This window comes from Epargyreus clarus, unplaced genomic scaffold (genome assembly GCF_041222505.1).
Source record: "Epargyreus clarus isolate Ecla_fem2 unplaced genomic scaffold, WU_Ecla_fem_2.2 ptg000015l, whole genome shotgun sequence".
NCBI lineage: Eukaryota > Metazoa > Arthropoda > Insecta > Lepidoptera > Hesperiidae > Epargyreus > Epargyreus clarus.
Genome location: NW_027332223.1, coordinates 3,794,372 through 4,039,280, shown reverse-complemented (window position 1 = coordinate 4,039,280; position 244,909 = coordinate 3,794,372). Strand labels below are relative to the sequence as shown.

At 34.6% G+C, this 244,909-nt stretch overlaps 6 protein-coding genes and 1 long non-coding RNA gene across 23 annotated transcripts; 3 read left to right on the top strand and 4 right to left on the bottom strand.

Annotated features, from left to right (window-relative positions):
* Window positions 1-39,874: 39,874 nt before the first annotated feature.
* Wnt4 (Wnt oncogene analog 4) lies at window positions 39,875-40,828 on the bottom strand. The gene has a single exon (XM_073081234.1). It carries the CDS (start codon window positions 40,742-40,744, stop codon window positions 39,875-39,877), a length of 870 nt encoding a protein of 289 aa, XP_072937335.1. The 5' UTR covers window positions 40,745-40,828.
* A 16,256-nt stretch (window positions 40,829-57,084) lies between these two features.
* On the top strand, window positions 57,085-132,921 carry Ndae1 (Na[+]-driven anion exchanger 1). Of its 13 annotated transcripts, none has more exons than XM_073080726.1 (16): window positions 57,085-57,299; window positions 97,457-97,481; window positions 110,431-110,531; window positions 124,645-124,755; window positions 125,438-125,494; window positions 125,763-126,245; window positions 126,353-126,472; window positions 126,682-126,756; window positions 127,181-128,256; window positions 128,328-128,480; window positions 128,583-128,732; window positions 128,824-129,489; window positions 129,559-129,801; window positions 130,177-130,385; window positions 130,516-130,615; window positions 131,657-132,921. In XM_073080726.1, exons 3-16 carry the CDS (start codon window positions 110,441-110,443, stop codon window positions 131,744-131,746), a joined length of 3,624 nt encoding a protein of 1,207 aa, XP_072936827.1. In that variant the 5' UTR covers window positions 57,085-57,299; window positions 97,457-97,481; window positions 110,431-110,440; the 3' UTR covers window positions 131,747-132,921. The 13 variants fall into 13 exon arrangements, with proteins under 13 accessions (XP_072936827.1, XP_072936826.1, XP_072936830.1 ...); XM_073080725.1 differs by having other exon boundaries at window positions 97,453-97,481; XM_073080729.1 differs by having other exon boundaries at window positions 97,453-97,481; window positions 131,629-132,921.
* LOC140748042 (uncharacterized) lies at window positions 88,644-90,929 on the top strand. Its single transcript, XR_012102918.1, has 2 exons — window positions 88,644-88,788; window positions 88,873-90,929. It is a non-coding gene; the product is annotated as an uncharacterized LOC140748042 (long non-coding RNA).
* Window positions 132,922-135,388: 2,467 nt separating the features above from the next.
* mEFG1 (mitochondrial translation elongation factor G 1) lies at window positions 135,389-143,306 on the bottom strand. Its single transcript, XM_073080562.1, has 11 exons — window positions 143,150-143,306; window positions 142,795-142,941; window positions 142,120-142,439; window positions 141,544-141,782; window positions 140,661-141,040; window positions 140,007-140,245; window positions 139,194-139,355; window positions 138,065-138,183; window positions 137,428-137,640; window positions 136,519-136,720; window positions 135,389-135,626 (listed from the first exon to the last, which is right to left on the bottom strand). Exons 1-11 carry the CDS (start codon window positions 143,222-143,224, stop codon window positions 135,485-135,487), a joined length of 2,238 nt encoding a protein of 745 aa, XP_072936663.1. The 5' UTR covers window positions 143,225-143,306; the 3' UTR covers window positions 135,389-135,484.
* A 263-nt stretch (window positions 143,307-143,569) lies between these two features.
* On the top strand, window positions 143,570-206,283 carry Lrch (Leucine-rich-repeats and calponin homology domain protein). 5 transcript variants are annotated; one of them, XM_073081169.1, is made up of 11 exons: window positions 143,570-143,794; window positions 167,880-168,024; window positions 189,125-189,357; window positions 190,167-190,303; window positions 191,863-192,121; window positions 192,726-192,888; window positions 193,941-194,012; window positions 195,857-196,538; window positions 196,943-197,080; window positions 198,348-198,425; window positions 205,238-206,283. In XM_073081169.1, the coding sequence occupies exons 1-11, from the start codon at window positions 143,605-143,607 to the stop codon at window positions 205,418-205,420; spliced, it is 2,280 nt and encodes a 759-aa protein (XP_072937270.1). In that variant the 5' UTR covers window positions 143,570-143,604; the 3' UTR covers window positions 205,421-206,283. The 5 variants fall into 5 exon arrangements, with proteins under 5 accessions (XP_072937270.1, XP_072937267.1, XP_072937266.1 ...); XM_073081166.1 differs by lacking the exon at window positions 205,238-206,283 and adding an exon at window positions 198,893-201,066 and having other exon boundaries at window positions 192,747-192,888; XM_073081165.1 differs by lacking the exon at window positions 205,238-206,283 and adding an exon at window positions 198,893-201,066.
* Window positions 158,481-160,372, bottom strand: LOC140748122 (cAMP-dependent protein kinase catalytic subunit 1). Its single transcript, XM_073080856.1, has one exon. It carries the CDS (start codon window positions 159,821-159,823, stop codon window positions 158,711-158,713), a length of 1,113 nt encoding a protein of 370 aa, XP_072936957.1. The 5' UTR covers window positions 159,824-160,372; the 3' UTR covers window positions 158,481-158,710.
* Window positions 168,049-170,023, bottom strand: LOC140748331 (uncharacterized). Its single transcript, XM_073081172.1, has 2 exons — window positions 169,702-170,023; window positions 168,049-168,847 (listed from the first exon to the last, which is right to left on the bottom strand). Exons 1-2 carry the CDS (start codon window positions 169,889-169,891, stop codon window positions 168,288-168,290), a joined length of 750 nt encoding a protein of 249 aa, XP_072937273.1. The 5' UTR covers window positions 169,892-170,023; the 3' UTR covers window positions 168,049-168,287.
* Window positions 206,284-244,909: the final 38,626 nt, after the last annotated feature.

The window sequence follows — 244,909 nt, the reverse complement described above, 5'->3', positions numbered from 1 at the left end:
GGAAAAACATACTTAGCAAACATTTCAACTTCAGGTGACACCTGTGTCTCATAAAATAATTTTACAGCGACGCACATCTGCTCAGTGAATAATTTTACCTATAACGTAATTTTACAGGGAGTAATATAAAGGTTTATTTACAGGATTTAACATTTTAATTACACATAATATATATGGATTATATTATTAAAACATTTTGCACACAGTTTCATAAGATATAGGTATGCTTATTATTACTTATATAAAGTTATATTAATAATAATGTTAAGGCATAAGTACGTTTACGGCATTCTTTGAGTATACTTCCATTAATGTAAGAAGCCTTTTCTAGAAACATGAAAAAATGAACAAAATACCTACGTTATAGTTTTGAACAATTACCAAACGAGTTGCAAGATAAGGAAAGATCTCGGATAGATAAAGAAAGATGAATGAAAAGAAAGGAAAGGGGGAATTTGGGTATGCGAACGTTGCGGTCACGTACCAAAGGTAATATTGTGACTATCGCGAAACTTCCACCAAACAATAGATCATTAGGCAAAACAGTATTTTATGACCTACCATAATTTATTACAGGTCATTTAAGTTATTGTGAAAATATAATGGTTTTTGTTTTTCATATTTTGGGTGTTTTAGTTTTTCCCAGAATATAAATACATAGGCTTATTTCTAACCCTTTTGCGGTTCTTCAGGTGATGTTTTACGAATACTTAATTTTGTAAAATTGGTGCTTTGCTTATAAACTTTTACTAAATCTAGGTTATTTTATTTTTTAACGGACATCTAAACCTAATATTATAAATAGCACTTATAGAAATTATTTGATTTTTTATCGCAGAATTTATCAGACTAACAATATTGTAGTGTGCAATTGTAATAAAAAATGTTATGTAACACCAAAATTATACCTATTTTTTTAATTAACAATCATTACCACAACAAACAATCTCTAAATAAATTTGAAATTCAAAAATGAATTCCAAAGGCATTCCTGATATTTCACGAATGTTATCAATAATAATTTCGTATGGGAACGCGGGCGGAATGAGTCAGCGCACGCGCAAGTGGGAGGGGCAGTGCCGACCAATCGCAACGCGCAACGCGCAGAACCGCGCAGCGCGCTACCACGTGGTGACTAGACAACGCTGGGATTTAAAAAAAATATTATTCTGTTTTTAAAATATAATATTCTTCACTATTTAGTTATATAAGTCGAAGAATATTTTTAAGAGCATAAGAATTATCCTAGTTTGCTTGTTACATTATATAATGTTACACGTTATAATCTAATAAATTACTTACTTAAATTTTACTAGACTATTAATAAAAATCGTATTGTTTTCTCAAATATTAGAGTAGGTACGGATTTGTATAATAATTCACTATTATCAACCTAAGTATCTTGTTGCAAGAAATATTTTCGATTAATTTGCCTACTCGAAAATACAAGTAGAAAATGAAGGTGATTAAAACATCCTCTTTTTGGATGTTTTAATTTGGATGCTTTAAAAAAAGTTTAATTAATAAGACCTAGATTTAACATTTTACGGGGAGCCTATTATTTTGCTTAGTAAGTGGGTACATCAACTATAGAATTTATTTTGATGATATTTGTTCCATTTCATAGCTTGTTATTTTACTTCGGAAACTGTCATTATATCCATTTAAATCAATGCTATAATTTTTACCAATTAATTTTATATGTTTTCTTTATGAACCTATAGGCAGGAAAATCATGAGTACATTATGACAAATTGATACTCTTACCAACGACAAATTGAAACTACTTCAAATATTAACCTGTGTTAGAAAATTGTATAACATTACAAAGTAATGCCGCTAAGGCACATTACGTGATTATCGTATTAATTAATGTATAACTTCAGTTGAACCGAAAAATATATCACTTACGTTAATTACTGTAATGCATACAATATTAACCTATTAGATAATATTAACGATTTCTGAGGATGGTTTGGGTATATTTTTAGGAATTAATTCACTCATAGTTTTTTTAATAAATAGTTTCTTACAATATTTATTAATGTATTATCAGGTCAATTATAGAGAAGTAGTTTACGTTAGGTATGTAACAAAAATGTTTTAATATTAATTTATTGCAAAATTATGTAACACAAAGAGTAAAGGCATCGTGAGTAAGTCTCTTGTAGCAGTTAATAAGCATAGCAGATAATTCTAACATTTAAATCATTAGATATTTTTAAATAATTCATGTGTATCGTGTAAATAGTATAATATTTTACCAGTTTACCCGAGCTTTAGGTGTATTTTGAATTTTTAGGCAGATGGCTACTTACGTATCTTATTTTTCGTGTCGCATAAAAAATATTTTTAAGATACATTCTGTCTACGTTTCTATTTAGTAGTAAGTTTATTTTGTAAGAAGGGCGTAGATACCGTACCTACTACGTGACTATAGGTATCTACTGTAGCACCAAGTCACAACTAGCCGAAAAAATACTTAGCTCATACATAAGTATGGGTTACGTACATAAAATAACCACATTTTGTAAACGATTCTTGGAAATGGTACATTATGATTCTGATGATGAAGAAACGCTACGAATTCCGAGCGTAGCCATACAAAATTAGCTCATAGGAAAGACATCAACGCATGCGATCTTGTGGGAACTAAAATATTTTTACACAAAAGGAAAATAAATCAATTTTTTTATTAAATTAAACTTAAAATCAAATGAAATACTCAAATTTAAAACGTTACTACTGAGTAACGTTTTAAATTTGCTCGAGTATTTAAATTGTCGTCGAGTACCCACTTTAGACTCAAGTGGCAATCAATCTTAGCAGAGTGCGGTTGAAAAAATGGCGCGTGTCAATATGACATGTGGTTGACATGTGACATTTTACGGTAAATTGACTATCCGTGTATCGATCGGAAGTGGTGAGCATATGTTTTGCGGATGTTTGACGTGTGACGTTTACAATCCGTTACGATTTTATTTTTGATTTATGGGTTTTTTTGACTGCGTCTGCAAATATAATGGTGTGATTTTTAAAGTAATATTACAAGAAGGATCTTTTCTTACTAAAGTAGGTATTACGTATCGGATTCTCGTTTCTTGGTTTTTTGAAATAATAGATAAATGCTAATGTTATATTACTGGCTACTGACGCCCATGGACATCTGTGACTGACTCAAGTAGAACAGGTGGCCTACCAGAAGTCACAGATGTTTTGCTATTCCTAATGACTAAATTAGAATGTTTTATGTGTTTATAAATAAAACAGGTGTGCTACCTGAAATTATGGATACCTTACTACCCCTACTGCCTAAATAAGAATGCCTCCTGTACACGAATATAACAATTAAACACAAAGAGTTCTTCAATGTCATCATGTTTACATTAAATGTATGCCAAAAGAGAACTTAAACCACAGTATGCTCTACCAATTTATAGCTTAGTCGTTCATACGAAATAATTCGACCATAATAGACAAGACTGCATGATAGTGTGAAAGACTCTTATACCTACAAGGCAATCAATACGGACAAGAAGATCAATTATTCACAATAGGTACTAAACTCACAATGAATATCAGTTGTCCTAATAAATCTCAAGGGAATTCCTTACCGCGGCACAAATTACGCTATATTTCACTCTGTACTTTTTTTGCAAACGCTACCTTATATGCCCTTTAGCTAAACGCAACACTAACGGCTCGCAATAAAGCCCGAATTGGTCGAGCGAGTCCTTTTAAATGGCCCTGTCACAGTTTACTAAAACAGGAGTGTTACTAATTAAAAGCACTTATTACTTGCATTCATTCGCACGGACCAACGGACAAGCGAGCACTCTTAATACGAGGGGTTAATGTTTAGAATCGCTCGCACATCTAAATGGAATGCGCTTCATTCAGAAAACAGAAGCTTATAACAATGGAATCCGTGAAATTTCGACTAGTGAAATGAAAAAGCGTCATTATGAGCACTTTGGTTAAAGTAAAATTGGTTTGTTGCAATCAATACCCAACTCAATATGTTTAAGGTTGACTTTTGGTGCTCATTCCCGATTCACGAGCGTTTCTTGTCACGGACCACTAAACTGCGTTGATAATTAACAATTGTGCCCAAATTACTGGCGCGAAATAATTATTGTTTGCAAAAAGCAAGCGCTTTGTGTTCGGTTTACAGTTATTTTAACGCTAAAGTTACGATTTCTTTGTAGATTCATTTATTTTATTTTTTTCTGTGTTTCACCCCTTGGTTTTTTATTGTAGCTATTATTTTTGTTTAAAGATAAGTAATAGTATATGAAATTATATAAAACTAGAAACTATGTAATCATCCCTTCATCATCAACCCATTACTGTCCCACTGCTGGGTACGGGTCTCCTCTCAGAATGAGGAGGATTAGGCCATAGTCCACCGCGCTGGCCGAGTCCCTATTGGTGAATATCGTAGAAGGACGCGATTGTTTAAGCCAATAATTTCATCCCGAGGACACGAAAAGTTAGTAAGGCTTCATAATAGACTAATAAACTGACATACGTTTAAATTAAAAAAAAATAATTTACTTTGATAATTACAGTATAAGCATACTATCTTGCAGAGGTTTAATCGTTCTTCCATCGATTTGATATATAATTTTGCAATATTTTAAATTTCAGAAGACTCTCAGGTAGTTCACATTTTATAATCAGAAGGAAACCAACAATAAAATTTACAAGTGTTTATTCTCTATAGTATTTACGTAGTAGGTATTTCTCGGACTACTAAGAAAAACAACGTTTACTGCTAAAATAAATAGCCACAAAAAGAGGTTATGTCCGTGAAACAGCTTTCCATCCCGGCTTATCTCAACAAAACGCAAATACTCATCTAAAACAATGCGCAACTTTACAAATAAGTTCTATAAACCTCCAACTAGAACCGACTTAAAACAATTCCTATGTTAAAGTTAAAAGAACTTTGTACGGCAGAGTTAAAGGTGTGTATCAAATGTGAGCGTTTGGAAAAGCGGCCAGCGGATAACATTTTTACTGTACTTGCTTATTGTATCTTTATTGCTCGGAGTAAGCGTAAATATTAAGTTTTATTATGTTTACGGATAGGCGCGGCTAGCCATTGAAATGCGGTGTGGTCGCCTCCCAGAGCGAGATCGATTTGAAAAAATCCTTCCGCCCCTCACATTTTATGGTTATGACAACGTAGAATATAGAATATGTGGATGACACCCCGACTAATCAGTAGTCTGCTGGTTGCGAAATGAAACTGCAAAACTCATTGATTGCCTGTTATTTTAAAAATACTTTCATAACACAGAAAATAATTCTAAATTATGATTTGGAATCATTTTGTATTTTGAATCTTGAAAGTTTTCTACTCTTTTACAAATATGTCCTACGTAAGCTCAAGTTTCAGATTCTTTACGATTCCATTATTGTCGTTTATTTGTTCTAAATAAAAATATAAAATTCATTTGCGTGATCCTAAGAAGAAGAAAGTATACAACTAAAAGAGTGCATCAAGTACGAAGTGCCTAGATTTCAAAAAAAAGAGCGCCGAATCAGCATCCTCAGTACATATGACGCGGAGTCTGTAATTTCCGCATTCTCAGTCCAACACATAGGTAGCCGGTCATTTCTTACAGAATTGTTAGGAGAACGCCAAATTCGACACTCGATGACTTCTACGGGAGCCGGAATGATCTATGACTGGCATTTGTATTGATGGCGTCTTACAAAATGAAAAATGAAAAAAAAAATAGTAATGAAAATGTAATGTCATCTTCCAGTAATCCGTTCGTCATTTCATGCATGGTTGAGGTTTGTGGGTCTCGGACCCACATCGTTTTGTACAGTCGAATATTATATTTTAACTTACATAAATGGATTATGAAAAGATGTTTCGGTATCTATTTTTTTACTATTTATATAATAAATGAAACTTCTGTGTATATAATATATGTATATCCTTGAAGAGCGGTGTTATACACAGGTTACTGACTTTCCAAAAATATATGTATATAAAGTGTCTATATAAGTTTTGGGGTAGTAGAGTCATTTCGGTTCTTCCTTTAAGCTTTCAATCTATTGATATTGATGTTCCTAGGTTTCCAATAAATAATAATATATTATAAATAAGTTAAAATAAGTCTCCTCCAGGCTTCGATGGGATGTATAAATAAATTTGATATGAATGCACCCAAGATTCGCGGGTTTTATTCCCTACAAAAGCATTTTTTCTGTTATAGTCAAAATTGCTTCTAGTGTAGACAACCTTTAAGATGGTATTTTCATTTGAAGTTTAAATATTATTAATTCTCATTTTAAAGGTCAACTAATACGAGTAGTATGGTATAGGAATATTTGTAAATGACCGAAAAATAATCACACGCCTTAAATAAACGACATTCGTGACCACATACGCAGGTATTAGTCAACAAACGGTCATAGTAAAATATTTAGGTATAAGAATTCCATCCATATTTATAATACCCATTTTGTCCTTATTAATGAACATGAAAAAGTACAATTTAATTCAAATCGATCTGTAAATCGATTACAGATTCAAAAATGACTAAAAAAGAACTAGGAAAACTTCATTTGTGGTCAGTCAACACCATTACACATTAATAATGATACCACCAATAGAGTTGTGAGATTCATCTCACGAAGACGTGGCGTGGGATCGAATGTTAATGGAAATAAGGTGTAGATTTGTTAGAACCGAGTGTCGTCGTGAGTTGAATAAGTGGACGTTGTTGGGAGGTCTATTCTCAACCCGTCCGTGAGACAATCGAAGCTCACATAAACAACGATCGGACATCTCGTTCGAATAAATGCGCTAGTTTTAGCACGTGACTCCGCTTACCTTAAAAAAAGTAGCTCAATAGTATACAACGAACTAAGGTTGATAACACATTAGCAACAGTAAGCTGTCGTATTGCTCATCGTCGCTCATGTACCTATTTCCTCGTAATTAAGTGCCAAATATGTACACAAAAATATCGGCCTGAATAGATAAGACAATACACTCTGGTACTACACAGTTTAAACAAATCCAATGTTATCATTGAATCAACGAGATCATATGCCAGTCAGGATAAATATTTATATCAACATTTTTTCAATTCCACGCAAGGAAACAATGTATAAATAAATAAATAAATAAACGCTTTCAACACTCACAGCCCCACACTAGGATTCCCTATGTCGTGGGTGCCATGGACACACACATAGACAAATACACAAACGGCCAGACGCAGAAATAGAAATCTAAATTCATCATTTAGATATCTGTCTGGCCGGGGATCGAACCCGGGACCCTTTGCGCGTCAGACCAGTATGGGTACCGCTCCGCCATGCATATAAACAAAATAATGTAGTTTAAAACCTAAAGAACATTAATAAGCACAAACAGACACATAAATTAATTATTTTATTAACACTACGGGATTAACACAACGGACTGACCCGCTAATGGCGGCTCGGACATTGTTCCGCGCAAAAACCACAAAAAAAATTGAGACATCGAAATTCTTGTCCGCATTTAGGAGCGATAAAATCGACTCCCAAATGATATATCGTGCGTACATCTAAACTAATAGCATTTTAATATCACGGGTTAGTCATTGAGAACGCCACAAAAAGTTGGGGGCAAAAACACTATGGATTTAATAACCACTATGGCGGGTGTCGGAACACACGGATTTTGGTCATCAACTTTTTAGGGTTCGCTAAGGGTAAAAACGGAACAATTAATAGCAGCCTTTTACAGCATATTAACAGCCGAAGCCATAGTAGGCTCCGCTGTCTGTCCGTCTGTCACATGTTCGGGCTCTATTTGTTGAATCGTAAATGATAGACATTTGTTTTTTTTTGCAGGATGTGTGAAAATGTGGCCGCTAAAAAAATAATACTGAAAAATAAAATAATCTTAACAATAATGGCGGTCACGATACAAGGAATCGCTATTTTTCGGCATTTTCCGTTTTTAGTATTGAACTGTAATAGATAGACGGTTCAATTTTTCACAATGCATTTACTTTTATGGCTGATGACAAACACTATGATAAAAATAAAAAAAGCAAATTTGGTGGTACGGAACCAACTATTTGAGTTTGACTCGCACTTGGCGACTTATTTTTTCAATAATGTCTAGTGTCTCTACATTCGGTGAGGTCATGTCTTTATTAGCCAGTCTCGCATTTAGTCTAGGCTATTTCAAGTTAATTAGAGCTGATAGATTAAACGTCGATGATATTGCAAATATATTTTTTTGTAATATTATTATCGCTGGCCAATTTAAATGTGACCTTTTTTTAAGCAATATTCTTAGTGAGCAATTATTGTATAAGTACTTGTTCTTCTTTTCTCGTAATAATTACTTGAATGAAAATAGTGGATAGGTAAATTTGTGATGTGATAAAATAATTATATTGATTTACTTTAAACAGAATAAACCAGAATAGGAACTCCGTAACACACATCTTATATATAAAATTCTCGTGTCACAATTTTAGTTACCGTACTCCTCTGAAACGGCTTTACCGATTTTCACCAAATTTTATATGCATATTCAGTTGATCTAAGAATCGGCTACTATCTATTTTTCATACCCCTAAGTGATAGGGGTTGTTCACCCTTAACATTTAAAAACGGGTCAGCTAGTCTTTAAATAAATAACGCTTTCTATACCACACACAGAAGAATACACAAACACACAGAATCAGACTGAATATTTACGTTCATCATTCAGATATTTGTTCCACTGGAGATCGAACCTGGAACACCTTGCGCGTCAGACTGGTATGGTGACCGCAGCGCCACGCGAGTAATCGCTTCCTTTTACTAAAACATTCGATAACCAATTTATTCATATAGAAACTTACACATATTAAACCAGTATACTCACAGCGTTATGTGTGAAAATTCCTCAATCCCTGTTTTACAGTATAATTAGCACTGCCATAAACCTTTGATAGCGTTGTTAATTTGGCCCGGGATGAGGATAATTGGTAAGTTTCTTTATGAAATAACAATAATTTTCTGTTGCTTATGTACCTACTTTGTCGTTGAATATATTATGTTTCGTTTAATCTTTTCTCGTCGCCAATTATTATATATTGGGAAGCTATAAACTGAGGAAATCACCGCAAACGCATTATAATTCTCTAATCCTTGACATCCAATTCGACATATGTCATAAAACATTTCTTCATATATCACAATATCTCTTTCTCTATTTTGATGTTTCATTAATGACCACGGGAAAATTTCCTTCATAGTCTACTGTGATGCGATGTGTGTTTAGTAGGTAGTTTGCAGGTGGAACAATCCTTTAGGGTCCGACGTCGGCAGCACCACCGCCACAACTATTTCTGCTTAATAACAGCAGTGTTCAGGGCTGCTGTGTTCTGGCTCGATGGGCGTGGTAGGCGAGGCATACTGTTGAGTACCTCGCATACGAGGCATTCCAGCTTAGTCCTCAAGAGTAGCAACAAATTAGTGACCAACTTTAGGTAGGATTCCAATCTTAGAGTAAAGAATCTATAGTGCGTTTCCTTAGTCAAGAAACCTTTGAGAAAATTATAGCAATCTCTCAGGTATCTTACAGCTCCTAACAATATTTCTCACCATTAAAACAATAAATAATTTTGTGATGGTGTATAAATCATAACAGCTGCAATATTTTAAAGGTTCAAGTTGTCTAGCATATTAGCCCGAAGGCGTGAAACGAAACCGAATTTAGGTCATGCAACGCAAAAACATCTAGAACTAGTTTTTACGTAATTACAGAGCATCAACCACTGTTGCAAGGTCGAATGGACTGCTATTAAATAGTTAAGCACTAAAATGTTTAACTCTTAGAGTAGTGTGAGTCTACCACACGTCTGCAAATGGTTTTTTGTTTTTATACTTAAAAACCCATTTGCAAATAATTTATATATTTTTTTGTAATTTTTCGTCTTAATTCTTGTAAAATCACTATTGCGTGCGTGGGTATCTCATCAAATTCTAAAAGCTACATATCATTTACACTTCCATCAAAATTGTTTCAGCCTTGTCTATAAAGGTATACGAATAGGAATACAACATATCTTTGTGCTTATTTGATTTAAAAGTTACTAGCACTTTTAAATAAGCTTATAAAACTAGATTTCGTTTTTAAATTAGATAATGTAATTTCGTTTTTATATAAATTTATATATATGAACAGATGTTTAATTTAAAATTAAGCAACATTTTAGCGCCCCTAACGATATCTAGCCTCAGGGATGGTTTGAGCAGCTATTAAAAGTGGATTTTTAGGATTTTTGCATTGCATCTGATAAATTAGTTTATATGAATATAACTAACAGACAATTAATCACTTTAGAGGTCACATTAGTCTTGTTTAGTTCAACCCGGTTATTACTGTGACTAAAAATAACATTAGATACAGATTATATTCGTTTTTATCTTTTTATATTTATCATATGATTTGATATATTTGCGAATATTACGGCGAATAAATTACTTTTGAGTTAATAATGGTCATAACTTATGGAAAGTTTATTCAGGGATGATATTTCACCCAGCAGTGGGATAAAATGATATAAGATTTAGAAATTAGTTAGCTTTAACGGCGAAGGAAAACATCGTAAGAAAACTTACGCCCTAAAGAGTTATTTAAGAAAAAATAGTTTCAAAAGTGTTGGATGTCTACCAATTCGCACTTGGCTAGCGCGGTGGAGTATGGTCTGAAGCTCTGTCACTCTGGACTGAAGACCTGGGGGGGGGGGGGTGGACCATCTCTTACAATATTATTTTAATCATAATTTTTTTTAACTGTTTAATAAAAATATGACAATTTCAGTTGGTTTTATACAATGGATAAGCGAAAAATTAATAAGGGTTTAAGTGTGTTTAACTGTGTATGACGGAATATTTTACTGTTTTAAGGAGGAAATAAAACTTTCCTGAATTATGATGGATTGTAAAATATAGTGGTGCCCTGTGCCAGCAGTGGGACAATAACCGATTGACAACGTAAAACAGTATTTATTAGTAGCTACATAATAACATAACGGTTATGGACGATGGATGGATGCCTACACATCACATATATGTAATATAGGAACAAAATTGAAGGAATTTCACGGTGTGGTATAGGTGGTAACAGTGTAGCTACTCAGCAGGAAGGCTGCGATGGTAATTGATCCGTCAAGCGCCCCGCGGCCAGACCACACCTCGCGCTTAGTTTGCAAATACCTATATGTAGCACGCAAAATACTTCGTAAGTCTTATACATTGTTTTATAATAAGGACTTTTTATTTTAGTAAGGTATTACATTCGACTATTAATATGGGATTTAAATTGTATCGTCATTTTTTTATTTAAATCGAATGCGTGATTTCTATAACTATTTGTATATGCACCAGTTTTTAATGAAAATACATATCGTTTATCCAGATATCCGATCAAACCTTTTATCAAAATACAACAGCTACTTGTTTAATCTAGTTCTTCTTACTTTGGTTGTAGATACTGACTCGAAACATCCATTTAAACATTTCGTAACTTTTAAAATTATCAGATTTTAGGATAAAATTTATAGAACGTTTTATTTTTCAACCATAGAAAGTCAGACTCAGAGATATGTACAAAATAGAGAGCAGTCATCAAGACCTAAATTTTTTACTGAGAAAATTGCTTTCACACGTTAAGATTTTTTTCATTACTTGGATAATGGTGTGTGTGCGCGTAGAATCCGCTGCAAGGGCGTATTCGTCAAATAACTTTCTCTCTTTCTCTGTCATACTATGTAATATGTGATAGTTTCTTGCGTTTTCGTAAGCACAGAGTACAATCGCCCGAAGGCGGACCACCAGCGCTCATGGCCTTACCGCGTATCTCCGCAAATAACGTTCTGGAACAGACACGACGGCCGCCATTACATCCCACCGCGGTATTCAGTGCGTGAAATGTTGCAATTGTTATTAGTGATACTAATTCGTATGTTTTATAAGCTTCTTTATATGTAGGTAAATCTTTACATATATAATTCTCGTGTCACAATGTTAGTTACCGTACTCCTCCGAAATGGCTTTACCGATTTTCACCAAATTTTATATGCATATTCAGTAGGTCTGAGAATCGGCTACTGTTTATTTTTCATACCCCTAAGTGATAAGGGTTGTTCACCCTTAACATTTTTTTATTTATATAGCAACACAACGTTTGTCGGGTCAGCTAGTATTATTGAAATGTAAAAACGTTTTAATTAATGCCACAAATTCAGACGAGTTCATATAATTTATGAATGAATAAAATTAAAAAACAAATATTTTACCCATAGGAAAGTGACAACAAATGTAAAAAAAACCCTGAAAATGAAAAACGATGACGATACGGAACCTTCTTCATTTTGGCCGGATTTGTACTTGATCAATTATTTGACTTACGTAGTCTGTACACGAAATTGTTTTGTTTTTATTTTCAGACTAGTTTACAATACAAATTTCATATGAAATATGCAATTTTATACCACATAATGTATAATAACCTCAAATAGCCCAACTTCTGACTAGACTCAAACAATACATATTCAACCCACATTATTAATATTTAATAGAATACCCTTTGCAATGAGTCACCATGTCCGACCTAACATCTCAACATAATTAAGAGCTGTCAAAGTTCGCACCGCAGCCCGCCCGCGTGCATAGTATTTCATTGACTGACTTTAATGTGTTATGGAGTTAAAATGTTGCTGACGTTCCAATGAAGAAATAAACACCTTGATTTATTCGTCAGAAATAGGAGCAAGGTGTTTTAAGAAAATTGTTTTTCTAGAATCTTCACTCGAGTTACGATCGTTATTAATAATCAATCTATCCAATGTTTTACTACCAAATATTAAGTTTTCACAATTTCTTCATCATTTTTCAATTGATAGGCAAAATGGATAGTTTGAGTATTAATGACAACCTTGTGTGACGTCAGAATTAGGTGTTGCCTTTAGTTACAGTAGTGTTTAGCGCTGCTGTGTTCTGGTTTGAAGGTGTGGTAAGAAAGTCACATGAAACATTACTCTTTGTACTCAGCAGTAGAAACACATTTGTAGCCAATTTAAAGTAGAATTCCAATCGTATTGGGGATTTCTTACAAATGTCCGTAAGCGGCAGTGACTTACTTAAATTTAATAAAAAAAAATAACTTAATAATGTATTATTTTCCTCGTAATAATGTTTTGATCAAAACCCAAATATTGTAATCAGAGGCCCTATATTAACGTCAACCTCTTTTTGTGGTCAGGGTTACAATTAATGCCTACCTAATTTCGGATTTGGCCGCGATAAAATCTAAATTTATGCTTATATCGATATCAGGGAGTTTATGGCTCCTTAATGAATTAAAGTAATCGGAAATACCGCAAATGACAGCTGTCGTTGGGTGGTACTTGGCGAGACAAACGGATTAGAGTTATTTAGGTATTATCTTTTTATTTAAGCTTTATATGTTATGGTAACAAAATGTTTGGAAGATGGTAGACCCAATATGCTCAGACAAACTACCAGTACCCACCTACCCCCACTCCTTTTTGTAGTGTGAAGTAGTTTCGCGTTATAGTGGAAAGGTGCAGATGGCAGCATATGATACCGGCTGACTTGCGTGCAAGATGTCCGGCAGCAGTAAACACTTACCATCAGGTGGACTGCAAGCTCGCTATATGTTATAAAAACAACATCTGTAATCAACCCCAGTTAGGATTAGATATTGCTACCTGAGGTTGGCCGCAGATGCGTCGCTACCCCTGAGGACTAAGCTGGAACGCCTGTCTCCCTTACCACACCCTTCAAACCGGAACACAGCAGCGCCTAACACTGCTGTTATAGGTAGAAATAGGTGTGGCGGTGGTGCCGCCGAAGTCGAACCACAAAGGGTTCTACCACCTTCAAGTATATCGTAAATTAATGCTTTAATTTAAGTCGCGCGATTTTACTTACGATTTTTTATTCGTTTTTTGTTTCGAGTTTTGTTCTAATCATTCCAAATCATTATTGTTATTATTCGTATATTGTACACATATTTATTTAAATATCCATAAGCATATTTTCGTATTTTAATTATGTTATTACTCTGATAATGAATAATAATGTATCATATAAATTAATAAGATTCCTTTAATAAGTGATTATATAGCACAGTGTATTATCGTGAAGATATCAAAACTATCAATCGGGGTAGCCTTTGAGAACCTCTTGACGTAATAGCGAAGGCGATTGAATTATGGCTGTCATTGCCAATTTTACTAATACCTAATATAGTAAAATATACTATATATATATAGGTAACTGGTAAAATAATATTTTGGTAAAAGCATAAATTAAATTTTACTACCTTATATTATGATAATAATGGTATTCTTAATAATAACACTTACTGCTTCGTCTCCTATAATAACAATCAACATAAATCTTTAATTATTATCAATAAATTTTTTATTGTTTCCATTAAATCACTTACATTTAAGCTGCAGAACCAACATTTCATTTATATTTACCACAAATGACTATTGTGGTAAAATTCAATAGTGGTAAATAAATGAATTGTTAAAATGCGTTAAATTAATAGCAACATATAATACAACATAGTAACAGATTCAACTATAATAATAAAGTAATACTAATAAATTTCAATATCAAATCTGATATTAATTACTTGAAATAAATTATAAACGGATATTGCCTTACGCATAGACTTACGAAAGTGGTAGAACCCTTTATGGTTCGACTGCGGCGGCACCATCGCCGCACCTATTTCTACCTAATAACAGCAGTGTTAGGCGCTGTTCTGTTCCGTTTTGAAGGGTGTGGTAAGGGAGACATACTTTTCCGAGGCCTTCCAGCTTAGTCCTCAGGGGTAAGGGCGCATCTGTAGCCGACCTCAGGTAAGAATATCTAATCCTATCTGGGGTTGATTACAGATGTCCATGGACGGCAGTAGCCACTTACCATCAGGTCGACTGCATGCTCGTCTGCTACTCCTATATTATAAAAAAATAGAATATCAAAAATTAATTATTAACTGTTATATTCCTCCATTAAAAATATTATATTATCTCGAAGATGATTATATCAAACAAGTGCCAACCCTATCCACCTGTCTAACTAAAATGCTTCACAAAGAACGCGACAACGTCTCACTTTCGAGCGTGTGAATCTTCGGACGAAAAAAAGGACGAAATGGTGGCCATTGACGCTGGGAGCGGGCGCCACTCTTTGTAAAGCCGGTATTTCACAAAACATTGATTGAGAGTTAATGCGTTTGGTAGGGAGTTTTATTTGGGACTTACATGCGTTTTTGATACGTACATACGTACGTACACGCGTTGCCTGGAAAGCCCGTACGTATACGTATACGTACGGGTTTTCGAGGCAATAACACACGTAGCAAAGGAGCATGCGGTCATGATGGTAAGTGGGTATAGCCGCCCATGGATATCTGTAATCAACCCTAGATAGTAATGCAACCTGAGGGCGACCATAGATGCGTTGATTCTCCTAAGGACTAAGTTAAAACGTCTCATAGAATCATGTTACCACGCTGCAGAACCGCTTAACGCTATTGTTATTAGGCAGAAATTAAAAAATATTTACTTACAAATGGCAGAACGGCAAAAAATAATAATTTGTCCAGAGTCTGGCCAGAGTCTTGCCTGATGTCAATCAATGCGACGATAAGACAAATAGACTTACCGGAAGAATTCCATTTCTTTCCTTAGGAATAGTAATGCATCCGGTAAAACTATACCTAATCTTATTCGTAATTTGGGCTAAAATACAGTGTCCAGTGGTAGTGACTACCAAATAATTCAATATTATTATGTACCTGAATATCTGGACTTACGGAATACAATTAGTTAAATATCCCGAAGATTATAACCGTGAAACTAAACTTAAATGCAAGCAAAACCACCAATCTAGTCCGAGAATATAGAAGACCTTACGCATAACACTATGAATTGGCATCATAAAGTTTCTCTTGGATTTTGTATAAATTCGTGAAGTTGTAAACACGCTCACCGTTTTTATTGCTTTTTAAGTTATTTGTAAATATTTTGAGGGAACAATTTTAACTGGAACTTCTTATTAGCACTAACTTGTTATTTAGGTAACAGGAACGTAAGTAAATATAATGTTATCTTGTCTCCCGATGCTGTAGATTACAAAGGTTTTACGTAAAATTGCGAACAAAAGTGACCTTATCTGATAACAGATCTCTTGTTTACTTACGAACAGAAAGTTGAACGGCGGTATCTTTGTGATGCCGACAATGGCAAATTAAGTAAATCCTTTTAAAATAGGCAAGTTACCTAATGATCGGTCTTTTAACTTAAAATGAGGTTAGGGGAATTGAGGAATAATGATTATTATGTAGGTTTTCGAGCCATTTGTGCAATTTTCCGAATTTTAAATGATTTTTAGATTCCGAGAGATGTGAGGTACTGGTCCTAGAGTTCAAAAGAGGTTCATTAATGGCGAGATTGTTTCATTTGGATGGAAGGGTGGATACCGACAGTATTACATATGGAGACCATCTTAGTCCTCAGGAATGGCAAGGCATATGTTAACAGCTTCCGGACACCTTCTATATGGATTTGGTTACGGATGTCCATGGACAGTCGTAACCACATACGAGCGTGCGGTCCACTCTCATTTGCTACTCATAAAAAATATTTAAACCTAAGTCACATTTTGCAATGGAAAATTACCAATTGACGTGTCTTTCTAAACGAGTAGCAACTTCAACGTTTTTAACCCAAAACTATTTAAGAAGCGAAACTGTACTGTTATATTTTATTGCGGTAACCATTTGGGTCGTAAACTTTTATTGAGTGGGTTACCTTACTGGCCCTTTATATTTTAACCAACAATCATGTTCGCACTTGTTCCTCTATACAATAAATAGTATTGTAGGACAAATATGGTATAATCCGTTCCTTTAAACATGTGCCTGATAATCTTCCAGGAACGATAGTTTTATTAACTTTATTGTTTCTGAAAATGCAAGTGTTTTACAAATGGCTAATTTATGTTCTATTTGCTATACAAAGGATAATCCGGTAAGGATGTTACACTGATATTATACAATAAGGATGTATAGCAATTATATGGACAGGATGGGTCATTATGGGTATTAAAATGTCAGCTATTTGTGTTTGAAGGTGGTCGTAAGTAAATTTACCGTTGGGTAATCATTATCTTTGTTGCCAACAGTGTCTTCCGTTCCTTGAAGGGCACGTTAAGTTATCAGTCCCGGTAGGTATGTATATTATCATTGCATACTACATATATTGTTGTAGTGCACGGATGCTTAAGTTTAACAATCATATTGGTCTACAATGCACAGGAATCCTCATTTAAAGAGTCAGATATTTAAAAGAAGAATTTTGTATCTGAATTAAGTCTGGTTATATATTTCAGTGGATCTTAATGTGAGACTATATACGAGACTTTACATTACCTACTATGTAAAGTTTAGTACCTATTTTTCATTTCTCTATTCATTCGAATATGGGAGGAGCTACCAGCCCGAAATTTACTTGTTCAGATTGAATAGATCAGGAGCGATTACAAAAAACCCTGTTGGTATCTCGTATCAAAATAAATAAATCGATTCAATCAAAATCTCGACCAACAAATCCAAAAGTAATTAACTGAGCAATAACTCATCTTACAACGCCTTTCATAAGAATCGAGCATTCTTTAAGAAATTTGAACTAATTCAACAGATCATTACGCCTCCCACGTATCAGGTAGACACAAATACCAATATTAAAGGCGTCCCGTCGTCAAAAAATATCTTTATATGTAATAATGATTCATATTTAACAATTAATCTTCGGAACCCACAGAGCGTTATAATCGCTTACTCATTTTGCCAAAGATAGAGACCACAAAAACTTTGAGGGTAATTTTAACAAATTAGGCGACAAAGTCGCCACATTTCTCGGCTGAAGGCTGTATTTAAGCTATGGGTTCGATATTAATGACGGGGCGGGACGAGCGCATATTTTTTATGTTACAGTGAGAAAAGTTTGATAAAGGTAGCACATAATGGCAAATTTTGCTACATTGCTGAACGTGTCGACGCGTAGATTTAGTAAGGTTCCGTAGGTAATTAACGGGGTGGATTCAAGTACATGAGAATTAATGTTATTATAATTGGTGTATGTATATCTCAAAGGGAATAAATAATAAATTATCACATAAAGTAATTCATTCATTCAACCGTATTTTAAGTCTGGTTAGGTTACTCTGTTAAGTATAGTCCGCGCTAAACTGCTAGTCCGCTCTAAAGTTGTTGCGAGCAGGTGTAGTTGTACAATTTGCTATGGCGCCACGATTGATTTCTACATTCAGAGCGGACTAGCAGTTTTACGCGCAATATACTTAGGTACATTACATGTTTTTTTTTGATATAGCTGAAGTTATCGCTTTTGACAGACTTAGACGAAAATCCTAAAAGTCATAAAAATCCGACAAATTAGAAGGTGTTCCGTTCCACACGGAACCCCAAAATATAGAGTTGAAAAATTTTGATACGAATACTTTTATTCCTTTCTTTTTGTACACGTGAGAAAGAGAGAACGAATCAGGAATAGATTAAAACATCATCGTGGTTCTCCATTATCACCGTGTGGTCCTTTCATATCGAATGAATGCGTTACAAAATCGAACTAAATTATACTCGTATGATAAAAACTAGTTTGTGTTCGTGACTCTGCTCGTGGATTTAATACGAGGTTGTCTGTTTATGTCATAGGAGTGAGTTGATACTTAGCAAAATGATGTAGTTACTAGATGTTAAGTGGCCATTGCTGCTAACTGAATTTAAAAGAAGTAGTTAGGATGAAAATAGGCATGACGACGCCAACGCAATAGAATTACAAAGATACTTACCGTAAATATGTACTTTTAAGTAGTACTACATTTAGCAACGTAAAATATTTATGTTTATTCTATTATTATCGAATTAATGTTTAAATAAAGGAGAAATGACTAATTAATATCGATATACTCGTATGTATTTAATTGTTTAAAACGATTAATTTTTTTGTAATAAAAATGACTATAATTAAATTGTTATGTAATTGGATTTGTACCTATAAAATGTAAAATTGTTTTAATACATAAACTCACTTATAATTTATTGAAAAATATATTAAGTAGGTATATAATACTAAATAAAACTCCTCTCAATAAAAAAAAATAAAAAAAATACTTAAAGAAATATTACTTCAATAAACTCACAGAAAGATACATTTTATAATATATACGGACTGTTGTATAAATAGGGGATGTTTTTATAATATTTATATCTTATAAAATATGGGCGTTTTTATATGAATTCCACGTAGGGTGTTTTACACGTTTTAATAAATTAAACACTTTATAGGCTAATTGGTCACGTTGTAAAAGCAGAATCCATTAATTAATCATCATTTTGCCAAAATACCTTTAATAATGGTTTGAAATATTACGTATAATTAAAACATGCCTTAATAATCTGGATTGTCTCTATAAGTAGATTATTCGAAGCCTCAACTATGCCTCCACAATATTTGACTTAAATTTGATTGTCCACTACTGTGCGCGGGTCTCCTCTTACGTAAAAGGGGTCAGGCCATAGACCACCACGCCAGGCCAGGCGGCCAGGTGGTAGATTTTATATACTTTACAGAACTTTCTCTTAGAACTCTCTTAACTTCATAGAAGTACTTACTATAATCAATATATATTTTTATGTTAATAATAATCTTCAAGTGTATTAAAATTACAAATTGATTTAATATTTTAAAAATATTATTAATCCGAAATTATGAAAAGTTGAAATCATAAAAGTGTAGCGTATCCCACAAACAGGCTTTAAAAACATGTGAATCAAATATTCCCAAGGACCTAGCCATACGTATATAAAATAAAAAACCTTACATTCGTACCGTCGGTACGTCATAATAGCAATATCCTGTCCATTGATTGTCAAAAATTAGGAATTTCGGCAATTACGTCTCACCTCCCACGTGAAGGAGTAAAAAATCTCACACCGGGCGCATCCAAATTTTCATAAAAGACCCGACATCGCTTACTTCGCCTGTGGTATATGGGACGAGAGGTAGCGGGAGCGATGGACTTTAACATGGATTTTTATGTAGATATATCAAACTTAATTAAGAATTATCACATTACTGAAGTACATATTTATGTCGTATATGGTTTTTAAATATTTAGACAGTAAATTTTGTAAAATTTGTTTATTTAGAGTCTTAATCCGAATTTCTATATCTAATTACCTCTGTATTTTTGTTCGCTACTTCTATACTACATAAATAAATTATAGGCAATTAAAATCCGATATTTAAAAAGATTCAATTATTCTCAATTATTTAAAAATATTAATAAGTAATCTTTACTAAGATCAAATTGACCACAATCTGAAATATTATACTTAACGTAAATATTCCCTACACAATCTTTAATGTTATGTTATAAAAATGTCGTCAACATCTTTTAACTTGGACAGCGTTTACAAAACGATTTTTTGTTTTATTTTCCCTTTGTTGCCTTTGTGCGAGCTAGCGCCGGCACGAAAGGACCCCTAAAAGGTGTTCCAAGGTACCTCTGCATACATTTTCGATTCATAAGCCCTCTTACATCCTTCACTGTAAGTAATAAAGTCGAATTTTGCTCTTTGACGGGCCTTCGTGAGATGCAACAGCTATAATGGGTGTCCGTTACATATTTATTTTCGTGTTGTTCATTCTTGTCTTGACATAAATAAATTAATGTGTTAGATGGGGAAATTTCGCGCTTTCATGGTGGCCAGTTTGTTTTGGGCGGGGCCCGACTTTTCTCAGCGAGAGGATATGGGGGCGTTAACTTGTCTTTATTCCGCAGATAATGATGTTGCCTTTGGACCTTACAATGAAAGATTCTTTGTAATATAAAACTGTAAGTCAGCGAGCCTATAGTTTGAAAATATTTGAAAAAACGTTTAGCTTATTTTTCACCTCTTTGTTTGTTTTACCACACACGCAGGTATCGTGATTAAAACTTTAAATGTCAATATGTTTATGAAAGTTAAATATAAATTTCCCTAATGTGCTCCCTTATGGCCCCAATTTATATAAATTAACTAGAGAACTAAAAACCTGACTTCATAAAAAATTTGCCTATGTCACTCCCAAAGTATAATCCGACGACACAAGTTTACAATACGTCAAGCCCTTGCAGAAAGTGTCAAATAATAATACATACATACACATGTCCGCAGATAAAAATTAGTTCCTAGGAATTGAACCCGGGTCCTCCAGTGTGAACTCATTCCATTCAGCCTTAATTTTCATTCTAATATGATGAGATGATTTAAGTGTTGCAATTTTATTAGCAATAAACACTTAATCTAGAAGCAAATCCCGACACTAGAAACCGTGGGTGGGCTACCAATACAAAGTTTCTGACGTCAGAAAGTCTATGAATGGAACTTTATTGGTACTAATTCCGTTAATAGAAGGACTTGTGAATGAAGAGGTAGGAACAATAGAGCAGCGGTGCGGTGATAACTCCGGCGCCAGTAATTGCGTAACAATAGACTTGTAATTAAATAGAAATGAATAGAAATTTAAACAAAACGCCCTTCCGTTTTGAAGAGTACGTCTGGGTCTGTGATATTTCCTGTTGTAAAGGGTTATGAGTATTTTTAGTATCTTATTTAGGCAGAGTTATGTTATCCTTGTAGTCTCGAGACCAGAATAGAGCTTCGGTATTCCGGGCCAGTCGCAAGAGGCGACTGAAAGGAAGCTGCCAGTGTTGCGAGCAACAAGAGTCGGACCTCGATATATGTGGCTACATATCATCGTAATCATCCGAAAGTGTAGTGAGCTTAAATGCTCACCAGGGCAGAGCTAGACTGGGGCAATGCACTCGGAGGTCTCCAGCTCGAAAAATGTTATCCTACGCAATCGCATTATATATTTTGTTGTCGTAATTGCGCATTAATTTTTCAATTCATTAATGGCATATACAGTACAAACTTGGTAAAATATCCTTAAACCGCTAAGGAGGCGATTCGTTCAGAATTTGCCCTTTACGTTAACTGGACAATTTTATCTTTATTTATTAGCGAAAGCCGAGACAACTGTCGCCCATCGCATAGCTGAAACGATCTGCTTTCAAAACGTTGTACGTGAAATTTAAAATATTTATTTCGTCCTGTCCCGATATTTATCAGATTCAACGATAAATGAGCAACTGGTTGACTCACAGCGAGAAGCTGTAAACGATATTCCATACTAAGAAATACAATATTTACGAAAGTTATTCATTGTTCCATCATTAAAAGAAAAGCCGAGAGGAAATTGGTAGTCTTGGCATGCTTCACTGTATTCGATAATGTTTAATATATACAAGGTCTACAAAAAAGTTTAATAACACTTCATTGGCTAATGTGGAGTATGGCCTACACCCCTTTCATTCTGATAGGAGATCTGTGCACAGCATTTGAACACTATCTGGTTGATGATGAGACCTTTGAGAGCTGACTCTAATATTATTGGAAATAATATCAGACAAACAACATACGGTTTTGATTGCAATACTAAGTATTATAAACGTAGCAATGTAATTAAACGGGATTCCGTACAAAAACTCGCTTGATATTCATCACTGAAACGCATACCGTATATTTAATAATAATATTTAAACCGTTGATGACGAAACTGTTATCAAGTGAAAACTTTATCATCGAGATCGGAATGTCAAAACCGATACGCAAATGAAATTAAATCGGACAGGTTCTTGATCTCGGGAGATGAAAAATTCTGTAATCCGATTCGATGGCATGATATATAGTGATTGAGATGTGAAATTACACTTAGTTACACCACTTTTGGCATAATATACTGGACTGATGACAGTGAAGAATGCGCGTGCGCTTATCAATTGAACATATCTAAATAACTTTTGCAATTTAAAGAAATATTCCTTATTTAATAATTGCGTCATTTATTCAAGTATTGCAATTGTCAATTGATTCGTTATGTGATATTACTTTGAGTGACGTTAATAAGAGATTTAAGAATTTAATAAGATCGTAATTGAAATTAATACCGCATTAAAACTAAATGTTTCTTTGATTTTATTTAAAGTTTATAATTATTTTTTTCTTATGTTTTGTAACTCGTAAATCGTTTAATAAGCAAAATAAAACTGTACTTTACACACGTTCCTAAAAAAAAATGCAATCAGTGTATCTTGGTCACTTTCAAAATTATAGGCGCTTCAGAGAATTATTCCGTACCAAGCATGAATAAGTTGACAAGTGGAAAATGCACAATTTTATTGCATCTATGTGCAGTATTTGGTGAGAATTATTTAAATGTTTACAAGTGGCATGTGTATGGTAAAAATACCCGTTAACTTACCTATTTACTCACCATGTAGGTAATTCAAACAATCTTAATGTTTATTATGATTAAAAAATATAAAAATGTGTATATATACATGATACATATTTGTATAAGTAGGTCGTATCAATATATTCACGCCTGGTACCCAATTGTTCGAGAGCGAGACCCGATTTTTATGCAGTTATTATTTAGATACGTGCTAGGAATTCAACTTGGAACCAAGAATGCCGGCACTAATTCTACCAGAAGGACAATTAAAAAAACATAAGCGTAAATGAATTATACATTAAAATGTACTATTTTAGTAATCATTAACAACATTGTAGCTAATTATGTATTTAAACAATAAGAAATATAAAAATAATCCGATTCACTTTGATAGTCGGGAACACGCATTTAATAATACCCGCATTAATACTGTATTTTAATCCTGTATTAATCGCGACTGTCATCGAGAACCAATATATTCAGACCAAACATTTAGGGTTGCCACACGCAAGCTTTGGAAAGAGACTTTTGTTACGTAGAGCCTTAGCCGATAAGTTTCAAAAAATATATTTTTGCACAAGAGTTCTTTATTTAAAGTAAATAGACTACAAGAAAAAAGATTTTTAGAATGTAGAAGAGAAGTTGCATTTTGTCGTAGCATAAACATGGCAAGTTACTTTTGTGTTAAGCTGCCTTTGGCCCCCATATCTAATTACAATTTTGAATATAGGAGTATAGTAATCCTAATTTATTATTGCAAATTAATATAATCGTGTTGCATGAACTGAAATGAAAGAGTATGATATTTGTATTTAATAAAACAAAATTAACATCATTCACTAAAAATGAGACTTTTAGATTTTATTCAACCAACGTGAACTGGTAGTGAATTATTATTATAGGTTAATAAACCCTTCCCAGTCTAAGAACATTAGAGGGATCCGTACTTAGCAGTGGTATAGTAACGAATTGATGGAGTATTAGGAATGACCTTATTAACACCATTGATAAACAAGGGAAAAGACAAAGAAAGAAGTAAATAAATAAATAAAATAAATTAATACTCTGTATATATCCCGTGTATTCCCAGACACAGATAAATTATATACGTACGCGCATTTTAATTGACCGTAAAGTCAAGAGCCCAGATAAATTAATTGCACCTTTATTCTTATTGATATAAAATCTATATAAATGTTAATTAACACCATATTTCTGAATCTTTGTACCGCTACTTTTAAATCGTAATTAATTCGTGCTAATAGGTGGAAGGTAGATAGAATGTATGTGTGAGAAAGATAAGATAAATGTATTTCTGTTACTCTATAATAGTGTTTTAGCGTTATAATTAATGCTTACTTGCGCGATAGACAAATAGATAGCCTTTTTTTTGTCTGTTTGCGTCTACAACTAATCTCGGGTGAATTTTTTTCTGGTTGGAGGCTTTTTTCCTGAAAAAGCTACGCATCTGTGATATAACTATCAAAATCTTTTGTGTAAACATCTAAAAACATACACGCAACGTTGTATGAATATTATGACAACATTATTTTTTAAAAAGTCCATGAGTTTTTATTACATAAAATTATCGACTCTACACTCACCGGATTCTGAAATTTTCTGGTAATTTATTTAGAAAGTATATGTATGTAAAAATCAAATAGGGCGTGGCGTGCCTATTTACCGGGGTTTCTTATTCTGGTAGGGTAATCATTTAAGTTTATTTTAAATGTCTAATATTGATATGGTTTACTTATTTACTACTCAAAAATAAAAAAAACATCACTATTATATGTAGTATATTGTATGTATATAGTGTATGTTAGTTACAGTAAGTTAACTTCTCTTATCAAAAAAAAATGCGCTATTTATTGAGGCTATTCTTAAACATATTCAGAGCTTTATAAAAACTCGCAAACACTTCTGGTTATCGCGTACCGTGCAATGATTTGTATCTTTTCACAGCGTATTAATAAAACAAACACCTGACCACTTATCTCCAGATCTAGCATACTAGATCTCTTAATTAACACTTCTCCCACAAGGTGATATAGGTACATATTGTATCAATTAATAACAATAACAATATACGTGTGGCCACAAAAATTGCGATTCTTTAGACTTTTTGAAAACAATGTAGAATTTGTCAAAATTCACGGTAATGTTGTAAGAGACTGATTTTTAATTTGATTTTTTAAATTATTATGTTCTAGGAATCTACAATTTTACGTCGTAGTGTTGGGGGAAAAGGAGTACAGCTATTACCACCAACACCATCTGCTGCCCGACCAAGACTTGTAGAACAAGATAAAGCAAATAATCAAGAACATTTAAAATATAAAAATTATACCATTTTAATAATTATGTACTTCACGGATCTTCAAGTCAGGCATTACTGATTGAATCCATACGTGTAAATTCAGGTGCTAAATACGCAACGCCAATGCAAACTATTGTCCTGGCCCAGGAATCCTCCGCACTTCACCTTTATATTGATAAACCCAACATTACTGTAACATTTTTAATTAAGAGTACTTTTCTTAATTTCGATATAAATAGAATAGAAATGAATGAATAAAACAAGAAATTACTCCCAACTTTTAACTTCATTATCGAGGATGAAATGCATTGCTAACAACAGCAATATTCAGATACGACTCCTGTAGTTTTAAATTGCATGACTTACATATCTCCAAAATTAAATAATAAAAACTAAGTTACACTAAACATTATCATGTAGAATCTTCTTTATCCTGATTGACAAACTACTATTGCATTGTCTGGATTTGAACCCGTCAGCTTGTCAATCCGAAGAGACACGGTGAAAAAGTATCACCTTCCCAAATAGTGTAAGTTATAAGCGTTTGCCAGTTAAATCTTTAATACCGTTTTACTACCACATTAAACCCAATAGTTGACTCATAAAGTCCAGAGCTTCATAATAATGGTAAACAACGGGTCTTTTCAGTACTTTCTGATGGAAATTAATAACTTCCATGAAAATATTATTGCAATTTCTCTTTTATGATGTCTTACATCTTTATAGTAACATTCTTCAAGTTGATTAGCCACTAACAGCCACTAATATTAGTAACGAAACCCAAATAAAATAGAAAATAGTTACATTAAAATTACTTTAAAAGTACTTACGTGTGAAATAATGTACATAAATTTTCATTAAACATTAACTTTTTTAAAAACACTTTTTGACTTAACGCTGTCGCTCATGACATGTTCCAAGCTCCAACTCTAAGGACTCTACAGGGTGCCTGCGAAGAATGTGTCGAAACTTGGCTACGTGTTAAATAATACATTAACGTTGTCATACATATTTTAAGAGACAAAAACAAAGTAAAGTATCTGGTTGAAGCGTCGAATGTAATATAAGTTGGTAAAAAAGGAATGCCAGCTTTAAATGTTCATGCATTACGGATTCCTGTAAGAAACAGTTAGTGCCTAATGTGTAATGTGTTTTGTATTGTAATGTAGTTTTGTATCAAAGGAGCAGTGTGGTAGAGATTACTCCAGACCCCAGTTAGGGGCAGAAATTCGAGCCCGCCAATTATATAGAAGACTAGCTGTGCCCCGCGGTTTCACACGCGGTAAAAAGAAATTTAAAAAAATCGCTTAAATATTATTCTGATATATAAACTTTATTATTGGAAAGTTTCACCCTAATCCGATAAGCCGTTTTTGTTACCATAACATACAAACATCCAACCTCCCTAACTTTCGGCTTTATAGTATTAGTAGGATTGTGCATTTATAATAAAAGTATTATTAACAGGTACGATTCTTTTTCGTAATGCTGCCGCTTATTAAAACTTTTAACCAACTCCATATAAAAGCAGTTCTGCCCTGGGGTTCTACCTGGAGACCATCACTGGCCTATTGCCACTCCTGAGGATGTTGATGCATTAATAGATGATCGCTTTATATGTAAGTCAGCCGGCGTCCATATATTTCCACCGAAACACAGACATTTTTAACCCTACAAATAGGTTTGGCGATGATAAAACATCCACGCCGGACAATACTGATTCTACTAACTTTTATACATACATGTACCCTGAAGATACGTAAATTCTAACTAAATCCTCATACGTTGCACTTATGTACAGTATCTCCTAAATACACTGCTTTAAATCTTGTAACCAATAATGTACTACAAAGTTTATTTCCCAAAGCCTACTCAGGGTTAAAACATAATAGAATCAACATTCGACGGTGGGTCGCCACGAATAAAGAGATTAAAATTATTAACAAAACCGCTCCGTACCCGCTCGGCGTCATTCCCGATTATCAACGCACTTCAGCTAACGTAGGGTTGTCACGGCTAAAATAGGGCTGTCGGAGATGACTTGAGAATCTAATAAAATGAATCATCAACAACCCATTACTGTCCCACTGCTGGGCACGGGTCTCCTCTCTTAATGAGAAGGATTAGGCCATGGTCCACCGCGCTGGCCAAGTGCAAATTGGTAGACTTCACATACCTTTGAGATTTTTTTTTAAATCTCTCAGATATGCATTTCCTCACAATGTTTTCCTTTCAATTCCAAAATTCCAAGTGATAATTAATTTCTAATAAGCACATAACTTTGAAAAATCAGAGGTGCGTGTCTGGGATTTGAACCTCGGACCCCTCGATCGAGAGGCCGAGTTTCTGAACCACTAGGCTATCACTGCTTATGATGAATAAAATGAATGAAAGAACGAAAATCAGAATGTAAAAATATGGTCTAAAGTGTTATTGATATAAAATATGTGATTATTCAGTTATCATTCGGTTTGCCTCGCACACCGTAGCATCAGGTTCGATACTCGCTCGATATTTTTGTCCTGGGTCTGCATATTTGTGTACTCGTATCCGTGTTTCCCAATTTTGATCCCATAAACTAGTTTTTTTTTCATAATGCACTCGTAGTTTCCTTCCAAATTTGTTTTTTTCTTTTATCAAATCATAATACGTTTCTATTTTCACAAGTTAGCTGATTGAAATGGAATCCTTAGAAAGAATTTCTAGGCAATATATTGATATTACTGACAGATTAACATAATAACAGAAACATTAATAAAACAGAATTTATTTAATTAATTCAGATTCGTAGCAAGCAACCCTATGCTACTCGCTTAATTAAATAATCAAAACGTGGCCCTTGATACAACTCGAACGTAGCTAGTTTATTATAGAGTTATAATGAGACAGAAATATTTTAGTAGTTCAGCTTGTCTAAGGGGATTGGGTGCTCTTAAGGTACAACTCTTCGTGGTTCGACCCTTGGGGCCTACGCCACATCTTTGTATGTGGCGTTCCAGCTTAGTCCTCAGGGGTAGCGGCGCATCTGTGGCCGACCTCAGGTAGGAATATCTAATCCTATCTGGGGTTGATTACAGATGTCCATGGGCGGCAGTAAACACTTACCATCAGGTGGACTGCACGATAATAATAGATAATAATACAGAATTAGCAATGCATGCTGATGGAAACTGGCCACTGCTGCTCAGACAAGATTAGAGTCCTACTTGAGGTCAGACAAAGATGCGTTGCTACATCATCAACAACCCATTACTGTCCCACTGCTGGGCACGGGTCTCCTCTTATAATGAGAAGGATTAGGCCATAGTCTACCGCGCTGGCCAAGTGCGTATTGGTAGACTTCACATACCTTTTTTTTTTATAAATCTCTCAGGTATGCTCAAGATGTTTTCCTTCACCGTTTAAGCAAGTGATGATTAATTTCTAATTCGCACCTTATTTTTGAAAATCAGAGGTGCGTGCCCGGGATTTGAACCTCGGACCCCTCGATCGAGAGGCCGAGTTTCTTAAACACTAGGCTATCACTGCTCATATACAACAATCTGTTAAAACTGCAGACCTTATATGGAAACATACATACATACAGAAACATACACACACATGCACATTAAAAACATACCCTTCTGGACGTAAAAAAGCTTCAGTTACTTATACACGAGCGAAATCTCGCCACGCACCACAGCATCCGAAAGGTGCGGCATAACAGGGGGGCTAGCCATGTTACAAACTTTGCATTCTATTCGTTTTCTATTCTATTCGTTAGCTAATATCATTCTACATATATGATAAGTCTATGGTTAGCTATCACATTTACATCAATTAGGCGTCAAATACAATATCGTCTGGTTTCCACACCAGCCAAAATAGCTACATGGTAATGATTAATTATTTAATAGTAATATTACAATATATCATCATAATATAAATAAAAAAATATACCATATTTTATAGCACATGTATTTTATTATTTAAAATTATTTGCAAAAACTAAACTTAATAATGTGTTTATGGACGGTAACTATGGTGATTAGTGATTGTTTACAAAGAGTATACAAATTGTTCATAGCGATATTACTAATGACAGTTACAGCGTTTGCTTGTATTTTGTATAAAATTACCTACTTGTACTTGTAATTTAGGATACGTATGCCCAAAGGAAAATATCTGGACGTCCAACTTGTTAAGATTTACTGGCTCATGGCACGAAAGTCTCTCAGCAACGAACTTGTCCACTACAAATCCATACTAAAACCGATATGGTCATATGGATCCGAACTTTGGGGGAACCGCATCCAACTCAAACTTGGACATCATACAGCGCTTCCAATCGAACATGCTTATGCCACAGAGACAACGGTGAGAGAGAAAGTGACAAATAAACTAAAATCATATACTCGTTCATATAAAGACACTTCAATGAACTTGCTAGTGAACTTATGAATTCCACCCGCACTTTAAAGCTCATCAAAAGGAGGGCTACTCAGGATCTTCTTCCATCGTAGGAGCGGATTCCAAGGAGGCAATTATTATAAATGAAAATGCCACTGGGTGTATACCACACATGCCATGCCAACAAATGAAACCTCATAACCACTAGCTTTATGCTTAGACAGGGAGATTGCTATTTAATCAGGAGATAATAATGAAAAATAGGATACAGATATTAATATTATATTTTCTTTTAAGATGTAAATAAATGGTTTAGTTACAAGTAAAGCTAATATGAGAAGCATTAATAATTATGCAATAAAACAGTTAAACTGAGACAATATTTTTATTTAAACACTGGAATAACTCTATGTTCTATCGTATCTATCTATTATATTATATGCTCCTATTAATTTAAAATAGAAAAACGACTGTGTAATACATTTCTATAATATTTTAGGGTACCCTAGTTATAGAGAGCCATATTCAAATTTCAACACATTTAAAGTATACATTTTCAAATGATCAAAAGTAATTAAAGTCTATAATGCAGTGATAGCGCGTCGTGAAGTAACAAACAGCTGATACAATATCCGCCATTTTATTAGCGTTTACGTTTTCTACAGGGTCGGCGCGATCGCTCACTATGACATTTATCTTAGAATACGCTTCGCTAACAAATTTGACAAAAAAGTCAAAAGGTTGTTGAAAGGTTGTCAAAGATTGTCATTTGTATAGAAAAAAGCAATGACATGAGCATTGTAGAATCGCTAGCGTTCTATTCTATCGTGTAACTTGGCTACGACTTTTCTACTTCGCTATTTTGATCACGTGATCATTGATAATTTCATACATTTTAGCGTTTCTATAGCGTTTCTACAGCGCAAGCGACTGTAGAATGTCAACTTGGCTAGGCCCCCAGTACTTGTCAACAAAGCGTTTAGCCATCCTGCTTGAGATTACATGGACATACGCCATTCAAGAGGCAGGTAAGTGAGCAAGATATGTCCGCTAATACAGATTTTGGTTAAGACTTGTTGCATCGTGAGCGATCAACGATATTCGATAAAGATTTTTATGGTAGGTGCAATGGAAGGCTTAATCTCCATTTAATATGATTGCTTCTTAATTCATCGCTCGACCTATCAGAAATTTATCGTAATCCTCAGCCAGATATTAAGCTACTCATAGATGAAAACTAAATAGATACGTACGTTCTTGGATCAAGAGAGCACAAATAGACAGATAAACAGTGCCAGAGGAATTTATTTTATTCATATACTGAGAGTTTTTCTTTACTCTATGTATGGTTTAATACTGTAAATATCCAGATATTGGATATCAGTTACTTATTTATGCATATTTGAAGTACTCTTCAGTTTCTTTGTTATTTCTCATCATACTTTGGCAATATTTGTCAAGATGGATCGAATTTCTTTCAGCAGTAGGTATAATTAACATTCGATTGTACGAGTAAATTTCAAAATATTTTTCAAAATAACATGTACCTAATTTCAAAATAAGATTTTTCACTTCCAAGCATTTATCGCTAATCCCCCACAGTGAAACCCACCCCTAATTCCCTACACATAATTGGTAGCATTCGCTCCGGTAAGGGATGATATAATCGCCTTTGTAACACCCGGCGATCTTACTTGACCGTTTTGTGTAGTTTTTTAAGTTTGCTTTGAGTCTTGCAATGTTATTTGTATAATTATCTTTCATCGATACGGGTAAATGCGCTTAGTTGCTTAGTATAAAGTAAGATTTAGCTCGACAGGTAAGAATTTCTAATTCTCAATACTCGTCCAAACTTGTTAAAGGCTGTGAATGGATCGGGTATCGATTACCAATATGGAATGGAGCAAGGTATGTACGCTAGAGGGTTAGCCTGGTTTGGAGTAGAGACCCATCCTGCGTGGAATGCGGAGCGCAACGTGCTCAGCTTTGTATTGGGTGCCGACCTCTCGCTTTTGACCGTGGTTCGCGCCATGGTCGTTAGTGACTTCTGCGAAGCTGTAATCCATGTAATGTAATCTCTTGAGGGACATAACTGAGAGGGGCCCCTCCCTCTCTGGACGTGGCTGGCGTTAACACCAGCGCCGGCCGACGTTGCCGGGCCGCAATTGTAATGTTTAACGCTTCTCGTGACCCGGCACCGAGCGTCTAGAGGAACGCCGCAGAGTTTTAGTCGGTATGAGTCCGACATACCCCTTCTGCTCCCCCGGGCGGGAGAGGATCCATGAGGATTTCTCCGCGAAAAAAAAAGAGACCCATGACCCACAGTGGTATACACGTCTCGTTCCCTATTACCACCATCATGAATGAATGAATCACCAATATTGAATACGTAGGCAACTAATTAGTTACGTGGTAATTCACTTCTCCCTTCTCGTATATTTTATAGGGATTCATTCAGAAGATATGCGGCAGCTTCCTTATTGCAGCCATTTGATCTACTGCACAATCAAGTGTGGTCGTCACGAAAAACTTATTTTCTAATATTATACTTATGTTATACTGAACACATCACTAGTCTGACAAAGAACGGGAACAAGAGTTCTCAGTTAACGACCGTGCCAAGACACGAAAAGTAAAATGTTTTCTCCGACCAGTACCCTTACCAGGAGTTTTACGTTTCGACAAATATTACTGTTTTGGTATTTGTTTACGTATTTGCCCATACAAATTCCAATCAGCGCCCCTAGCGGATTGTGTCAGAACTAGGAAATCGTAGGAAAAACTCCTGGTAAGGGTACAGATATACTGAAAAAGATAGTGGATGCAGAAGACACAGGTTTAATCTACGTAGGAACTAAGGGAGCCATATATTTAGCAGTAGACCTCTAAAAGCTACTTGTACTAGTTAAATAAATGGATGAAACGGGTACAGAGATTATAGGTAATTTGCAATTCTTCAATATAAGATGCATTGGCAATTTTTTTCATGTAAATGGACGAAGGCTACCACTTACCATCAATAAAGACGCTACCTGTTTGTCGCGACTTCTATAAAAACACAAAATTTCCTTGAACAAATTGTGCTTTGGAACTCAACCCTCTCGGCTCGTTTAGTGGCAAAGAAAGCATCGTAATTTTCCGATTCAGTGACTCTAGTGTCATAGGAACCCTCAAAGAATCGACTACTGAAGTTGAATTGAGGCAAGTATCCCTAATTATCTATAGCAGTGATTTCAACTGTTAAGTTATTGTCAAAAGTAAACACCAACTTGAATAGGGCCTTTGTTTTCTAATCCTTGTGATGCCGTTGACAGTTCTTTCAAACCAAATAATTAAGCCTTAAGTATCACTTGGATTAGTTCGCAAAGCAATTGCGATAGAGTTGTATTCGTTATTATATTTTGTACTGTAATAAGTACTTATTCAAGTGGAGTAATTTGCGTTTCTCGGTAACGGATCTGGGTGGTAGGATATTGTTTGTTTTTTACGAGATTTAAACAATAGATCGTATTATGGTCCATAGTGAAAGTGTTTAAATTAACATTTTTAAGGGATTATTGTGTAAAGTAGGCAAGCTTGTGGGTATTAGTTTAAATGCAGTATTAGTATGATTTTAGTAAGGGAGTTAAATGAAATAGTGGTAGAATAAGAATGTTATGATAAAATCTGTTTTTAAAAAGTTATATGGTGACGTGCTTTAAATATGCTTGTCCAATATGTAGATAACTTTATAAGTATGAATCATACATTTTAAAGGAATTATGTTTTTAGTTAATTAGGTAAAAATAATCATAAACGACCGAAACCTACATAAGATACATACTTACATACATAAGTCTACATAACAATGTTATTTTCAAGTTTTTAGGGAATATATAAATTTTAAGTTCCATTTATCTTTAATTATTAAATTTCCGATAAGTTAATATACGACTGACACCATACTAAGTGTTTCTCAATTCACCAACAGAACCCTAAAACTGTACAATCACAATAAAAACGAAACTACTCGGATTCCGTGTGAATCGATCCGTATGATGCGATATGCATAATATCGCATTATTTAACATAATTAATTAAGCGAGCCCTCTTCGACAGACAGACGGACAAAACAAAAAGCAAGGTATTTTACGTCTTCATGCATCGTATCGATGTTGAAGGTCGGCGGTGTAATCTGACTCATTGTAATGCGTCTGGAAGTTTTATGAAAGCACACAGGCATTAATATGTAGCTACGTCATCCACAAATTGGTGGAATTTTCTGGTGATACCAAGATTTTTGAATGAATCACAATTTTGACGATTTTTTTTCAGTTCCGTCCCGGGAGAATTTATAATGTCTTGAATCGGAATTTAATATGTATTATTCTTTATTTCGGTTTTAATTTTAACATATTCCTTTAAAATACAGTTGTAAAATATAACTGTGTAATAAGAATTGGATTGTTGCTTTCATTTAATAGAAAATGAAAAAATGGGGATCTCGAAACTAAGTAAATTCTAAAAGACATTGTTATCCTATTTACTTATACATATTTGAAAAGAGAAGGATTGATCAATCTAGGCATTAATTCAATTAAATTCAATTTAATACCCAGTAATTCAATAAATTCAATTTAAATATTAATGGACGACACTGACGCTTACAGCGCAATGCGCTTTGTGTATTTGCATTGTAGTTTCATAATGTTAGACGTTTCAAAAAAATCCCTTTTCTACCCACTCCCTCGACATCGACAGCTTCATCGGGTTAAGCAAACATTAATAATCGGCCCTGACGTACGATTTCCGTTCGGTATTTAGATAATGTTGTTCTGTTTTTGTTTTAAGAAAACGTTATCTAGTGCTCGGTGAGCAGTCGTAGGGTTAACCCTGATAAGATGACAGCCTTCTGAATTTAAAGTATTGAATGAAATTAGATTAAGTCGCGTTTTCCATTTTGGGATAAGTTAATTTTGATGATTTCTTTAATTAGGTGCTCATTAATTGATAACCATTAATATGTCCATCTGTCGACAACTGGGGATTGCATTACAGATTGGTAATATGACGATTAACGAAAGTAATCATTGAGATCAGTTTAAAAGGTTATAAAAATATTTATTATCGAGCAGAAAAATGTTTCCAGTAAAAAACCGGTAGTAAATTGCAGCTGGTAATTTTCGTTAATGGGTAATTGCAGTTAGTCATTTTTTAATTGGATCTCGTATAGCACAGTAAAGGAGATAATTTACACGGGAATTTTAAAATTTGTAGGTAAATTTGTATTTTTATTGAAAATAATAATTATCTTTATTTTGCTCAGTATACGCAAGTACATAATAATATTAATAATATATCTTGGACAAAATGTCCTTTCAGATTAAAGGAATTATAATAAATTTTCGTAATATATTTTTTTTACTTTTATTTTATCAATTGTGTGAATACAAACATGAAAAAAATACAATGCGTAATATTAATAAAATTTTCAAATACAATAATTTTACTGCCTGAGAATTCCTCTATCCCATATTTTATGGTCTCCTGATATGCGTAAAATTTTCATAATAAATACTACTCTTTTGAACATAATTTAATAACGTATCTGTAAAAAGTTCCTAATGAACTAAGCTATGAATATAGTTCATAAATAATAATTGGCCAAGTGTGAGTCGAACCCGCACACAGAGGATTCCGTACCACCACATCGTACCACATCAAAATGTTCATATATTTTTATTTTAAGTATTTGTGATTAATTGATTATAGCAGTTATTGAAATGATAAATGCATTGTGCAAATTTATACAATCTACCATCTATTCTTGTATGGCGACCACATTTTTTTCAACTTTCTTTTTTTTACTATTTGTTGTTACAGCGGTCACTCTTACACATGCAAAATGTTAAGTGTCTATCTATTATGGTTCGAAGATAGAATCCTGAGAGACGGACAGATGGCCAGTCGGAAAGACAGCGGAGGCTTAGTAGTAGAGTTCCGTTTTTACCCTTTGGGTACGGAACCCTAAAAAGTAAAGGAATGAAATAAGGGGAATGAGGTTCGCGTCGAGTAATAAAAGGTTTTGTTTAATAGTCGATAATTGGAAGGATAACATAATTTTTATTAGCATTGTCTCGGCTAGCCAATTGCGGTTATTACCACGAAATGTCACTCAATCTCATTGAATCCCCCCTTCTTATCCTCCATCTGCGGAAGGTAATGTTTTTCGAGCTGCAGCCCAAACGACTTGATGGAATTTTAAAATTGGGGTGTGGTCGAATTGCTCTAAATTTTGGAAGTACTTACCAAGGGCTATAGTTTAAAGCAATCGGGTTTTATTTGTTTTTATAATAAGGAGTTCTCTAGTTAATTTAACTAACTACATGTACTCGATGACCCTGCAGTCCATCTGATGCTAAGTAGTAAAAATTAATTATGAATTTCTATTACAAAAGTCAGGTAAATCTGATTAATTGTTTACGAGTACAGTAATACAGACATAAAATGTTGAAATAAATTAACGAAACATTATTAAATTATCCTAATGCGCTCCGTCAAAACATATAAGTCAATCTTAACGTAACAGTCGTATTGTAGGTATCACTCACTCCATTCGTATTTAATTCGAGTCCTGTCAAGGCGGGCAATTAGTAAGGGAGTCTCGCCTGGGGTCAATAAATAAATAAATCTCAACGCTGCCGTTTTTTAAACATCTCGACTTAATAACCAGCGTAATTATGTGAGTTGGCATCGAAAACAAACCGCAATTTTGTGGTCTGCCTTAATGGTTATGGGTCAATTATAGGCGTTATAATAATAAGGCAGACTGATCTTTAGGTCAGTAATACTGTGCCGTGTTATTCATTAGAGTTATTATTTTAGGTAGGTCCATCCGGGTTCGGTAGAATTGATTTTGGTTTTTCCAGACAATGAATGGGTGTTTTAACGTGGAAATGAGAAGGTTGTGAGTCATGACTACATTCTCTTCGTCTATATATTATAATATGTGGAAAAGTACGAATACTGTCATAAGGATACGATAACCTTGATATATTTGACGACCCGCAGGGCTGAGCGGTCAACATATCGGTCTGACGCGCAGAGGGCCCCTGGTTCGAATCCCAGCCAGACAGATATCTAAATAATAAATTTATATTTTTGTTTCTGTGTCTGGGTGTTTGTGTATTTGTTCTGTGTGTCCATGGCAACGACACAACACAGGGAATCCTAGTGTGGGGCTGTGAGTGTAGAAAGAGTCTTCTTTTTAATTTTCTATCACACTGAAAGTGGAAAAAAGTTTGTAAAAGTTCCTTGACTTCGCTGGCAGTAGCACTACACGACTTACAACAGTGTAGGGCTTGTGTTTGTTAGATTTAGACCAGGTAAACTTATGTGACGAACTTCGGTTGCCAACTCTGTCTGAACTCATGTCCCATTTTATTATGGGGCACTAATATTTTTGGGTAAGTATTAGATAATAACAGATGTTCCCAGCCTTCTAATCTCTCATCAAAATGGGGTATATCTGTCTAAACTATACTAGCGTCGATAGATATTATTTTATAATTAAGTAGGTAAAAAGTAGGTACCTGTTAAGTATGACGTTGTACCTATATAGTCACACGGTCGTATAGTGTATGCTCGTAAAGAATGATTTGAAAAATGCGGAACTGCCGGAAATTATCAAAAGTGACTCATTTTAAATCTTCCTACTTAAAACGAATTTGATCTAAGTATGTAAATTGTAAAGGTTATAGGTACTTTTATACAGTTTCAGGTATAGTTAAGTACTTAATCGTTTAAATTCTTAAAATTCATGTTAATGATATCGTGTGTGGACGTTTTCCACGCATATAGTATTTCGCGATCGACATAAATTATTCAGATGATCTTATCGCCGGTGCATCTTGGTTCATGCTGGCAGCAAAATATAAGAATCGAATTAAACTCCACTGCGTGCGAGGAATCCAGATATGAAGGTAATGCGTATTGACTTCGAACTTTATATTTTACAAAATGAAAACAAAATCAAGTTTCAAAAGCAACGAATGATATCGACAACAGTTCGGGTTTGTGGTAAAAGCGCCATCTATACACATTTACTGTAACTTTTATGTCACAACATGACGCAGGTAACCATGTTTGTTACATAGTTTACTCATACTATCCTAGATGTCGTTAGCTACATAACCATTTTTGATTAATTTCTTAATTGACAAAATAATAAGTGATTCTACAGTATGGCGAATTAAATCTTCTCAGGGCCTTGAAAAACTTATAAGTTTTAAAATTAAATATAGTGTCATACTAGGATATCTTACATGTTATACAACGCCATCTATTAGAATATAAATAAACTAAGATGCCAAGTGGTTCGTTGCACTACCATATCTTTCTCCTTGGTATTATAGATGTCACTAGTCACACCATATGGTATTTTTATGGAGTATGTATGGACATATACTGGTATTCACTTTCTTGACCATTTCGTGAGGTGACAAATGAAATTTACTTATGCATAAAATAATTAAATTCCTACATAAGTAATAATAATAACTACCAAAACATTACAGTTATCTACTGTGTGTGACTGGGTATGATTTTCTCCTAAGCACATAATGATTGATATTGGTACATAATCACCCATACTAGTCCCTTTTAGTTTACTGATAAAACAAGTACCTAATACAATTAATTTTCTATATAATACGAACCTGAACTTCTTACAATTTTAGTATTATATAGTATATATAGTTATATAGTATTAATTATAGTATAGAACTTTATACAATTGAAGGTAATTAAAATGTATCTAGTAATGAAATAATAACTTGATATAGCTATAAAAGGTACCTAAACAAATAAAGGCACGTCACAAAGCTTGATAAATTAATAAAACACTCAGTCTAAAAAATATAGATTTATCAAATATCATTTCGCGGTGTTATGCTGCAGCACAATGTCAAACTGCAGCCAACTGTCAATGTCAAGCTGCAGCACAATGCTGCAGCACACTGTCAAAATATTTATGTTATTGTTTTTAATTTTTTTTATACTTTGTTTTAGGTTTTATTGTGTTTAATTATTGTTTCTTTTTTGCGGTTGTTTATTTTTATATATTTAATTTTAATTTTTACTGTTCATATGTTTGTGTACATACACATGTGTACATGCACACATGTGCATGTAGCCAACTTCCGCGAATAAATTATTATTAAATATTTGTTCTTATCTTGTTTCAAACAAAAAAGACGAATAAAATGATGATTGATCACAAATGTTAGAAATTTTCGGTAAGTTAGGCGTAACATTAATCAAGACCTACAAGCTAAAGGGAAATTGAAAGTGATAACAATTATTCCTGATTTATTAGGCACCTACTTTGTAATAAATATGGTAAACTGTACCATATGTACCGGACAAATATGACTGTTTTGGTATTTGTTTACGTATTTGCCCATACCAATTTCAATCAGCGCCCCTAGCGGATTGTATCAGAACAATAGTGCCAGTAACGTAACATTAAATGTCTAAATTGGCAAAATGGCGCTTTATGTTTTGTCTCTCTTTTTTGCAAAAATACTTGAGCACTTACTTATTGTTACGTTTACTCAGTGTAATGAAGCAAACGGAACAGAATAATGGATTGAGTAAACGTAACGTAAAATTGTGGGATGATTTGGAAACTCATAGTAAGGGTACTGAGTAGGTACTTCAGAAATGCCTACTGTGACACTAACATTTTAAATAAGTATTATTTACACGTGAAATGATCCACCTCCTCCACACAAGTATCACACTGAACGAAACAACAGTCCACCATTTTACATCTGCATCGCGAACTCACGGAGCGTTTTGACACTATATAACCTCTTCCACAGCACAGCGTCGCACAGTTGGGCCTATCCTTGCACACCCTGCCTGCTGTGCTCACACACAAATTCGGCGTTTTCTGCAAATACACTAAGGTATTCCTGCCGACCTCCATCCGTCTTCTAACCTTCGGAGTAATCGCCCTTTTAGTTGTATAATTAACGATCTTCTTCTTAATCGCGTGATGGTAGTGCTTCTTCAACAACCCCATCGCAGAATTGAAAGGCCCTAAACGTTTCCAACAAGTCTTAGTGGTACACGATCCGGAAAATCCGTGACACTTGCAAACCTCTCGCATTTGCTCCCCAATAGAGTCTATACCAACGCTTACGTCTTGCTTCAATATCTCTGCGATCTGATCGGTGCCAGCGTACTTGACTTCTAAGAAATTCCTGGTTACTTTCTTCCCGTATCTGAAGTCGTCGCCACAGCCATCGCTCTTCCATTGTGAGCTGACGTTTCTAAAGCTTCCAATACATGAGCACTTGTATAGTTCCCCCGACGCGCACCCCTTCGCTACTGCGTGTGCTATCGAGCCAGCGATCAGGGCATGCACAAAAGCTGTCTCTCTAAAGACTTTGTTGAATATGCTCCTTTTTGCTTTTTTATTAAAGATAAGGGAACAATTCCACCTGTCGTACTGAAAGGCCTCTTCGCAAGCAGTGATGGCTTGTATCTTAGCCGCTTTCAATACAGATGCTAGTCCTGGCTCCCGCTTACACATTTTAGATTGGCGGTTCGAAGTCCTCATCAACTTGCATGGCCCCGGGTGGATGCCATTAGATCTTTCTCTGAACAGAGATTCTACCGTTTTTTGTAAAATTGGTTGAGATCTGGAAATTAAATAATAATTATTAAATATTTTAGAGACGTAATACGCTGTTTGTCATAATTATGTTTATGATGTCTTTAATATTCATCCTTAATTTATCCAACGTGTATATATTTTCCTGGTAACCTTTAGGTAACTTTGTAGTACTACACCTAGATTAGTATTCTAGTAGAGATGATTACAGTATATTTGGCATTTACATTTGAGATTAACTTTGTGAAGGATGAATAAGACATAGAGGATGAGTGAAATGACTAATGAATTCAATTCACGAATTGCGATCACAACCATGCTTGCCTGCTCAAACGCGGTCAACGGTAAACACATGATGTTTGAAGAAGGTCTATGTCCAGCAGTTGCTTTTAAGAACCGAATAGATAGGTATATGGCATACAACATTTTGAACCTTTACTTCCAGATTGCGAAGACCTAAATTTACATATGAAGTATAACCTGTAAGCTGTATAACATTTAGTACGTACCCTTCAACATTTTTCGTGGCAATGATAGAAACAGTGAAGAACAACAGAAAAGTAAACACACTATATCTAAACATTTTCAAAAAACTCTCACATGATCACATATTACATAAGCGCTTTACGAGTGTCATTCTGGAGTGCAATTTTCAAATGAGCTCATAGAAAGACAAAGGCGCAGTCGATAAGAGATTAGGCTTATCGATGAGGGTGGGTCTTACCAAAAGTGGTGATGTTGAACTTAGACAGTGTCCATACATGAATCAGTACAAGCAAACAAACTTAACCTTACGCTGCATATCTTGGTAAATATTGCAAATAGAATTGCAAACCTTTGGAGCACAATACTTAGGTTTTCTGTTGAGACAAAAGGTGTGGTCTGAAATAGCTCCAGCTCCACATGTACCATTAGGTTAAGTTTAACATTGTAAAAAACATTTTTTTTAAAAGATGTGTGTTATGGAGTTTCTTTCGCCGCTTCTTCTCCATAACGAAACACCTTGTGACGTGGTGGTAGTTGTATTGACGTTCAAAAAGTGCTCTGTAAAGAACCTATTTTGAATAAAAAAAATTATTTGATTTGACTTGACTGTTATGTGCTAACAAAAAGGTAAAAAAAGTCTAAATGAAAGTTGTACGTGGATAACTTTTATCATTTTTTGGTTCTTATAACTTAGTGAGGTTGAAGTAGTTTTATATACCTAATTGAAAAAACCAACGAACACGCCACTTGTCGAGAAACTAACTAATTCTATGTAAATTAGTCTTGAGGGTTAAGAATGTTAAGATGGAATGCCTTGATAAAGTGAATTAATTTTCCTTGCGCTCTACAATCAAGCACATAAGAGCTAGACTACTACTTACTCGTATTATAAGGGAGAAAGAACATGCAAGATAACATTAAAGTTTTTGATCTTTATCAATGTGCATTTGGTCCAGCTACTTTTGAGGAGACCATTAAAATAATAAGTTACACACAGGTACATTAATAAGTTTTTTTTTATAATATAGGAGTAGCAGACGAGCATGCAGTGCACCCGATGCTCAGAGGCTACTGCCACCCATAGACATTTGTAATCAACCCCAGATAGGATTAGATATTCCTACCTGAGGTCGGCCACAGCTACCATGCTACAGCGCCGCTACCCAGGAGGCCTAAGGTGGAACGCCTCGGAAAAGTATGTCTTACCACACCCTTCAAACCAGAACACAGCAGAGCTTAACACTACCGTTAATAGGCTGAAATAGATGTGGCGCTTGTGCTGCCGGAGTCAAAACACAAAGGGTTCTACCACCTTCGCTTCAATAAGTTGTTGATAATGAATACATTTCATACTTAATTAGTTCATTGGGATTAAAAACCTAGGTGTTACGTAAAGTATCAGTCTCTCCTTTTCCCAAATAACGCTTATATATAATTCATCAATAATAAATAATTCATTTACATTCCAAACGTTACGAATCGAACCAAATCCTAGTCAGGCAAATTGTAAGTTATTGCTAGGAAATTGCCTATAAAGTGCGACCTTCGAACAATTTCATGATAGAGCTTTCAATATTTGAACGTAACATTCCAACGATTTATGACGAGCGCTCACAGGATTTGAAGTTTACACCAGGTCTTATGGAAATGGAGAGAAACGTGTGCTTTCGAGGTTATTTGGCCACAGGACTTATGGAAATAGGAGGTATAAAATTCGTCTTTTAAGGTATATTTCTAGCGCTGACCTTCAAATCTATACTAATATTATAAAGCTGAAGAGTTTGTTTGTTTGAACGTGCTAATCTCAGGAACTACTGGTTCGAATTGAAAAATTATTTTTGTGTTGAATAGATCATTTATCGAGGAAGACTTTAGGCTATATAACATCACGCTGCAACTATTAGGAGCGAAGAAATAATGGAAAATGTGAAAAAGCGGGGAAAATTATTCATCCTTGAGAGCTTCCCTTGCGTGCGCTGCGAAAAGGTTCAAGATACTGAAAATATATGTACAAAAGAATTAATCCTCTTGAAATGATCTAAAAAAATGTCCGCGACAGTATATGTGTATCTTTTAAGATTAACTCACTAGAACCGTTTTTATGGTAATCCAATTTGGTCGAAATTAATGCATTATTTGTTAAGAGTTGTATCAACGTAATAATATTATCTTTATCCAAATAAATGTGTTGTTGATTAAGAGTATTTAAGTGTGAACAAAATTGTCTTTGACATCACTTAATTTCAATGAACATCTTAGAAGATATTACAATTTTAAAATAACACCGATATAAAATAATATAATTTAATATATAAAAGCGAAAAGATACTCACGTTCAAAACGTATTAATCAAGGTTTTGCCGAAACTACTGAAGCTATAATCATGAAATTTAGTCTATAGTTTAATTTTATAATGTAGACGTAGACTAAGAACGGATTTTTTGATATTACAGCTTCTTTAACACCGTTTATGGATAATCTACCCTTAAGAGGGTAAAATAGGGGTACAAACTTCGTTTCGAAGTCCGTAGATTTTGAAGCAAAGTCTATGTAATTTGGTCTTCGGCTTCCTGATTGAAAATAATAGGACACCTATTTAACCGTTTTTGGAAAATCAACCCTTATAGTCGTTTAATAGGGGATGAAACTTTATTTAAGAAAACAGTAAATTTGGAAGCAAGGACTGTAAAAAATTTTGGCCTTCTGGTTGTAACAATATAATAATAACTTCTCGGTTTTTAGAAAATTAACCCTTAAGGTTGAGGTAAAGTTGAAGAAAATAGAGGTTGGAACTTTGTTTAAAATCCGTTAATTTAGAAGGAAGCACTATGAAAATTATCATTAGACACAATGAAGTATCTGAGTCACTGTTTTTTTTAGATCAACCCTTAAGACGGCTGTAATAGGGTGTATGCAGTATGCTTTTCTATTTTGACACCTGTTTCAGCATTATTAGCTACTCAACAATCAACCCCATTACGGTACGGTACGGTACGGTAAGTAAAGGAAGTTTCCTTAAAAACTGTTATTGAAGTTATACTTTTTTTGGCGTGTTTGGAAAAAAGTACAGACTGCAGAAACTGACTACATCGCAACCACTTTGGATACATTGCTTGCTGATATTTTGTCCCTGCCGTGAGGTATGGTTGTGGTTATGCGTGGATTAGTGATGGTGATGCGGTAGACATATTGACCTTGGATAAAATTTTTGGGCTAGAACAGGGCTACAGTATCCCTTGCCTAACGTAAGAGACTAAAGGGGGACTTCTGGGGTTGCGGGCGGCAAGAATGGGAGCTCTAATCGTCCAGTCAGCGACCCTGGAAAGAACCACTGTATGTGAGGCCGCATACCTTAAGCTAAACTCCAAATGTTGTGAGACGGGGTTTTAGAGCGTTAATAATTTGCCTTACGGATGGCACCCAACAGTTACCATACGGTTCCCATGTATACGTTATGGATCGTTATGATTTTTGCATAGTGCTTAGGTACTTTATAGGTCAGAGAATAACATGGACGGTTCCTATGGAATAGTCTAAATAATAATTATTGTATCTTACATGAATCTTACAAGAAAATATAAGTATTTGAAAGAAGTTTTATGACAGTCCACTTATTAGAGTTTTAGTGTATGTTTCTGATGAAAGCTTGACCAATTTAGGTACACAGTGACGGAAAAAAATGTATTCATATTTAATATGATTTAATTAATAAAATAAAAATATTAATGTTACTTTATCGTTAAAATTGTTAAAGATACACATTCACAATTACAGTTATTGTATGTCATATCATATTTTTTACGCGAGCGAAGCCGCGGGTTCCGCTAGTAGGTTATAAATGGAAAATTTACCTAACTCATTATTTTCCAAGTTTATGTATCAGATTAAAACTTTTTAATAAATACGAGTATGTTCGTTCTCTTAAAAGTTCAGTTTCATCACGCGATTTTGCAAGTCCACACGAGTAGTTAACTTTCTGATCTAGTTACGATAATTTAAGTATCTTCTGGATTATTTAAGATCGGCCACATGTCCATTATAATATGTCAAATATTTAACCATGAATATATTCGTACAGGTGGAGTATAGTGGCATATTTTGATCTTTGTTACACCAGGGATCGAATATCTGTAGCCTTATCATGAGTTGTTTACGTTTTGACAAATATGACTGTTTTGGTATTTGTTTACATATTTTCCTATACAAATTCCAATCAGTGCCCCTAGCGGATTGTATAAGAACTGTAGTGTTAGTAACGTAACATTATATGTCTAAATTGACAAAATGGCGCTTTATTTTGGTCTCTCTTTTTTGCGAACATGTGAGACAAAAAGACTTGAGCAGTTACTTATTGTTACGTTTACTCAGTCTACTGAACCATCGGAACAGAATAATGGATTGAGTAAACGTAATGTAAAATTGTGGGATGTTTTGAAAACTCATGGTAAGGGTACTTATAAGTTCTATTGTAGGTATATGTAACTTGCTTTAACGGTATAAGATAAAATCTTGTACGAGTATAAATATGCTACAGTTCTTTATAATTCCCTCAGAGGTATCGTTGACCTTAATTCATCAAATTCTAAGAGGAAATCCATACCCAACTAGAACACTAACAACTCAATGGTGTAAACAAGATAGGTATGTTACCGAGAAAATAAATTGTATCGGTCCGAAACAACCCTTATTGACATTGACAATATTATTTGCCTGGTACATAGTGCCCTGACACACGATCGCGGAAACGAATGGAGTGTTTACACCACAAGTGTGGGCACTTATTTGTTCATACAATATTTGCGCAATCTGTGCTTTAGGATTTTGCTTATCCTTTGAGTGTGTTACAAAAAATACGAGTGAACGGCAGTGATGTGTAGTTATGTGTGAACTAAGGAATTTTATAAACGAGCGACAGCTTGCGCCGACGATCATCGCCGACTGTTGCCGGTGGTCGTCAACAAAAACGTCAACGTCGTCTACGCGGGCTGTTGTTCGTATAGTGCGCGCCAAACTTCTAGTCCACTCTGAAGTTGTTTCGCGCAAGTGTGGTCAGAGAGCCAATGCGATCGAACACAACTACAAGCATATACTCCGTAGCGACAGTAAGGGCACACTAACGCAGCTATTTACACATGGGCGAGAGCGGGCAACGGACGGGTGCCGAGGGGTCCCGCGCCGTTTTTGTCCTGCTAATTTGCTGTTACGACGCCAATTTGCTGTTACGACACCACTCATTCAGAGTGGACTAAAAGGTTGGCGCGTACTCTACCTCCCTTAGTCATCAGAATGTTTTAAAAAATTGAAGCAACAAACGATCTTGCAGGGATCATTGTCTTAATAATTCAAGAAGAATTACTGAGAACTAAGTTAGTTGGCTACTTTTTATAAGTGCCTAAATAGTTGAAGAAGGATCACTTACATGTTTAGAACTGAGCAGGTTGGGTACTTTGGAAAAGTACACAATAGAGCTAAACACTTATGTTATAAAATGCAAATAGTTATAGCAGTAATGCCGCTATAGTAAATTAACGCTGATTTCTGCATCATAAAGTAAATATAACATTAAATAAATTATTATTATTATAAGGGAAGTTATCTTCTGTATACAACTCTTATTAGTATACTCTTATTAGTATCAGTATTAATCTACTGTCGGTCGTATGTTACCTCACTTAGTCATCAGATTTTTTTAGAAAATGAAAGTATCAAACGACTACTTAGGGATCAAAGACTTAAAAAAAGATCATGAGGACTAAGTTGGCTATCCTGTATAAGTGCCTCTACATCCTCCAAACTAGAACTCAATACTCCTTAATACTTCTATAATAAAGTGCAAAAATGGTATACCATTGTAGTATACCAACGATTATTTCTACATATAAAAAATAATATAAGTAATATTACCTAAACTATAATTAACTACAATACAATAATAATAAACACTGCAATACGATTTAATTAACTAGCCAGTGTTTTAGATCTAGTTTCGGTGTGTTTTGAATCCGCAACCGAAGGACGCCGATCGATAGCATGCGGTGAACGCCACGTTAATGTCCTCGGATTCTGGACCCGGATGCAATTCCAGATGAAACGATATAATACGGTATATAACATTGATATAATTGGTGTGCATGGTGAATATGCCATATCTACACTTTAATCCGCATCAAGGTAACGTCAAAACAACGATCAACATAAAAGTAACACTTCTTATAGTAACAATTTAAAAACCATTTTATAATTTAATTTAGAAATCTTATAAATATTTTTAAGAAGTATGTTATTAACGTACTTTTTACATGAAATATATTTAATAATTATCAATCTATTGTTACGCAAACGTTGCATTAACGCGAAATTGGGCATTACGAGTATCATCACGCCATTTTTTGCCGTTTATCAGTATGTTTATATTATATATATATATATATATATATATTCTATTCTATGTTCAGGTTTTTATATAATAATTGTCTTATAAGGGGGAAAAAGGCTCTCTTTATCATATGATCATATTCTGGAATTCTGTACCCTCTTTTCTTAGTGCTATTTAAATATTTAAAATACTTGTTTTAATGTTGCTTTCCAAAGTTTTCAAATATTCAAAGTTCAACCTCCTAATTACAACAAGAACAATGAAATGCTGGTAATATAATTATTTGTGACTAAGTTTCAAAGTTATATTCAGGCACTAACTTTGGAGACAGTGTAATAATAGTCAACGAATAATAATTCTGAATTAGTTTAAATTTTGAATTGAGAATAGAATTCCAAGAATAGAGCTAATTTTGTGATAATTCTAACTACTTATATAAAATATTAATAATAGAAATACCTATCTATGATGAAGCCGTCGTTCAGGGAGGTAGAAATGGAGATACGTTCAACGCAGCGTTTACAATAGTAACGCGAGACAGTGATAACAGCAGTGTTAAGCGGTACTGTGTTCTGTACCCTTACCATGAGTTTTTACGTTATGAAAAATATGACTGTTTTGGTATTTGTTTACGTATTTGCCCATACAAATTCTAATCAGCGCCCCTAGCGGATTGTATTAGAACTATAGCATCAGTTGTTGTTTTGAAAACTCATGGTAAGGGTACTGGTTTTGACAGTGTGGTAAGGGAGATATAGTGTTCCGAGGCATTCCAGCTTAATTCCGCTAGGGTCATTATGCTGTTACGCATATATGTAGCTGACCGCAGGTAGGAATCAAATTTTTATCAAAGGTTGATTACAGATGTCTAGCCAGCATGGTCGTTCGCTGGTCTAACAGTAAAAAAGTAAAATAATATTTATAATTTCGGATTTAAATTAATACCTAATACAAGTGAATATTACCCTATTGTAGTGGATAATGTTGTTCGAGCGTACTCATATGTTTATTTCAAATCAAACTTTAATTAAAAAAGTAAACAACTACTAAGTTACATAATATTAGATCGTTGTATCATAAATATTATTATCGTTGTATTCATAAATATTAGAGTTAAAAGCAAAAGTTTTTTATTTCATGTTCTTAACTTTCATTACATGGACGTTGAAATATATGAGTTTCTTATAGTTAAACAACAGCTGTTTGAGGAGTGACGTAGTTTGCATGCTAACGTGGCATGTGCCAGGTCGTTACAGTACCATGAAATACCGCTATAAGATCTAAATTGAAATCTGTTTTGTTCTACTATTGTTCTAAATATATTATGTGAAATATCATGACAATTAGTTGTAAATTTTCTTTTGTAGTAAACAAAAGAAAATCTACACTTAATTAAGTTAGAGGATAAATTTTAAAAGTCACACTTACTTTATGAGAAGAACGTTCAGGCATCTGGATTTGTCAGCTTAAAAAACAATATAAATATTCCTTATTATTTACCAAAAGACAATTACTTGCATGCAGCAAAGTCAAGCAAGCAATATCGCAAGAAATTCATTTCAAATATTGACTTAAAAAAAACAGACTATGCAAATTAAACCGGTCTTTTTATTAACTGAAAAATATGCAATGCAAGGAATTGACTGTGCCAAGGAATCAAACTCAAGACCGACGACGGTACTCCACAGGACTGTCACCTATTTGAATCACTTACGTTATAACAAACTCTATTAAATGATAATCCATCCAATATCAATACGCCACTATTACATAAGCAACGTTTACATAATTATAGTTATTTTTACATAGTTGCGTTCACAAATCGGATTGTAGGGAAAGCGTAGTGACGTGCGATTTAAGCCGTTTACCGTTGCCTTCAACTTGTATCGCCTTGAAAACAGTTTACACAATTTACGTAATCACTACACTGAATTTTATATCACGTACGTTATCTATCGTTACATTTACATGTTAACGATAAATACCTATGTACAAAGTAATAGACTTTATGTCTGTGTAAGTGGAACCAGCGTCTGAAATTTTGCCTTCAAATGCAATATGGTGTTTGTCAAGCGACTAGGCGTTTTTCATGTCGCACGTCTATAACAGCATAAGCGTCCTATGACTTAAAGGCGCTCGTCCTGTCCTGCGTATTTGCTCACGCACACACGTATAATCTGCATGCGTGCATCATGTATCCTATAATTTCATACACACATGCATGTGAGTCGCGAAGATTGCAACGAGTTAATTCATGTGTGCGTATAGGACGTGGGTGTGGTCGAAAACACGTGCAATAGGATATATGCCCTTACTTTTTGCAGTACCTCACGACCTGTGTACGTGGTATGGAACGAAAAGATACAAGTGCAAACGTGCGGGTGGGATGCGCGTGCAGGCGTATAAATGCGTGACTTGAAAAGCGCCCTTGTAATATATAAGGCACTATGCATACAATAATTAAAATTTTCAATATTTTTTAAATTATGAATTACAAATAAGTTTAAATTGATATACTCGTACGGATGAAATGGGATAAATAAACTCCAATGATGATCTTTAAACAGCAATGATTTAATTATCGAACGGGAATTGCGTTGCACTTGGAGCATCATGGTAATTTAGTCAAAGCCTCCTTAATTATCAGGAAGTCCCCGTGCCCTGATTACATTAATGGCTGCCATTCAAGCGGTAGGCCCGTGGCATCCAAAACAATAGCAATATTTTTAGCCTAGTTCTGCACAATACCTAGCTTATTACGTGAGTTGTGGAACGAACCACGTTTTCTTTTTTGAACAATTGAAACGGAGAAAAAATGTACTGTATTTTCTAGGCTTTTCTTAGAAATTAAGACTTACGTTTAAAAAAAAACCTAAAGTGTGTTATTTTGTGATTTCGACTTCTAAACTTATATTGTTTTATTTTGGTCACCGTAAGGTTCCAGGAAATGTAGATGGTTTTTCTGAAACGACTGAACCGTTTTTAACGAATTATTAACAAATCCTCATTACTTCCAAAATCAAGGGAATCATCCGTGTTATCGAAGTCCACACCTAATCTAGAAATCATAAATTTAAAACGTAAATTTAGACCACTTAAAATTTCTTACTTACTTTGTTAAGAGAAAAATAAAAAAGCTTGGCGGTTGTCTGTTTCCTTCCTGTCTACACTGAGTCCTATTTTAAAAGCTATTAGATACAAAGGTAAATATAAAATAATATCCCCAAGGGCAGCATCAGCAATCTAGGATTTCTGTAATATTATGCGTCGGGTATTTACATCTTCCATGATTCAGGTGAGCTATATGACTGTATGGTACTTATGACTTATTCAAAACACAATAGAATCCTACGAACAAAAACGGAATACTTTATGGAAAGTTCAAAATTGCCTAGCATTAAACGACACGAGGAAGTTAATCACCGGGATTGTGCTCCGACGGCGTGTAAAGCTGCCGTCAGAATGTGGAAAATAAGATTTTATGAAATAGAAGAAGCATACACTACATATATGTATTTTAGTAGACACAAGTGGTCACTGCCATCAATGGATGTTTATAATCAAAATATATATAACTCAAAGGTGACTGACTGACATAGTGATCTATCAACGCACAGCCCAAACCACTGGACGGATCGGTCTGAAATTTGGCATGCAGGTAGATGTTATGACGTAGGCATCCGCTAAGAAAGGATTTTGATCAATTCTACCCACAAGGGGATAAAATAGGGGATGAAAATATTACTTCGTAACGCGAGCGAAGCTGCGGGCAAAAGCTCGTGGTGAATAAACGTGCATTTTGATTAATGGTTTGAAGGGGGTATACCATCTTCAACCTGAAATCGAACGAGAGAGTTCTAACTTTCTCTGGACTCCAGCGGCAACACCGCCACACCTATTTTTGCCTAACAACAGTAGTGTTAAGCGCTGTTGTGTTTGTCGAAAGGTATGGTAAGGGCGACATGCTTTTCCGAGGCTCCACCTCAGGAGGAGCTTGGCATTTGAGGCCGACCTCAGGTAGAATTAAATCTCATCTGGGTGTGATAACAGATATACACGGGCGACAGTTGCGATTACCATCAAATGGCTTGCTCGTTTGCTACTCCTATATTATAAAAAAGGAGTCATTGCCGTGAGTAGATGTCTATATACGTCTAAACATGTTTTTCACCTGATGGCAAGTTATTACCTTCAATAAAGCCAATAGCCAAGTCATTCCTGGCATCTGCCTCGTCCCTCTTCTCGTGGAAGTCGTAGGAAGGGACTGTGGGCATCAAACGCGTAATACTCGTATGTGCTGCAAAGCGTGGTAACGATTCCCTTTCAAGAACCCCTATATTGAGAAATTTCAAAGAAAGTATAAATAGTATCATTCAATGTAATAATTCTGAGAAATCACCAGAAGAAAAAAACGAAATTCTTGAAAAGTTTGACGTTTTGGCTCCTAATATAAAGAATCTGGATAAGAACTCTCTTCACTTACTCGGCGCACCTATGTTTGAAGATTCCATTCATTAATTTACTCAAAATCAAATTCAAAATTTTTATAATGTTTCAGACAGGTTATTTAATATTAATTTCCATATGGCATTATTTATTATTCGGAATTGTCTTTTTGCTCCTAGATTTATTTATTTTCTTAGATGCAGTCCCATGCTGCATCATTGCAGGATGGGATATCATAATTTATGGATGATGGAGCCATGAAATTGACTCCATCATCCATAAAACATTATCAACCCTATTTAATTGCCAAATTTCGGACCCTGCACCTGCGATATACTTCAAAATATATACTTGGGAATTGAGGCCAAAACAAAAATGAGCACTATAGGTAGGAATCGAATCTTCTCTGGGGAAGATCACAGATGTCAATGGGCGGCAGTAAACACTTACGATCAGGTGGACTGCATGTTCGTCTACCAGTCTTAAAGCATCAGTTCATTAATATTATACCTGAAGGCATCACGTAATCGGTTGAAAAACGATAAATATTTAATTATACGCAAGCAATGCAACGCCCTTATTGTAGCAGCGTAGCGCGCATCCCAATTGCGCTACAGCAAAGGTGAACGACCGCGTAGGCTCGTGACAACAATATACGCAATAATAACAATATGGACGCAGAAACTTTGTTGTCAATTCCAAGTTGACTCCTTTATTAAGTGAAGTTTTATAAGATAGAAATATGACAACGATTTATACAGTCTACTAGTTAACTGGTGTCTACAACACTACAAAGCATTATATAAAATTGAAAGCTTTTTCAATGTACGTATTATTATTTTATTAAATCTAATTAAGACATTTCATTTATTTCTAATTGACTAACTATATCCTAATACACCAGATACCAAATTAAGGCTATATTTTTTATTATTTATAATAACTATTTTTAACAAGGCTAATAATAACGAAAAGGTCAATAAATTATATAGGATTTAATAGGTGTATGTCCTAAAAAATCTTGATTGTATGTATGGTATGTATGTAAGACAGTATCTACTTCAATATTCACAATCGATCCCCATAAATAATTTAGTATGATTGCAAGCTGCCTTTGCCGTAGCTGCGTAGCTTACAGCCCAGTTGGCGCTACGCCAGGGGTGAATGACCGATCGTGACAACAATATGAACTCAAGCACTTTGTCATCAATTCCGGAACGATTGGTTCATTAACTATATTGTCGTTCAGAAGTTGTTGTTCGATTTATATTTATCAAGATAAAGTTTGTTGCTCGATCACTGTTTATTTTGATGAAAGTTTGTACTTTGTTTTGACAGTATTGTCAATTGTCGGATTAATGTTCGGTGTGCTAACTTGAATCTTTTATGGAGTTGTAGTATTATTATTAGTATTTTAGATATTGTTGTCACGATTGGTAATAAATAGAAGTGTATTGTCCAACCACCTTTTGATTCTGTAACTTTTTTATCAAATTAAATATTTCTCAACCTTATTGTTAAAACGTACGACATAACAGAACCCACTTATTCAAGCCATACGTTTTATAGATAGATGAAAAAATATTCTGCTCCATTTTTCATATCCGATGACCCGAATTTGTTTGTATTTCTCCACCGAGTTACCGTCGCAAAACAAAATAATTCATTATCCTAAAATGGGGCCATTACCTAAATTACCGAAACTTGTGAAAAAAATTCAAATCCCTGGATATTTGGCAAAATTTAGATTTAATCTTGAAAAGGTTTTTATTGCGTTGCGTAGCTTGCGTTATTGTCATGAACTAAATCGATATAAACCAGCAGAAATTCTTGAAAGTGTATCCTTCCCGGACGGTCTCTGGGCGCTAGAACAAATCTAGAAAAAATCGGACGGCATGAAAGCCCTATCCTTAACAAAGCACGATATTTTAGAATGATAATAGACCCTATTTTTTAAGCCGCATCGTCAACTTCTTACTTCTAGTTGAAGCCGCGTCATTAAGTTAGGAATTTACGAAATAAGGTCACAAAGTTCAAAAAAATCAGCATTGTTTTATTACGGTACGTGACCTATTTTTACAGTACACAAAAGTTAAATAAACTCATTTATTATTCAGAAACAACCTAAATCCTCCATTAAGTCCCCTTAGGGAACATACAAATCAAGTACAGTTTTTATTATGTTTAAAATTTTTAAACAAAATCAACTATTAAATATCTCGTTGCGTGTAAATATTAAATGTCTTAATATATTTAATAAACGCAAAGGTTTTTAACTTAAAAATTGCCAATTCCTTCATTGAATATATTTAAATATTTTTAATAAGATCGGGTCCCTTATTTTCAAAATGATAAATATAAACATAGACTTAAAGATACAGGCACCTGTAACAACTTTAAATGGGTTAATAGTGGATGCATCTAGCTAATTATCTACCTTACCACACTACACCGCAAAAACGCTTAACTATTATAAAGTAGAATAGTTTCGTGTGAAGATGATTTCGCCACTCGAATAACAAAACGGTCTATCAACTTTAATGCCACGTTTATACAGATTTGAGTCGACTTTAATTAAAATTATTATATTCGCCACATTTAGTTCAAAGTGGGGACACGTACGAAGTACATCCGTGTGTCTGGCTAGACAGGCAATGCCCTTAAGTGAGTCGAAGACCTGCTAACTGGCAGGGATCCCTATTGTGATTGTACGTACCTTTGTACCTTGTGTGATGTAGACTATCTGGTTGTATTTTCTATTGACCACAGAGAAACCTTTGATAGACACATTTCTCTCTCTCCTCGCCTTGTTGGTCTAATACAAATTGTTAATGCTAGATGGTCAACTCGAATTGTCCATGATATTTACCAATGGCATCATAATTATAAGTGGTCAAATCTACTTCTCAAAATCACCACGTGAAACAGATATTTTATATAGTATAAAATAGGTATGCATATTTTTAGTATAAAATAGATAATATAATAGAAAACGAATGTATGTAATATGTTAATCTATCTTTTATCATTTTTGATTTATGACGTTCTAAAAACAGATCACATAAAAAACATACGGGTCGTAATTGCGTCAAAGAAGTGATTCTAAGCGACCTACATGGTTAAATATGTGAAGAAAAATGCAGCTAAATGAAGTTTTCAATTTGCCCGCATTATTCCATAGCATTCGCATTCCTAATTATGTAATATTATCGATATCACATAGGCACAGGTTTGTATTGTTTAATGGATTTAAATAATTATACTTGGATGGAGTAGAATAATTTTACCCAGTCAGAATTAGTTTATCATGTTAATATGGTGTACATATCTATCCTTAAAAAGTGTGAATATGAGAATTTTTAACATGAAATTAGATTTCTGTAAAATTAGAAACGCACAATTTTTCTGAGGTTTGTACAACTTACTTACTGGCTGAACAGCCGCGGCGTACTGTAGTTAGATTTCTGCGACTTATTAAGTTTTTTGTTTATTCTTAAACTTTCGGAAACCAGAATAAAGGGACCAGGTAAGTAATAAATTTAGTTTAACATAACAGAAAAAAATCAAGTTGGAGACTTATCAACATGTTTACCATCAGGTGGATTGCATGCTCGTCTTCTACTCTTATATTATAAAAAAAAAGATTTCTGTAAAATTAGAAACGTACAAATATTCTAAGGTTGAGTGGTGTACTGTAGTTAGATTGCTGCGACTTATTAAGCTTTTGTTTATAATAAACTTTAGGAAACCAGAATTCAGGGACCAGGTAAGTAATAATTATTAACATAACAGAAAAAAATCAAGTTGGAGACTTATCAACACGTTTATCTAGTTCTAGAATATTTCTCTGAAAATAATTTAACATTCTCACGCGTTTGTACCTTTAACAAAAGCTATTAATAAACACAATAATCACATATTATGTCACGTAATACAAACAATACTGACACCCATACAATACAATGCAACAAAATTTAATTTTCTACACAAACAACCAAATAGTTAATTAGAATGCAGTCACGATTCCAGTGATATCTACACGTTCATAATTAGCGACTGTAATTAAAATTCATATGTGCACATGAATACATATTAATTTCAAGACACGAACGAGATTGTCTCCTTTTCTTGCACTCAGTTTTCTTTAGGGTTAGGGTGACCAAACATAGAGACCATTTATGGATATGGCCCATTTTAAAATTATTAAGTTTTAGGTTGATCGTAATTTGGTTCAATATGGAATATAAATTAAAATTACGACATACAAAAGGTAACTTTTGCACGTTCTGTAAATTAAATAGCTCGATACAATTTAATATACATACATACATAGTAAATACATATATTTAATTATTAGGTTATCCTAAATCGTGTTAGACTAGTTATACGAGAGACGATAAGATATTACATTAAAATTTAAAAATCTTTAATTTTTTATGTTGTGTCTTTAATTTGCTTCTTTCAGCGTCTTTAATTTGCTTTTTTTCGTCTTTAAAAACATACGAATTATTTGAAAGAAATAAAATTCTTGCAACATAGTAACGTTGTAACATAACTACATGTTTTTCAGAAAACATTGGGGACACGATTTCAGCTTTTGCATTTGAATAAAGTTGTAGAAAACCTCCAACGCGTTTCATAATCTAGTTCCATTAAAACGTATGGAAAATCATAAAAATATTCAGCGGCGCGCTATTCAAGTGAGATCGGGGTTACCCTTGCATCTGTGACTTCCATATAACCCTACACGTCGCACTTAAAATAAACCTAAACAAAAAAATATAAAGTCGACTTCTAAACGGCGCGTGCATCCAACAATCCATAATTCGAAAAGATTACACAGAGCGACACTGAAAAATCCCCGAGGCGGCACCGCGCATCCGAAGGTGAATCTCCGTGTGTGTTGGCACTGTGTCGTGTTGCTGGAAAACGTAGGACCGGTACACGCATGCGCCATCCCACAACAAACATTCTCGGTTCAAACCAACGCCGTCGCTTGGCTACGAGGCCGGCTGCCCCTTACAAAGGGTTACAGCTTCTTGTATAGACACTGTGCGCTAGTGAATTATACCCCATATTATGTTTTAGATGTGTAGTGAAATATTAAGTAGAATGTACTGTTGAATTACTGTGTAATTAATTATCAAGTTTGGGAATCGCTGCAGAGAATAGAGATGTCCTTCAATTAAAGCGGTAAGTGCTTGATGTTGAGTTTTTATTTAGTTTATGATTCTGTTTTTATATATTTTATGAATTAGAAAGTATAATTTGTACAAAAATACAATGGATTCTGAAGTTGAAAGACGTCCAATTAAACATTAGGTATGGATGCATGTAAAAATATATTCTTATTTTGTTTTGTTTTTTGTTTAAAGAGGTGATAAATTCGGAAATTGATGTTTCTAAATTATAAACTCACGTTATTTTTGTTGTACATTGTTTTTTAAGATTCTTCAGTTCAATATTATTTAGGTTTTTGGCTACCATACTTTACGGCGATGGGAAATGGCAAATATTCTTATGGCTATCTCTTGTATCGGCGTGATGTATTTTTGGATTTCCTACCATAAAATTGAAAATTACGGCCTCCGAGTATCTAATTTACACTCCAAATAAGGAATTATCGCAGGACAATGCATTTCTTTAAATTAGGTACTAAGTTTGGCCATTAAGCACGTGGTCTATTGAAACAGTAAAAAATATAAAAGGATCTTAATAGTATTATGTACGAGTATTTCATCTCTATCTCCTGAATTTTTGTATAATATTTTTAAGGTAAGTAAACTTTTAAGGTGAAATAGCAAACGAGCATGCAGTCGGATGTATTGGCTGATTGATTTGATTGATAAGTGGTTACTTCAACCCATGAACATCTGTTACCCGTAAATGGGAAATCTATCCTGAGGTCGGCGACAACGGTTTGTTACCTCGTGTAAGTTTTTTTTTATATATAATGTAGGAGTAGCAGACGAGCATGCAGTCCACCTGATGGTAAGTGGCTATTGCCGCCCATGGACATCTATAATCAACCCCAGATAGGATTAGATATTCCCACCTGAGGTCGGCCACAGATGCGCCGCTACCCCGGAGGACTAAGCTGGAATGCCTCAGAAAAGTCTGTCTCCCTTACCACACCCTTCAAACCGGAACACAGTAGCGCCTAACACTGCCGTTATTAGGTAGAAATAGGTGTGGCGGTGGTGCCGCCGGAGTCGAACCACAAAAGGTTTTACCAACTATGTATGTATTTCTCCTACAAACAAAAACACGGTAGCGCTTGATATTGCTGTTATAAAGCAGAAATAGGTACATTGTAGGTGTGTTGCTTCTCGACTGAAGCAAGAAGGGTTCTACCACCATGAGCAATACCATATATATATATAAATACCAGCTATAGCATATATATATATATATATATAAATACCAGCTTTTTGATCACCGAAGACTTCAACCAGTCGAATAGGCTTAATAAATACCACGCTTCGGTAACCTCTGAAGCCAAAAGTAACATTGCCATAACAATAAAGGATGAGGTTTGCACACTCTTTTTGCCACAGACAGGTAAGATGTGGTATCAACTTCCTTCTGAGATGTTCCCGAAGCGGTTTGACATTGGGCATCAAGAAAGTTGCAAAAAGAGCTCTTCTTCAAAGCCGGCCATGAATTAGCCCCTCTGCTGTCGGAAATGTCCAGATGTGACGGTAATTTTTTTTCATCAAGTAGGCTGTATGGCTTATCTATAAAATAAATTTTGTATAATATGGAGACCCTCGTAGGGGAGCGATCACTATGACGCACGGAGCGTTCCGGGTTCGATTCCCGGCACATAGATGAAGTATATCTGTGTCTGGGTTTTCGTGTAATCGTATTTATGTGTGTTTAAGGATGCATCGATAATTTTTATTCATTATATTTTCTGTCTTATCGATATTAATTATACAACAAAAGATCTATATTTAGACATTAATTGCTTTCGCGAAGGCATTAACAAGATCTTTGTGGCGACAATCAACCCGCATCAAAGGTCCCAACTTCGTAGCTTAGCAACAATGTCTCTCAGACGGTTAAGCTCATTTTACAATGGTTGTCAGGCCTAAATCAGCGTTATTTTATATTGCTTTATTATTACCGTTAGCTGGCGATAAGTTATTAATAATGAGAAGGGTATAATAGCCGGGGAAATTTACTAGTAATAAGAGGGATATAAAAGCCAAATAGCTTTTGCCAGAGAATATTTTTTATAAGTAGGTAGCTATCTACCTAAGATTAGTAACTCAGTTTTTAATCCGGTAGTCCGAGGTTCGAAACCCAGGCCACACATTTCGTGTTTTTCAAATTAACGTGCATATGAGAATTAATTATCGGTAGAGATGAAGGAAAACATCGTGAGAAAATCTGTAAAAAAGAAGTTTCATGTCTATCTCTCGCACTCAGCCATCATGGTGGACTATGGGTTGAATCACTCTCACTTTAAGAGAAAAACCCACTCTCAGAGGAAAGTAAAAGGTTGTCAAACAAAATATATAGATAAATACACAAATAGTAAAAACCAGAACAAATATCTAAATCCGTAACATCGATTTCAATAGAACCTGACAGAACTGGAACACAACAGCGCGACATTGCAATACGACAGAAATAGGTGTGACATTGATACCTTTTCACTCAAAATACGAAGATAAAATTAACGTCATTGCAATAAGCGAGTTAGAGGTATAACAGGGACACCTGAAATACGAATAAAGGATTAGTAAAATGATGTTTCACATATGATTTACTCAAAAAAAAAACATTTTCATTTTATTACATTTACATTTTGGAAGGTGGTAGAACCCTTTGTGGGTCGACACCGGCGGCACCACCGCCACACCTATTTCTGCCTAATAAGAGCAGTTTTAGGCGCTGCTGTGTTCCGTTTTGAAGGGTGTGGTAAGGGAGACAGCTTAGTCCTCAGGGGTAGCGGCGCATCTGTGGCCGACCTCAGGTAGAAATATCTAATCCTATCCGGGGTTGATAACTGATGTTCATGGGCGGCAGTAGCCACTTACCATCAGGTGGACTGCATGCTCGTCTGCTACTCCTATATTATAACAAAAAAGTGGCTCTGAGCGTTATCTTAATTAATATTTACATGTACATTCGGACCTTTGCTACAATAAAGAGGTCATTTCAAAACGGAAACAAAGATAGAATATGATTAAAGGCACCCTTGACACTCATCTGTAAATACCCTACGCCCTTCTGCGCCCTTCTAAGGGTATAAGCGTTACCTTTAATACCAATATTTGGATTAAATGGGGTTTGAGGACTTTCATTAGGAGCTATTGAGTTTAAATAAATCACATTTAGGATATTTTAGACAGAAGGCAATTTATTTTAATACATTTGAAGTATTAAATTTATTGAATTCGGAAATTCTAACGACTCTGAGAGTAATATTTTTCATGTAAGCGTACCTACTGAAATTTATTTCTTCGATATTTTATTTGTCTTACATCTTTTGGTACTAAAAGTTGTTACCAAATTACCAATTTGGTAAATTGTATACTTCTACTTGTATATGTCTACAAAATAGGTTCAAATTTCTGAGTAACCAATTCTTCAAATTTCACCAATACTTTATTATGTCGATTGATTAAATCAAGCTAGACTTTAATGTTGTATGTTTGTTAATATGATATTTCTTAATATTTGTTCTTTATTTACTCGTATACTAAGATTGTTTGTGCATATAGTTATGTAGTAACTTGTCTTTGTGTCTATATTACCCACGACAAATAATACTCTAGTAAGAAAAAATAGTGTTAAGTGAGTCGAGTCCCTTCAATAATATCTAATATATACCTACTTAAGTACTCACGAATTTGAATCGGACTCTTAGCATCAACAACTGTAATTCAGACCACGGGGCTACTTAACTATCAATTCACATAAAAATGTAATTACATTAAAATAATATCGATAGTGGCCGACCCATCCCAAAGTTAAGCTAACAAAGCCTAGATGGATGGCCTATACCTTAGTGTTTTTATAAAATCAACTAATTATCTGTAATGGACTATCAAGTTCTACAGTTTTATGAGGATACTGTCCATAAAACTTGAATATGATACGTAAATGTAGTTTTTATTAATATTGTTTCAAAAATATATAAAAATTCAAGCGCAAACCATTGGAATAGATTAATATTATTACAGTTTGGGTTCAACTCAATAGGCTTCAATTATTACTGTAGGTATACTCGCCATAATAATAACGAATGCATTGCATTAACCGCAGATATGTACATATTAGGGATATAGGTACCGCGGGTGGGTAATCATTTTAAGTTAGTTATAATTATAAAACCATATTCAAAACTTTTTTATCAAATATACACTTTAGAGAATCCTTTTTGAAAGTTAACATGAATGAATTCTATGCCTTTGCACGATATTTTGTTTATAAAGAGGAATCGGCGAAATTCCCTATCTTAGTTCCACGTGAACGAAGTCGCGGGCGGGAGTTAGTACTACAATAATTATAATTTTAGATCTGAAACCAGTGAATCGGTAATCTAGTAAGCACTCAACACGACCCGTCAAACGAGAGCCGACGACCCCATTTGATTCTTCTATGGCGGTTCACCAGACCGTGAACCCCTAAATGTTCAGGATCTCGAATGGTAAGGGTTATGTAACGCTAAATTGGTAAAAGAAACCTCTTTTTCTTGAGGGGGAAACCTTCAAAAGGTACCTGACGCCGTAGGGAGCGACGTCGGGTTAACCAATAACGAAAAAGAACAAAATTCTATCTGAGATCAATCACGCATGAGTTGCCTACACACTGTCCCTGCCTGGGGTCCCTGTGGACTTATTTGAAAACCCACATGTCACCATTCATGTTTAACCATGTAGTTTTGAAAAGACAACGATTAAAAAGTTTTCAAGTGAAGACAAATATAATTGTTACCGAAAAATTCAGTCGATGTTCCAATTAACCGGTCGTCGATACACATACAATATTTTAATTAAACACGCCGAAACGCGATGCCGCCATCTGCCCTATATTTTAAAATGAAAATAAAGCGTGAATTCGCCAACTTTTTATTAAACCACATCTATGGACGTTCGGAAAATCGTTTAGTGTTTTATTTGTCACAAAACTCTTCAGTGTTGTTAAATTCAAATTAACTACTAATAACTTTAATTTGAATTTCTACAAAACGTTTATATAAATTAGCTGCGTTATCTTTGTTTAAATGGAATAATGTGGATATTGACTGTAAATGCGACCTCATCTGTCCCTCTACCAATCTGCATTGGAGCAGCGTGAGTAACCTTCAGAGCTCCCTACTTGCAGCATATATTTTAGCATTATTTCAAACTCCAACAAAGAACTTAAGAATAAAATTGAAAAATAATTCAACCGATCACGCATTAAAACCGTGACCTTTGTGAAGCCGATGAAGTATCGAAGCCTTGTATAGAAAGTCACTTTATCCGTCACATATACTTGCGTGTCAACGTAGGTGTTCGTATGAAGTTTATCTACGTTCACGATCATCTCCTAGGTAATTGGATTTTCTCTCGATAAGCATGAAAATGTTTATGGGATTGTGGTATAGCAATCTCATAATTGGAAATATAAGGCTCTCGAAGGATTTCTCCAATAATTTTAAAGGTTATTTTGTGTTCCACGGTTAGGTAGATTTTAAACGAGACACAGTTAAACAACGTCGGGAATTTGATAAACTGATGGATACAATGCTTCGGAGGGCAAGTAAAACCATCAGTCAGTTTATGGTAGTCATTACATTTTGTCGGCTTTACGGTTGATTTGAAAACATACTTCGGGCATCCTTGATCAATCTGCATTGGTAGAATTTGCGCCAGCCTCCTCCGGTTGTGGGCAATGACTTATTTTCTAAGTTATATAGTTATAGTGACTAAGTTCCTTTGATCACCACAAGGCTACTACAAAGTAGCAATATACTAATGGTAGTCTGGTTTGAATTGTTAGCTTAAGATATTTCTGTTTCGACCACTACGAAGTCTACGGAAACAATATTATCATCATCAGAATCATCATGGGCTACGGCTTAAATCGTTACTAATCGTAAACATTTTATATCGTAGCATATTTATACCATATAGGATAAGAGTCCCGAAGTCGATCAAAAGCGCCCGAGCATTCTTTCTACGAGGACTTTATTAATTCCTTAATACTCGTAAATATATTTTGCCTGACAACTTTTCAACTTAAATAATTCGTGAAATTATGCTGGGATCAAAAGCAATCCACCTGAAAAAGCAATCCACCTGATTGAATGATGGAAATTGGCCATTTATCAACAGATAGACTGAGTGTGATTGGCGTAGTCTCCTTAAGTACCTATTACATTACAGGTCTATTTGTTCCTACGTCCGTGTTCCACGTCTATTGGTAATTTGGTACTCCGTCAAAAACAATGGACTATCAAGTTTCGTATTGTTCATGATAATCTTAGAGTCGTATTTTAATTGATAATTACGAGCTTATGAGCAAGGAACAATGAACGATTTATTGAAATTGCTATTACAAGAAACTTGAAATAGCAATTTATATTTTTTAGTTTTCCTTTTACTTTATATTTGTACATTAGTATTTGTACTTATGGTTAATTTTCTCTTTTTTCATGTTTTATTTTCTATGTTTCTATTTCCACTTAATACTTGTCTTTTGAAAGATAAATTATATCAGATTATTTCATTTGCATCTATGCTTTTTGTTTCTTTTTTCTGTTGGGACAGTGGTGGATCCCACCCAAATAGAAGATATATTTATCATCCCACTGTTGGCCTTCTTTCAGAATGCAAAGGGTTGAAACTTGAAATGCACCATGCTGAGAAGCGTTGTTAGCCACCATTTTGGATAAGTACAATAAAATTGAAGACTGTGCATTTCTAAGAACTATATATGCAGCTTATATAAGCTTACCCCCAATATTTTCCTTAGTGATCTTGTTTCATTTATTGATACGTAACTTCAAAAAACAAATATCCCTGAATTTTAAATCCAAATCACCAGCGTTAAAGGTCAAACTTTATATCTATCATGTATCTCGTTTACCGAAAATACTAGTGCTTTAAGACGAGAAAACAAATAGTATACAGCAAATATCCTGCAAATAGACAGAGAAAGCAATATGAGCTTGCTACTTTTCCTTGTCTCCCGGACGCTGCCCTTTCGTGGGGTCGCCGGGGGTAAAATACTGGGGTTTTAATACAACATCATGATCGTGGTGTACACTTTTGCATAGAACCAGAAGTTAAAAATGTGCAGGATGCTCATATTAAAAGGTAGACTAAGGTGCTTAAATAAAATATTGAACTATAACATATTCTAGTAATTTACGTAGTAATACACGAATTTAAGTCAGCACAAAGAATCTCGGGTCAGTTAAAGTTACTTATGATAATAAAGACTTGGAATAAGAAATATTTTGTATCATTAAGTCGTTCCAAAATAAGACCTCAGCTGTTACAATGCTTTCATATGGTTCAACTTCAGGGTAGGGTACCATCATTACATTTTGTGTATCATAACCACTGTTATGCATAGATTAGTAAAGATACTTCGCCGCCTTGAAATTGAATGAAGCCACAAACAGCTTATTAGTAAGTTCTTTTTTTGAATTCTTGACAAATAAAAACATTTTAGAGAAAATTTACGAATAAATAACTAATACTGCGTCATTTGCATAATAAATAAATAATTATTTCAAATATTTTAGGAACATTCTAGCACGGAGACGTGGCAAAACATTTTTACGCAACTACTTCAATTCTCAAAACTGGGTACATTTTTTTGTTAAGAGTGAGTAATCTTTACTAATCTATGCTGTTATGATACAAAAAATGTAATGATTTTGATGAACACATTAAATATTGCCGTTTCGTAGTGTAAGTGGTGGGGGAAGCATAAGGTATAAATACTTACACGAGGCGTTTCAATTTAGTCTTCAGGGAAACAATTATTTTGCGACCTCCCTCATACTCGTATAGGGTTCAATTCCATTTTGAGTTGCTTACAAAATGTCCATGTTCGGTAGAAATCACTTCCAATTAAATAGTCAGTTCATTTACCGCCTTCATTTTATTAAAAAAACTCACAAAATAAAATGGTGCTAATGAATGCTCCGGGATTTCTTTTGTCCCGGACATGTGTCATGTGGTTTGTTTCGCGCGCTTTTTACTTTTCTAGTTTTAATACGTGCGACATCTGTGTGGCAAAGGTAATGGTCTTTCAGCCAAGTATGTAATGAGATTCAAACTGTAGTAGCATTAACTTAATGTATTTTGTTTTTCAGTTTGATTTCATTTATTTTCGTCAAACTGCTAGTCCGCTCTGAATATAGAAATGAATCGCGTCGCCATAGCAATGTATGACTACACCAGCTCGCAACAACTTCAGAGCGGACTAGCATTTTGGCGCGGACTATCTATTATTAAAATAATTATTATCATCATTTTTATAGGGCAAAAGAAATGTAAGCTGTTCAACTAAGTCGGCCGATATACCGAATAGCCATTAATCTACTCCTGTTATTCATAAAAAAATCTGGTGAAGCTATAATTTGGCACTTATCACCTACTCTTCCCAAAATATCCTAAAGTCGTAACTGAATGGGTACTCTTTCTGTGTAACAACACTCGTCTCACTATGAAATAGACCGTGATTCTCGGTCAAGTGAACACTCCCTTAAGTCATAAAAACAAAAAAGCAAAACCATATAAGAACAGAGAAACAAGAGAGTAAGATAGAAATAGCTGCACGTGCCAGAGTCAACGGAAATACGAGAGAGTGAGTGAGATAGCTGCTACACGTGCCAGTGTAAACTAATTTCCTAACGGAGAGCAAACCGTGTAAGCTTGAGCTTTCGTAACTAGAATTTATGCAGAACACCAAACACTAACCAACCAGGACATGGATATATGCAAATTTATTTTAAATATTCGTTCGACTATAGTTACGGTCATAGAGTTGACTTTCTCTATGGTTTGAACTTTTTGAAGTTTGGTAGATAAAAATATACAATTACAGAGTAAATCACAGAAACATTGTCGTTTTAAAAATTATATATTATATGTTACTTACCGTACTCCTCCGAAACGGCTTTACCGATTTTCACCAAATTTTATATGCATATTCAGTAGGTCTGAGAATCGGCTACTATCTATTTTTCATACCCCTAAGTGATAAGAGTTGATCACCCTTACCATTTTTTTATATATATGGCAACACAACGGGTTAGCTAGTAATATTATATAAAGTAATTCGACAAAAGACATCGCCACACAGTTATACTACAGCTACTATACGTTACTTTGTAGCGTATAACTACAGGAGCTACCAGTGTAGAGTAGCTGCTACACTACTAGTATATTGCAATTACGTGTAGAAAAGTGAATTCAAGAGTATCTTGATAACCTTTGAAATACAAAGGGCACTCTAGTTAATTTATTTATCTAAAAATAATAGAAAACTAAGTTGCAGTTTAGATAAGTTAACCTTTGGAATCAAATATGATTTATATTTCATGCAAAATACACTTAATTTTAAGTGCATTCGTGTCTTAATAACAACCATTTATTATGCTCTTTTGTATGATATTAAACCTTTATTTTATCTACCGCTACCCGCCATTTTAAAAATGTTGTTTGTTCCGACGAGCTAATCTCGTATTAACGATCATATTTTCTTCCAATGTGCATATATGGAGAGGAAATATGGTTACTAAAAGTCTTGTTAACATACGTACATATATACTTATAAAGGAGCATATTTGTATTAATCTTTACAAAATGTATGTGAAAATCTACGCTACGAGTATTTTCTCTTTTCATCTGATGGTAAGTGGCTGCCGCGCTTGGACATTCGTAATCAACCCCAGATAGGATTAGATATTCCTAACTGAAATCGGCCACTGATGTGCCTACCTCTGCTACTAAGCTCGAATGCTTCGGAAAAGTATGTCTAATGTACCACACCCTTCAAACCGGAACACAGCAGCTTACGCGCTGTTATTGCTGTTATGCGGCATTGCTGTTATGAGGCAGAAGTAGGTCGTAGATTTTATTAACTAAGCAATATGGCTCTAGTTACTTGTTTCTAAGATTGTAACTACGTTCTTAGGTACGCGAAACTATTCCAATAAACATGCAGGCTCGAGCGTGTCTCAATAACCTTTGAAATAGACAACGGTACGACTATGTTGAGATGGCAAAGATTTTATTACCAGACCATCAGGTGGACTACATTCTCGTCTGCTTCTCTAATATTATAAAAAAAAACAAACACACAAGCCGCGAAATTATGCACAAGGTCACATGCCTTTATTCATATTCTTAACATCCATGAAAATATTGGTGTATACTTAACCTGATTATTCCTGTACATACAGAATTCAAAAGCAATAATTTGGCACACAGGTTCGTACCTCATAGCATTATACAATCGTACAGTTATTGTATTGGCCTTGTAGAGACAATTCCCTTTATCCTAAGTTATGTGGCAGACATTCCTTGTTCGTCTCTTATTGTGAACATTTACACGAGGCATTCTAAATTAGTCCTAAAGGGTAGCAACGCTTACAGTCAGGACGATAATTGTATGTGGGATTGATTACAGATGCCCATGAGTATCGTAATTATTTCCAGTTAGAGTGTATATTCTTTGTAACTTGTTTAGTTGTACTTCTGTAATAGTTTGTACTTGTTGTAGTAATAGTTTGTACTTCTGTTTGATGAAAGTATGGGTAACGCTTCCTGATTTTTCTAAATACCATTGTGTTTGATAAAAGCAAATGCTAAGCGCAGCCATGTTCTAGTTTGTAGGAAAGGTAAGGAAGAAATACTAAGATACACAAGGGGATTGAACACAAATATCGGAATTTTGCTTTTTACTTTTGTAAGTCCAGCGGTATGCAAATTCATAAGCGAAATAATAGACTTATCGGAAAGGTTTATTTATTTATTGATCAATGTTAAGAAGAAGGGTTATGCACCAATTACACATATTAACAATAATTAATACATTTCTATAGACAGATAAAAAAAGATAGTAAGCACAGGGGCTGTATCCATTCTGTATCACTATAATGCACTATAACCCAATGTTTAACAAGGGAAGCAAATCTCAAACTCAATCAAATTAGGCAGGGAGTTCAGGCAACTCCAGGTGGATATTCAATTTTATTATAAAGCCCCGTTCTATATAGGGCAGATTAAAAATGTCCATGGAGTTTACAAGCTCTTATCATTAGGCTATCATGTATGTGCATTTCCTATTGTTTAAAACCTTGTAAAATTCCAATGTCATTAAGTAAAGTCAAGTGTACAACCTCCACGTGTTCCGTCTGTCTAAGTCAAGCCTCTGTTACTTAACCTAGGAAATCTTATAAGTTCTCATGAAGACATAAGCTGTTCTGAACTGTCGGTTTCTATGTGTCTCGACTTCTGGCTTCCTCATTCTTCACGCGTGGATCGAGCAGGAATATCAGAATTGTGGTCTTACTCTAATCTTGCATATCACGGGACATCCGTGATATGCAAGATTAGAAGCGAAATTACATATAGTTATCTAAAAGATTTTAGACGCATTGACCCCATCGATTCGTACTACGATACAATAATCAACGTAAGAGATGACGTACGTCCGTACATACATATCGTTTAAACCGCAATAAGTAGCCGGTGTGTTATTATGATAGATTACAACAAGAAATATTAAAAATAAAACCTTGTAAAAATAGGTAGTACTCATTGAAACATGTATTTCCAACAACATTTGTTTTTGCTATACCATAAAAATGGTAAAACAATACATTTAATCGTCAAACTTACTATGATTATTGAGTTAGTCTTAAAATAACAAACACTTAAGTAATAAATTCTAGACAATAAAGTGTTATAGAATCAATTAGCATGCATTAATCAGCTCATATAAATCAATATAAAATATAAATATAATGCAAGAGTTCACACATCGCATGTCACTACATTTTACATAGGTACTTATTCATATTAAAATTACGAAGATCACCTTGCAGTTCATACAGTGCCGTAAGTGCTGCAGTTTCTAGACTTATCCATACGAAAATAACCCATTAGCAGTCTACTTAGTAGCTTCATCTGTGCCTCATCCGCAGTGTGTAAAAAGGGAGCAATTCAACGGAAACCACTCAGACAGGGTTCGAAAAAATCAGAGTACGGTGGCCATGTTTAAAATTCCACGTTATCTTTATTTAGGTTCGTGTGTGAGGCACTCGACCCTCGTCAAGAGCCCCCAATGTCAGTAAATGGATGAAAATTAATACCGAAGTTTGAATAGGCACGTGCCATTTTAAACGTCGGGCCTGGTAACGTTTATGATGGAATGGCTTTGATGGAACTATCAGTGGAATCTAAAAAATTGGCGAGCAATTTTTGTATCGTTGTTAATAAGAAGCTTGGATATTAACGATATCGCATTTTTATATCATTACATTAAAATAATAAGTGACTCATTTGATACTACGGTTTAAACACAGATGCGGGTATGTGAAGGGGGGACGACGCCATGGTGGCGCTCGAGTTAACAGAGAGCGGCATTCTGGTCGGAGACTTCAGCAAGAACAGTCGAATAACGGAGATACTTGTGTATTTATAATACTTCTAATCACTAGTGCTAACATACTTAACTAACAACTATAACTAACAATTGGAAAATTGGAGCATAATTGTTACATAATAGTTATAAGTAAGAGTTGTTATCTTTGATACTGTCACATGTAATGTGTAATAACATTCAGAGAGAATATACGTGTTATATCGTTACTCTGTACCTTTTATGTGACTATATTATTACATAACTTCAAGACTTTCAAGATGACTTTGATTGATAGTACTTATCTAGTCTTATAGAAATAGCTTGAAAAAAAATTGATGAAAATTTATATCTAAGTAATGCCCATCCAACTTTATCTTAATAAATGCTAATAAAGGTATATTTAATGTCGTCTATAGCTCTAGAAGGTTTTTAAAAATCTAAGGATTACAGTCTATCATCCTACCTACTTATATTGCCTGTATATATTATAAGTCTAAGCCTTATATTAAGTGAAAGCGAAATATTACTTTGTTTTTCGCGTCAAATTTAATTAACTCCTAAATTTATACAAAACAATTTGTACACCGCTTTTTAGATATTGCGTCCACCTTTACAATAAAGATTAACAGGCATTTTTATTAATATTTTTTACGTAATAACGTGGGGACGAGGAGAAAATTGAACGTATGAGATACGACACGATACGAACGTATAACGAGATTTAAAATGCATCGGAAATTCTAAAACCTTTCAAGATAGCTACGAATACTTATAAAATATCCGGTAAATCGGATTGTCGTTGAACTTCGGTATTTCCATCCTGAGCTAAACGCCTGACGTACGATAAAACCGATATTTCTATCCTAGAAGATTTTGAAAACGGTTTAGGCTAAGAACACGTATTGGAGGGGACGACAAACTTCTACCCCGCATCTGTTGTATCGAAGCCTGATCGGAATAATTTATTAGTTTCTAACTAGATTATTAGGATATCCAAGTTATACTATTCTAGTAGTGAAGATAGACTTACTCTTTAACGACGTTATCAATAATCGAACTATCCAATTTACGCCTACGGCAAATCTAAATTTGACGAAGTATCTTATCAACCCCAATCGGCCACTGATCCGTTGCTAATGTGTCTGTGGTAACCCCTGAAGACTAAACTGGAACGTCACGGAAACGTAGGTATGTCTCTTACTATTACACACCCTTCAAAGCGCAGCAGCGCTTAACACTGCTGTTATTTCCAGATATAGCTGTGGCGGTTACGCCGGAGTCAAACCACAAATGGTTCTTTAGAAGTATCACCTTTTTTTGTTTTCGAGGGGAAACCTTCAAAAGGTACCCGACGATGTGGGACTTCGCCGGGTTATGTGGGATTTTTACCGCACTAAAACCCCCTCGATGGCCGTCCTTAGCGCTTGGTGGAGAACTTTGGGATCTCTGATGGAACACAACCGTAGTCCTCCGAGCGCGATGCCCCGGTCGGGCTCTGCCCTGGGGGGTTCAGTTTACGCTCCTCCCGCACACCTAGTGTTTACGACAGCATGCGATCATACATGCTGCCCTCCTTCCCGGGGTTGCTTGCGGGACGGTTCGAGCTCCCGCTCTTGCCGCCGGCACCCCAGAAGCCCCTTTTAGTCGCCTCTTACGACAGGCAGGGGATACCGTAGCCCTATTCTAGTCCCGGAATTAAAAGTATCACCTGGCATACAAATAACTCATGTGTAGGTAATTTGTTCTCCGATGTAATGTTTCGAAATCAGTTTTCTTTCTAAAACTGGCGTGTATCTACGTTCCATATCATGATGTTTACGATATTTTTCAAGCATTCTCTAAAAGAATGCATACTCTTTTTTTCCATATTGAATGAGCAACTCAGCATAGGATAGTACCGGATGTTGTTCGTCTCATGAAAAATTCATAGTAGCGCTAGTTGAAATTTACCGTTTTGTAACCGATTTCAAAATTCACCCTAGGGATGGCGAGTCTTTCTTTCAGAAATAGATCGATTCTCGATTCGAATTAAAGTGTAATAAATCGATTCACAACAAAATCGAGGCCCAAAGAATCGAATCTCCAAAAATCGATCTCCGATCTTTTGAAGCTAGAAAGGGCGAAGATAGCGAAAAAAGACCATCAGAACCAAACTAGCACTGAAATACGTATCCGTCAGCAGAAAAATGTCAATAACACATTCAACCAACTTGGAAAAGATCGATTCGATTAAAGTCGATTAAAATCGATCTCTTTGGCCCAAAAAATCGATTCTTCGATTAATCTATCTCAGATCGCCATCCCTAATTCGCCCGCTCGCAATATTGAAATGTATTGTTCCGTAGTAGAATAGGTGATTTTGCACAATACCAAACAACAATAGCCTCCGTTTGAAAAAGATAACCTTGTCTTTAAGAAGCAATATTGCTTTGTAATTTCTATTTGTGTAATTCATAAACAAATATTTCCATTAAAGTTTCCGTAAATAGAATACAAAGTAGAATACTTTTCTCTGTAATAAATTATCCTCGTTATAAATAAAGAGTTTCTATTTCATTTTCTAGCCAGAAATTTGGTAAAAATCAACTTTTAAATGAAACAGCATTGGCAGGAATGTAAGCTAAAGGGAATAATAACTTTTTTTAATAACTATTTATTTTCGCCTAGAAGCAACTAGCAGCAATATAAATTATACGGCAAAAAAGAATTATGCAAAATGGAACGAGATTCCTGGGGCGCTATAAAATGGGGCTCTTTAAAAGGAAACCTATTTCAAAGCGGGCAGCGTATTGGCAGCTCCTTTTTGCAAATGTCACAAGCCAACAGCTTACCAGATTGCCTAAGTTTTTTTTGTATTGAAGTAAAAAACGAGCTATCAGGTAAATACAATATACCTACAATATACAGGTAATATACAGGTATAGGTAAATAGGTATTCCGAAATAAATATTCGATTAATTTTTAGTTAGATAATCGTGTATAAAGAATTAGCATATTAGAAGGTAAAACCCTTTGTGGTCGTCGGGTACAACCGCCTATTTCTGCCTAATAACAGCAGTGTTAAGCGCTGCTGTGTTCTGGTTTGCAAGGTGTGGTAAGGGAGACATACGAGGCGTTCCAGCTTAGTACTCAGGGGTAGCGCCGCATCTGTGGCCGACCTCAGGTAGGAATCGAATCCTTTCTGGGGTTGATTAAAGATGTCCATGGGCGGCAGGTGAACTGTTTACCTGATGGTAAGTGGCTACTGTTGCCCACGGATATTCCCAATCAATCCCAGATAAGATTGGATTTCTATCTGAAATTTGACAGAAGATAACTCATGTGATGACTAAGTTGGACCGCTTCTGATAAATGGATATTGATATATAAATAGATGGTGATATACCTCACCACATTTTTCCAAGCGGAACACAGCAGCGATTAACACTACCTTATTGGGCAGAAAATGTCATGGAGGTAGTGCCTCCGGAGTCGAACCACAAAGTGTTACCTTCAAACCTTACAGTACCTACCTACAAATAAATAAACATTATTTACTTCATTAAATAACACAGAACTCCAAATAAACTACTAAATCTTGATGCCCTATTAGGGCCTCATATAAATAGACGAAGAAAGTCACAAAAAAGCCGCTTTTAAGACCGTCTTATTGGCTTATTGAACTCTGCCTACGTCGCAGTTATTAAAGGACAAGCTAAGGGCAAGGGCTCGTAATCGATTGTTCGTTGACTTCAGAATTAAATTTTAGAGGTTCATAAAATAGTCAGAATTAGTCCGTAAACAATAGCAGTCTTCAAATAGTTTTTATCTAAAATAAACAACGCGCAAAGGTCTACGGATTAAGCCATGTAAATTGAAAATCTATAAGATTAAGTAACGTCGAGTGCGGTCGGGACTTGGATGGGTGACCGTTAGTGACAAAGTTTCATGTGTGCTGCATGTTCAACTGTCTTAATCGTAACTGTCGTAAAACGTTATTGGTGCCCATATGGGAGTTAGTAAAAACCCAAGATTGTTTTTCTGTGCTAGAGTGAAATCCGTGGTCGAGAAAATTACTTTGGAAAGAAGATCAAGAGTAATTACGCGTTAATTGCTAAAGAAATAAAAACTTTGACTACTTTCATTAAGTTTTGCTTAAAATAATAGAAAAGTTTTAGCAAACTATTCAATATTTAGCATTAAATAATTACACAACGTATATACCTATGTACCTACATTATAATTTAATTCATAGACATAGTTATCCGAGTATAGTTGGGGGTACTATACCACATTGACCTGAATATCAGGATAAATCCCTAGAATAAAGTGGCAAAACCTCATTAACAATAACAACATAAGGATTGTTTCAGAAAATCGATAATAGGGGAGAGTGGGGCCAAGTACTCCGCGATAATGTAATGCCAAACCAGTAAGGCTGCTTTCAGAAGATGTCGGCTTACGAGGGGGAATTAGATTACGCCTAGTCACGCGTAACTTGACATTTATTGTTATTCTTTATTATTATGTCCTGTGAAGAAAGCGAATTTAATTTTAAACAAGTAAAAAGTAAAACAAGAAAAAGGCATGTTAATTTCTGAAAATCACATATAAGTGACCTTAATCAGCATTTGCTTCAAGTTGACATGAACTTATATATTTTTCTAACGTTTTCCATGTAGTATTTTCCTTCTACTTATTTATTGTCTTCTATCTACTTAGTTATATACAGTGTTCGATCAGATAAATCTAAAGTAGGCCGACCTTCCTATTCGTAGGGATCTAATCCTATCTGGGATTGATTACAGATGTCCATGGGCGGCAGTAGCCACTTACCATCAGATGCTCGTCTGCTACTCCTATATTATAAAGAAGTAACTTTATGTAAAATAAAATTTACATCCGTGTTAATGGCGCAGCAGTTCTTAGTTCACCATGGATTAATTTAAACTTAAAGTGCTCCAACTTTGAATATCCCAGATACGATGTTTCCGACGGATTAATTTGAACTTAATAGAGTCGGTCCAAGTTAATTAATATGACTCTGCATATTACTCGTACTTACTTCTTTCAACATTTTACGTTTATAATAACAGAAATAGTTACTACGATGTACAGTGATAGGGGTGCCATCGCAGGTGAAATATAAAGTGCATCTTAGTAAATATTTTTTAGGATCAAATAAGAAAATGAGTATGCAGTCCACATGATGGTAAGTGGTCACTGCCGCCCATGGACATCTGTAATCAACCCCAGATAATATTAGATATTCCTACCTGAGGTCGGCCACTATGCGCCGCTATCCCTGAGGACTAAGCTGGAACGCCTTAGAAAAGTATTTCTCCCTTACCACACCCTTCAAACCTGAACACATTTGGACATCTGTGTGGTGGATAATTAGATAGTTTAGATAAAAGTAGTCTGAATGTAGTCGGCATACAATAAACACGTGTCCTAATCATAAAATCTTTAATTTCGAACCCGACACCTCATCTGTAATAAACTCCATATAGAACAGAGGTACATTCAATCACAGATGCGTTGAGAACTAAAATACTCCTGAGAACTAAAATTGTCGCCTTGTATGAGAGATACCCGGTATCCACACCCACCCTTTGATTAAAACGCAAGAACTAAATAAAGGTGTGATGGTGGCACCTCCCTGGTCCTACTTTAAATTGATTAACCTAATAAATAAATTTATTATTATTACAGTCAGTTTGGATTAAAAACTTTGTTGAAATTATACCTGCATTTATACTGACAGCGTACAGTACGAGAACTTCCCGATGTTCTCGTAAATACATAACAAACTACGTGAAACGATTGCATTCAGTTCCATACGGACTTTGAATAGGCATCGTAGCAAAAGTTTTGATACATCCGTAGGGCTGCTACGAATTTCGAAATTAATTTAATTGTAGTAATAGGTTATTTTACATTTGAAACAGCTAGTTTACGGAATGGTTATTCATCAAATAGTTGTTTTACACGAAACGGTTATTTTATAAAAGGTTAATTTACAAAACAGTTATGTCACTTAACGATTAATTTGTTAAAACTAAACACCGTTTGTTTTAAATATGGAACAATAAAAACTATAGTTCCGTGATTTTATTTTAAAAATAAACACTTTTTTATAAATTACAGAACAAGAAAACCTATTGTTCCGTGGTTTTAAAATATCATCGATTATCGGTTGGATGATAATAGTGTTTTATTCGCATTTTATTTTTTAAAGCACTAAATTAAGTAATTATTATCAAGGTCCTGAATAGGGACTTTGAAGGTAACAAGGCACTCGAGGATAAGAAGCTGCCATTATCTCTATAGCGTACATGAGAGACTTTTAATATTTTTTTAACGTTAACCGCATTTTTTACAAACTTCAGTATCACATCATTAACTCCTTAATATTCTTCATCAGCAATATATTACTTGTCCATATTAAAAATCGTACTCTTTCTATTGATCATGTCTGATACTGTACCCTTGGTATGAGTTTTTACGTTTTTACAAAAATGCCTGTTTTTGTATTTGATATTTGATTACGTATTTGCCCACACATTTCCAATCAGCGCCCCTAGCGGACTGTGTCAGAACTGATTGGAAATGTATGGGAAATACGCAAACAAATACAAAAACAGTCATTTTTGTAAAAACGAAAAAACTCATACTAAGGGTACTGGTTACAACAGGATTTTCAAAAACCGATGTAAAGTGAACCTGAGGTTGCAAATAAAAATCCTTTGCACGTTCGCAAAATTCGACAATAAAAATAAAATTGCCGATGCATTTTCCATTTGGACCGCCCCGTGGATGCAGACATAAAAATAGATTAATGCGAAAGCAACCTGTTCCAGACTGTCTGGCAATATATGCAACTGGGAATCTTCAATAGGATACGTTTACGGCTATAAGCTTTCCCATCCCTAGTTGCTTATTGATCTTTGAGCTTTTCAAATAAAGATATTTTTTCAATTTAGTCTACAGTCTACTATATAGTTTTATATTTCTAAGGCCTATAGTAATGTAATTGATGGATACCGTTGCTGTGTTCTGGTTTATAATTTGTAGTAAAATAGACAAACGTACAACATTTTAACTTAGTTCTTAGCCTTTTGACTTAGTCATCTTCAACCCATTACTGTCCCACGACTTGTTACGGGTATCCCCTCAAAATGAAAAGGATTAGGCCATAGTCCTCCGCGCTGGCTAAGTGCGACTTGACTAGCGAGGAGGACTATGGCCTAATCAATGGAAACATGTTTTTTTAAGATTTCTCAGGTATGCAGATTTCTTCATGATTATTTCCTTCAACGTTTAAGCAAGTGATAATTAGTTTGTATTACGCACATAACTTGGAAAATCGGAGGCGCCTGGGATTTGAACCTCGGACCCCTTGATCAAGAGGCATAGTTTCTTCAACACTAGGCTATTTAGTGCTAATGCTCTTTTTACTTAGTAAAACTTTCTAAATAAATCACATATGCATCGTATCAGTAGTTTTTGAGTAAATTACGAACATAAATAGATACTGAGCGGTCGAATACACAACTACCTTTTTTGAAGTCTGTTAAAAATAAAATACGAAATACGAGTTACACGATACGAGAATTAAGTTAAGTTTTAAGTGTAAACCCACCTAGAGATTTGACATTTCCATTTCTATTTTATATTAGTTACTTATTAGTTTTTAGAAGTTACTAAAGTGTTGTAAAAATAACATTTCTCAGTGAGACTGAATAACGATAACATTTCTGTAAGAAACCTCTCAAGAGAAAACAGAAATTCTGTAGAAACGCCCACATATGATTCTTAGGAATAATACATTTGTTTAGAACAAAGAAAAACATTTAAAGTATTTGTTTACGAAAATATTTATTTAGATTTAATTAAAGGTAATGTTCGTTTTCATGTTATAACATTTACATCGTCTTTACCCACATAAATTTTTCAATTTTGAGCACATTTTTAGGGTTCCATAACCAGAGAGCAAATCAGGACCCTATTACTAAGTTTCCGCTATCATTTTTACAAAGTGTATGGCCGCTATAATAAAAGGACTGCATACTTATATACTATAAACAATTAATATAGTGTAAAAACTAAAAACCACATATCGCACAAGGAACGATGACGACCCTGACGAGGACTATGGGATGAAATTATTAAAATCGTGTATTGTCATCGGTTCTTGATAATTTTTCAAAATTTTAAATTAATCGGACCGTTCAAATTTGGTAAAAATCGAGTTCAAAAATTCCTTTACTATCATACATACAGGTCAAGCTAATAAAAGCGTTGTATAAGTACCATTACAATATAGGATCTTAAACTATTACATAAACGATACATAAATATATTTATAGTAAGATATATTTAAAAGTTAAGCCTTATTTTAAGAAAAGTGTAAACTTGTTATCGTCCACTTTCTACGTAAGCAACTTATTTTCCGAACATCTTTGAAGCTTTGGCTTTGACAACAACTTATTGCTTTTTCCGAAGAAAATATTTTTTATATTTCTAGCGCGAAGTAGTTGAGAATGACACACGCTATTTACAGTATATCTGCCTTCACCGGCAAGTGTCGAGATCGCTAGGGTTACCAGGCTTTCAGCCACAACCGAACATTTTGTAAAACAGCCGTAAGAGCGAAATGTTTGCTCTCTCGACCTGACCGCCTTTGACCAAGCAAATAACATACTAACTTCAAAGGATTGTGTTTCAAAAAGAGATGTGTCCGACTTTAAGAAAATAAGTGAGGTTTTGAATAAGATTGGGTCCCAAAAATGTGAGGGTCTTTAAAAAAGTAATGTCCGGCCTTAAAAGAGTACACAGACTTGAAATTAAGCACGTCTTAGTTTCAAATAGGTATTTGTTGGGTAAAAAAAGGCATATTTATTTATACAACTTTAATATTAACAGGATTTGAAAATATATACATATTTCCTGTTTTTGTTACTAAATTTAAAGTTCAGTTCAATGATAGTTACAAATTATTTAATATTTTGTCCCCTGTTATTTTTTGATATGGTAACTATAGTCGCGACACTAACATAAAGTTGTTTTCTTGAAATTACGTAATATTTCCTTCCTCTAGTATAAGAGCAAAAGGACCGGTAAATGTAAAAGTGGATTTACGCTTTAACACTTTCAACACACCGCCCGCACGAGGGTTTCCTGTATCGTGTTCTTTATGGACTTCTTTATGGATTCTGAAGGTGGTAGAACCCTTTGTGGTTCGACTCCGGCGGCACACCGCCACACCTATTTCTACCTAATAACAGCAGTGTTAGGCGCTGCTGTGTTCCGTTTTGAAGGTTGTGGTAAGGGAGACAGACTTTTCCGAGACGTTTCAGCTTAGTCCTCAGGCGTAGCGGCGCATCTGTGTTCGACCTCAGGTAGGAATATTTAATCCAATCTGGGGTTGATTACAGATGTGCACGGGCGGCAATAGCCACTTACACAAAAAAATCTTTTTAATGCCTCACTAAAATGAAACAAAAGATTTTTCCTAAAGATACAGTGCTTTACGTAACTCATCGTACTAATGCCATTTAATAGCTGATTTCCTGTCAGCAGCAGTGAAAATGGGTCAATTGTACTTCGGAAGAGCCATTCATTAGCATCTGTATTGTCGGTCGTAATGTACCTTCGTTCATTACCGCCAGCCAACTGTTTACTTAGCTTTCATTACAGTTTATGAGCATAAGGTGGAGGTTATCGCGCAAATATGTGATGAGTAGGGATGTAAGTTTGCGAATAATTGATACAAATATCGATTTTTATGTCGAAGGTCTAACATGTCTACAATATTGATTTCACTGCAATTATAATTAGAATGTATCGATCAATACATGTATCGATATATCACAATTGCTAAGTGTTATATTATATAATGCATGTAATATACATATAATGTGAATTATTGTTTACGTCAACAAATTACAAATGTGAATATTAATTTTGAGGATGTTTTACTGATCTATCTTGAAATGCAAATTTTCATGTGGATATTTCAACATGATAGCATCGTATTGGCAATGTGTTAATATGGATGAACTTAAATATCGACATTTTAGGGTTTATTTTACCAAAAAATCGATATATTGCATTCCTAGTGATGAAGTAACTAGGTATAATTATGTTGGTACGGCGCACGTATTTCAATATGTTTGATCTCATTTTCGTACGTTCGATGTTTACAGAATCAGGTTAATCGCGTATTAACTTATAATGTATTAATTGGCTGCAGTTTATACGTAATTGTTAAATCACATTGTATATTCTCGGCTATAAAATCGGTTCATGTTTTATTAACGAAATAGTTTACGGCAGTTCAAATATAGAAATATCAGTATGGAAATAGGATTATTATCACATATATTATAAGCTTTATCGATAATTGTCAATACGTATCAAATCACATTGGATATTCTCAGCTATAAAATAGTTTATCGCTTGTTTAAGGCATGTCGTTTACTAGTTTTATGTAGTAACGTCTACATAATGATTAATGGTAAAATGATATTCAAGATGGCAAATAGGAATAGAATAAGGGATTCGAAGTATCTCTTAAATTGAGATGGAAAATAAGATAAATGCAGTAGAAAAAAATATTTAAAAATATATCAATGAAGTCAATAATATAATTTGGATGTACGAGTATGTCTAAAATGTGAAGATAGTATACCTGTAAAATGTATACCTTAAATTAACATAAGGTATAAATTATTGTTTATAATCAATAATTGCCACACAATGACATACAAAGACAAAGGGAGTAACAAGAAACTTACTGTCCATTTATTAGTATTCTGCCTTACATTTTAACCAAAACAGCAGTTTATATCACTAATATTATAATGGTAGAGGTGGTGGTGGTGCCCTTATCAAATCACGAAGAGTTCTACCTTATCTGTATGTGTAATTGTTATGAAGGATGCCATGAATACATAACATCACTTTTGTTTGTGAAACAGCCAAAAAGTTGAAATAATTTACTACTGTCCGCAACCAACTGAGAGTCATTTTGCAAATTTCATAAAGTTGGTAAATTTGGACCGTGTGCTGGGAATACCAACAGAAATAAAAAGAAAATATGCGGCCATTCATTTTATTTAGTATGACTATGACATCTACCATGGGCGTCTAGTGTAGGATTATGAGTGCATAAACTCTATAGACCCGCGTGGTATAACGGTCATATACCGTTTCGACATTTATTGTAGAGGGTTTTAGGTTCGATCTCCGGCCAGGCAAACATCTAAAATAATATCCAGATCTGATGATTTTTACTCATTTATATGTGACCATAAGCTATAGACCACGACATAGAATTGTCTATATTTTCTAGAGAGGCGCTACGATTATGAAAAATCGGTCCACATATACATATTTTTTAATTCAAACTCGGTCTGAGTTTAGGAAAGTGACTTCTTACATTTAAAAGTCTAAACTATAATTTCTCAAACTTTTCCTTTGATGTACCAAAAACATTAGAAATTCTTTGCTTACCGAATCGATGAACATTCTCCACATTGTTCCATAGATCAAGTTGCCCACGAGGCTAATAAGCTTGAATCTGGGTCAAGTATGCTAAGAAAATGGGGTTTGATGCACACGACCAATTTTCCCTTTAAGTAGCTAGTCTTTTCCATTTTATAAGCTTACTAGTTTATGCCCGCGGCTTTGGCCGCGTTTAAAAAAAAATAATATGACATACTAACATACATAAAACTGAAAATTCGTACGTTCATTGGATACGCCATCTGGCGAAAATTGGTCGTACCAACTCTGGAACCTTCGTGGGCTCATGGACAACAACTTTGCTAAAGATCATCACTTGATCAAATGCATAGTTTACGATTCAATCCTTACTAATATCGATTAAAATAATCGATTTTTTTGGTCCAAAAGATCCATTCTCCGATTAAACGATCTTAGATCGCCATCCCTAGTTCCCGTGGGATTTCCGGGATAAAAACTATCCTATGTCCTTTCTTAGGTCTCAGACTATCTTTGTACAAAATTTCATTAAAATCGGTTCAGTGGTTTAAGCGTGAAGAAGAGACAACCAGACAGACAGATAGACAGACAGACAGACAGAGTTATTTTCTGATTTATAATATTAGTAAGATTTTGTTAAACTTAGGCACTTCTTTCACTAGCTACAAAAAGTCAACAGCGTGTCTATGCGTGTTAGGGCCGATTTCACCAACGTCGCATAAATCTTATTCCCAGAATAAGTCGTTAGTTACTCGCGAGTAAGCCTATTTTACGTTTCACCAACATTTATTACAAAATCTCTATACTGAAGTAAAGTCGTATACCGCCGATTTCGGCCGAATAAGCGCCTATTCTTAGATTAGTAGTGTCATTTTTCACCATGGAATAAATTAACAGAGTAACGTTATACCGGGATAGCTACTCTAGTATAAATTAAGTGTTGGTGAAATCGGCTCTTACTCGTTTAGTAGGTGTTAAATTAAATAAAGGTTTTGAAGGCCACCGAAACGCCTATTAACATCAATATTAAAAGTAACTGTATTCCGGTTTGAAGCCTGTAGTAAGAAAATAATACTTATCTGAGGCGTTTCAACTTAGTATTCATGTGTGTGACATCTGTGGCTACTCTCAGATAGGACGCAAATCTTGTCTGGGTTGATTACAAATGTCCATGAGCTCTTTATTTAACTATTTTTCTATTCCATTTCTGATTCTCCCTATAGCTGGGTCTGCAAAATACGCTTCTAGAACGCGGATTGATGGAGAAAATATGGTTTAGTGATCAACCCTAACTTATTTCGAGCGAAACTGATTTGCTATCTATTAATAGTAAATTCGCCAAGTACGAGTCTAACTCGCACGTCATGGAGACTTCCGTACCACCATTCATTATTTTTTACTTATTTTATTCATTTTATTATTTTCAACAATACTTAATTATATGATGCAACAATAGATGGCGTTGGGGTGATGATGAATAATACGTAAACAACGTACAATAAAATTAAAATAACTATATAAAATATGTTTTGTGGTTCTTATTTGTGTTTATTATAAAAGTAAATGAATTGTAAAAAATTCAATCGTCTTCTTAGTACGGTTTAAGAGTTAGATCGAAAAATGCCGAAAAATACCGATTTGTTGTATGGAGACCCCCTTTAATATTCAACTTTATTTTGTTGTTATAGCGGCCGTTATGCATCCTCTGTAAAAAAAATCCATATGTCTATTTATTACGGTTCCGGAGATATAGCCCTGTGACAGACGGACAGACAGCGAAGTCTTAGTCATAGGGTTCCGTTTTTACCCTTTGGGAACGGAACCCTAAAAAAACCATCAGGGCTTAACACGCCCTCCAATACACGGAAGCGCATTTTGAAAGCGCCTGACGTTGCTTAAATTTGTAGACTTTTATCGACATAAGCCGCGGGGCTGTATGCGCTTCATTTCCATTACATAAATAAACAATGTGTAGGCAAATTTTCTATGGCTTTAATCTCATCGTTCGCCTTTTACTACCCTCATGGGAAAGCCACTTTTTGCCGAAAGCACTACGTACGGTCTATTATTCTGTAACGGACTATTCTCTAGAGTTGTACCATAGTTTATACAAAGTATTAGCAGCGAACAGTAATATATCTCCTTAGAGGGTTAGAGTTTGAATGTCTGAATGCACATTTTTCGAAAAGAGTTTAAAGAAGTTGAAAAGGTATTTCTTGGCATAACGATGACAGGAAATATCGTGGGATCAAGGTGGGCGTACACAAACAATCTGCAAGGCTTACACTAAAGCCCTTTTCATTCTGAGAGGATACCCACGCTCAATAGTACCTATAAGTGTAATTTATTAAATCTTTTTGTCTACAAAAATAAAAGTGCAAAAGGCATACTTACTTAATATGAAATAGTGAATTATATTAATGGGTTGATGGTGATTGATATATGAGATACATATGAGTGTTGTTTTTAGAAAATATTTAAAAAAATGTACATTTTCTAAAGACACTTAAGTTCTTATTTATGCAAAATGACGAACTTAATAGTATAAATCGATGCATTAATCGATAGAATTTTCTACAACACTAAAACCGTGTACCACTTTTAAACTACAACAATTTCGTGTAACCAGCTAAATTATTCAGAAAGCCGGGGACAGACGGGAAAGGAAAGAAAATTCTATTTAACTTGCTTTGTGAAGTCTGTAATTGAAAATCGAATGGAATTGACAGCAAAGGGAAAGGACAAAGGCTTTTCGGGCTCAAAACCAATACCTAGCTTGATTTCGACTGAAACAAACACGGAATATTGTTTCATTTTAATAAACGTTGGGTGTTTTTTTGATACGTGGAAAAGTATTTTTTATAGTATAGAAGTAGCAGTCGACCGTGCAGTCCGCCGCCCATGGACATCATTGACGGCCTTATATCAGCAGTGAACATCTGCAGTGTAGATCTAATTTGAAAATTTTAGGGTAGATAAACTAATGTGAAGCCTTACAAATTAGTACGCAGAGACAGTAAGATATCTCAAAATCCTTAATTGACCTTAGATAAGACTTCTGTCCTATATTGTATCGTTGAAAAACATCCGTAACATCAGGTTTACATTACTCTAATTATTAAAAAATCGAAAACAAAGTTTGAAACAAATTAAATTATAAATAAAATTTTGCCTAATTTATGAGGAGACACGAAACAATAGTTACCTAGTGTATCGAAGTCAGGTTGTTTTGAAAATAAGCTTAAATTAGCATAGTATAGCCTGAGCGCATGGCATAGCATAGCATTAGCGTATGGATAATATTGATGTTTAGAAGCACGTCTGTAACGTACCCATGTACCCATGTATACATTTATGAAGGGAGTTGAGAATCGATAAACTTGAACGTTGAACTTTAACGAGCGCAAGGCTAAAGTTCGTGTTATATTAATAATTTAGCACCTTCGACAAAAGGAACTAGGTATATGTTAATATTTAACAATAATAATAATAATAATAAAGTCATTTATTGCCATACACATGAATAAAACAATAGATTACGATACATAACAATTTTTTTTTAACATACATGCGATGGGGCAATAGGAAGAGGCTCAGCTTTAGCTAACGCGGGATAGAAATCCCGCGCAGCACTGTTTTTCAGCCACTCTCTACTCCCAAAGATATTATTAGGGAGTTAAACGTAAGCGGTCCCCATTCACCGACAGATAAATTTTCACACAGTCATCCACAAAAAAAAACAGACAAAAAAAATATAAAAATAATAACAATTAATTTATGGACTAAGAATATTGCGTTAGTGTATGTGTCTGTGTGTGTGTGTGCGTACAATATAGTATAATTCGTATGTGAGGGTGAACTACATATCTATGAGGTGACTATCTTAGTGCTTAGGAGTCGCAATGCATCAGTGATCGGCTTCAGTTACTATTAAACCATAGTAAAAATATAAACTTGCATGTATAGAAAATATACATTTTCATTGTCCTGTCTACATATGACGTATTCCTTTCGTATTTGACTGATTTCTGCATTTTCTTCTACCATTAAATCATCTTACAAAATGGTAGCAATAATATTATTATATTACATAAAATTTAATAAAAGTACTTGCTCCTAAGCAAAATTTGATATGGCTAAAATATAACCAAAGTCAAAGTACTACTCAAACTACAAATCAAAGTCGTATCTATTTTGGTTAGGGTGAGGTCGAAAGACACCTACACTAGACATTCAATTACAAAAGATGAAAAATAAAAAAGAAAAGTCCCGAACCCTTTCTCTCAAATGTGAGACCGAGTTCATGTTACTAATGGGTTACCGTTTTATAGAAATTCAATAGGGCTACCAAAGTAACTCGGTTGATAGAATTTCTAAAGAAATATGCCTAAAATCGTAGAATGAACCTAATGGTATTTTCTCGTAAATTAAGGCTGTAATTTAGAACGCTGAATTAACATCTCGAACAGCAAAAGCAAAAAGGGTTCCAATTTCAAACGTAGCTCGTAAAGCCTCTTTTCAATTTGTGCCCGAAAAGCGTAGCAAAGTTTAAAAACCTTAAAATGCTTTGTAGGATACGTAGATTGTAGGCTAATCCCATTCAAATTCAGTTTCCTTTGGAGATCGTAGACACAATCGGTTTTAGAATTCACCACGGAATTCTATTACCACAGAATAAATAGAATAATAATAATACCTACTATTATTAAGACTGGGTATACGCCGTCCGTAAAATAAACTTTATTTCTTCTAGATAACACCTTTACTTTTAAATAACTTGATGATAACATTTTATACCTTACATTTAGTACATTATAAATCAATTGAATTGATATGTTCGTATATTTAAGAGCTGACGTATTCTGATTTGAAGGAGCTGATATAGTTAAGGATAAGGATAAGGATAAGAATAGTAGCAATCTCATTTGGTATTTAATCCTTACTAATATTATAAATCCGAAAGTAACTCTGTCTGTCTGTCTGTCTGGTTGTCTCTTCTTCACGCCTAAACCACTAAACCGATTTTAATGAAAATTTGTACAAAGATAGTCTTAGACCCGAGAAAGGACATAGGATAGTTTTTATCCCGGAAATCCCACGGGAATTAGGGATGGCGATCTAAGATCGATTAATCAGAGAATCGATCTTTTAGACCAAAACAATCGATTATTTTCATATCATAATCGATTATATGTCATATTATTTTCTTTTAAACGCGGGCGAAGCCGCGGGCAAAAACTAGTACATAATATGTTTATGTACAGCCGTAACTATTTACTATAGGAGTAGGTGGACTGCACTTTTCTTCCTTCAATTTAAAAAAAAATATGTACAAATGAATGGTGTGGGTATTTGTATACCTATTCGTCTTTATGTCCATGGCACCCACAGGAAAAGTCATAGTGCTGTTGTAGCGTGTGGTTGTAGTTCTATATATAGGCGCAATTTATTATTCTTATTGAATGACTTACAAAAATGTGCGAAAAGAAACTCTCCAGACTTTTTCGATTGAAAAAACACGAGTAAGTACTTCCAAATATTCACGCGTCTCAGTAAACATTGCAAAGAAAGCTCTCGTTACGAAAACATGTTGACAAACGAAATGTAATTACGATTAGGTATCACCCGGCCTTTGTGTCGGAATTATATTTACACTCGACGTGTATTTACACACGATTAGGTTTCGACTTTTTTGGAGACGAATCGTCTGAAAAGGTTTAAACAGGTCGTTTAACACACATTGTAAAAAATAACGTTCAAAATAGGTATATGATAGATGTGTGCTCTGAAATAGCTACGTTGAGTTATTATTTTTAAATGATACTCATAATTTTTATTCTTTGTAAAAAATATGAGTTACAAAGGAGAATGCCCATTCTTGGTACTGGTTTTTCTTCTGCGTCAAAATGAAAGTAATATTAAAATTATTTATTGTTTTTTTTACGTCGTTTGTCCATCAGAATTTTTGTTTTGAACAGGGGATTCCATTTAAGATAAAATAAGACGATATGTTGATTGTTGTTCTTAAAAAATTAAATGGTGGATTAGGGATGCGATCTGAGATCGATTAATCGAAGAATCGATCTTTTGGGCCCAAAAAATCGATTATTTTAATCGATCTGCTGTAATGGATCGATTCAGTGAATCGATCCTTCACCCTAGAAAATCGAAAGTCGATCTTTTCGAAGTTGGTTAATGTGTTATAGACATTTTTTGCTGACGGATAGGTACTTGTTTGCTCCTGATGACCTTTTTTTTTTTCGAATCGATTCAAGAATCGATCTTTTTCGGAAAGAATCGCCATCCCTATGGCGGATTTTAAACCCTGAATTCAATAAGTTCCATTAGTGTTGTGACTAAGCAAATAATTTCATTACAATCGATAATTGTTTATAAAGTGACAATTTGATGGCAAGGGTACCCAATTTTTGCTTTAATCGATTTTTCGTATTGCAATGGTCAAATCGCGTGTTGTTGATTGGTTCTCGTAAGAATAATTTCAAATGCATTTGCAATAATAAAAATCTTTATTTTTATAATAAATTATTTTATTTCATTTCGAAGGCATGCGAGTGACTTAAGAGTATGGATGCTTACACAGAGATGGCGCTGCAATAGAACATCGTTCGTAATGAACGATATATTTATATTTTCTTGTTATTTTACATCGATGTTAAAACATAACATACAACACATAAAACAAACAATTTATAAACATTAAAACATCGATGTTGTTTTAACATCGATGTTTATGAACGAACTTCGATGTTTTAAAACATCGATGTATCGTTGCATCCCTACTTGCGCAATATGACATTATCGGTGCCCGGCCGCCATTGTCTATTTTGTTGTGTCGATCGAGTTTTACTCTCCACCGAAATAAACTGTAAAGTACTGTGCTCATTTATATTATTGGGAACGTGTACTTCTTGTTGAATTGAATATACCCTAAAAATGTCAAACACATTGAGTGAGGTGTCGCTGATAAGAACATTCGACCGGCGGAACCGGTGTATCAATTGTTCTTTTTTGATACCTAGAAACCAACGAAGGCATCCTTTGGAACAAGCGCCTAGTTCAATAATCAACATATTGCAGTCATGGATAACTCCTACACAGGTGAGCTTAATTTATTTGACTCTTATGAACGGGCATCACCTACCTGACACATTCTATTTTTTCTTTCTATTAATTCCTGAATGAGGAAAAATATGAAGTATGTATTATTTTTAAAAAGAAGGGATGGCCCCTTAGCGTATCTTATGTATTATGGTATCCAAAAAATACCTCGCGTAACAGGTACTAAGCTAATTATTATTTTATACAGAATAGTTCCAAATAAGTAACAGATTGTGATATATATTTTTTTATTTCAGCTGTCCCCAGGAAGCATTATTTGTACTGAGTGTTCTGAACTTCTCACAAATCAAGCACAAGAGAAACAGTTTTAACTTTGCCTGCCTTTGGACATAGGAGTGTCTGCTTTCCTTGTGGAAATTCTATTTTAAGAGCACGTAGGACATACTCTGTACAAGATCGTCAAGAAAGGAACATTTTACTGAGATTGGTTCCGCTACATCTGGTAAATAATTCAACTCATTAACAATATGCTTATGCAGCTTGAAATAATACTTATTATTGTATTTATACATTATATACATTTTAGGTTTCAAGAATGACACGTGTGTGTGCTGCTTGTTGGAGGTCAGCTACAAGAGAAGTGCAACGGCAACAGCAGCATGACTCCAATCGCCCTCACCTGGAAGATCTTGTGCTGAGTGGAAATAGTATTCCAGATCCACCTCCTCTTCCACCACTGAGACCACATATAGTACCAGAAGTTACACCAAAAGTCACATCATCAGTATATAGACGTGCTGCTAATACATCTGGTCACTGTATTTTTGTGAATTGTTTTGAACCTGAACGACTACTTATACCATCTTCTTTAAAGGAACTATTACTATATAAAAATAAGTTCTATGTCCCAGCTGGTGCGCGTGTCTGCCAGCACCACCTAGATAATGGTCCTTGGCATGAATTAACCTCCCAGTTAAGAGATTTCACTGGTAGGCAATTTGACAATATTTTAAATATGATGCAACGAGCAAACAGTCATACATTAGATTTTTCTAATATTTCAACGATGCCGACTCATTTATGCAATTATTGGCTGGGTATGAACTCGGGTCAGTTTCATGAATTATTAAACTGTGTGCCAAATCTAGCAGAAGAAGTACCAAATGCTATCATAGCTTTGTGTATTTATCTAGTCAAGCTGCGAACTGGTGACAGCAATGAAAGATTGGCCACTCTTTTTAAAAAACCACGGTCTACATTAGAACGATTGATGACAAATGTCAGAAATTGTTTAGTAAATAATTTTGTCCCCTTGTATTTGGGATTCAATCATATGACTGTAGAAGATGTTGCTTTTAGAAATAGGATTATTCCTGAAGGAATTTTTGGTAACCCTGAAATGCCACCACATATTAAACCTGCAATAGTAATTTGTGATGCTACTTATGTATTTCTCCAAAGTAGTTCTAATTATTTATTTCAAAAGGAAACATATAGTCTCCAAAAACTAGACAATTTAGTGAAACCATTTATGATAGTGTGTTGTGATGGTTACATTGTAGAATGTCTGGGTCCATACAAAGCCACTAGTAATGATGCATCAATAACTAGTCTAAACTTAAGAAATGAGGAATCTTGTTTAAGATCATTTTTTAGAAGAGGTGATGTTTTTATTGTTGATAAAGGTTTTCGAGATGTCATAAATGAACTCCAAGGACATGGATTTGTCACATATATGCCTGAGTCTCTTCTTGAAAATGAGCGCCAATTAACAACCGAGCAGGCAAACCGTTCTCGTTTAGTAACCATGTGTCGCTGGGTTATAGAAGTTGTGAATGGTAGGGTAAAAAGAGATTTCAGATTATTTCGTCACGTTTTTAATAATAGAGCTGCTATGCACCTCAAGGACGATTTTAGAATTTCTTGTGCCTTATTAAATAAGTTCCATATTGTCATAGATAATCCACCGGAGGCTTTAGAATATGTTACAATTGCTAAAAGTAGACTTTCACTTGTCAACCATTTGGCAACATATGTAGAGCAAGAAAATATTAATAGAAGGAGAGTATGCTTCCAAACAATCGATAGTAACAATCCTCATTTAGATAGATTTCCACGACTCACAATATCTGATTTAAAGAGGTTGGCCCTAGGTACTTATCAAATGAAGCAGGCCCGTTCCTACTACGGGGAACATGTGCGACAATCTGGAATGTATTCTGTCGAAATTAATAATGAATTAGATGATGATGTTCCTCTCGTCTTGGGTTTAAATAACTATCTATTGAGAGGTAGAATTAAATCCCGACATGTGAACAGTCGCACATATTACACATATTTATTATTAAGTAAAGACGATGCTGTAGCAAACACCCTAGATGCTATAGTAGGTTACTATTGCAGTTGTCTCGTTGGTAAACGAACCGTTGGTTGTTGCGCACACGTAATGACTGTGGTATGGTTTCTAAGTTGGGCTCGCTTTAATGACTTTGATGCTCCAGCACCATATTTAGATAATTTTTTCGATGAGTGTGAGTACGATGAATAAAATCATCATCTTTAATTGTGTTATAATGAAACAGTTGTACTTGTGTGTGTTGTACCAAAACTGTAACTGGGTCCAATAAAACAATTCCATGAAAACATTTGTGTTTTTTTTCCACTGAATCTCTTTAAGCTGTTGTTTATTTGTATTTACATATATTTTTCACGTTTACATATATTTTTTACATTATGCAGCAACATGCTTAGGTTATTTTAGGTTTCTTACCTATTACCATTAAAAGTAAATAGAATATGTTAATCGAACTGCATTATGGGTACCTACTATTAGTTAAAACCGTTCATCAAACGATCTACCTTAACCAATAAGTCGGGTAATTTCGATTTTGAGGTTATGTTACATTTCGGCAAATAACTTCAGAACCCGGGTGCTGATCTAAAAAATAATTATTGGGGATAGTAACTGGTTAATTATACATTGTCCACAACAAGTTTCAATTTGATGCAATTCTGGACGGCGGTCCATACATTCATGGGCATTGTCCTTTTATTTCGCCAGTTCGTCATCAAAGAAATACTTCTAAAACAGTTTTTAAGGATTTCGGTAAACACTTCATAATAATTCTGTAAAAAGTATATGAATTAATTAAAAGCCATCAGATAGAATAGTGCCTGCCTGCAACCCATTTATGGCCCACTACTGAGCACGGGTCTCTCCTCACAAGTGGAGAAGGCCTGGAGCATACTCCACCACGCTGCTCCAATGCGGATTGGTGGAGACAGGTTAGTGGCCAACCCGTTTGTCGGATGTTTTCAAACCGCCCGAAAGGCCTCCGACAAGGTTTAACGACTGCCATCTATCGACAACAACCGGGACCGACGGCTTAACGTGCCCTCCGAAGCACGGATAGAATAGTACTTACAACAAAGTTAAATCCTTACTAATATTATAAATCCGAAAGTAACTCTGTCTGTCTGTCTGTCTGTCTGGTTGTCTCTTCTTCAAGCCTAAACCACTGAACCGATTTAATGAAATTTTGTACAAAGATAGTCTGAGACCCGAGAAAGGACATAGGATAGTTTTTATCCCGGAAATCCCACGGGAACTAGGGATGGCGATCTAAGATAGATTAATCGGAGAATCGATCTTTCGGACCCAAAACATCGATTATTTTAATCGATATTAGTAAGGATTGAATCGTGAACTATGCACTTGATCAAGTGATGATCTTTAGCAAAGTTGAAGGTACGAATTTTCAGTTTTATGTATGTTAGTATGTTATATTTATTAACGCGCGCGAAGCCGCGGGCAATAACTAGTAGTTTTATAAAAGTATTGGCAACTATTCTGTTTTTTGGTAATTTACAAAGTGATAAAAATATGAGTTAAAATTAAGTTATATTAGTAAAAAAATACGTAATTCAATTTTCTCCTCATTTTTTCTTTCATGTATTCTTTTTTGTTGACCCAAATACCGGCTTAAATACCAAAATAGAAAGTGTGTAGGTATAGTAGCAGCCCATTTAATTTCCTTAACTTCATACTTATAACTAAATTTGTAAAAATGAAGCTTACATAATTATATTCTCATGAGTAAAACAAGAATAAGCTAGTTAGCATCATAATAATATTCTTACAAGAGGCAAGAAAATATGTAGGCGAAAAATGGAATAATTTTCTTACGCGAGATGTAGAAATTAACATTTAGAAGATTAATGGTATACAATAAAAATCAAGTTTAATTGCTAGCTTAATTTATTTTAATACAAGTTTTTATGTAGGTAATTCTTACTACACTAGCTCTGCCCATGGCTCCTCTCGCCTGGACTAAGTACAATTTGTATATTGGTACTTTTACTCGCACATTACAAACACAGCTTAGACTTAATTTTTTTTCTTTTCTTCCAACATGTAACTGCTAATACCCGTAACCAAATAATATATGAAATATGCTCATCATTGAAATTTAATCTACATGAAGTCGATCACACTGTAGGTAGGTCACACTCGGATCACACTCGGAAGACCGTTACCACACCCTTCAAACTAGAACACAGAAGCGCAAACATAGCTACAACAAGCTAAAAATAGGCAATATGTGCCTATTTTAGTTTCGTTTGCTTAAGGTAGGTGCGCTAATGTAGAGCTATACCCTAATTAGTAACATGAACTAGGTAAATATTTTGATTGTAATGTATGCACAAACATTTGTTTTTATACAACAGTATATTTTGTGAATGCTGTTTTTCCAGATCGTGAAATGCTGGACTATAATGTCTACGGTGCACGATCAAATCAATCAATCAAAATCAATTCTTTCTTACGTTAACTTATATTAACTTGCTTTTTCGAAAAAAATATTTAAACATACAATTTTAGATTCTTGAAAAGCTTGTTATTAAACATGAACCTATTTAATTTTTATTTTATTAACTGATCTGGAATAGAGTTTATTTAAAAAATTATTCAAGATCTTAGATTCTAAGCCTTAAAGTAATTACACAGCCACGGGGGACAGATGTTAATTTGAAAGGGTAATATAATACTCGTAAGCCCGATATTATCATAGTTTCATAATTGTAGCCCAAATATATATATTTTTGTTTTTATGCTTTGCTTCCAATAGCTAACCTCTCTACCACGCTACTCCAATATGTATTTCATGGAATTACCTGTTAGTGTCCAATCAATCAAACCAAGTTTAACACTTGCTCTTTAGTTATAACTACCGAGACCTATAGCTTAACGGGCTTTCCGAAGCATGGAAACACGGATGAAACTTGACCAATTTGACCAATTTGATCACTTATGTAACTGTCGACCACTTCCGAAATTCGCATGAAAACCACTAGCGATCGCCTATCTAATTGCCGACCATGACCGACGTTTCTTAACTTTATAGCTCCGTTATGATGTTCACAAGTAAAGGCTAAGCGTTCTCGCCTCTAGAACCTATAAATAAAGAACCATAAAAATATTCACACCGGATCAGGCACGGCTCGCCGGACACGATAAATTTCACGCGAACAATAACAAGGGTCCGATTATTTTGCGGATCGTTTGTCATGATAATATGAACAAATATTTCATTTCACCCGTCGTATTTACATAGTAAATATGAATATATGGGAATGTTCTACGAACCGTGAAAGTTTACAAAATGTTTGGCATGTCACTCAAAGTGAAGTTTGTCTTTACAAATCTAAATTTTGAATCTGGATTCATACGAATAGACCGACAGTGACGAGTATTCGTTAAGGTGGTCACGAAAGTGGTAAGACCCTTTGTGGTACCTATTTCTACCGAATAACAGCAGTGTTAAGCGCTGTTGTATTCTGGTTTGAAGGGAGTGGTAAGGGAGACATACTTTGCCGAGACGTTCTAGTTTTGTCCTCAAGGGTAGCGGCGCATCTGTGGCCGACATCAGGTAGGAATGTAATAGGGGTTGATGACAGATATCCATGGGTGACAGTAGGCAATTACCATCAGGTGTACTTTATGCTCGTCTGCTACTCCTATATTATCAAAAGTACTCTTTTATATTTTCATTACACATTATAGAATCGTTTCAGTAATTCAACATAATATTTTACATAAAAATATGTTATAATAAGCACTTATACTCTTTAAAAATATCGTCGTCATAGTCATAAAAACCCCGACGTCCTAAAGAAGAACTTTTTGCCATTTCACCTTACTTTCATTTTCACTCGGATCGTATCTTACGATTGAAGAATTTGCCGCGTTTTTTCATATCCTACCATTTTTATTGCTTGCGATTCCCCTTACACGTTTACGGGAAAATGCAAGCAATAAAAATAGCAGAATGTGAAGCAGCATTTCTAAAGCATAAGTGAGTTGAAGATATCTATCTATCAACCTGTACCTTTGGATTGGATGTACCTGTATCTTTGGATCTAGGATTCTAGATACGCACTAGTAGCATTAACAACTAAACTTTTATTATAACTTCACTGTTATTATAAGTAAATTTTATATTATTTAAATGTTTATTTGATATAAAAATGCTGGTTACGATTTTTAATTTACACAAAGTAAAGAAACCCAAAAAAACAAGATAAATAGTTCTTTCTCGGTTCTTATATTCACGGCTTTTCTTACTTTGTCAAAGAAACAATATTTTATTCATTTTATTAAACAGTGCTTTTAAAAAAATACCCTTATTCTCAAAACATACATTAAAATATTATGATAATGTAATATAAGCAGGCTCCAGCGCGTAATTTCTACACGACTTCATATTGGGGATGCCTACGCGTGTCTCATTTCCAAAATTTCCCAACCCTTCAAACCCTTTCAATTAGTATGACCTGAATTTCATATAGAAATAGGATATTTTATTTGCTAAATTTATGAAATAAATTTTACCTTGACTTCTTACTTACTGTACATATTTATTTCGACTTTTAGGCTTACAGAACACTATTATTATTAAAAGGCTCTATTTACTGAACGTAATTAGACAGACACTTGAAATTTTACAGAGTATCTGTAATGGTGGGCGCTATAACAACAAATTCTAAAAATAAAATAGCTTGAAAATAAATGGGCTTCGCCATACTACTGTTTTTTGATGTTTTTCGCTTTATCTTTTGAACCGTAATAGGTAAACAATTAAAATTCTCAATAACAAATACTGATTAATTGCTACTTTAAAAATATTTATAGCCTTCTTTAATGGTGCTGATAAACCTGAAGAAAAATTCTCGATGGAGGAGTTTCCAAGTTCAATAAAACTTACATAAGGTTCATCACCATCAACCCATTACTGTCCCACTGCTGGGCACGGGTTTCCTCTCAGAAAGAGAAGGATGTGGCCATAGTCCACCGCGCTGGCCAAGAGCGTTTTGGTAGACTTCACATAATTTTTGAAAAACAAAGGTGCGTGGGATTGAAACCTCGGGATTTGAACCTCGGACCCCTCGATCGAGAAGCCGAGTTTCTTAACCACTAGGCTATCACTGCATAAGGTCCATCTATCTTCAATTAAACTATGGTCAACACTAATATTCTAGTCTCGTGTTAGAACTCGTGCCTACTTTTTTCTCCAAATTCAATTAAAGTTAGAAGAAACAGCTGTCCATAACGATTGAAATTCGAGCCAAGGCGTCTGGGAAAAGACGTCTAGACTAGAAATAATTGCGTTTAGATCTAGATATCTAGTCACGAACGCTCGATTCCCATTCAGCTGGAAATAGGTCAGTGGCAAGCACACCTGAAGACGTAACAGTCTTCACGGGACTTGACTTTACGCTTAAATATTTATGAATAAAGAAGTTCATTCTTATCTATTTTAAGAGTAAATAAGATGTTTTATAGGAAGATTTCTTGCCTTTGTGTATTATAGTCAATTTTAAATTTCAATAATCTGGCATCAAATGGTGGTGGATTCAAAGAAAGTGTTTCGTTATGAAGAAGCGATAAAAAATCTCCATAACGTATAACGTTAGAAGTTGCTGTAAAAGCTATGCAAATAGTGTTAAGAGCTGATATTTATAAAGCAATGTAAAAAATAGAAATATATAATCTTATATATAAAATTCTCGTGTCACAGTGTTATTTACCGTACTCCTCCGAAACGGCTTTACCGATTTTCACCAATTTTTATATGCATATTCAGTAGGTCTAAGAAACGACTACTATGTATTTTTCATACTCCTATGTGATAAGGGTTGTTCACACTTAACATTTTTTTTTTATATGGCAACACAACGTTTGCGGGGTCAGCTAGTAAACTGTATATTTAAGTACAAAATTACTCGTATATTCCTATTCTTATAACTTAAATATATTTTAACAATATGAATGATTCATTATTCTTTATTTCTATAGACATTTCTAGAATACTATTCTGAGAAATAGAACTTCTATAGATCATATTAAAAGACACGCTCCAATTATATTTAAATATTTTAATGTCTCCCGAATCTGCAATTGTAATGTCTGTTATTAAAAAACTAACTCACTAATTAGCAGGAAAGTTTGAAAAAGGTCGTCCTAACGAATCACGTTCAGAGAATTTAAATAATGTCATGAAAGTTTCTTTTGATAACAAGTTTAGAACGAAAATGCATTAGATTTAAAATGTCACCTTTACTGTTATAAAAAGGTTAACGAATAAAAGATAGATAAATTGTTAATCCTTTTTATTACGCCGTTATAAGCGTCATTTATGTGTACTGAATGATTTTTTTTCGTAGGAATATAAGTAATTTTATTTATCTATTAAATTTCGTTCTTAAACCTAGCTTTAAATATGGCTAACATTTGAATTAAAAGGTCGTGTACCCTAATTACAGGTGAACACGGCATTCAGAGTATTGACGCTCTAATAAATTATATAGAAATAAGATTAAAATTTATAGTCCGCGCCAAACTGCTCGTCCGCTCTGAAGTTGTTGCGAGCAGGTGTAGTCTTACAATTTGCTATAGCGACGCGATTCATTTCTATATTCAGAGCGGACTAGCAGTTTTACGCGGACTATACCTACATAAAATACGATAATGAATTTCAGTAATTGCAGTGTCAATGTAGTAGGTACTGGGAATAACACTTTATACTTACATAACTAATTATTGTTTAAATAAGTTTGTACAAGTTATCTTCAAATGAAATTATTAAAAGGTTTGTTTTCTTTTCAGGCAGGCTTCATTTGCGGCAGTCATACAAGGTAAAGTCAGATTAGTAGGAGCCAGGAGATTAGTAGGCATCCGTGCGCAATAGACTTTTAAATTTCCGATGAAATTAGAGATTTCGCCCTTTTTGGTACGACCATTTTTACTCTGTTATAAAATATAAAATATATAAAAAAAAAATTGACGATACCTTTATGTCTATGAAAATGTTATTGAAATTATAAGTAACAATTAATTTTATTCTATACGTAACTTTTTATAAATGGAAGTAGAAAGCAAGGATGCTGTCTAATTGCTGGTAAGCTGCTACTGTCGCCCATATGTAATCAATCCTAGATAAGATTAGAGTCCTATCTGAGGTCGACCATATATAAAATAATGGTATAATGTAATACAGTGATGAATCTCTTTATTATTTATCTTACCAGAAGTATTGTTGTCTACAATTATTTTCATTGAACGTACAAATGAAAAGATGAATTATTGTTACTTTATAACACTCTATTTTCTTACTTCATCTACGTCTCGCTACAATTATCGTCTATTTAGATCACGTCTTTGTTTAAAGAGAACTTAGAAGAATATTTTACTCATTTTATACTCTTGTATGTTATGCGTCCACAAAGTACTTGCGAGCAAGCCTCGCTTACTAAACTTCCTCAAAGAACCGAGAGTATAGAGTTAGTTAGAAAATTAAACTATAAAATTGTATTAAGCACACTTGACTTCCCTTTGTATACTAATTAACGAACCCTCAAGATAAAATCAGGTATTTGCAAGCTTGTGCCTTCCCACTTTAAAAGCAATTAAGTGCCTGCTTAAGTGCTGTTATAAAATATACCTCTATCTAGAGGTGTATTTTATACGAGCGCTAGCAATGTTATATAGTAAGTAAATAGACGTACTATATAACATGTTTATTATATATTTGAAGGTGGTAGAACCCTTTGTGGTTCGACTCCGGCGGCACCACCGCTACACCTATTTCTACCTAATAACAGCAGTGTTAGGCGCTGCTGTGTTCCGGTTTGAAGGGTGTGGTAAGGGAGACATACTTTTCCGAGGCGTTACAGCTTAGTCCTCAGGGGTAGCGGCGCATCTGTGGCCGACCTCAGGTAGGAATATCTAATCCTATCTGGGGTTGATTACAGATGTCCATGGGCGGCAGTAGCCACTTACCATCAGATGGACTGCATGCTCGTCTGCTACTCCTATATTATAAAAAAAAAAATATCAATGTTATTGTGCTAGTTATTAGGGGTCGTGTTGCGCTTTGAAGAATGTAGTAAGCGATACATACTTATCCGGGGTGTTCCAGCTTACTTTTCAGAGGTAGAAACCCATCTGTTTGATCTCAGATATCCACTTGCCATCAAATGGACTGCATGCTCGTCAGCTATTTCTACATTATTAAGATTATTTTCAGAAGCTGTCAAATGATAACCATAGTTATCAAATTTAAAAAAGAAATAAATTTACTGGAAATTAATCACGGAAATGCGTTTTTTGAGCGACCTGCATGTTTGTTTACTACTGCAATGGTCAGAAGTCAGAAAAAAATATAAGACTACTCTATACAGAACTCGTCGTGTAAATATTTTATCTTGCCGCACTCTTCAAACAAGAGCACAGCTGCGCTGTATGACATGGATCCATCATAAAATTAAAAAGCAAAGGGCCATATATCTTTTTTACCAAGTCCGTAGATATCTTTTTTACGAAGTTTACGGAGTTTACTGACTTCTCGAACTTTGCAAGCCTCCTCTTATTATAAATTAAGATTTTTCCACAAGGTGAACCGTCAAAGTTTTTTCATAGCTTGCCACAAACTTGATAAAAGACTTCTAAGAATAAGTAATTCAATAATTTACTGGTTCTAACACTGGATTTTACGCTTTAGTTATCTTGTAAAATTAGAATTTTTCGCCACAGCCTTAAGATAATAAAATTAAAATATAATCTCTATCATTCAGAAATAATGGCTACAATTTTCATGATACATTAATCCATGTATCTCTTTATAAATATCCAATACCCAAAAACTAGAATAAAAACAGGTAAAATTTTGGCACTAAATTAGCAAACAGCCAAGCACCTCATCCGAAACTTGTAATCGCAAATCTGATTAAATAGGATTCCAATATATACCACAGTCCATCAAAAATAAGCTGCTACTTTATGCCACTCAAAAGGCCTAAGATTTTATTTGAAAACTGTAGTATTCCTAACGGCTAAAGGCAACACCCAGACCCAGAAACAGAAAACTTAATTCATCATTTAGATATCTGTCTGGCCGGGGATCGAACCCGGGACCCTTTGGACCCACGCGGGTCGTCATTTATAAGTAAATAGAACTAACGGCCTTATTTACTTTACAAAAAAGTCTGCTATAACATATCTGTACTTCATATTTCAGTGACAGGCACACATTTTGATATTCAAAATTATTTATATAATACTCCAATACGAAACCAGGCTTGGTCCCTAAAATAATTTAGTAGGTACCCTACATTTATTTACTTTTCGCAATAAATAAAGGCGGCCGTCGCCAAGGACGAGTCAGACTTGACTTTTCTCAAGTTTTAAGAGAAGTGTCAAGTCCCTATCGTAAAAAGTCCCTATCGTATTTCAGAGACTTTCAAAAATCTTGTTTCATGTTTATTTTGTGTACATTCAAAACACTGTTTCTTTTTCTTATTTGGAACCTCAAGCCAAAAATAATATATTAATAATTATAATTTTGAAATAACGAACGCGCTTACCGTCCTTAATGGAAAGTGTTTCAGTAATCAGTACCCTTACCATGAGTTTTCAAAACATCCCACAATTTTACGTTACGTTTACTCAATCCATTATTCTGTTCCGTTTGCGTTTCCGTGCTCAAGTCTTTTTGCATACCTCACATGTTCGCGAAAAAGAGAGACAAAACATAAAGCAATGGTGCTTAACACATAAACAAATACAACAAATGGGTGTTAATTTAGACATTTAATGTTACGTTACTGACAAAATCCGCTAGGGGCGCTGATTGGAAATTATATGGGCAAATACGTAAACAAATACCAAAACAGTCACACTTTTCAAAACGTAAAAGCTCATGGTAAGGGTACAGAAAAGATAAGAATACTATCTAGGCCATTAGTGCGTTGCTTTCTTTAAGGTCTAAATTGAAACGCCTCGACCTTCTGTCTTCTTACCCTTCAAACCGGAGCGCAGGAACGATGGACGCTGCTGTTGTTGCTGCCAGAAATAGGTGTGGCATTGTTGCTTCTGGATTTGAATCACGGAAAGTTCTATTTACAACCTTTAAGTAGATAAGCCTCTCCAACATATTGGTAGAAAATTTTGCGGATTTGCAGAATCTTAAATAAGTCGTTGATCCATCTTTTTAAGTGCTTGGCAAGGCTTTATTTCACAAAATTTATGAATTCCACTATATCTATGAATAACACAAAAAATACTTAAAATACGAGAGCCAATTATTAAATTATATTCCGCGAACGTTTCTCGATTATTTTTAACTGAGCTTTTTTAATAAAAATGAAAAATAAAAACAAAAAGTGTTTTTGAAATGGCTATCTTGAATCATAACAAATTTAAATAAAACAGTTTATTATTCAAAGCGACGGCAGTATGAAAAGTGATTTTCAAAATAATTGAATCTAATATTATACGAATAATAGCATTCAATTTTTTTATAATATACGAGTAGCAGACGAGCATGCATTCCACCTGATGGTAAGGGGCTACTGCCGCCCATGGACATCCGTAATCAATCCCAGATAGAATTAGATTCCTACCTGAAGTCGGCCACAGATGACTACGCTGAAATGCCTTGAAAAAGTATGTCTCCCTTACCACAGCAGCGCTTAACACTGTTGCTATTAGGCAGAAATAGGTGTGGCGATGGTGTCGCCAGAGTCGAACCATAAAGGGAACCACCTTAACTTTTTTCCCTTAATACTCGTAGCTCCTTATGCAGGATTTATCTAAATAAAATCCAATCGATTATATTTATTTATTTCGGAGTAGATTTATGTATTTACCTGATAAAGGAACATATATGAAGGAATCTTGTTTATAATACTGAGTTATTGTGAATTTCATTAGATACATTTTTGTGATCATTTCGGGTATTGTACTTGATTTATGTATACGTTCAAATACAATTGACTCAAATGAATATATTTATCGAGGACATACATAAAAGAAACGTTTTTTGTAAACGAATCTTGTTTATCATATCTAGTTGGAGTCTTCGAAATAACATTTATTTTCGTGCGATATTTTTTTCGGTTTTCGTGAGTTCCTTTGAGTAACTGGAGTCATTCTTTTATTCTCAATCAATATTCATTCAGTCATTCTTTTATTCTCAATCAATATTTTCCAATTTAAGGTGACCTTCCATTTCAAGTACATTCATATTAAATAGAGGTCTTTTATGAGTAGGTCACTTGATGTAAGAAAATATAAAAATAGAATTAGTAGTCATTGGACTACTAATATAAGTAGTTAGACATTGGTCTAACGCCAGTTATTCGTAAAATCAATGTACTATTATTTTGCCTACCAAGGATCAACTTTTGACAATTTTTGCCTATTACAAATTTTCCCATTCGATTATTGGAAACACCGATTAACTAACTTATTCATCATCAATCTATCCTATGTTTTGCCTACCAAAAATCAAAATTTGTCAATTTTTGCTTTCTAGAAATTTTAGTAACGGCTAATACTGAATGAATTATTTGTTAATATACATACATACTACTACATACTAGACGGTTAATACCTACTACACATACTTGTTATGCAATTAATCGTTGTATAATTAATGTGCGGACATATATCACGTATGGTTCTGTTTCTGGCGTATCGATTATCATTTGCATTAATTATGACCCAGCTTACCGACTGATTGCGCGGAAACTATCATGGCTGTGTAATTACCTTGAAACTATATTAATTGTCTTGCTTAATATTTGATAATGTAGCTTATTGCGTCCTATTTGCATACTTGTCTGGCTGGTCTGATCCACTATGTAACTTAATTACGATTTGGAGATACTAATCGTGCTATTGAAAGCTATCATATCTACCGTAAGGTAGGTTTCCTCTTACTAGGTTTGACGATCGCTATTTGGTATCCAGTGATAACAGTCAGGACCGACGAATACACGTGACCTTAGAAGAACAAGACATGTAATTTAGCTACTAGGTCACGGGGTCATCCACCCATGGATGCAATATAGGTATGATCTTCTTGTTATATTCTTCTTCTTCTTACAAAGGGTAGTCAAATTTACTGAACGAATTATTATAAAAAAAAACTAAAATTGGATTGATAAGACTTAAAACCTATGTTACTCCCACAATTTTGTCGAATCCAACGACACCATGTTGAAATCCATTAAGCCATTTGGGATGTAGGGAGTGCCAAAAACGATACAGAATGTATGCTCTGTATCGTATATATAAGTTCGAAAAACATTACCCTCCGCAGTTGAGTTAAAATGGGTTGCAACCGTGATCACAGGATCGTATTGAATACAAATCTTTTTCGCAGACACCGAATTCTGTATTCTGGTATTTCGCTCGTGTTCTTCTTGAAAATTTCAAAAATATATTCTGTTTCTTGATAATTTCAGATACTGTTCGTTTTCATTAGCGTAATAAGGACCCTTGCTCGTCTTTTAGGACATCGGCCAATATAAAAAGTAGACTATTCCTGATGAAATGGGACGGATGACTGACGCTCTGTTGTAATTTCATTAGTGTAATGTGAACAGTGTTGGTAATAAATTGAAACATCTGGACAAAATACGGAGTAATGGATCTGCTCTATCTAATGATAATGCGTGTAAAGGAACAGAAAACCTAGTGGTTAGACTCAGCGGCTTATTGGAGAGACCAAGGCTGAAAGGTCAATCAATCATCCTAATATAGGGGATGTTTTTTTAATAAGGAGGTATAATGATATGGCCACGATATGATATAGTCTCATCACTCACTTAAACCAATATAACTGTGTTAAAAGCCACGTGCCCGGCAGTGAGTCGAAGACGCCCTATGTTGGCCAAAATAATTTGGTAGGTTAATTGGCCGATTTCCTTTTGCTTTCTTCTGAGCTCTTTTCTACAATTTATGGATGGCTAGAACATAATTTTCAAACTTGTCCACTGCGCATTGATCTTGGATTATATTTAGTACTAGTTTTTGCTCGCGGCTTCGCCCGCGTTTAAATGAAAATAATATGACATACTAACAAACATAAAACTGAAAATTGGTACCTTCATTGGAATGATAGTGGCGCCATCTGGCGAAAATTGGTCGTACCAACTCCGAAACCTTCGTGGGCTCATAGACAACAACTTTTCTAAAGATCATTACTTGATCAAATGCATAGTTTACGATTCAATCCTTACTAATATCGATTACAATATCGAAATATAGATTTTTTGACCCAAAAGATCGATTCTCCGATTAATCGATCTTAGATCGCCATCCTTAGTTCCTGTGGGATTTCCAGGATAAAAACTATCCTATGTCCTTTCTCGGGTCTCAGACTATCTTTGTACAAAATTTCATTAAAATCGGTTCAGTGGTTTAGGCGTGAAGAAGAGACAACCAGACAGACAGACAGACAGAGTTACTTTCGGATTTATAATATTACTAAAGATTTACAAGCCTCTATCTAACCTTTGTGAGATTAATAAAATAATTAAAAATGTCATAACTGTATTAAGAGACAAACTATCATACTCAGAGAGATATAGAGATTAAGAGATAAGAGAAAGGTAAATAAATTACCACAAAGACATAATTTAACCCCAGTGTAAACACATTTTGTGCTCAGCGAAATATTTGCCGAGCGAAGCACGCAGCCTTGATTTTGAGGTCGCAAACGAGGCTTTATATAAGTTACATGTGTCAGATAAAGTGTCTACTCAAAATATTGACGGCTTAAAGCATATACGTTTTACGAGTATATTGGCAGTTTAAACCACATATATGTGCTAAATTATAATTTTATTTACTGAAATTTACAGCTCAATATAAAATTGAATCAATGAGTCATTAATTGGTCAGTTAAAGTTTATGTTCTCATATTTTTTTCTTTGTTTTTTTATTCCAAAAGCAATTTGTTAATGAAATACTAAACAAAAACGAATTTTGTATCGTTTCAGTTTACTAAGTTAAATTTAAGTGTTTTTCTGTTAGCAACAAGTATCTTGATAATCAACGTCCAAGGTTCAAATTCCAGTTAGATTGTTAAAGCATTATCATGGTAATAATGATTGTGAAAGAACATCGTAAGGTAAACTCTAAGTTAACAATACTTCATTAAGATTTCGATGGAAAATGTAATAATTTTGACATAGCGTGGTGAACTGTGATCCAATCTTTTTTGATTAAAGTAGATACCCGAATTTGCAAACGTCAATCCCATGTGCTACTTTCGTTCCAGAAATATTGAAGATATCTAATATTGATGAAAAACATGAACCATTTTTATCTATTACTGGCAGTACATTTTATATACCTTGTCTCAATAAAAATGAAGATAAATATTCTTCCCAGCAACTTTTATCAAACAGATGTAAAGCTAGCAATAACTCATTGTAATTAGATTCATCCTCCTGTTCCTTGATGAATTATTAAGGAGGCATAAAAATGATAATAACTGAGAGGTAACTGGTAAATTGGGAGAATATATTAGCAGTCTAGACGGCTGCTTTGGTAAACGGTTTGCGAAATGTCAGGAGAAAAATATGATTGCACGTTATTAAAATATTCTATATTTACACGTACGCAGGTTATTTTGTACAAAGATAGTATAACGTGTAGGTAAAACTAAAACTGACTTATGAATAGATATCAGTCAGATGTGAATTGCTGGGCACGGATGTCTTCTTAAACTGAGAATTGTTTAGGTCATAGTCTACAGCCCTGGCCAGGTACAAATTGTTAGATTAAAAGCTTATTTTCTTAAACAACTCTACGGTTTCCTCATAATGTTTTCTTTCAATGGTAAATCAAGCGATAAATAAGTTATGCAAATTAAACCTGACGGTGTCTGACACGGCATTTACCTGACATGTTAAATTTCTGTGTGCAAAATGCTTAAATGTGTTCTACATTTATACATATGTACCTGATATTATCTCGTCTTAGCAAAACTGAAGCAATATTGTCTGTCATGCAAATTTTGTACCGTAATATATAGCTAACAACGAGTTCGTTAGTACCTACATGGCTTTCTCTATATTCTGGTGGAATTTGAAATGTACTACAGTCTAGATGAAGTTATCATGTTATATTCGAAATAGTATATCTTGCATATGATATTGCATAGAATCTTGGAATCGCATTCAACATCCGGTGACCTATATACTCGTTCGTCGAGCTACATAATAGTAGTTATTATTGAAACAAAAACCCATTTGTCAAAATTATAGCCTATGTTACTCCCACAATTAAGATTAACCGATACCTCATACGGTAAAATCCGTCAAGCCTAACGTCTGGAAGGCATGTCAAAGAATGAAACACACGTACATAAAATAATTAAATATTCCCCCAGGCAGTCAGATAAAAATAGGGAGTTATTATAAAATTGGCACTATTGAATTCATACGAATGAAACTTCACTTCACTTCAACTGTATTCATTTCATAGATATAGTTTACACTTTACTTTGAATAACATCATTTGATAAAATGTGCAATCCGTGAAATTGTGCCGAGGATTATCGGCATCCAGTATCGAATAGGATTTTCTGGAAAATCATCTCTATTTTAATCCCGTTCAACAAATAGCTATCTGACAAAAATACATTCTTCAATCGAAAGAAGCTTACAATTTTCTTGTGATTCTTTAAGCTTCTGATTTTTTTATAAGGAATTGTAAGCATTACAATGCTACTGATAATTAATTCTAAATACGATTGGAGTTCCACCTGATCAGAGAAAGATACGCTACGACCAAGGCCTAAGTTGGAACGCTTCGTATGTTTCTAAATTACTCTTCACACCGGTATTTCTTCCAATCCGGTACAGATATAATAAAATACATTGTAACTACGAATTTATAAGTCCTCCGTAAACTCCGCAACGCGCTAAGAGGACTCCGGTTGCGTTCCTCTGGAGATCCCGGCGTTCTTTACGCAGCGCCGAGGACGGCCACCGGGGGAGTTTTAGTGCGGTAAGAATCACACATAACTCTGTGTCGCGCCCACGGCACCGGAGACCTTTTGAAGGTTTCCCCCTGGATAACAAAAAAAAGGCCTATAGAAAATAAATATATTACTTTTCAAACCGAAAGTCGGTCACGCTCACTAATGACAGACAGTTGTGGCAATGGTACCTCCAGAGTCTATAACCATAACAGTAAATATTAGGTTTTCTGAATAGTAAATACCCTTCAACATTTCTATCTATCGTTATAACAAGAATTGAACTCCGAGTAAATAAACTTATCTTCCATTAGTAGCTGTCAGCTGTTTCCCTCGCCAACGCAGATTCCCTGCGATCTACAGAAAGTTATGTATTGACATACACAGCACTCACAGACTCAGATTCTGACTAGACATTTCTTTTCCCTATGCTAAAATTACTATTGTTACCTATCTGATATTCAATTTCAATTCGATGTAGATTCAAGAATATCTATAAATATACATTTAAATTAATGCTATAAAGTTTGTGTTTTGTGTTCTGTCCTTGTGTGTGTCCACTGCACAGGACATCCAGATGTGAAGCTTTCGCATCAGCTTTTTGCTTTCAGCTTAATAAATTATGCATAAAGTATGTACACCAGTAGGTAAATAAGACGAAATATTGATAAGTCGCTGATGTTCAACGCACTTCGCCAATGCTTCGACGCCAAGAGTACATAAAATTAGTGATAAAATTTGGAGGAAAAGTACTAAAATATCTGGGTCATGAGGGTGACCCTTTTGTCTTTCTGCAGGGTGTTAATACATGAAAGGGCGGCGTTGGTACAGATGAGACCATCATCATATATTACCGTATTAGTTAATGAAGTAGTAAAGGCACATGCAATTCAACTGATGCTAAGTGTATTATAAAAGTCTATTATTAATACATCTATTTCTGACCTATATCTAACCCTATACCCGATTCTATGAGTGTCAGTAGTCACTTGCCATCTATTTATTTGCATACTCGTCAGGTACTGCTGCAAAAGAATTGTCAGTTTCTGCCTTATAAATACGGTGTAAGCTGCTAATTTTAATTTGAAGAGTAATCAGTAATATATATAAAACAAAATTACAAATTGTCTCTTGTTCATTAGGTCGTGCTTAATGTAATTACAGGTAATCCTGTAATCTGATTAACCAATTAAATAATTGTATTCGCTGGGTGCTAGGAATATCCTTTACAGATACAAAGGGTCCACAGTAAGTAGGGATGTTGAGTAACACTGTAAACGTATCCGAAACTATCGGATATTTGGAGTAAATCTAAATATTTTGAACTTTTGATGAAATATAATAGGTTGATAGGTACCTAAAATATTTAGTAACAACACAATATAAGTTTACGTGGCGAAAATCTCTTAATTATAATTAATTTAAAGATTGGCCACGAAAATCTTTATAATTTAAGATATACTAAAAATTATCGGTTATCTAAGACCTTTTGCGTTTCTATAGTCACTGCATAGATACCTATCTCGTTTGATGTAAATAAAAAATGCCTAAAAATATCGTATTCAATTTCAATTACTTCTGCCTAACCGAAACCTATAAAAAACAGTAAATATAACTCAACGCGTATCAAGATCCCTAAGTTTTACATCTCTAAGCACCCCAATACAACCAACACCAAAACAAAGTTGTAGTCGTAATTGGCCCTAGATTAAGATAAATGGATTGATTACGCCTGTGCTTGTAACAAGTTTCGTTTGCCCAATAATGAATAAACTGTGTTTAGGCAACTTCATGATATAAATAAATAGGGAAATTATAAAACGATCGAATAAAAAAAAACTTAGCCACTGATAATGACATACTGTTTTAATAACTTGTGCGACTACATTACTAAGTGAGCGACTGGAAATATAGAGAGGCAACTTTAGTATTAAGATAGATTAGGTTTTTCTAATTGATTTGGTTAGGTTAGGTTGGAACATATAAGACAATTTAAAACTAAGCGAGCAGGACGCGGCAGCGCCCTACGAGCGGGTGGGCCCAATCTGTATGAATTCAGACCTTACCTTTATATAAATATATTATATTAAATATAATGAAGCTTCTCGTTTCGTATTTTAAGTAACTCACATTAATGTTTGTAAGTCGCTGTTCTGTTGATTTCTCGTCACTCGCAGCCAATCGCTCACTTAGTAATATTATTACCAAAATTCATTATTTTTGTCATTCAAAACTTTTATTTGCAGTCACTCGTTTAAATACTACTCAAATAAATATAGCCCGAGAATTAAATCGGCTGTAACATGATAATAAGTCCATTTTATATCCCACGGTTGGGCACGGACTTTCTACTCAACTGAGGACGGCTTGGATCAACTTCACACTACTCTAATGTGGATTAACAGAAAATAATAAAAACCCATATGGTCTATACCGGTTTCAAGACACATTACAAAAGATATGCTTTTCGTAATGAAATATACCTACGTATTATCAGAATTTTAGAAATTAACAATAATTTTCTAAAACGATGAAGGAAAACCTCACGGTGAAACAAGCCGCTCGTGAGTTGGTTACAAACTTATCAAAGGTGTGCCAAATCTACCGATTCGCACTGGACTAAAATCTGAACAGTGAACACCTCCCACTCAGATACTTGCCCAGCAGTGTCATAGTAAAGGGTTAACGAATACGACTTATCATTACACGTAAAGACGTATATGTTATATATAGAAGAGAAACCCATTCTTTACAAACCCACCGATGAATATGAAAACGTTCCCTTTTCGCGAGTTATAAAATTATGAGATCCATTAGTTATTCATGGCGTCTGACTGAAGGGATCCTTTTGGAATATTGATCAGCTTTACTTCGATAAATTTAGACGTAAGAATAAACATTGACTACCAAAATCTGTAGAATGTTTTTCGACGTAAATATAATTTAAGAGACCCAATACCGTACCTACTAATAATTTTTTATGAGACTTCATATTATTTTTCATACTTTTCCAATTACATGGAATAGTAACCAGGTTTTTAGTAATTTGGCGACAGGTTTCGTATGAAGGAGTAAACGAGCATACAATTCACCTGATAGAGTCCTAATCTAAGAGTCCTATCTGAGATCGACTACCGATACGTACACCGACCCTGGTGACTAAGTTGGAACACCTTGGATAAGCATGTCTCCCTTACGCTCTTCAAACCAATTTTTACACTTATTACACTTAATATTGTTGTTATGAGTCAGAGACAGAACTGGCAGTGTCTCGAGAGTCGAATCACAATTCTACCAGCTTCAAATAAACCTTGAACACTTTGCTACAGTCTTATAGATACTCATTCTAATACGGATAATTCTGTGAAAATTCCCTAGATATTCAGGATCAGATACTTAGATTGGTTCGGATAAGATCTTTATAATATAATCTCAGTAATAAAGCCGTAGGCACGGATTTTAATAATACTTGTTTAACTATTCTAATACCGGAAAATTAGGAAATGACACGACTTTCGATAGTAACTATGTATCTATGAACTTTATAAAAACTAAACAATTTTTTGGTGAGTGTTTTGATTGCGTCACTAGTATTCTGCCCTAAATGATTTAGTAAGGGAAAAGGGCGTTTTTACGAAGCGTTCTAGTCCTGAAGGGCTGTGGCCGACCTAACTTGGATTACTCCAATCGTAACTGGAGTTGATTATAGATTCCCAATTGAAGCAGTGGCCAATTGCCATAAGGTGGTCAAAATCTGTATATGATTTAAAAGATAAAAAACAAACATGAATAAGGATTTTTGTTAGCAGGCTGTGAAAGATGGACACGAGGGCTGACGACGACGAAGCGCCAACGGACCCTGCGGCCCGCAAGCACACACACCACGACTATACTGAGCAGGATTTTGAAGGTATGTTATCAATCCCTTAATGTCCTACTGCTTAAGTACGAAATAGGAAGGGTTTTGGTTATAGTGCGAGTGGTCAGTTGCTCAGAATACAAAGTTACAGTACCTACTTCGTGCTTCCTTTGAAGCACTTTGCTACTGTCTTTGCATTTTAAGATAGGTTTAAGGAAAGAAACACTTAGAAGAGTATTTCGACTTAGTGCTTATGAGCACAAATGGTTTTAGGTCTAAATTAAGATAGAACACCCATTTCGAGTTGACTACAGATGTTCTAAGAGGCAGTGATCATCAGATGGTCGCCATACTTTTACTACTTCAAATTCACAATGAAACTGTCCTGGGTCTAGGACTTTGTGTGAGTGTATTTGTGTGTCAATTCCATTCAACATTCCCAGTATGTAGGTGGTAGAACCCTTTGCTGTGTTCTGGTCTGTGGCCAACTCAGGTAGGAATGTCTAATCCTATCTGGGGTTGATTACAGATGTCCATGAGCGGCAGTAGCTACTCACCATCAGGTGGACTGCATTCTCGTCTGCTACTCCTATATTATAAAAACACAATTGTAGGGGCTATTATGAAAAGCGTTATTAAAATATTAATATAACAACATTACGTCGTAATAAAATCCTCTCTATTCCATTAACAGTTCATAATCATAATGAAATAATTGCTTGTGTTCGAGCTCGCTAGGTTTAATTAAATATTTCTCATTAGCAGCTTATGCACTTGTCTAAGGTGGTATATATTTCTGGGGTCAATCAACTATTGCATTTCAGACGACTTACATATGAGACGGTTTCATGTGTAGCAACGCTTCTGAGAATTTTTGAAATCGGCTTTTTTTTTCAAACTGTAGTGTTCGAAGTTGATGGTGGCCCTAGCGACGTTTTCAGCTTCACCGGGTGAGATCGGCTTTAGGCAGAACCCCTGTTTTATATGGAGGTGGATAAAGATATCTAAGAGGGTCAGTGACCACTTACCGTCAAAACGATTCTCATTTGTTATATCATTCGTAAAAAAATACATGAAGATAGATAAAAGATTCTCGCTAATTATCATTTTGAGCTAAAACAGGATAAATGCTTGACATTTTAATTTAACCATCTTCTTATATTTATAATAGTGAAACATGAGCAGTGAGCACCCACGCTCCTTGTAACATCATTACAGATTTATCTGCGCCAATTATGCACTTAGCAGGTAGAGCATAAATGACGTCGTCCGAGACCGGTAATGCAGTTATACGGAATTAAGTTATCTCGTTACTGGCTGCACGTTTTTCCCGTTTTTAGGGTTCTGCACCCAAATGGTAAAAACGGAACACTTTTACGAAGCCACCGCTGTCTATTAGAATGTCCTTCTGTATAAGGGCTCCATCTCCTTTGACGACCCGCGTGGCGGAGCGGTCACCATACCGGTCTGACGCGCAAAGGGTCCCGGGTTCGATCCCAGGCCAGACATCTAAATAATGAATTTAGATTTCTGTTTCTGGGTCTGGATGTTTGTGTATTTGTCTATGTGTGTGTCCATGGCAACCACGACACAGGGAATCCTAGTGTGGGGCTGTGAGTGTAGAAAGCATTTTTTTTTCTTGAGCTAAAATAGATAGACACGTGAAATTTTTGAAAAGTATGTATTACGATGGCTGATATAACAAATACTACTAACAACAAATACTAAAATTAATAAAAGCGTAGTAAAAAAGGTCGCTATGCAAAAAAAACATCTTCAGGCATATTTCGGTTTGTCTATTGAACCAGTAGACATTTCAAACTTTCTATACGTTTGCTTCTACAGCGTCTATGATAATAAATACTAAAAACAATAAAATAATGAAAACTTGGTAGTAAGGAACCCTCCCTGTGAGACTTCGACTCGCTTTGGCCAATTATTTTCTACGTCATTCCGAAATTTTAAGGTGGATTTTACTTTTTAAGCTATTAAAACGGAACGGTGCAGTCGTTACAGTAATCGTTTTATGAAGAAGCGTGTTACGTACTTTTATATTTAATAAACGTTGCTTTAATTTATTATAATCGTAATTTTTCATAACTAATATGAAATTCAGCCTCTCTCTTTGTGGAATAGGGGTTGAATCTCCATATATACTCCATATATATGTTTTCAATGAAAATAGTAATAAGACTTTCATTTTTGTCTACACCATAACGGAATGAAAGAAGATTTTGATAACTTTTTCTATAAATTATTGGGTGTTATTTAGACGTTCTCGTACTTTTAATACGATTTCTTTGTAGTAAACAACTGTATCCTTACCATGAGTTTTTATGTTTAAACAAATATGACTGTTTTGGTATTTGTTTACGTATTGGCCCATACAATTTCCAAGTTCTGACACAATCCGCTAGGGCACTAATTGGAAATTATATGGGCAAATATGTAAACAAATATCAAAACAGTCATATTTGTCAAGACGTAAAAACTAATGGCAAGGGTACTGTAGGTCACTAATATAAAAAATGAGTGGCTTAATTGATATTACAGTCAATATTTGAGAACATACAAAAGAGCAGAACTGTATGATAAAAAACTAAGTTTAAAAACTAAAAACCACGCTAAAATCGCAAAAGAAAAATCTTTGATCCTGACGATCCTGATGAGGAGAATGGGATATAATTTTTAAAATTATATATTGTCATCGGTTTTTGATAATTGTTCAAAATTTTAAACTAATCGGACCGTTCAAAGTGGGTAAAAATCGAGTTCAAAGATTCCATTACATACATACAGGTCTAGCCAATAAAAGCGTGGTAAAAATACATTTTGTTAACCTTACAGAAATCTAAAAGTGCTTCCAACCAACAGTTTGTTAGTTCAATAAAAAGGTATTTAAGTGTAAAGGGATTGCGGTGGACTTGGACTTAATTCAGTTAAGACGATTAACACGGTCGGCTAATGAAAAGCCTACAACGGTCTCGGGTGAAGCCTCATGATACGAGGACTAGAAGAGATTTGCTAAAACTTTAAAATTAGTTTTACACTTAAACTTCCATGTAGGGTCGATTATTTTAACAATAATTAAGTTAATTGACTGTTTATAATTGGATACTGAATAGGTCTATGAAGTTTTAAGTAAGTCTGATTTATAAAGTAAAACAGAGATAACCAAGCATTTCGATCAAAAGTTGACTAGTCGATTAATTTTTTAAAGTCCTAACTTATATGCCAATGGTTTCTAGTCCTTGGAGGTGACAATCCTTAAGGATAGCAATATATTGCAATCTCAGAAGGCGTTTACTAATTGAATATAAAAATAAAACATTGTCGTCATTACTATTATTATTAGTACTCTCCCTACACTACATTAGAACGCTTTATAAACTTTATAAACACCTTTAAGCTAGTTAAAGATCTCTCAGGCACGCAGGATTTTTTTCTTTAACGTGAAAGTAAAAAAGTAACGTAAAAAGTTCTTTATTTTACTAGAGTAAAATAAACTTATCACCTCTTTTTGTAGACAAAAAGAGGTGATAAGTTTGAAGCGTTCAGTATGTGTAAATCATTCAATATGTTGATTTTTTTCACTAGAAAGATAAAAAAGTTAGACGAGCATGAAATATACTTAAAGTGAGACATTTGTAAATTTTACGTTTGTCAAAGGATGAGGTCATTTAGCGACATGTGTGGACGTTGCTGTTCAAACATCATACATCTTTGACACTGAGCATACAGACCTAAGTAAACTCCACAATATTTTTTACCATAAAAATACTACTACTAATAAACACTACTATTTAAAAGAATTCGGTATAATACTTTTAAATAAAAAGTCCTTACAAGTCATATCAAATGTGTTCACTATTAAATTTATTATATACTCACAAACTTTGATAAGTAAAGATTCTTCGCTGCCTTGAAATTGAATGAATCCACAAAGGATTTGTCAGTATTTTTTTTTAATTGTTAACAAATAAAACATTTTTTAGAGAAATTTTTTGAATAAATAACTAAGTAATACTGCGTAATTTACATACTACATAAATAAGTATTTCAAATATTTTAGGGACATTTTAGCACGGAGACCTGGTTTGCCACTTTTTTACACAACTATTTCAATTCTCAAAACTGGTTAAATTTTCTTGGTAGGAGTGAGTAATCTTTACTAATCTATGCTCACAAATGAGAAGTTGTATGTTATAGTCATAACTTCATCAGTGAATAATTCATATCAGTCTATTCATGAAGCATAACAAAGAAAATTTTATATATACGAGGGTACGAGCAGTGTTAGGCGCTGCTGTGTTCCGGTTTGAAGGGTGAGGTAAGGGAGATGTTGTAACTAATCGTTAGTACATAAAGCATAAAAAAACAACCATTCTGATTTAATTAATCTTAATATAATCTTAATATATACCAAACCAAAGTGTTTATAGATGTGATGCTGCTGTAAGCTAATCTAAATCGCATCTTAGAAAACAATCAAGCCGCTATTGCCAATAACTTTTCCCATAAAATCTTTTACGTGATCATTCTTATATTTTATTACCGTACTTTATATAATAGAAGACCATAATGTTGTCAAACTGATTGTTTTACGGTATCCACTAGAACAGTTAAAGTAAATTCAGTTATCCTTTATACTGCCTTTAAGAATAACTGAAATATTTTTTAGTTACTATGAAAATACTACCTATTTGATTATTTTGGAAAACATACATCTCAATTAAAGTTGACAATTCGTCGGTGAATATTGTAGTGTTGTAAATATTGAGGACTTGCGTAACGAAGTGGTCTTTACAACGGTCCAACAAGCAGATATAGGTTCGATTCCCGGCTAGACACACACATCTAGTGACGAATTTAGGTTTCTGTTCTGGGTTTAATGTGTGTGTCTTGTATCTGGGTATTTTTGTATTACACCCATAAATGAAACAATCCTAGTGTAGATATAGAATAGGTTATTATTAAGTACTATAGGCAACGCTAACTTCTATTATACGAGTCCTATTTAGGTTTAAAGAATTTTATTGTCTAAAGAAATTACAAAATTTCACTTATAAGACAAACTTAAGCTAATACAGTAAAATAACTTCAGTAAGCGTGCTTTAGTTTAATTAGTTACTCTAATTAAATTTCAATATATTTAATGACGTGCGCTAGTGCTTCCTTTTTAAATTTATTTATATTTTTATGTTTTTTATGGATTTACGTATTGTATAATTTGGCCCCTTCATGCATTATGTTCTTTGACCCATATTTAGTTATAGGTACAGGAAGGTTGATGTTATCTGCATTTTTTAGTAATTTATTATGAATTTGACAGTTTTTAACAAAAGATATTTCCGAACGTATTTCCTTGTTTATAATCTTGTGTATTAATATATTACAAATGTAACATGAAAATCTGTAACTTCAAGTAGATATAAATTAGTAACAAACCGTTCAAAACACAACTCGAATTTTCAGATAATTAAGGCCAACAGACTACTGAAACAACAAATTACCATTCTCACAGAACAGCCACGAATTGAACTTTGGAAACTATGCAGGTGGATTGCTGGAAATAGAGAGAGCTCGTGTAGGCAAGGCACCGTCGAAATTAACGCGAAACTAGAATCATAACCGCGGTTGACTGCGCGTATTTAGTTCAGTTCAGTTTTATAACTATGGTAGCTGTTCTCGAAAATTCAGTTTGTTTGTATGTTTATACATAAGTAATAAATAAATCCTTTGCAGACGTATTTAACTTTACAGAAACACATTACCTACCGACAGTACCTATACTTAATATTTTTTTACAGATACATTATTTGGTTTGTTGAGTTTATCGTTTTTTTCTTAATTTCATAACAAAATATATTAAATGGAAATAAAAATATTAAATTTGTATTCATTACATATGTATTAATTTTTATTAAAGAATAGTTGAGTAAAAGCGTAAGTAAGCAGTTTATTCTTACAATGACAAAATATATTAATGTGTAGAAAACATTATTATGTTTTATACACTCATACCATTTATCTGTTCTAATAATATAACAATAGTAACGCCTCTCTAGAAACGCTATTGTTCGAATGCAGCTTTATCTGTATCTACCAGTGTAGCCAAGGCTGAACACAAATGGAAATAGCTAGCTATGTTTGTTGAATTACCTATAGCTTCAAAAGTAGTATTGGCTATACAAAGTTCAAATTGTTGTTATTTGTAACTTTGAGTGCAAACGCTGCTATGTGAAATTAGAAGTTGGATAAGGGTAGGTAACGTATACTTCAAGTGCATTCCAATTTTGTTGTAAAGGTATCTGTTCTGTGGCGAATCTCAGGAAAATGTTCAAAGTTCAAACTGAACATGAAAAACAGTAATGACGTGAACATGACATGAACAACCGTAATGACCTTATCCACCTGATCGTAAATAAGGACTGCCACCAATGGCAATCTGAAAACAGTTTCATGTAGAATACGGGTTTTATCTGAAGCCGATCACAGATACGTTTTACGTAAGGATTAAGATAGTTGCCTCATAAATAAGTAAGCTAGCATGCATACCCTTCAACTGAAACAGAACGGAACGGCATTGTTCAACGATAGAAATAGGAGTAGCGGTAATACATCCTCGGTCAAATTGTATTAGCTTTACAACCGTACAAACCTCACCTTTCACAATTTGGATGAGATCGTTTTTTAATGAACGTGAACATCATTCATAACTTTCTTTCGTTTCCTTTACAAAGTGTAATAAAATTCATAACAGGGATGTCTAAATAAGTTATCGGGCGTCACGCACGCGAACTTTCCGCCAAGTTATTTAAGCGATCCAGTTTTTCTGACACGCTTTTTCCTTCGTTTTGATGACCCTAGTCACGCTATGCTTTGACGGGTAGTAACTTGTTAAGAAAGTATTTTGGCGTAGGTGCTTGTCTGCGGTAATCAGTTAGGTAATTGTGGCTTGAAATTCCGCTTTACAATCTGAGGTCGGAGGTTCGAATTTCAGGATAAAACGTCTGATTTTATGTACGTATTAGTGAATAGTTATTACTTACTATAATGGTGTCGGAAAATCGTAATATTTCCGGAAGGGTTCTGAAACAAGTTCTCTAAGGCTTGTAAAGTCTACCAATCCGCACTTAGTGAACATGGTACACTATGACGTTAACCCTCTTAATCTGAAAGGAGACTTGTGCCCAGCAGTGGGACAGTAATAGTTGACAACTATTTGTGCACTATTAGTTATGCTAATCATTATATCACACACATTACCTTAAGTTAAGCACAAGTAAATCACCTGAGTTTTTTAGTTACAGCATCAATCTATAATGCAATCCACTTATAATTAGTCTACAATAGTAAATGATCATTCCCACCCACAGTCAGTATGGAATAACATACAATTTAAAAGTTACTATGTATGTATAAGCACATGTGGATCAAATATTCGTATGTATATATCGCATAGATCGTACTTCATGTACGTAAACTAAAAGTGGGATAAAGATGGCAATTTGAATTGCTGATAAATTCTTAACTTCTTGGGTTTATCCGAATTATTGAATTGAATAATTTGATTAAATTCTTCTTGAATAAACTCAGACTTAACGTCTAGCCTAGTATTTTCTTCCATCAATTTCATCCTATCCTATTTAAATCATAATAATTCGTAAAGTACACAAAATATTCAAATATAATAAATTTATTTAAAATGTTATGTAATGTAACTTTCCGATAAATGTGTATTTGATAATATAGAGATTTTTAAAAAATACTTAAAAAATTTTAATCAACTTCTAAAAAAGTTCTATTTAATACGCGTATATTTTCGGTGTCAAGAAAGTCCTTAGTCACAACTCATTGAAGCTTTCTCATTCATTAATTCATTAATGGCCCTAATTAATGAATCGTACCTCGAGGGAACCGTCTGGTTGATGTTGCGGTTTAGCTAAATCTGGACTTAATTGGGTCGGTCCAAATTTTAGTTCGTGAAACCAAAACGCCTATTTGTAAATGTTGATATCGATCGAATACCCTGTTATAGTTCACTGGGTATAAGTCTTCTATGTGACTTGATATGACCTCAGTTCGTACTAAGATCTCTGATTTAAATACGTATTGTTTAGTAAACAATGTTTACAGATATACTATCAGTATAAGCTCCCGTATTCATAATTATGCGAGCACCAATAACAAACTACTCCAAAATATGACTTTTTCCATGAATGTCACCGTGGATACAGAAATAATAATATGTTGAGAGACTAGGTAGGTATAGCGCTTTTTGAGTATACAACGGGATACCGGGGAGGGATATTTATTTTTATTATTAAAATGTTAATTATAGCAACAATAACTTACTAAACAAGCTATTTAACTTTAAGATTTAAATCTCACAAGATAACACAACGTTCTCCTTTAGTCGTGGCTCGGATTCTTAATATGTCCTGCTAATGGAAATGAACGATCTCTATTACTCCAATTAGAAGAAATGAAAGGGGTTAATCTTATTTTACACGTAACTTACAATATAATGTTTTACTTTTCAGTTCACACATTTTTATTTTTCCAACCCATTTAATCTGTTGTAAATAAACAAAAGGATGCAAAAACGAATCCAACAAAAGTGTTTCCATGTCACTAAATCCATGTCAGAAGGAAATGATGGAATCAGTGATTTGAGAGAGTCCCCAGTAATGTTATTCATTCACTGAGCAAATGTTTTCAGTATATGCCAAATTTTTCCATTTTTGTTTAATTTTCTGTGAGAATTTTTTTAGGAAATAGCCTTAATACTTGTTTACTCTTTCTTTAAGTCCCTATTTTAACTATTTTTGCCGTATACTCGTATAAGAGGTGCTAAACACTGCTTTATTTTAGTTTGAAGTGTGTGCTAAAGGAGATAAAGCAATTACACTTAGATAAGGCAATTCAACTTAGTTCTCAAGGATAATAACGCATGTGTAGTTAACCTAAGGCAGAAAATTCCTCGTTATTTAGGCCTTTATTACATAAGTCTATGGGTGGTATGACAGGCACAAATGCAGTGATAGATAGATAGTGATAGGGGTTAAGAAACACGGCCTCTCGATCGAGGGGTCTGAGGGTCAAATCCCAGGCACGCACCTCTGATTTTTCAAAGTTATGTGTGTATTAAAAAATAATTATCACTTGCTAAACAGTGAAGGAAAACATCGTAAGGGAACCTGCATACCTGAGATTTAAAAAAAAAATAAAAACAATATCAGATGTATGTGAAGTCTACCAATACGCACCTGGCCAGCGCGGTGGACCATGGCCTAATCCTTCTCATTATGAGAGGAGACCCGTGCACAGTAGGGGAACAGTAATGGGTTGATGATGATGATGGGTGATATTGCCAGTTATAATTATGTGAACTGGATGCTTGTTTGGTTTTATATGTAGAATGAAAATTAAACTTTAAAACACGAAAGAAAAAAAAAGTTCGAAATCATTATAAGACGATAACTTGTTTGGTATTGTTAAATTAATAACAGAATCACAAAAACAAAATAAAACTATATTTAACATTTATTGAAATTGAATTGTAACAAGTTATAATTAAATGAAACTTTTCTTATTAATATAATAAGTTTTTCTCAACAGTACTCAGAGACTACATAAGTTTCGCAATATCCACTCCAACTTTACTTATCATCTGTTATTATCTTCTGAACTATTTTATTTGGATCAACGTAATTTATCTCGTCTTAATCGAGGCTGAAATGTCAGACAGATGTTTAAAGAACAATTTTCTTGGCGCAACTTGTGTGGGTTGAAGCATAAGGTTATAGTTTAATCGGAGTTTTTGTAAAGAAAACCTCTGAATTCAAGAGAGGGCTGGCAAAAGAGTCAGTCAACTTTAATTCTATCCGATAATTCACTTTTGTTTTTTTCTTAAGAAGGCAGTTGAGTTTATAATTCATTCGAATAATAATAAATAACTAATAATAATCATTTGTTAACTAAAATAGTTTTAAACCTGCATATCTATACTAATATTGTAAAGAGGAAAACTTTGATTGTAATGAATAGGCTCAAAAACTACTGGACTGATTTTAAAATTCTTTCACCATTCGAAAGCTACATTATCCACGAGTAACATAGGCTATATTTTATATGAAATATATTTGATAAATAGATTTTGAGGCGGTACAAAGTTTGCCGGGTCAGCTAGTTTGTTATAAACCCAGAATAAAAATTTAAATATTTACCTAACCAATAATCGAACCCTGTCATAAAGGTACGGTTATTGTTGCGCCACGTAGGCATTTAATTAATAATGAGATTAATTACTAATTTCTTGACATGAACTATTTTAGAAAACAACACCGTCTAGTAGCTCAATACTGTATAACTATACTAGCAGTACCCGCGGCTTTGCCCGCTTGTTATTCAATCGCAATAAAATACAGCCTATAGCATTTCTGAATAGTGTAGCTTTCTGAATGTTAAAGAATATTCATGATCGGTTCAGTATTTCCTAAGATAAGCCCTTACAAACAAAGTTACACACTTTACCTCTTTATAATATTAGTATAGAGGTGTAGATAAATTTTAATAAAGTATGTTGCTATTGAAATTGTCCTTCAAAAATCTCTAAAACAATTACAAATTCGCCTATAGAAATGTTTTAAAGGTCATATCATGCCATTTAGATCGTGTTTATACCAAGCCACAGCAATTAAGCTTTCGATGTTTCATCTTGGTTATATTTCAAAGATCCTAGATTTGGTGTGTCAGTTGATAGTTCAAAGGATAACTATTTGCTTCATTAATTATATTTGATAATTTGAACATCATAACTGTTGTTTGACATTGTTTACTAATAGCTTTTGTAAACATTATTATTATCATTAAAATTATTCATCATCATCTCAACCCATTACTGTCCCACTGCTGGGCACGGGTCTCCTCTCATAATGAGAAGGATTAGGCCGTAGTCCACCGCGCTGACCAAGTGTGTATTGGTAGACGTCACAAACCTTTGAGATTTTTTGTTTAAATTTCTCAGGTATGCAGGTTTCCTCACGATGTTTTCCTTCACTGTTTAGCAAGTGATAATTATTTCATAATACGCACATAACTTTTTAAAATCAGAGGTGCGTGCCTGGGATTTGCACCTCGGACCCTCGACCGAGAGGCCGAGTTTCTTAACCACTAAGCTATCACTGCCTATAGAATTATTATTTTTGGGTATTATACCGTTATTATTTCTTTTTTACCCGGCTTTCCAAAACATGTGACATACGTACGATCCGAAAACATTACCCTCCACAATAGGATACAGTTACAGCTAGTGTCATAAATGGTATTTCATCCTTAATCGCCGTGTCATTGGAATATCGATTAGCAGACGAGCATGCAGTCCACCTGATGGTAAGTGGCTACTGCCGCCCATGGACATCTGTAATCAACCCCAGATAGGATTAGATATCCCTACCTGAGGTCGGCCACAGATGCGCCGCTACCCCTAAGGACTAAGCTGGAACGCCTCGGAAAAGTTGTGTCTCCCTTACCACACCCTTCAAAACGGAACACAGCAGCGCCTAACACTGCTGTTATTTTAATGTAAAAAAAAACATTAAAACGTATAATTGTATATAACGAACAGTCTCATATATACCCAATGAAACTAAGACTTTACAGTACGGATTTGCATAAATATAATAAAAGATACCTTTCTGTACCAAATAAACAGTAAAATGAATGTCAAACATTAGTATTCAACGTCATAGCTTTCGTCATTCATTTTTATCATCGTCGCGTAGTCCCAATCCAATACGTTTCTGTGCCAGAAGGTTAATTTGAACCGTAAAGCCTCGGAAATGACCGCGACGTAGCACGTAGCTCGTAGCAATGGCGCTACGTGGCGCTACGAAGTTGTAAAAACCAAATGAGAGTTGAACTATTCAAGAGTAAATAATAGTAACGTATAATGTAATTCTACTGTTCTTTTTATTTATCCTATTCTTTCTTTTTATCAAATCATAAACATAATAGAAATAGTACATTAGTACATACGCATTCAGTCCACTGAAAGGTAAGTGATCAGTGAAATTTTACAATAGGTATAGAATTTATGCAGTCTAATAATTACCTAAAATATTGTTTTGTAGGCATGTAACACGTGTTTAAAAATAACTAAATATTTATATGTTGCACACTGTAAAGTATTGAGTTTAGATTAGTTGAAGGTATATAAGGTGACCATCTTGGCCCTAAGTAGTGATGTGATGGTCTTCAGGTAGACCCCCTGTTCTATGTGGACTTGGTCATAGTTTTCCTTTGGCGGCAGCCACTTGCGATCTTCTTGCGAAGAGCAGTGATAGCCTAGTGGTTAAGCAACGCGGCCTCTCGATCGAGGGGTCCGAGGTTCAAATCCCAGGCACGCACCTCTTATTTTCAAATTTATGTGTGTATTAGAAATTAATTATCACTTGCTTAAACGGTGAAGGAAAACATCGTGAGGAAACCTGCATACCTGAGAGATTTAAAAAAAAATCTTAAAGGAATGTGAAGTCCTACCAATATGGCCAGACTATGGCCTAATCCTTCTCATTCTGAGAGGAGACCCGTGCCCAGCAGTGGGGCAGTAATGGGTTGATGATGATGACTTGCGACCAGATCAATTACATGCTCGTATGCTTCTTCAATGTTATATACAGAAATAAAGGTTCTTTAAACCGTAGTGAACGCTTATAACCCATAAACATTGCTAGATTAACAACACAATTAAAAATATAATATAATATAAAAGAATAGGAACACTACCTAAATGTAATCACAAATAGAACAGAAATAGACGCAGAACGCTCTGTTTAGTTACACTTATATCTAAATCTAGATGTTACTCGTGTTTATGGCACCACAATACAGGCAATTATAGTGTGGGGTTGAGTAACAATACATTAATACAATAAAGCTAATTCACAGTGATATGGTTACGGAAATAGCCTCTCCGCGTAGTTCGTACCGTAGCACATAGCTCGGTTGTAGGATGTCGCTACGCCTAAGTGCTTCTACGCGGTAGTGCTACAAATATCTACAAATGATATATGTGAACATTGTGTACACTGAGAGTAATAGCTTGGTAGGATGAAATTCAGCTTTCCATTCTTCAGAAAATGTTACAATTGTTTTCGTCCAGGAATGAACATTTTTGCAGTTTTATCAGAAATTGATAATTACCTGCTTTGACGACAAACATTGTGAGGAAACCTACATCCCTGAAAGATCAATATGTAATGTTCTGAAATTTATTAAACATGGTAGGTCTAATACTGAACTCAATAAATGAAATCAAATGTCACACAGATATTGGCTGAACTTTCCGTCAAATATTACACACTTTTAATAAATAATTAGAATTGAAATTGTTGAAGCAGTTTGCAAATTTTGTCAAATATAACTTAACGTAGCAAATTTTGCAATATGTAAATATAATATGCAAATATGACAGCTTTTCTTCTATTCTAATTATTTCGTCATGTATTTTCCAGCTATAAATGAACACAAATCTAATATAAATACTGGCAGAATTTTCAGCCTCCAATATAACAGACTTCATACAAATAATTAGAATTGAAGTTGTTGAAGTAATTTGCAAATTTTCGAAAATAAACTTAACAAAGCTGCAATTCTACGTTGTAAGTTATATCCAACATATTAATGTTATGTAAATAAATGACAACTTTCGTTCTATTCAAATTATTTCGTCAAATATTTTCCAGTGAATTCAGCAAGATTTGAACAATGGTAAGAACTCAATTATAAGTTAAGCGTTGTTGGATTTTCGCAACGTTGTTTGCTCTTGAGAAACGAGTCTCCCGTTTCAAGGAGGCTGCGTACTTGTGCTTAGATATTTTTGTATTACGGCTGACAGTTTATTTTTAGTTACTGTTTTTTATTTCATTTTAGAAATACTATTTAAAGATGTTTTATATATTTTTTTCTTACTGACTTTAAATTATATTTTAAGGGTCCCTTTGGTATAATTTTCTGATATAAAATAAGGTAGACATTTTATATAATAAAATGTGTATCTTAACTTAACGTTGACACTCCAGTAATAATTATCTGAAGATTAAAAGTAACGGCAATCATGGTTATAAATAAAATAATGGCATCTGTATATTGTTCACAGGTCACCGAGCTCACACCGTGTTCGTGGGCGTACACGTGCCCGCACGGCGACACTCGCACCGGAAGCACAAACATCATCACCGCAATGGGGAGAAAGAGGCTGAAAGACCCGGTAAGGTATCTAGCCTTAGGATTTCTTAGGTATTAAGTAATGTTAATCAGGACACTATTTCTTGTGTACGATTTTTAAAACAGATTGGACATCTGATGGTGCTGAAATACTTTTTAATACTGAAATTTATTAAATGAAACATAGCAAATGATTTTCACAATAATGTTCTGCAGCTGTTATCCCTCAGAATAAGAAGATCCAAAGATTTCCATAATTATTTATAGAATGATTTAGTTTTAAAATCTTTTATATATTTAATATATAAATAATAAGCAACATAAGTAACAATTATAACTTAATAGATACCATAAAATAAATTGGTGTTAGGTAATACTATTCCCAGTATTTATGGTGGATTCCTATTATAAATTACACTGCTATTAAAATAGGTCGTTAGATATTATTCCCGTAGCTGAACAAGTAATGTTTATTGGTGTACAAATTGCGCAAAATAACCTTCGTCGTATATAAAAGCCTTCGTTAGCCCTTTGTATAGAAAATCTCTAGAAATATATACTTACGAAGATGTCTTGACCTTCAATCTTTCGTTTGAAGACAAACGTTCACATTTCACTCTCATATATCGTAGAGAACCGTTGTAAGCAACAGAATTCAGTGAGATATATTTATTTCGGAATTACTTTTATATGTGAGGTTGAAATAGAATAATTCCAATCCATAGGCCCAGCAATAATGGCTCGAGTTAGAAGATTAAGCGTGACGGATGATGGAGAAACACGTAAGATAAAACGACGGAGACCCATTTTGTATTTTAGGTTTTTCTTATGATTTTTCTATTATGCCATCGCATCCACCATCGTCACCTGATCAGCATGGATCTTTTTGTCTTCAATCTTCAACAGCCCTTCCGACACCACTTTCAAACCAATTCCATGCATGTTTCTTAGCTAAAATATTATTAGACGCCTATCTATTAATTTGTAAATCACTTTAATTTGTTAATGAACTTATTTTGTAAGAACTATACAAATATCAACAATTTTCAGTCACTCCACCGGCGCAGAGAGTTCAATTTATTCTCGGAGAAGACATTGATGATGCAACACTGGAATCACACCCGTTGTTTTCTGAAATGGAAGAGCTCGTCAAAGACGGGGATGAACTTGAATGGAAGGAGACTGCTAGATGGATAAAATTTGAAGAGGATGTAGAAGAAGGTGGCAACAGATGGTCCAAGCCGCATGTTGCTACATTATCCCTCCATTCACTATTCGAACTACGAAGTTTGATTCTAAATGGATCAGTAATTTTTGACATGGAAGCACATTCATTAGAGCAAGTGGCAGAAAGTGTTTTAGACCACATGGTCGTTGAAGGTGCTTTAGCATATGATTGCAGAGAAAAAGTTAAAGATGCTCTACTGAGGAGGCACAGGCATCAACACGAGAAACGCAATCATAATAATATGTCGAGACTGCCGCTCATTAGATCACTAGCTGACATTGGAAAGAACCATTCATCTTGTAAAAGTAAGTAAATTTTTAACACAGTTTAGTTAAGGAAAATGAAACTATTTATTCTACTTACGGATTTCAATAGCACGGATTAAATGGTTAATGTGGCGCTATCCTGTCAGATAACCAGGAGGCTGGCTCTCGACGCTCTGTATCGCGGAGTTGTCGAGGGCCTTCCTCATCGCCTCACACGGCTCTACTTCCAGCAGCAGATAACAGGGGCCCTTACCTAGCTGTTCCAGGTCAGATGGGAACCAGTAACAAGCGTGCACAAGCTCACATAATTCACGCTCCTTGACCTCACAAAACACGCACGCACTACAAAATAAGCTAATCTATTAACCTCCATATTGCCGGCGTGGTATTTGTGTTAACTAACAAAACCTGTGTATTGTTATTAAAGTGTAACTAAATTGAAATCCTTTGTGAAAAATTGGCATTAATCTTGCAGTGGAGGAAGGAGGGACAACAAGCGGACATTCTCACAAAGGAGATTTCGGTCGTTTCCTAGGCATCCCCAACGCGGGTAACCGCTATCCTTAACATGTCTTCTTCAATGTTATTTATTCTTAACACTATTTCTCATTTATTGTTATAACTTACTTCTCTTTAACATCGTTTCATATAAGAATTATTCCATCTCATTATTTTGATGTGTAGCTTATTGCCGATATCGTTGTTTTAACTGTATTTTGTGTAAATTAAATTGTTGATTCGCTTTCGCTCGTGCTTAACACATTCACTCAAAGTATGCTACATGGAATAAGTTTACTTTTAAAATAATCATCTCATTTGTAAAATATTCATTTCAAGAATCTATTTTTGAATTCTGATAAATATTATCTTTATTCATACTGTTTGTTGATAAAGCACTTGACACTATTAGCTGTTTGTTAACATATAAAACTTTTGTATGAAAAATACTTAGAAATATTCTAACATGTTTTCAGGTGCAGTTCATGACGAGGGCATGGTAAAGAGTCCGAGCAATGTTTCAATGAATAGGAATCATAGTTCAGGAGATCTTCATATGAACGGAGATATTAATCATAAATGTAACACTCATTTTATGCGCAAAATACCGCCAGGAGCCGAAGCTTCAAATATTTTAGTTGGCGAAGTTGATTTCCTAGAGAAAACTTTATCAGCCTTTGTCAGACTTAAAACTGGTACAATAATGGGAGACTTGACTGAAGTGCCGGTACCAACTCGGTTTATGTTTGTGTTGCTAGGCCCACCCAACAGCAATTCAAGCTTCCATGAAATCGGCCGTGCAATGGCTACATTAATGTCTGACGAAATTTTCCATGAAGTTGCTTATAGAGCCAAGAAAAGAGACCATTTACTGGCTGGTATAGATGAATTCCTAGATGCTGTAACTGTTTTGCCTCCTGGGGAATGGGACCCTGCAATACGCATTGAACCACCAGCTGCCATTCCTTCTCAAGACCCAAGAAAACGTCCAAATGATAATAATCCAAAAGACGAGCCAGACGAGGAGGAAGAAGAACAAAGGCAACGAGAAGAGTCAGGTTTAGCTAGAAGTGGAAAATTGTTTGGAGGTTTGATAAATGACTTAAAACGAAAAAAGCCATGGTATTGGTCTGATTTCAAAGATGCTTTGGCATTACAGTGTATTGCATCATGGATATTTCTTTATTTCGCATGTCTGTCCCCAATAATTACCTTTGGTGGATTATTGGGTGAAGCGACTGGAAAAAATATGGCAGCCATGGAATCTTTAGTCTCAGGATTTGTATGCGGAATGGGATATGGTCTCTTTTCAGGACAACCCTTGACAATTTTAGGTTCAACCGGTCCTGTTTTGGTATTTGAAACAATTGTATTCGAATTCTGTAAACAAATCGGTTGGGATTACATGTCATTCAGATTTTGTATCGGAACTTGGACTACGATAATATTGATAGTATTGGTAGCGATCGATGCTAGTGCCCTGGTGTGCTATATTACAAGATTCACGGAGGAGAACTTTGCTACTTTGATAGCCTTTATATTCATATACAAGGTATGTAATAAATTCCCTTAATAAAAATATATTTATGAAGAAAATATAATAAAATTACAATTTCTTTCCAGGCAGTGGAAAATGTTATATCCATCGGGAAAAAATATCCTTTGAAGACACGGTCTGATGAAATTCTCAATTATGACTGCTACTGTTTGCCAAGTAATTACTCTAAACTTCCGGAGCAGTTTAATTGGACGTCTATGGACAGAACCTCGTGCCAGGTACTTCACTAATTGGTTTTTAATATCTGCCATGTGTGAGAGCAATGTAAACTCACGTCAATGAAATGAAGACAAAGTTATTTGCTAATGTATTTGTTTCAGTTATTAAATGGAACTCTATCCGGGCCCGCTTGCGATACAAAAGTTTACGTTCCTGATGTTTATTTGATGTCTATTATTCTATTCTTGGGCACGTTTACGATCTCTATAATACTGAAGGACTTCAAAAACTCCTTATTCTTCCCGTCGAAGGTAAGCTTTAAATTTCAAAAGTTACTTATAAGTATTGTTATAAAGATACTGAAAATTGAACTAATATATTACAATTTTGTATATTTATCAGGTCAGGTCAATCATAAGCGACTTCTCCGTGATAATTGCCATCTTATCGATGTCTTTTCTGGACTATAAAGTTGGAGTCAAAACTCCAAAATTGGAGGTTCCATCAGAGTTCAAACCAACTTTACCTTCAAGGAATTGGATTATAACACCATTCAACGGAAACCCGTTTTATTCGGCTTTGGTGGCTGTGTTACCAGCTTTATTAGGAACAATATTGATATTCATGGATCAACAGATTACAGCAGTTATTGTAAACCGCAAAGAGAATAAACTAAAGAAAGGATGCGGATACCACTTGGACCTATTTGTACTGGCAATCCTAATTCAAGTCTGCTCAGTTATGGGCCTACCATGGTTTGTAGCAGCCACCGTTTTAAGTATAAATCATGTAAACTCATTAAAAGTAGAGTCAGAATGCGCTGCTCCAGGAGAAAAGCCACAATTTTTGGGTGTGAGAGAACAGAGAGTTACGCACATTCTTATATTCTTAACTATTGGATGCTCAGTAGTATTGACTCCAGTTTTGAGAAATATACCAATGCCGGTTTTATTTGGAGTGTTCCTTTATATGGGAGTGGCATCTCTGAAAGGTCTTCAATTCTTTGACAGAATATTAATTATGTTTATGCCACAAAAGTATCAGCCGGATCACATGTTTCTTAGACAGGTGAGGTCGTTTCTTAAGACTATTATTACTTATATTTATTTGATATCTAATTCCGATCTTCTTTTAAAGGTTCCTATTCGTCGCGTGCACTTATTCACCCTTATACAATTGGCTTGCCTGGTCTGTTTATGGGTGATCAAATCGTTTTCAATGACATCAATTTTATTCCCACTGATGTTGGTAGTCATGATTGGGATCAGAAAGGCCTTGGATCTGTTCTTCACTAGGAGGGAAATGAAGATACTGGACGACGTTATGCCAGAAATAACAAAGCGCAATCAAGATGAGCTCCGGGAATTAGGCGATGCTGAGGTGGGATGGCATGCGAAACTATCACGTCTTTGCGGTTGGAACTGATCAGACATCATTTCCGGCAAACCATATTTTCGTTCCTTCGTCATCCTGCCACATAAACGTGTAGTCACTGTTCTGTTATTCATGTATTGTTGATCTGGTAATAAACTCAGTATTTCGTTGATGTTCAACCGTATTTTATTTTGCCGATCATCAATTATCCTCTCTGCTGTGAATGTAATTGGTGCTATTATTTTAAAATCAATGTACAAATGTAAGTAGATGTTGAAGTGTAAATAGTTTCACATCATTTTCACGTAGCACTTTTGCACTGTAAATTGAAGTGTAGATGTGTTAGCTTGTAAAGACAATTCTTAAGCTATTCCATTCTAGGACACCAACAACAAAAACAACCCACCAGCGTACCAAGAAAATTTACAAATTCCCTTAATTAACGGTAACATCATGAATATACCTCTGACATCAATAAATATCTCAGAGGAGGTTAACAAAACTGGGATTTGGAAGCAGGTTAATAATAGTAATACAGTTGTAAATCGGAGCGAACCAAAGGATCCCAAAGCAAAAAGTGGAAAGAAAAAGTAAGTATAAAGTGTTCAAGCTAGAACGATTCAAATCAAGACATTTGGTACATTACCGACCAATAGAATTTAAGCACTAGCTGTAGTAAAAAGAGCACTTATCAAAAATTGAAACTAAATTTCTTTCCAGCATTAAACACAAGAAACTGATATCAAAAACTGCACAATCGGAGATTGAGCGCAGGCTGTCCACAATGGAAGAAGCAGAGGAAGACGATCCATCAATGAAGGTGTGCGTCAATGACACGAAGTTCTGAGTCGCGCATGTTGGCCTCACGTCTTATAGCCATGAGGATACCGCATGGACGCATGGCACGGTACCCCACCAAACAACGTGCATGAAGTTAAGCATACCCTTTTAGCACTAGCCCACTTGGTGTAGCCACTAATTTTAATTAATTCAAAGTGTGCCAACCACAGCGCCCACAACAAATTCATGATAAAGTCGGGAAAGTAAATATAGACCAAAATAAATGAAAGTATAATAATATTGTCGCTGTTGTTGAGTACGCTACAATAGTTATTTTTGTCTGTAACATTATGTCGAATTTACAACATGTACTTAGGCATAAATTTGAATAATATTAAGGAAACACTTTGAAGATGTGCCAAACATAATACAGGTATATGGAAAAGGTGTAGGTACTAGGAAAAGCCATGCGGATGTAAATATAAGTCGACAATTATTTAAATTTGTAGATTTTGAAAATTATAGATGCATATAACTTGTAGGTATATGTGTAACAACTATATATAGAATAGTAATTATTTATTTCGTCAATTTAATATTTTGAAGAACGATAGCATACTCTTTTAAATTGTGAAAAAAATAGGTAATATTCAATAATTAACTGTTTTAAATAATATAAAATCTATATCCTGGTTTACAATTTCTATTGTCTTTGAATCGTTCTTCAAATTCTAGTGATATAATTACTTACCTATCTGTATATAGTTTTAATTTATTAGGTATTTTTATGTTATATATGGTATTTTTTCATTTGTTTAGATGGTCTCTACACATAAGTTTTGTTTTAGCTTTATTGCTTTAACTGTCTCGTACTTATGAGTCTTAACCTCCAATTTTCTAATCTTTTTACTGAAAATTTTGTTTATTAGTACATTTATAAATATTCCATACATAAATAATATTAATAAATGCATGAAATTCACTTCGATATTCCGCATGTTTTAGTCGTAATAAGTAGGTATATGTATTTATGTGATTATTTGTAAATTTTAGTTTTCAACGCCATCTGGGTGATTTTCAGACCGACCTCTTAAGGCACAAGGACTCTCGGAACAGCTGTAAAAAGATTGATGGTAGGAAAAACAGCACATCTGCTGAAACTTCGGTCTAAGCTTTGAAAAATTAGTATTACTCAATGTATTAAATATAGAGCACTTAAGTCACAACTAAGTAACATAAGTTTTGTTAAGTGTTTAAGTTTGGTGATTTTTTTTATTTTTTTAACTTAATCCTACTATACTTCACAACAGATGATTTTAATCTGTTTTTGTTTTTAAGAAACTGATCACTTTTATTTAGGAAATTTTGAATTATTACCCTTTACTGTGTTAATCATTTAATTATTATTATATTTAGAGTAACCTACCAAGTTAGAAAATAAAATAGACCTTATTTATCCCTTTTATATGTAAGTTGTCTTATATTATAGAAGTAATAAGATATATGGTAATTTAAGTGTAGTGAAGTTACACTGGTTATAATAATTCATCATAATTATAGTTAAGGATACTGTAGATACTGAAAATTGTCGGAATCTTTGAGCCTACTCATTAAATAGGTTAGATGCAGACCTGTATCCAAATGTCTGTGGTTACATTCGTGGGTGAGTTGTGATTGAATTCAATTACTTTAGAATATATATATAGATAGGTAGTAAGCATAATATACTGGCACAAATGGTAGAATGTTAGGGACTGAGTAATCTAATGTAAATATGTAGTAAATACTTTTGAACTTTGAAGAATATTAGCAAATGCCTACTCTCTACAGTAACAGTGGTGGGTTTATGACGTCGGAGGTCCGGAAATGTAGTGAGGCCCCCAGTCTAAGAATTTGACCCAACTGTAAAAGCTTTTACGAATATCTACAAGGGAATTTGTAGATATTTGGAGACCCCCGGGACCAGAGGCCTGGGGCGGACCGCCATTAATCAGCTCATGAAAATGATAACACGGAAGACAATTTGTTCTCTGGTTTCTCACAGATCCCCGAGAGTTAAATACTTATACTTAGAACTGTGTAATATAAATCTGTTAGATAAGACCACAGCAGCAAGCCCTGCTGATACTCCTTTAGCGTAATGTGCAAATGTAATTAGATATTCGATCTGCAAAGAAATTGCATCATATAACTAATAACTACTTTTAAATACCAAGAAATTTTGTTTATGTATATGATGTAATAGATACGTAACATATGTATTTCCAATTTAGTTTTTAATTTTTTAAACAATTTATCTATCAACTAACTTTATTTTAAAATACGCGTAATTAGGTATATTTTGTTTGCAATTTCTTACTATAATTTAGATTACCTATCTAGATATAAAGCGTGTTATTAATGTCTAATATATTGTGTGTTGTGATAACATTAAGTGTGTGTGAAGAATATTTTCAGTATATTATAACAAGTATCAACATCAACCCAAAATATTAATATTGAAAGTGTAGTTAAAATATTACATCGTTGTAGTTTAAGTATCCCGTAGTAGATAATGTATTACTAAAACTAGTGCCAATAGAAACGCATAGGATTTAAATTTGTATGTAAAAATAAGTTTATAATGTACTAGTTGTTTTTCACACCTACCTAATTACACCTGTAATAATAGATTCGCCCGTTAAACTATGCTAGAATTTTGGTGAGGAAATAATTTTTGAAGTATGAATTTCCTAACCCATTTTTCAAGATCTATGATGACCCCAAATTTATGATTTGGTCCAGAAAATAAAAATAAGGTTTAATCCTATGACTATAATAATATGTAGAAACATATGTATCTAATTAAAAAAAAACTTGAAATCAGCATAAATTGGAAAATAATATCTAAAATAAATCTTTTGGTTTGATTAGTCAGCAAGCCAGAATTGATTGAGGTTAAAGTGCTGAGTAGCTGTCAAGTTACACGTTTAATAGGATGATTCTACATATTTCCCATTCTAAGACAGAGAGTAAAAAAATATTTAGTGACACTCTATAATTATAATACGTATGGTATACCAATGTATATAATCCCATGTTTTTCTTAAGACATAACAATTGTACAAACGCAATAAGCGAATTTCTGTTTTCGTGATAAACACGTAGATATTTCAATTATTTTAGTGCCTATATAACATAATAGACTTACGCATTTGATAAGACCCTTTTTAGTAGTCGTAAAATGTTTGTAAAACGTAGAAAAATATACACTGTCAATATTAAACCTATAGCATTATAGCATTCCTTCTGATTTATTTATACAAGTTTTAGGAAACTTGAAATAGTACCGTCTTATCTTAGATTTTTTATGAAATTGCTGTAGAAAACGAGCATAGAATCCATCTGGTAGTAAGTGGTCAGTGCTAACCATAATATTTAAATTGAAATCCTATACTGATGCGTTCAAATATACCTCGTATTCTACGTCAGTAGGATAATATATCTATGTTCGTATTACTACGCCCTTCGAACACAGTAGCGCTTGACACTGATTTTTAACCGACTTCAAAAAGGAGGTGGTTATCAATTCGGCCGGTATCTTTTTTTTTTTTTTTTTATAAAGCAGTAATGGCACTAGTGCGTCTTGCTACAGGTAGGTCTAATCTTTAGAGTTTCTATTGATATTATTAGTGTCAACGTTCCACACTTTTATGTCGCTTTCCACACTCATAACCTACCCAAGTTCGCATTCAAAAGCATGTGTGTGTTGGCGACAAAACTGCCACTTGATACTTGCGCATATCAAAATTTAGAGCTAAAACTTGTTTATTGAAATAAACTGTAAAGTCAAATTCTATTTTTACTTGTACCTTTGTAATTAACCATTTTATTCAAATTTCAGAAATAATTTTAGTGTAGAAACTTGTGAAATGTTAATCACACGGTAAATAAACTCGTCCTATGCACCTTTATAGTCATTTATCCGTAATTTTGAACTTGTTACAATTTCATAATGTATGTAAATTTGATATAAAGCTTGGAACAGATTACCATAATCGCCTTACCGAAATAGATTTAGTACTAAAAAAATATTGTCTTTAGGCAAAAAAAATAGTTTATTTACTGTAATTACAAAGTTGTGCCACAGTTTATGCAATAGATTGAGAAATTCAGCCATAACATTTTTTTTCTATATCTTTAAGTCGTAAATCTGTTTCAAGCATAATATTACCTACGTAGGTTTTCAAATTAACTTGTTCTGACTATTTACTTACACTATAAGTACACGCATAACTATTACTTAAGTAGTTATTCTTGTGGCAACGTAGTAAGTGTTTAACCCGAGTCTAACAAGGCATTGATATAAAATATTACGTGAATGTGAATATAATCAATTATAAGTGTACCTGGGATATGTTTGTTATACGGATTTGTATTGTCTCGAGGAGTGGAATGTTATGAATAAACGGAATTTTCTTTATATATCGCTGTTTCAGTTCTTAATATCTAATATACCTACCTTCCTATTTTTTTTTTACCTTTCTTCCCTTCCTTAATTGTGAGTTTTTATAATATTACATTTTATAAGTATATTTCTGTATAAATACAATTATAAAACCAAACTTTCTATGATTTATATATAGCTGTTCAACATAATTTCTTTGTGTATAGTTAGAGAATACGAAACTGGCTAGTATCTATATAGATAAAATGGCTAATTGTTATTAAAATGTAATACTAATATTGACCCACACTCTTACAATCTCTCAACGATACACAAACAAAAAAAATAACCAAAAAGTGGATTTAAATTAGCAGAAAAAAAAACAAATTATATATATTTGGCTACTTACTTATATTACTTTATCAATATACCTTACATTACAATTAAAACATAATTACATACTTAAATAAATTATCTAGGCGTTTAGTTCTTCTTTTTCTTTTGGTCTGGGAGTATACCCATTTCCTCTTGATACCTTCGGATGAGTTGCTCTTGTACTTCTGGTAAGCAGGGGGAGTAACGGCTGTATTCCATGGTGAACTCACCCTTACCTTGGGTCATTGATCTGAAACAATATAAAAATCTTTACATTTATTCTTATTATGAACTCTTGCTATTAAACAATATGACAAACATACAACATAGAAAAAACAATGTCGCAAAAACTAATGCAGTGTTAAATTGTTAATACTGTACAAGTCATAATTGAATTTTAATTAATTTATATAACCTATAATATTTGCTATTATATGACATCATAACTGGACAAGGCCTCCACATTACACTATGCTGTTCTAATCAGAATTAAAGAACTGCTAGCGGTCATCAATAAGACCGCATATATTATGATGTAAGTTGATTTTATCGATCATTCACATTACTTTAGTAGAAGTATCTCATAAGTCTACAGTGCACTTGATGGTGTCTGCTATAGCCAGTAGATATTTGTTATCAACCCCAAATAGATTCCTACTTGAGGTTGGCCACAGATGCGTTACAAGGTCTGGGAACTATGTTGAAATGCTTCAGATAAATGTCTCCTATGGGAGAATGTATTATGACCTTCTTGCAGAAGACTTGACAGAAAACAGCAGCGCTTTACAGTGCTATTATTCCGGCTAATGCCTCCGGAGTCAAACCACACAGAGTTCTATTACATTTGTAGGGACACAAACGAATCAAGTGCAATGTGCATGGTGAGCAATGGCGCTCGTATTCGCTTGGTTCGTGGGAACACTGTGTTACTAGTCTGCTCCCCGACCCCGAAACATAAACCTGTATCTTGAGTAGCTAAATAAGTGTCGTAAAAATTTTACATCTTTAAATTAAATTCAACTAATTTACTCCTAATTTAAACTCATATATATTGGCCTACACCTTCAAAATTCCTCAATATAGTTGATCCACAAAGTATTGTAACACCTTCAAAACTACTCAATATACTCTCCCCCACTCACCTCAGCTCCCCGGCGTACCCAAACATGTTGTTAAGCGGCACCTCCGCGTACACAGTGGCCCAGCCCTCCGCGCCCTCAGTACCGGTGACGATGCCGCTTCGCTTGTTGAGCTGCCCGATCACCGCGCCCAGACTCTCCTCCGGTGTCGTCACCTCCACGAACATTATTGGTTCTAAGATCTGCCAGGCGCCGTCTTCGAACACTGCGGACGGGGCACAATTTATAAGAGCAACTATACAGACTTGTGTTTTAGGGTTCCATACCCAAACAGTAAGAATGGAACCCTATTACTAAGCCTTGCTGTCTGTCCATCTGTCCATATGTTACAGGGCTCAGTAAAGTGACACACTTGACATTTTTACAGTTGGTGTTAAGATGAATAAAAATTGCACAATAATATATGGGGGTCGCTATTTTCACAATGAATTTACTACTATGGCTACTATATAATAAAATATTAAAAATAAAAATTTGGTAATATGAAACATGTGCAAGTTCACTTGGTCAATTATTGTATATTTTGTAGTGGCTCTAATGAAGAAGAACAGTGGTACAGTCCACGTAAAACTGCTAGTCCGCTCTGAATATAGAAATGAACCGCGTCGCCATAGCAAATTGTATGACTACACCTGCTCGTAACAACTTCAAAGTGGACTAGCAGTTTTGCGCGAACTATACCACAAATTACTCCATAACTTCTTAATAACAAGATAAATAAAATTGCAGTAATATTCAGAATTTACTCAGCAAACCTTTATAAAATTTTCTACTTTCATAAACAGAAACTATGACAACCATTTTAATATTTAAATAAAACTATTCAAAAAGAGGGAATATCATAAATACCATAATAATTATGAAATTTACTTTTACAACTTAATTATAAAAAAACTACAAAGGCTTACATACCTTCTTTGACAGCCCCCTTAGCAGCTAAGAAGAACGCAAGCTCGCTCGAATCCACAATATGGTGGGCACCGTCTTGAAGGCGGAACTTGACTCCAGAGATCTTGTGCCCGGAGAGGTAGCCCTTCTGACACGTGTCCACAAAGCCCCGCTCTACGCCGGGCACGAACTGCTTCGGCACGTTTGTACCTATGGTCTCGTCCACGAATTCTAGCACTGAAATAAAAGTTATTCATTATAATTGCATGTTTCTTTCTTATAATGTTTAAATACTTAATTACTTTACAGACTTTCCAACAAATAGCATTAATAAAATCTATGGAAATTGTGAAAAAAGAAGAACTAATAAGAAATAGCGAGAAATGTCTGACATTGTAAAAATTGCAATTGTATACTTGATAAAAAAAAATGTACAATTTAATTTAAAAAAAAAATATTTTCCTAGGCCTAGACCTATTTCCTAGGAAAGAGGACAACGTTATTTTGAAAAAAAAGACTTATAGTATTGAGCCATAGACTAATGTCGCTTATAGAGTCAAAATAAATTGCAAACTAAAGGATTGAACTATAAAAAAAATTACATTCACATACTACACTTATAATAAAACTAAGTATTGGATATTATTTGTATCAATCTTACCAGTATTTTGTTGTGGTGGCAACGGCTCCATTATGCCCGTGACTCTGGCGAATTGGCCAGCACCGCCAGACTGTTTCTTGTGCAAGTAATCGAATGAACACGGCGACATCATTGTTTCTCTGGAAGTATTATGCGGAAATGCAATAACTAATCTATACATATAAATAAAATCGGAGTGTCTGTTTTTAATATTGAAATAACCGCTTTTTACTACATGTATATGAATATATATACGGTACATACTCCAAAATAACATTTTTTACAAACTTTTGTCTGTCTGTCTGTCTGTTTGTTTTGGCTAATCTCTGAAATGGCTGGACCGGTTTGGCGGGACTTTTATTGTCAGGTAGCTGATGTAATAAGGAGTAACTTAGGCTACTTATATTTTAGAACTAGCTGCGCCAAGATGTTTCATCCGCGTTAGTATTACTTTTTAACGCGGGTAAAACCGCGGGGCACAGCTAGTATGTTATAAAAATACACACAGTCACAGCCCCACGCTGGTATTCCCTGTGACATGGGTGCTTTGAACACACAAAGACGTGTACACATTACACAAAAACCCGGAAAATATATCGAAAATCGAAGAACACGGAAATCTTTAAGCGTTAGACCGATATTGTGACTGCTCCGCCATGTGATTCATTAAAATATGTCATAGAGTAAAAACATCAATACATCTAATCTTACCTACATCTAGTTCTTAAACATTTATGTATATATGTAATTGAATGTATATTTACACATTTATTTTATCATATACAAGCCAAACAAATATCTCAATAGTACATTACGATTAGCACCCGAGCACAGTGAGTTTATACTATGAGGATAGTCTATTGATTTTCATATGGTGTAAAAAACGGCTATTTAGGATACGGAAAAACGTGGCTTATATGCGGGTTTATACCAAAGTATAGTGTTTGTCAAAACAAAGACCGGGTGCGGTGATCATGCCCGGGGTGCGGCCGTGCTCAAATCGGAACTTGTATATGTACAAGATATTTAGAAAACTTCAATAGCGTGATGCAGAATACTCGTGGCGCCATCTCCTATCGAGTAGCGGGAAGTCGCCACAAATTACAGAGTGCTATAAAAATGTTTTATGTTGCTATATAACAAAGCTTACCTGAACGCAACTTTAGGTTTTCCTAATTCCACCGGGCAGTTGTACTCTCTCTCCATTCTCTGAGCATAGATTTCCAAGTGGAGCTCACCCATACCCGACACAATGGTTTCCTTGTTGTCGCCATCGTAGAGGAAGTGGAATGTTGGATCTTCTTTCGTGAACCTGATGATTAAAGGTTGAATTGCAGGTTGGTGAAAGAATAATATAAAATATTTTAGAATTATATCCGAGAATAGTTTAGGGTACTATAGTCTACACTGACTAAGTGCATTTTTCATACACCATTTAGAACATTTTGGAAAAGTCCCAGGTTTCCACACAATATCTTGGCTTACCATTGAAGCAATCAAGCAATTTCTTTATAATACAACACTACTCTTCTAACAATTACGACAGCAAACTAAAATATTACTAGTTAGGTTGTCTTTCTTTAATATTGTCTGCATACAAAAGTGCACACTTCATCAGACTTTGTAAATTTAAGTCTTAGATTTTGTTGGTGTAATCTTGACCTTTTAACATCATATGCACTTCATCATTAAATTACCACTTTAATAATAATAAATAAATAAACACTTTCTACACTCACAGCCCCACACTAGGATTCCCTGTGTCGTGGGTGCCATGGACACACACATAGACAAATACACAAACACCCAGACCCAGAAACAGAAATCTAAATTCATCATTTAGATATCTGTCTGGCCGGGGATCGAACCCGGGACCCTTTGCGCGTCAGACCGGTATAGTGACCGCCCCGCCACGCGGGCGTTAATAACATTATAAGAAGTTAAACTACATGCTAAACATTACCTCGCAACAGCTTTAGAGAAGTTATCCCTATCCTTATTATTCTTTGGCTTGATAGACATGGATACCACTGGGTCTGGCACATGTATGGATTCCATCGACAGGTTTAGCTTGCCGTCGTTGACGAATGTGTCTCCGGACGCGCAATCAACACCGAACAACGCGAAAATATCGCCTGCTAGAACCTCGTTCACTTCCTCCATGTTGCTTGAGTGCATTCTGACTAGGCGGGAAACTTTGACCTGGAATTTATCACACATTGAATTATGATGAAATCTTTTTTAGCCCGAAAACCCACTGGTAAAGGTAATTTCGGGTGCACCCACGACTAAAGTTTTCATAGAAATAATTGTAAATTTCATTACTTTCGGAGAGCAATGGTACAGTAACAGTAAGGTAAGTAATACCAAAGAAAACATTAATATTATCTTTGATTCTTCATGAAGTACATTCAAAAATTACATTAATAAATAATCCAGAACAGGAAATGCTTCATGTTAAGCCAAGGATTTTATGCATACAGAATAGACGTCTAGACATTATGATGTATTATGATTATATCAATCAAATTTTGAAAAATGCTAGGCATAAATGGCAGTACTCTTAAACTGATATGTATTCAAATTAAAAAGTAGATACATTCAAATGACAACTCACTTTTTTACCAGTTCTAGCGTTGTAGATATTGTCGCCACGTTTGATCATGCCCTGGTAGCATCGCAAATACGTCAGCTGTCCAAACTTGCTTAATTCTAGCTTAAAAGCCAACCCCACGAAAGGCTTAGCATCATTTCTTGCTGGGTCCAAGAATATTTTCTCCCCTTCAGACCCTACTTTCTCATTTATCAAAGCTGTGTTTTCTACCTCTCCGGGATGTGGTAGATATTCTAAAACAGCGTCTAATAAGGGTTGGACTCCCTTGTTTTTTAACGCGGTACCTAGAAGCACAGGGGTGAAGGCACGTTTTAAAGTTGTGCGGCGTACCGCTTGCTTCAATTCAGGTATGGTTGGTGTCTTCTCTTCGAGGAATATTTCTCCTGAAATATAAATAATAGCATTTATAAATGCACTTGTTTATTAAAATAAGTTTGTAAACAAATACTTTAAAAAACAATAAACATAAATAATAATTGGAACAAACATTAGATCTATGGGTAAGTTGTTCTATGTATATACGTTAATTAAACATATATTAATTTTACGGAGTTTCATTGAAAAATATGTATTACGTTGACAAACTATTTAGCACAGCAGTCACTATACTCTGGCAATTCCAAATTTGATTACCAGACCGACATTGAAGTTTTATCATCAATATTCTGTTTAGCCCGCTCCACATTCTCGCGAGAATTTGGAGCAAAACCCGAGAAAAACCCGATTCGTATTGGCTCCACATTCTCGTCTCTCGTGCTTTTTTCGCGCGCGCGCGTAAATGTAGAGCGGGCTTTTCAAGATATTTGTTGTTTTTGTGTGGGTGAATGGAAGACTGTATCCATGACACAGGAAAATGATATTTTGGATAAAATGACCATGTTCTTACCTAATGATTCATCAACATTAGACAGGTGTTCAATCAACTCATGCCTCCTGTCCTTCACTTCAGCTCTTCTGTCCTGTGGAACCTCATCATACCGAACTTTTTCACCATAATCACCATCAAAGTATATAGCTTTCTCTTCAATAAGGTCTATAATCCCTTGACACTCCTTCTCTAAACCCATCGGTAAATGTACAAAGGCAGCATTGTGATTCAATTTTGATCTCATTTGTTTTAAAACTCTGAAAAGTTATAGTTAAAATATTTACTGTTAAATACAGTATTACAGTATGAAACAAAGCAAGGATTATTTTAAAATGTAAAATGTACGTTATTCAGTAATAAGGAAAATAAGGAAAAAATAATAATGAGAAGATCATTTTATCTAACCTAGTACAATTGAAGCTCAGAAACTGAAAAATATCATCATATGGTTTATAACTAGTTTACATAGTAATTAGATATAACAAGAGAAAAGGCTGATTAAATAACTGTCAGAATTGGTTGCAATGACCACAGAAACTCAACCTTACCCTAATACCTAGTAATAATTATACTCAAGAAATATGTAGTACCAACCTCTCGGGATTCGCACCTAATCTATCCAACTTATTGATAAACGCCAGACAGGGTACATTGTATCTCTTCATCTGGCGGTTGACAGTCAAAGTCTGACTCTGGACACCCCCCACAGCACACAGCACCAAAACAGCTCCATCCAGAACCCTCAACGCTCTCTCCACTTCCACGGTAAAGTCGACGTGGCCTGGTGTGTCGATGATGTTGATGTTGTGGTCCTTCCATATTGTGTAGGTGGCTGCTGACTGGATAGTGATTCCTCTCTGCCTCTCGAGTTCCATAGAGTCCATCACAGCACCTACGTTGTCTTTGCCTTTAACCTGAAATTAAGTTATAAAAATATGTTTTGGTATGGCATTTAGATACTTAGACAATCACTCTTAAAATAATCTTAATTAATAGAGTAATTTAATTAGTCAATTGTGAATTTCAATTCTATGTTAATACATAGATTCTATATATTAAATTATAAATATTATAAATTACATTCAGAATTATAATTACAAATTAAATTCACAATTGACATGTTTTCCTAGCAGGGAATAGAAGCCTACACATAACACTAGTATTGTAAATTCTAACCATTCTGCCAAGTGGGTCTAGAAAATGAAGCGTTAAATTCTAAAGGATTCTCTGTAATTACATTGCAGTATTGCTTATGAAACAAAAACATACCTCATGCATTTGATCAATTCTTCCTGTGTAGAACAATATTCGCTCTGTCAGTGTGGTTTTACCAGAATCAATATGGGCGGATATGCCGATGTTTCTGATCCTCTCCAGAGGCTTGTGTTCGGCATATTTCACGTGGGATGAGAATGACTGGAATTATAACAATAAATAACTTTAGCACTCATATCTATTGTAAGGTACACAATTTACGCAATTACTTATATTCTCACAATTCCTGTACTTCTATATTACATAAACAAGTCATGCCGTTAATGCCATTAACGTATATAATAACATTAATACATATTATAACTAAATTACGTAAAATACTTCGAAATGGTATTATCACAAAATTTACCTCCACTCTAATTGAGGTGGACTTTTTCGCTATTTTCGACAATCTTCCTATTCTTATTATATTAAACAGAGTCATTTTGACTTTATAAATACAGGATTAATTAATAAAATGTATGGAATAAAGTTGGAATCTAGAATATTTAGGTTAGGTTAGGCTGTCACTGTCATAATCACAAGGCCGGGGCTGCGTTTTGTTTGTCCTCCTATAACTAGTTAAGTAACATAGTTCTGTTTATTATCAATATATATTTTATGTTAATTAAGTAAAAACATAGTATTTTAACAGCCTCAAAAGTAAATTAAGTTTATAAAAATATCTTGTTTTATTTATTAAGATACATTTTCATTTTCATAGACAAGTTTCCAAAAAAATATAAATAGCAAATTGGCAACACTACAGTCTATAGCATAGACAGGTGTACAAAATTCGTCAGTTTCGTTTTAGTTCAAAAGAATATGGCCGTGTTGGGGCCAAGTGCGAATGTAAATATGAACGGGCACAATAATATCCATAGTCAATTAACGAAGTCTTTGGAAAGAATTTTGGAAGATGCGTATTTAAGTGGTGAATTAAAATTGAGCGGACGAAAGTTGCGCGAGTTTCCGAAACCAGTGAAATTTGATTTGAGTGATACGGTCGTTGCTGGTAAGTCTGATTTATAAATAAAACCGGGTGCATTTATATGCAATACATGTTTAAATTTTTATTTTGGGTGCGTTTTATGTTATCGTGTAAGTGTGTCAGAGTGCGCTAGAGAGTTTGTGTTATTTTTGTTTACGTACCGGCTTTCCGTGTTGACTTTGAATCTATCTATAGTAGGCTATACAGATTAGATTACAATTACACAGATCGATCGGTACAGATAACTTAAACTCGATAAACAGTTCCAAAAGCTTTTATCACACCTCGTTATTTTTTATGTGACTGCTTTTTGCAAAGATAATATTATCATGCCCTATTTTTTGTCGACTTCTTATGTTAAGTAATACGTTTCGTTGTTATTTTTTGTCCGGCATTCCGATTTCGGGGATTCTTATTAGTTGATGTGTAATAAATTGTGTGATGAAGGTACCCTAAAATTAACAATTGCTTATCTACCAACAGAAATAACGTCATTGAAATATGCGGAACGTAGTGAAACTGTATTTTATCTATACCTAGAGGTTTCAGGAAACTATTAAAAAAAAAAGAATATTTAATTACTTTACTTAATAATGGTTATTATTATTTTACAAAAATGTAATATCTCTTGAGATAATATCAATACTACGTAATTGCAAATGTGCTTAAATATTTTCAAAAATGATTGGGTGCATTTTTTTACTACAACTACTAATCTATGAGATATGCAAGTATTCTGAGATATGTATGTGGAGTGCCTTAGGGTGACATAAAAATTAGTACACAAATACCTTAGTTCAACACTTTTATTACTTCCCTATTTAGAAGGTACTTCATGGCAATGTGGCTTTTAAACCATCCCATTGTCAATTAACTAAGAATATTGTAATTAAAAGACAATTAAGCTATTAAGATAAGCTTCCTATAGTTTCATTCATGAAATAGGAGTAGAAAAGAGACTTCTACCACCTGGTGAGAACTCATTTACTATTTATTCAGAGATGTGGCAATCAATACAAAAGTTACAATAGGTGGGACACTATCATAAAGTTAACTGGCCGTGTTGACACAACTAATGGATTGCCCAATCATTACTTTGTTTGACTGGGCGTTCTTTGAAATAGAGTATGATGGAAGTGAGGTCAAGGAAACATTGTAGAGATCAGATTTCAAATCAAAGGTTACCTATTGTTATTATTAAAGATGTTTAGTAATATACAATGACTGTAGACTTGATTTCTTTATCAGAAAATATATTATTTAGGGGAATACATGAGTAATAGTAAAAACTGTTGTCGTCTTTTCTGTTCCCATGTAAATTTCCAACCATCAACCGTTAAAGATTAGTGGAGAACATAGGCTTCATTAGAGACGAAAGTATTTAAATATTGTATCGTTCAGTTGCTTCTTATTGCAACCACACAAAGACTGATGCAATTTAAAGAAAACTTTAAAACATGTGATTATAAAGATAATCTAAAACTCGGATACTTGTGGATAAGCTGTAGAAGAGTAAAAGTTGTATATAAAATAATTATTACATTGTGTCAGCAGTTTCCAATTTGTGAATACTCAAATCATTTTTCATTACGTTGTCATAAGGTCTAGATCATACATTAGTCAGTAAGTTCAACCGTGACTAATAGAAGTACAGAAGTACTGTACTAGGTAAACATTATTATCAACATATGCACTGGGCCACATTCATATTTCCAGTATTCTTCGTTATCTTACCAAGTAGGCACTTAACCTACTTAGAGGTGCTATAATATTTTTTACGGCAACAATTTGGTCATTTTACTAACAGGCGTCTATTGTTGCCTTTATACAGATGAGCTCACTGACGCTTTAGGCAAAAATCCATCGCAGTTTTATTCAGAATGCCGTAACGGGTATATTTTATCGTTATGGCGCCGACGCCATAAAGGCGTTGTTCTAAAACTGTTTTATTTACATCGGAATAACGCGGCGCGCTTCTGTTTTGCCCTTTTTGGGTTTATGGGCTTTGTGCTTATTAAAACCATTTAAATTTTGTAAGTAGCTGCCCACCTGCAGCTGCGTACGCGTTTATAATCACGGACTTAAAAGATATTTTGAAATGCAACATATTCTACCTAAATAAATACTTTAAAGTATGACAAATTGAACCAGTCACTTTATAAGAATCAGATGTGTTCCTGCCCCTTAGGAATGTAATGCCTTATGAGATTAGTTAACTGTCCGAGTCCTGGAGCAGTCTCCACAACGAAGATGAAAACGTGTGCAAAATTTCGCCGTCACCCATCCAATTGCGTATAAAGTTGCTATCTTTGTAGAACGATTACGATCTACACAAACCGCGGAACTATACGCGATTCATGATTCTACAAAATAAAAATATGTAGGTGTAGTTGTGGACTCAATCCTATTGGACCAATAATGATGGTTATGACTTAAATTCCTTTTGTTACATAGACAAATATTTCGTTCTCAATAAATAATCCTTTGAAATAAGTAGTTATTGTAAGGTATGAACTTTGCTCTCAAAGTAACTTTACTCAAGTCATTTTAATGTTACATGAAATCTACAGACATACGGTGAAATTACTCTCTGTACTTTGATGAAACTTTAATGACTCAGTACGTTGAACTTTCTGTCGCATACGTAAGACGAAATTTTAAGTTTAAAACGTCGTCAACATTAATGGTGCATTGTTTATTCTCGTAAAATAACCGTACGGTACGTAACTTAACTATAGTGGTTATGAATCTGAATTTTCTATTACTTTCATTAGAGTAAACACACTACCTTATCAAAACCTTGTCAGTACATCATAGATATTTCACACGACGATAAGATCTCTGCACAAGATACCAGATACGTATCTTTGATGTTGTTTGATAGAACATTACAAACATTAATAGCTTTATATTTTGTATGAACTACTATGTAGGAGAATAAAAACGTTTAAAACAAAATGTGTGTGTATTATTAAAAAGCTTATACGAATACAGATGACCCTTGCGTCGTAGCCGGGGTCTTTCAGGAGTACCCTCAAGGGGGCGAAATCGCAGAGCAGGGATACGAGTGTACCAATAAATTTGGCGTTTGTACAAAATGAAAACACGTTTTTATACTCACTTGATGATTAGTAAATAAGTAAGTTGGTACGTCTGTTTACCTACTACAAGTTTTGAAACAATTTTTTACGCTGCTTCGATATTTATACGCTACTTCTTAGATAATCTCAGTACAAGTTTCTAATCAGTGTTTATAAGCAAAAGTGTAAAATACAGTTTTATATTTGATGTCGTGCAAATAAGAACATTGTATTTGGTTAGAAAGCTAGAAGCTAGATTAAGTTTTTATAAAATGAGAAACAGACTTATTTTTATTTGTCTGTATAGATATTACGTCAATCATGCTCACTTTTGTCGTGCTTGTATTTTGCGAGGCGAAGTTTTTGTGTCTTTGCAAACTTATTGGTGCAATGCGCTTTCTTCAATATCACGATCGATAGGTAGCTTGTTGGCATCTTTGGCGATTCCTCAGATCTCTCCCTCTGAAAGTAGCTTTAGGTAGATATAGATTGGTCTTTGTTAATTTATCTCCGGCTGTGAGTTAAGCAATCTATTGGATAAGATTGGATATAATCCAGAAATTCCTTTTCAGTTTATAAGTTACAATGCAAAGGACTGTATTTCACTTTTGATTCATGTCATCGTGGTATTTCCAGAAAATAATGTTTCAAACTTTCCGATTATAAAGATTTTTAAGCGCTCACATATAAGAGATATGAGATAAAGAGATATCTCTTTTGCTCTCAATAGATTTTGCTTAGTTACGTTTCACTAAAGTCATAATATGTTTTACTAAATTTAACTTTTTTGCTACAAAGCGTCGTAGATACTGACTTTAAATTTTGAATCATAATACATTTAGCAATATCAGTGGAGCATGAAATCGATTTCATTTAAGCCGAGAGTAAATAGTAGGGAGGTACCGAGTCTAAAAATGAAATTGCTAGGGTCGTGCAATTAGACTAAATGGAATTGCAATGTGGAAACGGATAAAAATGGATATGAACGGGCAGTTTTGGAAAAGCAAACGTACTCAACAAAGCACTTCAATATTTTATTACATACGAGCTTCCACGCGCGGCTCTGCTCACTTGCATCCTTAATATGATTTTCATTTTTAAGCAATAAGTAATGCTGGGTTTTACTTAAAGTTTTTTATATTTAAACGCTATTTCCATACGTAATGAGAGAAGGGAATTTAAATATTTCACAAAAAGAAAGTCTTGATTATTCTGCCAGTCAAACTTGCAAAGAATATATCGTAAAACCCGTACACAATTGTCAAACGTGGCCCATAATTTAGTTGACTTTGACCCAACTTTCACATGAACAACCGCCTACCAACTGTTCATTCGCAAAGTGATTATCATCTGACCTTCGTAACAGCTAAAATGCTGACCATAAACGTAGGGAGCGGTCAATCGTTGGACGCTTAATTAATTAGTAATTACATTTAAATCCGGAATGCTCCATGACTATATACATTAATCTACATTGAGTAACGCTTGTTATTAATAGTCAATCCTATTTTACCTACCAAAGATCAAAGTTGTCAGATCGTCAAAAGTCGATCTTGCTTGACACAATGTTGGATAGATAACGGGTGGTATTGTCATTTAAATACCATAAGACCTTTGTATGTTAATCTTGTAAAGTGAATATAGATGCAAAAAATCATTTCAAACATAAAATAAAATCTAAACTAGCCAGTCCAATCCGTACATTCACTATTGCCAATTAGCGATCCAATTAAAGTATCTGCGAATAATTTTGCAATTAGCCCTATCCCCGAAGGATAAAATTGTTGAAGGACTGGTTGATAGTCCAATCCGCAACTGACATCTTTATACTGAACAGATAGCATATTAATACTCTGGAAGTACAAGTTTGTGTAAGATATGGCAGATATAATGTTTATAACGAATGCGAGCTTCTAAGCTTAAGATAACCACTAGAAATGTGTTTCTGGTCTATATTGACTTTTTGTCAGTGTGGATTACATCTCCTTGACGTTTTAACTAACACCAAAATGATATTGAATCCTAATCAGTTAGATTTTTGCCAATGGCGGACCGGTTGTCAATTACGAATCTCTGGCCGACCTAAGGTGTTTGTCAGTGGCCTCTTACCATCACGCGGTAACTGTGAGCTATTAATTATACCAAAATACTTCATTGTAGTGACACTAATGGGACACTATTTATTACGCCATATTTAGTATATCAACATTTGAATATCAACATGACTATTGACAGAATCATCTAAGTAACATACCAGTTGTACGATCCATCAACTTCAAAGTTTTAAACTACCCTCGTCCATTAGTTCAATTAAACTATCGGCGAATGTAGTTACTTATTATGTCAAAAGGATAAAATTGTAAGTTCTAGGGAAGATACGAGTACGTACAATTAACATCTTCATACTATACCATATCTGCTACACGTCTCTCTATTAATGTTTCAACTGACAGTTACAAGATAAAGTGTGCTGACAGTAACCTTATGTTGTAGTTCAAGTGGATAGTATTTCTTTAAGAGGGTTTAAACAACCTTGCGAGCTCTTGTACTTGCTAACTGGGGCGAAGTCATCGATGAGTGATGAGAATGATGATTTATAAACGGTGGTAGAATTTATTTTGAAGATGTACCGTTTATGTTGAGTTGTAGATCATCGAAGAGGCGGGATATCGCCATAACCAGACATGATTATTAATATTCCTGTTCTGGGTCTGGGTGTTTGTCTTTGTGTCCATGACACCTATTGCACGGAGAATCCTAGCGTGTAATTAAGACTGGAGAGTCACTTTTTATAGTTGAACTCTGAAATATTTAAATTTATTCTTTACAACAGAATTGTGTATTTCCATTTGCATTAAATTAAGTTTATATTTTATTTTCGCTCTACGTAAAATTACATGTATATTGGCGACTCTTTTATCTTATCCATATATTGCTAGAGGCATATTAGAAATCGATTTTAGAATTCATACATCTCGATACTCGCATATTACTCGATAATTCGATTTCCAATCTTTCGTGTGAAGCGAGGTGAAAGTAATTTTATCTCGATTTCTAGATCTGCAAACACGGTCAATTTCTTGTGGATATCGTGATTTACTTAATCTCATCTCGCAAGCAATCAGCTACGGAATAATAGAACAATTTTCGCCTAATGCGAGCGGCAATAAGAGTCATAAGCGATTGTTGAGCTGACTGTACCAATACAGTGGCTATTTATGTGTTCATAATATATTCGCCTGATTGGAATTTCTTTTTTTGTGAATCCGCGCGCAGCTCTTTTTTATGTACTTATAAACGATTGTTTTGCTGACTGTACCAGTACAGTAGTTATTTTTGTATTCATAATATATTCGCCTGATTGGTATTCCTCTTTGTGAAAATAGTGGGCGACTCTTTTTATTTTTTATATAAATGTCGAAATTATTTGTTATGTTTTTAGGCTGAAATGTTATTTATGTCACTCACTGTTAACTAGATTCCAGCAAGCGTTACGTTCCGTTCAAATAGGTTTAGACATTTGCAAGATTATTCGTGCCGTCAGTGACAGATAGGAAAAAAGACAACTTATTTTTAATATTACTGGAATAATTCATGAGAATGGCAGTTATTTTTAAATCATAAACAGATAAGTACTTAAAACATTATATTTACTTTATATATTTGTATTTACATGCAAACGCTCTCATAGTGCGTATTAGACTATTTGCGGAAGTACAATATATTGTATAAACATAATTTATAGGTAATAATGATATAAATAACAATCTGTTAAAAATTTCCAAAGAATACGTACATAGGCTCGAAAAACATTACCATCCGAAGGAGGATAAAAATAATAGGAAATTAATACAAAACATTTCTTACATAACTGTAAGATGGAACTAACCATTAACCACGCTGAGCCAAAAATAAAGTTGCATCATTCGTCAACGACGTTTGTCTCATTTAAGAGTTGTTTAGTCTCAAAAGGATTCTATTCATGTTCTCCTGATATAATGACAGAAAAATGAAATGGGAAATGGGGCAATTTTTAAGATATGTGTAAATTTGTTATAAATTGCACTGTGTATATTTTTGAATATGCTATTTCTATAATTAGTTTTAGGGATAGGTAGTAATTATTAAATAAACCGACTCTTTACTTAACTTGTGCACATTAACTTGTATAGGTGTTTTATACAGTAAATAATTGTATATAAGGTAAAACAGTCATGTCGTCACTACATATTTAATGGCTTACTCTTGATAAACTTCTAAGAATATTTATGAGTATGTACCTAGTGGATATCACAATAGGCACACTTTAATAGAATAATGTGGTCATAAATACAGTGAATTGTATACACCAACCGGAAAATAACACAAAAGAGAAATCATTGGGGTCTACCATTCGTTTGGAAACGTTCATGAAAGCTAAATTACGCATAATGTGGTTGTTGAAGTCAACCATTATCCCTACGGTGTTATCAACCAATCTAGACTTTCAATCTAGGAAAATTGATAGGTAGTTACAGCAAGAAACTGTATAAACAAAACGAGCTAATAAATTTGTATCTGTTGCCAATTATACACCTGTTACCTTCAAGTCAAATCTAGTCTATTGCAAATTTCGAAATGATTGCTATATTCGTGAATCAAAATTTGGCGTCCATAGATTTGGCGTTTGGGTTTATCATGTTGAATTAAATAAAATGATTAGGTACAAATTAATTACTACTGAAGAACTGAAGTTAAACATTCTGGAACTTCATTAAGAGTGGAATTAAATATTTGTGATTAACTTGTATATAGTAAAAAAAATATTACCAAATTTTAATAGAAGCTAGCACTTTAAGACCTCTTTTAGTAGCCTCCGTCAATGCAGTAGCATAGTACCAGCAGGTATAGTAGGTAATACCTGCATCACTTTATCAATTTATATCTTTATACGAAGAACAAATTAACTTAGCAATTTGGTCACAATAATCACACGCAATAATTTCAGCTTCCAAGCTTATTAAGCCTGGGGCTCTTAACAAAGACGCATTGATAAAAGATAAAACAGTCATTACGGAGTGCATGAACTTCGCACGGCTGTTCAGTCGCGCCTCGCAACAACACAAAAGCTTACTATACTTTTATACAAAACACTATACTACAGATACAAAAGTATACTGTATACAGTGCGATGGCGACAGGTGCATGAGCGGTCGGGCGAGACTCCGGATACGGGGGGCGATCATAACACAACTTTGCCTCGCTTTAATCAATACGAATACTACATTGAATAACTCGCTCGCTACCTGTATCTTGCTTTGACCTACTGCTATCGGTGCTAATTTGCCAATGATTGGACCCGCGTTGATGGATATAGTGATATTACTTCAAATTATTTTCGGAAAAGTATAAACCTTGTGAATTGTGACAAATTTTGTTTAGATTATATTACTGAGCCTCTAGGGTAAGATTATAATGGAAGTAACACTAGTTTGCATTTGGTGTTCAAAAAGTTTAGTAAAAAATATCTCCGAACATAAAACAGAGATGTTTTATTAACAGCCGCCCACAGTTTGAGACGAATCGAACGAAAACTCATATGTTAAGATCCATAAAGTCGTTTGGGCTGTAGAGCGTGCCAAACATCAATGCATATGCATATTACCTATTCATACATAATAATATAAAGACACTCTTGAAAAAGATTTACCTCCTTCTAGCGTAGTCTGGTAAAAAAATAAAAGAACATAATTGACCAAATAACAAGTAATTGCGAATACACATTTGTAATATTCGAACCTTTTAATAACCTTATGTCTCAAGCGGAAAATCCTCTCAACTTGACTACGCGCGGAACATAGCATCCCAAAACGATACAACAGCTGCAGTACTAACTACTGTAATATTCGACCCTACGCCCTTAGAATACAGAAAGGGAAAGCTTTCGATCGTTGGTGATCGTTAACTAAAGGACGCAAACCTGTTGTGAGGATGAGTGGCGCTAACAGTCCTGTGGAAGGGAGAAGTGCTTTTAAAAACGTTCCCTTACGCAGTGACAAGTTGGCATAATGTATAACCTGCTACACACAGAACCCGTTTTTGTGGGCGGATAATGGGTGGGTGCTAGAAAAACTAGTAAACAAACGGGATATGGATCCGTATCGTTTTTGTATAGCTCCAAAAATAAAACTGTTTTGAAACAGCATAACAAAATTGTAAGCAAAATTTTGTAATTATGTGAAAAATTTTCTATTCTATCACTTTAATTCTACTTTTACTAGTTATTGCTTACATAGAATAAATACTGTTTATTAGTGATAGCTTAAATTGTATACAACATAAACTGATCTATTTTACACCTGGCAACACTTGAAACGCGATAATGAACTACTCTAAATCGGCTCTTAAGTTTTTTAAATTCATGTTAATTTGAATTTTTCTAAAAAATATGTAAAGAGCGATGTTCCAGACCCCAATAGCCCTCAATATTTAGTGAGTGTGCATTATAAATGTCCAACTCATCACAACGGTCTATCGGAAGCTCGAAATTATATATTAGACCACGGGACTTCCCGAGAGGATCCTTTGAATAAAACATCACAATATGGTAGCACAAATAAACTCAGATATTTTTGATAAAGTCGTGAGCCCGACGAGCGTCTAAATTAAACCCTTTAAATTTCCACGTGACCGCTCTGCTGGTTTAGATACGGCTGATGGCTCTAAAATCCTTCCAAAAGGGTAACAGCCGTTAATCAAATGAACGCCAGAATAGATACTCATGAATCTAATTTGGTTACGCGTTACTACATAAATGCTGCATGCCTCCATACTTTTGGCGAGGTTTGCTTGCCAATGGATGTGCGCGTCATTCTTATTCGACCCTCATACGTGGTTATGCTTCTGAGAATACTGATAGCTATAACCCAACCAATGAAACTAAACACCCAGGACCCTTTACTGGCGAAAGAAGTCAAGTGCCACTATACTCGACCGCATAAACTGAGTATTGTAATAAATTAGTATGCAGGTGGTATCGAGCTTCCTCCACGCCGGGGATGTCTCGCCATGTCCTCTATAATTTACATACGTATAGACCCTTTACAAGAAAAATTGGCTGTCTATTTAGGAATATGTTAGGAGAAACTACGAATTATAATCGAAAAAAATGTAAATGGTGATTGAAATAAAACAATTACGCTTAGATAGTCAAAGTTACGAGATTTTCTTCGTTACAAGATTTTGTAAAGTAAGACCTGGATAAATAACAAAGTGCTGTTTTGCTCTTATAATTAACTTGCTAGCGAAACAAAAACTTTAACGATCTATTCAGATTCATACCGTTTAGGTTGGTAGCTTGCACATACATAGTCTCACATCGCATCGTGAGAAGTGCATTGACTCGATTAAGAATATTAAATTAGCTCCTCCCAATGAATCTGCAGGCGTGAGTGCATCAAGATCGACATGCGCATTACTTTAACGGTCGATTTACATTTGAGAAAGAATCATTGTGTTTGCTCTGATGTGGTCTTGAGTAAGCATCCTTGTTGAAACACAGATACATCTTGTACGGCAAGATCCAAGTTCTATTTATGAAGTAGTATTTCTATTAGTTTTGCAGTATTGATAGTTCTCTTAGAATTTGACAGTATTACTACAGGAGTATGGATATATTCTGCATAACCTTGATAGTGGTGGATATATTCCTATGTTTTATAAGTTTTGTTTCTGAATGATAAGAACTTCGTTATTCGGTTATTTTAACCTCGAAACTGTTTTATTATTGTTTCAAAATGGCTACAGAATTCTAGCTTCACTAATCAGGGGGACCTAGATCAATATCAGCGTTGACCCTATTTTTGTAGTCCCTCTCATCTCGCCCTTGCATCGACAACTGCCTTTGCAGCGTCGCTGACCCATATTGCTCGTGTTAACTGTTACACTTAACGTCTCTAAATAGGGCCGCTGGCGTGCTTTTAGAGAGATTAAGCTGGCATTAATGTTTCTTTCAAAACCTTGAAGACATTTTCTACTTCGTGCAAAGTTACTCGATTATATTCTTTTTTTTTTAGGTGGTAGTTACGTATTGTAAGTTTATTTCTACAAGAAGATAAACCTGATGTAATAAGTCTTCAGATATCCGTTTGTAAGGCGTTGTGACATTTCATGTACTCAGACAAATTGGGTCGTTATTGTTCCGCTGTGTATAGTGAAACGTTTATCTTTTTAACTTATGGATAGGAAATTTACTACATTTACTCATCCGTAATTTTTATCCTCAATGTTTTTTTTTACCTTGTCTTGATTTATTTTAAGGTACTTGTGTGCATTCTTAGCATTTCAACCGAAGTATGCCACAGTATTTTGTATTTGCGATCTCAAATAAGATCTCCACTTCCAATGCTCAATGGATTATTCGTAGCACTTAAAGACAAAAGCAATAAATCCGACTGGTAGCCCTACTAACCCCTCTAGCTTTCTATCTCAGCGGTGGTCTATCAATAGTTTGATAGCTCGTCGAGCGCGCCGGCTCGCTTGCATGGATCTTGTGTTCTCGTGTAATTGTGTTTTATGTTCGCGGCTATCGTTTGAGCGATCCACGGATCTGTTTTACGACCCTTAATTGTGCTTACATATTGAAAATGTACTCATGAGTGCTTTTCACTGTTCCGTTGTTGGATTTTGCTGATTGCTTTTCAGACAATATACAAAATAGACAATTATTAGTGTTATTTCTATTCTACTAATAATTTAAAATTCTGAAAATAATTTTGATATCAGTGTTACCATTATTGATTGTGCAACAAAACCTCTGTATATTACAAAACAATTACAAGTCGTTAAAGATCATGTTGTGCCGCAACCGACTTAAGTACTGTAAAACAAGTTTTGTACATCAGCGAGGGGACAAATAGATCAACAACCGGCATGAATGATCTATTCCATTAATATATTTAAAGTAAAGACCGTGAATGAATTGCGCTCTTGGTCAACTATCATAGGTAACAATGTCATTTGTTCTAAGAACGCTTGCTCAATTTATTCAACATAAATAAAGCACGCCCACACTTTACAGGCTAGTTACGCTTAATTCTAGACAGCAGATTTAGTGTTGACGATAAAGAATTGCAGTCACAAACAGAAACCATTGCAACACGCAAAGGTGATAAACTGATCAAAAGCAACAAATTCAACATAAAGCATCATGACAATGACATATCCTTTACAGCAGTTCCTGTTTTCATTGGGAGAAAGGCTTAAATTATAGATATCAACTTGGATCCTCTATTTTAGGCACATAAAAATAAACAACATAAGTGTTGCGTCTTGAAAGTAAACAATTTCATCTCATTTGAACGTGTACGGCGATTCAAAAACAAACAACTGACAGAAGGGCTCCATAAATAAATAACCTAAAATATAACAATTTGAAACGGTTGTTTCAGTTCAATTTGAACTTTGGTAATTAGTTTGGCGCTTGCCCAAACCTATTTCATTCAACTCTCCCTCTATTCAATTTTTGTTCCAGACTACTTCATCTCCGCAAAATAGGTATAGGTATTTCTTGAGTTGTCTTAGACGCGCTGTGTTTATTTTATTTACAAATTTCATTTACACAAAACGAACATTTATAGACGTATTGTTTGGTTTCTAGTTAATTTTAAATATCTATGAAGATGAGATTTACTATTAAGATGATGATATATTTCTACAATGTATCTTTTAAAGTAGGCATATTATTAACAAGATTTAAGATTTCATTCAACACGTACAAAGATACGTATTCACACACATTGTAATTCCAATCGTAGCTGATAAGAATATTTCCTTGATGAATGCCTTGACCGTATTGTATCATTGGATGATGTCAATTGCTAACTTTATACGAGTTCTCTATATTATGTTTATACTAAATTGGCTTCATGTACGAACAGGGTGTAATGTTCTCTGAAAGGAACTACGCTTGCTTTGTTTTACACTTGGTTAATTTCAAGGTACATCCCTTTAGTTCTGTGACCGGAGTCTCGCTATTGTTTAAAGTCATTATACCTCTTGAGAATAGCGTCCAACCACAACCTAATTCACATATCTGTATTAATAACACATCAAGATGAAATATTTCTGCCAAAATTGCTATGTTCCGTGAAATCCAGAGTGGTTTTACTGTGTAATCCTTTGTATGTTAATGTATGGAAATCTTGTCCTCTTTGGTGGTCTATATGTGGTGTTCTTATTGACATCATAAATATGATTGCCAGTTAAGGCTGGTAACAATAAGACCGTTGCGTTGGCATTAACAATGTTTGTATGGAAAGAGTAGCTACGCCTTAATATGGATATGTGTTGTCATAGATAGTTGTTAGTTACAGTTATTTTTGGTGTTAGCTCTTAATGCAGTTGTATCTTAACAATCATGTTAACTTATGCTATCAAATTATCACGTAATTGTAACAAAAATACTAACGGCACTGCTAATTTCTCGGTATTGATAAAATTTCTTGACATGAAAAGTAATATAATAATTTTGAAATCAATGTTACCATTATTGATTGTGCAACAAAACATTTGTCTATTACAAAACAATTACAAGTCGTTAAACATGATGTTATGCCACAACCGACTTAACCGACGAAAAGCAATATAATAATTGATAGATTTTAGTGTTTTCTTTGCTTTAGACATAGATAAGTATAGATATATCACCGCCTTGTAATTGAAGGAAGCCATTAAATGGCTTAAACGGTTGACAATTCTGTCAGCCATTCAATGGCTGTCATGGTGTAATTTAAGTGGTGCAAAAACGCGAAATCCAAGAAAAAGTGCGGAGAAATATCTTTTCATTCGTAAATGATCTAAAAACTACATTCTTTAAATTTTTCAAACACGAAAATAGATGACAGTGACAATTTCAATTGTCAAAACTGGTTACACATTTTCTTCGTCTTTAACATTGTTGATTGTTCACAGACTACATTAAAAGATGATCCGTGAACTTTATATCGTATGAGAACGTTTGTGATCGTAAATACAAACATAGCGACATAGTATTGGATCTTCGCTCGAAGATATTCTTGAGAGTGCCAAATAATGCCAGCTATTCGTAATAAATATTGTGCACTTAAATTTTCTTCTTCCTTTATTACGTCAAGCGAATAGCTGAGGCGTAATAAACACATACTAAGCGATCGTTGCCCATGCTAATCTTGGCGAGCGCGAATCATATTCGGGTCACATACGTACCCGATTGAATTTAGACTAGTTAAAGAATGTGTGGCACATATGCTATTTAGTAGTGAAAACGATCAAGAGTTCTCACACGAGTTACTGTAAACCTACTAAAGGGATATAAACATTACTTTTCGCCGGTACTATAGTTATTTGGAACGTATAAACAAAAATCTAGAGATTAACTGCTGATAACTGATTGAGTAAGGGTTACCCTTATTGTTAGTTAGTCAATTGGAACACCACGTTGTTCCAGATAGAAATAATTATGATCATATTTCTAACCACAATCCAGTGTAGTTCAGTGCGTTCGTTACTTATTATTCATTTTGTAAGACACTATAACGCACCGTGCGTTTTCAATCACGATTTAGAACCAAACAACATTAGAATTGCATTGGCTTTTATATTCCACATTACAATCTAAAAATAGTGTGTGTCGCGTCATTAAGTCCCAGCGTTGCTCCGGCGCATGTCGCGTGGGGCCCGCGACGCGTGCTCAATCACGACCCGACTCACGCTCGAGGATAGGATGTGCACCATTATAATAAATACGCCAACTTGTCAGGAATAATATGTATTAATTTATTTGTTGTGGACCCCACATCGTCCAACGTTACATATGTTTACACGTTTTAAGTAACACAACGAGCTAAAAATCCGCAAATTCCGATGGAAATCGGCAATACGACGACGGCTCTATTGGCTCCTCGTTATACCGGTCAAAATTACCCGTATCACCTGGATGTTTATATTTTGGTATGAAAGGCGGAGGAGATTTACAATTAAGTATCGCCTCCCATTCGATACCTTTGAACCATTTGTGATTCTTGAAGTCCATTACACCGTTCTTCATTACACCATAACGTTTACTGATGTCGACTTGAAGCGTATTTCGAACTAAATCCCTAAGGTCCGTATTAAAACTCGACGGGCATCTGTACTTGCCACCCACGATCTTTTCATACGTCTTCATTGGCTCGTTTCCGTAGAAAGGAGGATATCCTGCATTCATTTCATATAAAAGGACACCGAACGACCACCAGTCAACGGAAAATCCGTATCCTTTGCTTAATATTAGTTCTGGTGCTAAATACTCAGGAGTACCACATAATGTCCATGTGCGGCCTTGTACGACTTTACAAAAACCGAAATCTGTTATTTTCAAGTAACCGTTTTTGTCGATTAAAATGTTTTCAGGTTTTAAATCTCTATATACTAAATTGCAAAAGTGCAAATATTCTAAGGCTAGTACCACTTGGCTTGCATAAAATTTTGAAAGCGGCTCCTCAAATTTACCCATACGCCGAAGGTGTGTGAACATTTCCCCGCCTGGTACAAATGGCATAACGAAATAAAGGTAACTGTTGTCTTTATAACTAAATTCCATGGATACGGTAAAAGGAAATTTTGTGGCTTCAAGAATACGTTTTTCATATAACGTATGCTCGACCTGCTTCATTTTTATTACTTTTTCTTTTTCCAAAACTTTCATCGCGTAATATTTGTTAGTTTTTGTATGTTTCAGTAGAATTACTCTACCAAATGCACCAGTTCCTAGAGTTCGAACACGTTCTAAATCAGTAAATTGCATATCAAACGTAGGTTTCTTACACCAACGATTTTCAAATTCACCTTTTAGTTGCTTCAAATACTTTGTATACTGTTGTTGTTGCTGTTGCGTATATCCGTCACGAACTTCTGTTGATGTAGAAGCTTTATAAGACAAATCTTTAGATGGAACATAACTTTTTCGCGAGTACATTATGTATATTTCTTTGACACGTTGACCCGCACAATTTGGATCGTAGCCAACTGGATTCTCAGCCTAATAGAACGTAATGCTGAAAGGCAAATCGTCAACATAAGCGCGAAATTAAGATTTTATTTTACCGTTTGCAAGGGGATTGTTGAATTCCGTTGCAAATATTTTCGCCGAGATCGAAAGTGCGAGGGATACGAGAGCGCGGGGTGAAGGGTGAACGAACGGTACGAGTGGGAGGGTGGTGGAATCAGCTGTGTTTAGGGGTGACATGCAATACCCCGCCGGGTGGTAGCCGTCCCGACTGGCATATTGATCAGACGGCACGTGGTGCGATTCCCGAAACTTTCTCGTACGGTATTATAATATGGGGGTGCACAGTTTAGCTGAAACTTTAACAGCCTATTATTAAACTTCACTATATCATCACTAAATGTCAGAACTTCATAAATAACTTATTGGCTTGTTACTGTAATATTCGTGACTAGATCTTTAATATTTATGACTAACTTTGAGCTTGTTTGCAGCCAAGCTAAAATGTATTGTTTTCGTCAGTGCGTATCAGAACTATCAGATGTATATTAAGATTTTAAGATATTTTTGTATTTATAAAATCAGATTTAAGGTAGATGTAATAATTATATTTATCAATCAAAATATTATGCTAATTAAGTTTAACTATTTATTACAAAGAGCCATTTAATTGCTGACTTTATCATTTTACGGTGACCTATATGAATTGTTGTTTCCAAAGCAATTTTGAGCCATAAAGCTGTTCCTTATTGCGTTTAATGTAATTAAAAGCACTACATCGTATTTAAAATGGATGTTTCTGTCATAAACATTGAATATTATTAATATATTGAGTTAAATGATTTTAATATCTACGGTATAAGCTATATTTTGTTTTAGTGAATTTTATTTAAAAAATATACTTTACTGCTTTTGCTTGTTGCCTTAAACTGAATCTTCTGTGGGGGATCAACGGCCTTAAAAGGAACTTAATATGCATCCGAGCCTTATTAGCTTTTTGTCTGAGTGCAACATGAATAGGCAAAGACTTTGTTGAGGTTCTATGTATCTACCAGATCTGCACATAGACATACTTTATGTTTTTCTTCGGATAAAAACATGTCATGTCATTTCTATTTGTGGTCCACATATATTTAAAACGTTTTTATACCGACATAATTATCATGTACTGATTGTAATGATGATATCATAAGTGTCAAAAGTCATTCGGACTAAATACCAAATGGGATCGACTCGCTAACTGTAGTGTCGGTTAACCAATGAATAGTAATCGTTACATTAGTAGGACAACAATAGCAAAATAAAACTGTTACTCATAATACTTGTAGTAATGGGTGTTCGGTATAGTACAGTTATATGTGCCCACTTAGCTATGTACTTATGAGCCCGCGTATGAAATTACTCCGACCATCTGCAGATGATATAAAAGGAAGTGCCGACATATTTCTTTATTGCACTACCTACGGTCGGAATGAAGTCAACAATTGTTTTTATGCAGTGCCTAGACTTTTTCTAAGACAAAGAAAATTTTACAATAATATACATGCATACTACTACCGTTCATACAGTTTCCTAACATATGGTATCCTAATTATATTGAAGCCCGTTAAAAGATACCTTCGTTCGACTTTAAACGGTGACGTGTGCGCGTTACATTCTTAGAATTATTTGATCCTTCGAGCCAGATGTTGTGTGTCGTCCTGTTGAACACATCACTTCAATTGACGTACTAATTTTAGCTTTATGGATTAGTAGTAGTATTTGTCCTTCCTTGAGTTATCTATCTTTTGTATTCTGTAAGTCTGTTCTGTATTTTAAACCTTAAGGTTTTATTTCGTTTCTTACAAATATCAGCTTTCCAAAAACTATAAATCTACAAATAAAGAAAGCTTAATGCACTATTATTTTCGACGTTTTAAAAATAGCCTGTAGGCACGTTTAGCTCTACACATTGCAGATGTATTTTTGCAGCTGTGCCCCTATAATGGGATAAGTCTGGCTATTACCCACCCCCTAATTGCAATTGTCGCGAAACCGGTCAAGTTATAAAGGTCCAAATTTCCTACTATTGTGCAATATTATAGTGCTATGGGAGACAGAAATAATTATATAGCCATTCTTATATATAATTAGTCCTCATCTGCGTAAAAATAAGATATACTGATCTATTGGTATGATTTTATGATCATTACTATTTCATTATCCAGTATAATTTAAGAATCTTAAATAGAATACAAATCTAATATTCAATTATGTTTACATGAAGATGTTCTTTATTAATTGATCGTTTATTCATAGATTTCATGGTTTACTTCTAATTGATCCTTATTGATATTAATCGTTTAATGTCAAAGAGTGCCCTACTGAACGGTTTATTTGATATGGTCTGTTGAAAGTTGTTATGACAGTTTATTTGGCCTAATTTCTTCACTAATGCATGTGTTGATATTGAATTCGATGTGCGCTTCCATTATAGTTTCACAAGCTTGCATTGGAGCGTTATACATTTTTTTTGCTTTTCGGTAGTATTTAGTTTTTATTTTAGGCATAACTTCATTGAATACTTTAATATTAAATGACCACATCGTAACGGAAGTAAAATATTAAATTACTCGCTTCATTCTGCAAAGAAGGTTAACTTCATGTAAGGAAATATTTTATAGTACGTAATGTTCATAGTTTATACTCCTAGATAACAATAATAGGATATTATTATTGCCGTTCCATAAGATCGCGCGTTCATATTGCGATAATAATTTTTATTCAATTTCCGCATAGGAACCGTGAATTCTAAATGTATGTTGGACATATTCGACGTGGTTCACGTAAACTATATTAGGTACTAATTTGGCTAACTATGCAGCCAGACATTTCCGAGTGCGGTGAAATAGGTCGTACGAGTTACGGTTCAATGATGAACAAAGTACTTATTCATACTCTTTCGTCGCTAAATTCGGTCACACTCTAACTATTAATGATCGTTCATTGTTCGCTATCAAATTGAAAAGAATAGCTAATAAAGTTCATTCGCCGTTCGTAAGGATAGTCGAAGTTCTCAAAGCGGTTCGATATGTTCCAAATTGGGATCTACACGCGGTTGCCGGTCAAGGCTGTGGAGGCCCGCAGTCCGCATCGCTTGTCGTATTCGACTTGGCACGTCACCAGCTTGGCGCATTGATCTAATGTCACAGATACATAGCCTCAAGCTTCAACTTAACTCGTAGAGGTGATAGTTTAGATATTAATTCCGATGTCACCACGCTCCATAGTGTCTGTGTTGTCTTGAAGTGTGTGACAAGGCAGATTTACTTATATCAGATCTGCCAACATTTTCCAATTCTTCAAGGCGGCTTTAAGAAACTAACCAACACAACCAACACTCTTATAAAGTAATATGTCACAGTCTTGGCTTGACTACTGTCCGGCAAGGAATTCTATTGATGCTTTCGACTTTCGAGTTCTTGTGGGCGTTGTTGATAAACATGCTACACCATTAAATCCTACTCGAAACCGATGGAATGTCGTACATTATTTTTATGTTTCCGACAATTCTGTGCAGTGCTAAATAAGCCGGAAAGGATATGTAGAGTAACGACGACAAATAGGCTCGTTAGCGCCACGTGCTAGTGACGGTTATTTTTCGAGGACGTTCTTCGTATCATAAAAAACTAGACAAGGAACTCGTTTTCAAATGGCCCAAACTGCCTGCGCTGTTTATTTTTTATTGTAATCGAATATTCAATGGAAATGGTATTAGCACTACTTGAATATAAGTGAGTTTGAGTCGATGAATGGGATACATTTTAGATGGCTGTTCTATTCGGGATTGACCTTTCTGATGTCTATGAATTGATAATGTGCAGAGTTGAGAAATATGGAACGAAAACACAAAGGACTGTGAAGCAACGAACCGTAGTGAACATTGTTAGAACAGTGTTTTCCCATGACATTTTACATATGCTTGATATATGGTGCCTATATAGCTAATCAACTGAAGTGTGTAGTGTGAATTCCCGAAATAGATTTTACTAATGAATCTTTGAACATATTTTACCGCTATCTTATCTTCTGACGCGTGAATCAACATTTGCCCACAGACAACCAGCCATCTAGAAAGCAATGTAAACAGGAATATTTGAACTCTTAATCTATCCATCTAAATACATTATCTTGACATACAAACGGTTTCTACGTAATAATCTTTAAGTAGTGTGAAAGCATGATAAATTAACCTTTAAAGGGTCGATCATGTGTTCACTGCCACTACGACCTTTCCCCATCCACCCTTCCTTCGTTAAGCAAAAATATCGCAACCTTTACGCGATAATAATAAATCTATGAGCACGGAAAATCGATATTATCTAGTATGTCTAAACTTACGATGTGCTTTAGTTGAGCCTGAAGCACTTTTAACATATACACGTACACACACAAACTTAACATATACGTAAATGTATGTTCGTTTTGTAATATTAGCAGTGTTGCAAATATTTCCATCGCCAACATAAATGTCAATGACTGAACCGCTCTTTGAACTCTGTATATGTAGCTTAATTTTTTAGGATCCCTGGAATATCCACTTTTATTTTCATAGACTTTTCTCTTATAATCATGTCCTGGTCTAAATACATTACATACAGGTACAATTTTTACCTTAAGATTTATTTTGCGGTTCTATCAACTATCCGTGACTAACGTTACCTTTGATATTTTAGATAACAACTGACACTAGTAAGTTTATGTTACGATCTCTTATTTAATAAAATATTAGTATTTGGACCTAAGACGTATATAAAACCTTGACCTTTCTTAAACTAAATGTACACTCCATCGATACTACGCAATGTAGTAAAAAAATGATTAGCTTCGTAATACTATCGAAACACTAGATTCGACTGAATGAATCTAAAGTGAAGGACTTTTAAAGCGTCTGGTCTATGTTTACTCTCGCTACGTTTAATATACAGTTGCATGGGCATAGAGGTTACTCAGCTACATCTGACATGAGTCACGCACTCCAAAACCGTTGCGTTATGTTTACGATGCCCGGCGGAAACTGGAGGGCGTAATTATTAAAAAGCGGGCTCTCAGCTTCATACTTGTAAACCACTTCGTCAGCTTATATTACAGTTATTAACACGACGTGTACTGATACGCTCCTTTCAATTACGATTCGTGATTTATTATTATTATCTTCTAAGCCGAGACGCGGTTCAAGTACGGCAGCTTTTAGAGCACTCAAAACTTTCATCAAGTGTCTAGTAGTTAGTGCCTCCTCATTGTTCTTAGGAGGCATTCTCTCGCTATTATGACTTAGAAGAGATCCTTTTGTAGTCTTTCACTTTGCAACCTAGCGAAAAACCTCTATCCCCGGTCTTATCTCAGACGCTATTCTCTACGGACACTTCTATTAAACGTGGATCCGATGAAAAGTGTATCGTGGCCGACAAGGTGGTCCTACGAATGTAGTTATACGGATATTGAGGATAGTGTTTATAACGCGCTTGCTTACATGAAATACTTAAATACGAAGTTTATGCTTTGCTTAGTGCCGTTTTATACCTTCTGCTATAACGTTTATTATATTATCGTATAGAAAGTCGAATTCATTATACCAAATACGCTAAGTAAAGTACGTTTAAGTAAGAGATTTCTTCCGAACCGACAATTCTCACGGAATCATTCAGCTGAGCAAACCAGTTTGTATTCGAGTTTTGTTCGTTGGTGACACATATTTGAAGGGAACTTTTATTCACCAATTCCTCGAGTTGCTCGAAAGTGTTGAACAGGAAAATATTTATTAAACTACGTTATATAAGTTGACCAGTTATGAATGATTCCTTATTTTTTTAATTGGAAGAATAACTCATTAGTGACTATTCACAATATATTAACTAGGTACCTAAAGTAAATAATTATAAAAGGAAAAAAATAAATTGTTTTACATATCCATTACATTTTATAATGTAGGTCGCAGAGCGTCCATGGACAGGCAAAACACTAGACAAACATTTTGTAACTTTCAAATTTTATTACAATGAGGTCACATGTTTTGTTTTAAAACTATTTTACTAATTACGAAGGATCCTTGATACGTTATGGTACAAAAAGACGCTCTATGACACATCTTCAGAAAAAGCATAAATTTGTAGTTAATTACGTGTATAGGCAGTTCATCTAAGCCATCTCGCTCGACTGGTTTCTTGATATGAGCAAAGCACGTGTCGCAGGATTCCTTGCACGGATACGATGCGACATTGAGACGACCTGCCTTGACTTAAACATTCATTTTATATTCAAAGTAGATAAATATGCGATCTTTTATCACATTAAAAGTATAGTTTACCAACTTTAAAATTATAGTACTCAAAGCTTTCTCCCTTTCATTTCTCGTGACCCTAGAGCCCTTAAGTATGTCGTTATGCATTCCTTTGTTTAAGTATGCCATGATATGCATAGCATCTTATCTAAAGATCAAACAGATATTGACAAATCGCGAAGCCTGGTCAGTCTATTACACGAGGGCATCATCTTAATTGAAAACTATATGCTAAACGCTTGTTACATCTCGGATTACCTAACGTTTGTAGGGTACACGATAGTTACATTAGCTTTACACCGCTTCCAACATTTGATATCAGCTTCAATATGAATGATAGAACCAGTTTAATGTAACAAAAACGTTTCGTCTCGTATCATCGCGCTAATTTCAATATCGTTTGTAACGTCGCTAGCGTCAGCCAGCGAGCCTGCGGTTTCATCCAGTAATATAATCCCACCACATCTAATCCCCACTGCAGAGTAGCTGAGCTTCGGTGCCAACGAACCTATCAACTGGTTTCCGAGGAATAACTTGAATTTGTACGAGTTTAATATGTTTTGATTATTACGGCGTACATACTAGGACTTGATTTGCATAACTCTGTTGGATAATATATTTTGTTACCTAATAGTAACATTTATAAAGCTGAAGGTACAATTGGCTCAGTTTAGTATTTAATGCGAATAATTTATTCAAAAAATCTCTTCAAGTATTATATTTTCTCCATGTTAGTATTCATGGTATTTAGTATATTACACAGCAGTAAATGTATTTATTGTATGCATTAAAATAATACAAGTCAAAAATCAATTTATCTGTTGTCTATTACGATTATACAAAATTATTTTTTGCAGAACTTTACAGTTCTCATACATTAATATACACCTTAATATACGTGGTTAATTAAGAAGTTTTCATGGCACTCCATTAAACTCGCTTAAGTGGTACACCAAGTCGCACTAATGAAAGAGAATATTGTTTTCTCCCTCCTAAAAGCTGAGTGCCCTCAGTTTATTGACGGCTATAAATTTTCAAGTTACATAAATATTAATGTTACTACATCCATTCATCATAAATCATTTTCAAAATAAATCTTTCTTAAATATGTTCTGGTTATATTTAAACTGATTCCATCCACAAAAGGTTTACAAAGTTTTATTCAGTTTCAGTGTTTACTTAATTATTAAATTAAATCATAAACTTAGTATACTAAGGCCTTTAGAGTATGCATGAAAAACAGATTCTTTAAATAATTATGTTGTATGATTTTTTAATGATGTACTTAAAACATAGCTTTTTGAAACGATTACTTCGTTAATTTGCAATATGAAACTTCGTTTAGTCTAGTGTAGTGTTTTTTGTTGTATCTAGTACGAACTTTTGCCCGCGGCTTCGCTCGCGTTACGAAGTAATATTATTAAGTAAGAAGATTTATACCAATCATCCCCTATTTTATCCCCTTGGGGGTGGAATTGATCAAAATCCTTTCTTAGCGGATGCCTACGTCATAACATCTACTTGCATGCCAAATTTCAGCCCGATCCGTCCAGTGGTTTGGGCTGTGCGTTGATAGATCACTATGTCAGTCCGTCACCTTTGAGTATATTTTGATTTAGTTCAATAAAAAAAGTGTTTTCTATATTAAAATTGAAAATAATAATTTATCAAGTATATAACTTTAAAGTTACTTTTTGTTTGTTACAGATTTATCAAAGAATCGGTTTAGTGATGTGCCTGATGAAGTGACAACATACGTTTTCTTAGAAAAGTTACTATTATCACAAAATATTATAAGAAGTCTACCGGATGCAGTAGGAGCCCTGCAGTCTCTCACTTACTTGGATCTCAGGTATGTTTTACAATATAATACACATAGATGTAATTGTCTTTTATTTTTATCACATACTTTTCATAAACTTAAATGTCTACTACTAAAATTAATTACTTTTAGTATAAATTAAGTGATGACATAACGCTGCCGCAATGATATATGTTTACCTACAATTATTTCAAATTAACATTTTAAGTCACTTATATCAGTGGATGATAAGTCCCATTCTACACTACAATATGCAAAAACAGATTACACTTTAGTAAGTGTATTCACCTATACTACATCATTTTAATATCTCTACCTGCATGGTAATTAGCGTTACGTAAAACTTGCATTAAATCAACTTTGACATTCAGACGATATTCTTCAGGTATCGATTTTAAGTGCGGCAAAAGTGACAATAGAAATAACTTATCAGGATCTTCATGTTCATGTTTAGGTAGATTATTATCTACGCTTGCAAACGCAAATTCGTCTATTAGTTTAGGAGTGGATAACGTTTTCGGTGTAGGCGCAATTTCCAATTCGATGCCTTCAGGTGATCTGCAATCATCTTGATTATCATAATTTTCATTATCGTTATCCGCCATATCTTCTTCTGAAGACACCTGATTCGCCCTCACCCATTTTAATTTCTTTCTGGATTTCCAAATTCTCTTCTTTTCGGGCTCATCGTCCGAATCACTCGACGCTGCGTTTTCGACTGGCAGTGCCTGGTTTTTCAATATGAACTGCAATTGCTTGCTATATATGTAAGGTCGTTTAGTTCTACTCGGATCTTTTAAGTACTTTTGAAAACAGTCTCTTATACTTTTCCATTTCTTTTGAAGCTGGAGTTCTGTAACAAGAAGAAACAGGTTTATTTATATCTTCTGCTATGGTTCGAATTTAATTAAAATGCTGGAGTCCATACGCTTAATGATTTATGCAAATTGTTTGCTATGGAAGTTGATATTTCCGGCACGCCTTACGACGTTCTAGGTAGAACTAGTCTAGGAACTGACAACGTATGCTCATTTCATGCATCGGTAGATGACAGACTTATTATAAACATCGGACGTGAAATTTAAATTATATAAACACTCGTCTATCGCATAACAATCTCGTATGAAGATGATATAAATAGACCAATGTATAGATGTACCCGTTGCTATAAAATGTTTTTGTAACGACTTGTGAATAGACCGTAGCTATTCAACATACATCTCCGACGTAAGATACCGTGATCTTTAAACGTTGTTTGATAACATTACGTCATGACGCGATAACATATTATCAGAGGTGCTTGACTCGCAAATGTGTCACCCAGCCAACAAAAAGTGATATAAGTACACGAAAACAAAAGAAACTGTTCCAGCGTAGATACAAAATAGACAAAATTGCGGACGTTACAATTACAACGCAGTGTTTACGCTCGTAACAATCTAATGAGCTCGGATCGTTCCACGCTCCGTCAGTTGGACGTCAGCGATTAGTCGCCCAGTGCGTAACGGTACAACATCCTGACATTAGTATTGTTTACCCATAATTACAAGCCCGGCATCTGAGACTTCCCTGTTACAATTGTCCTTAACAACCATAATGAACGACAAGTGAACGTTTTACGTAAGTGAACAAATAAAAAAAACACCACGATGATTGAAGAAGGTTAATTAAGTTAAAATATAAATTAAAATGTATGTTATATCGTACCTAGTTCTCGCATCTCGCTCTTCGTTACTTTAACGTCGCCCTGCATTAGTTCGTTGACGACCTCGGTCCACAGCTTGTGTCGTACTTTCTTCGTGCGGTATTGCAAATCTTCAAAGTCCCAAATGCCGGGTCTCTTTTGAACCTCTTCTATTAAACGTTCCGGATCATATTCGAACTGCATCATCGACATGGCTGAACATAAAGTGATGTTAGTCTCTATTTTTGTAGCTTGGTTTACTTCTGAGGTGCAGGTAACGCTCCGTGTGAAACGGCTTGTACACACGAGCGGGCGGGCGCCGAGCGACTGACGCGCCGCGGGGGAACGCTCCAAGATGGCCGCTGCATGCGATAGGGTGTCCAACTAATCTCTTGCCAATATCGGACAATGCAATATGTCCCTACATTTGTTATTTCTCTAAGCGTAGTTAAATGCATATTCGTGTATATCTCTATACATTATCTTATTTAATTCCTTATATTGTTACTCTCCAAGAAATATTTTTATCTGTTGTGTTGTAATTTAAAATATGTTCATTTTAATGATACGCGGACCTAAGAAAATAAGGAGTATTTAAATAATTCCTGACCTAAATAGAAATACGACTGAGCAATGCATATTAATATATTTTTTCTGACAATAGTAAAGAATGACAGATTGTAATAAAACATCAAGCGTGAGTGGCCTGTTAGTATTGCAAAGGGGTGCAAATAAACTCATTTCAACAGGGCCAATTGAAATAGTTTTTCTATTATTCAAAATATTTTATAATTCAATTAATTGAATGTAAACTAATTTTAAGGAATGATCGTATATCATTAATCATAATATATGTTAACAGTTCTATGTTAGTTGATTTACCTACCAACAAAGGGGCTATCCAACTAAACTTTGCATTGCGGTTTTGCAAAACATATGTCACATGTTAAATTTCAATCACATTAAAAACCCCAATATGAATAACTTATGAATAACCCTCCACGGCGTAACCACAGTGCAGACTACTAAAGAGTAAAATACACTCGAAATCGATATTCCTTTTGTTTTGTATGAAGCATTCTTAAAAAGTGATAAATTGTAGAGTGGGGACAATAAATCGCGTTATCGCATCCAAGTTTGGCAGAATAATTCAAAAACCGAGACGTGTCATAGATTTATGTGGACACCCTACAAGCCCGCGCTATCGTATCGAGCGGCGTGCTCCCCGCCACGGCGCCGGAGGGGAAACGCGCGGGTTTGCGGCTTGTGGCTTACGACCGCGCCCGACCCGACCGGCCGACTACCTGCCGACGGCCGACGCTCGGTGCTAGCGAACTCCGCGCACGTAATATCGTTGCTGCAATATGCATTTTTACTAGCGTTTTATTATTATCTCACACCTTACCCGAGGGCCACAAGCCGCAACGCTCAAAGCAAACTCGCTCAGCGCTGTAAGCGCCAGCGTCAAATGTTAATAACAAATGTGTGTCCATAAATAAATAAAGTTACGAAATTGCTCCATGAATTGAAGCGAAAACTGAAATTTGCTTGAATTTTACATAACGTTTGTAGCTAATAAAAATCTCTTTCAGAGTGTATTTTTCGTGACTTTTGAAGTATATTTGTTATACTTCAAGTTCATACGTTTAATAAATTCACGAACCTCTTTGAATCAGTACATGCTCAATATTTGCATATAATGCAACAATTTTAAAGAAATTGAATTTTAAGCGCTTTTAAAATTAATCATAGTTCTTTAAAATACTTGTATTAAACGATTGAGGCTTTATTTTAAGTGGTAAGCCGTTTCATGCCTCAAATTGTTAAGAAAATATTAATGATATTTCAGTATCATTCGAACAATACTGAAATATTAAGCTTATGTCCAGAAAATAGTTATTATTTTGAAATCACAGACAGACACGTCAATTCTATTTACATGTACTGTAGATATACCAGCTGGAAGTTGTAGTTTATTTATATGTGGTGTGATTAGAGGTAAGGTTGTGGTCATTTGTTTACGGACGACATAAATGTTGGAATTGATACTACGACTGACCTACTTAATTTTTGTATAAGTATACATGTTGCCCTCCGCAATAGTATAAAGCTATTGAAAGTATCCCTTTCTGCCATAAAGGGGAAGAATACAAAGCTTATAAATAGAAAGGATTAAGGGTGTGTTCCCGTTAGTTGGGTCCATAAACCAGAGTAACGAGTACTTTATAGTTCCTAATAACCAATGCAATAGTAGTGCTAATGTAATGAAGTTTCTCATTAATATCACCGATACTCAGCATTATACTAGGGGCGGACATGAGGATCAGTTGCCATACCCGCAACTGACCGACAAACTTCATAAAAAAATAACATAATAACTATATACAGAAAAATAACATAATAACGATACAGATAGTATCACAATTAGTCCGCAAAGTCGTCATAAAAAGATTACGTGGTTCTACATACAAATTATATTAGTCTTTGAAGTCCAAGATCTTCATACTCGAGGGCACAAAATCAAACCTTACAAGGGCCGCTCTTGACCTTAGCTAAGACACTGAGTAGTACTAACATGAACAAATTATATTTAACGATCGTGAAGAAGTCGTACTATTTAACTATGTGTCACCTTTCAAAAACTCCATCAGATAACACATACGTATAGTGCCTCCAACTTATCTGTTCAGTTGACAGGGTCGCTAGTGCAGCGTCCAATGTTACCATATAATTATATTTGCCTACTGAAGAGGGAGCTCAACAACTTTGAGACCTATGATTTTTACTAGATAAAATATGTAAAAAATATTTAAAAAGATAAATAACCTTCGTAAACATCCTAAAAAAAAGAATTAGGTTAATAATGTCAAATTTTAATTCTTAAATGATATTCTAGGACAGGAAAAATAAAAAGTCCAGAATTATTAACTATAATTATTTATATTTTATAAAAATAAAATTTATATTTTATAAAAATAATTATGGTCATGATCTCTAACTTCGAGGGGCTCCACACCAGACATCCCTGAGCGAAATAATGACGATGCGCCTGAGGTGCCTGTGCCAAGTGATTTACATAATTCGTCATCAGAGTCACTTGAATCGCTTTCGCTATCACTATGCAACTTAATAATGAATGGTTCTTCTAAATATCCATCATTGTTCCTGTATTTTTCTTCAATTCTTTTTACGTGGTGACAATGGTTTTTCCACTCTTCTTTTGTTATTTTATCGAATGCATTCTGAATTAACTGGGGCATTTCAGCACTAGATTTACCAACATTTCGCTCAGCGACATTTCTCTTCATTGAACTCCAAACCATCTCGATTGGGTTCAAATCACAGTGGTATGGCGGTAACCTGAGAACAGAATGGCCATGACTTTTTAATAGATTATCTATTTCATATTCAGGAGCTGGTTTATTACGCTTTATTAATTCTTGCAGTTGAGGTTTCGTCATTTGCTCAGAAAATTCTATATTTCTCTCCCTCAGCCACAATTGCATGACAGCCTTAGTGTGGTTTGAATTGGGACATTTATTAACACAAATGCTGTGATAGGGGGCATTGTCCATCACTATAAGAGTATGCTTATGCAGGTTCGGCAGCAATTTCTTAATAGTCCATCTTTTAAAATTATCATTATTCATTTCATCATGGTAGTCACCGCTCTTAGTGTTTGATTTAAACACAAGAAGAGCATTCTCTACAAAACCTTCTTCGCCTCCTGCATGAACTATAATCCACCTATTCCCTTTTGATACTGGCTCCAAATCACCTTCAACATCTGGGCCTTGCCAACATTTGTCAGTTGAGTGAGATGAGTGTATATAGGTCTCATCTAAATAAACGACGGGTTTTTTTTCTCCAGACTCATTCTCACGAATTTTTTGTAAGTATGCAGCCCTCCACGCAGTTATGTCATTACGCTCACATAGCACTTTTCTATTTGTTTTAGTTTTTTTAAAACGAAATCCTATTTTATGCAGCAGTTTTCTAAGTGTTTCACGTTTTGCAGAGAAATCAATTTCTTCTCTAAGTATGTTTAATAATTTTGGTATAGTCGGAATTTCTTTCCTAAATGAATAAAATTCATGAATTTTTCTCCGTATGACGCCAATGTCAAAATCATCAATGTCCAATTTTCCTGTTTTTCTTTCTCTATTCTTACCGGGAGTAGATAGTTTGACATTACTTTCTTCAGCTTTTTTCTTTTCATTCATGAGCTTGTAAACAAATCGTTCGCTTACTCCTGTAGCAAAAATATAAATACATGAAGTATAAAAAAACATTTACTACCAAAAATACTCAGTGACACTTTAACTAAGTAAAATAAAATAACTGAAATATTTACGCGGGACTTTCTATTAATTAACTATCAACACTTCATAGCAACACTAACCTGTCGCTGCTGCGACGCGTTCTGTCACTTTCTCAAACGGTATTTTCGGAGCTAGCAGGCGTTTTTCTTCCCTCATGAAATCTAAAACCTTTAAAATAATGACCCGTGCATCACTTTTGAGAGGCTTAGGCATTTTTAATCACTTATTACAATTATATTCGAATCGAAAAACAAAGAGCACTCACACTTCAAAGAATTGACAGCGGAATGACATTTCAAAATGGCGGTCGGCTTTGTTTTAGTTCCAGATTTGTCTACTGAACAGAAAAGTTGGTGGCACTATATGTACTAACTATGTTCATAGATCCTTATTAACCACAAATTTATCTAGCGATCCTTATGGGTGATTCTACCTTAATATCGCAATTCAAATTCATAGTTGATTGAATTACAGTTAATTATGCAAATACGATATTATTTACAAAGCGTTAACAGTGATATTTAGATATCACTGTCAGGATTTCATTTCATTCATGCTGCTAATACTAATTCTGCTGTAAAGGAATCAATGGGACTCAATAATGATCAAATTATGTACTAAAACATTAAAAAACGTTGACGCAAAGTAAAATAACAGGTAGAAAATAAGTACATTAAAAGAAGGGTTCTTCTGAAACCGCATTAAAATATTACTCCAAAGTTAAACTGGCTATAGAATTTACTATGGTGTTTTCATGTTGGCTAAGTATGCGGTAGTTAACCCCTTTTCCGGCTTTTAGTCCCAAAATGAGTGACATACATTTTAATAAGAGATCTTCAGTAGTTTAAATTATTATTTTTGATGCATAAAACATTATTAGTGTTTTACTCCAAATGCTTGACTTATAATAATAATTTGGTATGTTAACATACAAAAATAACACCACATTGACGTAGTCAGCGATAAGATATTGCAACTAGGTAACTACTATTGAGTAAATCTCATCAAAATACAATAAACTGATGACTATTATTATTTACATGTTTAAAATTAACAGTCGTAGCATATTCTCTTGATAGTTAAACTATTTCACGCTATTTATCTCTTGTCAGCTCTTTCCAAGTCTATTAATGTTATAGTGAAGCAACAGAATGTTCGATCGATTGAACACATGCTTCACGCATTATCAACTTGTGCTTCCACTTCTATACGAGCCACAGGGTGTTAAACATTAGCTAAATACCCGCATATTATGATTTAAAAATCTTTTAGATAATGATACAAGGTGTATTCGCAAGATTTTGTAATATGCTATTGGTCCCAGAAATTATATAAAGAAAGCATTTGTGATTTTAAAATAATTCTCATTTGTAAGTTATATTTTTTGTATATTTGTCTATACAGGGTCTTTTTAGATATCCGGTACATATAGATTGAACAAGATCTCCATATGAAGAGAGAAAACCTTGTAATATATTGATACATGTCGCCTTGAAATCATTTAGGGATCCTATGCAAACATGTATTTGACAACTTTAACTCTACAAGAGTTGGAATAAAGTAGTAAATTTTTTTTTCTAACCTTGATGAATATTATATCAATTGGTTTTAGTGAATAGTCACAGTAATAACTGGCAGGATGGCGTCGCACTTGGCCTCGAGAAGTGGCATTGCCATTGACATTGCTGTCTGAAGCACGATGAAATAAAAGCTCTGTTTTGATTTATATTTTCAATTAATTTAAATATATTGGCTGGGAATACTTCAATAACTTGTTACAGGTTTAAAATCCACTTTTCTGTAAGTAATGATTCATTTATTAAGCCACAAAGAAATTAAATGAATAGTGTAAGTAGTTAATGGAATTGTATGAAAAAAAAAAAACAAAGATTTGTACATGATTAGTTTCTAATAGTCTTTGTATATTCAAAAGTGTATAAGTAAATCTGTACAAGGTACGATCTGAATGATCACTTTCTTAATTACTGTTTTCAAGAATCTATGTATTTTATTTCATAAAGAATGATGGGCAATCCATTAGGGACCGCACATACGTAAAGAAAACTTCTAAGCTCAGTTTGTCTTAAAAACTCTCTATCACTACATTTTTCAATTAATCGATAAAATCTTTTATAAATAGGTGACCATTTCAAGACGTTGCCCTTCCTTCAGGACAAAAATAACTAAAGATTGGAGCGATTTTAGATATCTTCAAATAGCAACACTTTAGTAGTTAAGCGTTTGGATGTTTATGCGTAAGCTCTCGTGGTAACAAGTGAATCGAGTGATTGAGAGCGATTTTAAGTAGTTGTAATGTTATTAATGTGATGTGATGCTCGATTGTCTACTTTTGTTATGCATGCTTGTAAAGTTTAATTGTTTTCTTTGTGAATCTTACAAAATAAGTACGGCAACTTTGAGTAAAAGCGTTCTTTTAGTTAAGAGTTCGATTAAAGAGTTATTTTTTATTTAATATAGGAGTAGCAGGCGATCATACAGTCCTCTTGATGGTAAGTGGCTACAGCCGCCCATGGACATCTGTAATCGACCCCAGGTAGGATTAGATATTCCGACCTGAGGTCAGCCATAGATGCGCCGTTACCCCTGAGGACTAAGCTGTCTCCTTTACCACACCTTTCAAACCAGAACACTGCAGAGTTTAACACTGCTGTTATGAGGCAGAAATAGGTGTGGCGGTGGTGCTGCCGGAGAAGAGCCACAAAGAGTTCTACCACAAGTATTTGACTAGTACAGTATGTATGTATAACGTTGAAAAGGGCAAGACCAGCAAGCAAAACAACCTATCAAAAACTCTACAAACCAAATTTTTTATAATTATATTTCTCCTCTCTCATTGCTCATAACCATAAGAAAAAATTGTATACTCATATCATATTATGTACTCGTACGTGTGTCAACCGAGCTCCTATTGGATCGTGTCTCAATAAACGAGGCCATCGGTCTTCAATGAGGCACATGACCTTATAGTTGATATATCGCTGGTACAAAATTGATCTAGATCGTTTGTAAAATTGCGACGTTTGTGTCGTCGATAGATTTGATATTTCTCTTTTTTATTCGCAGTATTTTTGTACAGTCTTATTTAGTTATACGATTTTACGATACACCTTCAATTTACACCAAATTCAATTGCTTAATATTTTGAAGGTGCCAGTACCCTTTGTGGTTCGACTCCGGCGGCACCACCGCCACACCTATTTCTACCTAATAACAGCAGTGTTAGGCGCTGCTGTGTTCCGTATTGAATGGTGTGGTAAGGGAGACAGACTTTTCCGAGGCGTTTCAGCTTAATCCTCAGGGGTAGCGGCGCATCTGTGGCCGACCTTAGGTAGGAATATCTAATCCTATCTGAGGTTGATTACAGATGTCCATGGGCGGCAGTAGCCACTTACCATCAGATGGACTGCATGCTCGTCTGCTACCCCTATATCATAAAATAAAAAAAAATGATAGAACAGGACTCTTATGTAGAATAAGTATTATTATCTGTATGTTTTCTAAATTATTTAATTAGTTGCAATCAATGAGACCGACATCTTATATTCTTTGGAGTTATAAAACAATTGAAACATAGTTATCAATTTATTGTAATACATTTTTGGTAGGTAATGGTTGTAATTCTTATTTTTAGACTGTTGAAGTCATTGAGGATTGATAACGGTTCGGTGATTAACTTCGTCGGTTTTGAAATATTGCTCAAACTTTACAAAAACACATTCATTTATTACGATCAGAAATACTCACAGAAAGTTTATGTAATTGTCTTTCCTTAATTTTTGGCTGCACTATCGTGTGATGCAATAGAATATTTTTCTGATTTGTAATTGAAAACATAGGTACTTTTATATATTTTAATTCTGAACTTAACGTTCACAAACGGTAGACAATACGGCTTTTTGATATCTTTGTGTATGTTGCAAAACTATTAGCGGAGAAACGTTCGCACTGATTGCTCGATCCCGATAATACGTTTATAACTGCTACCGATGGTCAATGCTGATCATCTCTTGTAATCTCTCGCGTATGTATTTAGCTGTCAGCTTCAATACCCACTCTAAGATGACAGTCGATAAGTCATTAGGTGGATATGTTTTTGCTTCTAAATGCACCTTTAATTTGTTCAGATGTAACCGGACTATGCTAATCCTCTATTCCTTACGGTTTCCGCTTAGAATCAGTTTTTTTACCATGTTATCTAAATGCACATCGTGTTGGGAATCTGATCATAATCTTGAGCGTTTGCTTTTTTACTGTTTGGATGTTTTCTGTCAGAATTAAAAGGGTTAAAAGTAAACCCATGCAGGTCAAATGTGTGTTTAAGCTCTATAACTTTACACAATTGTGACAACATTGAGTGTTGACACTTCACAGGCACACTGTTTCCCATCACTGATAAAGCAAGTGATAAGTTTTAAACCGCACGTGTCCGTAATTTTACGTAGTATTTGAGCAAGCTTAGAAAGCTAACTTTACAAAACTGTACCATTCTTAATTCTTAAATATGGGTGTAACAAATAATTGTCACATTGTAGGGATTTTAATTGTTAGAAGTGTAATTGAGCGAATACAATGATCTACATATAAAATTGTTAGAAACCACATTTCACATTTTATTATACTAAATCAATTTTCTTTAGCTTTCCTATTCAATTTATAACGTTAGTGGGTAATTTGTACATAACGACTGGTGCTTCAGTCGGTCTTGTTGTGGTTTTTGTCGCGGCTCCATAGTGCAATGCTCTTCTGAGTGTTTGTGCTGAGTGGATCGGCACTTTGATCGTCAGTACGGTTATGTTTAAGTTCATAAAGCGAAATTATAGTGTTTCAGACTTCATTCCGTTCTGATTGTGTCGTTTTATGAGCCCCTTTGTCATCTACGAGTTAATTTTGTAGCAAAGCTGAAAGTGCACTATGTATATCTTTAGCTTTTTTTGGACACGAGTCTCTCATTACAACTGGGATAGACCGTTAGAATATCCCACGCTGCTTCAATGCAGATTTATGGAGACTAAGTATTTCATTAGTTGATTACTTAAGCGACAGGCAGTTTATGTTAAACAATTAAATGAACTATTTACATTTGTAATTATAGATGCCATATTTGACAAACGTTTTATCCGGAAACGCAATCGTAGGTACTTAGCATTTCCTTATTGTCTGTCTTTGTTGTCATCGAGGAAGATTTAAATACGTAGCCCTTCCTAGTGTCGTACACAAACTGTAAACAAACAAATGCTGAATGAAACTAGAATGTGACATTTATTTTCATTTAGTATTTTTTCGAAGTTTTCCAGCGTTCCACCGTTTACACACCACGGCTCGTATTGTCCGAGCTTTATATTGTTAGTTGCCTTTATTTGCGTACAGTTCGCGTCTAGTTCCTGACAAAAGGTGGGTACATATATAGTACTTTATATTACCTTAATTTACGTAGGTACAATTCGTATTTAGTTCCGTACAAAAGGTACACAGTAAGTACATTAAGCTTTGCATTTGCAACATACGTTTATTGTACGAATAACAAAAGGTAATCTGTTCTGTTTTGTTGATTGTACAATAAAGATGTCCTCTGTGTGGAATGACTGTTACGGTAATAGTACCGAATAGTTGTCTGTAGAGTCACAACTGTTTTGTCGCATAAGTTCGCGCTGTTGTGTTATGGATCTGGAAGGGTCGTATAATCCAAAGTTGTATGAGGCGTTCCAAGTTTTCATTTAGTCCTCGGGGATTGCAGTGTACACTTAATAGAAATTTATATTATTTAGAGTTAGTGAACTAGAATTACTTCAGAGTAGTGTGGTGAAGTTTGTTTAAAGTTTCCTAGTTGTGGGAAGAAAAACATGTCCAGCTGTAAGTTATTATATTATTTAAGATTATGAGATTGGCAAAGTACGATTGCTTGCAATCAATCCATCCTCTAGTTAGTGAACATCTATGACTAACTTCATATAGAACACGATTTATTTGAAGCCAACTTACAGATGCGTCGCAATTTCTGAGGAAGGTGCTCGCCCTATATGTAAGTCAGGTAAAATTATGAAGATTATATACTCATTTTATATTTTTAAATTTTTTATCACGTGGAACCAATAGTAGATTTTTCAGTAACATTTCTCGGATAAAAATAGTTCCATTACAATTTTATATTGCGTCCGGAATTAATTCTACTTATCTATTCCACTTACCACAGCTCTAGAGTATTATACCTATATGACAGAACATCTACTCATAGGCATATTACACAGAACAAACTGTACACATACTGCACGTGCCTGTGTGTGATGTACGCACACACTTGCATAGTTAACAGTCGCGTCTTACAAGTTCCACAAAGTAACCTTTATTTCCCTATACAAAAAGAAGTCGTGTCGTGATAACGATAACAGCGAAACAGTTTGTAGGTCGGTATAAAGATCAGTGGGCGGGGTGAACGACCGGGGATGTCACGGTCGGTTCACATATACGTAATTTTAGCAGGGTTGTCACGTATCACCAGTATTGTATAAGTGACATATCACATCAATGTTGTTAAAGTCCTACTGTCTACTATCCTACCACTGTTCGGTAACACCTGTTGGTAATAATTTTAACCAATTTTGCCTACATCAGTTGGAAGTTCAACAGTTTAAGCAGGTAATAATTGTAAAAGTTTAGAACATTAAAGTATAGTTATAGTATCATTACTGAATATCTCTTTCACTTTAGTCCTATTTTGATATGCTTAAAGATATCCATAGGTGACAGTTGTCACTTACAATAACTTACTTTGTCAGGTGAATTATATACTTATTCGCTGTTTCAGTTAAAGTAAAACAAAAAAAAACAAATACATATTTTTTGTACGCTATTACAGTAAATAAAAAGTAACCAATGGTAACGTATCCAACACGATTACAGGCCAAGTGTGAAAATCTGTTCAATCCATCAGCTCCAAGAAATCCACTGCTAGACATAGGCGTTGAATGTTAAGGATGTTTTACCGTAGCCACCGCGCTTAACTGTCTTCGTGACCCCAATAGATGAATAAGTTCGCAGGAAGACACCACTGACCATATCCCGGATTGAATTCGTTAGACGTTAGACATCTAATACCAAACTGAAATGGGATACGTATCTAAATAAAATAGGACAAAGGCTGCTTTTGTCGATTAAGTTAAAAATGGTTCTTATAAATAGGTATGTGAAAAATTCTTTATAGTTCAGTGTTAAGCGCTGATGGGCTATGATTTGAAGGTATGATTTGTTAAGAGAGGCAAACTTAGTCCTTAGAGGCATCTGTGGCCGAAATCTTATTTGGGGCTCATTATAAATCTTCGTAGGCGATAATAGCCACTTACCTACATCAATTGGACTACATGCTCCTTTGTTTCATACTTATTACTCATATTAAAAAAAGCCTTTCGACATAAAAAAAAAAGTGTGTGTGTGTGTCAGCTACGACGCACGATTGGAGTTTACTCCTTACGAATGATAATTATGATATATATCGAATAGAAAAAAGGGTAGGTAAATGAACGCATCTGCTAAAATGATAAGAGAAACAAACATATATCTGTAATTATTCGGATTATTTATATACTTCAATAATGCGTATTACATAAAGTATGTTACAAAATAATATAAAATAGCGCCATCTAGTGGCAAGTTTTATAAATTGTAAGTTTGCAAGTTTATCAATCTATGTATTTTGGTTCCAAATATTATAATGGTAACTTAATATAATTGTTTATATTAAAGTACATTTTAATATAATATAATTATTTATATTTAAATTATTTATGTTAAACGTTTTATAACTTAAAACTTAATAATTATAATTTCTTTGCCATCTATAAAATATCCTTGTTGCAATTTACGGATGAAATTTATATGAGACTCAATAAACATGTTATTATATGTAATTTGGATTATTTCTGAATGTTTTATAATTCTAGAATTCATTTAAAACGTATTGCTAATTTTATATAACTTATTTTGAACATAATTCATTAGCAATAATTCTGTAATAAATATTAAATAATACTGTTTTGATTTTGCCCGTTTATCGTTGATAGATGGTGCTGATCAATAATGCATCCATTTTTATAAGTTAAATTAATATATCAGTAACTTACAAAAGCCTCTTTATGTTAAAAACTTATTTTGCTAATATTATATCTTATTCAATTGCTTACTGATTTTATATGTTACTCTTCTTTAAAAACGTTCATAAAAGATTGTTAATCATATTATGGCGCCAATGTTCATATTTTTTACAGTGTTTATAAATGATCAAACCTATAACTTAATTTATGCAAAAATGTAAACAAATTAGTTAATGACGTTTTAATGTTTTATATTTTGCTAATTATTTTTATTGTAATAATTACTTTCATATGGGATTTGAACTTACTGTATTTTAAATTAATAAAAGCACTCTTGATTCATATTTTGGTTACCGTTACGCCTCAACTTTTCGTGTTACACTTGATTTTACTCCTCATAAAATTTCCGTACCGGGCCTTATAACTCAAATCGTTTCTTAAGGAGTAAACTCCAAAAATACAATATAATAAACAATTAATCGACTAGGTTAAAAAAGAGTCGTTCAACTATAATGCCGTTTTACTTGAGATTCTATATAATATCATAGTTTTGCGAAGACAGATAGAGAACTTTATATCACCCAAAAACTGTTCATTATGCAAATCAATTACAATAAAAAGGTGCATCGCAACCCTATTAGTAAGTACTAGTGTTGCTTTGTACGGCATAGTCAAGTAACGTGAGGTAAAAAGTTGAACAGTTGAACTAACTGCATTGAAATAAGGTGATAATGTCGTTGGTTAAACGGAATTTGTATTGTACTATGCACTTATGTAGTTTTACTGGGATGTAGTGTTATTACACACATGGACGCACATACGCACACACAGATGGAGAAAGTGGGGAGGAGGGAAACACAGAAAAGAGGGAGATAGATAAACATACAGTCAGACAAAGAGGCAGACATAGAGTTAAACCTTGTCAAACGATTGACACGATGCAAACATATTGCTACTCTTATATTATAAAAAATATATATATATATATTATTGTGGCGTTTCAACATTAGTCCTTAGGTGCAGCAGAGTTATGATCGAAATCAGATAGAGTACGGATGATCTCGATACGCGGTTTTAATTTCTTTACTATCGATATTATCGTGAATAGTTGAGTATCTGTTACATAATAAAATGTATGGATGCTACGTTATTGTTAGTCCAAATTCATATAAGTATATTAGGTAGAAATCTTATCCTCTATTATATATCCTCCATAGAAATCTATTAGCAACATACTAATAACTACGTCACTTTGTCACGGCAGTCGTCTTAATTTGCAGTTTAACAGATGATCATAATTAATCTCATTAGTTATTAGTAAAGAAAATTATGTAGTGATAAAATTCTCATGATAACTATCATCGTATAAAATTAAATCGAGGAAGTAACATCTGCCAAAATATTTTTTTAATGTCTACATATTAATGTGAAGGTCTTTACTGTATAATTAATTATCACATGCTTTAACGGCGAAGGAAAACATTCTGTAGAAACCTACGTTCCTTATAATTGTCTCAAAGGAGCATGAGTCTGAGAGTTGTCTCAAAATAAGATATAGTTCTCAAAGATGAGAGAAGTCTATGTAAGATATACGATATACGTAGTCTATGTAAGTCCTCCTTATTCTGAGAAGAGATCATTCCCCAGCTATAGGAATGATGATAACGTAATGTTAATCTGTACATTTAATTATGTTTTACATACAAATATATTTTACATACAATATGAAAACCTACGAATATAACAATTTTAATAATATACTTATTTGCACCAACGAATTTGAACTTTATCGAAAAACAAATTAAAATAAAGTCCCCGGGGACTTTAGCAACATCCAGTGATGTCACACTCATTAATATAATGGTCTGCACACATCAGGGCACGGAAAACGACCGAGTACCAACAACCTAGATACGTTTATATTACAGCGGCGACGAGACAGAAAACATTGCTACGAAAAATATTTAACAGAATGCTAGGGCGGATCCTTAATATATTTTTGATGGACGATGCGGCAAGTTCAATATGAAGCGTGCTCGATACCGATGAATGATGTTTGCTCAGTTGCAGCAAATCTGTTGCTTTTTAAACAACAACCCATGAGGCGTAGTCGCCATACCTGTCTCCGTGGAAAAGGGTTTATAGCACTCTGTGACCTAAACCCGCATTTTAGCCACGCTTTTCTGTGTCCAAAGTAGCCGATTTTTACACTGTACGAATATCAATACACTACCCTCACAGTTGTAAAAAATAAACATCGCTATGAACGTTTCATGTCTTTTAAATGCCATTTAAAAATTAAAAGTGAGTAATGAGTATTTTGTTAATTAACACGCTTTTATTAGCTTCAGACGTATGTATGTTGGTATGTTGGTATGTTAGTATGTAACGGAATCTTTGAACATGATTTTAACCCCCTTCAAAACGTCGGATTAACTCGAAATTTGGCATACTTATTAAGGACCGATGACAATTCAATATTTTAAACATTAATAGTTTTGTACCATTGTCCTTATCAACATCCTCTGGATTAACGATTTTCGAGGCGAGATTTTTCAAACACCTTCAGCAAAGTTCATCGCAACTTTAGATTGCAAATAATTATTGCTATTTAGTTTCAATAGGCGTAACTTTTATATCGTGATTTTTAGTTTAGAAAATAATAATGTTATTTCCCTATAACTCAAATGTTCTGAAACATATCTATAATGCGCTCTTGTAGAATGATTTTTAGGATTCCGTACTCAAAGGTTAAAACGAAACCCTCTGCGGTCTGTTCGTCTGTCGTTGGGCTTTATCTCTTAAATCGTAATAGATAGACACTTGATTTTTTTACAAACGATGAATAATGGTGGTCGCTATAACGAGAAATACTAAAAATGAATAAATAATTATAGTTCAAAAAACTAAAAAACACGCTTTTATGATAAAATCAACTAAAAAGTAGAAAATAATTTTCAATCTAAAAACCAATTAAGGAACAGTAAATAGTATAATTGTGGAAAAAGTGTGGGGTGCTCCATTTATCAGGTTCGAAAAGCACCACTTCGTTTCGACTATCTAACTATAATTGTGTAAGAACAAACTGCAGCATTCTAAAAATATAGACTATTGTGACCCTGAACGTAACTAACCGCATTAGCCGATTCTCCCCTCAAACGTGCAAATAATCCGTGTTCCGCTTGGGTGAATCAAGGTCGATATTATATCGATTCTTCCGATAGTAGGGAGCGAGGGAACTGTGACATGTGTGGGTGGAAGAGAAAGCAATTTATACCAGCTGAGTAGTAAGCTACAGTATGAATATAGAAACACGAAACCAGAAATTGGAGCTGCAAAAATTACACTCTTGGGATGTTATAAAACGGCACATTGATGTCAAAAGTCAAAACTCGGGCACATTGATGCATTATTTAGGCGTCGTAAAATTTCCCCAGATGTCCGAGTTTGCAACAAGCAATTTACGGTTCACAACTGAATGTGTACTTTATACAGCGGTTGTCATCTATATAAAATTGAAATGCCAGTCCGTTATTACAAAAAAGTTGTCTCTTCGGAATATTTACACAATCCAAAACTTAAAAACGAAGTTTGGTAATCACTCACATAGTTAACAGTAATATTGTTGCATAAGTTATGCGGCGAAATGGAAATTAGACGTTTTTCATATTGCTCAGTTGTAAATGGCTGTGCTCACTTTCTCGACTCCGCTAAGTCGATGTTCTTTTGTTTGCCGATATTTAATTTATGATGATGAGGTGCGCTCGTTTCTGTTCGGGTACTAAGTTTTATATTTGCCACCAAAGGGAGGGATAAATATAAATAGATAATGTCACTCCTGCAAGCTCAACCTTCTCGTAAATTAATATTCCCGATAAAATTGGTCGAGACTTTACCAAAGCTTAAACACACTGATGGCAAAGGGACTTTTCAACTTCGTTTTTAAGTTTTGGATTGTGTAAATATTCCGAAGAGACAACTTTTTTGTAATAACGGACTGGCATTTCAATTTTATATAGATGACAACCGCTGTATAAAGTACACATTCAGTTGTGAACCGTAAATTGCTTGTTGCAAACTCGGACATCTGGGGAAATTTTACGACGCCTAAATAATGCATCAATGTGCCCGAGTTTTGACTTTTGACATCAATGTGCCGTTTTATAACATCCCAAGAGTGTAATTTTTGCAGCTCCAATTTCTGGTTTCGTGTTTCTATATTCATACTGTAGCTTACTACTCAGCTGGTATAAATTGCTTTCTCTTCCACCCACACATGTCACAGTTCCCTCGCTCCCTACTATCGGAAGAATCGATATAATATCGACCTTGATTCACCCAAGCGGAACACGGATTATTTGCACGTTTGAGGGGAGAATCGGCTAATGCGGTTAGTTACGTTCAGGGTCACAATAGTCTATATTTTTAGAATGCTGCAGTTTGTTCTTACACAATTATAGTTAGATAATACTTATATCCGTTGCAAAGTAGATTGTATCTGTCCTTGTTCAAGCCTGGGAACATTAAGGCAACAAGCGGCCCATTCAAACGATCTTCAGACATTACGAATACATGCATCCGTAGATAAGTAATGCCTTAATGATTCATGCGACGGCTGCTTTTCACATTATGGAATATTAAACATGCTGCAAGTAATTCTGTTACGGTTCCCTCGAAATAATTTCCTAGACGACAGAAGGTATGTCCCCTCGTACAGGGGACGACCCTCGCAGCTAATAAACAAGCCTCGTGTGTAAATGTTATCGTTGTGTCTACTAATTCGACGTAGGCGTGTATGCAGACGCACCGTCTAAACAACTCTGTAAATCTCACGAAATGTGACTTTGCCAAACATACGGTGACGTGTGAGCATCAATTTTTTGCGGTTAAGAAAACACATTAAGTCCGATTCGAGCGAATGCGTGGTAATATACGTGGTATGCACCACAGGTGTTACTAGTTCCGTTGTAACGATGATTCTGTAAGGTCAGTGATAATCGCGAGATAATTACGCTGTACATAAATATAAACGTGAGATTGAGATCCCATATGGTCGCACGTTTGAAATACGTAACCCTGTATAGTCCGACTGGAACTTGGTCTGTTTTTAGTTACATTTTGTAAATTTAAAGTAAGCGGTATTTTAGTATTACATTATGTTTAATTGTTACTATTCTTAGATTTATTGTCAATATTGAATAAAGGACCTATTTAAACGGATACGGTCATTTGAACTTCCCTAACTGTGGCAGTTTGTGTACACAGATTGCCCGGTGATAACTCGTTGCAGACATTGAGAAAGCGTATTTACACAGACTGTTGACAAATCGTCTTCAGGTTCTGGAGAATCGTGCATTGTGTCGCCTTTTACGGCAGAGGTAAGTCTCTGCCGTCGGTCGATAACGGCGGACTTGTTAACGGACTGGAGAATCAGTCCTTGTGACACTTTGCACTCGGTTGCCAATCGATATTACTTGACACATGTACTTCCTGTTACAGACTGCTCTTTGACCGTTCCAGGAACATTATAATAGCGAGATAATAAAATTTAATAATAAATAGCGTGTTACTATCTATGGTTCAACAGGGATAACATCCCTAGCACATATTTCTGCGTAGATATTTTAGTGGTCATTTAATATTTGTTTACGACGCTTACTTATTGTAACTATGTTGAGTACATATTCATAATCCATGTACGTAATTATGTTGGTTATCACCGGGCAATCCGTGCACATAAACTTTATTTCCGATTGAATTTATATTCTCCTAATAGAATTTATCTAACTTTATCTTCGGGATAGGTAGCATTGACTATTTCGCTAGTTTAGCTACATTCAATTAACTCAGGTGTTATAGACGGAGCGCAACGGAATATCTCGAGATTGAGAATTAAGATAGGTCGGGCATTTATTAAGCTGTGACTTTAGACTTCGAAACCTTACATTTAAAGACAGGCAACGACAAATTGTTGAAATTCCCTGTATTTCGCTGGTTATCATTAGTTTCTTTCAGTCGGCAGTCCAACGACCCTAAGTCTATTATTAATGGCTAGTCTCCGGTAGCGTTCAATCCAGTTTCAAAGCAGACCGTCTAGGCGTCTAGACGGCTTGCAATGGCTCCGAGCAAGTACTTGCCTTATAGCAACATAAACAAGTAACTAAGTTGTTTACTTGCGACATCGAGAAAAAACCTACATGTTTGTTGAAGATAAAATTTCTTTCGGCTATCGATTGGGACAGTAGAGTCCATTTCGAAATATTGCTGGGCGCGGCCGCCAGCTCGCCGCCTCAATTATATCCATTACTTTTTTGATGTCATGTTTCATCGAGACTAACAACATTTTTTGTTCGCCCTAATTTGTAGTTCTATTTATTAGGTTACTTTTATTGCAAATTGTATTTAAGAACTAAGAACTTGCTGAATAAGCGGTAATAGAAAGAAATTAAACTAGTACCCACTCAGGTAATGCAGTATTGCATATTTAATACAAATATGCAGTAACAAGTAAACACAAGCGCCAAATTCTTAACCTAATAATATGGCGTATGACGCACGTAAATAAAATAATACAAACATCTGTTCCAGAACAGAAATTTAAATACATCATTAAGACGTCTCCCTGATCGATGCCCTAGCTCAAGACAAATCGGCGAGTCGGTTTACTACAACTTTTCTTTTAAATTATAGCCACGATTAACTTTCTTTTTTGGGTTGCATTAAAACATTAGGTTTCTCCAGCTTTATGATGTTCACTTTTATGAAACTAATTATGGCATTACATGTAATTAATTATAATGCGAATAACAAATGTAACAAGCCACGAACTCATCACGGCTCTGCAACTGGAAAACGATAAGTGTATGTTTATCGTAACGCAACTTACTAAAATCTTTTTTGATCCATCATTTTTTTATAATTCAACCTTCAACTCGGGGGTTGTTTTCTGTGCTATTTTACATACCTATAATCTTTATTTCACAAACAACGTTATAACCGAAATTCTCTTTTGCCCACAGTTCAAATCAACTCACAGAGTTGCCACGGGAGGTATGTCAGATGCCGCTACAAGTTCTCCTTGTGCCAGACAACATGCTGACCAATCTGCCAAAGGAGATAGGCAAGATGACGTCGCTGGCGGAGCTGGACGCATCGAACAACAGGCTGACGCAGGTCCCAATGACACTGGGTGACTGCGCCGGTCTGAGAGCGTTGGATCTCAGCAATAATCAGCTGGGCCTATTGCCTTTACGTGAGTATGAAGACAGAAACATTATAGGTGTCGTGACGAGCTAAATAAGTCGGTATCGTACGGTTCGTAAGATTGCGTGCTCATTATTCTAGTCTTGTGCCGAGGCGCCACAATGACACGACTTGATTTATGTTACCCACTGCTGTTGTAAAGAAACTGGCCGTTTGAATTGTTTTTTGTTAAAGGTATATACTACTAATCAATGATTGTCGGTTGCTTTATTCAAAAGTGTACCTGGCTTAAGAGTTTTATATTTGTCCATATACTATTTTATTTTCAGATTCAGAAATTAGCCTCAATTTTGTTTTATAATAAAATTATTATTTTCAAAATTTTATATCTTAGTGCCAATGCCAAATATTATAAATTCCGTTTGATCAGTCAAGCATCTCATAATATTGCGACTGTGTGTCGTCATTATATAAGAAATATTGGCATTACATAGTTTCTCCTACAGTAATAATTACGAAATGGTCGGTAACGCTTCGTTAATATTTCTTACATCAAATTGATTCTGATTTTATAAGTTTTTTCGTCAACTTCAAAAGCGGGTTAAATTTATTATGACTTATACATATTATACCGTATATTAACCGTTTTAATTAACGTGTTTTGTAACTATTACTTTAAATTTTACGCTATATAATTTGTTATTCGTAATTCGGAATTTGCATATATTATACAAGATGTGAACTTTGATAGCATAGTCGTTCAGAACGTGTATGGCATCATCTTTTGTTCGCTAAATTATATTGTTATTATTAAAAATGAAAAAGTGAGACTGAATTTGTATAATTTTGCTCTTCCAGAAATCACATACCTTCGATTGGAACATCTGGATGTGAGCTGCAACTGTATATCCTCCCTACCCCTGGAGCTGAGGAATATGAGCAGCATAGTCACCCTGAACCTCGACAACAACCCCCTAGTCTCCCCACCTACAACCGTAAGAAATCATTCTCATATTCATCAACATCATTAACTATCATTGCCATCACTTCACATCGATTCTTCTTTTAAAATGGCAAAGGTTAAAGTCATAGTTCCCCAAATGTGGGTTATTAGGCGCATATTTCTTAAGATATTACTTTAGAAAAATCTTAGGCTACTGTTTCCTTTTTATTATGAAGTAATTAGTAAAGTCTGATAAGCACATAATTGCATCAGGGCAATGTGTACCTCGATGTGACCCTAGTAATTTACTCTGCGTATCGAATTTATACAATTAAGGCATCGTTAGGCAATTTAAAGTTATCTTAAGCATAATATAAATGCTTGGTTTAGTGGAAAAGGAAGTGGATATTTATAAATTGAATAATTATTTGAATGTTTATTTGAATATTATAAATTGACGAGATATCGAAATGTCAAAGGCTCAGACCCGGCTTATAAATACATAATTAAAGCAATTAGAATACAAGAGAGACGATGTTTATATTTGTGTGGGCGTGGGATCCAGTTAGGAGCTTTCACTTCTAGCTTTGCCTAATAGACACAAATACATACACACATTGTATATCATTAGGATATGATAACATAATTGCAGTAAATCACCTTGACATACTAATTTTTGTTAATAAATTTTGTATATTTTACGATCATATTTTCCAATACGCCCATTACAGAGTTCTAAGTTCATTCCCTGGCCAGGCAAACATGTGAAGGACGAATATAAATTTCTGTTTTTAGTTCTTTATTATTTAACATCTTAATTTTTAACGTCTAATGACTCATCTGGCATCGGGCATAGTAAAAATAGTACTAGTAATTATTTTCCTTTTACCAGACTGCATTTACCAGATTATTCAAAACAAGTTTGGAGTTAAATGACGTTATCGTTAACTGTCTGGCACGTGTCTATTTATCGTATCGATAATTCAAACGAATACGAATGTTAGTGGGTGTTTAAATACTGCTTTCTATGGCCATAGTCTATACTACGATTGACGAATTCACGGTGAAGTTATCTAGTTTAACTAAAGAATACAAATATCTGGAACTAAAATTTAAAATGATCATTGTCTGTCCACATATCTACCAGACCCATAAATTAGTAAAGATTACTCACTCCTAACAAGAAAATGTAACCAGTTTTAACAATTAAAATTGCCAATGTCATCTATTTTCGTGTTTGAAAAATATTAAAAAATGCAGTTTTTAGATAATTTACGAATGAAACGATATTTCTCCGTACTTTTTCTTCGATTTTGTTTTTTTTTTGCACTACTTATCTACGCATGACATTTATAAAAAAAAAAAGACAAAGGTATGTGAAGTCTACCAATACGCACTTGGCCAGCGCGTTGGACTATGGCCTAATCCTTCTCATTCTGAGGGGAGACCCATGCCCAGCAGTGGGACACTAATGGGTTGATGATGGTGATGGTCTGACCGCGTATCGAACCCAATAAGTATTGGATCTGAACGGTTATCGCCACGCATATCGTCATTTTTTATTCAAAGCATTAGATTTTTTTATAAAACCATTTTTACCAAACATTTCAGGTTTGCATGCGCGGGCGCGTGCACATATTCAAGTATCTCGAGAACATGGCGAACAAAGACTCTATGCCGGCGAACAGGCGGGTCGAGGAGACCCGTCGTACCGCTAAACACAGTTCCTACATCAGCACCACTCCTAACCAGAGCGGGCATCAGATCACGTCGGGCAACGCTACCATAGACTGTCTGAGGCATAAGCCGAGACACGTGGTCGATAGCGGCTACAGCACCGATGGTGTTGAGAAGAGGTGGTCTAATGATGGTAAGTTCTTATTTTATAGAATTTTCTTTATGTAATGTAGTTGGGTAAATATTAGTAAATAATGAAAGGTGTTATTACAGCAAGTATGATCCAGTCGGGGATCCAGTCGCCACACCCTTTTCTAGCATGGAGCAATCCTTGTGTGTCGGTAGAAGGGTGTAGATTAGGCGACCATCTTAGTCGTGAGGATTAGCAATGCATCATTGATTAAGTTGGGTAACGGATGTCCATGCCCGGCATGGACACAATCAAATGGTCTACTTGCGCCTTTACTACAATCTTGTAACAAAAAGTGATTATTAAGAGACCAATATAAATACTACTAAAAATCCAAGATATACGATTACTGATTCGCTACTACGCTAAGAGCGTTTGTCCATCGCCTCCGTTACCGCTCCCGCGGCTTACCGCTAGTGCATTAAGGCGTTAAGAACTCGCTTAAAACGCCTCATGTCCTAGTATTAAAAAGACAGGTTTAAGTATAACGATATTACAGCACTCTGTTTTACTACATACAACAGGCGGTGCGTTTCTTTGTGTAATGTTCACCATACAATGAAGCTTCGTGTCTAAACCTGTTTAACATACAACCATACTCACCCAGTAACAGAAGACGATATTCCAGCTGGCGGTGAAGCCGGCGGAGGGGGCTCCGGTCGGTCCACACCGAGCACTCCCTCCACCCTGTCTCCGGGCGCTGCGTTGTCACGGGCTCAGTCGCTCTCCAGCGAGTCTCCGTTGGCACCACTAACGCCGATACTCACTGGGTGAGTACTGAGCATTTTTTTTTTTTCGAATTTTGTAGTTACTGGTGTAGTTACAGTTTCACCGGGTTTTTGGTGGCAAGCCTAAGGCTTAGCCGAGCCAAGAAGACTGAGAATTATTTCTAAAAGTGTACGCATTTTTTAGACAATACGATCGATGACAGCGCCCTCTTTATTTTTTTTTTCAATATTTATAATACAAATAGTAATACATCAGTCAAATATATCTTAAGTAAGGTCCCGCTGAAGAATATGATTGGTCTTGTTATATAGTGCGAACCAATTAGAGTTTGAGCTTTTCGACATGTACGAGTAGCGTGTGTCTATCAATGTGTTTGAGTTAGTGTAGTTACTTCGCTTAGGGTGTTTTATAGACATTTATACTTCAATAGCCTAAACAATTTGCAAAGCATAAATGACTACTAAATTGCTGTTGGTACAATTCTTATTAATAGTCATTTGTATGAAAAAATACAATGCCAGGGGCACTGTTGTCGATCAGATTTGAAGGACAATCATCAGAATTATTATTGTTTACATTTAAGATGACTTGATTTTAAATATGTAGACATTTTAGTCGAATGTTTAAGTGTTCGAGGCTAGATATTACCGATTGATTGGTAATTAATAAGCTCAATAATTTTGAGTTCTTTGGAGAGTGTATAAGCCTAAATAGTCTCGCTAGTGTTCACTTGTAGCCACACTCCCCTATTTTTGAATTTGAAACATAAACAATTACCCACATACTTCAACTCTCACATGCAACGACATTTCAAAATGTCAACTGTAGCGTTCACATGTAGCATTTAAATGCTCCCTTAATATCAGTCCATACTGAGTCAATTTATTTTCTTATATAGCTATTATTATTTTAGTATTACATGTAGTTGCTCATATGAAATATAATTTATTTTATTTTTCTCGCGGTGGCCGGTGCAGAGGTAAAGGACATTTTTTAGATAGCCGTTACGTCACCGTCATGATCACGTGGTCCTGTTCATTTTTTTTTCTATATCCCCCCCTGTTTTATTAACCCCTGGTGTTGTCCCTTTCAGCATCCGTATATCACCCGAAGGGAACATGAATGGCGACGATAAGAGTAAATTAGCTCATCAACAAACCTACAGGTACATTGCCACTCATATGCACGACATTCGCACACATGCATGGTTTTGGTATCTAAATGTAACATGATTGGGTATAGAGCGACGAAAATGTGGGTAGTTTTTAAAATAGCGTGTTATAAGACATTTATATTTGTTCTCTTTAACTTCGATTTAAGTAATATCTTAAACTTTTAGAAACGGTAAGATTTGTTCTTCAATTGAATCTTAAAAAAAAAAACTTTTATTTTTATTTCTTTCTTTCAAGAAGCCATTTTTTAATTACCAGTTATTCTAACTTAATGTAAGCGTGGAACAACAACTAACCCATATAAAACTCCCTACAAATAATTTGCATCCTGCATAACGTTGTAAACACGTGACATTACGTCTATGATGCAGGTTTTTGTAAGGCTTTGTTGCATTAGTGCGATAATGCTTCCGTCAATGCGATAACATTGTGCTATATTAAATTATAACGAATGTAACGTTGTTACAACGGTAGCTGAATACTAATTCACTTATCTACATTGCGACGTATAATTTGTTAATGTCTGGACTCAGCCGAGTGAAAATATTTTAAACATTACTTATGTTTCACGGAATGATGTAGCTTTCTAAAAGTAAGAGTTTTATTATCTGTATAATTAATGAATTACAAGAATATCTCAAAAGTTAATACGTAGTTTTTTGTACGTATAAAATTTTATACTTACAACAAACTACGCACTACATACTAATATAGCAGTGATAGCCTAATGGTTAAGAAACTCGGCCTCTGAATCGAGGTGTCCGAGGTTCAAATCCCAGGCACGCACCTCTGATTTTTCAAAGTTATGTGCGTATTAAAAATTAATTATCACTTACTAAACGGTGAAGGAAAACATCGTGAGGAAACCTGCATACCAGAGAGATTTATAAAAAAAATCTCAAAGGTATGTGAAGTCTACCAATACGCACTTGGCCAGCGCGGTGGACTATGACCTAATCCTTCTCATTATGAGAGGAGACCCGTGCCCAGCAGTGGGACAGTAATGGGTTGTTGATTGATGATAAAATATTAGTGTTATATGCTCGGTATGACTCAAATATGTACAATAAAACATTTATACACCTAACGGCGTGCTCTCGTTTTAAATTTCCTTTCAATTAAATAACATTCATAAAATTTTCTATTTAAAATTTTCATACAAAACTTGCAGTTTTTAAAGAAACATTTCAAACTTAACATACAGACTCTTATTTAACGTGATATTAAAATAATATATACACATTTCGCGCTCTATACCCAGCCTCTTAAATGTACGAATTCCTTTAATGACACTTAGTGTAAGACGCATGGTACAGTACGCTTAACTAACACGCCTGGGAAACGCTCGGAGCGTGTAAATGCACGCCTTTTTAAAGAGGTTGAGGGGAACCATTAGCTTCTTTGAGCTCCATTCACAAAGGAAACGTTTCTTTTATTTCAAAGAAGCTGCCTCTCTAATTTATCAGTGCTAGAAATATATTAAGCGCTTTTCGTAGCGCGCTATTGCATTGATACTAAAAATAAACTTCAGTTGTTTTGCTAATTGTATCTTGTATTAATAAGAAATTAAATAATAACAGTATTAGAGTTATTAATGTTAGTTTTGCTTGTAATAATTGTAAATAAAACTTCACGTAATACACACGGCTTGTGTTTTGTATGCTAATATGCAATTTAGAGTGATTTCTTTATAAAAAAATACTGTGACTAACAAAAGCTAGCTCAGCATTCTCGCTAATAAGGCTTTATTGAAATTTATCTAATCTAAGTGTCATTAAAGCTTAATTCTAAACACATCAATATAATGAAACTATAAATGATTTTCATGCGATTACAGACAATACAAAGAAGCCCTAAGACAACAACGCCAGCAAGACATCTACCGCCCCCGCACCGACCAACCCTCCCCCGAGCTGGACTCCTCGCCGCAGTCACAAAACCAAAGCCCCATCCACTTCCAGAAGCCGCACTCACCAGTGAACGGCTACAGTAACGTATCCCCTAGTCTATACCGCTCCATATCCTCTAACTCTAGCAACTCCACCGCGTCCCCAAACGCGTCCCAAGTGCCAAACTCCCCCCTCCTACACTCAACGCCCAGAAGGTTCCAGAATCAGAACGGTAACACGGAAAAGCCCGAAGAGAACAAACGACCAGTACAGAAGGTTGTACCATCGCGGAATGTGAATAAAATGTACGCGACCGTCAACGGGAACGTAGACTACAACGTGCGCATCAATGGACAAGCGGACGCGTACATAAAACCAACTTCACCGACAAAGTCGCCGACTAACACGCTAGGTTACAACAGTTTAAAGTCGAACATCCCTCGGCAAACCGTCAACGGTGATCAGAAGTTGTTGACAACGACCGTGTCGTATTTGAAAGGTCCCGCCCCGAAGCCGCCGGGCAAAATGGCGTGGAACAAGGACGCGCCGGTCGACAAACTCAGCTTCACCATGAAGAGGGAGTTCGACAAGCAGAAGGAGGAGTTGGATCTGCTGCAGCAACTGCGGACAGTAAGACATTGTTATATTTATTTCAATTAGGAAACTAGAATCCATAAAAAATTGTAAATAATTGGGCGAGGAACAGTAAAAGTCAACAAAAGTACCATTCATTAACATTGTAATTACATACCAAATAAAATTTTAATAGTAAGAATTACGTTCCTCGTGTGCGCTTTCATCTATGTTTCAATCATTAACGCAAAGACCAAAAAACATGGCCACCCATCTAGGTGATAGTGTTACGTTAGTTATCCAAAATCGTTTGAAAATTAAATAATCAATAGTCATTTAGCCAATCGTCTCTCTGTTATAGCTTCACCTAAGTTTTTTTTTATATAGACAGACCTGAAAGTATACTTTAGATTTCAAGATTAAAAATTAAAATTGCCCTTTTTTATTCTTCAAATCCATAGACAATAGAGTCCCGACTGAAGATGTCGCTGCCGGAGCAGCTGGCGCCGGTGCTGGCGGACGGCGTGGTGCTGTGCCACCTCGCCAACCACGTGCGGCCGCGCTCCGTCGCCTCCGTGCACGTGCCGTCGCCGGCGCAGGTGACCGCCACACTGTACACTGTATCCCCAGGCGACGCTCCCCTGCAGGTGCTGTGCCACCTCGCCAACCACGTGCGGCCGCGCTCCGTCGCCTCCGTGCACGTGCCGTCGCCGGCGCAGGTGACCGCCACACTGTACACTGTATCCCCAGGCGACGCTCCCCTGCAGGTGCTGTGCCACCTCGCCAACCACGTGCGGCCGCGCTCCGTCGCCTCCGTGCACGTGCCGTCGCCGGCGCAGGTGACCGCCACACTGTACACTGTATCCCCAGGCGACGCTCCCCTGCAGGTGCTGTGCCACCTCGCCAACCACGTGCGGCCGCGCTCCGTCGCCTCCGTGCACGTGCCGTCGCCGGCGCAGGTGACCGCCACACTGTACACTGTATCCCCAGGCGACGCTCCCCTGCAGGTGCTGTGCCACCTCGCCAACCACGTGCGGCCGCGCTCCGTCGCCTCCGTGCACGTGCCGTCGCCGGCGCAGGTGACCGCCACACTGTACACTGTATCCCCAGGCGACGCTCCCCTGCAGGTGCTGTGCCACCTCGCCAACCACGTGCGGCCGCGCTCCGTCGCCTCCGTGCACGTGCCGTCGCCGGCGCAGGTGACCGCCACACTGTACACTGTATCCCCAGGCGACGCTCCCCTGCAGGTGTCGCCGCCGGGGCAGCTGGCGCCGGTGCTGTAGCCCCAGACAGCAGAGCCCCAGCCGGAGATGACTCTGCCGGAGCAGCAGTTTTGAAGGTGGTAGAATCCTTTGGGGTTCGACTCCGGCGGCACCACCGCCACAACTATTTCTACTTAATAACAGCCAACTTAGTCCTCAGGGGTAGCGGCGCATCTGTGACCGACCTCAGGTAGGAATATCTAATCCTATCTGGGGTTGATTACAGATGTCCATGGGCGACAGTAGCCACTTACCATCAGGTGGACTGCATGCTCGTCTACTACTCCTATATTATAAAAAAAGTCACCGCTGGCAATCTGATAATTGTCATTAGTGTTATCATCTTCATCATATGGAGTCGTCTTTGTAAGTGCCACCGTAGGCCTATACAAAATAAATATAATTCACATCACCATTGTAATTCCATTGTTACCATCGTTATCGTAATGGCCATTGTAGTCGACACACATCACCAACTTCATCATTTGACCATAATCATGATATTCTTACAATGATAATCATATTTTTAGCTGTCTCCGTCCTTGTACTGATCCAAATTTCTCCATAAAATTACATCAATAACGATTGTCTTTCTTATTTCTAGCCCAAGCTCACAATGGCTCGATGCAGGAGGAATGTGGACAACTTCTTGGAAGCGTGTCGGAAAATTGGTGTAGAAGAGGTGAGTATCTTAATAAATATCTCTTTGTTGTTTTTATTATTTTCTTGAACATAATAAAAGCAGTTGTTTAAATATTCGTTTATATTAACATTAAACCTTATTTTTTGCTAATCTGTTACTGTCGTTTTTGTTTTAACTAAAGTAGTATTATTTTCTTATCGCGTAAAATTCCTTATAATTTTGCTCCATTGTGTAGATAGTTCATCTTTATTCCTAGTGCTTAAATCCGCGGTTTTCCGTAAATGTTATTAATGAATATTTACGTCCGTTTGTGTGGTAGGAGAGGCGGTTTAATAAGTTATCTTTAAGAAGTCCAAACTTTTTCATAGTGATTCTTACGGCTTAACCCCATGCCGCTATGTCCGTTTCGAGTGTTGCAGGGTCTTGTACGATATCCTTACGCGAACGAACAAACAGAGAAATGTTATAACAATGTGAAACTAAGAGACGGGTGGCGTGTGTTCCAGGAGGTCATCTGTTCGCCCGACGACATACTGGGGAACCCACCGGACGGGGCAGAGGGGGGCATGCTTCCTCTCGCTCGCACAGTGTCCGCACTGCTCACACACGCCACGCCGCGTTCGCCAAAGGATATCCATACAGACCCGCAATACAACAATTATGACCTACCCGACTACCCGGAGTACTACCCGAACGAACCGGAATCGATCGAAGTGAACTACTACCAAAGACAAAGGAGCAGGTACACGGAAGACAGGTACATCAGCAACTTCAATAACTTCGATCACAGTAACAATTATACAATAGACGAATCTGAGGAGTATGCATTGAATTATGAGAACAATAACGAAATCCCACACTATTCCCCGACCTATGGCTCCAATGACGGACTAAGGAATAGAGGACCGTATTACCAAACGAATCGGATACAATTTGTCACGCCGTTTTACAAGGACGGTGTGTTGAAGAGCGATAATTTCGAAATTTACGACATGGACGAAGTGGATTTTCCGGTGGATATCGTTGATTCAGAAATAAACGTCGGTAGATACGATAGAGACAAAATGAATTTGGATATACAAAATAATCTAAATAGCGAACCGACGCCGGAGGAAGAAACCGCAAAGGAGAGAGAGAACAGAATTTTCTTTACTTGTCTATGCCTGGGAACGTTTTTCGTGTCCGCCATCTTGCTTATTATGTATCCTCTATAATCTATGGTTGCTAAAGATCTGATTGTTCCGGGAATTGAGTACTTTAAGATCTAATATAAATATAACTTTTCTTCTTGTCAGTAGCGTCTTAAGTTTTTTTAGGTTAGATATATTGTGGGTAGTGCTAGGTACTGTATAGACATATGACGGCTGTTGTTTGTATTGTATAATTCAACTGAATAACTGTGGTAATCATTTCTGAATATCTTTTATTTTTAATAAGGATGTCATCGTATTAAGTGTGCGCTGATTATGTCTATTATAATCGTGTGTATAAAAATTGAGTCTGTATTTGTGTCCGGAAAAGTGGTCAATCAATTCATTAAAAATTTGCACATTTTTGCATTTCTATATGAAATCAATTTTCTATTATTTTTAGTTGCTATGGGAAAGACAATATAAATTAACTTTGTTTCAACCATAAAATATTTTTGTTCACTAATTTAAATAATGAAATACTTAAGCTATTTTTTTCTCGATACTCAGAAATGATTATCACATTAAATCTATGTACTATAGGTATTCTACTATGCCTTATTACAGTCAAACTGTGATTGCTGGGAAATCAATTTTTGAGGCTAACATTTGCAATTTACACGTAGAATGATGGAGCAATGAGACTGATGAAAGGAATTTGAACGGTATTTAAAATTACAATTTGAAAATTGTATAATGTACGTATTACGTCATAACATCTTTAATATTTCTACTATTCTAAAATTAACGTATGATAAGAATGGAATAATAATTTTGAATCGTAAAATTTTGAATTATTTTAAATGATTTTAATTATGAGCCGTTGAAAATTTGTTTGAATTATGGTGATTATTTATTCATTATCAAAGTAAATATATTATACATTTTTGATGATAAAATAATTGTGTTGTAATACACTCCTAAAATGTGCCGTTTCCAAAACAAATTTTACATGATTCCTATTAGTATATCAAACCACAACACATGACCAATGTTAAGGACCAAGTATAATTCCATTCTTATTGTATTTAAAATAAATACATTATTAATCCACAGTGCAGTGATTTTTGCCATATAAATTAGTAATCGAGGATATTTCTTAAAGTTAAATCACAATCATTCTTTTTAAGACATTTCATATTTTGAAATATCTTAATTAGGTGTTCAAAAGAAAATAAGTGCACTAATTGTAGAAGTATTTATAGCTATTCACAATATGATTATACTGATATATATGAAGTAGGGACGCGAAAATATATTATTCATTAAAAAAAACATTTTATAATAAACACGTCACAATATCTTTCATATACGAATACAAAATTAAAATTTTAAAACATCACGTGCAATGTTTGTGGCCACTGAGAGCACTGGCTACACGATGAATCATTATACATACAGTTCTTATGTAGTTGATTCCCTTCGTAGGCACCAGAACACAGTGACTTAACACTGCTGTTATATTTTATCCGGGGTAAATTACAGATTTCCATTAGACATCATTGGGGACTGTACGTTCATTCCGTTTAAAGCGTCAATGTGATTGTTAGATGTTTTGATTGGTTTTGATTGGCTATGACGTGTGTTTTTGTTTGATTGATTTTATTTCTTATTCCAGGGATCTCAGTGATGTAGAGGTTTTTTATTTACAATCATAGGTTTAATTTGTGTTACTCTTAACGTGTTTGTTTGTATTCTATGCTTATTTAAAAGTAGGGTGGACTTTATTTAAGTTTGTTAATGATTAACTAAAAATTAAGTTATTTTACGAACTATAAACACGAACCGACCGCTAACGAGTGAAATAACAATATTTAAATCCAAACGCACTATCATGCGACCAATTTGTCTATTCTGTAGACATCCGTTCAAATACAGGCTAATTTATTCGATTCGATTAATTATATTTGTTGTACGACTGTGTATGGACTTGATTCTTTCCACTGCCAATTTTTACAACACAAAAAACATTTCGTGCACTGAGCGGCGAAACGTTTTTCTCTTAAGTAAAGTGTAAGATGTATATGGTAGCTTAAGGCTGCTTTTTATATGTATGTGTAAATAATATAACACCAATTTGTAACTACTTGCACCAATTCGATTACTTTTCATGTAAAATATTGTATTAGTTGGATTATTAACATGAAATGAAATCTTACACATTTATGCCTTTTAATATCTTGTAAAAACGTATTTTCATTAAGGTGCTAACGGATTTTTTCTTCGTTTTATGTTAATAATCTGATTATACATAGTGTGTTAATATCGTGACATAAATATTTCTGTCTTACAGTTTAGTAATGTTTGATAATTCTGTATTACAAAGCAGATTTCAAGTAGAATTTGCCACTCCAATGTAAAGAACGTACTAATCAGTGGATTAACGGTTAGCGCAAGTTTAACGGTTTCCATAACCCATAGCTGTGAAGCACAGAACCGTCAATTTACCAGCCGTTTCCAACGTCGGTTAATTTTCTGCAAATTCCGCGAGGTCCTTTCGAGACTATTTAGTAAACTATAACCAGTTCTACTTGATGTCTGCTCAGTGTTCAAAAATACTATCGCATAAACAAAGTACAATAAATTCTACTATCTCGTGAGTCATTGGTGCATAAAATAGACAAGCGAAATGAAAATTAGCGTTACTTATACGAATTAGTCGTCTAGTATTAGTTGTTTAACATGTCTCCATATTTCTTATCAAATAAGAAACATATGCCTTAATCGAAACATCATATCGTTATTGTATTGATAATGCAAAAACTAGATATGTTATTGTATTAATAGGGCCGTTTATATTCTTAGGTGCATGTCAAAATATAACCAAAAAAGACAACAGAATTTACGCTTCTATTATAGTCTTTCAAGTGACATTTTCAGTTTAGCTATTAGATCGCTAGATGGCGCTTTTCATATGTAATAAATATAATAAACATCACTTACGTACACAATACGTGCGGAGAATGAAAAATTTGTACGAAAATTTACGATTATTAACTCTTTGAAGTAATTTCCTCATGATGATGGGGATAAGTTGACGGAGGCTAATTAAAAAAAATGCATCATAAGTTATAAACGGTCACGCTAGTAGTGCGTAGTGATATTTAGACTATCGAGGCTTTTCCACGTAACTATTGCAAAAAGATATATAAAAGACAATGATTTATAAAAATTTAATATAATAAATGATATAATATATTACGAAATATCCATTAACAAAGCCAAGTAAACGAGAGATGCCAATTATGTATGAAAATAATAATGTGTTGTAATTTACTAAAGCTTTTTTTGCATTTAAAAATCGATTGCTGAATTAGAATTTAACTTGGCAACAGATATATTAAAAAAAAAACAATTGTTCGTTGAAAATACAAAAATAAATTAGTGTACCTTTTATATCTTTGAAAATACCTCTACTTTTGTCAAGTTAAATTATTATTCTTTGATAATTTTATATTTAATAAGCATTCCAAAGATCTAATATATTATAAAGACTGTAGATTCTGTACTGTTTTTTAAAGTGCACCGTAATGTTATGCGTAACATTTATTTCCATACTAAAACTTATTACTAATATCATATTTTACTAATAAATATATTATTCTTAATAATAACATACAGTTATACATTTTATTCCTTATTTTTTAACGTAATATTTATGTAATAATGTATATATATAACTTTCACACACGCCATAACATCACTAATTAATTTAAATTTAAAAACACTTTTAAGAATAGTGGCCAGTTCTTACCTTTAAAGGGACAACCGCTGTATGTAGCATTAGAATTTTGAAATTGGAACACATAAAATTAATGAAACATAAAAGTAATAAAAATAGAATATAAAATAAATATTCCAATAAATATTAAGTATTTAATAAAAAAGATGTATTTATTATTGTGATAATATGTTTAAACTACCAGCTGCATACAGTGACGTTCTTCTCTATATTAGGTCATAGTCATTCTGATCTTCGTTTAACCTAATTAAATTAAATAATATTTCGAATTATATACCTTCATTGACCAAAATAAACGCACAGACAACAATTTTAGACACTTTGATGCCGCGAAACACCATATTACGAAATTTCTATTAACAGTCGACCTCTTTTAATATCACATTTTTATTACAGCTATTTACTCTTACTTATATGCTTTTTAACATTCACATTATTTTTTGAGCTTTAAATTTGCAAGTACAACATTTAATAAATAGAGTAAGAACATAATAATATAAGGTAATATATGATACGATTAATATATAATTTATGCTTACGTAGACCGTATTTATTGGCTTGTGGTGCTTGGGTATATTTATGTAGTGTTACAAGGTTTTAATGTTCTTATTGTGTTTTCAATTTGAATTTAGACTGAAATTCAGTACATTTTATTCGTATCTAATATTTAATCTGCTTGCCGCTTTCCTATATTTAAACAGTTTGAAATAAAGAAAGAATTAATGTAATGAATAGTTCTTACACAGAATGATAGTTGTCTCATATGATCCGGATAATTTAACGGATATTATATCGCCAGGTTTATCCCTAGCGTCGAATACCCGGCATCAGGATACGTTTTATATATATATATAACGAAATCTTATATACATCACTATTATAATTCATTAAGCTTATAAAATATAACATATATATACGCAACAATTTGATAATCCATTTTTAAGACAATTCGACTTCTCTAGATCTGAAATATAGATGTACATTATTACTATATTTATACATATTTAATTAAACCGCGGGACGGTATACTTGGAGGTTCTATCTTGTTAGGAATATCTTGCCACTGTCATACAAATTCACAATAAGAATATTAAAACCGTCATATTATTCCATTATCGTTTAAGACGTTAATAAGAGGTTGAAATTTGTTGATTGGTTTATACGAAATAAGTACAGTATTATATTGATTTGTTTTTTTGGAGACCTCTTTTTATGTGTTTAGGCTTTTATTTTAGTTTTTCTAGTGCATTTTTACAAAGATTGTATTTTGACGTGTTTTCGTTTTTATTATAATTACAATAAGGTCTTTGTTTTTAACTTTTCGGCTAACAGGTTTTTTGGAATGTACTTTTTTATGTACTTACAATGTTTTTTCTCTTATTAAACAATTAAATTTTCTTATTGGTAACTGTGTTGTTTTATTTTTTTGTTCAAGTCAGTGATATGGATTGATCTAGGTTCCCTGTGGAGAAACAAACGTATGCGAAATCCTCTTCATTTATTTTATTAATTATTAATGTACGAGTATGTCGCCGCATATATCTATCAGCGGTTTTACATGAGCTTGCAAATTTTTCATAAGTTAAAATCTGTCAATTCATATTTTCACACATTTTATACAACATAGGAGTGAGTAATTTTGGTTCTTATTTCAAATTTGTTAGTAAGATGATCCAGTATTCTGAGAAATTGAACTGAATTGCGGAGGGTAATGTTTTTCGAGCGTACGTAAGTACTTATGTATGTCTTATTGTTTGTATGCCCTACAACCCCAGCGGCATGACGGATTTTAACATATGAAGTGTCGTTGGATTCGCCTAAATTGTGGGAGCGACTATATTTTTAATCAGTCGTTTTTTTCCATTTTTTTTATATTAAACAAAGCAATAAATCTAACAGTTTGTCCACCATTGTTACAGAAGTTAATGTGTTGCGCGGCGGACGTCCTCGAGGGCAAGGGCACCGTGCAAGTTGCGATCACGGTGACGGAGCTGCTGCGGCGCCACGCGGCCGGCCGCGCGCCCGCGCCCCCCGCACTCCCCGTGCCCCCGACTGTACCCCCCGTGCCCCCGGCTGTGCCCCCCGTGCCCCACGCCACCTAGCGCCCGAAGCTGGCCCTGGCGCCGCAACCCGCCATGTCGCTCTAGGCCAACCGGCTCGAAGGACCGAGCGTCCGACGATCTCGAACGTTCCGCGATTGGTGTATGGACTTGTGAGTTAGACGCTCTTTCGATGTAATTGGACTCAGTAAGTAGCGTTAACAGTGAGTGGTTATATGGGAAGTGATATTGGCATCTAGAAGTAGAGTAGAAAAACTACTAGTCATAATATATTATTAAATTCTTGAATCTGTTAGTTCGATCTAATTTCGCGGCTAGTTAGCGAATTGGCAACAAGTTTCTGTCGAATCTTTAATATTGTTTCAAATTTGAAATACTTGCACTTACTAATGAAATTTAATAGGTACGTAAGAATACTGATTTGTAGAAAAGAGAGAACGATCAAAATATTTGCTATCTCCTTTTTTTTAAAGTCTTAGTGCCTTTATAAATACAACATCACAAATGAAATCCTTTTAGGAAATGTCTATCGGCCAATCGTAGAACTAGATATATACATTGATGAAAAACTACGAATAATGTATTGTTCTTCCTATTTTTAAACAATTAAACAACTTCCAATCTTTCTAAAATGTACGATTATGTACTTTGATATTTAAAAGACTTATGCACTGAATTTTTGAAAAATCTTAGATAGTCATAATGAATTTTCAAATATCGTTCACATACTTGATATTAGACATATACAGGTAATCCATAAAATTGATCAATATGATGAAAATATTTCATTCTACAGGTATCGTAATAAGTTTAAGAACTGAAAATACCTGCAAATAAATTGGGTGAAATTTTCATCAGAACTGTGGAACGCCCAATGTACGACAGTCTCGAAGCTTGTTTATATACATGTTCACAGAACTTTCTTTTTTTTATAATATAGGAGTAGCAGACCAGCATGCAGTCCATCTGATGGTAAGTGGCTACTGCCGACCATGGACAACTGTAATCAACCCCAGATAGGATTAGACATTCCTACCTGAGGTCGGCCACAGATGCGCGGCTACCCCTGAGGACTAAGCTGGAACGCCTCGGAAAAGTATGTCTCCCTTACCACGCCCTTCAAAACGGAACACAGCAGCGCCTAACACTGCTGTTATTAGGCAGAAATAGGTGTGGCGGTCGTGCCGCCGGAGTCGAACCACAAAGGGTTCTACCACCTTCAATCGATCACTTCACTTCACTTCACTTCGATGACGTGATCCAACATACGTGTGGCGCTATCTCGTGACAAGTTGCGGGATATTGCCACGAATAATTGAATGTAAAATTTACCATTTCACATTGATATATTTCTAACGATTTGCAATTTCCTGAATTGAGTTATTTTTAATTATTGTATGATATTTCTTATTAATTTTAAATTCAACGTGTGACACTTGAAGCTTGTCTCTTCAAGATAATTTTCCATATTGATCAATTTTAACGATATCTGTATAGTAGCTTACAACAATAATCACAACAAGTGCTTTACACCTAAACACGAATTTAGTAGTATTTTCGATTCGACGTTTACACAAGTTATGTACTCGTAGTTAGATTCAAACAATTGAAATTCTAGAAAACGAAAGTTTGTGATATTCTAAGGCCCGTGCCAGACATAAATATTTGAACAATGACTTTGCTCACACATTTGAATACTTATTTGTTAACATTTTTTAACCTGACCCTCATGTCATGGTCACCTAGCAACTGGACTTTGCGCATGTGCAGCAGGCTCCGCACATATTTGAAGTTTGAACGCTTTGATGTGCGCTCGAAAAACCGACACCTAATGGCAGAGTGCAAATATTTGATACAAGCTTTGAACAAATACTCATATATACGTGCTACACTGTGTCCAAACATGTGTTTAAATGTTTGTGCTATGTCGGCACGGGCCTAACGTTTCGTTATGAAGTCTGCCATACCTTTACGCTTACAAAATAAACTCGATAATTATCAGTCACTATAAATAACATCTCATTATGTATTTATTGATGATTGTAGTAATGGCGTATATGCATAATATAAGCAATTGTTGTGATTTTTATCCGATTTTATATAAGGCCACGCATATGTATGTGTAACTCTTTGTAACTGAAAAATGATTTAAAAGAAACGTAATGAATCCAAAACAAATTTAAATCATATCAATTTATCTTTCACGATATAACGATGAGGGGATCTTTTTAGTGGCTGAATCTAGTTTATTTTATAACGTACAAAGGGATCTCTAGACGTACACACATAACTGACAACATCACATTGCCTTACTAGTGCTTACTATGTAGTATAGTAAACAATATTTTCTTGGTAAATGATGATAATTAAAAAAAAAATAAACAACGATAGTTAGTTTAAACCCGTCCGAAAATCTTTATTTGAATGTTGTTTTATCGAGTCCTATTATTGTTTTCACTACAGGCAATATTTGGTTCACAATAGGAAATATTTGGTTAGAAAAGTATAAAGATGTTACCACAATTACAATATCTATAAAACTACCTATCTCTGACTGACTTCAGCGAGAGTTTATTGGCATTAGTAACTCCTTTACTGGGTGGTATTGACCATATAATATTTGATTTCTAAAGCCCCATTAAATTTCTATAACTTAAACATGAAATTTTTAATTATTTAAACGTCTTATTAGCAAATTGGCACTCATAAGGCACTTAATATAGACTAATAGTAAATTAAAGGATCAGTCATAATTGTGATAAATATAGTTAAAACTTAAGATAGCTGCACATTGCTGCGGACTTTAACAACAACTTAACTATAGTTCACTTTAACTGTAGTTTCAACATCGTATTGATATTAATTTTTTGAATAAATTGGTAATCAAAATAAATATAAAACTTACGTACACAAAACGCACACATAAATTTAAAATTAGACGCACGTAGGATCAAGCGAAAATATATTCGCGCTTAATATAAATTTAGCATTAATTGGTTATCAAATCTAAGTAGGAATGGTATAAACTACTTTTGTATTGGATTTTGTATGAAAGATAATGGAAATGGAGCTGAAACAAAAATAAACTCATAGATATACTAGAGCCCATAGTGGGTACCTACTTTTATAGGAACGTTCATACTCTTACAATTTTACTCGAATTTTGTAAACTAAATAGTACGAACATAGCATTTTAATTAACTAAGCCTTACATGGCATAGACAAATACGTAGACAATTAAATTCATTCTGTCTTAGTAAAATAATAAATCTAAGTGCTCTCGTAATGTAGAAAAGAAATAGTCTTTGATAAAATAAATATATACTTACCATAAATAAGAATCAATACAATTACTATGTCAATAATTATATTAATAATTGAACAAACGGAATGTGACTTATGTACCATACCTTCGGCTGTGCGAGTGACATTAAGCAAATAGCTTTTGTAGGGAAAATCCTATACTAATAGAAGATATACACATTTCACATCTTCATCTAAATAAGTATGGATCTGTAACTCTGTTATAATCAAACTATGCTCATGCTGCTAAGACTAAATAATTGTGTCAGATAAATTATGGTAGACAACAACGTTATATAAAATAACGAAAAAGTTACATTTTACCTTTTAATTAAGTAAACTTTCTTGCAAGACCATTTGATTCTTTACGAATGTCTTACTGCAAAGATAAATTATTATAAGTATACGCCACACATTGACATTCACACAATAACGAGTTGTTTATTCTGGGGTTACACATTCATACTTAAAAAAATATATTACATTTTTTCTTCAACTAACTTAGACTAAATACGCAGGTACTGTGTACTGTGAGAATAACTTTATCGGCATTCGTTACTTAATAATTATTAGTTTAATAATACTTTGCTTTTAGAAACAATCAAATCATTTCCTAAATAATTTGTATATTTCTCGTGTCAAATTATTAAAAAGAAGTTTCAATTAACACATATCTTAATTACCACCGTTTAAAAACTTCGGAATGCTCTTTAATACTCTTAAATCTTATTATTATATTCAAATGTACCTTACGTAAAAATTGTATAGGATAGATTTTGTCTCGTCATTTATATTTAGTCAATTTGTATTTTATGTAATTTAATCATAATGTGTATGTAAAATATTGAAATTTGATTATATTATTAGGTATTAATATTTTTTGTGATTTGATTTAAATTAATTAAGTATTAGGTTAATTCATTTTTGTGCACCGATTACAATTTAAATAATAAATTGATTATACTTTTTGGATTCGATTTTAATCAGTTAATTTATTTTTTCGGTTTTGATCGCAATAATTATAAGACAAAATGGTTTCGATTCAAATATTTATTTAATTAATGAATAGTAGGAAAGGAAATTATAAAAATATAATTTGAGATATTGAAGTAAAATTATATATTTTTGTTTATTTTTTGCATTTTTCACAAATTTTATTTAACTTCAAAGCTTATTTTGAATTCTGTACACTAATGTTTGTATGTATAAATTGTTACCACATTTTCTGTATTATTATAAATTATATTTCGCTCTCATGTACTCATAAGCATCACAATTTATCAATATTAATTTGTATTTTTTGATCGAGTCTCGTATATGGGTTTATATTGATTTTACAGTAAGAACTCAAACTTATATATCAGGGTGAAAACGACATAATTCCTCTCTCAACTAAATAATGAAGTGAACATTGCGCCGCCGTAGCTGTATACGACATTTACCCTTACGAATGTTAAGCTGAGGCTTATGACCACCATTAAAAGTTGTAGACAAATATACTTAAGTAATTCTTAGTATAAGATTATCCTACCAAGTACTAAAGGTATTTCAAATCTATTCCTATAGTAAATTGAACCTGAATGTTGTAGTGTTGTTTTTATTTGGAAGAATTAGGTCGCATTTACATAAACATACATTCAGTCGGTCACGGGTCGTTGCAGACAAAATCTTTTTTTTTTTTCTATAATATATTTAGAGAAAGCACGATCCATGACTGCGCGGCCGTAGATATATAATAAATACGTTGATACGTTGTAAAAGAGAATGCTATTTATATGCCACGGGATGTGACTGATACGCTCTATGTATGTAGATGTATATGATCTCTTAACAAGCGGTTATGTGGATTGTTAAAATATATCTTCTTAATTCTTATATCCTCACATTAACTTATACCGTATTGGAGTAGCGTGGTAAAGTTTGTTGGAATGTCTCCTTAACTATCTGCTCCACATATCGACCCCTCCTACGTATAATATCCTTACTGCAAAATGACAACTTTACAGAAGAGCGTTTCAAAGTTTCGAATAATGTAAAATGCGAATAACATCTGCATTTTTGTAGGCATCCCTATTTGGTATATATATATTATTTTATACGCTTTATAACATTACTTGTGTCTATAAAACATATTAAAATGAGGCAATTTTTGCAATTAAAATGAAAAAGTACTTTCGTGGTTACGATATTATACGTAGGAGGATTCGATATACTTCCTAAATACACGAATTATAATAAGACAATATTAGAAAAAATGTACCAATCTTACAAAATGTAACCTTAAACTATGTAGTAGCTAATATTAAATATCTATCATAATGTATATGTTAGGAAAGTGTGACGTTCCAAATTCAAGAGTCAAAAATATTATCCAGCCCCATTTTTAAGTACATACCGTCCTTTCAGCTTGTATATCAAATAATAAGTTAGTCCCAAATCATAGATTTTTGTATGTTTATGTAACAATGATATGCAAAACCTGTATACTGTAATGTCACTGGTAGTGATCAGTGGGTATCTGCAAATATACAACTACTCTACCACTACAATACTGTAATTGTATCATTCATTATCTCGATCATTTTTGGAATCTTAAATCGCCGAATTTTTATACCTCTCTCGCTCTATCTCTATAATTAATGATTAGGAAATATATATAAATGCCGCCATTTTGAAATAAATTCTATACTGAGATGAGCTAAATAAATTACAGACACCAATACTACGTACATAAAATAATGATTATAAACTATACTCATTATTATTATACCTACTAATAGCAAGTGTGAATCCTGAAAAGAAATATATGTACTGTAAAATCAATATACTTCGTGTATGAAATCCTTGATTCTGTATAAAGTAGGCTTAAGGAATTTGAAAGAACTGAGAGTTAAAATCGAGTCTTTGTCCTGTTCAAAGATGATGTGCCAAAGACTATGGTTGAAGGAATTCTTCGTTTCTTGTAAAATATGTTCGTTTTGTGTCATGCACTGGTCTCCTAGGTTAAGTATGGTGTAGCAATATCGTATCGTACACAAGTGTTTATATGTAGATAAATAAAGGTATACTTATACATTTTCGAATATGTTGTTTTTATTTTTAACATAAATAACCTTTAGGTCTTGAGTACTTTTAAATGTAGATATCCTACTGTGAAATGGAAGATTTATTACCATTATTTAGTATATTGGTTAAAATCCGTTTTAAATAAATAATTTATTTATTCATTTTGCATACTAAAGTTCGAAATGTTACAAAGACAGAAATTATCATTTTTTGGTAGACAATACACATAAAAATATTATTTTTTTAATAGCAAGAACGTCCCTATTATTCATTACTCGAACTGAAAGATACATATGTACCTTGGAGTTTATAATCATTTAATCACGTCGAATAAAATACTAAGCTAATAGTAGACCTTTAGTAGGTGTATCAAAAATGAAAACTCATACACAAAATAATAATTACCAGCGGCTTATTTGGCTCATATCTATAGTGAAATTATTAATTTGCGATAAATATGCGTTCAGACTTAGCCTTATTACCTACTATTATATTTTTGATGGATTTATAATAAGATATAAGTAGCATATCATTTAACAGAAGCTTCTGGCGCCAGCATAATGAGCTTTCCTCCGGGGCGGGGCCGGTAAGTTGCGAGTCAGCTTCCAGCCATTAGCCCGGCCCACCTCGCCCGTAGGATTACAAGCAACTTTTAATAAATAACCTTTTTTACTGTATTGTACGTTTGAGCCGGCTTCCGGGGTATCTAATACTGTGTATTGTATGCCGAAATGGCTTATTATTTGATTATAATTAAGTATCCGGAAGGTTTAGGTTAGCTACCTGATACAATTATGTGCTAGTAACCTATATAAAGTGTAATTACCATACGATTATAAAGTTCATTGTATGATATTTATTGAAACATTGCTGCCCATACACCTAGTTCACATACTCAGTTATATTTTTTTTATAAACGCAAAATATTTTTCGAGGGTAGGTAGGTAACCTAAGAGTCTCTTTCCACATAACCTCCATCTTTACCTAAAATCCTGTCAAAATCTGTGTTATAGATATAGAAATAATTAATATTTTAGATCACCTACCTATGGAACATTAGATGTGATAGGCCGCCATATAAATAGATGCTATTTAATTACTTTGAATGTAGCTTGAGCCTACAAAAAGGAACTTAGCAGTAGTCGCCTATGTGCAAGTTGGTAACAACAATACGAGACTATGTAAAGTAAATTAGGTAGGTACAAGACGACATTGGATAAGCAACTTCTCACAAAAATGCTACCTACTCGTACGTCCTAAATACAGTCCACCACACATGGTTCTTCATGGCAAATACATCGATTATGTACCTCTTATTTAAAGCTATGTAACCAATCAGTAAATAAAATACACAATGAGCCTACAAAGGGAGCCGTATTGTTACGAAAACACCGATTCAGACCTCATTCACCATTATGTGTAAAAAGAAATAAAAAGCGCGGAAAATCAACAAGCATTGTTATTTCGATACCGACAACTTTCTACGATTATTATTTACTTAAAAAACTTTTCGTAAAATCATCGCTCTTGTTTACAAGTAATTAATTAAACACAATGATGTTTGGGCGGAACTTTCTAGGGTTGCGTGGGCAAACTCGTGAACCTTATAATTTCGTACTTATTTTCATAGTTATTGTATATGCCTAAATGATGAGAATGTTTTTCCTTTCGTTTCAATAAAATAAACAAACAAGCCACTTACCGATTGTTAAGTGGTCATCGCTGCCCATTGACATCTTTGGTTGAGGGTTTCGTATAGTACGGCAGTTTTACCTGAAATCGAAAAAAATATTAATTTAACGTTTCTTTTTTGAAAAGTAAAGTAAAATGCTTCGAAAAGTTTATATTCCTTGCATACCCTGCAAACTATAGGTAGGTAACACTGGAGCGCTTCACTGAAACCCTTGGCTATACTATACCTATGTAGATACCTACGATCTACATATGTTTATACCGGTAGGACCTATCGCTGAAGGAGAAAGTCAAACACTTTTAACAAGTTTAAAAATTGATATTAATTTAGAACACATGTCACAAAATATCACATTTAGGGAGTTATAAAGATAAATCTGACATAAACGCCTACGGAACCCATCTAACGCCCCGGTACCAACTTGGCTATTTTTGTTACGCTACCACCATGACATTGGGCTTTCGTTTATGGGTAGGTACCAGTGTTTCGATGGTAAATCGAGTGGAAAATTGGTTAGCTTCGAATGGGGTTGGAAACGAGGGCGGGTGCAATAAAATTGATGCAACTGTGTAATTTACTTTGTGTAAACGATTCGTAAATGAACTGATTATAATAATGTGGATATTATCAGTTATTTATGTGTTGGTAGTCTTGGTACCTATCAAATGGAGTATGGATATTGGATACAGTTACTAATAAATACCTCCCATTACCTATTTAACTATCTATGGTAGATTTTTGTAGTAGTTACCGAATATCTGTAGGTAAGATGGTAAGTTGTCGTAACACCAGATATTAATCCTCATAACGACAAAACATTTGCACACAGCTTCAAAACATCAAAACTACCATTATATTCGAACCTCGCATCCATAGTGAAAGAATAAATTATTATTCCCGCCCAAAATACAACTCAAACGTCAAGACATTCTTTTCTTTTTTATTCTAACTCTGTATGAGTTCGCACCAGCCAGTGACTGACAGTATATAAATGAGAACTTATTATTATAACATTATGAAATAAATAAATTAATTAAAATATTACTTTAATAAAATAATTTGAATAAATTTCTAACAATAGTATGAGAGACTGAAATTAAAACCACAAAAACTATCACGACAACGCTTCCAATATATGTAGGTACCTACGATAGATAAAATGTGTAAATAAATGAGACACCATAGATTTAAAACGATTGATGCATTTAGAAATCAACTTACGTTATAAAACAATAACATTACAAATTATTTATGGAGCAGTAACATTTTATTAACTACACCTTAAGTTATCTTTGTCACCCTGTAATGGGTGTGTTAATGTAACGGCTTAATACCGATTTCGTGCCGATCATATTCATTATTATCAGGTACCTACCTTCCTACTGCTGGACACGGATATCTTCTTACAATGTCCATATTTCGAGCCGCATGTTACCCTTGGGAAGCACTTGCACACACACTGTGTGTGTAAAATCTGCCAACCTGCCAACCAACTGCCAACCCATTTAAAATCACTTTTTTTAAACTGTATGCTAAATTTACGATTTGAAATGTAACACGACTTTAAAATCACAAATCCACGTATTTTTTTACCCATATCTTTTAAAATCAACTGTTAAACATAGGTAGGCTTCAACTAACTATGACAGTTGTCACTTAAGTACTTTAAAGGTCGAAATACCCTCCTCTAACATTATGACCGCTGATTACTTATATTTCAAACAGGTGGACTGAAATTATTTAGATTGGCGGGATCGGTACGACAGAGGTAAATCAGTATCCTTACGTACACACCCTAGGTGTAGTAAAATAAAATAGTCCTCTGTTGCGCACGCGCGCCCAGCGTGACGTCTCACCACTATTACCATACGTGGGAGGCTAACACTACTGACTCTAATTTAAATCTTTGATCCCGTGTTTGATTATAATACACATTATTAATTAAATTATTCATTTTCAACCGTGAAGTGACCACCGCGCCACCGACGGCTTAATGGCGCGGTATTATATTACTTAACAATATGTATTTCATATGTAAGCCGGATTGTTCAACATCGATATGAACCATTTTTGGTGAAAATCTGGTCATCAATTTGAACCGCAGTAGCTCTATCATAACCTAAGCGTAGGAAAGTCTCAAAAACTTTATTTCTTGAAATGGTTTTTGTGTTTAAGAATTGATAATTTAGTCTCATAAATCATAAACCTGCCTCTATCTTCGACCTAGAATTAAATAAACAGTCCAGTCATCCAGTTCGTTATTCAGTTGACAGCGTCGCGGAGGTGTCGCGGAAGGCGCGGTGGGCGGCGCCCGCTGGGCGACACGAACTGCCTGATATTCGACATGTATTCGATAAACCATTACTTTCTTTAATAAATTATTCAAATAGGACTCCTACTGTATAACTATGAAGTATGTATATAAACTAAAGATTATAATATGTTAGACATATTATTTGTATAATTCCAAGCATTAATTTTTAGTTAAGTTTAGTTTTCAAACTGCTGTAATCGATAAGTTGTGAGCGATGTTAATTTACAAACGTCACACTATTTTTAGGGTAAACATACACTCAATATTGTAAGATTCATTTGCGTTCTTATTAAAAAAAAAGGAAAAACATAGATTTGGTAATTCCAAAATATATACATTTGGTAAGAGTTAGTTACTTCTTTAAAGAACTTGTTTCAAAGAAATTGATTGGTTACTTTAAAGAAGTTGGTAACTTCTTTAAAGTGAAATGATATTAAGAAGTTAACTTAAGCTCACCTCCGGCCCTTTTCCAAGGACTTCAAGAAGCTCATTGTACTCATTGGAGAATGATAAGGAAGATCTACAATGCCTTACGTGCCACAGCCCGCGACAGTCTGCGCAAGAGCGTCCAGATGTCGTGCGAAGCGCAGTGGGCGGACGCTCGCTGCGCTACACGCTCCGGAGCTCTCATCAATTATCCGATAGATTTACGGTTTATAGATTTATGAGGACCGAGAACAGTGTTACAATAAAATACTGGCAATATCTAAATATCTCTTGGTGATTCTTAAACAATTATAATCGGTTTAATTAAGTATAATTGATTAGAAATAGCAGTGACAACTGCTTAAAGGAAATCTTGAGGACTACCACAAGCTTGAATTAAAGCACTTTTTTATGATTCCTTTTTACAATATTAAAGTGAAATGAATGTCTGCTCATTTTAATCATAAATTAATGAACAAAATTACCAATTTATCGTTTTGTTACAAGATTTAGGTAATCTCAAAAAGCATATTTTTATGATTCCTTTTTACAATATTATAGTGAAATGAATGTCTGCTCATTTTAATCATAAACATACGGTTTAATAAACAATATTATCAATTTATCGGTCTGTTGCAAGACGCCTAAATCCCAAAAATCGTGTTCCTTATTTTGGTTTCAATAAAAACCAACAATCACTCATTAATACACCATGTCCGGTGATACCTACAGAATCGAAAATAATTACCCTGCTCAGAGGCAAATTCTTTTCTTGCTACACAGAACTTGCATACGGTTTTACTAACTCTGAGCTAACAACGTTATAAAGACAGCTCGCTCAGAATTACCAGCATTAGGCGCATTTGCATCGAGCTCAACGTGTTTGTTTTCCTTGATGTATGGCCGCCATAAATAACTGAGCCTCAGGCCTTCCAATTATGTTTGTGCGTTTGTATTACTCGGTTCTACTTACAGATGGAATGCCTAATTAAACGGTCTATTATTAATGTTAAACGCTCATGAAAGGTCTAGATGAATGGAACAAAATTTTGGTTTAAAAAGTGATTTTTGTCTGTTACTTTGCGCTGGAGTTTTTCAGATATGTAAGAAAGTAGGTATTAAAGATTGAGTTTCTATACCTACCTCTTTTTATACGATTCAAATAAAATGTGATAGCTTAACTTTTACCTTATCTTATAATAAAGGATATACCTACCTAAGTACTTAGGTATAGTCCGCGCCAAACTGGTAGACCCATGGAACAGAAAATGGGTAGTCCGCTCTGAAGTTGTTGCGAGCAGGTGTAGTCATACAATTTGCTATGGCGATGTGATTAATTTATATATTCAGAACAGACTAGCAGTTTTACGCGGGCTATAGGCACGTAATTAAGAAAATATAGTCACTGTCTACATATTTAAAACTTAATTAATAATCGCATCTGAAATCGAAGTGAACTGAATCGTGCTCAGAAGTTGATTTATTAATGGTAGTACTTTGTTGATGCACTGAATGCTAGTTTTCTACTTCAATTTCTAAATAAGTTCCTATCTACACAACCTAGGAGTATTACTAACGATCGTTTTGAAAAACAACTTTAATTAGTAAAGCTTCAAAGAAGTTTTGTCGACATATGGCGAACGGACTTATACGGAATAACATTTTCCGTGAGTATCACTGTCGACCGCCTTCGAAGCTGTCATCCCGGCTGACTTCTGACTGATACTCCGACTAATTGATTGTTTGACTTATGAGCTATTTCCAAAAACGAAATTAACGACCAAAAAACCCAACTTAACCCTTTTAGTATAGCAGCTTTACTTAATTGACTGTGTAGGTACAGGTTAATTTCTTGTACAGATAAAATATGGTTGTTTTATGCAAATATGTGAGCTTTTGAGATCGAGCTTTGAAAATAATTAAATTCGTTGCCGCCTCGAGCGAGTCGGAATGTGCTACAGATATTTTACCCTATAAGGAAGTATTACCATATTCATTAATTGTTTATTAATACAAACCTATACATTTGAATTAGGTACCTACACTAAATTTGTAGGTAATATTTTACTTTAGGTACCCAATATTAATAGCGTCAGTCTAAAGTTACCTACGTAGAAAATCAGTCTTAAACAGAAAAATATAAAAATAAAAGCCGATAGGGATTTTCATATAAAGTCTCTTTTGTGACGAGTAGTAAGAACCTATCTGCTACCTATAGTTAACGTTTTCTGCAGCTTTATTTTTCAATAAGAATAATTCTCCTTTAAACTTAAATATTTGCTTTTAACATTATTTTCTATAAAAAAATCAATCAAATAAGTCATATTATCTTACTTAGGTAGGTTCTTAAACACTTTATGCGGTATATAGGTACCTACAATTGCATGCCAATGAATACATTAATTTTCCCTGAAATTATTAAAATTTAAATCAGCACCTCCTTTAGGAAAGATCATAAACCTTATTGGTACAAGATGTTAAATTAAATGTCTCCTTAAATCTATTGTAAGGCAGTTAATTATTTCACTTAGCGTAGAGTACAATTAGCCGTTATTTGTTTTAAAATAAGGCGTCATAAATATTTAAATATCATTAACAAAGACCTCGGTTCATTATTGAATACCGAATGAAGCCTTAAGGCCATACGGACCTTAGAGAGGACACGGGAAAAATTGCTTGGTAATTTATATTATAGAAACTATAATGACGATTGTTTTTTTATTTCCTAATGATATATTATTGAAATAGAACTCATTCTAGCCGATACAACTTGTGGTTTTATTTTGGGATCCAGGGTTCACAAACCAGGCACGATCTGGTTTTTCGAAATGACATTACAAGCGCCAAGCAAAAGTCGCGAGGAAATCTAATCGCATTAGAATAAACAAGCATTCTCAACAATGTGTTTAATAACAATGAAGTTACCAAATTAGAAGTTTTCCAGAATGATAGACTTTGATGGTATTAGCCTCATCCTCAGCCCTTTTCATCTGAAAAACGATTCAAACCTTACATTAGACCTGTTGATGATGGTGGTGAATTTGAAAAGAATTGTACACCATTGTATGGTTTGGGTTTGGGTCTTAGCTCCATGGTCTACCGCGCGACCCAGTTCAGAATGAAAATGATAGACTTAACAAACCTACATGAAAACTTTTAGAGAACTCGCATGAATATATAAATTTTCTTACCGTAATTTCTTCCACCGTTAAACCATGTGACAATTAATTTCTAACAAAAACAAATAAACCTTTAAAACGGTTAACTGACCATAATCTTATCTAAAGAAAAACTATTTTATACTACTTATTATCATAAAAACACAAGAGTAGTTAAGTTCAGTTTAAATCGCCTTCAGGGATATGCATATGTACCGAACGGACGCATCTTTCACAATCAAAGAATTTATTCGACTCGCGAGCGCCGTTGCCCATAAAACATGCGTGAATATAACGAATCCCATTTAGCAATTAACTTAACAAACAAACATAATATATTGTGGTTAAATTTCAATACAAAAAAGGCGGCTGCGTGAACGGCCGCCAATAACTTATTGAAGTTTTCGCCTTAAGATATAAAGGAAGTGTTCAACTGCAAACGATAAACTACAGGAGATAAGTAAAATTCACTATAAAAGTATTTTTCAGCAAGGTGGATAAAAATATTGCGATGGAATAATCAAAAATGAAAAATCGAAAAGAGTTACACTTAGGTATATCTACAAATAATAAGATTATAATATCCTTATTTGTTAACGATTATTTTACAAATATTATTTTTCTTAAATAAAATTATTTAAATAAATTTCAAGAAACAACATAGCTCAATTTCATAAGATTCTAAGTAATCCTAAATACTAAACGATAGCAAAGATTTCATTTGCAATTAATCAATAATTTATTAAAATGGTAAGATAAGTTACTCAACTGTTAACATGTTGTCATCGCGTTTAAAATTCTTATAACCTCAATATTTTAACAATGACGTATTTTGTAGACTTCGACTTGTCGCCACTTCATTTTAATAATCGCCCAACTCTCATATCGCACCTCGATCGCGGTACCACAACAGCCTAAACTACCAATATCTTTTTGTAGAGTTATTGAGTTTGTTGGATTTAAATATTATTTGTTTCGTATTGCGTTGTCATTAATTCGTGGTTTAATTGACGGGTGTTTTATGGTTTGCTGTTAGAATTCGCCATTACCAATGTAGATTTGTTTACGTCGAGCGTAATGGTTAGGCCTCTTATGAAAATATAAGCAACTTGAATTAGTAGGTGCACTTTCTACACACTTTTTTTTTTTTATTATATTCATCTGTAATCAACCCCAGATAGGAAAAGATATTCCTACCTGAGGTCGGCCACAGATGCGGCGCTACCCCTGAGGACTAAGCTGGAACGCCTCGGAAAAGTATGTCTCCCTTGCCACACCCTTCAAAACAGAACACAGCAGCGCCTAACACTGCTGTTATTAGTCAGAAATAGATGTGGCGGTGGTGCCGCCAAAGTCGAACCACAAAGGGTTCTACCACCTTGTAAAGGTTGATAAATGATGTAAAGCTTGATGATAATATTGATTTTAAAGTTTGATGCTTAATTTTATAATGTCTACAGTGTTGTTATCGTAAAAATGGTCATATCATTAAAACCGTAAAACACACCTGTTATTGTACTTAATCAAGCACTTTGAAATTTAAATCAGTATTTTTCTTCTTCTTCAACCATTATTCACTCAATGCTGGGTATAGTTCTTCTCATGGTGTTTCCATACACGATCGCATGCCATTCTCATCCAATGGCGTCCTGCTTATATCAGTATTATTTACTAGTTACTAAGAACTATTAATAAGAAACTTACACAACACAGATTGAACTATCGGGCGTTGACAAGTGAAATTAGGGCAAAATCCACGGAAATTAAAGCTGTTACATACAAACATATAAGCTAGTAATGTTGAACGTAACAATTCTGTATTTAACAAGATAGTTTCAAGCAGTTGTGTGTAACCAATGAGGTGTAACAGCAATAACTCCGCGCGTGATTGCAGCGGGCATGGTTAATGAGGTCCTTATTAAACAATTATTAATTGGAGACTGCCCGCCGCGCGGCAATCCGAGCGAACGTGAAATATCACTTAGCGGCACCAGCCCGCTTGTAACACGTACTGAAACGACTATCGTGTTTTTAATTAACTTTTAAAGGTTTAGAAACTTGGCAGTGCTTTTGAAGGTGCTAGACCCCTTTATTTTTTGAATCCGGAGACATCACCGCCACAATTTTTTAGCACTGTTGTGTTCCACTTTGAAGGACATAGTAAAGAAGACGTACTCAACAAAGGCATTCCAACTTAGTCCTCAGGGGTCGCAAAGTCTATGGCTGACCTTGGGTAGGCTGCTAAATATAATCTAGCATTGATTACAGATTTCCATGAGCGGCAGTAGCCACGTACCATGAGTCGTGACTGCATGCTCGTTTGGTACTTCAAGCTTGAAAGTGTAATTAAAACATATAACATAAGGTAAGGACTTTTCGTTCCATATACCTAACAGTTTCTATGAATAAACGACCAGCTTTAAGAGCATGTCTGTAACCAATGAGGTGTAACAGCAATAACTCCGCGCGTGATTGCAGCGGGCATGGTTAATGAGGTCCTTATTAAACAATTATTAATTGGAGACTGCCCGCCGCGCGGCAATACGAGCGAACGTGAAATATCACTTAGCGGCACCAGCTCGCTTGTAACACGTACTGAAACGGCTATCGTGTTTTTAATTAACTTTTAAAGGTTTAGAAACTTGGCAGTGCTTTTGAAGGTGCTGGAACCCTTTGTGATTTGAATCCAAAGACATCATTGTCATAATTTTTTTTGCCTAATAACAGAAGTGTTTAGCACTGTTGTGTTCCGCTTTGAAAGATATGGAAAGGAAACCATACTTATCGGAGGAATTTCAACTTAGTCTTCAGGGATCGCAACGTCTGCGGTGACCTCGGGTAAGCCTCTAAATCTAATATGGGTTTGATTACAGATTTATAACGTTTTGGAAACTTAGCAGAATTGCGGCAGCACCTTTAAAGAGGGTAGAATCAGTCGACGAAGGAATGACCATTTAATCAGGAGTGGCAACGCATATATAACTTCAAATAGAACCCCTATGTGGAGTTGGTTACATATGTTAATGGGCGGCAGTGACCACTTACTAGGTGGAGTTCATACTGAGAGAATAACAATAAACAAGTGTACCTATGTCGGTAGCATAATATGTTGTCTTATTAATTTTGTAGTCGTTTTTTCTTATTAATTTTGTAGAACGCGTTGCCAAAGGCAGTGAGCGGTGGGGCGGCGCGCTGGGCGGACCGCCCTCAGATCATTGAATCAATGATCAACCAACAAGTGTCTGTATAGAGAACGAAATATGATGAAAATATTATCTTTGTTTTCTTAATAAATTCTTAGTGGATTGTTAACGTGTAATTTTAAAGAGAAATATACAACACGAACAGTGCTTTAAGATACGTGAAGTCTGCCTATGCGCTCTTGTGCACTAATCTCTTTAGACGCGGACTAACTAATAGGACAGTAATGGGTCGAAGAAAGTATAGATGTAGGATAAAATTATACTCTCCTCGATAGGAGACACTTAAGAGATTAGATTTAATAAGAGTGGAATTTGTAGCTCAGTCAATTGTTTCATGTAAAACCAGAGTTTAACTGTATACGTGGATGAAAATTTAACTATTTACTTATATTTTATGTGACGTAAAAAAATTACAGCTTGCTATCTAGCCTATGCTATCTATACCTATGTAATAGATTGCGATAAAAACAATTGTGCCCCAGCAAAATTTAAATCCAACTTCACGAAATCGAACCCGTACATATAAGATCCTTTTTTAAGAAACATTTAACATAACAAACCCTTTCACAAATTAACGTTTTAGAACAGTTGCATAACAAAAAACCTCGTAACATAACTAACAAATAAGGCTGCGTAAAATCGGACATCGTACACCATTGACATTCGGAACAAAGCAACCGTTTCATCCAATTAGGGGCTCATAAAACTAATAATAAAATATTACCAGACCTCTAATACACTCCCGAAAATAAGGCACAACACTTATACCTGAAGTTATAAGGGTAAGAATCGAGTACGGTGGAAATATATATTAAGTTAGTGTTTGGTAGAGATGGTAGAGCCGAAACATAGAGCTCTCATTAGTAAATACAAATCAAAATAATTAGGCAATAAAAGCGGCGTGTTCTCATTGTAATGTAATTTCCTAGATGGAGGTTAACAGCCGTTCTGATTGTTACAAATTTGTTTATGGATGCTATTTATTGAGTGCTTCAACGAAATCTTTTTATGAATTACTTAGTTTGATGTGAGATTCTCCAATGAGAAGGGTGTTTTTTTCTGATTATTTGATTTAAGTTTATTGGTTGAACTCACAGGACCTAAATCCTATTATGTAAAAAGTAAATTACCTAATGTTACAAGTAACAACAACGCCTATTAGGTAAAAGCCGGTACTGTCCCACTGCTGGACACAGGTCTAACAGTTATATGCTTCGATCAAATATAGGTATTTTTTTATAAAATTTAGTCAAGATCTATTCGTTCAGATGACCAATTCCGAAGATGACAAAATTCTAATAGTGAGACCTATATTCTCACTATAGTCTCACTATTGTCCGTTATATTCATAAACAATCATAAAAAGGGTTACAGACCTGTTCAACAACTAGATTTTAGTATTTTTTTTCATTTCATACAATCTACATCCCACTCCGTATAAGAAACCTAAAGGAATGTAAGAGTGCTCAATAGAAAATATAAATAATAAAAAATGCTTGAACCGACAATGTGAGCCTTTTTAAAGCCAAAACAAAGAATTAGCATTATTTTGAAAAATAAATCACTTTTTGAAATCCCTTAATACTAACTAACCTAGCTAACTATGCAATAAAATGATCACCGATAGTTTGATGAAATAAAATGCTTTAACTAACCAAATTATTTCCTCACATCGCTCAACCATTCCTCTTCCACGGATCAATAGCTAAATTGTGGGATATCACTGATTTCCACGGCTTTTACTGTGTTATAGGTAATTATACTAATACGAGCAGGCGCCAGCACAGACAGACGGTCAAACGATTATACGTATGAAACAGGTATCTATCTATCAATGAATGTCTCACGGTATGATTTTTTTCGTTTTCGTAAGGAATTTTGCTGCAAAATAAAAAGAAAAAGTACTTAAATTAAGAAAATTATTCTGTCTATTCATCAATCATGATAAGTTATATCTACTTTTAATAACATTTAATTTTAAATTATCAGTAAATTGTTATTTACTAAATTCGACTCATTTTAATTTTTATCGAGTTTTATCAACTTGAATAAAGGGAATCGGTACAAGTACATTTTTAAAATATAAAATTATATCTATAAATATTAATATCCAAAGTCAGTCCAATTTGCGTTACACACACATCCATAATGGTGTGATTACGAAAAAAACATTCGCATAAGTAATAAATATTTTTCATAATTGAGCCCTTTACTTTATATTTCTCTCTTAGAAAGTTAAGCATCGATTTCACAATAATCACGATGTAAGGCGAATCCATTTCTTGTTACACACAAACCGGTTCCATTAAGAGTCGTTTTAGAAGAGCAATGAAGTTTACCGAGGCTTCATTATAATTTTGAACACTGCATTTATGTTTGCGATGAAACTTGCGTCATAAGACTCTTGTCTCACAGTAAATACGCAGTGATTTTATTATCACAAGCGTTTACTATCACAATGTATGTTCTGGTCAAACCTTGCAAGTTAACTTAGACCCAATCTCGGTATCTCATTGACCTGCATTTTGCATGCTTGGGATATTATTATAACTGACCTGATCTCAGGATGAAACCAGTGGCTGGCCATAAGGATTATAAAACAATGTAACAAACCCCGTCGCCTCCGAATAAAACCCATCCCATCGAGTTTAGGTTCGTTTGCTTCATTTTGACAATGACTGTGATCCTAGGTGATATAAGGTCTGTTGGAGGTCTGGAAGGTGGCTTTGGGAACTCTGAATTTGGTGAGGTTATGCTAGTTTGTTGACTAATTGACTCGATAATTTTAAGACAACATCACACACCACGTGCGCACTCCGTGGGAACTGCGTACGGTAGACATCTTTGAGCATTTCGTCTATGTCGCCCAATCATGTAGGTATATGCGCCGATTTTGGTATGATGCGTGGCGCTTAAGATGCAATGTAGAGCTATGCCAAGTTTCATTCACAATGAAGTCTGCAAAGAGAGAAATTACAATAAATCGAGTAAGTTCCTGTGAAAAACTTTCATAACATTGTCTAGTATTCTTTCCTCTCATGACTGTAAATTTAAAAAAACGTATTAATATTACGAATATTTTTTTCACCTCTAGCCACTTATACGCTGCTAGTGTGCCCAACACCATACCTTATTAGCTCCTTATACCCTGTCATCGACACTGGGTACATTGCAGGCTATTAAATTTGCAACCAAGTGTGTAGCTCAATCAAAAAGCCCTGTACCCTTACCATGTGTTTTTACGTTTTGACAAATATGACTATTTTTGTGTTTGTTTACGTATTTGCCCATACAAGTTCCAATCAGCGCCCCTAGCGGATTGTGTCAGAACCCATACAATTTCCAATCAGCGCCCCTAGTGAGATACTTGATTGCCGATATATTAATCATAATATTCCAGTCAATTTGAAATATTGTAAATAATGTAAAATTAGTCTTGTTACTTGAAATAAATATTATATCTATAAAGTTATAGATGTTTACAAAGGAATGTAATTAACAGAACACCAATAAAAATAATTGAGCACAAAAGCGATGCCGCGGCCGCCATTTATTATTTTGATTGCCCTCGTTATTGTTAACGTCCACGGTGGTAGGTACTGTACGATACTGCTTCCCCCTATATTGTAAACAAGATATTTCTATATACACAATGCGTTAACGCTATAGCTATCTATGTCCATTATTTATTTATTTATTTAACTTTATATAGATTGCTTAGGCAAACATAACAGAATTTATCTAATTCGTTTGTCAAGCTTCTCGAGAAATTCCCCTGCCGACCTGCGAAATACGGCAATTGGTGTAAAAAAAACATCTACTGCTGGGTTCCAAGTCAGTAAACCGTTGAGCAGTGTCACTTTAAGCAAGTGAGACTCCTTCCCGAACGAGAGCCTACACTTTGGTGTTGCGAACAATGTTATGTGTAGTCGCTTATGGTTAGGGCAGAAGAACTTGGAAGTAGTAAAGAAGAGCAGTCCGTCTGACAGCCCTAGACCCCCGTCAACATTTTAATTACAGTTCTACCACTATACATAATATGTATGTTACTTAAATATAATAGATTATGTTTGGGGCAGTGAAACTTAGAATTACCATTAACGATTAAGTTGTTACTTGATGGCGTATAAGAATATTTCCCTTAATATATCCTTCAAACCAGAATACAATAGCACTTAAAACAATTATAGGTATAAGCATAGCATAGTATAGGTAGAAGCAGGTGCAGCGGTACCTAATAAGGTCGTCGGGGCCGCGGACGAGTGCTTCTAGCGTACCCGTGGTTTTAACGAAGGGAGTCCAGAGAAACACAGTGAGGTTCGGCGAAGAGAATATGCCGGACTACTACCCGCACACTACCACTACTACACTGCCCCCGCAACTGAGAGAAATCCACGCAGGGTTTCGTACTGTAAAAAAGGTATAACGGCTACGAGTCAGGAGTCGAGCGAGAATGCTTACTACCATAAATAATACTACAATGTTTATTACAAAATAGTTTCAGTAAACTCCCAATCGTGCAATGCGCTTAATAAAGCTGTTATCGACACGTCGGGTAATTACAACTGTAATATTAATAATTACACAATAATAATGGTTACAGTGTAGTTTAACTGTTGAGTAGCGGTTATAATATAATATTAATATTATACATTGCAAAGCAGCAAATTTGTCCATACGGACAGGTTTATGGAAATCATTACAATATAGTAGTTTAAGAGTAGTTTTGTTTAACGTGGGGTGTTTGATATTTCAATTCAAATACCAGTAGGATAGTTCTACAGTTTGTCCGCTAGAGGCGCCACATACCGGTTTCTAGGATTATTGTTTTAGAAGTGAAGGTTTCTTTTCAGATTATTTTCCCTGAACCGTGCGTTGGAATACTTTATCTAAGCTGACTTACCTTACCATTTAACTATATCTTTCTCCACAGGAGTGGCAATGTTTCTACCTACTATATTTCTACCTGGAAGTGAGGAGAGAAATCTCGCTCACAAAGTACATATTCCAAGTACTGCGGGGTGAACTTGACAACCCAGTTATATTGAAAGAACTGAAGTTGTGTGTGCCGGATAGAAGCGTGGAGCGCCGGCGACGTCCGCGTCTTCTGGCGTTGCCACACGCACGCACCAACCTGATGCGCGACGCACCCTTAACACGAGCATTGCGCACACTTAACACTATAGCAGACCATATCGACTTGTTCTGTTGCACACTTGGAGAGTTCACGAGGGTAGCCTTCCATGTAATTGAAAATTATTAATTATTTTACTTGTATATATTATGTATATTGTATATTTTATGTAATTTGGACGTTAATTATTGTTATTTTTAAGCTACACTAACGCATTAGGATTTTTTCCTGTAATGTTAGATGTAAGTTGTGAATAAATAAATAAATAAATAAATAAATATCTGTGTTCGGCTTCAGTTAGAACCCTTGATGTATGGTCCATGGGTGGCAGTGGCAACTTACCTTAAGGCGGATACAGTCCATCATTTTGAAGGTGGTAGAGCCCTTTGTGGTTTGACTCCGGCGGCACCACCGCCACACCTATTTCTGCCTCATAACAGCAGTGTTAAACGCTATATTTTAGTTTGAAGGGAGAAATACTTTACCGAGGCGTGCCAGCTTAGTCCTCAGGGGCAGCGGCGCATCTGTGGCCGATCCCAGGTACGAATATGTAATTTTATCTCGATTACAGAAGTCCATGGGCGGCAGAAGCCACTTACCATCAGGTTGACTGCATGCTCGTTTGTTATTCCATATTCTAAAAAAAGTTACAATAAATAATGTATTGCACTACCACTATGTAGGTATGTTTCGTGCTCTGACATTATAGAATGAATGAGTATACTGTCATTTTTGATAACATTTTTTATTGACACGGATTACGTCCTGTTACGTTTAAAATCCTATTAATAAAATTACTATTATTATTATATTTTAGTCGTGTAACTCATAACTAACTAATTAAAACAGCTAACCTTTGCCGTTCGTGTCGACATGCAAAATAAAAGTAAAAATAAATTTTAATCGCTTCATGAGCTAGTGTAATCAGGCGAACAAATTAAATTTATTGCCTGTAATTTTTTAACTGTTTAGATCTAAAAAAATAGTTCAGATTCGTAGTGCGTGTATTTGTAATCACGACCCGCGTGACGGAGTAGCTACTTTATCGGATATGCAAATGGTTCCGGGTTCGTTACCTGCCAGGTAGACGTTGATATACTTACGTATACCCAATTGGTCCCCGAGGAATCCTACAACAGTAGGACTATAAGTGCCACTTTTTGTTGTCTTTTAGTTAGTATGTACTGCGTTCATTACCGATAAAAGGCTCTGAAACGATTTATAGAAATGGAACGAAATAACAATAAAAACAATCTTCACGGTGACAGAATATGTATTAAAAGATAGCATTTATGCAGAATAGGCACTACCATTTACTAGAATAGGCAACTATTTCATTACACTATGTACTTATAACCATTTCTCAATGTTTTTTGCGGATGATGAAGAAACGACAAGGATTACTCATAGAATCCTGTTTAAGTTAAAGAAAATTATTTATTTAATAAAATATTTGGAGTTCTAACGAATGTCCACAATAGCTCGCGTAAGTTTCTACATCTATATCTGAAATTAGAATTAACCCTAATCATAAAAGCAAAGCTAATTTTCCTTAACCGGCTAATTTCTTCGAAAAGCGTTGCGTGTTGAACCGACGAGTTAACTAATAGCCAACTAACTGACAACACGGAATACAATTAGTGAGCGCTATTGTTTCTTACGGAACTTGTATGTTTAACTCTTTGCCTGGATTAAACGGAAGAGGTGTAAGGCTTGGCACGCACTAGGATTAAACGCAGTGCTAGCCTAGTGGTTAAGAAACGCGGCCTCTTGATCGAGGGGTCCGAGGTTCAAATCCTAGGTACGCACCTCTGATTTAAAGTTATGTGTGTATTAGAAGTTAATTATCACTTGCTTAAATGGTGAAGGAAAACATCGTGAGGAAACATGCATACCTGAGAATTATTAAAAAAAATCGCACTTGGCCAGCGCGGTGGACTATGGCCTAATCCTTCTCACTCTGAGGAGACCCGTGCCCAGGAGTGGGACAGTAATGGGTTGATGATGATGACGATTAAACGCAAGCGGAATAGAAATAACTAAAAACGTAAAAACGCATACGAACACGCACTGCGGTTGACTTTTGGCTCAATTTTATTTCAGTACCATCATGGATTTCAGCTTAATAGGGCACAAAAATGCGCTTAAACAAACCGCGATCGAAATGTAACAATTTACCTTTAAATCAGTCACTGAAAAAAGTCACTAGTGCGTGCACTTGTATGAAAAACAATGTGTTTAATTTTTTTGCGGTTTCAGATTCTCGGTTACATACACGCGTACGTTTAATCATAGTGCGTGCTAAGCCTTTTTTTGTTAACGAGGGAGTAACGTTCAAAAGATACCCAGCGCCGTGGGAGCGACACGGGGATATGTGGGATTCTTACCGCACTAAAACTCCCCAGTAACCTTTCTCGACGCTGCGTTGAGGACTCCGGGATCTCCGAAGGAAAGCAACCGGAGTTCTCTAAGCATCTTGCCCCGTCGGCCTCTACCCTGGTGAGTATAAAACTCGCCAAACCATCTAGTGTGTATTACGGTATGTGGCCACACATACCGCCGCCCTTCCCCGGGTCGCTTACCGGGCGGTTCGAGCCCCCACTCTTTTGCCAGGCAGTGTTAAGCGTTGCTGTGTTCTAGTTTTAAGGGTAAAGGAGGCCTACTTTTCCGAGAGGCTAGAGAGTGAGAGAGCTTAGTCCTAAGAGGTGACGGCGCTTCTGTGGCCGACCTAGGGCAAGAATATCTAACCCTATCTGGGATTGATTGTATCTATTTATGATGGATATCTATCCATGGATGGCAGTAGCAACTTACCAACAGGCGGACTACATGCTCGTCTGGTACTAGTATATAATAAGTTTAAAAAAATTCGTGCTAGACTTTTTAGTTTAACTCAATACAAATATTTCAGTTAGTTTAAGATGAATGTAAAACATATTTCGTTTCTAGGGACCCTTTCACTAACGTCCGTCCAATTCAACGATAATCATAAATTTTACAATTTTTACTGATAATAGCATCTAAAACGCGTTGTCGTCGTCAACAACCAAAATATAGGTAGGTACCTAAATGAAGAAACGGTTAACAAAGAAGTGAAAAAAGATACTGAACTGTTTTAGTTGCCTATTTATTTTATTATACATTTTGCGGTGGGTATATAATGCACATATTTTTTTACATAAGATATAGCTATTATAACATGTTAGTTATAATAACTAAGTGCTTTACGTTAAAATAGTATGAAAAAAACATAAATTTTTTGTTTGTTATTCCTTCGGTTAAATAAACCAATGTTTATTACATAAATGTTACCTTATAATAACTAGATCAATACATTAGATACCATACACATTAAAACAGAAGACACTGTTCGGTTAATAAAAAGAATAACACTATAATTTTGATCGCTATCTGAGCTTTAATTGTGAAATACGAAGGACAGAGAAATATCAAACAAAATCGAACACTCCGTTTAATACTTTTTGTGTTACATAAGTTATGTACATACTTACAATTTTATATATATTTCTACGTAAAATTAGACACCTAACATCGATTAAATTGTTTCACTTCGCACAAACCAGTTTTTGTAATTTAGCGTAAAAAAAAACAATTGGTAGCCATTTTTCCATTTAATGATGTGTTCGGTGTATTTATTATTTTTCTTAATTAAAATGAAGTCAGTTCACTTGCAGTTAATTAAGAGTATAGATAACTGGCAAAAGATAATTAAATATCTGTCAGATAACGCCATGATACATTAACTTTTAATGAAATTGTGACTTTTTGCGTGAATCGTTTCCGTATGAAACTAAGGTATTTTTCTTACTATAGGCGAAGAAGAAACTATAAAATATAAATAGTAGATTTGTCTTGCCTAATACATTAAATATTTAAATGGTAAGAACACATTGATATAGCATTAATATTTTGTCCGAGTTCATGTTTCCATTTTGTTGTTGTAATGTTTTTTTTTTCTCGAGGCGGAAACAAACACGGGATACCTACTTAGCAAACAACACATGTAATACTAGTGTGCGACGTTATAACTTTATCCTCAAACCCTTGAGGATAACGATAGAAACGCCTCTTTCAACTATTCTTTTGTCTGTTACAGGAAAAATCTTGATAATATATTTCCTTTCGTTTATCTCCATTATTTTTTTATTTATTAATAGTAATTTTTTTTATAAATATAACCTTTACTTAGTTATTTAACGTTCTAAATTTAATAATTAACCGCTTATCGCTCAACCGTCCTCGGTAAGACAAGCTGTTAACAATATTATGTAAAAATAACAGGAACATATTTTTATTTTATGTCTATTTTGAAGTGTGGTGAAGTGACAGTCGGTGGCGAGTGGTGAATAAGACGTCAGGGGAAACCATTTGAGGGCTGGTAATGCGTTCGAACACGCGAGGCGCTTCCATAAATATACTGACACAAAATTGTGTTACAAAAAGAGTTACTTGAAAATTGCCTATATTATATTGATGATAATATACGGGATTCATTATCAATTATTTATTTTTTGACATCTCTATCCTTTTTAGTAAAACTAGAAAGTAAAAAAGGTTAAATAACCTTTACCAAAACATGAAAAAAGCAAGACTAAGTATTGAAAACTTTTTTTATTTATGCTACCCTACAACTACTATAAAGAATGACTTCTTTCAATTATATCCCAACGCTAGGATGCTCAAATAATTAAACATTTTAATTCAATATTTAGATACCTGGTCGGACGATAATTGAACCCAGAACCTTCTGGATACCAAAATCGTTATGGTAGCCGCTTCGTGACAAATCTTCTAGTTCTAAAATCATTATGGTGACCATGACCACTATATCGTGCGATTCATCATAATGTAAGGAATTTTTGAGAACCCCCATTTTTTTTAAAAAATATTTCTTTAGGCTCAGAAAAACATTCGTTATGCGTGATCATTCTGTATTAACTACTACTTATTAATATTTTTATAATCGTTACAAAAAGTTTTATCAATAAAAAGTGCATGTAACATTTTCTGAAGGCCAACTCAAGACAACATGAACAGTTAATAAATAAATAATGTATGAGGTGTTTTTATGCAATACTCAATACTGGGTTACGCCCGTGCCTTTGTTTATGATATGGATCGAATTAACACTAGAAGGCCCGGAAATTTTGCACTACCTATAAGGGCCACTGCCGTCTGTTTGTAATTTTAAAAATAAAAGCATTACGAGTATTATTTTTATATAAGAACTTCAAAAACAATACTTTACAAAAAGTCATGCAATATTAGAAAGATTGAAAACACTAGTAAAAAGTTATGTACGATTAATTTCATAAAACCGTCAAATTGACGGCGCCGGTCTTTCTAGTTTTAATCAAGGATGGTAGAACCTTCCACTTGGTACCTACTAGGTACCTCGGTGCTTAGGTATCTCCCTACTACTTTTATACTTTTGGTTAAAAGGGTACATACCCAAGTCAGGTACGCGCTAGGAATTCTAACTTAGTTTTCACACCTCTGTGAGTGATGATGATGATGAGTGAGAACTTAGGTATACCTATATTCCTCACAATTTTTTTATTTCACCGAATTCGAAATGCCGAAATTAGAAAATTAGAATTAGAACCTATAGAAGCAAACCTACGTAGAAAAGTGTGCAGGTACCTATTATAATATTTTTTCTTGTTGCAATAAAATCATTGTTATTGCGCCTATGTTCATCTCATTTTAAGTTAGATTACTCTCTCCTTATAACGTCTTGTAATTAAAAAATATATCAATCTACACACACAAAAAAACAAACAAACTTACCTACAACCATATACCTATATAAATAATATGAATACAATACACGTTGCTACCTAAAAACTAAAACCAACAATTCATTGTTAATTATAGTGTCTACTCATCAATATAGAGACGTGATAATTGTTTGTCCACGCGTAAGTATATGCTATGATTAAATTAAGCATTAATTAAATAAGTGAACTTTTAATAATAGAGTTGAACAAATTACTTGGAGGTTGGACTCGCAATTTACGTAAAATAAGGTCCTTGAGACAGTTTGCGTTGATAACGGAAATAAATTAAAACGTTAAGTAAATTAAAAAAAAAATGTTTTTATAAATACTGCTCTAAAATACTAAGAGTAATCATCGAACCTGTTTTCTGCGTGTACCTTTAAGGGCATTTTTTATAGAATTTAGTAACAAAAGAGTATCTAGTCGACCTGTATTAGTAAGGAGGAACAGTTGCCTATGAACAACTGGAATCAATCCTATTTTTTTATAATATAGGAGTAGCAGACGAGCTTACAGTCCACCTGATGGTAAGTGGTTACTGCCGCCTAAGAAAATCTGTAATCAACCTTACATAGGATTAGATATTCCTACCTAAGATTGGCCACAAATGCAGCGCTACCCCTGAGGACTAAGCTGGAACGCCTCGGAAAAGTACGTCCCCCTTACCTTAAAGTACACACCCTTCAAACCAGAAAGCAGCAGCGTTTAACACTGCTGTTATGAGGCAGAAATAGTTGTGGCGGTGGTGCCTCCGGAGTCGAACCACAAAGGGTTCTATCACCTTCAAATGTTAACCTAACTGAATTCAGCCATGGATGTGTTATCCCCCTGAGATTTAAGAACACCTCGTATGTCTCTGTTTTACCATTCCCTTGCAAGCAGAATATGCAGTGCACGGCACTGCAGTTGTAAGGTGGGAATAGGTGCGGGCTTCGGCAGTGGTGCTTCTGCACCTATTTCTGCCTTACAAGCTTGTAAGTCATAATTTATATATTTCAGACAAATACATGAAGCCAACGTAATTGTTCCGATCGATATACATATTTCTACTTTACAGCCATGCTAAACTACTGTGTTACGGTTTGAAGGGTGCGGCTGACCGACCTTGGATGGGACTTCGGCCCTATTTATGTCCGATTATAGAAGATATCCATTTATAGGGACCAATTATGAGATGTGCTTATAAAGGGTCATGTTCTCTTATAGCTTTCATAAGATAAAAAGCTTGCGCGTTTTACAATTGATGTAACCGCGCTTTTTATTCAACAAAGAAAAAAGTTGAATTGCATTTACATTGAAACAAATGCTACGTTTTATATCTTTGTATGATACGAAATGACGGTTATTTGCACCATGTGAAAACAGCCTAAATCATATTTCGGCAAAAATACACATAATTCTTTATCACTCGTTTATTTTCTTACTTCAACTCAATTGACCGCGGTCAATTTGGCAAGGACAACAATTATCTGGCCTTGATTGATCCCTCAGTTTAACTGACTGTCATAAAGGGGTTATTACGTCCGACATACGAGTTGGCGGCTGGCATTTCACGAAGCTACATACGCGGAGTTGTTGAACAACGTTTTTTCTCCCCCTTTGAAAAGGTCGACGTGTGTGCTTGAGCGAAGAAGACAGGCTACGTTACGTTTGTTGTTATAAAACTCGAATTGTGTATATTAAACCTTTTGTAGCTGTATTAGCCGCTACAAAACGGTTTAGGAGTGTACGGTTAACTTTGTTAGCTTAAGTACGTTACCTTCCACACAACTGATGTCATAATTGCATTAACCTAATTAACACTTACGTTTCGTTTGCTTAGTATCATCAAGGCGGTAATTGTTTAAAAACCCACGGATAAAAACATGCAACATATACCTATATAAGTAGGGACGTTAATATATGCTCGCTGTCGATATGTCGATAAAATGCAATTAATAGATATTTCACAGTCCCTCTAGATATATTTAATGAGTTTGTGTTCTAATGATATGACTGTTTGTCATGGTTTTTATCTTGTTTTGAAATGTTATCGTTGTGATGTCACTTGTCTATTGTTGCGTACATGCTACCTGGTTTAGTTTTTACGTGGAATAGTAAGTAGTACATTTAACTATAACTCAGGATAATACTTACACTACTCAATATAATTTATGTCTTATTAATTTGTAAATGTATGATGTTTTTAATAGTCATGAGAACAATGGGTTCATTAATACTGACCTTAGCATTAAATCACAAATGAAGACATTTTTATAAAGAAAACTTACAAGAGTAATTGTAAATTAACGTTACAAATGTAATTTATTACGATTATCTATTTGTCTAATTAGACAATATTATAAATGTTCATTTTTTTATAAAAAAATAATAATATAATCCAGTAAATAGTGTAAGTAGCAAAACTAAACAAAATATTTAACTGTAATTAAAAGATGACTTTAAATAATACGAAAACATATTTTGAACCGCAGTTATAATTATTTAATTTGCTTAAAATCCTTAAACGATCCAATTTTGGGCTTTAATAGAATGTTATAAATATTTCGCTCCAAAAATAATACGGCAGAACAGAACATCTTTAATCGATTTGTTTTCCCTAAAATCAGTAAGTAATTTTAAAAACTCGATATTAAGAATTAACAGCTGGACAAAGCAGAAAGGCTGATAAATTAAAAATAAATACAAAACTGAATCACCTGACGGGAATGTTGGTACAAATTACTCAACTCATAACACAATAGATGTCACTCAACCGTCAATAAATATTGTACAACGAACACAAAAGATTTGGACACGAATCATTAACGGAAAATAAGTCTAGTGATGTACGGCTTCAGTAGGAATTTAGGACTATATTCGCGTGTAGGTTTTAAAGTTGATTATCAACTACGTTGCAAGCTGTATACGGTACAATATTCCTAATGTATTCACAAGCAACACGGCTGAATTGCACGGAATTTTGGTCTCTATTCCTTATAAATTAACCGACAATTTGGTATATACTTTTGTGTGTTACATACAACATTATGTTTGACGGGGTGTAGTCTAAAATCAAGGCTCGACACCCAGTGTTTTGTGTAAAAAAATCAATTTGTTATGAGGTTTGAGTAACGCGGGGTAATTGGGGCCCAAGCGAGCATGCTTCCGCTGTGATCGCTTCGTGTGACCATTTCACACCTCTCTCCCCAGATTTTGTGACATTCAAAAGACTTCCTAAATTCATGTGACAGTTGTTTGTTTATGTATAATTGTTTTTAACATTGACTTGTTATAGTTTAACAAAAACACATTTTTAACAATTAAATTATTTTTTGGTTGAAATTGGAAAAAAAATGGTTGAACTAGCTACTTACCAAATAAATGTCATTGCTTGTATTATTATCCTGCAACAAAAAAAATACATTTCAATTAACCAATCAACAATTTTATTATAACCACAATATTATAACTTTTTTTTTTCTGAAGTCTATCGTACTAAGCCATACTTTTTAAAATTTTCAACCAGGTATTTGATTGTTAATAAGATTCTCTTCTTTAAAAGGAAGGCAAAGAGACGCACGAATTATGGTATGAGTGTAATATCGGGGATATTATGTCTCAGTTATAACTAAACCTCTACGACTAAACCTAAAAAAACTTATTAAATGTTTTACAATCCGCCTGAGTATGTGAGCTTATTTTAGCAACAGTTTACCCGATTTTGAAACGCCTCTTGCGCTTGGTTGAAACTACCTACCTACCATCAAAATTGCTTACGATTATTATTTCTAAAAATCTTTAAAATCGTGGCAAGTTTTTAATACCGTTGAAGGGCAGAGATAGAGTAGATACCGTAGCGAAAAAATTATAAGTCTTTGGGTAGAACAGTGTAAGTAGATCCAAAATAAAAATTAAAAACTTAATTAAAATAAAGTTTGCTCTCACTATTAAATTTCGATTAGTCACAAGACTGCCTCTTATCGATTGTTGGCAAAAGCAATAAAAATGTATATAAATTACAAAAAAAAATAATAAGGGAATCGAGAGTTGAAATGAAATTGAATTTTCAGAAAGTAATAAGAGACGTCCGTCCCGAATTATTTTTTATTGCCTTTAGCGGCCATTTTGTGTCATTTACTTAACCTGTTATCGACATGAGGCCGCCTGGGCCAACGTAACGAAAAACATTTACAAAAATATACACCAGTGTTTGCCAAAGTTCGTCTCCCCGTACCCCTATTAGATTTTCAACATAATGGCGAACTCTTAAACAAAACTAGCTACAAATGTAGCGTCATAATGTAACAAAGAGTCATAATTGATTGTTATTAAAATTAATTTAATGGTTAAGCCTGTTATTATTATCATAAATTGAGTATATTCTAAAACCAAAGCTTTCAGATTAAGAGTTATAGTTAAGTCGTCTTTACGTAATTTTTTTCACGTCCCCCTACGACCAACTAGCGTACCCCTAAACGCGTTACCAACTTTGAGAAGCCCTGAAATTCACAATTGCTAGCACAAAGCAATTGTTACAAAACTAACCCTTCAGCTGCGTGACATAGGAAATATAATCGCATAACCCTATTTCACCGATAAATAATCGTGAGGTGCCTTTGATACACATAATGCCATTGTAATAACTAATAATCAACTGGTCTGTTTGATTCGTTTACCTCATTCCAGTAATGTGTGTTTGACTCGAAATAATTGCGGGTTAAATCATATTAAATTGCTGTGGTAGTCATTGTGACGCGGATGGCACGTTTTCATCATTATTTTAGAATTCGTTTATTGTAATATATTTTTGTTAACATAAATCGTGTTCTAAATATAAATATCACAATTTGAATCAAAACATTTATATAGCTTCAGGAAGTTAGTTGGTCAATTTACTCAGAAAGAATACATATTTCAACTTATTACGAAGCTAAAAATATAAATCCATCTGACACGGCTGAAAATGCTGACTTATGCGGCCGTATAAGTCAGCATTTTTTATTATAGACAATGTTTTAGGATTTCTATTATATTCTCACTAAGGTATGAATCGTATAAAAGTAGAAGAAATTGTAACGCAAGAAGTAGGTACTTGTATGGCCAAAGGAAGGTATGCCTATCACATCACCAATTGAATACATTTATGTCTGAAAAGTGTAAAAAGTAGTGCCATGGGACAAAAAGTTTAACAACTCGAATCGTGTTCGAATCGAAACCAAAATTGCAGTTCGAAATGAGAGTCGAGTACGTGCGGCTATTTAGCACCCAAACGGCGCGAGCGCAAATTGGAAATCAAAACAACCGTCCACAATCGAAACTAATCGAATCTTTAGCGTCGTGATCGATAACGTACCATCCGAGTATCGAAATCACGATATTCCCGATTATTTGCGCATAACACAACGTATATAACATAGAGTATAGGTAGGTACAACACTAAAAGATTTGTTTTTAGAACGCTTTTCGAATTTCGTCTCTATTCCTTCGTAATTTAAACGTGGATCGTTGGTGATTTGGATCGAATCTCAACGGAGCGGATCGGACAAGTGCAGCTATTTCTTTGGATCATATTAAATTATAGCTAGCCGTGAAAATGTTGCCGTAATGTGTTGGCAAGATTGCTGTCCGTGGGACGGCGGGAACGTATCATTTGGACCGATTCTCTCGATGCCTAAGTGCACGTAATGGCTTGTAATCTTTGAATTAGCGTTACATCTTATTGATTCTTGTTGTGTCTTTTTTCGACACGAATCGCGTTAGTGTTTGCTGTATTGCACATGTAACCGCAGAGTGACGTAAATACGTTTTTACGAGGTGTGAAGCGATACGTGAACGTATTTATTTGAAGACATTTTGTGGGAATCGTTCGTGCGAATGTCGAGCAATATCGATATTGAAAATCGATAGGTGTAAAATATGTTTGAAATGTTATTATATTACAAATCTTCGAGTATCTAGCTAGACATTGAAGATATACCTATCTATCTTGTACGACATTTAGGTACGGTCAAGTGAAGTATAAAAGCAGTTTGTAGATACGTATTGAGATCGTAAGAATATCTCTTTCTGAAACTGAATATTGTAATTTAATTCCACTTATAGCTTTCTTTTGATTGTTCAAGCGTGTGCACTTTGTACGTCATTTTCCATTTAAACAAGGAAATTCTATTTTAGTTAAATACCTACATATACCATAGGTATTTAAAGCACAGGACATTCTTATAGGACATTACATAACGTGTTTTGTAACCATTGTATAAAGTCAAATTTTTGCACAAACAAAAATTAAACACATTACCATCACTAAAATAATAACCTTTATTTTTAAATTGCTTTATTGGCTCTCTTTCTAAATCTAGCAGCTGATTTACGAGGTAAAAATATGGAGGAATGGGCTGTAAGAGTATCGAAAATGATTTTTTTTTATTCCGATATAAATGCAGCCTTAGCGGTGGTGAACAAGGAAGAATAACATTAACATCTGTTAAAATGACATTACGCTCACCGAAACACTAATATTATGAAGTCGACTCCATTTTCACCGTAATTGTGGCGTTTATAGGGCTGCTTCGTGCTTAGTTTTACTTTTGTAAATAGAAATTTTTTACATATTCAAATATAAATATTCTAAAATCATATTCAAATTTGGTTTATTCAAAATTGATTAATATTGATTTTTTTCTCGAACATTAACAAAATACCACCGCTTTGGATAGTGGTTCGTTATGGAGAGGAAGTGGCGAAAGAAACTCCGTATGTGCGCAATTTCAAATCTTTTAAAAGTATGTACTCGTTTTATACAATGTTATGAGATGAATTGCTTAATAGTTTGTTTGTACGGGATGATGTGTTCGCCCAGCGAAAAAATCCCACTTTTAATTACTTAAAAATAAATAAATAAATAAAATTTGTACATTTGTTGTTACTGTGTGTATGTAGTACCTATGTGAGTTTTTTATGTGTGTATGTAGTAATATCCTGTAATATGTAGAACATTCCCGTGTACAGCAAACGCATGTTGAACATTACCACTCAGACGTAGAAATATATTTTAATTTATCATCACATCACCAACACTTTACCGTCCCACTGCTGGGCATGGGTCTCCACTCATAATGAGAAGGATTAGGTCATAGTCCACTGCGCTGGCCAAGTGCGTATTGGTAGACTTCACATACCTTTGAGATATTTTTTTATAAACATCTCAGGTATGCAAATTTCCTCACGATGTTTTCCTTCACCGTTTAGCAAGTAACAATTAATTTCTAATACGCACATAACTTTGAAAAATCAGGTGCGTGCCTGGGATTTGAACCTCGGGCCCCTCGATCGAGAGGCCGAGTTTCTTAACTACTAGGCTATCACTGCTAAAAAAATTATCATGATTATACTTTATTCGTTTGACCAGATATCGAACCTGAATCTTAGGTTTCACAAACGGGTATAAAGCAATTTTGTCGTACAAGGAAGAACTGGAAATGAAGTATTTTCCACTAGTATATTCTCAATAACTATATTTTGCACGTGTTCATAAAAGTACGGACTAATACGAGTAATTAACAAATACAGATACGTTATTTATTATTGATTATAGGTTTACATACGTATAATAAAGTATTTTATTTTCGCAGATAAGTTTAAAAATCAATGTAACCAATAATAAGGTACTAATTACTCCATTCCAGTAAACATTTCAACCAAAAAATGAAACAAACTAGACCTTAAATATCTTTTCACGAGGGTTATTCCGCGCTTACGGTACCCTAAACTTATTTTATGAATAACGTCGCTTGCCACAACTAATGTTGGTGTAATGAGCCCGTTATCTAACTAATTAAAAGTCGATTTAGTCCGCTTTCTAACTGTTAATCCTACATTAAGTTAACAGTGACACAGCCGCGAATCCCTTTATATTTGATTAATGGTTTTATGACGGCAGCGTAATTAACTACTAACTGATGGTTTGATTAGGGCGAGTGAAATATAGAGTTATTGACTAGCTCCTAAAAACGTCTCAAAAATTTAGTTATTTTTTTGAGTTTTTACTTCATAATTCTACAATGATAAATAGCATCAAACTTGAAAAGGCACAGTATTTTCTTAACATAATTGTATACTAAGAGAGAATTTTACAAAATTCTGCTCCTAATGGGGATGAAGTGATTAAAGTTTGTCATTTAATCTAATAATAATATATTTAAGACTTAATTTAAAGTTTTGAGTATGTAAATTAATGTTTACGCAGGTAGAAGCCAGGTATGCTAGATTTAAACAAAGACGGACGATAGTATACGGATACTAGTATATATGGAACTAGACAGTAATTACGAAATAAATTTCCCACGAAAAACATTACCCTCCGCAGTAAAATTAGCAATAGTAACAATTCCTTAAAAAAATTCAAATTGTTAAACGAAAATTAATAAAAATATGAATAATATTTAGTCACGTGTGTTTATTCGTTTTTATAAACTTTTTTATAATCGTATGCATAATTATATAGTTTTTATAATTACTTTTTATCTGTAAAAATCATTAAAATTAGCTATAAAATAAATGTGTTGGTCCGTAATGACATCAACGATTACATTTATACTGATGAATCGTCCATTATGAAGAACAACCCCTCGATCACTCACGCGGGCAATTACCCTTAACTGACGCAATATTTATACAAATAAATGTAATACAAACACTCTTGACTGGCTGTATTTTATGAAGTTATTGCTTTGATGATGCTTTTTCATAAGCAGTCCATCTGATGGTAAACGGTCACTCTAATTTTTTTTTAATATTGTCACACATTTGTGAAGGTTGTTGGAACTTTCTAGAATTGGACTTCGTAGGAATCACGGCTGTGCCTATTTCTGGTATTACTGGTTTGAAGACATGCCCTAGAGGGAGATACGAGGTGTTATAACTTAGTCCTCGGGAGTAGCAATATAGGTATCTGTGTCTGGCCTCGGGTAGGACTCAATCATATCTGGGGTTGATCACATCATGTTGGTTATAGTCAGCAGTGGCTGCTTAGCCTCGTCAACCAATTACTTTCCGACTGTTGGGCATGAATTCAGTTAGAGGGGTTATGCCATAGTCCACCAACATATTTTTGAGATTTTTTAAAGAAGACTTGGACACAAAACATAAAGGTTCAGACGTGAAAGTTTCGTCACGAATTTCGTGACGTCATTATAGTTTGTATTCGTCGTTATATCAATACATAATTAATTTCTAATTGACACATTACTTTGAAAAATAGAGCGGTTCCTGAAATTCAGATCTCAGATCCTCCAATAGAAAAATCTACACGTAGCCTTAAACAGTACCAATGTCTTAAATAAAAAAAAAATGTTGTTAATATATTAAAATATGCATCTTGTTATAGTCCCCAAATGAAAAATAGAGACAACCTGTTTGTCTAAACCACAGTAGCCAACGCATGCAACTTCGTCTCATCTCGCTTGAGATCTTTCCGCTCGGCTACCCGCCGGATGCTGCAGCGGACAGCTAATAAACGTAATTTCACAAGACAATACGGCTATTAGTTAATCTGTGACGCTCGGCCATCAACGAGTTCACAGATATTATTTACGGTGTAGTCCAACGAATATTAATATTTGTTTGGATTTGTGACCAGGGTTTTAGATGGTTTTCCATAATATGTATTAAAATGTGATTTGGTGTTCTTTTTTAAATAAATAGTATAATTGTGGAAAAAGTGTGGGGTGCTTTTCAAAAACTGATAAATGGAGCACCCCACGCTTTAACAGTTATACTACTTATTTACTATTCCTTAATTGATTCCTAGATTGAAAATTATTTTCTACTTTTTAGTTGATTTTATCATAAAAGCGTGTTTTTTAGTTTTTTGAACTATATTTATTTTAAATAAGGGTAAAAGGCGCATAGGTTAGCGTCATGAGAACGTTGTAACAAAGTTGATAGGTGATAGAGTTAGTAGTTGTGGTTCGACTGGGGAGGAACTGCGTCCATATCTATTTCTAGTGTAAAGCAGTATGCAATTCAGATGTGGTGCATGATATACGAGGTGACCATCAAGTTTTCAGGATGGCCATCGAATTTGTGATCAGCTTCCGAATCTATAGAACCTATTCTACTTGAAGTTGCTCACAGATATCTTTTTCACAATTTGAAAACTGTCAGCTGTTTTCAGTTGAGTTAACCCTTAAATATTCCTTTTAGTCTATTGATATGTTTCATTTGAGTAATAATAATCAGAGGATGCAAATTTATTTTATTCGAAAACCTACAATGCTATAAATTCCGTGTGCACTGTAGATACATAGGACCAAGGGTCTGTAGGGAATAAAAATAGTTCAACCTGAAAACGATGCTATACCATACTTTTTATAAGTTTAATTTAAGTATTATTTATATTTTAATTTTAAATTTAAGGTTGTTTACTTTAATTCTTTGTCTTGTTATCATGTTAGAAATAAACTTTTTATCAATACTTGGATATATTTTAATTCATATACAATAACAACATACGTATTATATAATCAGTGGTCTTTACATTCATTACATCATTTACATATAATTACACGATTGAACTAATCCTGTCTCGTATATACCTCACTGAGACACAGTTTCACAAATGAAAACAACTTAAGTACAATTTATACACGAGAAATTAACACTCATTATACCCTTTCGCAAGATAATTACGGAATTCCTACGTCCACTCGGTCGGCAAGTAACTGAATCCTTTACTTATTGGCAGTAATGAAGCAATAAAATTTTATTCCTCTTTCAAGCGACGTGTTACCGACATTTGGGTAGGGTTACCATGGTGTAACATGAACCTTGGACGCAGAGACCAAAAGTCCTGGTTCGAAATCTTTGGTGCCACCCTTCTCCAGTATTTTCCAACCTTTACTCCCTTAGAGATATACCTGTTATTGGAGTTAATGAAAATCTGGCTTTACAAAGCCCTCGATTAGAACCAAAGTGAGATAACACAGTTGTAAGGGCGACTTCTATTTTAAAGCGCCCATAATCGTGCTTCACCCATCAGATTTTAAAGATTGCAGAAAGAAAAAGCTCTTAATAATGTTAAGATTTTAACATGGCGTCGTTTCATATTAGACTTTTACTATTAGTGGTAGTAAATTACTATTAGTGGTAGTAGTTGTATTAGACTCCTATCGCTCTTGCATGAAAATTTTATTACATGGAATTGAATAGGCTGTGTATTTCTACCATGTGTATTGGAGAAATACAATAAACGCTCTTCCTTACCCATCTACCTACCAACTTAGATATCGACTACTCTTTAAATAATAGACATTCTAGAAGGTAAGAAGTTTCTAAAAGATAAAAAGCCCAAAGTGGGTACCTAAGTCCTGAGAGACCAGTACCCTTACCAGGAGTTTTTACGTTTCGACAAATATGACTGTTTTGGTATTTGTTTATGTATTTGCCCATACA

What these genes read in the sequence shown, in the direction of transcription:
- Wnt4 (XM_073081234.1), bottom strand. Translation starts at nt 40,744, where the DNA reads ATGAGGACTTCGAACCGCCAATCTAAAATGTGTAAGCGGGAGCCAGGA.
- Ndae1 (XM_073080727.1), top strand. Translation starts at nt 110,441, where the DNA reads ATGGACACGAGGGCTGACGACGACGAAGCGCCAACGGACCCTGCGGCC. An exon ending in GACGGATGATGGAGAAACAC is followed by an intron (nt 125,495 to 125,762) that starts GTAAGATAAAAC and finishes AACAATTTTCAG; the next exon opens with TCACTCCACCGGCGCAGAGA. An exon ending in GAACCATTCATCTTGTAAAA is followed by an intron (nt 126,246 to 126,352) that starts GTAAGTAAATTT and finishes CTATCCTGTCAG; the next exon opens with ATAACCAGGAGGCTGGCTCT.
- mEFG1 (XM_073080562.1), bottom strand. Translation starts at nt 143,224, where the DNA reads ATGACTCTGTTTAATATAATAAGAATAGGAAGATTGTCGAAAATAGCG. An exon ending in GCCACCACAACAAAATACTG is followed by an intron (nt 137,641 to 138,064) that starts GTAAGATTGATA and finishes CTTTTATTTCAG; the next exon opens with TGCTAGAATTCGTGGACGAG. An exon ending in GGGTACGCCGGGGAGCTGAG is followed by an intron (nt 135,627 to 136,518) that starts GTGAGTGGGGGA and finishes ATATTGTTTCAG; the next exon opens with ATCAATGACCCAAGGTAAGG.
- Lrch (XM_073081165.1), top strand. Translation starts at nt 143,605, where the DNA reads ATGGCCGTGTTGGGGCCAAGTGCGAATGTAAATATGAACGGGCACAAT. An exon ending in GCTGGGCCTATTGCCTTTAC is followed by an intron (nt 189,358 to 190,166) that starts GTGAGTATGAAG and finishes TTGCTCTTCCAG; the next exon opens with AAATCACATACCTTCGATTG. An exon ending in CTAACGCCGATACTCACTGG is followed by an intron (nt 192,889 to 193,940) that starts GTGAGTACTGAG and finishes TGTCCCTTTCAG; the next exon opens with CATCCGTATATCACCCGAAG.
- LOC140748122 (XM_073080856.1), bottom strand. Translation starts at nt 159,823, where the DNA reads ATGTACTCGCGAAAAAGTTATGTTCCATCTAAAGATTTGTCTTATAAA.
- LOC140748331 (XM_073081172.1), bottom strand. Translation starts at nt 169,891, where the DNA reads ATGTCGATGATGCAGTTCGAATATGATCCGGAACGTTTAATAGAAGAG. An exon ending in GAGCGAGATGCGAGAACTAG is followed by an intron (nt 168,848 to 169,701) that starts GTACGATATAAC and finishes TTCTTGTTACAG; the next exon opens with AACTCCAGCTTCAAAAGAAA.